At 45.7% G+C, this 288,358-nt stretch overlaps 2 protein-coding genes across 2 annotated transcripts in view; one reads left to right on the top strand and one right to left on the bottom strand.

The window, feature by feature from the left end:
* The window catches only part of sobpa (sine oculis binding protein homolog (Drosophila) a), a 253,764-nt gene extending 193,136 nt beyond the window's left edge, over window positions 1-60,628 (bottom strand). The window contains 1 exon segment of the mRNA XM_055634988.1: window positions 59,899-60,628. Coding sequence (XP_055490963.1) covers window positions 59,899-59,994 — 96 coding nt within the window. The 5' untranslated portion in view covers window positions 59,995-60,628.
* Window positions 60,629-91,910: 31,282 nt separating this feature from the next.
* On the top strand, window positions 91,911-261,407 carry pdss2 (prenyl (decaprenyl) diphosphate synthase, subunit 2). Its single transcript, XM_055634987.1, has 9 exons — window positions 91,911-92,033; window positions 97,792-98,161; window positions 160,610-160,744; window positions 177,871-178,069; window positions 222,570-222,644; window positions 226,836-227,006; window positions 242,846-242,977; window positions 248,306-248,341; window positions 259,769-261,407. Exons 2-9 carry the CDS (start codon window positions 97,890-97,892, stop codon window positions 259,922-259,924), a joined length of 1,176 nt encoding a protein of 391 aa, XP_055490962.1. The 5' UTR covers window positions 91,911-92,033; window positions 97,792-97,889; the 3' UTR covers window positions 259,925-261,407.
* Window positions 261,408-288,358: the final 26,951 nt, after the last annotated feature.

Raw genomic sequence — 288,358 nt, 5'->3', positions numbered from 1 at the left:
TGGACTGTCACTAGGTCCAACCAGGAGATTTATATGGTTAATCAGAAGGGACAGGGGTGGTCTTTGATCATGGAATCAGACAGGATAGAAACAGGCCCTCAGCCCCACACAGTCATACAGCATGGAAATAGGCCCCTCAGGCCAAATTGCCCACGCCAACCAACATGCCAAGAAGGGTGTCGACCCGAAGCGTCACCCATTCCTTCTCTCCAGAGATGCTGCCCGTTCCGCTGAGTTACTCCAGTATTTTGTGTGTCTATCCCCATCTATACTAGTCCCACCTGCCTGTATTTGGCACCTGTTCATTCCTCTAAACCTGCCCTATCCAGGTACCTGTCCACATTTTGGTGGTGGAGAGGTTGTGAGGATTAACGTCCTTGTGTCGTTGGATGTTATTGATAATTGTTAACATTCCTTGAGATTGGCCTAGATCTAGAGTCAGAGTGAAACAGGCCCTACTCGCCCATTGCAAACAAGAAGTCCCATCTGTGCAAGGCCAATTTGCCCACATTTGGTCCTCATCACTCGAAATCTTTCCTATCCATATACCTGTCCAAATATAGGCACAACGTGCTGGAGGAACACAGCGGATCAGGCAGCATCTCTGGAGAAAAAGGATGGCCGATGTTTCAGGTCAGGACCTTTCTACAGATGCTACCTGACCCACTGAGTTACTCCAGCACTTTGAGTCTAGCTTTGGTATAAACCAGCATTAGGAGTTCTTTGTTTCATGTTGCTGACCAAATGTTTTTTAAATGTTGCTATGTTTAAGAAAGAGCCGCAGATGCTGGAAAAATCGAAGGTAGACAAAAATGCTGTAGAAACTCAGCGGGTGAGGCAGCATCTATGGAGCGAAGGAATAGGTGACGTTTCGGGTCGAGACCCTTCTTGAACCTCCAATTTCAGGTAGTCCTTGCTTTCCCCCTCCTTCCTCTTCCCAGCTCTCCCACAGCCTATCGTCTCTGTGCCTCTTCTTTTCTTCTTCCTGCCCTCCCCCCACACCCGCATCAGTCTGAAAAAGGGTCTCGACCCGAAACCTTCTTGCTGCCTTACAGCAAAATGCAACGCTGGAGACCCGGGTTCGATCCCGACTACGGGCGCTGTCTGTATGGAGTTTGTACGTTCTCCCCGTGATCTGCGTGGGTTTTCTCCGAGATCTTCGGTTTCCTCCCACACTCCAAAGACGTACAGGTTTGTAGGTCCAAGTTAGTGATATGCAGAGTACTGCCCTGCCGACTACAAAATTCAGAAGGTATATGTTATAGTATCTGCCAAAAACGATCTTCATGGCAGCTCGTTCCATACACCTACCACCCTCTGTAGTGTAAACGTTGCCCCTCAGTTTCCTATTAAATCTTTCCCCCCCCCTCACCATAAACCGATGTCCGCTGGTCCTTCGTTCCCCTCTAGATAAGAATCTGTGCATTCAACTGGATCTATTTTTGTCCGGTGGGTTGTGCATTGTTCCAAGGCTGGAGCCAAACATAGGTCAGCTGTCCGCAAACCCACCACAGAAACACTTTGCTGTCAATAAACATCTTATTCAATGCCAAAATATAAACCATGGTCGATTTTTATCAGTTTTAAACAAACACGAATACTAATTTGTAAGGAATGAGTCTCGGGATAATTAACGGTATATTTTTCATGCCAGAGAGGTTTAGACTTCAAGTCAAGAGTCAAGAGAGTTTAATGTCTTGTGTCCCAGATAGGACAATGAAATTCTTGCATTGCTGCAGCACAACAGAATATTGTAGTCATAAATACAGAACAGATCAGTGTGTCCATATGCCATAGACTATGTGGCGGCACGACTCTGTGTTGCAGCGGCCCCTTCAGCCTGTCTGTCTTTTTTTCTTTTTTTGTCTAGTTAAGTGTAGTTGTTGTGTTTTTTTTAATACTGTTTTTAACTGTGTATATGTGGGGGGGCGGGGGAAACTGTTAAAATCCTCTTCCCTGCACGGGAGACCCGACTTTTTTCCTGTCGGGTCTCTGTTGTCGTTGGGGCCTAGCACCGTGGAGCGGCCTCCAGCCGGAACGACCTGGGGGCTCCAGTCGCGGAGCCTGCGGAGCTGCAGACTCACCATCGTGGGGCTGGCCGGCCTCGGAGAGTGGGGAGCGGTGGTGGCTCGCTGCTGCGGCCCGACCCCGGTGTTCGGAAGCACCAGCTGCAAACCTGTGGACTGTGACATCGGGAGCTCGCGGGTCCGGGTGGAGACCGCTTTCCGGAGCTCCCGCAATGCGATTTCTCCAGCCCGTGTCGCGGGGTTGGAACGACCCGGAGCAGGGCCGTACATCGCCCGGCGCGGCTTTAATGGCCACGGGATGGCCGTGGGACTTAACATCGCCCGCCTGGGCCTTCAACATCGGGGGAAAGTGGTGCAGGGGAGAGAAAAGACGTTGCCTTCCATCACAGTGAGGAGGAGATTCACTGTGATGGATGTTTGTGTAAATTGAATTGTTTGTATGTCTTGTAAGAATTGTCTCTGGTTGTATGGCTGTGGAAACTAAGTTTCGTTTAAGCCTCACTGAGGTTCAAATTACATGTAATAAATATTCTATATTCTATTCTATTCTATTCTATTCTATATAGTGGCTTGCAAAAGTTTTCATACCCCTTGAACTTGTCCACATTTTGTCACGTTACAACCACAAACGTAAATGTATTTTATTGGGATTTTATGTGATAGACCAACACAAAGTGGCGCATAATTGTGAAGTGGATGGAAAATGACACATGGTTTTCAAATTTTTTTACAAATAAAAATCTGAAAAGTGTGGCGTGCAAAAGTATTCAGCCCCCTTTACTCTGATACCCCTAAATAAAATCCAGTGCATCCAATTGCCTTCAGAAGTCACCTAATTAGTAAATAGAGTCCACTTGTGTGTAATCTAATCTCAGTATAAATACAGCTGTTCTGTGAAGGCCTCAGAGGTTTGTTAGAGAACATTAGTGAACAAACAGCATCATGAATCCCAAGGAACAGACCAGACAGGTCAGGGATAAAGTTGTGGAGAAGTTTAAAGTAGGGTTAGGTTATAAAAAAAGATCCCAAGCTTTGAACATCTCACGGAGCACTGTTCAATCCATCATCCGAATGTGGAAAGAGTATGGCACAACTGCAAACCTACCAAGACATGGCCGTCCACCTAAACTGACAGGCCGGGCAAGGAGAGTATTGATCAGAGAAGCAGCCAAGAGGCCCATGGTAACTCTGGAGGAGCTGCAGAGATCCACAGCTCAGGTGGGAGAATCTGTCCACAGGACAACTATTAGTCGTGCACTCCACAAATCAGGCCTTTATGGAAGAGTGGCAAGAAGAAAGCCATTGTTGAAAAAAAGCCATAAGAAGTCCAGTTTGCAGTTTGCCACAAGCCATGTGGGGGACACAGCAAACATGTGGAGGAAGGTGCTGTGGTCAGATGAGACCAAAATTGAAGTTTTTGGCCTAAATGCAAAACGCTATGTGTGGCGGAAAACTAACACTGCACATCACCCTGAACACACCATCCCCACTGTGAAACATGGTGGTGACAGCATCATGCTGTGGGGATGATTTTCTTCAGCAGGGACAGGGAAACTGGTCAGAGTTGATGGGAAGATGGATGGAGCCAAATACAGGGCAATCTTGGAAGAAAACCTGTTAGAGTCTGCAAAAGACGAGACTGGGGTGGAGGTTCACCTTCCAGCAGGACAAAGACCCTAAACATACAGCCAGAGCTACAATGGAATGGTTTAGATCAAAGCATATTCATGTGTTAGAATGGTCCAGTCAAAGTCCAGACCTAAATCCAATTGAGAATCTCTGGCAAGACTTGAAAATTGCTGTTCACAGACGCTCTCCATCCAATCTGACTGAGCTTGAGCTATTTTGCAAAGAAGAATGGGCAAAAATTTCAGTCTCTAGATGTGCAAAGCTGGTAGAGACATACCCCAAAAGACTTGCAGCTGTAATTGCAGCGAAAGGTGGTTCTACAAAGTATTGACTCAGGGGGGCTGAATACTTTTGCACGCCACACTTTTCAGTTTTTTATTTGTAAAAAAATTTGAAAACCATGTATCATTTTCCTTCCACTTCACAATTATGCACCACTTTGTGTTGGTCTATCACATAAAATCCCAATAAAATACATTTACGTTTGTGGTTGTAACGTGACAAAATGTGGAAAAGTTCAAGGGGTATGAAAACTTTTGCAAGCCACTGTATATACACACACACACACAAATAAACATATAAAGTGCAATAGGATGTTATAGTTCAGAGTTTGTTTGAAGTTGTGTTTAATAGTCTGATGGCTGTGGGGAAGAAGCTGTTCCTGAACCTGGATGTTGCAGATTTCAGGCTCCTGTACCTTCGACCTGAAGGCAGCGGAGAGATGAGTGTGCGGCCATGATGGTGTGGGTCCTTGATGATGCTGCCAGCCTTTTTGAGGCAGTGAATGTGATAGATCCCCTTGATGGTAGGGAGGTCAGAACTGATGATGGACTGGGCAGTGGTTACAACTTTCTGCAGCCTTTTCCGCTCCTGGACGCTCATGTTGCCGTACCAAGCAGTGATGCAACCGGTCAGCATGCTCTCTACTGTGCACCTGTAGAAATTTGAGAGTCCTCCTTGTCATACCAACTCTCCGTAATCAGGAAATTAGATTATGAAAGAATCTGGGGGTTCAGTATTGATGTGGATAGAGAACTGGCTGGCAAACAGGAAGCAAAGAGTAGGAGTAAACGGGTCCTTTTCACAATGGCAGGCAGTGACTAGTGGGGTACCGCAAGGCTCAGTGCTGGGACCCCAGCTATTTACAATATATATTAATGATCTGGATGAGGGAATTGAAGGCAATATCTCCAAGTTTGCGGATGACACTAAGCTGGGGGGCAGTGTTAGCTGTGAGGAGGATGCTAGGAGACTGCAAGGTGACTTGGATAGTCTGGGTGAGTGGGCAAATGTTTGGCAGATGCAGTATAATGTGGATAAATGTGAGGTTATCCATTTTGGTGGCAAAAACAGGAAAGCAGACTATTATCTGAATGGTGGCCGACTGGGAAAGGGGGAGATGCAGCGAGACATGGGTGTCATGGTACACCAGTCATTGAAAGTAGGCATGCAGGTGCAGCAGGCAGTGAAGAAAGCGAATGGTATGTTAGCTTTCATAGCAAAAGGATTTGAGTATAGGAGCAGGGAGGTTCTACTGCAGTTGTACAGGGTCTTGGTGAGACCACACCTGGAGTATTGTGTACAGTTTTGGTTTACAAAACTGAGGAAGGACATTATTTCCATAGAGGGAGTGCAGAGAATGTTCACCAGACTGATTCCTGGGATGTCAGGACTGTCTTATGAAGAAAGACTGGATAGACTTGGTTTATACTCTCTAGAATTTAGGAGGTTGAGAGGGGATCTTATAGAAACTTACAAAATTCTTAAGGGGTTGGACAGGCTAGATGCAGGAAGATTGCTCCCGATGTTGGGGAAGTCCAGGACAAGGGGTCGCACCTTAAGGATAAGGGGGAAATCCTTTAAAATCGTGACGAGAAGAACTTTTTTCACACAGAGAGTGGTGAATCTCTAGAACTCTCTGCCACAGAGGGTAGTTGAGGCCAGTTCATTGGCTATATTTAAGAGGGAGTTAGATGTGGCCCTTGTGGTTAAGGGGATCAGAGGGTATGGAGAGAAGGCAAGTACGGGATACTGAGTTGGATGATCAGCGATGATCATATTGAATGGCGGTGCAGGCTCGAAGGGCCGAATGGCCTACTCCTGCACCTAATTTCTATGTTTCTATGTTTCTATGAAATAGAGGCGCTGATGTGCTTTCTTTATGAGTGCATCACTGTGCTGGGACCAGGAGAGATCTTTGGAAATATGCACGCCCAACAATTTGAAGTTCTTAACCGTTTCCACCATCGACCCGTTGATATAAACTGGACTGTGGGACCCCATCCTACCCCTTCCGAAGTCCACAATCAGTTCCTTGGTTTTGCTGGTGTTGAGAGATACAGCGCGGATACAGGCCCTTCAGCCCACCGAGTCCATGCCGACCAGCGATCCCCCCCGCACACGAGCACTATCGTGCATACTCGGGACAATTTACAATTTTACCAAGCCAATTAACCTACAAACTTGTACGTCTTTGTATAAGTCTCAGCACCGGAGGACATGATCGAAGCCGGGTCTCTGGCGCTGTGAGGCAGCAGCTCTACCGCTGTGCCATCATGCCGACTTTGCTTGGTTGCTAGTTGCTTGCGAATAATTAATGTTCACGCACTGCTACATTTCTTGTACAGCTGAAAGCTACAGTCTGAACCTTCACTGCCTCTTTAGTGATTTAGAAATGGTGAAGCAATTGCAGCGTAGCTGAGCAAATTAGACATACACCGTTTATGTGTTTAACCCCCTATGCGCACATTTTAGTTTAGTTTAGAGATGCAGCGCAGAAACAGGCCCTTCGGCCCACCGAGTCCGTGCTGTCCAGCGATCCCCACATATTAACACTATCCTACACACACCAGGGACAATTTACATTATACCAAGCCAATCAACCTACAAACCTGTACGTCGTTGGATTGTGGGAGAAGACAGAAGATCTCGGAGAAAACCCACATTGTCACGGGGAGAACGTACAAACTCCGTACAGACAGCACCCGTAGTCAGGATCAAACCCGGTCTCAGGTGCTACAAGCGCTGTAAGGCAGCAACTCTACCGCTGCACCACCGTGCCGCCCACATGACCAATGGTTCCTTCGGGCTCCTATTAAATTGTTCCCCTCTCACCTAAAACCTGTCTTCTTGTTCTTGAGTGTCCTACTCTAAGTAAAATACTGTGTATTTGCCCTATCAATTTGTCCCCTCATGCATAATCGGGCCTGTACTAGTGAGAAGGTGCGGAGGGAGGATTGGAGTGGCCACAGAAATTCAAAGATGTAGATGGTGAATTCGGTGACAGAACTAAATTTGAATCTTCATGCCAGTGCAGGCTCGAAGGGCCGAATGGCATACTCCTGCACCTAATTTCTATGATAGGAGCTGAATTAGGCCATTCGGCCCATCAAGTCTACTCTGCCATTCAATCTATCCTTCTATCTCCCTCTTAACCCCATTCTCCTGCTTCTCCCCATAACCCCCGACACCCGTACTAATCAAGAATCTGCCTATCCCTGACTTAAAAATACCCATTGACTTGGCCTCCACAGCCGTCTGTGTTGCTCAAGATGCCAGCATCTGCTTTTCCTTGTCTCCATCGAATCATGATTTACTTGGCGTGAATACTAATTGACAATTGTACAATTTCTGACATTGTACATGCAAAAGTACTTCAGCCTCGCTATAAAATGATAAGTGTTGTGAAGGAATAAATATTTGAATGTCCTAAATCCCAGATTCCATGCCAAGAACGATATTCTGCACTCTGTGTCATCCCCTGTGCTCTTGTGCATGAGTTTGACATGATTGTATTTATGTATGGTATTATCTGATCTAGTTAATACATAGTGCTGGATTAACTCAGCGGGTCAGGCAGCATCTCTGGAGAAAAAGGACGTGTGATGTTTCAGGTCAGACAATAGTCAATAGGTGCAGGAGTAGGCCATTTGGCCCTTCGAGCCAGCACCACCATTCAATGTGATCATGACTGATCATCCCCAATCAGTACCCCGTTCCTGCCTTCTCCCCATATCCCCTGACTCTGCTATCTTTAAGAGCCCTATGTTACAGAGCAGAATTAGGCCATTCAGCCTATCGAGTCTACTCCATCATTCAGTCATGGCTATCTCTCAACCCCATTCTCCTGCCTTCTCCACATAACCCTTGACACAAGTCAAGTCAAGTCAAGTCAAGTCAAGTTTATTAAGACACCCATACTAATCAAGAATTTGTCAATCTCAGCTTCAATGTCCGTGTCGAACATGAGGCCAAATTAAACTACTCTCCTCTGCCTCTTGCGGTTCATATCCCTACATTCAATGAGGCCCAGCGCAAATTGGAGAAAGAGTACCTAATATTTTGTTTGGGTAGTGTACGTAGCGGGTGCGTCAGTGCTCGGGGACGTCTCTTAGCGGCTCGTAATGCTAACGGCAGGTACTCGGGAAACGCGGTAAGCTCGTGAAGATTTTTCAACATGTTGAAAAATGTCCACGAGAGCCGCGAGTGGCTATTACCGTAATTCTCCGAGTTCGAATCAGAGATCTCTTGAATTAGCTCGTACAGTGGGACAGGCCAATTAGACAGCGCCTGTAGTCAGGATCAGACCTGCTTCTCTGGTACAGTAAAGCAGAAACTCTCGCACTGCGACACTGTGCTGCCTGGGGATCTACACATTTCGTCTGCTCCACTGCACTCTCCACAAGGTATGCCCGCTTTGAAGACGTTTTGTCATCTACGAGAATTCTGCTACACCCTCTTTCACTGCTCCTCCTCTGTGATTCCTACTGCTCTCCCGCCTTGTCGCACCTCCAGTAACCTCCCCCCCTCCACCACCCCCCTCTCCAACCTCCGTCTTTCAGTCTGTGGAAGGGTTCCAACCCAAAGCATCACCGATTCCTTTTCTCCAGAGATGGTGCCTGACCCGCTGAGTTACTTCAGCTTTTCGTGCCCATCTTTGAGATCAACCAACATCCGCAGTTCCTTCCTGCACATTCAGTCAGATTTCACTCCATTTCAATCTTGTGCATCAGTTTAAGCTTTTGACCCCTGCACTTAGCAAGAGGGCGGATTTTAAACTTAAGCTAAGTCTCCCATGAATTCATTATGATCCCTAACGCAGCCAACAATTCTCACGCTCGCATAAATTTGAATGCTGTAAAAATGCTCCAGGAGAGAGAATAAAAAATTAAAAAATCACAGGAGCAACAGTTAACCCTTAAAGCCCTGTCCCACTGTAACCGGTTCATTCAAGAGATCATTCTCCCGAGTTTGCCCTGATTCGAACTCGGAGATTTGCTCGTAGAACTCGGAGTAATGGCCGCTCGTAAGTACTCGGGGCTCTCGTGGACATTTTTCAACATGTTGAAAAATCTTCACGAGTCTTCCCGAGCTTACCGCGTTTCCCCGATTACCTGCCGTTAGCGTTGCGAGCCGCTAATAGACGTCCCTGAGCTCCGACGTACCCGCTACGTTCATTCTACATGCTTACCACGAGTTTGATTATTATTTTTTTTAACTCGGGAGAGCACTTGAATGAACTCGTACAGTGGGACAGGGCTTTTAGCCACATAACAGGTGACAAAACTTGTGCTGAATGCACAGAATCTTATGCAGGGGCTCATGTTGTCGACCTCCCCGTGGTGAGCCCTGTCAACTGACCTCAGTCAGGCTAACGACAACAAAGAGAGACAACAGCAGCGCCGCAGCTTGGCGCCAAGCATGCGCCCTTTTTAGGGCGGGCGCCTACGGACGTCAAACCGGATGGCATCACCCTGCTCCAGACTTCTGCTGCCTCAGACGCAAGAAGAAGAAGCGTCTTTTCACCAGGATAGGGGAATCAAGTACCGGAAGAAATAGGGATGAAAGTGAGAGGCGGAAAGTTTTATAGGAACCTGAAGGGCAACTTTTTCCACACAGCGTGTAATGGCAATTTATTTCTTGTCCAATGTCTAACTTTCCATTGCCATTACTACACGGGTAAGTAGGAGTGATCTTACGCAGATCTTCCCGTCATTATTTCCAGTTTAATTGATTCTTCATTGAAGTAGTTGTACAAACAAAGAGATGAATGTACCAGGTTCTCCTTATTCTCATACAAGCTGTAACTTTCTGTTCTCTCCCATCTGGTGAGAACTGTGAACTCTCCACCTCGTATGCCTGGTCTAAATCACTCCCTGTCCTCTGAACCCATATGTTACGATCTCTATCATCAAATGATCGCCCCCAAGTGTCCAAAATAATACTGCTTGAAATATCTGGACAAAATAATCTAATATGCCAGCAGTTTGTTTAAGAAAGAACTGCAGATGCTGGAAAAATCAAAGGTAGACAAAAATGCTGGAGAAACTCAGCGGGTGAGGCAGCGTCTATGGAGCGAAGGAATAGATGACGTTTCGGGTCGAGAACCGCTCCCTCCGTAACTCCCTGTTCAATTCGTCCTTCCCACCCAAACCACCCCCTCCCCTGGTTCTTTCCCTTGCAACCGCAGGAAATGCTACACTTGTCGCTTTACCTCCCCCCTTGACTCCATCCATGTACTTAAGCAGCCTTTCCAGGTGAGGCAGAGGTTCACCTGCACCTCCTCCAACCTCATCTATTGCATCCGCTGCTCTAGGTGTCAGCTGCTCTGCATCGGTGAGACCAAGCGTAGGCTTGGCGATCGCTTCGCCCCAACACCTCCTCTCGGTTCGCATTAACCAACCTGATCACCCGGTGGCTCGGCAGTTCAACTCCCCCTCCCACTCCGAATCCGACCTTTCTGTCCTGGGCCTCCTCCATGGCCTGAGTTAGTCCCACCGCAAATTCGAGGAGCAGCACCTCATATTTCGCTTGGGCAGTTTACAACCCAGCGGTATGATCATTGCCCTCCAATTTCAGGTAGTCCTTGCTTTCTCCCACCTTCCCCTCCCCTTCCCAGCTCTTCCACAGCCTACTGTCACCGCCTCTTCTTCTTTCTTCTTCCCGCCCCCCTTCCCCCCCCCCCACCCCCACATCAGTCCGAAGAAGGGTCTCAACCCAAAACGTCACCTATTCCTTCACTCCATAGATGCTGCCTCACCCGCTGCGTTTCTCCAGCATTTTTGTCTACCTTCGAGCAATTTACAATGTGCAGATACATGACAAGGGAATAACGTTTAGTGCAAGGTAAAGTCAGCAAAGACCGATCATATTCAAAGTAAGAAATGGTAGGAGTAGAGATTTAAGAGTGTGGAGCGATTGCAACATGTGATTGTAGATCTGCTTCTGTGGTTATGGCCCTGTCCCACTGTACGAGTTCATTCAAGAGCTCTCCCGAGTTTAAAAAAATAATCAAACTCGTGGTAAGCACGGAGAATGAACGTAGCGGGTACTTCAGAGCTCGGGGACGTCTCTTAGCGGCTCGTAACTCTAACGGCAGGTACTCGGGAAGACTCGCGAAGATTTTTTAACACGTTGAAAAATATCCACGAGAGCCCCGAGTACCGACGAGCGGCCATTACCGTAAATCTCCGAGTTCGAATCAGGGTAAACTCGGGAGAACTCTTGGAATGAACTCGTACAGTGGGACAGGGGTTTCAGCACGCAAACAGTCGCCGGGGTTGGGCGCCATCTTGAGCAGGTATGGAATGGGAATGCTTTATTGTCACATGTAGCAAGTCACAGTGAAACATTTTGCGTGCACACCCAAGGTATGCAGATGGTCGCCACGTACGGTCCATGGATATGAAAGGTTTAGAGGGATATGGGCCAAACGTGGGCAGTCACAACTGGTGCAGAGAGGGAATTGGAGTCAGCATCAGCAGTTCCTTCCGACACAAAACCAGCGGATGGTTTGACGGGCTCTGGAGTTGTCACTGCAGATTCTAGGGTCGATGAAGCCACCCACGGGTGTTTGCCGGCCTTCTTGTCAGAGCACACGAGAGGAATGCAGGGAATGCCCACAAACCGCCCGCCAGCCAGCGCACACCTTGCCCAGAACTACCTGCCCCTCCCCATCCGTCCCCATGACAGTAGCTGCTTTTGTCCTGTGACTTGTTTTTTCAATTTGCTGGAAACTGATAACTTGGAATCTTGGCATATTATCACCTGAGCACGTGTAATACAGCTGGGCATCCCACACTCCCTTTGCTGCCAAATTCAGCAGCTTTACTACTCTTGTGACTTCTCTTAACTGGTGCAATAGATCATACTCCATTGGGCAAAGACACAGAACGCTGGACTCTTCCACTCTGTTCCCTTCGGGGTGGGGAGGGGGGGGTGGGGAGAGACCAAGAGCGACCCGGTGGAACGAAGGAGGGACCCCAACAGTGGGGACCGTCGAGAACGAAGGGGTTGACTTGGCACGGGGAGTGCGGGGCAGGCAGTAGATGGGACTGTTCGGTGGGAGCTATCCGGCAGCGAGGGGGCGCCAAGAACGAAGGGGAGACCCAGGTGGGTGGTGGGACCCAGCTGGGGTGGGGAGTGGCAAGAACGAAGAGGGACCCAGCTTGGGGGGGGGGAGGGGGGGGGGGGGGGGGAGGGGGTGCCTGCTGCCACGTGCAGGCAGTAATAGACAGGACTGTTAGGTGAACTATTATAACTCTGTCAGCACCAGGAACGTGGCGACTCTTTGTGTACTGCCGAGGTGCGATCTGCTGTATGATTTTACCATTGTACGCAAAACAAAGCATTTCACCGTACCAAGGTACATGCAACAATAAAGTGTAATTGAACCAAACTCATCATTGAGTTCGTCTGGCTCAGTCGAGTTATTGCTATGCGGCATTACAGCCTGGGAGTATCATTGATTCACTGATTTAGGGCAATTATGCACATGCTCACTGAGCAAAGCAGATAACTGTATTTGTTGGTCAATTCCTACCTTTAACTGGAGGTCAGTTAATCTCCTAATCTGAGGAAAGACATTCTTGCCATAGAGGGAGTGCAGAGAAGGTTCACCAGACTGATTCCTGGGATGTCAGGACTTTCATATGAAGAAAGACTGGATAGACTCGGCTTGTACTCGCTAGAATTTAGAAGATTGAGGGGGGATCTTATAGAAACTTACAAAATTCTTAAGGGATTGGACAGGCTAGATGCAGGAAGATTGTTCCAGATGTTGGGGAAGTCCAGAACAAGGGGTCACAGTTTAAGGATAAAGGGGAAATCTTTTAGGACTGAGATGAGGAAAACATTTTTCACACAGAGAGTGGTGAATCTCTGGAATTCTCTGCCACAGAAGGTAGTTGAGGCCAGTTCGTTGGCTATATTTAAGAGGGAGTTAGATGTGGCCCTTGTGGCTAAAGGGATCAGGGGGTATGGAGAGAAGGCAGGTACAGGATACTGAGTTAGATGATCAGCCATGATCATATTGAATGGCGGTGCAGGCTCGAAGGGCCGAATGGCCTACTCCTGCACCTATTTTCTATGTTTCTATGTGAGGCTCTATAAGGCGCTGGTCAGCAATTTCAGGCACCATATCCGAGGATGGATGTGCTGGCTTTGGAGAGGGTCCAGAGGCGGTTTGCAAGTATGATACCAGGAATTACTGGGTTAACATATGATGAGTGTTTGATGGCACTGGGCTTGTACTTGCTGGAGTTTAGAAGAATGAGAGGGGAATCTCATTGAAACCTTACCAAATAGTTAAAGGCTTGGATAGAGTGGATGTGGAGAGAATGTTTTGCATGTGGGAGAGTCTAGGTCATCGCCTCAGAATTTTATATTCTTTAAAAAAATATATATATTTTATTAATCTAATTTTTTTTTTAATTGTTTCTATTATTTTTTTAATTAAATACATTTAAAAAAAAGCATAATTATCAAAAAAGAAATAAGAGTGGAATGAATTACTAATAATACGTCATTGGAGATAGATAGATAGATAGATAAATACTTTATCTTTATTGAGAGTGGTGAATCTCTGGAACTCTCTGCCGCAGAGGGTAGTCGAGGCCAGTTCATTGGCTATATTTAAGAGGGAGTTAGATGTGGCCCTTGTGGCTAAGGGGATCAGGGGGTATGGAGAGAAGGCAGGTACGGGATACTGATTTGGATGATCAGCCATGATCATATTGAATGGCGGTGCAGGCTCGAAGGGCCGAATGGCCTACTCCTGCACCTAATTTCTATGTTTCTATGTTTCTATGATACAGGGTGGAAATTTGAATTGACTTCAAATAGCCCTTGCTTTCCCTCTCTATCCCCCCCCCTTCCCAGTTTTGCAACCAGTCTTGGTGTCTCCGACTACATTCTATCTTTGCAACCCCCCCTCCCCGGCATCAGTCTGAAGAAGGGTCTTGACCCGAAACGTCACCCATACCTTCTCTCCAGAGAAGCTGCCTGTCCCGCTGAGTTACTCCAGCATTTTGTTTCTACCTTCGATTTAAACCAGCATCTGCAGTTCTTTCTTACACATTATGTCCTCTGGTTCTTGGTTCCTCTACTCTGGGCAAGAGACTCTATGAGTTTACCCAATCCATTCCCCTCATGATTCTGTACACTGCTATAAGATCACCCCTTATCCTCCTATGCTCCAAGAATTAGTGTCCTAGCCTCGAGTCCTGGCAAAATCTCGAGAGAAAATGTAAGAACAAGGAACTGCAGATGCTGGTTTATCCCAAAGACAGTCACAAAATGCTGGAGTAACTCACTGTAACTCACTGTATCGAGCAGCATTTCTGGAGAAAAAGGATAGGTGATGTTTCAGGTTGGGTCCCTTCTTCAGACTCATCCCGATCCAAAATGTCACCGATTCATTCTCTCAAGAGATGCTGCTTGTTACTCCAGAGTTACTCCAGCATTTTAATCACAGCTATTCATGGCTGATCATCCAAAATCAGTACATTGTTCCTGCTTTCTTCCCATATCCCTTGATTCTGTTAATCCTAAGAGCTATATCTAATTCTCTCTTGAAAAACATCCAGTGAATTGGCCTCCACTTCCTTCTGCGGCAGAGAGTTCCACAAATTCAAAACTCTCCGGGTGAAAAAGTATTTCTTCATAGATAATAGGTGCAGGAGTAGGCCATTCGGCCCTTTAAGCCAGCACCGCCATTCAATGTGATTATGGCTGATCATCCACAATCAGTACTAAATGGCCTACCCCTTATTCTTAAACATTGGCCCCGGGTTCTGGACTCCCCCAACATCTAGCTTGTACAATCCCTTAATAATTTTATAAAATCCCGTCTCATCCTTCTAAATTCCAGTGAATACAAGCCCAGTCATTCCATTCTTTCATCATATGACAGTCCGGCCATCCCGCAAATTAACCTCGTGAACCTACATTCAATAGCAAAAATGTCATTCCTCAAATTAGGAAACCAAAACTGCACATAATACCCTGTGCCAGGGCTCTGTACAACTGCAGAAGGACCTCTTTGCTCCTATACTCAAATCCTCTCGTTATGAAGGCCACCATTGCCACTAGCTTTTTTCACTGCCTGCTGTACCTGCATGCTTACTTTCAGTGACTGGTGGACAAGGACCCCCAGATCCTGGTGCACTTCTCCTTTTCCTGGTCTCACACCATTCAGATAATAATCTGCCTTCTTGTTCCTGCCACCAAAGTGGATAACCTCACATGTATCCACATTATACTGCATCTGCCATGCATCTGCCCACTCACCCAAACTATCCAAGTAACCCTGCATCCTCCTAGCATCCTCTTCACAGTTCACACTGCCACCCAGCTTTGTGTCATCTGCAAATTTGCTAATGTTACTTTTAATTCCTTCATCTAAATCATTAATATATATTGTAAATAGCTGCAGTCCCAGCACCGAACCTTGCGGCACCCCACTAGTCACTGCCTGCCAATCTAAAAGGGACCTGTTAATTCCTACTCTTTGTTTCCTGTCTGCCAACCAATTTTCTATCCATGTCAGTACCCTACCCCCAATACCATGTGCTCTAATTTTGCCCACTAATCTCCTGTGTGGGACCTTATCGAAGGCTTTCTGAAATTCCAGATACACCACATCCACTTGCTTTCCCTTATCCATTTTACTTGTTACATCCTCAAAAAATTCTAGAAGATTAGTCAAGCATGATTTCCCCTTCGTAAATCCATGTTAACATGGACCGATCCTGTTACTGCTATCCACATGCGTCGCTATTACATCTTTAATAATCGACTCCAGCATCTTCCCCACCAGACATCAGGCTAACTGGTCTATAATTTCCTGTTTTCTCTCTCCCTCCTTTCATAAAAAGTGGGATAACATTAGCTATCCCCCAATCCACAGGAACTGATCCAGAATCTATAGAACATTGGAAAATGATCACCAATGCGTCCACAATTTCTAGAGCCACCTCCTTGAGTGCCCTTGGATGCAGACCATCAGGCCCTGGGGATTTACCAGCCTTCGGTCCCATTAACCTACCCAACACCATTTCCTAACTAGTGTGAATATCCTTCAGTTTCTCCATCACCGTAGATCCTCTGTCCCCTAGTACGTCTGGGTACTTCTGGGAATACCTGTTCAACGTCTGCCATTTTCTTGTTCCCCATAATAAATTCACCTATTTTAGTCTTCAAGGGACCCACATTTGTCTTAACTGATGTTTTCCTCTTCACACACCCAAAGAAGCTTTTACTATCCTCCTTTATATTCTTGGCTAACTTACCTTCGTACTTCATCTTTTCTCCCCATATTGCCGTTTCAGTTACCTTCTGTTGTTCTTTAAAAGTTTCCCAATCCTCTGGCTTCCCGCTCATCTTTGCTATGTTATACGCCTTCTCTTTTAGTTTACTCTCCTTGACTTCCCTTGTCAGCCACGGTCGCCTCTTACTCATCTTCTGCCCCTGTCCCACTTAGGAAACCTGAACGGAAACCTCTAGAGCAGTGGTTCCCAACCTGTTTTTGGCCATGCCCCACCTAATCACCTCTAAAATCCTGATGCCCCCCCATTGCTTTCCCTAGAGAGAAAACGGAGGAAATAGATATTATAAGGGAAACTTAGCAAAAGCTCTTTGAATCGCATTTCTAAATCCAATTCAATAAATAAGGTTCTCCCATGACCTCACGCGCTTCGTGCGACGTGCATGAAGAGCGATGGCGCGGTGATTATGTAATAACTACACAATAAAGACCTTTTTTACCCAAAAAAAATATTTACTCAAAATAACATCTGAAACATAAACTACATATGTTTACCTGATGGAAAATCAAAAAAAATAAAAATTGAAAACTTGGATCCAGACCTCCTCAGTCGCGCTCAATTGCCCCCCTTAAAAATCAAATTGCCCCCCTGTGGGGCGCACGCCCCACGTTGGGAACCACTGCTCTAGAGACTTTGCGCCCCACCCAAGGTTTCCGTGCGGTTCCCGGAGGTTGCAGGTGGTTGCCGGAGGTTGCAGGTAGTGGAAGCAGGTAGGGAGACTGACAAAAACCTCCGGGAACCTCCAGGAACCGAACGGAAAACTTGGGTGGGGCCCGAAGTCTCCAGGGGTTTCCGTTCAGGTTTCCTAGGTGGGACAGGGGCATTAGAATCTTTTTTCCTCTTTGGAATGTGCCCCTAGTGTGGAGGATAGTGCTAGTGTAGGGGATGATCGCTGGTCGGCACGAACCTGGTGGGCCGAAGGGCATGTTTCTCGCTGTATCACTCAACTAAAATATTCATAAAAACCACAATTATGTCATAATTTTGTTTCTGTATAAGAAAATCTACTGACTAATCGATCCACCTCAGTTTTTAACCCCTGAAGCCAACTTTAATCATCTGCGTTCATGCAGCCAACCTAGACAAGGAACTGAGAAACAGAAACCTTCCCATCCATTCCATGAACAGAAGGAGTTCACTATCACAACCATCCACAGAACAAGGGCATCATGGTGGTGTATCTGGTATAGTTGCTGCCTCACAGCATCACACACCCGGGTTTGATCCCGATCTCAGGTGCTGTCTGTACGGAGTTTGCACGTTCTCCCCATGACCGCGTGGGTTATCTCCGGGTGCTCTGGTTATACCCCCCACATCCCAAAGCCGAGCAGGTTTGTAGGGTGGATAAAGGGCCTGTTTCCATGCTGATTTTTCAATTTACGTAAAAAAAATAATATACTCTCATTGATTCGACCTTTAACGTAGCAACTCTCTCTTACACACTCAAGTCAAGTTACAAAATGTTCCATTTAATAATTGCTCTTGATTTACCCTCCTTTCCCTGCCAGTGAGTGCAATTCTCAATGAATAGTGCCCTGCACTATCCACCAATGCTTAGAAAATGGGTTCCATTAAGAATTCCTATTGGTATTTGGTTGAGTTTAGTGATACAGCGCAGAAACAGACCCTTTGGTCCACCGAGTCTGCACCGACCAGCAATCCCCGCACACTAGCACCATCCTAGACACACTAGGGACAATTTACAATTTCATCAAAAGCCAAGAATTTAACCTACAAACCTGTACATCTTTGGAGTGTGGGAGGAAACCGGAGCACCCAGAGAAAACCCACGCAGTCGCGCGAAGAACGTACAAACTCCGTACAGACAGCACTCATAGTCAGGGTCGAACCCGGGACTCTGGAGCTGTGAGGCAGCAACTCTACCGCAGAGCTGCCCTTGATCTCCTTGTAGAGAACAATGAACAACAGGGAACCACAAAAACAGTGTGAAAGAAGGGGTTAGCTGCAGAGTACCAACTAGGTTTAGTCAGTTTTATTATTGTCAGGTGTACCGAGGTACAGCGAAAAGGTCGAATCAATTAGAGTATTTATTTTTTAATAAATTGAAAAATCAGCATGGATTTGGCTTTGACCTCACCATCATCTATTGTAGTCGCTGCCTCAAAAAGGCAGCCAGCATCATCAAAGACCCACACCATCCTGGCCACACACTCATCTCACCACTGCCATCAGGAAGAAGGTACAGGAGCCTGAAAACTGTAACTTCCAAGTTCAGGAACAGCTTCTTCCCCACAGCCATCAGGCTATTAAACCCAACAATGAATAAGCTCTGAGCTCTGAACTGCAAAAGACTATATTTATTTGTTATTTGCACTATATTAGTTATTTATTGAACTTTTTCTTTTTTCCCCCCCGTTATGTACTATGTTTCCATATTCACATATTCTGTTGTGCTGCAGCAAGTAAGAATTTCATTGTCCCAGCCGGGACATACGACAATAAAACACTCTTGACGCTTGAAACAGGCCCTTTATCCACCCGACATGCCATCCAAACAGATGGGGCGGCACGGTGGCACAGCTGATGAGATGCTGCCTTGCAGTGCCAGAGACCTGGGTTTGATCCTGACTATGGGTGCTGTCTGTGTGGAGTTTGCACATTGTCCCTGGTGTGTGGACAGCGCTAGTGTGCAGGGATCACTGGTCGGCGTGGTCTCGGCGGGCCATAGGCCTTTTTCCCACGCTGTGCGACTATGACTCCATGGCGTTGTGTACTCTCAAGGTGGCATCTTAGAAACATAGAAACATAGAAACATAGAAATTAGGTGCAGGAGTAGGCCATTCGGCCCTTCGAGCCTGCACCGCCATTCAATATGATCATGGCTGATCATCCAACTCAGTATCCCGTACCTGCCTTCTCTCCATACCCCCTGATCCCCTTAGCCACAAGGACCACATCTAACTCCCTCTTAAATATAGCCAATGAACTGGCCTCAACTACCCTCTGTGGCAGAGAGTTCCAGAGATTCACCACTCTCTGTGTGAAAAAAGTTCTTCTCATCTCGGTTTTAAAGGATTTCCCCTTTATCCTTAAGCTGTGACCCCTGGTCCTGGACTTCCCCAACATTGGGAGCAATCTTCCTGCTTCTAGCCTGTCCAACCCCTTAAGAATTTTGTAAGTTTCTATAAGATCCCCTCTCAATCTCCTAAATTCTAGAGAGTATAAACCAAGTCTATCCAGTCTTTCTTCATAAGACAGTCCTGACATCCCAGTAATCAGTCTGGTGAAGCTTCTCTGCACTCCCTCTATGGCAACAATGTCCTTCCTCAGATTTGGAGACCAAAAACTGTACGCAATACTCCAGGTGTGGTCTCACCAAGACCCTGTACAACTGCAGTAGAACCTCTCTGCTCCTATACTCAAATCCTTTTGCAATGAAAGCTAACATACCATTCGCTTTCTTTACTGCCTGCTGCACCTGCATGCCTACCTTCAATGACTGGTGTACCATGACACCCAGGTCTCGCTGCATCTCCCCCTTTCCCAATCGGCCACCATTTAGATAATAGTCTGCTTTCAGCCAGAGGTAGCAGGGAGAAGAAAAGAATGACCGGAGTGAAATTCGTCTTTGATTATGTCGGCTGCTTTTCCGAAGGGGGTCACAGTCGAAGAATAAGGGGTAGGCCATTTAAGAGAGATGCGAGGAAAAACTCTTTTAGACAGAGAGTTGTGAATCTGTGGAATTCTCTGCCACAGACGGCAGTGGAGGCCAAGTCACTGGATGTATTCAAGAGAGAGTTTGATATAGCTCTTAGTGTTAACGGAATCAATGGATATGGGGAGAAAGCAGGAACGGGGTACTGATTTTGGATGATCAGCCATGATCATATTGAATGGCGGTACTGGCTACACAATACGGCCTACTCCTGCATCTATTTTCTATGTTTCTATGCCAGTGTAGATGGAGTGAATGGTGGGATGTCTGGACTGTGTGACGGACTGGGTTACATCTACAACACCCTGCAATTTCTTGTGGCCTTGAGCAGAGCTGTTCCCAAACCGCCGTGAGGCAACCCGACAGTGTGCTGTCTGTGGTGCATCTGTAGGAGTTGGTGAGAGTGGCTGGCGGCATGTCGAATTTCCTCAGTCTGCTCAGGAAGTAGAGGCGTTGGTGTGGCTTCTTAGCTATCATATCAATGTGGTAAAACTCAAACAGATACACAGGATGGAACTTAAAGCTGTAATATAATCTCAGGATTTGAATTACGTAAATAAATTGCAAGAAATGTCATCTGAACTCCCAGGTATGTAACTTCCTTCCAGCTCCTTCTATTATTCCGTGTCAAAATATCTCTGCCACAGTAGTACCTCTTCAACGATTCAGTTAACCTCACACATTGTTCCTTTTGATATCTGTGATGTACCATTATGAAATACTAGAAGATATAGATCGCAGTGCATACGGTAGGCCGATATCATGTTACAGGCTCACTTTACAGTCCACAGTTTAAGTTGCTGGAAAGCTTTACATCCAAGAGGATACGCAGCACTCTACTGCAGTCTGGTTCGATGACTGAGAGCACATCTGTTCTACAAAGGGCACACAAAGGCAGCCGCCTCCCCACCCCACACTCCCAACCCGTTTTGGCCGTTAGACTGGTTCGTGTTTTATTTCATCGTGACTTGCTTTCTATGACACCCTCTTTCCGTTTCTCTCTGTGTTTGAAAAGAACTGCAGCTGCTGGTTTAAACCGAAGGTAGACACAAAATGCTGGAGTAACTCAGCGGGTCAGGCAGCATCTCTGGAGAGAAGGAATGGACGACGTTTTGGGTCGAGACCCTTCTTCAGACTTCAATAGTCCATTCCAGTTACTCCAGCTTTTTGTGTGTCTCTCTCTCCTATTTCTCTCTGTTTTCCATTCTATAGCACGGAAAGTTTTGACTGATCAAAAGATACTGCAGGGAATCAGGCTCTTCGTCCCACCGAGTCCAGGCTGACCATCGATCACCCGTTCACTCTAGTTCCATGTTATCCCCACGTTCGCATGCACTGCCTACACGCTAGAGGCAATTTACATAGGGCCAATTAACCTACAAACCCGCATGTCTTTGGGATGTGGGAGGAAACCGGAGCACCAGGAGAAAACCCACCCGGTAACAGGGAGAATGTGCAAACTACGTACAGACAGCACCCGTAGTCAGGATTGAACGCGGACCTCTGCCACTGTAAGGCAGCCGGATCTACCAGTTGAGAGCAGATTTTTCCTTTGGACTCTGCAATTGTGGAGAGAGCAGCAGTAATGCTTCAAGGCTTTCCCTGACAGCATAACTGGGATTGGCCTTTCACTATGTTGATGCCACCTGGATCTCTACACTACGAATGGCTCGATTGTAATCATGTAATTTTCTTTCCGCTGACTGGATAGGATGCACCAAAAGCTTTTCACCGCACCTCGGCTCGCGTGACAATAAACTAAACTGATTGAGTACATCAACATTCCAGCAATCATTCCACTTCATCCCCAGATGCTGCCTGACCTGCTGACTACCTCCAACCCTCTTGGCCTTGCTCATGGAACCAGCAGAGCCTGGTGCCAGGACTCGAGGGCCTGAGCTGTAGGGAGAGGTTGAGCAGGCTAGGACTCCGTTCCTTGGAGCACAGGAGGATGAGGATTTATCTTATGGAGATGTACAAAATCATGAGAAGAATAGATCGAGTGAATGCACACAGTCTCTTGCCCAGACTAGGGGAATTGAGAACCAGGGGACATAGGTTTAAGATGAGGGGGAAAAGATTCCACAGGAACCTGAGGGGTAACTTTTTCACTCAAAGGGTGTTGGCGAGATTGGGTAAAAGACACAGGGTGAATGGTGTCTTTTACCCAGAGTAAGTAATCACGAACTAGAGTTTAGTTTATTATCACATGTACAGTGAAAAGCTTTTTTGTTGTGTGCTATCCAGTCAGCGGAAAGACTATACATGATTACAATTGAGTCGTCCACAATGTACAGATACAGGATAAAGGGGTTGTCCCACTGTACGAGCTAATTCAAGAGCTCTCCCGAGTTTAAAAAAAAATCAACTCATATTAAGCACGTAGAATGTACGTAGCGGGTACGTTGGGATGTCTCTTAGCTGCTGTAACGCTAACGGCAGGTGCTCGGGAAACGCGGTAAGCTCGTGAAGGCTCGTGAAGATTTTTCATCATGTTGAAAAATGTCCACGAGAGCCCCGAGTACCTACGAGCGGCTATTACCGTAATTCTCCGAGTTCGAATCAGGGGAAACTCGGGAGAACTCTTGAATTACCTCGTACAGTGGGACAGCCCCATAAAGGGAATAACGTACAGTGCAAATAAAGTCCAGTTGGATAGGAAAGGTTTAGAGGGATATGGGCCAAAGGTGTCAGGAGGGATTATGGGGAGAAGGCGGGAGAATGGGGTTGTGAGGGAAAGATAGGTCAGCCATGATTGAAAGTGAAGTAGACTTGATGGGCCGAATGCCCTAATTCTGTTCCTAACACATGAAATGCAGATCATTACGACTAGTTTAGATGAAGCCTCCCACAGCTTGGTCGGCATGACAACTTGGAAAGAAGGGCCTTTTTCTGTGCTGCAGTCTCGTGTGCCTCCATCCCAGCATGCATTGTAACTGTCAAGATTTAAGCTCCCTAAAGTATAATTGATAACAATAAGAAACTTGTTAATGTGCCGTCAAAGCATGATCACTTTAGACTGCCATCAGGCTGAGGGACAAGTTTTAGTTTGGTTTTAGCTTAGATTTACAGGCCCGTAGGCTTACCGAGTCCATGCCGACCAGCGATCACCCCGTACACTAGTTCTATCCTATACACTAATGACAATTTACAGAAGCCAATGAACCTACAAAGCCAATGTGTAGGAAGGAACTGCAGATGCTGGTTTAAACCAAAGGTCTGAGGAAGGGTCTGGGCCCGAAACATCACCTATTCCTTTTCTCCCGTCTGACCCGCTGAGTTACTCCAGCTTTTTGTGTTTATCATCAACCTACAAACCAATACAACTTTGGGACGTGGAAGGAACAGGAGCATCCGGAGAAAACCCACGCGGTCACAGGGAGAAGGTACAAACTCCGTACAGACAGCAGGCGTAGTCAGGATGGAACCCGGGTCTCTGGAGCTGTAAGGCAGCAACTCACCCTGTTTGAATTCTACCACTAAACATGCACTGAAGATGCTGCCATATAAACCTTGCAATCTGCACCTGCTCTCCAACGTCATATTCTAAACCTGCGCAATTCCTGTTTACGATTTTATTAAATGTCATAGATCCTTTCCCCTTCAGCAGTAAAATACAGTGCATACATTTGAACAAACTACCATTGAAATATTTGTGCCCATTACCTTTCAGTACAAATATACCCCAAATTAATCTTTAATCTGTTATTTTAAACACCCCATGGGCATGGGCGACACGGTGGCACAGCGGTAGAGTTAATGTTTTACACCGCCAGAGACCCGGGTTCGATCCTGCCTACCTACAGGTGCTGTCTGAACAGAGTTTGTACCTTCTCCCCGTGACCTGCCTGGGCTCTTTTTCACACACGGAGTTGTGAGTCTGTGGAATTCTCTGCCTCAGAGGGCGGTGGAGGCCGGTTCTCTGGATACTTTCAAGAGAGAGCTAGATAGGGCTCTTAAAGATAGCGGAGTCAGGGGATATGGGGAGAAGGCAGGAACGGGGTACTGATTGGGGGTGATCAGCCGTGATCACATTGAATCGTGGTGCCGAATGGCCAGGCTCTTGCGCCTATTGTCTATTGTCTCTCCAGGATCTCTGGTTTCCTCCCACACTCCAAAGACGTACGTACAGGTTTGTAGGTTAATTGGCTTGGTATTATTGTAAATTGTCCATAGTGTGTAGGATAGTGTTAATGCGTGAGGATCGATGGTCGGGGCGGACTCTGTGCGCTGAAGTGCCTGTTTCTGCGCTGTATCTCTAAAACTAAACTGCTGTACAAGATGTGTGGTTGATTGGGAGACATAATTACTAGCATCGTGGAACAGTTGCATATTTCTAAAACCGCAGTGTGCTTACACTTCCATCTGCCTGATCCATTCTCACTATCACGTTACCTGTGGTGACTAAGTTTAGCTGACAGGGAAGCCCAGTTATTGTGTTCAATCTTTGCTAAACCAATCCGGTCTCCATTCCACTGCTCTGCTCTGTCCGCATGCTTTACACATTCCTCCGCATACATTCCATGGTCAAATAGTTCGCCGTGTAAAGTAAGTTTCAACGTTCACCACACCTCAAAGTGCTTCTGACAATCCCCCTCATTGACTGACCACTAATTCCTCTTCATCAATGCCTTTTGCGCTCAAGATTCAGATCCTAGAAGGACAATAGTCAATAGGTGCAGGAGTTGGCCATTCGGCCCTTCGAGCCAGCCGTTCAATGTGATCATGGCTGATCATCCCCAATCAGTACCCCGTTCCTGACTTCTCCCCATATTCCCTGACTGCGCTATCTTTAAGAGCTCTATCTAGCTCTCTCTTGAAAGCATCCAGAGAACCGGCCTCCACCACCACTCAGCCTCCATTGAGGCAGAGAATTCCACAGAATCACAACTCTGTGAGTAAAAGTGTTTCCTCATCTCCGTTCTAAATGGCTTATCCTTTATTCTTAAACTGTGGCCCCTGGTTCTGGACTCCCCAAACAGCGCCACACAGCAGCACAGCGTTAGAGTTGCTGCCTTACAGCACTAGAGTCCCGGGTTCAATCCTGACTAAGGTGCTGTCTGTACATTCTCCCTGAGACCGCGTGGGTTTTCTCCAGGTACTCCGGTTTCCTCCCACACTCCAAATACATGCAGGTGTGGGTCAATTGGCTCCTGTAAATTGTCTCTAGTGTGTGGGATAGAACGAGTGTATGGGTGATCATTGGTGTGGAGTTGGCCGGCCAAAGGGCTTGTTTCCATGCTGCATCTCTAAACTAAACAGGTGGAGATGGTTAACTGAACCGGCATTAAGTTGACAGAAGGAGAAGTGGGGAAAAATGTAACATTATTTACTTTGGAAGGAAAAATTGGATAGGGAAGGTTTAGAGCAGGGGTGTCAAACTACCGGCCCGCGGGCCAGAGGCGGCCCGTGAAAGGGGTCTAATCCGGCCCGCGGGATGATTTGGGGGGGGGGGGGGGGGGGGGGGGTATATCATGATATTCATGACCATTTATTATGCATCTATGTGGCAATCAATCAATCAATCAAAAACTTTATTGTCATTCATAAATACATCAATATATGCAATTTAAACGAGATTCTGTTGCATCTGGCTCGCCGTGCAACACAAAAATAGCAGAAGGTAAAATGGATAAAGAGGTAAAATAGATAATGGTGGCAGCACATTACAAGGCATTCAAGAGTCTGATGGCTCGTGGGAAGAAGCTGTTGCAGAACCTTGCCGTTCTGCTCCTTATGCTATGATATATTTTGCCCGAGGGCAGCAGAGTGAACAGTCCATGATGGAGATGTGTGGGGTCCTTTATAATACCGCTGGCCTTAGACAAGCAACGTTTGCTCGCAATGTCCCCGATTGAAGGGGAGAGGGAAGTCCCGATGATTTTTTCAGCCATCGTCACCACTCCCTGCACGGACTTCCAGTCGGAGGCTTTACAGTCCCCAAACCAGACAGAGATGCAGCTGGTCAGAATACTCTCTATGGTGCCCCTGTAGAAAGTGGTTAGGACGGGATGGGGGAGGTGAGCTCTTCTCATCCGGCGCAGAAAGTGCAACCAGCCGCTCACTCTTGCCGTTCTCTCTCTCTCCCTCTCCCACCACTGTCTGTGCCGCCTGCTGCGCCTGCAGGGGGGCGCTCCCGTCCTCCGCTCCGTGATTGGCCCGCAATTGCCAAGGGGACGGTTGCCCCTGGCAACCACTGTCAAACAGGCAAGATGGCGATGCTGAGCTCCCCTTGGCCTCGGGCTGGCTGGCTGACGTTAGCGCGAGCACAACTGATCCGGCCCGCATGAAGCCGCATTTTACCCAATCCAGCCCGGGACCTAAAATGAGTTTGGCACCCCTGGTTTAGAGGGAGAAAAGAGGACACAAAGTGCTGGAGTAACTCAGCAGTTCTGGCAGCACCTCTGGAGAATCTGGATCAGTGACGTTTGTGGTCGAAACTCTTGTTCAGACTGATTGTGTGGGGTAGAGGATTGGACTCTTTGCTCCTATATTCGACTCCTCTTGTTATAAAGGCCAACATGTCATTAGCTTTCTTCACTGCCTGCTGTACCTGCATGCTTACTTTCATAGGTACACAAAAATGCTGGAGAAACTCAGCGGGTGCAGCAGCATCTATGGAGCGAAGGAAATAGGTGACGTTTCGGGCCGAAACCCTTCTTCAGGCTGATGGGGGGTGGGGGGGGGGGGGGGGAGAAGGAAGGTGAAGGGGAGGGGGAGGGGCCCGGGGGCGGGGGGGATGGGAGGAGACAGCTCGAGGGTTAAGGAAGGGGAGGAGACAGCAAGGGCTAGCAAAACTGGGAGAATTCAATGTTCATGCCATCCGGACGCAAGCAACCCAGGCGGAATATGAGGTGCTGTTCCTCCAATTTCCGGTGTTGCTCACTCTGGCAATGGAGGAGACCCAGGACAGAGAGGTCGGATTGGGAATGGGAGGGGAGTTGAAGTGCTGAGCCACCGGGACTTCAGGTAGGTTATTGCGGACTGAGTGGAGGTGTTCGGCGAAACGATCGCCCAACCTCCGCTTAGTCTCCCCGATGTAAATCAACTGACATCTAGAGCAGCGGATGCAGTAAATGAGGAGATACAGGTGAACCTTTGTCGCACCTGGAACGACTGCTTGGGTTCTTGAATGGAGTCGAGGGGGGAGGTGAAGGGACAGGTGTTGCATTTCTTGCGGTTGCAACAGAAAGTGCCCGGGGAGGGGGTGGTGCGGGAGGGAAGGGAAGAATTGACAAGGGAGTTGCGGAGGGAGCGGTCTTTGCGGAAGGCAGACATGGGGGGAGATGAGAAGATGTGGCGAGTGGTGGGGTCACGTTGGAGGTGGCGGAAATGGCGGAGGATTATTTGTTGTATTTGCCGGCTGGTGAAATAGACTGAGGTATAAGGACCTCCAGATCCCATTGTACTTCCCCTTTTCCCAGCTTGAAGCCATTTAGATGTTTTCTCCGAGATCTTCAGTTTCCTCCCAAACATCAAAGATGTACAGGTTTATAGGTTAATTGGCTTGGTAAATGTAAAAATTGTCCTTCGTGGGGAGAGGATAGTGTTAATGTGCGGGGATCGCTGGTCGACGTGGACCTGGTGGGCTGAAGGGCCAGTTTCCGTGCTGTATCTCTAAACTAAAAGGGACTTTATGTAACTTTATCGCCGCCTTTGTGGCGACTCGTGTACTTTTTAAATTAAAAAACAAAGAATTTCACGGTACAAATGACAATAAAGCATCATCATCAGGCTAGACCTAAAATCAGACCCAAAACCAAACGGAAAACTAAAGATGGAGATGCACACAACAGTGAAGGGACTAAATGCATTCAGGATATAAATAAAGTGAATGGGCTGTGAGGAGAGCCCACTGGAGCCCTGGGCCAAATGCACTGTTCCTATTGAACAAAGACCACATCTGTACTGAATGCTTCCTGTACACCTGGCAAACCAGCCACAGCGGAGCATTTAAGCAGCGCCATGCACATTGTCTTGAGAAAAAACACAAGTGAACAGAGCCAGGTCCAAGAGCAAATTGCTCATTTGCTTTCTGCGAAGATGCCGGGGAGTATGGGGGAGGGGGGGGTGGGGTGGAAGTGATTATTTTACTCACACACATATACCCCGACAATCCACATCTGCACCTCATGATAAATAGTGCGAGGTTGTTAACTCCACATAAAGGGCCGCCTGCTCTGGTGAGGCAAATCCACACCAGGACACTGGAAATATAGAAACATAGAAAATAGGTGCAGGAGTAGGCCATTCGGCCCTTCGAGCCTGCACCGCCATTCAATATGATCATGGCTGATCATCCAACTCAGTATCCTGTACCTGCCTTCTCTCCATACCCCCTGATCCCTTTAGCCACAAGGGCCACATCTAACTCCCTCTTAAATATAGTCAATGAACTGGCCTCAACTACCTTCTGCGGGAGAGAATTCCAGAGATTCACCACTCTCTGTGTGAAAAATGTTTTCCTCATCTCTGTCCTAAAAGATTTCCCCCTTATCCTTAAACTGTGACCCCTCGTTCTGGACTTTCCCAACATCGGGAACATTCTTCCTGCATCTAGCCTGTCCAACCCCTTAAGAATTTTGTAAGTTTCTATAAGATCCCCCCTCAATCTTCTAAATTCTAGCGAGTACAAACCGAGTCTATCCAGTCTTTCTTCGTATGTTCTGGAGAAACGTTAAGACACAATTGAGACAATAGGTGCAGGAGTAGGCCATTTCGAGCCAGCACCGCCATTCAATGTGATCATGACTGATCATCAACATTCAGTACCCCGTTCCTGCCTTCCCCTCATATCCCTTGACTATGCTATCTTTAAGAGCTCTATCTAACTCTCCCTTGAAAGTTTCATCTGAGAATCTGGGAGACTATTCGGTCCATCGTGTCTATACTGGCTAACTCAAATAAGTCACTACTTGCAATAAAAAGGTTCTGCAGAGGCTGGGTAATGGCAAAGATAGACACAAAGTGCTGGAGTAACTTAGCAGGTCAGGCAGCAGCTCTGGAGAAAATTCTGCAGTTGGACAGAGCCCCAGTGAGACCACATGTGGAGTATTGTGTGCAGTTTTGGTCCCCTAATTTGAGGAAGGACATTCTTGCTATTGAGGGAGTGCAGCGTAGGTTCACGAGGTTAATTCCCGGGATGGCGGGACTGTCATATGCTGATAGAATGGAGCGGCTGGGCTTGTACACGCTGGAATTTAGAAGGATGAGAGGCAATCTTATTGAAACATATAAGATTATATAGGGATTGGACACGCTAGAGGCAGGAAACATGTTCCCGATGTTGGGGGAGTCCAGAACCAGGGGCCACAGTTTAAGAATAAATTTAGAACGGAGATGAGGAAAGACTTTTTCACCCAGAGAGTTGTGAATCTGTGGAATTCTCTGCCTCAGAAGTCAGTGGATGCTAATTGTCTGGATGCTTTCAAGAAAGAGTTAGATAGAGCTTTTAAAGATAGCGGAGTCAGGGGATATGGAAAGGCAGGAACGGGGTACTGATTGGGGATGATAAGCCATGATCACATTGAATGGCGGTGCTGGCACCAAGGGCTGAATGGCCTACTCCTGCACCTATTGTCTATTGTCTAATCAATAGGCGATAATTCGGGTCAGGACACTTCTCTAAGTCTCACATTAGGCCAAATAAGATTTTTAGGTTATGTGGTGGGGCAGAGAGAATGATTGGAAGAACTGCAGATTTGAAATCGAAGGGAGGCACGGTGTCGCAGTGGTAGAGTTGCTGCCTCACAGCGCCAGAAACCCGCGTTCAATCCTGACTACGGGTGCTGTCTGTATGGAGTTATATGTACGTTCTTCCCGTGACCTACATGGATTTTTATCCAGGTGCTCCGGTTTCCTCTCACACTCCACGCGTGCAGGTTTACAGGTTAATTGGCTGTGGTAAAAATTGTAAATTGTTCCTAGTGTTCTTAGGGATTTTGCTAGTGTGCGGGTGATCATTGGTCTGCTGGAGGGTGTCCAGAACGCGCTGCCAGGTAGTGGCATATACGATAGTGACGTATAAATTGGCACGTGGATAGGCAGGAAATGGACGGATATGGATCGGACGCACGCAGAAGAGATTGGTTTTACTTGCCGTAAATTCAGCACGGACATTGTGGGCCGAAGGGCCTGTGCTGTCTTGTTCTATGTTCCCCAGCGGAACATCACACCACCTGTGACAGTTCCTCCTTCAAAGAATTTCCCGAAGCTACCAAGAATAGCCAGTTGTAGTTTAGAGGGACACGGGTCAAACGCAGCTAGGTGGGACTAGTGTAAATGGGACATGTTGGTCATGTAAGAGGGAGTTAGATGTGGCCCTTGTGGCTAAGGGGACCAGGGGGTATGGAGAGAAGGCAGGTACGGGATACTGAGTTGGATGATCAGCCATGATCATATTGAATGGCGGTGCAGGCTCGAAGGGCCGAATGGCCTACTCCTGCACCTAATTTCTATGTTTCTATGTGGGCAAGTTGGACCAAGGGGCCTGTTTCCACTTTGTATAACTCTAGAAAATTACAGCAATCTATCTTGCTGCAGTCATACAGGCCCCTTACAAATGACTTTATTTGTGGGATTTCAGAGCATACCACGTCTGGAATCAAATCGTCAAATTTCCAGAACTTGTTAAAATCCTGGGATGCTGCACAAAGAACGCATAATAATTCAAATAAACAATGGTGGTCGGTGTGGGCATATTGGGCGGAAGGGCCTGTTTCCACGCTCTGAGACAACAGATGCTGGAATCATGAATAAAAAACAACATTGTAATACCAACATTGTATTTGTGCAGCAGGTTTCTTCACCAAAATGGACGCATGATGAATCTAATGAAAATAATGTCTCCTTACTGTGTCACCAGCACGGATTTGACAGTTAGATAAATATTCCGAAGTGGATGATCAAGTGGGGGGAGGGGGATGGGGAATGTCGGCTCGGACACCAGGAAGCAATTCCTGATCTTAGTTTTTAGTTTGGAGATACAGCGTGGAAACAGGCCGTTCGGCCCACAACTCCCAGCAATCCCCGCACATTAACACTGTCCTACACGCACTAGGGACAACTTACATTTACACCAAATCAATTAACCTACAAACCTGTACGTCTTTGGAGCGTGGGAGGAAACCGAAGATTTCACGCAGGTGACGGGGAGAACGTCCAAACTCCGTACAGATAGCACCCCCGGTCGGGATTGAACCCGGATCTCTGCCGCTGTGAGGCAGCAACTCTACCGCTGCGCCACCGTGCCGCACGGCGTGACATTCTTCTTAAATTGTGTCATGGGATTTTTTAATCTCTGCCGAAACTATCAAAATAGCAAGACGATGCCCTCACTCAAAGACAGCCTAACACTTTAAGCTGAACACAAATTTGTTATTTTATTCCTGCATTAATAATGTGCTCAACATTGCAACATTTGCATAAGTGCCTTTTACAGACATGTCTGTTAAATAAATATTTCTAATACTGATTTAATGACGATAACAGGCCTCAGGTTGACTATGATATGGTCTCAGTCCAATAGCACATTATATATTTAGTCTTAGCGACATACAGCAGGGAAACAGGCCCTTCGGCCCAACTAGCTCACGCCAACCAACGTGTCGTGGAAACATAGACAATAGGTGCAGGAGGAGGCCATTCGGCCCTTCGAGCCAGCACCGCCATTCATTGTGATCATGGCTGATCGTCCCCCATCAATAACCCGTGCCTGCCTTCTCCCCATATCCCTCGACTCCACTAGCCCCAAGAGCTCTATCTAACTCTCTCTTAAATCCATCCAGTGACTTGGCCTCCACTGCCGTCTGTGGCAGGGAATTCCATAAATTCACAACTCTCTGGGAGAAAAAATATTTTCTCACCTCAGTCTTAAATGACCTCCCTTTTATTCTAAGACTGTGGCCCCTGGTTCTGGACTCGCCCAACATTGGGAACATTTTTCCTGCATCTAGCTTGTCCAGTCCATTTATAATTTTATATGTTTCTATAAGATGCCCCCTCATCCTTCTAAACTCCAGTGAATATAAGCCTGGTCTTTTCAATCTTTCCTCATATGACAGTCCCGCCATCCCAGGGATCAGTCTCGTGAACCTACGCTGCACTGCCTCAATCACAAGGATGTCCTTGTTCAAATTAGGAGACCAAAACTGTACACAACCGTCCCACCTACACTGGTTCCCATCTGAATGCGTTTTCGTCCATGCCACTGTAAACTTGTCCTCTGCATGTACCTATAAAAAGGTCTTTCAAACGGCAGCACGGTGGCACAGTGGATGGACACAGTCTTCGCAGTGTGAGAAGTAACCGGAGCACCTGGAGAAAACCCACGCAGGTCACTGGAAGTACGTGCAAACTCCTATACAGACAGCCGGCCATTAATCATCCATTCACGTTAGTGTGATAAATTATTTCAGAAATTATGCCCACAATTTATTTGGAAAGATAATTGTGAAGTAGTTTTAAAATTACAAACGAAAGCATGGAATGGGTGAAGTTTCCCTCGACCAGAAACGTCACCCAATCCTTCTCTCCTGCTCAGTTTCAGACATGACATGTGGATAGGAATGGTTTAGAGGGATAGGGAGCAAATGCAGGTAAGTAGGACTAGTTTAGTTGGGCTGAAGAGCCTTTTTCTGTGCTGTGTGACTGTATCTGCAGACTCTTGTGTCGCCATTCCAGCATGTGTTGTGACTTTCTAGAGTTAAGCTCCCGAACATCTAGGAAGTCATCTTGTTCCTCTTTAAACAGTTTAGTTTGATTAGTACGGGTATAAGAGGGTATGGGGAGAAGGCAGGAGAATGTGGTTAGAAGGGATCATATCGAATTGCAGAGTGGACTTCATGGACCGAATGGCCTAATCCTGCTCCTATCACATGACCGTATGACCTTATCCTCCCCCCACCCCCACATCAGTCTGAAGAAGTGTCTCGACCCGAATCGTCACCTATTCCTTTGCTCCATAGATGCTGCCTCACCCGCTGAATTTCTCCAGCATTTTTGTCTACCTTCGATTTTTCCCCCCCCATCTGCAGTTCTTTGTTAAACACTGAGCGGCGATTTTTTCACACAGTCCAATTGCCTACGTTTGGCCGATATCCTCTTAAACCTTTCCTGTCCGCATACCTGTCCAAATGTCAATAGACAATAGGTGCAGGAGTAGGCCATTCGGCCCTTCAATGTGATCATGGCTGATCATCCCCAATCAGTACCCCATTCCTGCCTTCTCACCATATCCCCTGACTCCGCTATTTTTAAGAGCCCTATCTAGCTCTCTCTTGAAAGCATCCAGAGAACCTGCCTCCACCGCCCTCTGAGGCAGAGAATTCCCCAGACTCACCACTCTCTGTGAGAAAAAGTGTTTCCTCGTCTCCGTTCCTAAATGGCTTACTCCTTATTCTTAAACTGTGGCCCCTGGTTCTGGTCTCCCCCAACATCGGGAACATGTTTTCTGCCTCTAGTGTCCAAACCCTTAATAATCTTATATGTTTCAATGAGATATCCTCTCATCCTTCAAAACTCAAAATGTCTTTTAAATGTTGTTATAGTACCTGCCTCAACTACCTCCTCTGGCAGCTAATTCCTTATATCCATCATCCTCTGAGTCTAGTATCTTGAAAAATGATGTGACGCATTAGATTCTAAGCTTTAAGAAAATGATTGAAATAAATGATTTCAGGATTGGATGAACACCTGGATTCAACTTCACAAAGATAAAGCAAAGCCATCAGGCTAAGCACAAAGGACTGACAATACAAATGACTACAACAGTACACTGAACATGATATCCGTTAGACTAGTCTGCCTGTATCAAAGTCAATGCATAAATGAATTTGGTACATGCTATTTACAGGACACTATTGAAAAAGGAAATAAAAGAAACAAAATCTAATTACCAGACCGTATTTTAGACACAGCGCAGAAACAGGCCCTCCGGCCCACCGAGTCTGCGCCGACCAGCAATCCCCGCACACGAGCACTATCCTACACACACTTGGACAATTTACAATTATACCACACCAATTAACCTATAACCCTGAATGACTTTGGAGCGTGGGAGGAAACCGGAGCACCCGGAGAAAATCCATGCAGTCACAGGGAGAACATACAAACTCCATACAGACAGCACCAGTAGTCAGGATCGAGCCCGGGTCAAATGCTAATGCATCCCAAGTCATTATAATACGGTGTAGGCAATCCACAATCACAATGGGAACACTGGCAATTTCATTTATCCTGCTGATAATAATCAATGATTCCTGAAGCCAATTATGACCGAGGAGGTCATTCGGCCTATCAAATCTATCTTGACTCTCAGAGGAATTCCATCTCATCACACTTCCCTTCACTTCGCGAAGGTGGCACAGCGGTAGAGTTACCGCTTTACAGCGCCAGAGACCCCGGTTCAATCCCGACTATGGGTGCTGTCTATACGGAGTTTGTATGTTCTCCCTGTGACCTGCGTAGATTTTTTCTGGGATCTCCGGATTTCTCCCACACTCCAAAGACGTACAGATTTGTAGGTTAATTGGTGTGGTACAATTGTAAATTGTCCAAATTGGCCCACACTACTAAGACGTACAGGGTTAATAGGTGTGGTAAAATTGTCCCTAGTGGGTGTAGAATAGTGCTAGTGTACGGGGATCGCTGGTCGGCGCGGATTCAGTGGGCCGAAGGGCCTGTTTCCACGCTGTATCTCTAAACTAAACTTAAGAGTGGCTGCAATCCCTACCACATTGCGGACATTGGACTTTGTCTGTGGAACTGATGTGCTACAATGCTGAGAACTATATTCTGCACTCTGTATCTTCTCCTTTGCTCTACCTATTGTACTTGAGTTTGACTCGATTGTATCTATGCATGGTACACCTGTGTGGATAGCGTGCAAAGTAAAGCTTTTCACTGTACCTCGGTATATGGCATGCTTCTAAATCTACACATCATCAGCCGTAAGTGCTCTCTCCTGTATTTATGAACGAGAGTGGTGGTAGGATTTCTTCAGGGATCTCCCGTAAATTAAATAGTGAACTTATTGTTTCAATTTTGCTTCACCAACTACAAAACATATTTCCATTGCTCAAATAGACAGAATGCAGCGCAATAAACAATGCCTTGGTGCTCAGCATAACTCCCACACGAGGCATTCCCCAAACATGGCGAGAATATTCCCAAAAGAAAATCCCATGCACACATCGTTTTTGCATCCTATACCAAGATTGAACATAGAACAGTTTAGCACAGGAACAGGCCATTCAACCCACAACGTCCGAGCCGAACACGATGCCAAGCCCGACCCTTATCTGCCTGCAAGTCATGGGCACAGTGATGCAGTGGTACAGCTGCTGCCTCACAGCACCAGAGACCCGGGTTCAATCCTAACTAAGGGTGCTCTCTGCACGGAATTTTACGTTCTTTCCGAGACCACACAGGTTTTCTCCGGGTGCTTCGGCACCCTCCCACACTACAAAGACGTACAGGTTTGTAGGTTTATTGGCTTCTGTAAAATTGTCAGGGTCATAGAGTGATACAGCGTGGAAACAGGCCCTTCAGCCCAACTTGCCCATTTCGGCCAACTTGTCCCAGCTACACTAGTCCCACCTGCCTGCGTTTGGCCCATATACCTGTAAACCTGTCCTATCCATGTACCTGTTTAAGAAGGAACTGCAGATGCTGGAAAATCGAAGGTAGGCAAAAGTGTTGGAGAAACTCAGTGGGTGCAGCAGCATCTATGGAGCGAAGGAAATAGGCAACGTTTCGGGCCAAAACGTTTCACGGTCTGAAGAAGGGTTTCGACCCGAAACGTTGCCCATTTCCTTCGCTCCATAGATGCTGCTGCACCTGCTGAGTTTCTCCAGCACTTTTGTCTAGTATCCATGTACCTGTCGAAATGTTTCTTAAAATTTACAAAAGTACCTGCAATTGTTCCTATGTGTGGACCCAATTGGACTCTGAAAATGTCACCGAAATCTGGCGACTCTTGCATGCAGTAGTGGACTGTCGCTCTGCACTTCGTATTAATTGGGGATTGTGCTTAAGTATGGAGATACTTTACTGAACAGTACGCAAAATAAGAATTTCACTGTAGGTCCATTAAACCACTGAAATAATTTCAAGTTAACCTTAAGCACAACAGATAAAACAACACGTTGGTTTTCTACAACAAACATTACATTTGTCACGGATACTTCGACAATACTTAATCCCATATATATTTAGAACATAACAAGTAAATGTGTGTAATCCACTCAGTCCTCAAGCCTGCCCAGCAAGTCAATATAATCCTGGCTGATCCGAGGCACGCCACTTTCCTTTCTGCGCCAGTTCCAAACTGCTCTCAAATTGATGATGTTTCCAAAACAAATTGTCAATTTCCTCTTTAAATACTTTTCAGAGGGGCAACTTTTTCACTCAGGAGGTAGTGGGTATATGGAGCAAGCTGCCAGAGATGGTAGTTGAACCCAGGCAACTGAACTGAACCATCAGCATAGAAAGCGAATGGTATGTTAGCATTCAAGGATTTGAGTATAAGAGGAGGGAGGTTCTACTACTGCAGTTGTACAGGGTCTTGGTGAGACCACACCTGGAGTATTGCGTACAGTTTTGGTCTCCAAATCTGAGGAAGGACATTCTTGCCATAGAGGGAGTGCAGAGAAGGTTCACCAGACTGATTCCTGGGATGTGAGGACTTTCATATGAAGAAAGACTGGATAGACTCAGCTTGTACTTGCTAGAATTTAGAAGACTGAGGGGGGATCTTATAGAAACTTACAAAATTCTTAAGGGGTTGGACAGGCTAGATGTAGGAAGATTGTTCACGGTTAGGGAAGTCCAGAACAAGGGGTCACAGTTTAAGGATAAGAGGGAAATCTTTTAGGTCCGAGCTCCTCCATTTTCCCCGTGGTCGGGACCTCAACCCTCTGCAGCCTTTGACTGGCTTTACCTTGCACTAAACACTATTCCCTTATCATGTGTCGGTACATTGTAAATGGCATGATTGTAATCATGTATTGTCTTTCCGCTGACTGGTTAGCACACAACTAAAGCTTTTCACTGTACCTCGGTACACAAGACAATAAACTAAACTCTCAACTATTAATCTTTCCTTACCTTACCTCTCACCTTAAACCGGTGTCTTGTTGTTTTTGATTCGATACTTACTGTGTTTTTTCTCCGTGTGTGGTTTTGCAATGAATACTTTTGCAAGTTATTTGCAAATATGTGCCTGATATCTGATCGCATCAGGATCCCAAACTGAAATGTAATCTATCCACGTTCAGAAGTTCATAGGTGATAGGAGCAGTGTTAGACCATTCGCCCCTTCAAGTCTACTCCACCATTCTATCATGGCTGATCTGTCTCTCCCTCCTAAGCCCATTCTCCTGCCTTCTCCCCATAATCCCCGACACATGTACTGATCAAGAATCTATCTATCTCTGCTTTAAAAATATCAATTGACTTGGCCTCCACAGCCTTCTGTGACAATGAATTCCACAGATTTACCACCCTGTGACTAAAGAAGTTCCTCCTCATCTCCTTCCAAAAGGGATGTCCTTTAATTCTGAGGCTGTGACCTCTGGCCCTAGACTCTCCCACTAGTGGAAACATCTTCTCCACATCCACTCTATCCATGTCTTTCACTATTCGCAAGTTTCTGTTGACGGCCATGTGCCTGTGCCTGCTGGAGTTTAGAAGATGGTCTCCAATGAGGTAGACAGTGGCTCAGATCCGCTCTTTAGTTGTTGAAAGGATGGTTCAGTTGCCTAATAACAGGTGGGAAGAAACTGTCCCTGATTCTGGCAGTCCATGATTTCGGTGAAACAGTTGCTGAATCTGTGTTTGGTCTTGCTGATGTACAGGATGTTGTGTGTTTTTTAAAATTTTCACAGCTCCTCAGTTACTGAACCAATTGACACTTTAGATTAGAGATACAGCGCGGATACTGACCTTTCGGCCCCTGCCGACCAGCGATCACCTCACACCAGCACTATCCTACACATGAGGAACAATTTACAACTGTTTACCAAGCCAATTAACCTACAAAACCTGCACGTCTTTGGTGTGTGGGAGGAAACCGAAGCTCCCGGAGAAAACCCACAGTCACAGGGAGAACGTACAAACTCCGTAAAGACAGCACCCATAGTCAGGATCCAACCCGGGTCTCTGGCGATGTGAGGCAGCAACTCTACCGCTGCGCCACCGTGTCGCCCTCAAGCCCAGCAGATATCGCACAAAGAGTGCCCCGGCCACAAACAACCCGCATTGGACGGTCACGGTGGCGCAGCGGTAGAGTTGCTGCCTTACAGCGAATGCAGCGCCAGAGACCCGGGTTCCATCCCGACCACAGGTGCTGACTGTACAGAGTTTGTACGTTCTCCCCATGAGTTTTCTCCAAGATCTTCGGTTTCCTCCCACACTCCAAAGACGTACAGGTTTGCAGGTTAATTGGCTTGGTAAATGTAAAAATTGTCCCCAGTGTGTGTAGGATAGTGCGGGGATCGCTGGACGGCGCGGACCCGGCGGGGGGCTGAAGGGCCTGTTTCTGCGCTGTATCTCTAAACTAAACTAATCAATTAGTACAAACAGTGCTGGAGTTACTCAGCGGGTCAGGCAGCAGGTCTGGGGAAATGCGAGTACATGGTCCAACCGAACGAACATGACCCGTTCACTGACCCACTGAGTTGCTCCAGCACTTTGTGCCTTATTGTGTAAACCAGCATCTGTCTTTCCTCGTTAATTATTATCACGAGCACCCAGTTATAGTGAAGAGCACACTATCCAATCAATACCGTACATGAAAGGAATATAGCCATGTACAAGTACAACAGGTAGAGAGCAAACTCCGTAAAGTTCGCCGACGACACCACTGTTGTGGGACGAATTACAGATGGTGACGAGTCAGAGTACCAAAGTGTGATCGACCGATTGACCAAATGGTGCCAGCACAATAACCTGGCCCTCAACACCAGCAAAACCAAGGAAATGATTGTGGACTTTGGAAGGGGAAGGATGAGAACCCACAACGGGTTTATATCAACGGGACGATGGTGGAAAGGGTCAAGAACTTCAAATTCCTGGGCGTGCATATTTCCGAAGATCTTTCCTGGTCCCAGCACACTGATGCAGTTATAAAGAAAGCACATCAGAGCCTCTACTTTCTGAGAAGATTAAGGAGATTCGGTTTGTCGAGGAGGATTCTCTCGAACTTCTACAGGTGCACAGTTGTGAGCATGCTGACCGGTTGCATCGTGGCTTGGTTCGACAACTTGAACGTCCAGGAGTGGAAAAGACTGCAAAATGTTGTGACCACTGCCCAGTCCATCACCGGCTCTGACCTCCCCACCATCGAAGGGATCTATCGAAGTCGCTGCCTCAAAAAAGCAGCCAACGTCATCAAAGACCCACACCATCCTGGCCACACACTTATTTCACCATTGACATCGGAAAGAAGGTACAGGAGCCTGGAAACTGTAACATCCAGGTTCAGGAATAGCTACTTCCCTACAACCATCAGGCTATTAAACACAACAACAAATAAGCTCTGAACTACTACAGACTATTATTATTATTGCACTATATTTGTTTATTTATTGAGCATGTGTGCATCTATATATATACACACGGAATTGTTTTTCTCCCGTTATGTACTATGTTTACATATTCTAATGTGCTGCAGCAAGTAAGAATGTCATTGTCCTATTTCAAGTCAAGTCACTTTTATTTCTATAGCACATTCAAAAAACAACTCTCGTTGGCAAAAGTGCTTTACATTGGAGGAGGTACTAACGTTATACAACAGTGGTTCATTGATTAAGAACATACATAAATAATCTGGGACAATTGACAATAAAACACTCTTGACTCTTGAAAAATACCAGATCGCAGAATATTATTCTCAGCACTGTAGCGCAGCGGTTCCAGAGAAAATGTCCAATGTCCGCCATGAAGTTGGAAGATCAGGACAACACCATATCTTCTGGAAGGACCAACCAGAAGTCTGATAAGGGGAAGAAACTGCTCCTGAGTCTGGTGGTACACGCTTTCAAACTTCTGTGTCTTCTGCCTGATGGGAGCAGGAAGAAGGCGGAATGACCGGGGTGGAAAAGGTTCTTGATTATATTTGCTGCTTTTTCAAGGCAGTGTGAAGTGTGGATGGAGTCAATGGTGGGGAGTGGGGTCTGAGTGATGAGCTGGGCTACATCCACAACTCTCTCCAGTTTCCTGTGGGTTTGAGCAGAGCTGTTTCAAAGAACAACCAGTGATGCAACCCAACAGCATGCTTTCTAGAGTAGACATTTGCAAGAGTCATTGGAGAAATGTGAAGTTTCCTCAATCTCCTGCATGTGCATTTTTGGCCATCACATCAATGTCAGATCGTTGGTTATCTTTACACCGAGCAATCTGAAGCTCTCAATCATGTCCACTTCCTCACCCAATCTAATCAAGAATATATCAATGTCACCCTTAAAAATATCCAGTGACTTAGCCTTGAACTCCTTCTACGGCAATTAATTCCACAGATTTACCACCCTCTGACTAAAGAAATTCCTCCTCATCTCCTTCCTAAAGGAATGTCCTTTAAATCTGAGGCTGTGGTCTCTGGCCCTAGACTCTCCCATTAGTGTAAACACCCTCTCCACATCCACTGCTTTCACCATTCGGTAAGTTTCAATGAGGACCCCCCCTCATCCTTCTAAACTCCAGCGAGTACAGGCCCAGTGCCGTCAAACGCTCATCATATGTTGACCGACATTCCTGGGATCATTCTTGTAAAGCTCCTCTGGACCCTCTCCTGAGCCAGCACATCCTACCTCAGATATGGGGCCCAAAATTGCTCACAATACTCGAAATACATCCTGGCTACATCCACAACACATTTACATCCGTGTTTTTGTATTCTAGCCCTTGAAATAAATGCTAGCATGGTGTTTGCCTTCCTTACTGCCGAGTAAGGGATTGTAAAAGGGAGTATAGTAGGGGGCTGAGAAGGCATCCTTGCAGGGCACTTGCAGTGTTGGGAATTTATCGTGGAGGAAGCGTTGTCACTGATCCTCTCCACACTCACATCAGGCAAGAGGTACAGAAGTACATCTCCAGATTCTGGGACAGGTTCTTCCCAGCTGTTATCAGGTAACTAAACCATCCTACCAACAACAAGATAGCGGTCCTGAGCTACTATTTACCTCATTGGAGACCCTCGGACTATCGGTAAGCAGACTATACTGGACTTTATCTGGCTCTAAACGTGATTTCCTTGATCATGTATCTGTACACTGTGGACGGCTAGAACATGATTATGTATAGTCTTGCCGCTGACTGGATAGCACACAACTCCATACACATGACAATAATAAACTAGGAATAGGAATACTTTATTGTCACGTGTGACTGGGCACAGGGAGATTCTTTGCTGGCATACACAACGTATACAAATAGCAGCCACCTACGGTGATGACAAGGTTACAAAGCAAGCCGGCTCCCCCTTTTGTCCTCCTCACCCCAACCGTTCCCCCACGCCGGGTTCCCAGTTGTTAATTTGTGGAATTCTCTGCCACAGAAGGCAGTGGAGGCAGTGGAGGCCAATTCACTCGATTAATTTAAAAGAGAGTCAAGATCGAGCTCTTGGGGCAAGTGGAATCAAGGGGTATGGGGAGGCACGCACAAGTTACTGATTGTGGAAGATCAGCCATGATCACAATGAATGGCGGTGCTGGCTAGAAGGGCTGAATGGCCTCCTCCTGCACCTATTTTCTATGTTCCTGTTATCCTTTGTCTCCCCCCATTGTACATTGTTCTCCCGCCCCCCCCACCCCACAGCGGTCCCCGGGTCCTCCATTGTTCTTCCCTCCCCCATCAAGGTGGGCCTCCATGCTCTCATCTACTGTCGCCCAAAGGACCGCCCCGCGAGGGATTGCAGCTGCTGCGAGGCTTCACCGCCGCCGAGGGCCCATCGTCACCAGGCTTCACCGCTGCCGACGCCCCATTTACGCTTCCGCGGTGCTGACCCGGGGCTCCAGCCGCCGGCACCATTGGCCGCTTCGCCCAACCCGGGCTTCTACCCACGAGGCCCCGGCCGGGCCCCGACCCAGGCTTCCACGTGGCGATCGAGACAGCGGCGCCTCGATAAAGGCCTCCGGCCGCGTTCCCTGCCACAGCCGCGGCCCGACCGTCGGGAAGCCTTCTGGCCACGCGGCCTGTCGGGAAACTAAACTATCATTAATTGTGGTGACATCAATCAAGCAGCCCCTGCATTTCCCCACCACCAAGCTACCCCAACCTCAGGAAGACTCACAGAAGATGGACACAAAATGCTGGAGTAACTCAGTGGGTCAGGCAGTATCTCAGGAGAAAAGGAGTAGGTGGCTTTCCAGGTCGTAACCATGTAGTTTAGTTTAATTTAGAGATACTGCGCAGAAACAGACCCATCCGCACACCTAGTCGACACAGACACAGACACAGACACAGACACAGACACAGACACAGACACAGACACAGACACAGACAGACACACACAGACACACACAGACACACACACACACAGACACACACACACACACACACACACACACACACACACACATAGGGACAAGTTACAATCTTTACCAAAGCCAATTAACCTGCAAACCTATGTCTTTGGGATGTGGGAGGAAATCGGAGCACCCTGGAAAACCCACGCGGGCACGTGGAGTACATACAAACTCCGCACAGACAGCACCTGTAGTCGGGATCGAACCCGCGAGTCTGGCATCGTGAGGCTTCGTGCCACTTTCTTCAGACTCTCGTGGAGGGTCTGCAGGTTCCCCATCAGCCACCTCAAGCTGTACAAGACCAGACTCGGAGGTCAAGAAGATGGTAACAAATCAATAGAGCCATCTGCTGGCATAGATTCACCAATAAGCTTCGGATCAGCCACACTTCTGCTCCCACAATACTTTTCCTGCATATATCCACACAATACCTTTACATTCTCTTTGGTGTTTGCTGTAAGTTTTTCTCCTGCTATCTCTTTTCCACTTTTACTTATTTATTTACCTAATCTCTGAAGCCACACTTTTAGTACAAGGAACTTCAGTGTAGTTTAGAGATACAGCGTGGAAACAGGCCATCAGCCCACCGAGTCCACGCTGACCAGCGATCCACTAAAAGCCCTGTCCCACCAGACGAGTTCATTCCAAGAGTTCTCCCGAGTTTGCCCCGAGTCGAACTCGGAGATTTACGGTAATGGCCACTCATCGGTTCTTGGGGCTCTTGTGGACATTTTCAACATGTTGAAAAATCTTCACGAATCTTCCCGTGCTTATCTGCCATTAGCGAGTCTTCCAGAGTACCTGCCGTTAGCTATACGAGTCGCTAAGAAACGTCCCGGAGCTCCGATGTACCCGCTACGTTCATTCTCCGTGCTTACCACGAGTTTGATTTTTTTTAAACTCGGGAGAGCTCTTGGAATGAACTCGTACCGTGGGACAGGGCTTTAACACTATCCTATCACACACACTAGGGACAATTTACAATCAGGATGGAACCCTGGTCTCTGGCGCTGTAAAGCAGCGACTCTACCACTGCGCCACCATGCTGCCCAAAAACTTTCATGAATCTACAGGTCAAATTTTCCCCGAAGCTCCCAATTTTAGACTTATCATGTGTCGATAGATACAAAGTGCTGGAGTAACTCAGCGGGTCAGCCAGCGTCTCTGGAGAAAAGGAATAGGTGGCGTTTCGGATCAAAATCCTTCTTCAGACTGAGAGTCAGGGGAAAGGGAAACAAGAGATATTGACGGTGATATAGAGACATAGAGGCGCAGGCAAGCACCGCAAAAACGCACGTGGCTGTGGTAGCCTGGAGTCTGGGCTAAAACGTGGTTGCAGAACTGCAGAGCAGGAGGAATCACAGAGTGGGAACAGCGAGAGAGAGTGTTGCTGAACTCTCGTAGGAGAGATCAGTCAAAGTGGGCTATACCTCGAGGAGATTTCGCAGTGGAGCAGACAAAATGTGTGGGAAGGAACTGCAGATACTGATTTAAACCGAAGATAGACGCAAAAAGCGGTTCAGGCAGCACCTCTGGAGAAAAGGAATAGATGACATTTTGGATCGAGACCCAGCATGGACACAAACTAGATGCCAGAATAAACAGTTGTTTCAACAATATGCACCAAGCAAATCAAGGGGCCAAATGAAACTAAGTGCAGTCCAAGCACATTCTCCAACAGTTATGAATCCCATTGCACACACCAAGATGCGCACAGACTTCAGGCCCCGATTATTGCCGTGGAATATCATTGCATCAGTTCCTTACGGGTCTTCAGCCCTGCAGCCTTCGTCCGCTTCACCCGTGACCTTGTTCCAGCATTGAATAACAAGCAGAATGATCCTGGGAATGATTGGGTTAACATATGATGAACATTGTCATAGCGTCTTTGGGATGTGGGAGGAAACCGGAGACAAAACCCACGCGGTCACGGGGAGAACGTGCAAACTCCACCCGAGTTCAGGATTGAAGCTTGGTCTCTGGCACTGCGAGGCAGCAGCTCCATCAGCTGTACAACTGTGCCCCCAGAGTGAATGAGACATAACCAGGGACAAAAGCAAAACAAAAATCCATCCTTCCAATCCCTCTAGGAACAATCTCCCCCTCTGGGGAACGGGCTTCATTGTTCTCTTGCCGAGCCTCTGGGGTTGGGCGATCCATCAGGATCGTAAATCGCGGCAGTGGTTGCATGAAATGCAGCCTTAAACTGGTGCAGCGAGATTAATCTGTGTTAAATATAGCTATTTCCTGACACTCCATGAGGGAGGGCACGGCAAATCACTAGCCTTTAAGAGTTCAGCCGGGCTGCTGATGGAGCAGCACAAATCAGTTAGCAATTTTAAGAGAATCAGAACCCAAGCCATACCTCAGCTAAACTGTTTTTTTCTGTCTGAAGAAGGGTTTTGGCCCGAAACGTTGCCTATTTCCTTCGCTCCATAGATGCTGCCTCACCCGCTGAGTTTCTCCAGCACTTTTGTCTACCTTGTGTTTTCTTTTAGTTTAGTTTGGTGATACAGCGCGGAAACAGGCCCTTCAGCCCATCGAGTCGGCGCCGACCAGCGATTCCCGCACGCTAACGCCATCCTTCGCACACTAGGGACAATTTTACATTTATAACAGCAAGCCAATTAACCTACAGAAGTCTGAAGAAGGGTTTCGGCCCGAAACGTTGCCTATTTCCTTCGCTCCATAGATGCTGCTGCACCCGCTGAGTTTCTCCAGCATTTTTTTGTACCTTCGATTTTCCAGCATCTGCAGTTCCTTCTTAAACACTAACCTATAAACCTGTTCGTCTTTGGAGCGTGGGAGGAAATTGAAGGTCTCGGAGAAAACCCACGAAGGTCAAGGTGAGAACGTACAATCTCCGTACAGACAAGCACCAGTAGCCAGGATCGAACCCCCGTCTCTGGCGCCATAAGGCAGCAACTCTACCGCTGCGCCACCTTGCCGCTCTGAATCTGAATGTATTTATTTGCAATGCTGATCAGGACCTTTTCCTTCAGTGTCAATACACCAATAACTTTCAGTCAAAGTCAATTCTGATTTAGCAAGTTCCAGTAAATAGCCATGTTGCCACCGATGACCATGCTCTTAAGAAAAGAAGTTTCGCTCAGTGGAAGACTCCCGCTCGGCCTCCGTGCCATCCCTATACATGTAATTTATACCACTGAACTCACCATTGTTAGTCCAGTCATTTATTCTCAGGCTGCGCGTTTGTCGGCGGTTTCTGCCACGAGACTCCAGCCTTCACCTTGTCACCTCTTTATTTTCACTCAATAAATCTCACAGTCTCTGCTGTGTTTTTCTAAAGCCATGGGACTGACGGTTAATGCAGCCCATTCATTCCATGCACTGGGTCTCCTCAGAAAAGCTGTTTCCAGAGTTTTGCTTGCTTGTTATCACTTGTGACTAGACTTTAGAGATACAGCGTGGAAACAGGCCCTTTGGCCCAACGAGTCTGCGCCGACCAGTGGTCCCCCAGTACACTCGCCTTGTCCAGCAGCCCTGAACTACTACCTACCTCTTTGGAGACCCTCGGACTATCTTTGATCGGACTTGACTGGCTTTATCTTGCAGTAAACATTGTTCCTTTATCATGTATATATACAGTGCATTGAGAAAGTATTCAGACCCCTTCACTTTTTCCACATTTAGTTACGTTACAGCCTTATTTTAAAATGGATTAAATTCATTTTTTTTTATCAGCAATCTACACACAATAGCCCACAATAAAAAAGTGAAAACAGGCATTTAGAAATGTTTGCAAAATAATTAAAAATAAATGACTGTAATACCACATTTACATAAGTATTCAGACCCTTTACTCAGTACTTTATTGAGGCACCTTTGACAGTGATTACAGCCTCATGTCTTCTTGGGTATGACGCTACAAGCTTGGCACACCTGTATTTGGGGAATTTCTCCCATTCTTCTCTGCAGATGCTCTCAAGCTCTGTCAGGTTGGATGGGGAGCGTTGATGCACAGCTATATTCAGGTCCCTCCAGAGATATTCGATCGGGTTCAAGTCCGGGCTCTAGCGGGGCCACTTAAGGACATTCACAGACTTGTCACAAAGCCACTCCTGCGTTGTCTTGGCTGTGAGCTTTGGGTCGTTGTCCTGTTGGAAGGTGAACCTCTGCCCCAGTCTGAGGTCCTGAATGCTCTAGAGCAGGTTTTCATCAAGGATCTCTCTGTACTTTGCTCCGCTCATCTTTCCCTCGACCCTGACTAGTCTCCCAGTTCCTGCCACTGAAAAACATCCCCACAGCATGATGCTGCCACCACCATGCTTCACCGTAGGTATGGTATTGGCCAGGTGATGAGCGGTGCCTGGTTTCCTCCAGACGTGACACTTGGCATTCAGGCCAAAGAGTTCAATCTTGGTTTCATCAGACAGGAGAATCTTGTTTAGGTGTCTTTTGGTAAACTCCAAGCGGGCTGTCATGTGCCTTTTACTGAGGAGTGGCTTCTGTCTGGCCACTCTACCATAAAGGCCTGATTGGTGGAGGGCTGCAGATATAGTTGTCCTTCTGGAAGTTTCTCCCATCTCCACAGAGGAACTCTGGAGTTCTGTCAGAGTGACCATCGGGTTCTTGGTCACCTCCCTGACCAAGGCCCTTCTCCCCTGATTGCTCAGTTTGGCCGGGTGGCCAGCTCTATGAAGAGTCCTGATGGTTTCAAAGTTCTTCTATTTAAGAATGACGGGGGCCACTGTGCTCTTCGGGACCTGCAATGCTGCAGAACTTGTTTTATACCCTTCCCCAGATCTGTGTCTCAACACAATCCTGTCTCGGAGGTCTACAGACAATCCCTTCGTCTTCATGGCTTGGTTTTTGCTCTGACATGCACAGTCAACTGTGGGACCTTATATAGACAGGTGCGTGCCTTTCCAAATCATGTACAATCAATTTAATTTACCACTTGTGGACTCCAATCAAGTTGTAGAAACATCTCAAGGATAATCAATGGAAACAGGATGCACCAAAGCTCAATTTTGACTGTCATAGCAAAGGGTCTGAATACTTATGTAAATGTGATATTTCAGTTATTTCTTTTTAATTACTTTGCAAAAAATTTCTAAACACCTGTTTTCGCTTTTATATTATGAGGTATTGTGTGTAGTTTGATGATTAAAAAAATGACTGTAATCAATTTTAGAATAAGGCTGTAATGTACCAAAATATGGAAAAAGTGAAGGGGTCTGAATACTTTCTCAATGCACTGTATGCTGTGAATGACTCGATTGCAATCCATCAGCTGGATTGAGCATTAAGACTTTACTTCAGACTTTAGAGATACAGCGCAGAAACAGGTCCTTCATCCCACCAAGCCCGCGCCGACCAGCGATCACCCCACACACTAGCACTATCCTACACAAGGGGGACAATTTATAATTTACAGTTAACCTACAAACCTGTACGTCTTTGGAGTGTGGGTGGAAACTAGAGCACCCGGAGGAAACTGATATACGGATACAGGGGGAACTTGCAAACTCCGTATGGACGGCACCCGTGGTCAGGATGGAACCCGGGTCTCTGGAGCTGTGAGGCAGCAACTCTACCGCTGCGCCACCATGTTGTGAGAGGTCTAGTTAGCTCCTCTACTTCTAACGACGTCCTCGCAAATCTTCTCTGCTCTCTTTACAGCTTAAATTTTTTGTTTTGAATACAATGCAAAGCCCAGCTCGAATTGGAGGAACAGCAGCTCATATTTTGCTTGGGTAGTTTACACCTCAGCGGTATGAACATTAACTTCTCTAACTTCAGATAGCCCTAACTTTCTCTCTCCATCCCCTCCCCCATCCCAGTTCTCCCACTAGTCTTACTGTCTCCGCCTACATTCTATCTTTGTGTGCCCTCACTCCCCTGACATCAGTCTGAAGAAGGGTCTCGACCCAAAACGTCGCCCATTCCTTCCCTCCATAGATGCTGCCTCACCAGCTGAGTTACTCCAGCATTTTGTATCTACCTTCAGTAAAATCATACTCTACTTAAGCACAATCATATCCAAAGGACTGTAGTGCAAGAACAGTAGATTACACTGAGGCAGTGCACAAAATATGGTTACGTTTCAAGAGAGTTAGATTTAGCTCTTAGGGCTAAAGGAATCAAGGGATATGGGGAAAAAGCCAAACAGGGTACTGATTTTGGATGATCAGCCATGATCATATTGAATGGCGGTGCTGGCTCGAAGGGCCGAATGGCCTACTCCTGCACCTATTTCCTATGTCTATGTTTCTATGCAGCAAGTTTTAGAAAGGAGGTGAGGAGGAACTTCTTTAGTCAGAGGGTAGTTAATCTGTGGAAGTCATTGCCATAGAGGGCTGTGGAGGCCAAGTCAGTGGATATTTTTAAGGCAGAAATAGACAAATTCTTGATTAGAACTGGTGTCAAGGGTTATGGAGAAGGCAGGAAAATGGGAGGCAGAGATCAGCCATGATAGAATGTGTAAGAAGGAACTGCAGATGCTGGTTTAAACCGAAGATAGACACAACAAGCTGGAATAACTCAGCGGGACAGGCAGCATTTCTGGAGAGATGGAATGGGTGACGTTTCTGGTCGAGACCCTTCTTTAGTGTCTATCTAGCCATGATTGAATGGTGCAGTAGACTCGATGGGCCAAATGGCCCAATTCTACTCATGTGACCTTGTATTCCAACCAGACTCAAAACGTCACCTATCCGTGTTCTCCAGAGCTACTGCCTGACCTGCTGAGTTACTCCAGCACGCTGTGTCTATCGTCTGCAGTTTTTTTGTGTCAAGATTGTTCAGATTATTGGCTATTAATACCCCTCACATTTGTATTTCATTTATCTTTGCGTTGTGCAGTAGTATAATTGTGCAGTGGATTTGTTGAGTTTAACATGAGCAGGAAATAGAAGCTGGAGAGGTTCAGCTCGAATGCTTGAGCTTGTTAAAACACTCAGGATCCTGGCTCCAGCTGCAGAAAATGATGCGGACACCGGCTTTAAACTCCCACCAGCCTCACGCTGGGGACCCACTACACTCCAGTCCCTGCACTGGCCCCTCATGCACCAACGAATGAGCCCGATGTTGAACCATCAGCAATTTCATACATTCAAAGTACATAAATGATAGGAGCAGAATTAGGCAATAGACAATAGGTGCAGGAGTAGGCCATTTGGCCCTTCGAGCCAGCACCACCATTCAATGTGATCATGGCTGATCATCCCCAATCAGTACCCCGGTTCCTGCAGTCTCCCCATATCCCCTGACTCCGCTATCTTTAAGAGCCCTATCTAGCTCTTTCTTTGAAATATCCATTGACTTGGCCTCCACAGCCTTCTGTGGCAATGAATTCCACAGATTCACCTACCTCTGACTAAAGATTCCTCCTCATCTCCTTCCTAAAGGAACGTCCTTTAATTCTGGTCCTCGACTCTCCCACTAGTGGAAACATCCTCTCCACATCCACTCTATCCAGGCCTTCTAAACAAGATTCCTTGATTTCTATTGCACTATTATTTTCTATTCATTCCCTTTTTTTTTCCAACAATATAAACCAAACTTATTTTCTGTTGTTTATTTTGGGTTTTACTGAGTACTATGCTAACATATCCGTTGGACCGCTGCAAGTAAGAATCTCCTTGTTCCATTTCGGGACATATGACAATAAAACACTCTTGAGGTGATGGTTTCAATTCATAATTTGATCTGACAATAAAGGATAACCGCGCAGGAAGCAATATTTTGCTCTATAAATATAATTAATGTTTGCAACGCCAAAGGTTATTCATATTGCAAAATATATTTAAACATTTGAAAAATTATGCATCAGGAGAACTTTATACATAGAGCACTACTGCGGAGGAACAGGCCCTTCGGCTCACAAAGTCTGTGCCGAACCATGCTGTCTGGTTAAACTAATCTCTTCTGCCGGCACTTAATCTCCATTCCCTGCATATCCATGTTACTATCTAAAAAACCTCTTTAATGTCACTATTGTATCTGCCTCTACAATCAGCTATTCCAGGCAGCCACCACTCTCTGGGTAAATAAACATGCCCTTCACATTTTGCCTCTCTCACCTTAAAGCTATGCCTTCTATTTTTGACATTTCCAACCTGGGAAGAAAAAAATATTCTGACCATCTGCCTCTCCTAATTTTATATATTTCAAATAGGTTCAGCCTCCGAGGCTCCAGAGTAACAATCAAGGGTTGCCCAAACTTCCATTCTTTCTTGCTTCTAATTCTCTCCCCCTCCCCACCTCACACTCCACACCCACCAACCCCCCCCCCCCCCCCCCCCCCCCCCCCCCCCCCCCCTCCCACCCACCCCCCCACCACTACACATAATTAGTCTGAAGAAAGGTCCCAACCAAAAACATCACCTGTCCATTTTCTCCAAAGATGCTGCCTGACCCGCTGAGGTATTACAGTATTTTGGTACTATCCCCGTAAATAATACCCGCTAATCAGGCAGCTTTCTGAAGAAGGGCCTCGATCTGAAACGTCACCCATTCCTCCGCTCTAGAGATGCTGTCTGTCCCGCTGAGTTACTCCAGCTTTTTGTGTCTATCTTCAGTATTGTAGTAAACCTACTCTTCACTCCTCTGCCAAGCCTCCACATCCGTCTAATAATGGGGCGACCAGAACTCCATGTAATACTCCAAATGCAGCCTAATCAAAGTCCTATAAAACTGCAACATGACTTCCTGACTCTTATACTCAATGCCTTGTCTGTAGGGTGTTTCTTGCATTCACGTTATTCCCTTATCCTGTATCTGTACAGTGTGAATGGCCCGATTGTAATCATGTATTGTCTTTCTGCTGGCTGGTTAGCACGCAACAAAAGCTTTTCACTGTACCTCGGTACACGTGACAATAAACTAAACTCAAACTGTGTGATGAGGGCAAGCATACCATACTCGTTGTTTACGACTTGTCTTGTCACTATTGAAGAGTTGTCGACTTGGACCTCGCTGTCGTTCTGTTAATTCGCGCTGTTAATTCTGTTTACAATGCTGTTACGGGTCTTGCCAATAACTCCATGTTGACTGCAAAACCGCACAATTCTCAACAGTGCTTCTACTTGAATTGCTCCTCCGATTTCCCCCTCACGCCCTTATTTTCTCTCCATCTCTCCTGCGTGACCAATGGGAAACATTTTCACACAGAGGGTGGTAGGTATATGGAAGAAGGCTCATCAGCGTCTCTTCTTCCTGAGGAGACTGAAGAAGGTCCATCTGTCTCCTCAGATCCTGGTGAACTTCTACCGCTGCACCATCGAGAGCATCCTTACCAACTGCATCACAGTATGGCATGGCAACTGCTCTGTCTCCGACCGGAAGGCATTGCAGAGGGTGGTGAAAATTGCCCAACGCATCACCGGTTCCACGCTCCCCTCCATTGAGTCTGTCCAAAGCAAGCGCTGTCTGCGGAGGGCGCTCAGCATCGCCAAGGACTGCTCTCACCCCAACCATGGACTGTTTACCCTCCTACCATCCGGGAGGCGCTACAGGTCTCTCCGTTGCCGAACCAGCAGGTCGAGGAACAGCTTCTTTCCGGCGGCTGTCACTCTACTCAACAACGTACCTCGGTGACTGCCAATCACCACCCCCCCCCCCCCCCCACCCGGACACTTATTATTTTTTTTTTCAAATCGTTTGCTATGTCGCTCTTCAAGGGAGATGCTAAATGCATTTCGTTGTCTCTGTACTGTACACTGACAATGACAATTAAAATGAATCTGAATCTGAACGAGCTGCCAGAGGAGGTAGTTGAGGCAGCTATTACAACAACATTTAAAATACATTTAGACGGGCACATGGTTGGGAGAAGTGTAAAGGGATTGGGCCTAACATGGGCAGGCGGGACTAGTGTAGATAGGGCGTCTTGGTCAGCATGGGCAAGTTGGGCCAAAGGGCCTGTTTCTGTGTTGTATGTGACTATACTTTCACTGCAGCTGGGTATGTAACACTAAAGTACCATTCTATCCATTAAACAAGTTGTCCTACAACTTTAGGCTGTGCACGCCACACGCTAGAATAAGAAGAAAATAACAATCAAGGGCATATTTTACCCCAGCCTGAACCAGGTGTGCCAAGTTGAAATAAAGAAGGGTCCCGACACAAAACGTCACAGACCGTGTTCTCCTGAGATGCTGCCTAACCTGCTGAATAACTCCAGCACTGTGTGTCCTTTTGCGCTGGGTTAAACACTGGTTCAGGACTGAATTGCTACCCAGCCACAGAGCCAAGTAAGGGCCTTCCGCTCCTTCCACCTCAATAGCTCCCTCAATTGCATAAAAAGCAGGTATATTTTTGGGCGGCACGGTGGCGCAGCGGTAGAGCTACTGCCTTACAGCGACAGAGACCCGGGTTCGGTCCTGACTATCGGTGCTGTCTGTACACAGTTTGTACTTTCTCCCCGTGACCTGCGTGGGTTTTCTCCGAGATCTTTGGTTTCCTCCCACACTCCAAAGAGGTTTGTAGGTTAATTGGCTTGGTATAAATGTAAAATTGTTCCTGGTGCGTGTAGGGCAGTATTGGTGTGTGGAGATCGCTGGTCGGTGCGGACTCAGTGGGCTGAAAGGCCTCTTTCCGCACTGTACCTCTAAAGTAAACTAAATATTGTACTGTGGTAGCTGCACATGCTCGCGTAATTTGGTTGCATCTACTTCGGAATCCCGTTAATAAATGAGATAATCCATTACAAAACTTCCTAATTTAATGTCCTGCCTTCACAAAATGGAAATACTATCCGATCCATTAATGCTTTCTCAGAGTTTTGCCTTAAAACAACTAATGCTGTCACTATGGAGAGGAACAATCATCCAGTACTCTGTTTAAATCACTCAGTAGAAGAGGATCCGCTATGTTTAGGTTTAGAATTATCAAAGGTAGTTGAGACAGGTAATGTCATAATATTTAAGAGACATTTAGACAGGTACATGGATAGGACAGATTTAGAGGGTAACGGCCCAAGCGCGGTCATGTGGGTTTAGTTGTAGATGGGACATGTTGGCCGGCATGGGCAAGTTGGACCGAAGGGCCTGGTTCCATAATGAATAACTCTATATCCCCGTGTACAACTGTTATCGAATGTCATAAATACATGCAGAAATCTGAATAATACCATCCTACCAACAACTAGAGAGCAGTCCTGATCTACTATCTACCTCATTGGAGTCCCTTGGACTATATTTGATCGGACTTTACCTTGCATTAAACGTTATTCCCTTTCCCATGTCTCTAAAAACTGTAAATGGCTGGATTGTAATCATGTATTGTCTTTCCGCTGACTGGAAAGCACGCAACAAAAGCTTTTCTCTGTACCTCGGTTCTGTTGACAATAAACTAAACTCAACTACTAAAAGCTTTCCAGCAGGCCTCGCAGCTAAAGAGCCCAAACCTCAGTACACACTTGAATTTCAAAAAAATGTGTCCAGCTCTTACAAGTGGTAGACACAAGCAACTGCAGATGCTGGAAACTTGAGCAAAACACAAAGTCAGGCATCATCTCAGGAAGGAATGGACAGTCAACGTTTCGGGTCGGGACCCTTCTTCGGACATTTAGTTCAGTTTAGAGATACAACTTGGAAACAAGCCCTTCGACCAACCGAGTCTATGCCGACCAGCAATCCCCATACACTAGCATTATCCTACTCACTAGGGACCATTTCCAATTAAGACTGAGGTGAGAAAAAAAACGTTTTCACCCAGAGAGTTGTGAATTTATGGAATTCCCTGCCACAGAGGGCAGTGGAGGCCAAATCACTGGATGGATTTAAGAGAGAGTTAGATAGAGCTCTAGGGGCTAGTGGAATCAAGGGATATGGGGAGAAGGCAGGTACGGGTAATTGATAGGGGACGATCAGCCATGATCACATTGAATGGCGGTGCTGGCTCGAAGGGCCGAATGGCCTCCTCCTCCTGCACCTATTGTCTATGTTTCTATGACTGCTGCGTCGCCGTGCCACCATTGAAGGTGGCGTTTCTGATGAAGGATTCCGAACCGAAACCTTGTCCACCAGACGCTGTCTGACCTGCTGAGTTACTCCAGCACTTTGTGTTTTCAAGTGACGTTGCCCAAGTGCTAAAGATGGTGACGTAGATTTGGAGGGACATTTGGATAAACTACTGATCTGGACAAAGGAGAAATGCTGCACACAAAAATAAGGGAATGCTTGGGGAATGGTATTCAATGAAGAAAACCGCTGCATCGCAGAGGAGAAAACTTGAAGGTGCAGGAAGAAGGGTTCTCAACCAAAACCATCTATCCATGTTCCAGACGAGATGCTGCCTGACCCGCTGAGATACTCCAGCACTCTGTGAAACGTCACCGTTCCATTTTCTTCACAGATGCTGTCCTGACCCGCTGAGTTACTCTAGCACTCTGTGAAACGTCACCTATCCATGTTCTCCACAGATGCTGCCTGACCCGCTGAGTTACTCCAGCACTCTGTGAAACATCACCTATCCATGCTCTCCAGAGATGCTGCCTGACCCGCTGAGTTACTCCAGCACTCTGTGAAACGTCACCTATCCATGTTCTCCACAGATGCTGCCTGACCCACTCCAGCATTCTGTGAAACGTCACCTATCCATGTTCTCCACAGATGCTGCCTGACCCACTGAGTTACTCCAGCACTCTGTGAAACGTCACCTATCCATGTTCTCCACAGATGCTGCCTGACCCACTGTGTTACTCCAGCATTTTGTATGCTTTGTTTTGTAAACCAGCATCTGCATTTCTTTGCTTCAACATGAATAGGTGATGTTTTGGTTCTGGACCCTTCTTCTTTCCAAAGAATCAATGTTCTCCAGAGATGCTGCCAGGCCCGCTGAGTTACTCCAGCACTTTGTTTTTGTTTTTTTCTTTGTAAACCAGCCTCTGCAATTCCGTGCTTCGACATGAATAGCTGATGATCTGTGCCGGGACCCATCTTCAGACAGTGGAGATGCCACCACAGACCCCGCTGAGTTAATCCAGCACTTTGTGTGTTTTACTTTGTAAACCAGCATCTGCAATTCCTTGTATCTCCAAGACAGTAAGCAGAAGGAAGGTTTCACTGCTGACCCGCTGAGTTTCACTGAACTGATTGAAGGAGAAACTTGGCAGGCGTCGAGCTAATAGGCAGCCTTCAAAACCACCACCCTCACTGCCTCTCCCCCTCCCCTCAACGCAACTCTCCAAAAAAAAAACAGCATATCCGTTTCACCGTGTAATCCAAGCATTTCAATTAAGGGATAATTGAATAGCAGACTGTTTCTTGTGCAAGTACTGAATATAGCATTACAAGGCATCTCACACAAAAATGGGCTGAAGATACACAGATGAATCGCACATCTGCAGCTTCTGCTCCCCATCTCATTTCCCCAATTGCAGATGTTATTGATACGGAAACCTGTGGACATTAGCCCCGTTACTTTCCAGAACAAAAGCAGTACAATGACATTGTTAAAGCGGGCCAAACGTCAAGCGGGCTTGGCACAAAAAACTTTTATATTGATGTCAGGGAAATGTGACTTTCACATATTCATTCAGTACCTTGTAAATAAAATCACAAGCCAAAACTACTATTCAAATCCTGTCAATTGTTTGAAGTTTCAGGAAAATTATATTATCTCGTCCTCTAACTCACTGTCCACGACGTCAAGAGATAGATAACTCTAAACCTTAATTGAAACAATGGTCATCCCAATGTGTCTACCATTCTTCTTTCCCCTCCCTAAGTAGACCGTGCAATGCTGTTTGCTGCTTCAGTCCATTTCATATTAAATGCACAGACTTATGGAGAAACTCAAACCAATGTTTTTTTTATTATTATCCCAGGAGGGCAAAAAAAAAAAAATCACACCAAACTCCCTGTATTTCAGCTAGCAGGGGAAGCAATCTGATACTATATAGGCTGTAATTTGAGTAGGTCACTGTACACTATGATAAAATTCCCTAATCCTGAGCCAAGTTACCGAGGGGCCCTTCCTCCTCTCCCCCAACTGGCCTTTCTCATTCCTTCTGTCTCTCCTCCCTCCACTACTCCCCCCACCCCTTAGTGCCCTTACCTCCCCCGCTCTCTTCCCCCCTCCCCGCAACTTCTCTTTCATTTTCTCTCTACCTTAGAGTTTGAAAGTTGATCTGCTTTGCCTGCTCATGTTACAGTTTTTACAGCTTAGGCTAAAGCCGAGCGCCTATTGCTGTATGCATTCCTTTCTTTTTACTTGCCCTGATTACTTTCCAGGGTTATTTTACACTGGTCCAGATGAAAGTCAGTCAAACTAAGGAAACACACAGAGACTTTCTTCTAGTTTTGCAGATACAAATCCACACAAGGGCACATTGTGTTCTTAAAAAAATTAATCCAGAGCCCTTTTCACACATTTTCAATTATACGTGATATAGAAATGTTTCAGTCAGAGATTTAGATAGCTTTTGAAGTAAATATATTTACTGATAGAATTTGAAGTGAAATGGAAAAAACACAAGGCATGAACTGCGTTTTAGATTGCCTCGAACAATTTTTCTTCCTGAATGGAAGACAGCAACCAATTTTCGATCGTGCAGGCACTTTATGAAAAAGTAACTGATGTATTACATCCATCTTCTGTCTTTTCATCACAATGCCATCATCTATGGAAATGCACCGTTATAGAGTCTTGCAGCGTGGAAACAGGCCCTTCGGCCCAACCCTCCCACACCGACCAATATGTCCCATCTACACTAATCCCACCAGCCTGCGTTTGGCCCATATCCCGCTAAACCTGTCCTATCCATGTACATGTCCAAATGTTTCTTAAACGTTGCAATACTACCTGCCTCAACCACCTCCTTCCGCAGCTCATTCCATACACCATGTTACCCATCAGGTTCCTATTAAATCCTTCCCCCCCCCTCATCTTAGTCAGAGGGTGGTGAATCTGTGGAATTCATTGCCACAGAAGGCAGTGGAGGTCAAGTCAATGGGTATTTTTAAAGGCAGAGATAATTAGATTCTTGATTAGAAAGGGTCAGGGGTTATGGGGAGAAAGCAGGAGAATGGGGTTAAGAGGGAAAGATAGATCAGCAATGATTGAATGGCGGAGTAGACGATGGGTCGAATGGCCTAATTCTGATCCTAGAACATAAACTTATGAACTTATGTCCTCTGGTTCACAATTCCCCTACTCTGGCCAAGAGACTACCCGATCAATTCATCTCATGAATTTGTACACTGTTTGGACAGGATGCCTATTATAAAACTTACTGAACTCACAAACGTGACACCTTTATACAAAACAAGGGCTTAACTCCTCCCTTTTACAACAGTGAAGTGTTACCGGCAGAGCGAGGTATTCAAACCAGTCCTTCCCCAGCAACTCTTGCCTCTCCCATTTCTCTAACTTCGTAACCCTTGCTTTCCCTCTCTCTCCATCCCTCCCCGACCCGTCGAACTAGCTTCAGTCGTCTTGTTGAGTCTCATTGTCTGTAACTCATTTTCACCTAGCCCACAGCCAACGATGTTTTCTTTATCATTGTTAATTCGTTGTATATCCTTAATTCATTTGTTCTATATCTATCCATATCACCGTCTATATCTTTTGTTTCCCTTTCCCCCCCCCGACTCTCAGTCTGAAGAAGGGTCTCGGCCCGAAACGTCACCTATTCCTTTTCTCCAGAGATGCTGCCTGACCCGCTGAGTTACTCCAGGTTTTTGTGTCTATCTTCGGTTTAAACCAGCACCTGCAGTTCCTACCAACACACTCCCTCCACATAACGTTGTGTTTGTTTCTTCCTCTACAGTTCAGGCAAACATCTGTTACAGAGGAATAACTATCTCACAAAACCGCTGAGTCCCGCTGCAGCCAAAATAAACACAACAAACCAGAAAGGATCTAGACACCATCCCGCACAGGCTGCCTTTATACCCACCAGGATACAATTTCACCGTAAAACATTTTCATCAAAACGACAACCCTAAACGCTCAAGATTCACAGAAGATCGACAATTTTTATGACTTAAGATTACAACATTTCAAACATCCCTCACGAGATGGTTGTAAAACATCCAAGATGTAGAATCTTCTAGCGGAAGAACAAGACAGACTGTAATATTATCCCACAGACATTCCATCCCGTTGGTAAAGAATATCGCCAAGTTAAACAAAATAATAAATATATATAGTTTTCTAATCATGGCACAACATTCAGATGTTGTCAAGCAAGCATTCAGATACTTGTTAGTGTTGCTCAATACACAAAGGCCCCAGAAATAATATATTATGCAATATCAGCAAGAAAATCAATACAAAATTCTGCTTTAATATTATGGCAATCATTCCAAACTATATAATAATAATGTTGATTGCAGTTTATGGATTATTCATCCGCAAAGGGAAACAGACAAGGACAATAATGCTGCAAATGATTTGAGCTCTGATTTTATACATAACACATAACACGCTTCAGTCCATTTAAAACTTGGAATTCTCTAAGTAATCACTTCCAGTTTCACAAAAACAAAATTGTCTGGAAACTGTGATAAAGCATTGTTCTCAATAATAACTACAGAATAAGAGCCAGAAGCTTTGCTCCTTTGCAAATACCAAAATGCAACACTTTCAGTAGTTAAGATCATGAAGATACCTCGCACATTTTTTGCAATTTAGGGCATAATTGTCCACCGGTGGGACAATGAGTTCAAAACATTAACATCTGGATGACACTGCATACACACAAACACCTAGCTCCACACATCTGCACAGTGGCTGAAGGCAACTCTTTGTATTTTATGGGAAAAAAACACTGTGAAATCACTCAGGAACGAAGGGGTGATGGACAAAATCATTTTTTGATCAGAAAATTGTCTTCACCCAAACAATGTCCATTGGAGCAATGAAAAGAGGAAGCTAAATCAAGCGGGGGGGGGGGGGGGGGGGGGGGGGGGAAGGGGTGAGGATTTAATAGGATTGGGTACCTAGTCTATCTGAATGGCACCGTGACAATTATAATCTGCATCTGGCAAATAAAGGCAGCATCAAATACAGAATGATGCCCTTATCCTCAACTCCAGGAGCACCAGTGCATCTCCTGAACCTGCAACGATGGGGATGGTGTAAGGGGGAGGGGGGACGACGACAATATATTGTGGAGGGGGATGCAGATGCAGAAAGTGTAGTGGGAAATGCAGAGTGTGGGGGGGATGCAGAGAGCAATATTGGAGGGGGAGGAGTGCAGAAAGTGGAATATTGTTGTGGGGATGCAAAAACTGTAATATTTCTGCGGGGTGGAAGACGTGCAATAGTGAGAGGGGATGCAAAAAGTGTAATGGTGGGGATTGCAAACAGTGCCATTGTTAACGTGAGAAACCACGGCGATCAACATGAAACAAATAAATCTCAGTCCTTGCAAACACCCAGAGCCACACACACACAGACACAGACAGATGCCCCTTGTGTTCCCCGCGGATGCAAACAAACAGTCTCCGCTCCCCCCGTACCTTCATCTCCTCGTTGATCTCCCTCTTGACGGGGTGAGCCGGCTTCCTGCTCCTCTTGCTTTCAGGCGGTCTGCCCTCCTTCTCCATCTCTGCCATGGTGGGTGAGTGAGTGAGGGAGGGAGCTGCTCTCCTCCTCCTCCTCCTCCTCCCCCTCTCCCTCCTCCTCCAGCCGGGATGTGAGAGCTGGATCCCTCTCCCCTCTCCTCACTCTCCCTCCCTCCCTCCCCCTCCAGCTGCCCGGGATACGAGGGCCTGATCCCTCCTCCTCTCCCTCACCCTCTCCACTTGGGGGATGTGAGGACTGGATGGATCCCACTCCCACCACCACCACCTCCCCTTCTTCTTCTTCACCCCCTTTCTCTCCCTCCTCGTCCAGCAGGAGATGTGAGGATCTGGATGATTCCCTGTCCCTCTATCACCACCACCTCCTCCTCCTCCTCTTCTTCTTCACCTCCTGTTCTCCCCCCTAATCCAGCAGGGGATGTGAAGACTGGGTCGCTCGACCACCACCCCCTTTCTCCCCCACTCCAGCCGGGATGGGAGGGCCGGATCCCTCTTCTTCTTCTCCTCCTCCTCTCCCTTCAGCCTGATGTGATGTGACGGCTTGATCCCTCTCCCCTCGTCGTCCCTTTTCTCCTCCTCTCCCTTCTCCAGCCGGGGGTGAGGGGGGGGTTATGAGAGGGCCGGATCCCCTTCTTCTCCTCTCCCCTTCCTTCGGCCTGAGAGAGGGGAGGGGGGTGATGTGATGTGATGTGAGGGCTTGATCCCTCTCCCCTCGTCGCCGTCCCTCTTCTCCTTCTCCCTCTCCCTCCTCCTCCTCCTCGTCTCCCTGCTCCAGCCGGGGGTGAGATTATAATGAGGGCCGGATCCCACTCCCTGCTGCCGGCGGTGCCCGGGGCCGGGCTTTGTGTCTCGCTGCCCCTCCCCAGGAGGGATTCAGGGCGGGGTGGAGGCGGCGGCTGTCAGCGGAGCGGCGAGCAGGGCCGGGGAGACGGGGCTGGCGGGCGGCCGGCCGGCCATCTTCTTGCCGGGGTCGGGGACGCGGCTCGGTCTGTGTGTGTGTGTGTGTGTGTGAGAGCCGGGGCGCTGCCGGCGGCTGTCGGGGCCGAGCAGACGGCGGACAGGACAACAGGGAGGAGGAGGAGGTGGAGGCGGTGAGTGCGGGGCCCGGGGCGGGGACTGGAGCGGCGGGGAGGGGCCTGGGCCCGGGCGGGCGGGCCATCATCATCACAGTCACTTCACCACATATCACGGCCCCCATCATCATCACAGTCACTTCACCACATATCACCGTCTCTCATCATCATCATCATCATCACCCTCATCTCATCACCTCCCTCATCATCATCTCACTACACTACATATCCACCGTCCTCATCATCATCATCACCCTCGTCTCATTTCCTCTCTCCCTCATCATCATCACAGTCACATCACTACATATTCACCATCCTCATCATCATCATCCTCCCTCCCTCATCATCATCTCACTACACTACACATCACCCTCACTGCACGTCATCATCATCCCCACTCCTACACATCATCACGGAAACATCACCCTCTAGTCCGTCAACACGTCACCCCCCTCCCATCTCCTGCGCTCAGACCATCCCTCATCATTTCACAGTCACTTCACCACATATAACCGTCCTGCCTCATCATCATCATCACACCTCCATCTCTGATCACCCCCCTCGTGTTACCATCCCCTTAATCTCATCATGTCTTGTTTGAATCTTCCCTACTCTCAGTACAAGCTTATCCACGTCCCTCATGTCATCACTCTCATCATCCTCATCACCCCCCCCCCTGCCCTCCAAAGAATCCCTAACTTGTTCACAGTCACATTACTACCCATATTCACCGTCCTCATCATCATCATCACCCTCATCATCTCACATCATCATCTCACTACACTACACATCACCCTCACTCCCTCTGCATCATCATCCCCACTACACTACACGTCATCATCACTACATATCACCGTCCTTATCATCATCACTCTCATCACCTCACTTCCTCATCATTATCACCCTCACCCCCTCATCACCACCTTCCCTCATCATCATCTCACTACACAACACCATCCCTCATCATCATCATCACCCTCATTCCCAGCATTATCACCCTCACCCCCTCATCACCACCCTCCCTCATCATCATCTCACTACAAAACACCTCCCTCATCATCATCACCCTCATTCCCTCCCCCATCATCATCATTTCACACTACACATCGCCCTCACTCCCTCATCATCATCACCCTCACTCCCTCATCATCATCATCCCCACTACACTACACATCATCTCACAACACATCACCATCCTCATCATCATCACCCTCATCATCTCATCACCTCACTTCCTCATCATCATCATCCTCACTCCCTCATCATCTCCCTCCCTCATCATCTCACCATCTCCCTCTCTCATCATCATCTCACTACACTACACATCACCCTCACTCCCTCATCATCATCATCATCTCCACTACACTACACATCACCTCACAACACATCACTTTCTTCATCATCAAGTCAAGTCAAGTTTATTCGTCACATACACATACGAGATGTGCAGTGAAATGAAAAGTGGCAACGCTCGCGGACTCTGTGCAAAAAAAACAAACAAACAAACAAACTACAAACAGAATGGAACAGAATCACATATTATTTTACATATTAAATATTGTGGGCAGAAGGGAAAAGGGAAAAAAAAATCTCACATCACCTTCATCATCATCATCACCCTCATCATCTCATCACCTCCCTCCCTCATCGTCATCTCACTACACACATCACCCTCACTCCCTCATTGTAATCACCCTCACGCCCTCAAGACCATCACCTCACTGCAGTCCCTTATCACCTCACTCCCTCCCTCTTCACCATCATCATCACCTCACTACCCATCACCTCACTCCCTCATCATCACCTCACTACACTACATTCCCCACCTCATTCACTCCCTCCCCCATCAGCACCTCACCCCCTCATCATCATTTTTGAAGAAAGACATTCTTGCTATTGAGGGAGTGCGGCATAGGTTTACAAGGTTAATTCCCGGGATGCCGGGACTGTCGTATGCTGAGAGAATGGAGTGGCTTGGGTTGTATACTCTGGAGTTTAGAAGGACGAGAGGGAATCTTATTGAAACATATAAGATTATTAAGGGTTTGGACATGTTAGAGGTAGGAAATATGTTTCCGATGTTGGGGGACTCCAGAACCAGGGGCCACAGTTTAAGAATAAGCCATTTAGAACAGAGATGAGGAAACTTTTTCACACAGAGAGATGTGAGTCTGTGGAATTCTCTGCCAGTCAGGGCGTTGGAGGCAGGTTCTCTGGATACTTTCAAGAGAGCGAGAGCGCTAGATAGGGCTCTTAAAGATAGCGGAATCAGGGGATATGGGAAGAAGGCAGGAACGGGGTATTGATTGTGGATGTTCAGCAATGATCACATTGAATGACGGTGCTGGCACGAAGGGCTGAATGGCCTACTCCTGCACCTATTGTCTATTGTCTACTGTCTACCATCACCGCACTACACTACACATCACCTCACTCCCTCATCATCATCACTGCACGACATTACACTCCCCTCCCTCAGTTGGGAGGTCATGTTACAGTTGTACAAGACGTTGGTGAGACCGCATTTAGAATATTGTGTTCATTTCTGGGCACCATGTTATAGGAAAGATATTGTCAAGCTTGAAAGGGTTCAGAAAAGATTTCCAGGACTAGAGGGTTTGAGCTATAGGGAGAGGTTGAGTAGGCTGGGTCTCTATTCCATGGAGTGTAGGAGGATGAGAGGAGATCTTATAGAGGTGTACAAAATCATGAGAGGAATAGATTACAGAGATGCACAGTAGTCTTTTACCCAGAGTAGGGGAATCGTGGACCAGAGGACATAGGTTCAAGGTGAAGGGGAAAAGATTTAATAGGAATCTGAGGGCTAACCTTTTCACACAGGGGGTGGTGGGTGTATGGAACAAGCTGCCAGAGGAGGTAGTTGAGGCTGGGACTATCCCATCGTTTAAGAAACAGTTGGACAGGCACATGGATAGGACAGGTTTGGAAGGTTATGGACCAAGCGCAGGCAAGTGGGACATAGAAAATAGGTGCAGGAGGAGGCCATTCGGCGCTTCGAGCCAGCACCGCCAGTAGCTGGGACATTGTTGGCTGGTCTGGGCGAGTTGGGCCGAAGGGCTAGCTTCCACACTGCATCACTATCTCTATCATCATCATCACCGCACTACACTCCCTCATCACCATCACCTCACTCCCCCATCATCATCACCTCACCTCACCACACTCGCCTCCCTCATCACCATCACCACACTACACCTCATCTTACTACACTCCCTCATAATCATCATCACCTCCCTCCTTCCCTCATCATCATCACCTAACTACACTCCCTCACCAGCATCACCTCACTACACTACACATCACCTCCGTCCCTCATCATCGCCGCACTACACTACACTACACTCCCTCATTATACTGCATGCCACATCACACACCCACACTACAAACCCCTCCTCATTCATCCACACACCCCTCTCCTACCCCATTCCTCCCCTCCCTACCCCCCTAGATCTTCCCTCAGCTCCCACTCCTTGACCCTCACTGTTCACCCACCTCCCCTCCCCTCCCTTTTCATTCGGGTTAGGGTTACAGTGGAGCTTTTCACTGTACCTCAGTACACGTGACAAACTAAACTGAACTGATTCAGTATTTGACCCTTCTTCTTGCTGCCCCTCAGAACCACCCTCCTCACCTTCAGCCCTTACCTCGCCCCCCCCCCCCAACCTGCCTCACCACTCCCCTTCCCATCTGACCCTCGCTCCTCCCTCCCATCTGACCCTACGCCTCCATCTGACCCAACCCCATCCAATTATCCCTCTTTCCAACTCACCCCTTCTGGCACTTCAGTCCCTCACTCCTTCCTCCTTCCTCTATCCCCTCCTCCTCCCCTCCCTACCTCCATCCCTTCCCTCCATACCCCCCTCCTATTCCCTTTCTCCCTCCCCTACCCGTCTCCCATCTCCTCCCTTCACTGTCCCCCTCCCCTTTATCCCTCTCACTACCCTTCCTCCCTATTCCTCTCCGTCCCACCCTGTCTAACCTCTCCTTCTAGCTAATACCCTTTAATCCAGTCACCTTTCTGTACCCACTCCAAAGCCTCCACATCTATCCTATAATGAGGTGACCAAAACCACGCAATACGCTAAATGCAGTCTAACCAAAGTCCTATAAGGCTGGAACATGACTTCTTGACTTTCCATGACTTCCATGATCGACGAGGGCAAGCATTCCGTACGCCTGCTCTAGAAACTAGAAACATAGAAATTAGGTGCAGGAGTAGGCCATTCGGCCCTTCGAGCCTGCACCGCCATTCAATATGATCATGGCTGATCATCCAACTCAGTATCCCGTACCTGCCTTCTCTCCATACCCCCTGATCCCCTTAGCCACAAGGGCCACATCTAACTCCCTCTTAAATATAGCCAATGAACTGGCCTCAACTACCCTCTGTGGCAGAGAGTTCCAGAGATTCACCACTCTCTGCGTGAAAAAAGTTCTTCTCATCTCGGTTTTAAAGGATTTCCCCTTTATCCTTAAGCTGTGACCCCTTGTCCTGGACTTCCCTAACATCGGGAACAATCTTCCTGCATCTAGCCTGTCCAACCCCTTAAGAATTTTGTAAGTTTCTATAAGATCCCCTCTCAATCTTCTAAATTCTAGAGAGTATAAGCCAAGTCTATCCAGTCTTTCTTCATAAGACAGTCCTGACATCCCAGGAATCAGTCTGGTGAACCGTCTCTGCACTCCCTCTATGGCAATAATGTCCTTCCTCAGATTTGGAGACCAAAACTGTACGCAATACTCCAGGTGTGGTCTCACCAAGACCCTGTACAACTGCAGTAGAACCTCTCTGCTCCTATACTCAAATCCTTTTGCAATGAAAGCTAACATACCATTCGCTTTCTTTACTGCCTGCTGCACCTGCATGCCTACCTTCAATGACTGGTGTACCATGACACCCAGGTCTCGCTGCATCTGTACCCTTTCCCAATTTTAGATAATAGTCTGCTTTCCTGTTTTTGCCACCAAAAGGGATAACCGCACATTTATCCACATTATACTGCATCGGCCAAACATTTGCCCACCCACCCAGCCTATCCAAATCGCCTTGCAGTCTCCTAGCATCCTCCTCACAGCTAACACTGCCCCCCAGCTTAGTGTCATCCGCAAACGTGGAGATATTGCCTTCAATTCCCTCATCCAGATCATTAATATATATTGAAATAGCTGGGGTCCCAGTACTGAGCCTTGGGGTACCCCACTAGTCACTGCCTGCCATTGTGAAAAGGACCCGTTTACTCCTACTCTTTGCTTCCGGTTTGCCAGCCAGTTCTCTATCCACATCAATACTGAACCCCCAATGCCTTGTGCTTTAAGTTTGTATACTAATTTTTTATGTGGGACCTTGTCGAAAGCCTTCTGGAAGTCCAGATGGTCCCACATAAAAAAATAGTATACAAACTTAAAGCACAAGGCATTGGGGGTTCAGTATTGATGTGGATAGAGAACTGGCTGGCAAACAGGAAGCAAAGAGTAGGAGTAAACCGTAGGATGGGAGGGGAGGGGAAATGGAGAGAGGAAGGGGGATGAAGGATGAGGGAGGGAGAGCCCTGCCTTTAACTATATACTTTCCATTTATATTCAACCTCCCAAAGTGTAACACCACACACTTTCCACACACATCGCAGCGGCCTCTGCAGTCCGTTTGTCTTTTTGTTATTTTTTGTCCCGTTTTAATGTAGTTTTTATTCTTTTTTGGTGGGGTGTGTGTGTGTGTGTGTGTGTGGGGGTGGGGGTGTTCTAAAATCTTTCCCCTGCCCGGAGAACCCGCCCTTTTCCCTGTCGGGTCTCCGTTATCGTTGGGGCCTAGCAACGTGGAGCGGCCTCCAGCAGGAGCGTCCTGGGGCTCCAGTCACGGAGCTGCAGAGCTACTCGCCATCATGGAGCTGGCCGAGTCCGGAGTGGGTGGAGCGGTGGTGGCGCGCTGCTGTGACCCGACCCCCGGAGATTCGGAGGCTCCAACCGCAGGTCTGGCAGACAGTAATATCGGGAGCCCGCGGGTCCCTGGTGGGAGACCGCTTTTCGAGGCTTCTGCAACGGCGACTTCACCCGCCCGAGTCGCGGGGTCGAGGATGACCTGGAGCGGGGCCTTACATCACCGCCCGGCGCGGCTTCAACGGCTGCGGGACTTTGCTAGAGCCCGCCGGGGGCTCCAACAACAAGACCCGGAGCGTGGCCTTGCATCGCCCGGCGTGGCTTTAATGGCCGCGGGACAATTGCCATCGCCCGCCGGGGGCTTTGACTCTGGCATCGGGAGGGGAATGGGGAGTGCAGGGGAGAGATAAGTTTTTTTGCCTTCCATCACAGCGAGGAGGAGATGCGCTGTGATGGATGTCTGTGTAAATTGTGTTGTGTCTTGGGTCTTTTTTTTCATGTGTGTATGACTGCAGAAACAACATTTCATTTGAGCCTCTATGAGGTTCAAGTGACAAATAAATTGTATTGTGTATTGTGTATTTCCCCGATTAAATTCTATCTGCCAAATCATTATCTGCAACTTATCTATATCCTACTCTATCTTCACTAGACATTATTCCCTCTTTTCCTGTATCTCTACACTGTATATGGCCCGATAGTAATCATGTATAGTCTTTCTGCTGACTGGAAAACACGCAACAGAAAAGCTATTCATTGTACCTCGGGACACATGGCAAGCTAAACTAAACTAAAGGTCCAAGTACTGATCCCTGTGGAACACCACCGTCACAGACCTCCAGACACATTGACATCCTTCCATCATGACTGTCTTGTAGGAGTATGATTATTATTATTATTATTATTATTGTTTTTTATGTGTATGTGTGTGTGAACTTTTTGCCTCATTACAATGTGCTATGTTTACCTATTCTGTCGTGCTGCTGCAAGTGAGAATTTCATTGTTCTATCTGGGACATATGACAATAAAACACTCTCTTGACTCTCTTGAAACCAGTTCTCAATCCAAACGGCCAAGATCATCATGGATCCTCTGCATCTTAATGTTCACGCAAGAGTTTGTCATATGCTGCACTAAAATCCATTGCGACAATGCCCACTGCCCTACCCTCATCAATCACCTTCATCACCTCCTCATAAAACTCTTTATCAGGTTTGTTAGGCACAATCTGCCCCAAACTACCTTTGTCACCCTACCTCAGTATCTATCATTCTGCTGATGTTTGTGTCATAGAGTCCTTCAGTGTGGAAACAGGCCCTTCAGCCCAATTCACCCACACCGGCCAACAATGTCCCATCTACCCTAGTTCCATTGCCCATATTTGCACTTTATCTGCTTATTTATTGATGTGTGTATACATTTATATAATGGTACTAGACCAAGTGCAGACCCGTTGGGTCTGTTCCCCCAACGTGCGGTTGTGGGGGGAGGAGGCGGCATGCAGCGTCACACACACTAACTTTCCCCCCCCCCCCCCCCCCCCCCCCGACACTCACGCTAATTACCCCCCCTTGATATTATATTAATATTATTAATTTGCTCCATTGACCCAATAACCGCCCTATCTACTGATGCATAGCCCCCATCTTGCAGTCACATCTAGAGAGGGGCGAGGGGGGGGGGGGTAGGGTAGAGAGTGAGAGCAGTGAGAAGGGGCAGAGACACAGAGAGAGGAGCAAGAGGGAGAGGGGGGGTGGCGAGGAGGAGAGAGGGAGGGGGGGTGAGAGGGGAAAGGTGGGGGTGGAGGGGAGGAGAGAGAGGGTGAGAGTGAGGGGGGGAGAGGTGGGGGGTGGGGGAGAGGTGGGGAGCAGGGAGGGAAGGGGGTAGGGGTGTGTGAAGGGGGGAGGGGGGTTTAGGGGAGGGACGGTGGGGAGGGGGAGAGAGAAAAAGGGAGAGAGAGGGGGGGGGGGAAGTGGAGAGGAGGTGGGAGAGGAGAGGGGGGGAGAGGGAGAGGGGGGGGGGGAGAGGAGAGGGGGGGGGGGGGGGGGGGAGGAGGGGGGGGGGAGAGAGACAGTGCCTTTTTATTTCAAACCCAAAGAACCATTTGCAGGCAGTGCTTTTTTACTTTAACCATATTTTCATTTTCAAACCACATTAAGGGTACTTACTCACAGTTGTGTGGACATGTGTTCAGTGTTATTCACAGCTCAGAGAAACGTGACCCTCTGCCTTCCTCCAGCTTGCAGACTAATTGAGGCACACCACTTCCTGGTTTTATAGTCCATCCCCCTTGCCGCCAGTGGGGGCAGCAGAGAGAATGGGGAATTTTGTAAAATCATTAATATCTCTGTCATTTTTCATCGACTGGAAAAATCCTCGGCACACATGCGGCGGAGGGGGGCTCTGAGCGAGGTGGCCAAAAATGACGGCCGTAGGTGGCGGCGTTCTCTCGGAAATCGCAGCACAGATCGCCAAAACTGGTCAAGAACAGAGTTTTAGTAATATAGATGTGGACACACTGATCTGTTCTGCATTCATGCCTACTATATTCTGTTGTGCTGAAGCAAAGCAAGAATTTCATTGTCCTATCTGGGACACATGACAATAAACTCTCTTGACTTGACTTGACATCCATCCAAACCTACCTGCACTTGGTCCATCAATCTGCAAGCCTGTCCTATCCATGTACCTGTCCAACTGTTTCTTAAACGATGGGATAGTCCCAGCCTCAACTACCTCCTCTTACAGCTTGTTCCATACACCCACCACCCTTTGTGTGAAAAAGTTACCCCTCAGATTCCTATTAAATCTTTTCCCCTTCACCTTGAACCTATGTCCTCTGGTCCTCGATTCCCCTACTCTGGGTAAAACACTCTGTGCATCTATGCGATCTATTCCTCTCATGATTTTGTCATCTGCAAACTTGCCAAGCAGCCCACCCTCGCCTTCATAGAGCCACAGAGCTACACGGCGTGGGATCAGGTCCTTTGGCCCAATTCATCCATGTGGACCAACCCCCAATGATTCAATTATGTTTTAATGTGACATGTACATAGGTACAGTGAAATTCTTTGTCTTGCATACAATCCAGTAAAGTCATACAGCAGACCTCCTCTAAGCAGGACCCAAGAATCACCACCGTTTCTGGCACCGACAAAGTTACAAAAGAGTCAGCCTGTTCCCCCACTCGCCTGTGTCTGGCCCGTATCCCACCAAATCTTTCCTGTCCATGTTTATATCTGACTGCCTTGTACTCACCACTCCCAGATCATCAGACATCTTGTTCCATATACCCATTACCCTCTCTGTGGAAAAAGTTGCCCCTCAGGTTCCAAAGAAAGATTTATGGAGAGGGTCCAGAGGTGATTTACGAGAAAGATCCCAGGGATGGCTGGATTGACCTATGATGAGAGTTTGATGGCCTATACTTGCTGGAGTTTGGGATGAGGGGGAGATTTAATTAAAACCTACGGAATAGTGAAAGACCTAGAGAGAGATATGGAGAGGATGTTTCCAGTAGTGGGTGTCTAGGACCAGAGGGCATAGCTTCAGAATAAAAAGACGCACATTTAGAAAAGAGATGAGGAGGAATTTCTTTAGTCAGAGGTTGGTGAATCTGCTATTCGTTGCCACAGACGGCTGTGCAAACCACGACTGGGTATTTTTAAAGCAGAGATTCTTAATTAGGTTCTTAATTAGTAGGGGTGTCAGGGTTATGGAGAGAAGGCAGGCGAATAGGTTGAGAGGGAAAGATAGGTCAGCCATAATTGAATGGCAAAGGAGACGTGATGGGCCGAATGACCTAATTCTGCTGCCATGTCTTATGGTTCCCATTTAACGTTTCCCCTCTCACCGTAAAACCCATGCATTCTTGTTTTTGAATCCCCTATCTTTGGGAATTGACTGGCTATTTACCTTATCCATGCCCCTCGTGATTTTACAAAGTTATATAATATAATCCCTCGTTTTTATACACTCCAGGGAAAGGTCTTAGCCTCTCCCCATAACCCAAACTCTCCAGTCTTGGTTATATCCTCAAAAATCTTTATTTGCAACCGTTCTAGTTTAACCTCCCTTCCATTGACTCCATTTCCATTTCATGCTGCCTCGGCAAAGCTACCAACATAATCAAGGATGAATCTATAGAAGCATGAAAACACATGCCTCCAGATTCAGGAGGAGTTTCTTCCCAGATGTTATCAGGCAACTGTACCATCCTATCACCAGCTGGAGAGCGGTCCTGAACTACAATCTACCTCATTGGAGACCTCGGTCTATCTTTAATCAGACTTTCTGGACATTATCTTGCACTAAACATTATTCACGTTATCATGTATCTATACACTGCAAATGGCTCGATTGTAATTATGTATTGTCTTTTCGCTGACTGGTTAGCACACAACAAAAAGCTTTTCACTGTACCTCTGTACACATGACAATACCAGAATTATATATAGTACTAGACCAAGTGGAACCCGTTGGGTCCCAGCATCACACAGGAGTGCTGGTTCCCCAACTCAAATTTCCAACTCTCCACCAATTCCAATATTGGTGGCCAGAGGGGGTGGGGGGGGGGGGGGGGGGGGGGGGGGGGGGGGGGATTCTGGAGCACTAGTATGGGTGTGGGCTGAAGGGACTGGTTTTGCAAAGGGCTAGTATGGAGATTGTGGGCCAAATGGATTCTTGGGCTGTCGGCTCAGTCACTCAAGCCTGTTGTGCTGGCAGCTCACTCACTCACAGCTGGTGGGCTGGCAGTTGACACACGGCTTTTCCTTGTAATTCCATTTCAAGCAGGGTGCAAGGCCACCAAATTCAAGTGCAGTTTCTTACCACTTCAAGCAGGGTGCAAGGCCACTAAAGACAGCGAGTCGTGACCTCTCCGCCCTCCATCTTGTAGAGACTGAGCCACGCCCACAATAGTCCCTCCCCCCCTCCCACCAGAAGAGGCGTGACTTTCATGGTGTGATTGACAGGAGAGAGAATTTTTTAAACACTAATAACTCTTATATTTCATTGATGGGAAAAATCCTCGGCACCTGATGAGCGGAGGGGGGCTCTAAAATGTCCACAAGTCACAGCGTAACGTGGTAGCGTTTTTTCTAAAATCAATATAAACCGCAAACAGGAAGTGGTCAAGATTAGACCTTTAATTATATAGAAGGCAAGGCAAGTTCAATTGGACAAGGCAACTTTAATTAGGCAAGGCAACTTTAAATAGGCACGGCAACTTTAACATTTTAAAACCAAGGCAACACAGCTTTAGCATTTCCAAACCAAAGGCAACTACAGCTTTAGCATTTCCAAACTATATTTTGATAGTGAATCTGGAATTCATTACCACAGAAGGCTGTAGCGACAAGTCATTGGGAATTGTTAAGGTGGAGATTGACAGATTCTTGATTAGTATGGGTATCAAGGGTTATGGGGAGAAGGCAGGAGAATGGAGGGAACAATAGATCAGCCATGATTGAATGGTGGATTGGACTCGATGGGCCAAATGGTCTAATTCTGCTCCTAGAACTTATAAACTTATGAACAACTCGTAATTATCTGATTTATCTGAATTAAACTCCATTGCCATTCCTCAGCCCATTGGCCCAATTGACCAAGATCACATTGTAATCCTACTTCACTGTCCATTCTACCACTAATTTTGAAGTCGTCTGCAAACTTGCATACTTTGCTGCCTGCTTTCACAACCAAATCATTAATATAAACCACAACTAACAGTGGATCCAGCACTGACACCTTTCCTCAAGTCCTGAGTTTGAGTTTAGTTTATTACAGTGAAAATCTTTTGTTGCCTACTAACCAGTCAGCGGAAAGACTGTGTACATGATTACACAGGCCGTCCACGGTGTACGGATAAAGGAAATAACACAAATAAATTTTAGTGCAATGTAAAGTCCGATCAAAGATAGTCTGAGGTTTCCTATGTGGTAGATAGAAGCTCAGGACCACTCTCTGGTTGTGGTAGGATGGTTCAGTTACCATCCTACTACATATCAATCATATCATATCTACCTATCATGCCTAGCGGTTGAGTTGCTGCCTTACAGCGCCAGAGACCTGGGTTTGAACCTGACCGCGAGTGCCGTCTGTACAGAGTTTGTACGTTCTCCCTGACTGTGGTCACGGGGAGAACGTGCAACCTCCGTATAGACAGCACCCAAGGTCAGGATCAAAACCGGGTCTCTGGCGCTGTAAGGCAGCCATTCTGCCGCTGCGCCATCGTGCCAGCCTATCGTACAGAAGTCTGGAAACCAGCCGAAGGGTTAGGAAATAAAATAATGGGAGGAGTACTTTACATCCCCTCTCTCTTCGTCCCTCCCCACCCTAGTCATCGTACTAGTTTCACTGTCATCCTGTTGAGTTCCACTGTCTGCATAACTCGTTATCACCTCGTCCACAGTCAACAATGGACCATTGTGAGCTCTACACTTCCTTGATTATCGTTGTTTTCTGCATATCTTCTATTCATTTGTCCAAAGTACCGTCTATATCTCTTGTTTCCCTGACTCTCAATCTGAAGAAGGGTCCCAAACTTTCCATCTATCGCATCCGCTGCTCTGGATGTCAGCTGGTCTACATCGGTGAGACCAAGCGTAGGCTTGGCAAACGTTTCGCCGAACACCTCCGCTCGGACCGCATTAACCAATTTGATCTCCCGGTGGCTAAGCATTTCAACTCCCCTCCCATTCCGAATCCGACCTCTCTGTCCTGGGCCTCCTCCATGGCCAAAGTGAGCACCACCGGATATTGGAGGAGCAGCACCTCATATTCCCCTTGGGCAGTCTGCACCCTAGTGGCATAAACATTGAATTCTCCAATTTCCGGTAGCCCTTGCTGTCTCCTCCCCTTCTCAGCTCTCCCTCAGCCCTTGGGCTCCTCCTCTTCCTTTTTCCTCTCTTCGCCCCACCCTACATCAGTCTGAAGAAGGGTTTTGGCCTGAAATGTTGCCTATTTCCTTCGCTCCATAGATGCTGCTGCACCCGCTGAGTTTCTCCAGCACTTTTGTCTAGTCCCAACCAGAAATATCACCTATTCCATTTCTCCAGAGATGCTGTCTGGCCCGCTGAGTTACTCCAGCTATTTGTGTCTGTCAATTGACAGATGGATGTATGATAAAGTTCAGGATTAATGCCAGGGAGTTTGTCCCACATTGAGGGCTCATTTAATGAACTGGATGGAGCAATGGAGGCAAAAGACTGTAGAAGAATTGGAAAATGGTCGACAAATACACTCTTGAACTTCCACAGGTGTACGGTAGAGAGCATATTGAACCACAGCCTGGTTCGAATGTCCAGGAACTAACAGATTGCAGAGAGTGCTGAACACTGCCCGGTCCATCACGGGTACTGATCTCCCCACCATTGAAGGGATCTACAGGAGTCACTGTCTCAAAAGGTCAGACAGCATCACCAGAGACCCACACCACCCTGACCACACTCTCATTTCACTCCTTCCATCAGGAAGAAGATACAGGAGTCTGAAAAACACGACCACCAGGTTCAGGAATTACTTCAGACTTTACACACTCACCACCAGACTCAGGAATAGCTTCTTCCCCTGTGTTATCACACGGTGCTGGCTCGAAGGGCCGAATGGCCTCCTCCTGAACTTATTTTCTATGTTTCTGAATGGTCCATCCATAAGCTAGGCTACTGTCCGATTCACCTCTACACCATCGCGAATATTGGACTTTATCTCTGGAGCTGGTACACTACAATGTTGAGAACTATATTCTGCACTCTCTATCTTCCCCTTTGCTCTACTTGAGTTTGACTTGATTGTATTTATGTATAATAATATCTAATCTGTTTGGACAGCATGCAAAATAAAGCTTTTCATTGTAAATAAAGCTTTTCATCACTAAACGTGGTAATAATAAAATTAAACCTAAATGTAAAACATATTTCCTTGTAACCTCTCCGTCGTAATCAGATACCATTGTCCCTTTAGAACACAGCTGCTACTTCAACCTTTGGTGGCTATTGAAGTTGACAAGCAATCACTTCCATTGAGCCTTGTGCAACAATACTCTATTAAACAATGTAACATTCTGAGTGTTGTTGTTTAGTTTAGAGATATAGCGCGGAAACAGGCCGTTCGGCCCAACGGGTCTGCACCGACCAGTGATCCCCACGCATTAACACTATCCTACGCACACTCGGGACAAATTACAATAATACCAAGCCAATTAACCTACAAACCTGTACTTTGGAGTGTGGGAGGAAACCGGAGATCCCGGAGAAAACGCACAAAGGTCACAGGGAGAACGTACAAGCTCCGTACAGACAGCACCCATGGTCAGGATTGAACCCAGGACCGTGGCGCTGGATGTTGAGTGTAAAGCCCATCCTCTTGTGTACCTCCCTGATCAGGATCTTTTTCGCAGGGTGGAAAGGTCAAAGACTAGAGGGCATAGTTTTAAGGTGAGAGGGGCTAAGTTAAAGGATGTGAATATGGCTATTTATTTTTACACTGAAGGTACCTTCTTATGAGTGTTAGCAGGGAAAAGGAGGAATGGCCAGGGTGGAACAAGTGTCTTTAAATGGTGTTATAGTACTTGCCTCAACTAGGTCCTCTGATAGTCATTCCATAAACCCACCACCCTTTCTGTGAAAAAGTTGCCTGGAACTTCCTACCAAGGATGGTGGTGGAGGCAGATATGATAGTGGCATTTAAGAGGCTTTTGGGTGGGCACATGGTTCTTGCAGGGAATAGAGAGATATGGATCATGTGCACGCAGATTAAATTTGTTTATCCTGGCATCATGTTTGGTGGAGACATTGTGGGCTGAGGAACCAATTCCTGTGCTGAACATGAGGCCATGACCAATTCTCCTCTGCCTGTACATAACCCATATCCCACCATTCCCTGCATATCCATGTGCCTATCCAAAATTCTCTTAAATGCCACTACCATATCTGCCTCCACCAACACTCTCAGCAGAGCTTCAGATATCCACCATCCACTGCCCAGTCCATCATCGGCTCTGACCTCCTTCCCATCGAGGGGATCTATCGCAGTCGCTGCCTCAAAAAGGCTGGCAGCATCATCAAGGACCCACACCATCCTGGCCACACACTCATCTTTCCGCTGCCATCAGGTAGAAGGTACAGTAGCCTGAAATCTGCAACATCCAGGTTCAGGAACAGCTTCTTCCCCACAGCCATCAGACTATTAAACTCAACTCAAACAATAATCTGAACTTTAATAGCCTATTGCACTTTATCTGGTTATCTATGTGTATATATATATATATTCAATGGTATATGGACACACTGATATGTGCTGTATTTATTTATGCCTACAATATTCTGTTGTGCTGAAGGAAAGCAATAATTTCATTGTCCTATCTTCGACACATGACAATAAACTCTCTTGAATCATGAATCTGGAATCTTTGTGTAAAAAATGTTGTCCTGCATATCTTCTTTAAGCTTTGCCCCTCTCATCCTACGTCTCGCCCTGTCCCACGGTGCGAGTTCATTCCAAGAGCTCTCCCGAGTTTAAAAAAAATCAAACTCGTGGTAAGCACGGAGAATGAACGTAGCAGGTACGTTGGAGCTCGGGGACGTCTCTTAGCACTAACGGCAGGTACTCGGGATTGTGCCAGTTAACTCCAAGTGGACTACGGATATATATATCTTTCAGGAAATATTTTTTTTTATTTATTGCCAATTTCATGAAAGGACAGATGGTGGTAAAAGCAGTCATTTTTATCGTGAGGCCTTTAAAAGTTAATTTTAATTTTTACAGGTTGTATTTCATAAAGCAGTAGAATATTTTCGACGTGTTATTATTGACCTGAGTTCAACTTAAATTGCCAGTTTCCTAATAATTGCTCATATAATTATGATTCTTTTTGTTTTTGAAATTAAATCTGTGAAAATAAATTTTTGTTTGACTGAGATTTACAATCCAACACTTAATTTCAGTAGCATAATCAAGGACGTGTCGCACCCCGGCCACTCCCTCTCCTCCGCTCTCCCATCGGGCAAGAGGTATAGAACTGTGGAAACACACACCTCCAGATTCAGGGACAGTTTCACCCCTGCTGGTTTCAGGCAACTGTACCATCCTACCCATAACTAGAGAGCAGTCGTGAGCTTTAATCTACCTCGTTGGAGACCCTGGGACTATCTTAGACACATTGAAACATAGAAAATAGGTGCAGGAGTAGGCCATTCGGCCCTTCGAGCCTTCACCGCCATTCAATATGATCATGGCTGATCATCCAACTCAGTATACTGTACCTGCCTTCTCTCCATACCCCCTGATCCCTTTAGCCACAAGGGCCACACCTAACGCCCTCTTAAATATAGCCAATGAACTGGCCTCAACTACCTTCCGTGGCAGAGAATTCCAGAGATTCATCCCTCTCTGTGTGACAAAATGTTTTCCTCATCTTGGTCCTAAAAGATTTCCCCCTTATCCTTAAACTGTGGCCCCTTGTTCTGGACTTCCCCAACATCGGGAACAATCTTCCTGCATCTAGCCTGTCCAACCCCTCAAGAATTTTGTAAGTTTCTATAAGATCCCCCCTCAATCTTCTAAATTCTAGCGAGTACCAGCAGAGTCTATCCAGTCTTTCTTCATATGAAAGTCCTGATCTTTGATCAGATTTTACTGGACTTTATCTTGCACTAAACTGTATTCATGTTATCCCCTTTATCATGTATCTGTACACTGTGGACGGCTCGATTGTAATCATGTATTGTCTTTCCACTGTCTTGATAGCACTCAACAAAAGCTTTTCACTGTACCTCGGTACATGTAACAATAAACTAAACCCAAACTCATATTCCATCTTCTCCTTCCTAATCAATCCTTTTATCCTTATATATGAATTCTGAACTGCTACCATTCCTCATTCTAGCTGCACTTTTCAGGCATTTTGTTGCCTAATCTTTGAAACTTATACTATCCCTAATTTTGACTAAAATACAGAATGCTGGAGGAACTCAGACAGCATCTGTGGAGGGGATGTACAGACGATGTTTCGAACAGGGAACCTTCAGAGTTCCATTCGGATACATCAGTCTGAAGAAAGATCCTGACCCAAATCGCTGTCTGTTCATTCCCTGTACATACGCTGCCTGACCTACTGAGTTCCTTCAGTGCGTTGTGTTTCGCTCAAGATTTCAGTGTCTGCAGGTCCCCCAGTCTAATTGTTACTAACTTCCTTTGTAACCCATGGTTGAATACTTTCCCTTGACGGGAATGGATATTAATGCACATCATTGTCACATTGCCGATCCATCATCAGCCCACCTAGTATTGTTACTCAATCTCTCAAAGCCAATTTGCACTTTGTAGCCTCGTAGTGTCTGATTCTACTATTTCCCTTTCCATCTGTCATCATGTTCAGGTCACTGGTCCCAAAAGGACCATGCTCAAGATTGCTAAATATTCCTTTTTGTGCACAATACCCAGGCTTAGTTCTTTCATCCATTCATCAATGCAGTATCCTGACCTCCACACCAGAGATTTCTCCTACACATTAAGTTTAATTCAGTTTAGTTTCTTGTCACGTGTACCAGGGTACAGAAAAAAGCTTTTGTTGCCAGCTAACCAGTTAGGGGAAAGACAATATATCATTACAATCGAGCCATCCACAGTGTTCTGTCCCTGAATCTGGAGGCGTGTGTTTTCACACTTCTGTACCTCGTGCCTGAGGGATGCGGTGAGAATCAGGAGTCCAGATACGACCTTTGTAAGGCCATCAAAAACGCTAAAAGGGACTTCTGCTCTAAGCTGGAGGATCAGACGGATGTTCGGCAACTGAGTCGGGGCTTGAATGCCATCACCTCCTACAAGGCGAAATCAGGAGGCAGCTCGAATGTCAGCGAAGCATCACTCCCTGACGAGCTCAACGGATTCTACTCACGGTTTGATAGAGAGGACACTGATTTGCCTTCCCCAGCCCCCATTTCAGTTACAGAAGCCGACATCAGAAGATCTTTCAGAGGGGTGAACCCTCAAAAGCGCCTGGACCTAATGGTATACCCGGGCGTGTTCTCAAAACCTGTGCAGACTAGCTGGCTGGCGTTTTTACGGACATTTTCAACCTCTCACTTCTGAGGTCTGAAGTTCCCACCTGCTTTAAAAGGGGATCAATAATAACGGTGTCCAAGAAGAGTAAGGTGACGTGCCTCAATGACTATCGACCAGTGGCACTAACGTATGCGGTGATGAAGTGCTTTGAGAGGTTGATTATAGCGCATATCAACTCCTACTTCGACAAGAACCTCAACCCACTGCAGTTCGCTTACCGCCGGTTGACGCAATCTCACTGGCTCTCCACTCCGTTCTGGACCATTTAGACAACACAAACCCATACATCAGGCTGTTGTTCATTGACTACAGCTCGGCATTTAATACAATCATCCCCTCCAAGCTGGCTACCAAGCTCACGGATCTGGGTCTCTGCGCAACTTTCTGCAATTGGATCCTCGACTTCCTCAGCCACAGAACAGTCTGTCCGTATTGGTGGAAATATGATATCTGCGATAACAATCAGCATGGGAGCACCTCAAGGCTGCGTGCTCAGCCCCCTGTTGTACTCATTCTATACTCATGACTGTGTAGCCGGACATAGTGCGAACTTCATCATCAAGTTCGCCGATGACACCACTGTTGTGGGAAGAATCACAGATGGTGATGAGTCAGAGTATAGAAGTGAGATCGACCGATTGACCAAATGGTGCCAGCACAATAACTTGGCTCTCAACACCAGCAAAAGCAAGGAAATGATTGTGGACTTTGGAAGGGGAATAGGAACCCACAATCCCGTTTATATCAACGAGGGTGGAAAGGGTAAAAAACTTCAAATTCCTGGGCGTGCATATTTCCGAAGATCTTTCCGAACACCTTTCACCCCACCAGCCGGCAAATACAACAAATAATCCTCCGCCATTTCAGCCACCTCCAACGTGACCCCACCACTCGCCACATCTTCCCATCTCCCCCCCCATGTCTGCCTTCCACAAATACCGTTCCCTCCACAACTCCCTTGTCAATTCTTCCCTTCCCTCTCGCACCACCCCCTCCCCCAACACTTTCCGTTGCAATCGCAAGAAATGCAACACCTGTCCCTTCACCTCCCCCCTCGACTCCATTCAAAGACCCAAGCAGTCGTTCCAGGTGCGACAAAGGTTCACCTGTATCTCCTCCAACCTCATCTACTGCATCCGCTGCTCTAGATGTCAGCTGATTTACATCGGTGAGACTAAGCGGAGGTTGGGTGATCGTTTCGCCGAACACCTCCGCTCAGTCCGCAATAACCTACCTGAACTCCCGGTGGCTCAGCACTTCAACTCCCCCTCCCATTCCCAATCTGACCTCTCTGTCCTGGGCCTCCTCCATTGCCAGAGTGAGCAACACCGGAAATTGGAGGAACAGCACCTCATATTCCGCCTGGGTTGCTTGCGTCCGGATGGCATGAACATTGAATTCTCCCAATTTTGCTAGACCTTGCTGTCTCCTCCCCTTCCTTAACCCTCGAGCTGTCTCCTCCCATCCCCCCACCCTCGGGCTCCTCCTCCTCCCTTTTTCCTTCCTTCTCCCCCCCACCCCCCATCAGTCTGAAGAAGGGTTTCGGCCCGAAACGTCGCCTATTTCCTTCGCTCCATAGATGATGCTGCACCCGCTGAGTTTCTCCAGCATTTTTGTGTACCTTTCCGAAGATCTTTCTTGGTCCCAGCACACTGCTGCAATTATAAAGAAGGAACATCAGCGCTTCTATTTCCTGAGACGATTACGGAGAGTCGGTTTGTCAAGGAGGACTCTCTCGAACTTCTACAGGTGCACAGTAGAGAGCATGCTGACTGGTTGCATCGTGGCTTGGTTCGGCAACTTGAACGTCCAGGAGCGGAAAAGAATGCAGAAAGTTGTGACCACTGCCCAGTCCATCATCGGCTCTGACCTCCCCACCATCGAAGGGATCTATCGCAGTCGCTGCCTCAAAAAGGCAGCCAACATCATCAAAGACCCACACCATCCTGGCCACACACTCATTTCACCATTGACATCGGGAAGAAGGTACAGGAGCCTGAAAACTAACATCCAGGTTTGGGAGCAGCTTCTTCCCCATAGCCATCAGGCTATTAAACACAACATCAAATAAGCTCTGAACAATAACAGTCTATTATTATTATTGCACTATGTCTGTTTATTTATTGTGTATATAATGTCTATGGTCTATAGACACACTGAACTTTTATCTTCCATTTTGTACTATGTTTACATATTCTGTGGTGCTGCAGCAAGTAAGAATTTCATTGTCCTATCTGGGACACATGACAATAAAACTCTCTTGACTCGTGACTCTTGAGTGACTGGGGTGAGACTGGTCTTTGATTATGCTGGTGGCCTTGCCGAAACTTATGTAGATTAAAGTTTCGCTTTGTTTAGAGATGCAACATGGAAACAGGGACTTCAGCCCACCAAATCCATGCCTACCATCGACCATTCATACTAGTTGTATAGCTAACCCACCTTCTCATCCACTTCCCACAACGCTAGGTGACAATTTACAGAGGGCCAATTAACCTTCAATCCCACACGCCTTTGGAATGTGGGAGGAAAGCGGAGGAAACTCACCCGGAGAACGTGCAATGTCCACACAGTCAGCACCCGAGGTCAGGGTCGAACCTGAGTCTCTGGTGCTGTGATGCAGCAGCTCTACCCGCTGTACCACCGTGTAGCTTTTGAGGTTCTGCTGCTGATAAATGGAGTGTCGGGGCACTCTTCAGTTTCAGCTTCAATATCAAAACTATATGCACCTTTTCGAATTTTTAATTAAAAAAATGACTTTTTAACATTAGCAGCCCTCTTAACTTTTTTTTGAACTTAGGCCCTTTTTTGTATTTTGCCCTGGTTTCACGGATTTCTGCTTTTGCCTTTCCCTGCCAAAGCAGCGCGAGGCTTCAATGGAGTCAATGGAAGGGAGGTTGGTTTGTGTGATGGTCTGGGCTGCGTCCACAATTCGCTGCGATTTCTTGCGGTCTTACATAGAAACATAGAAACATAGAAATTAGGTGCAGGAGTAGGCCATTCGGCCCTTCGAGCCTGCACCGCCATTCAATATGATCATGGCTGATCATCCAACTCAGTATCCCGTACCTGCCTTCTCTCCATACCCCCTGATCTCCTTAGCCACAAGGGCCACATCTAACTCCCTCTTAAATATAGCCAATGAACTGGCCTCAACTACCCTCTGTGGCAGAGAGTTCCAGAGATTCACCACTCTCTGTGTGAAAAAAGTTCTTCTCATCTCGGTTTTAAAGGATTTCCCCTTTAAAGCTGTGACCCCTTGTCCTGGACTTCCCCAACATCGGGAGAAATCTTCCTGCATCTAGCCTGTCCAACCCCTTAAGAATTTTGTAAGTTTCTATAAGATTCTCAATCTTCTAAATTCTAGAGAGTATAAATGGATGGAGCTGTTCCCAAACCAAGCTGTGATGCATCCTGATAAGACGCTTTCTATGGTGCATCTGTAGAAGTTGGTGAGAGTTGTAGGGGATATGCCAAACCTCCTAAAGGGCCGAGAAAGCACAGCACTTCCTGAGAAGGCATAAGGGCCTGTCCCACTTGCCGATTTATTTGGCGACTGCCGGCAGTCGCCACTGGATTTTGAACATTTCAAAGTCCAGCGGTGACAAAACAAATCTTGCGGCACTTGAGGAAACACAGCGTCAAAATGTCGTCATGCCACATCATGCCGCAACGTTTTCAGTGACCTGATACGTCAGTCAATGATGCCGGCAGTCGCCGAAAATATCGCCAAGTGGGACAGGCCCTTAAGCCTTCTCAGGAAGTAGAGGCGTTGGTGTGCTGTGCTTTCTTGGCTATTGTTTTGATATGGTTGGTCCAGCACATGTTGCTTTGGTGAAGGCTGTTTTGGCCTTCACTTGCATGTATTCTCAATCTGGCTAATAATTTCCAGTGCAAAACATTCTCTAATACCTCTGGTAGTCAGTGTGGAGAACATTCATAGACAGTTTCGCCTCTCATCGTATAGGAGACTGCCCATAAAAAAATCAACATGGATGTTCAATCCTTCAAAAAATGTACAATAAATGTATTTAATGAACATGGAATAGAGCAGCACAAGAACAGACTCTTCAGCCAAAATGCTTGTGACGAATATCATACCAAATTAAACAAATCTCCTCTTCCTGCACGTGAGCCATATCCCTGCATAATGTGGATATCCATGTGGCCTATCTAAAATAGACCTCAAAAAGCTGGAGTAACTGGGTCAGGCAGCATCTCTTGAGCAAAGCTGGGTCAGGCAGCATCTCTGGAGAAAAGGAATTGGTGATGTTTCAGGTTAAGGCCTTTCTTCAGACCTAATAGCCTCTTACAGGCCACTGTTGGGGTGGAAGATTGCAACCTTCACGTAGTCCGCCCTGTTTCAACTAATGCAATCAACTCGACGTGCACAAACAGAAGATCAAATAGAACAAGTTGTCCTACAACTTTAGGCTGTGCACGCCACATGAAAGAAGAAGAAGACAGCCCACTGTCGTATCTGCCTACACCACCACCCCAGGCACCCAACACCCTGTCTAAAAAAACTTAACCCACTCACAGCGCTAGAGACCCGGGTTCGATCCTGACTACGAGAGCTGTCTTTACAGTTTGTTTGTTCTCCCCGTGGGTTTTCTCCAGGATGTCCGGTTTCCTCCCACACGCCATAGACTTGCAGGTTTGTAGGTTAATTGGCTTGGTATAATTGTAAATTGTCCCTAGTGTGTGTGGGATAGTGTTAGTGTGCGGGGATCGCTGGTCGGCGCGGACTCGGTGGGCCGAGGGGCCTGTTTCCGCGCTGTATCTCTAAACTCTAAACCAAACTAAACTGATCTCTGAACCTCTCGTTTTCCTTTCCCCTGACTCTCAGTCTGAAGAAGGGTCTGGACCCGAAGCGTCACCTATTCCTTTTCTGCAGAGATGCTGCCTGACCCGCTGAGTTACTCCAGCATTTTGTGTCTAATCTCCTTTAAACTTTGCCGCTCTCAAATTAAAGCTCTGCCATCTTCTGTTCAGTTAAACTATTCAGCTAACGTCCCGGTCGACCCCGGTTCATGTTAAACTGTTAGCCCGGTACTTTTTTGGTTTCTTGTTTCTGATATAAGATGTTTACATTAGTAATTTTCCAATGTAATGATGTAATTTGCAAGTCGAGAGCCCTGTGGAGAATTATGAGAAAGAATTTGCATTGTGCTTCAATATCCTAGAGTGCAATCAACCTGCTCGTGGAAATTAAGTTATTATTTTCTCTTTTCCCATTTCGTTCAGCCCACTGAACTGAACAATTCTCTTCTTTTATCATGTTTTTAGGTTTCTTTGCACTTTTGAGATTGAATCTTCTTTCCCCACTGTGAAAACGGATCCCCATGAAGATTCTGCCACATCCTTGTTCTCATTGCCAGGACAATTGCCATCAGTATTTGTCTTCATCTTTCCTTTTTGGTCAGAGATTTTAGCTGCAGCCATGCCCTATCTACACTAGGCCCACTTGCCAACATTTGGCCCATATATCCCTCTAAAAACCTATCCTATCCATGGACCTATCTAAATGTTTCTTAAACATTGCGATAGTACCGGCCTCAACTTCTTCCTCCGGCAGCTAGTTCCATACACCCACCAACCTTTGTGTGAAAAAGGTACCCCTCACATTCCTATCTTTCACCCTCACCTTAATCCTGTGTTCTTTGGTTCCCGATTTCCCTCTGGGCAAAAGGCTCTGTGCATCTACCCAATCTATTCCTTTCATGATTTTATATCTCCAGGATGTCGATATAAAGTCCCCCTATCCAAGAAAAACATCCACAAAAACTCATTCATACCCATTGCAATAAACAGCTTAAATAAAAAATGAACGATGGACAAATTAACCCTGACGCATTGTCACTTTACACGTATCCACAACTTTTATCTTGTCTATTTTTACAGTTTTTAATCTTTTGTATTTGCTTTTAAGATCGATACACACTGTGTGTGCTCGCAGAAATCTGTGTTGTATGACTGCTTATCAGTACATTGTCCTGTCTGTATGTTGAGCCACGTCAAAGAAGATTTTCTGTTACGACAGACAATAAAGTTTGCTGAATCTGAATCTGAATCTGAATCTCTATAAGATCACCCTCAAACTCCTGCCCTCCAAGGAATAAAGTCTGAGCCTGGTTAACCTTTCCCTACAGCTCTCGTGTCCTGGCAACATCCTCGTTTCTCCCCACTCCCATCTGGCAAGAGTTACAGAAGTGTGAAAACGCACACCTCCAGATTTGGGACAGTTTCTTCCCAGCTGTTATCAGGCAACTGCACCATCCTATCAACAACCAAAGAGTAGTCTTGAGCTACTATCTACCATATTGGGAGACGGGGGCAAAGTTTACCGGAGATGTGTGGGACAATTTTACTTTTTATACAGGGCCTGCCAGGGTTGGTGTTGAACAGGACTAGATCTCCATACCGGGACCGCAGGAAATTGCAGAGAATTGTGGACGCAACCCAGACCATCACACAAACCATCGACCCTTCTATTGAATCCATCTTTCACGCTGCCTCGTCAAGGCCACCACAGTGGTCCTAAATCTCATTGGAGACCCTCAAGCTATCTTTAATTTGACTTTACTGGACTTTATCTTGCACTAAACATTATTCACGTTATTCCCTTTAACCTGTATCTGCACAGGCTCTAGGAATGGCTCGATTGTAATCATGTATTGTCTTTCCGCTGACTGGATTCGCACGCAACAAAAGCTTTTCACTGTATCTCGACAATAAACTTAACTAAACTAAATCTTCTCTGTACCCTTCTCAGCTTGACAACATCTGCCCCCCACCCCCCCCACCCTCAAATGTGCCAAAATCACGCAGACGGCCAGTGGCAGAATTGCAGCGCCGCTGAAGGTAAGCATTATAACCTACCTATTCTATGTTATCCCACTTTCCATCCATTCCCGATATACTAAGGGCAGCACCCGATTCTGGATCACAACCTCACCAACATTGTGTACAACTGTAACATAACATACCAACTTCTATAGGCAATACCCAGACTGATGAAGGCCAATGTACGAGATCCTTCGTGACCATTTTATACACCTGGGACACCACAGGAAAAGGTTTAGACATTTGGACCAAATGTGGGCAAATAGGACTAGCTTCGATGGGGCATCTTGATCGGCAAGAGACAAAGAGGGCTGAAGGGTTTGTTTCTGTGCTGTATGAATCATTACAGTGATTTTAAGAGTGAACAGGAAAAGACAAAATCTGCTGTTAGGTACACATTTTTGAGGTTAAAAATAAAAACGATTAATTTTAAACTTTGCTGGGCTTGTAGTGTCGATTACAGTTTCAGGCTGATTAGATCTGCTTTAAGAGAAACAGGATTGGTTTATAAGTTCATAAATTCATAAGTTATAAGAGCAGAATTAGGCCATTCGGCCCATCAAGTCTATTCTGCCATTCAATCATGGCTGATTGATCCCTCTCAACCCCGTTCTCCTGCCTTCTCCCCATAACCTCTGACACCCTTATGAATCAGGAATCTTTCAATCTCAGCATAAAAAATATCCATTGACTTGGCCTCCACAGCCGTCTGTGGCAATGAATTCCACAGATTCACCACCCTCTGACTAAAGAAATTCCTCCTCATCGCCGTCCTAAAAATCCATCCTTTTATTCTGAGGCAACGACCTAGACTCTACACTCTTGCACTGGTGGAAACACTCTGTCCACATCCACTCTCTCCAGACCGTTTATTAGCAAAAGGATAGAACGTAAATAGCAATTGATAGAAACCGCGATTAAGGATCATTTGGAATGAGAGACAACGCAGGCAGAGATTTGAAACATTTGTCTATATTTGCCACTGATTAATGTGCTCCACATTTCCCCTGATATAAGGAGGGCGCCATCAAGCTAGAAAGTGCAGAGAAGATTTACAAGGATGTTGCCAGGACTCAATTGCCTGAGCTACAGGGAGAGGTTATGCTTTATTCCTAGGAGCGCAGGAGACAGAAAGATGATCTTATCAAGGCGCAGAATGGTGGCACAGTTGTAGAGTTGCTGCCTCACAGCACCAGAGACATGGGTTTGATCCTGACTATGAGTGCTGCCTGTACGTTTGTACGAACTCCCTGTGACCATGTGGGTCTTTGCCGGGTGCTTTGGTTTCCTCCCGCACGCCAAAGATATACAGGTTTGTAGGTAGACAAAAATGCTGGAGAAACTCAGCGGGTGAGGCAGCATCTTTGGAGCAGATGAATAGGTGATGTTTCGATTCGAGACCCTTCTTCATTTTTGTCTACCTTTGATTTTTCCAGCATCTGCAGTTCTTTCTTAAACAGTTTGTTTAAGAACTGAAGAAGGGTTTCAGCCCGAAACGTTGCCTATCTCCTTTGCTCCATAGAAACTGCTGCTGCACCCGCTGAGTTTCTCCAACATTTTTGTGTACCTTCTTTCTTAAACAGGTCTGTAGGTTAATTGACATCATTAAAATTGTAAATTGTCCCTTGTGTGGGTGCAGGATAGTGTTGGTCAAGTCAAGTCAAGTCAATTTTATTTCTATAGCATATTTAAAACCAACTCTCGTTGACCAAAGTGCTTTACATTAGTGCAGGTACTAATGTGCTACATACAGTGGTACATAAATCAACAATACATACATAGATACATACAGCGCTTCCTCAGAGGACCTCAAGAAAGGCTTGAGAGTAGAAATAAGTTTTAAGTCTAGACTTAAAAAGAGTCGATGGTGGGGGCAGTTCTGATGGGAAGAACTGTTCCATAGTGTGCGGGGATCACAGGTCGATGTGGACTTAGTGGGCCGAATGGCCTGATTCCGTACTGTGTGACTCTGTCACTCCACATGTATTGTCACAGAACAAAATGTCATGTTGCCCAGAAATAAATGTTTAGATTATTTTTAAAGAACATAATTAAACTGGTTTGAATAGATCAAAGTTTACTTTTGAAGCTTTCATTTGCTGTAAAGATGAATAATGATGGCAAGTCTGGGTTTAGTTTTTGAGATGGGAGCCTTCAGTAGAGCTGGTTAGCCTTTATTGTCTGGTCAAAGTAACCTGGAAGCAGGGATGAATGGTAAAGTGAGGCTTTAGATGTTTACTTTGAAACCCCTTTGTTAGTTGAAAAACAGTCTTGCTTCTTGTACTGTGATAATTCAGGTGCATATAGACAATAGACAATAGGTGCAGGAGTAGGCCATTCGGCCCCTCCAGCCAGCACCGCCATTCAATGTGATCATGGCTGATCATCCACAATCAGTACCCTGTTCCTGCCTTCTCCCCATATGCCTTGACTCCACTATCTTTAAGAGCTCTGTCTAGCTCTCTCTTGAAAGCATCCAGAGAATCGGCCTCCACTGCCCTCTGAGGCAGCCAATTCCACAGACTCACAACTCTCTGTGTGAAAACATTTTTCCACATCTCTGTTCTAAATGATTTATCCCTTATTCTTAAACTGTGGCCATGCATTTATGGATACAAAGCAGTCAATTTTACACCTAACATCTTGCAATCAGTAGTGATTCAAGACTAAATGTTCCCGATGTTGGGGGAGTCCAGAACCAGGGTCCACAGTTTAAGAATGGGTGATCTTTTGGTTCAAGTCTGATGAAGGGTCTCGACCTGAAACGTCACCCATTCCTTCTATCCAGAGATGCTGCCTGTCCTGCTGAGTTAATCCAGCATTTTGTGTCTAAACTCAATTTAGGTCAGGGATGCTGATTGTGAAGTTTCTGCAAACCATAAAGGAAGCTGAGAATTTCCTGAAGCACAGGTTCCAAGTGGTGGCCTGACCAACAGCAGCAAGGAATTCAGGCAGATCGGATGTTGGTGGGAGAAATCCTTTGAGTGTGCCATTCTCTCCACATAGGTTCTACTGCTCATCGAGTGAAAAAGACAGCTAACCTAGGGAAGTGAACAGATCTATGACACAAGAAGAATATACAAAGTGCCGGAGTAGTCAACAGGACAGGCACCATCTCAGGAGATCATGGATAGACGACGTTTCAGTTTGTGATCCTTCTGCATGGGAAGAAGGGTCTTGACCCTTCCAGTCGACTATCCATATTCTTCTGAGATGCTGCCAGTCCTGCTGAGTTATTTCAGCAATTTGTGCCTTCTTTTGGAAATCAGTATCTGCAGTTCCTTATTTCTAGATCTATGACACCTTGGGGTAACAGTAAAGAGTAGAAATATAGTTGCCATAGGGGAACCCAAAAGTCATGGATCCAGACCCGAAACGTCATCTATCCATGTTTTCCAGAGATCCTTCCTATCTGGTGAATTACTCTCGCATTTTATGTCTTTGTTAGTTATGGGTTATGGACAGGTGACTCTCCAACTGTGATGAGGTTTTATATATTGTGTTGCTTCCTTGATGTGGATGTAACGAATATCACCAAATGAATTCAGAACATCGATTGAGACAATAGAACTAACAGGAGATTGTATCCTACTAATGTTGAAACCAGTGTGACAATAAGAAGCATATCCGAATATAGCATGGAGAGGTGAAAACAACTCTTGTCAGAGGTTACGGGGAGAAGGCAGGAGATTGTGCAGAGGAACGAGAGTTAGATCAGTCATGATTGAACGGCGGAGAAGACTTGATGGGCCGAATGGCCTAATTCTGCTCCAATCATTTATGATCTGTCTTAAACAGTCACGGTGGCGCAGCTGTAGAGTTGCTGCCTTACAGCAAAATGCAGCGCCAGAGACCCGGGTTCGATCCCGACTACGGGTGCTGTCTGTATGGAGGTTGTACGTTCTCCCCGTGATCTGTGTGGGTTTTCTCTGAGATCTTCAGTTTCCTCCCACACTCCAAAGATGTACAGGTTTGTAGGTTAATTGGCTTGATTAATTAGCTTGATAAAAATGTAAAATTGTCCAAGTTGGCGATATGCCCTGCTGACTACAAAATTCAGAAGGTTCAGAAGGTAAACACTGGGAGAGTCCATGCCTCAACTACCTCCACTGGCAGCTTGTTGCATACACCCACCTCTGTGTGAAAAAGGTTACCCCTCAGATTCCTATTAAATCTTTTCCCCTTCACCTATTGTCCTCTGGTCCACGATTCCACATCACACACACTTGGACAATTTTCATTTATACCAAGGTAATTAACCTACAAACCTGGACGTCTTTGCGCTGTGGAAGGAAGCTGAAGATCTCGGAGAAAACCCATGCAGGTCACGGGGAGATTGTACAAACTGTACAGACAACATCCTTAGTCAGGATCGAACCCAGGTCTCTGGCACTGTAAGCGCTGTAATGCAGCAACTCCGGTGCTGTCCCAACTAGTGACGTTGCTTTACAAAATAAGATACAAAGTGTTGGAGTGACTCAGTGGGTCACTCTGTATCTTTGGGTTTCTGTCACCCAGTTCAGGGAAGAAACTGTCCTTGAATTTGGAGGTGAGCGTTTTCACACTTCTGTACCTTTTGCCCGATGGGTTAGGGGAGAAGAGGGAGTGACTGGAATGAGACTTATCCTTGATTATCCTGCTGGTCTTGCTGAGGCAGCATGAGGTGTAGATGGAGTTCCTAGTGCCTCTAATATATTTTTAGGATTAATGTAATTGCGTAGATGAGCAGTGGGCAGGTGCTATAGACCTGCACGGGAAGGTAGACGCTCCCGCCCCCACGAGTCTTGGGCAGATGGGGCTTGTCAGCCTGGGAAGGCAGTCCATCTAGGAGAGGGAAAACTCTGATTTAAAATCTCCACTGCCTTGAGGCCATATCCAGTCATGGAAAAGTCTCCAGAAGTAAACCTCAAGGAAATCCGGAGTTGGGGCCCCTAAGACAGTTTGTCGTTGTCTACAACCTCGCTCTGGCAGCTCCTGCGACGGCGCTGGTGCCAAACTGTAACGGCCCTGCTGTTCCTTTGGATCGATCAGCGACGTGGAGAGGGGGAACGTGCTGCATGGGCAACAGCCTGCCCTCCATATGATATTGCCCAGGCTTGCATCCCACCAGGATGCATCAACCCATGGTCAGTCATAACCGAGAGAGCCCTACTACTTAATTGCATATGTTAATTTTGATTTGACTTTACCTGATTCCGATTCCAGAAGTCAACAAAGACGCAAACACGAAGTGATGTGGGGGAGATGATAGAGAATACAGTCGGGAGCTGGCTGGAGGTGAAGGAAAGTTGTCGACACAAAAAGCTGGAGTAACTCAACGGGTCAGGCGGCATCTCTGGAGAAAAGGAATGGGCCACGTTTGGAGTGGAGATCCTTCTTCTGAAAGAGCGAGAGATGTAGACGGTGATTTGGAGAGATGAGGAACAAATGAATTAAAGATATGCAAAAGAGTAACAGCGATCAAGGACAGGTGGAGCCCACGATGGTCCAGTGGTGGCTGTGCGCCAGGTGATACAGATACGTGTCTGTTATGCAATGCAGGAGGTGAAGGGATGCAGCCGCCGTTCGGCCCATCGGCTCCGGGCCCGCGGGCTGCGGCTCCCCGACGGCCGCCCGTCTCCATGGTTACGGCCCAGGCCCGTCTCCATGGTTACACCCAGGCCCGGTCCCTATGATTACACCCAGGCCCGTCTCTATGGTTACGGCCCAGGTCCGTCTCCATGGTTACGGCCCAGGCCCGTCTCTATGGTTACGGCCCAGGCCCGTCTCTATAGTTACGGCCCAGGCCCGTCTCCATGGTTACGGCCCAGGCCCGTCTCTATAGTTACGGCCCAGGCCCGTCTCCATGGTTACGGCCCAGGCCCGTCTCTATAGTTACGGCCCAGGCCCGTCTCTATGGTTACGGCCCAGGCCCGTCTCTATGGTTATACCCAGGCCCGTCTCTATAGTTACGGCCCAGGCCCGTCTCTATGGTTATACCCAGGCCCGTCTCTATAGTTACGGTCCAGGCCCGGTCTCTATGGTTATACCCAGGCCCGTCTCTATGGTTACGGCCCAGGTCCGTCTCCATGATTACACCCAGGCCCGTCTCCATGGTTACGGCCAAGCTTCACACTTTACGGCCGCTGCCGGCCCCGCTTGGCGACGGTCCCGCCGGGTTCTGGATTCGATGCAATGGCGGCGCTCACGAGATGGTGAGTCCGGGCTCCCGGCTCAGACGGCAACGGAGGGATGGGGACAGGGACAAGCGCGGGGGGAGAGGGACAAGCGCGGGGGGGAGAGGGACAAGCGAAGAGGGAGGGGAGAGAGACAAGAGAAGAGAGGAGGAGAGGGGAGGAGAGGAGTTCAGGCGAGTCTGGACAGCTGTTGGAGACCAGGGGACGGGGGGGGGGAAGAGGGTATGGGGGACGGGGGGAGTCTGGGGAAAGGTGGTCCAGATAGAGGGGGTCCGTAGACAAGGGGCTGGGCTCTGTGGAGAGGAGGTCCAGATAGGGAGATAGATATCTGGACTGGATCAAAGATCTATTTATTTATTATGTAAAAGAATATGTGTGTTATGATTGTGTTTATAATTTGGTTTTTTGTTGTTTGTCTTTTGCACAAAAGTCCGCGAGCATTGCCACTTTCATTTCACTGCACATCTCGTATGTGTATGTGACAAATAAACTTGACTTGACTTGACTACAGCAAGATTGCTATAGGATCTTTGGTCTGGATAAAGGAAGCATGGGGAAAGGGGGTCAGGATGGAGGAGGGGAGGGTCTGGGGACAGGCTAGTATGAAGTGAGGGGATCCAGGGAGATGGTTGGGGGAAGGTGCCTTGCCGAGGGGTGGGAAGGTAGAGGTTTAAGTTTATTATTGTCACATGTACCGTGGTGCAGAGAAAAGCTATGCTTTGAATGCTATCCAAACAGATCAGATGTGCCATACACACATACGATCAGTTCAACTCAAGTACAATAGATACAACAGGTGGGCTTTGGGAGGCCATGGATGCTACAGGTGTTGGGTGCTGGCTAGCAGCTCGGTGGATCAGCTCTCCGGTGCCCCGACCTGAAATGTTGCCTGTCCATTCCCACCTCAGATCCGCTGAGTTCCTCCAGCACTTTATTGTTTTGCTCTCTGGCTTTGGGCAGAGTTGGGAGACTGACTTGCCTTTTGTGGTCACAGGAAGTTCAGTGTTTATAATTAATTAATAGGAGCAGAATTAGGCCATTCGTCCCATCATTTCTACTCTGCCATTCAATCGTGGCTGATCTATCTTTCCCTCTCAACCCCATTCTTGTGTCTTCTTCCCATGAGCGCTGACATCTCTACAGCTTAATATAAGCATGAATAAAGGACGTTTTCAATGGAAAAAGCAATACATTCAATAATTTATTGAACTATTAAATGTTGATTATATTGTCTGCGTATATGGGCCTGTAAGGCTGTAATAAGAAATAATTTCATTGTTCTGTTGTGGGTACATGATAATTAAACACTCGTGGAAAGAGGCACGGTTAATCTTTCAGGTTGAAGTTCAACATAACTTCTCTAAAGTAAGATGTTTAGTGCAGACAGTCTCTGGGTTACATAAGGATTTTATTCATGAGAACTGTTCATAAACTCATTTTACTGTAAGTTATAAATGAGCAATTTCGATGAGGATTGATTAATACAGACAGTTATTTATTCTCTTTCGCCTTGTGGAGTTACAATGGTGCAGAATTACCCTGTTCCACATCCAGTTAGTGGCCTTAAAGTTTCAATAAATGTTGAATTGATGGTAAAATATTATAGGATTGTTAAAATGAGATTGTCTCTTCCGTTTCCAAAGCTAATCGCTCATGAGATCTCGTGTTGTGAATAATGGCGTCTCTTTGAATACTGTGAAAAGGTTACATGCAAACAATTTTTTTTTTCGAGAATGGTGTTCTTTGAATGAACTGCCCATTAGCCATATCCCATGACATCCTGAAGATGTAGCAAATTCTGCAACTAACTTTCCTTTCTTGAAGTTTTCTTCAAACGTTCATGGGAGAATTTCCACATATTAGGCAAATAGGATTTCCGTACGTCAAGTCTTCAGTAGCCTTCCTATATAAAGTCTGGGTTGGTGCATGACCAACCTGAAACATTCATATATTCTTTTTTTGTAGAGATGCTGCATGATCCGCTGAGTTACTCCAGTACTTTGTATCTATTTTTTAACTTAAGCACTATTCTGGTGCATAGCTAGCATCTTAGTAAGAAGATTATGTATTAAAGGTTTATTTTAGAGAATACATAGAACAGTACAGCACAAGCACAAGAACAAGCCCTTTGGCCCACAGTATTTGTGCTGAACATGATGCCAAGACAAACTCTTATCCATCTGCACATAATCCATATCCCTCCATTCCCTGCATATCCATGTGCCTATCCAAAAGCCTCATAAATGCCATTATTGCATCTGCCTCACCAACCAATGCAGGCAGCACATTTCAGGCACTCACTGTCCTCTGGGTAAAAAACACAGTTGCCCTGCGGATCACTTTCAAACTTAGCCCCTCTCACCTTAAAGCTCTGCCCACTAGTCTTTCACATTTCCTGAGATGGTAGGGCCATGGATTCTAGTCTTTTAGCCATTCGCCGTATGTTTGACGTTACTACTTTCCCAATTTCACTAGTTTAGTTTAGTTTATTGTCACGTGTACCGAGGTACAGTAAAAAACTTTTTGGGGCATGCTAACCAATCAGCAGAAAGACAATATCTGATTACAGACAATATGCTCCTGCCTCTTCTGATTACAATCGAGCCTTCCACAGTGTAGGATAGAGGATAAAGGGAAGAACATTTAGAGGAAGAAATAGTCCAGTAAAGTCCAATTAAGGATAGTCCGAGGGTCTTCAATGAGGTAGATAGTAGGTCAGCACTCCTCTCTAGTTGTTGGTAGGATGGTTCAGTTGCCTGATAACAGCTGGGAAGAAACTGCCTCTGAATTTCGGGGTGTACATTTTTACACCTCCGTGCCGCTTGCCTGATGGGAGAGTGGAGAAGAGGGAGTGGTCGGGGTGAGATTTGTCCTACATTATGCTGCTGGCCTTGCCGAGGCAGCGCGAAGTGTAGATGGAGTCAATTGAAGGGAGGTTGGTTTGTGTGATCATCTGTGTTGCGTCCACAATTTTCTGCAATTTCTTGCGGTCTTGAATGGAGATCAAGTCCTCTTCACCACCAACCGTGGCATCGTGTTTCAGGCACTCACTATGTCTTGGGTAAAAAAGAAATTTGCCCCGCACATCTCTTTTATACTTTGCTCCTCTCACCTTAAGGCTGTGCCCTTGCATGTTTTAATTTTCCATCCTGGGAAAAAGATTCTGACTACTGGTGCTGTCTGTACTGAGTTTGTATGTTCTCCCTCTGTTCGCCACCTCCAACGGGATCCCACCACTGGCCACATCTTCCCATCTCCTCCCCTTTTGGCTTTCCGCAGAGACCGCTCCCTCCGTAACTCCCTGGTCAATTCGTTCCTTCCCACCCAAACCACCACCTCCCCTGGTACTTTCACATGCAACCGCAGGAAATACTACACGTGTCGCTTTACCTTCCCCCCCCCCTTGACTCAATCCAAAGACCCAAGCGGTCTTTCCAGGTGCGGCAGAGGTTCACCTGCACTTTCTCCAACCTCATCTATTGCATCCACTGCTCTAGGTGTCAGCTGCTCTACATCGGTGAGACCAAGCATAGGCCTGGTGATCGCTTTGCTCAACACCTCCGTTCAGTTCGCAATAACCAACCTGATCTCCCGGTGGCTCAGCACTTTAACTCCCCCTCCCATTCCGAATCCGACCTTTCTGTCCTGGGCCTCCTCCATGGCCAGAGTGAGTCCCACTGTAAATTGGAGGAGCAGCACCTCATATCTTGCTTGGGTAGTTTACACTCCAGTGGTATGAACATTGACTTCTCCAATTTCAGGCAGTCCTTGCTTTCTCCTTCTTTCCCCTCCCCTTCCCAGCTCTCCCTCAGCCCACTCCCCTTCTCTTCCTTTCTTCTTCCCGTCCCCCCCCCCCCCCCCACCCTCTCCCCCTCCCCAACTCTCATATCAGTCTGAAGATGGGTCTCGACCTGAAACCTCACCTATTCCTTCACTCCATAGATGCTGCCTCACTCGCTGAGTTTCTCCAGCATTTTTGTCTACTTTCTCCCTGCACCAGTTTCCTCCCGTTTGCAGGTTAATTGTCTTCTGTAAATTGCCCCTATGTGTATGATGCAAAAATTGGGAGAACATAAAACTAGGGTACGGTTGATCGCTGGTCAGCATGTACTTGGTGGACCGAAGGGCCTGTTTCCACAATGTATCACTAAAGTAAACAATGCTATGCCCTGTCGTATTTGATATTTAATATTGGGAAATAGGTTCTGACTGTATACCCTATCTATGCCTATTGGAATTTTACATACTTCTTTCAGCTCTCCCCACAACCTCCGCCCCAGAGTATACAATGCAAGTGCATAAGTTTGTATGTTCTAAGAGCAGAATTAGGCCATTCAGCCCATCAAGTCTACTCCGCCATTCAATCATGGCTGATCTATCTTTCCCTCTCAACCCCATTCTCCTGCCTTCTCCCCATAACTGCTGACACCCGTACTAATCAAGTGTGTCCAACCTCTCCCTGTAGCTAATGCCCCCTAATCCAGGCATCATTCTGGTAAATCTCCTCTGCAACTTTTCCAAAGCCACCTCATCGTGCCCGTACCAGGGCAACCAGAACTGCACGCAATGGGTGTAATCAATGAACTTGAACCTGACCAATTATACCACGTAGTCTCTTACCTATAACACGTTATTGACTAATTTAAAACAGAGTTTTAAACACAATATTTAGTGCATTGTGTTAGTTTTGGGCATCATGTTCTAGGAAATATGTTGTCAAGCTGGAAAGGGTGCAGGGAAGATTTACGAGGATGTTGCCAGAACTCGAGGGCCTGAGCTATAGGGAGATGTTGAACTGGCTGTGTCTCTATTCCTTGGAATGCAGGAAGATGAGGGGAGATCTTGGAGAGGTGTAGAAAATAATGAGAGGAATACATCGGGTAGACACTCAGAGTCTCTTGCCCAGAGTAGGGGAATGGGGAACCAGAGGACATAGGTTTAAAGTGAGGGGGGGAAAGATGTAATAAGAACCTGAGGGGTAATTTCTTTACATAATGGGTGGTGGGTGCATGAAACAAGCTGATGGAGGAGGTAGTTAAGGCAGGTACTATCGTTTAAGGAAAAAAAATAAATTTATTTATTTATTCCTGTTTTTAAATTTTTTGTTTTGTATTTTTTTTGTTTTAATATTTTTGTTAGAAGCAAAAACGGGAAAACAGACTATTATAAACATTTCATGTATATCAGTCGTACATTATTAATATTATCAATTGTAGATTGATTCTGCTTCTAGTTTTTTTTATATAGATAGGAAGTAAGAAAATAAGAGAAAAAACCCCCCCACAAATGTCACGATAAAAAAAAGAATGGAATGATTTACTAATAATACATCATTGGAGATAGGTTCGTAGATTATCTCGTAGCTTTTCCTCCCGGACATATCTCCTTAAATAAAACTTATAATTCCATTCAAAATAAAAATTATAATATAAAATAGAAGAAGAAAAAGAATACTATGTTAGTAATGTGTAAAAGAAAGAAAAAAACTACATCTATAGTTGGTGCAGTTAGTGATAGCCACCCTAATGTGGCTAGATATATAAGGACTTCCATAGCCTTTGGTTAAAAAAAAAAAGTTTTTTTTTGAAGTTTAAAAAACATTTAGATAGGTACATGGATAGGACATGTTTAGCGGGATATGGGCCAAATGCAGGCTGGTGGATGAGACATGTTGATCGGTGTGGACAAGTTCGGCCTTGGGGCTGTTTCCACGCTGTATGACTGAAAGAGATATAGCAAACAAAGTTGATTAAATATCTTTTTTTTTGCTTGGCAGGATCCATTGATGACGTTCTTCATCCTGTATTTTCCTTGGCTTTTAACTTGGATCCAGGAGTGCTCCGTTTTCAACGTGTGAAGTTAACCGGCTCCTAGATGTCTGCGCTTCACACCTCCAGCCCGTTACTGGCGCTGAGGAGATTGAAGTATGGACCTGCTATGGCCGCTGCTTTTAGTCACGGCCACAGACTGCACTCGACTACATCCCCTTCCTCTTGGACTAAGGTGGTGTCTGAGGCAGAGAAGATCGTTGGGTACCCCACCTCCTTTATGAGCCTGCGCTGCCTGCTCAGCGACGAGTTGAGCAACATCGCCCTTAATGTCAGGAAATTGGTCGGGACAAAGCATCCTTTAATATCTACAGCCAGGTAAAAAATATACCAGGATTAAATCTAGGACATGTGAACGGTGTCAAGATGGTTGAACTTCATGGTTGGTTTTGAGTGATATATTTTGATGTTGTTAAAGATAGCGGAGTCAGGGGATATGGGGAGAAGGCAGGAACGGGGTACTGATTGGGGATGATCAGCCATGATCACATTAAATGGCGGTGCTGGCTCGAAGGGCCGAATGACCTACTCCTGCACCTATTGTCTATTTCTAATCTTCTTCTTGCATATGGCGTGCACAGCCTAAAGTTGTAGGACAACTTGTTCTATTTGATCTTACTTGATTGTGCACGCCAGGTTCATTGCATTCGTCGAAACAGGGCGGATCATGTGAAGGTTGCAATCTTCCACCCCGTCTATTGTCTATTGATGTTCTTTGACATATCCAGGAAAATAATTCAAAACGTAAAGGCCTTTTGCATGTCGAAGTTTTCATTGGATTAGAAAAGGTGAATAAGCCAGGAAGTTTAAAAAGCAAGATGCTAATTATAAGCAACTGCAGATGGTAGTTTATTTAAAAAAATACACAAAATGCTGAAGTAACTTGGCGAGTCAGGCAGCATCTCTGGGGAGAAATCGATAGGTGAGGTTTCGGGTCAGGACCCTTAAAGGGGCAGAGACCCGGGTTTGATTCTTACTATGGGTGCTGTCTGCACGAGTTTGTACCTTCTCCCCGTGACCTTCATGAGTTTGGTCAGGTTTCCTCCCACACTCCAAAGACGTACAGGTTTGTAGGCTAATAGCCTTGGTATAATTGTAAATTGTCCCTAGTGTGTGTGTACGATAGTGTTAGTGTGCGGGGATAGCTGGTCGGTGCAGATGCAGTGGGCTGAAGGGCTTGTTTCCGCACTGTATCTTTAAACTAAACTAAAAAAGGAAACAATTCTGGGACTAGCACGCAGAGAGTTGCCAGGCTTGGGCACCATCTTGACCTCGGAAGGCTGTAGATTAGTCCCCAACAGCAGCATTTATCCTTCTGCCATCTGTGTACATCTCTGGTCATTGATCTGTGGGTGGCCTCATTGCTAGTTGTGTCCCAAGCTGGGATTCCCAAGCTGGGAATGGGTGGTGTAGGGTTAATGCTGAACATTAACATTGGAGACTAACATTGAAGTAATTTAAAAAATATGTACAAAAGCAAATATAAAAGATATATTTGTTCTCAAGCTTTTACCAGGGGAGCTCTGATTTATTAACAGGAGGAGTCCATGGCATTAGTTTAATTTAGAGATACAGTTCGGAAACAGGCCTTTCGGCCCATCGAGTCCACTCCAAGCAGCGATCACCCTGTACACTAGCACTATCCTACACACTAGGGACAAATAACAATCTGAAGCCAATTAACCTACAAACCTGTATATTTTTGGAATGTGTGAGGAAATGTGAGCACCCGGAGAGTTTATATGTACATTAAGGGAAAAAAAGTAACTAGAGTGAAAAAGGGAACCCCAGGAATCAAAGCGATCATCTTTGTGTGGAGCTGCAGGAAATGGGCAAGGTCCTTAATGAGTATTTGGTGCAGTCAATGGAAGTATCTTGAGGGTAGTCAGGGTAGGTGGTGCTGAAGGTCCTGAAGTGTATGAAGATAAACAAATCTCCCGGGTCTGATCAGATATATCCAAGGACACTGGAAAGCTAGAGAGGAAATTGCCGGAGCCCTGGCTGAGATTTATGAGTCGGCATTAAATATGGGTGAGGTACTGGAAGAGGGAGGTCAATGTTGTGCCTCTATTTATGAAGGGCTGCAAAGAAAAGCCTGAGAACTATAGGCCGGTAAGTCTAACATCTGTGATTGGAGAGTTATCAGAGAGTATTCTGAGGGGTAAGATATGCATGCATTTAGATAGCCAAGGGCTGATTAGGGAGAGTCAGCATGGTTTTGTGTGTGGGAGAGCAAGTTTCACGAATCTGATTGTTTTTTTGAAGACGTGACAAAAAGGGTTGATCTGTGCAGAGCGGTAGACATCGTATATATGGATTTCAGCAAGTCATTGGTAGATGGGCCATATTGGTTGGGCCGAAGGGCCTGTCTCCATGCTGTATGACTGATTCATCAATAGCTCATCATGAAAATGTCTGGATTAGTATCGGTTTAGGTTTATTATTATATTCATAAGGATGAGGGGGTACCTCATTGAAACTTACCGAATAGCTAAAGCCTGGATAGAGTGAATGTGGAGAGGATCTGGAGAGTCTCGGACCAGAAGGCATAGCCTCAGGATAAAAGGACGTACCGTTAGCAAGGAGATGTGGAGGATTTTCTTTAGTCAGTGGGTGTGAATCTGTGGAACATTTTGCCATAGAAGGCTGGGGAGGCCAAGTCAAAGTATATATTGTAGGGCGGAGATTGACAAATTCTTGATTAGTACATGTGTCGGGGGCTATGGGGAGAAGACAGGAGAACGGGAAGATAGATCAGCCTTGATTGAATGGCGGAATAAACTTGGTGGGCCTAATGGCCTAATTCTGCTCCTATATCTTATGAACTTATTACGTGTTTAAGAAAGAACTGCAGATGCTGGAAAAGTCGAAGGTAGACAAAAATGCTGGAGAAACTCAGCGGGTGAGGCAGCATCTATGGAGCGAAGGAATAGGTGAAGTTTCAGGTCGAGACCCTTCATCAGACTGAAAAAGGGTCTCGACCCGAAATGTCACCTATTCCTTCGCTCCATAAATGCTGCCTCACCCGCTGAGTTTCTCCAACTTATTATGTGTAGTGAGGTACAGTGAAAGGCCTTTGTGTGCTATCCAATCAAATATAATAATACTATACAGGAATGCACTCTTGCCAAATACAATCAAGAAAAATACCGGAATGCAGAAAATACTTTCTCAGCATTGTAGCATAATATCTGCAGATAAAATGTTCAATGTGCTCAATGAGGTAGGTTGGAGAATTGAGACTGTACTTTGCCATATGGAAGGACTGTTCAGAGGTCTGATAACGGAGGGAAAGAAACTGTACCCGTGTCTGGTGGTGCGCGCTTTCAAGCTATTGCGTCTTCTGTCGGATGGGAGGGGGGAAAAGGAATGACTGGGGTGGGGAGTGTAGATGGAGTCAATAGTGGGGAGTCTGGCCTGTGTGATGGACTGGGCTACATCGACATCCAGGAATGCATTGTGACTAAAGGGCCTGTCCCACTTGCCAATTTTTGCCGGCGTCATATTAGTGTTGCCAAAAGATTTTGAACATTTCAAAATCCAGCAGCGACAAAAAAGTGGTTGCGACACTTGAAAAAACACCCGCGCGTCACGCGTCATCACGCAGCGTCATGCCGCATCACGCCGCGTATTTTTTGGTGACCTGATACGTCAGTCAATGATGCCGGCAGTCGCCGAAAAAAACGCCAAGTGGGACAGGCCCATAAGACCAGGTTGGCAAATAGAGTAAAATACAGGTTGAACAATATAAACTGGATTTGACATTAGAAGAGATTACATAGAGGGATGACCTCATATTGGTGAGGGGTGACTACTGAAGGTTGGAAGACTTTAAGGATATTAAGGACGGGTCTCACCCCGGCCACCCCCTCCTCTCCCCTCTCCCATCAGTCAAGAGGTACAGAAAATGTGAAAATGCACACCTCTAGAGTCAGAGACAGTTTCTTCCCAGCAGTTCCCAGGCAACTGAACCATCCTATTAACAACTGCAGTGCAATCCTGAACTACTATCCACCTCATTGGTGACCCTTGGACTATGTTTAATTTGACTTTGCTGGACTTTATATTGCACTGAACCTTTTTCCCTTTAGCACGTATCTGTACATTGTGGATGGCTCGATTGTAATTGTGTATTGTCTTTCTGCTGACTGGTGAGCACGTAACAAAAGCTTTTCACATGACAATAAACTAAACTAAACAATAACCTGAAAATAAAATTATAAAGTTGCTTGCAGAACGTTTCTAGGCTGTGGTTTAAATGATTAGTTTCTAGCTTCAAATGGAGAGTTACAAAAACAGATTTGCTTGGAAGCAATGGAAAGTTTTGGAACCCTTCATCAAACAAGCACTGTATGTCAGTCGACTGTGAAGAATTTAAAAGCCATGAATGATGCTTGTTAATTATGTTCATAAAGTGCAAAGGCAGGTTTATGGATTAAGGTCTCAATTTGCTCTGAACTTTGATCTGTGGAATAGGCTCAAATGGCGAAAAGGCTTATTCAATAGACAAATGTCGCTCTGCTAAGAACATTGCTACCCTTCAGAATTGTATGATACGAGCTGCCGGAGGAGGTAGTTGAGGCAGGGGCTATAGGCATGTTTAAGAAGCAGTTACGCAGGTACCTGGATAGGACAGGTTTACAGGGATATGGGCCAAACGCAGACTGGTGGGGCTTGTGTAGATGGGACATGTTGGTCGGTGTGGGCAAGTTGGGCTGAAGGGCTTGTTTCCACGCTGTATGACTCTCTGACTATAACTAAGGTGGTGATGGTTAATGTAAAATGACTGCAAGGTTCCATATATGACTGTTGCATGAAGATAGACACAAAATGCTGGAGTACCTCAGCAGGTCAGGCAGCATCTCTGGAGAAAAAGGATGGGTGGCCTTTTGGGTCTGAACTATTCTTCAGTCATGTCTATTGTGTGCATCAGTCTTGCTTCACAAATCTGCACATTTACCATTACACCTTGGAGTAGATTGCAAATGTAAATATTGTCTAAAACTCCCTTGGAGACATGATGCTTTTGCCCTCTAGAGATCGATCTGGCTGGATATTGTACTCTTGTCTGATACGACAGCTTTCAGGAGCAACACTTCTACACATCTAAGTTGTGCTGCAATGTTCAAGCTGATAATGGCTTTGCTGGTGTTAGAACAGCAGTACAGTGCAGCACAGGAACAGGCCTCTCGGCCCACAATATCTGTGGTGACCATCATACCAAGTGAAAGTCCCCTGTCTGTACATGACGCACGCCCCTCCATTCCCTGCCCATTCAAAAGCCCGTAAAAAGGCCACTATTGTGACTGCTCCATACATCGTTAAAATATGCCCCTCTCACCTTATTACTATGGCCTCCAATCATCGGCAGTCACTCGGAACGAGTATGACTGTCCTCTTTTGGGAGGACGCCTGTGCGTGACTTTGTTTAACGTGGGGAGAATGGTGCACAGACAGCCACCCCACGGTCCTTGACAGATCTGGGTCAGGATCCAATGGCATGGAATCCAAGATGACCGGAGACCCTTTTCTGCTGCAGCCTTCATCCACCTTCCCAGCCGTTGTGACGCTCCACTAAAGTCAGCCATCATCCTCCGCCTGTTCCACCGTTGAGGTCTTTGTTGGATTGCTCTTTGTCAGGAACCTCCCCCTCCTGGTAGGGCCATGGGTGGCCCTACCTGGAGCATTGCTCCAGACAGCATCGCTCTCAGGATCTCAGGTCCACACAAGCTTCTCCGCCACGACAAGGTGACAATCCACGGAGAGGTATGGTCTCTAATGTTTGATATTTCACCCACGAGAAAAGGTTCTGAATGTCTGCTCTACCTTTGCAGATCAATACAATACAATACATTACAATACGGTTTCTTTGTCACATTGCACATAAAGTGCAAGTGAAATGAATATGTCAGCAGCGGTACAATTATAAAGATCACACACAAAAACACAATAAAAATTTAACACAAACATCCACCACAGCATTCATCACTGTGGTGGAAGGCACACAATTTGGCCAGTCCTCCTCCATTTTCCCCCGTGGTCGGGACCTCAACCCTCCGCAGCCGTTGCTGCGGGCATCCAGATGGTAAAAGGACAAGGTACAAGTCCAGTTAAGTCCAGAGTCGGCTCTTCCCCACCGGAGACCGCGGCTTTAAGTTGGTGTAGGCCGCAGGCCGGCGGTCGAAGATTTAAAGTTTAAAGTTCCCGCCGCGCCGCAGCCAGAAGCACCGCAGAACGCAGGGCCAGCGGTAGAAGTTGGCCGCGGGCCGGCAGTGATGGCTTCTTCTTCCCCCAGGTCCCCCACGAGGGATCCCGGGCTGTAGACGCCGCGCCAGCTGGAGCTGTGCAGACGGCGGCTTCAGGCTGCCGGCTGCCCCGGGCCAGCGAAACGGAGCTCTCCCCTCCAGCGAGCCCCAGCGAGGGCTCGCCCGCTCCACGCCGAGAGTCCACGCTTCGCCCGCTGCTGAAGCCCCGGCGCGCGTCTCCGGGAAAGGCCGCGCCGATCCTTGCTGTTAGGCCACGGGGAGGCGACCTGGAAAAAGTCGCCTCTCCTTGGAGGAGGCGGCCGAAACGGTTTCCCCCTCACCCCCCCCACACAAAACACACAAAGAAACATTAAAAACATACTTTAAAACATACTAAAAAAATTAAAAAAGTTGAAAAAACGAACACGCTGCTGACAGGGCTGCCGCCATTGCAGCTCCCCCACCGACTTACATAAGGGTTACTTCTCGCAGACTCTTCGTAAGTAGAACGTTACATCAGTCAGAAACAAAGTGCGACTGCGCACACCTATGACCAGGGAACTGGTTGTGGACTTTGGAAGAGAGGAAGGATGAGGACCCATAAACCTGTCTATATTGAGAGTCAAAAGCTTCAAATTCCTGGATGTCCATATTTCTGAAGATCTTTCCTAGGCCCAGCACCTGATACAATTATAAATAAAGCACATCAATGCCTCTACTTCCTGAGAAGATTATGGAGATTCAGTATGTCAGAGAGAATTCTCTTGAACTTCTGGGTGCATCATGGCCTGGTTCAGCAACCTGAATGCCCAGGAGCGTCGAAGATTGCAAAAAGTTGTGGACACTGCCCAGTCCATCACGGCTTCTGACCTCCCCTCATCGAAAGGATCTACCGAGGTTGCTGCCTCAAAAAGGCAGCCAGCATCATCAGTGACCCACACCACCCTGGCCACGCTCTCATTTCACTCCCACAATTGGGAAGAAGGTACAGGAGCCTGAAAACTGTAACGTCCAGGTTCAGGAACAGCTTCTTCCTTACAGCCATCAGGCTATTAAACACTACAACCTTAAATAAGCTCTGAACTACATTACACTATTATTGTTATTATTGCACTATTATTGTTTGTTTGATTTTTGTGTACATATGTGTGCGTGTTTGTATATGTGTGTTTATTATCTTGTTTACAGTGTACTATGTTTACATATTCTGTTGTGCTGCTGCAAGTAAGAATTTCATTGTTCTATCTGGGTTGGGGTGAGGGAGGGAGGGAGGGAGGGAGTGACTGAAGGTAGGGAGTGACGGAGGGGAAGGGAGAGGTGAAGGAGGGAGTTGGGGAGGAGAGGGGAGAGAAGAGGGAGGGTGAAGAGGAGGAGGAGGGAGTGTTTGGGGGAATGAGCCATGCCTGCGCAGTTGGGGGCTATGGGTGAGTGGTGGAATATTGCGGTGGGGGAACGGGGCCCGATGGGTTCCACGGTCTAGTATGACAATAAAACACTTGACTTGATTCCCTATCCGATGCCCTCGAGGGATGGGGGAGCTCTGAGGTGGGGAGAAGAAAATTGGTGTCGAGTACAGTTACTGAGCAATCGTTGATGATCATTTGATCCTCCTGCTTGAACTAGTATATCATGGAGGGACTGCAAGAATCCACAGCACTGATGTGGGGCAGTCTGAAGAAGGGTCTCCACCCGAAACATCACCCATTCCTTCTCTCCAGAGATGTTTCCCGTCCCGCTGAGTTACTCCAGCATTCTGTGTCCACCTTCGATTTAGAACAGCATCTGCAGCTCTTTCCTGCACAATGCTGTGGGTCATCTACTGGCTGTTATAATATGCATACAGTATATATTGTATACCTTTTCTGCAGCTGCATGTCCAAGCTCTCCATGGCATACATAAAACAGTACAGTACAGGAACAGGTCCTTCAACCCCCCAATGTCTCGGGCTGAGCATGATGCTGAGTTAAACTAATCTCCTCTATCTGCATGTGATGCCTATCTCTCCATTCCCTACATACCTATGTGTCTATCTAAAAGCTTCTTAAATGCCACTCCAACATTATATCGGGAAGAAAAGCCAAACATGTCCATGGTATTCCTGTTATGCAGCAGGGGTTTGTTTTGCTAAGCCATCACCTGACCTATCTTTACCGTAGTGTTTTTTCCGTTCATGAAGAATTGGCAAATGGAGACACTAAATGCTGGAGTAATTTAGTGGGTCAGGCAGCATCTCTGGAGAATATGGATAGGCGACGATTCGAATCAGGATCTATCTTTATACTGATCCCGACCCCAAATGTCTTGACCCAAAAAGTCACCAATCAATATATTCCAGTGATGCTCCCTGACCCCTTGAATTACTCCAGCATTTTGTGAATTTTGTTTGTAAACCAATGCCCGCAGTTTCTTGTGTCTGCTAAATGAAAAGATTGGTACTGAAGAAAATCTATTGGAGATTGTCTGTAGATCCCAATGATTTAATGCAATAAAGGCATGCATGGCTTTCTGGGTTTTAGGTATGAAAGCCAGAAACAATTAGCTGCAGTAATCCCAAATTTCCTGTTGCAATTGTGCATTCTGTTGCTTCATAGTCCTAGTCCAGATTGTGGGATGGACATCACACAAGGCACCCAGACTGGTTCAATGTTCCAGTCTTATTTGTTTGCATAGTCGACACTTTAAGGTGAATGGAATTTCCTCGGCAGTTTAGCAGAGTCCACGACAGAAATATAGTGTACATTTTGAACACTGAACAGATAAAATGTCTTATCTTTGGCGGCACAATGGTGCAGCAGCAAAGTTGCTGCCTCGCGGCACCAGAGACCCGGGCTTGATCCTAACTATGAGTACTGCCTGTACGGAGTTTGTACATTCTCCCTGTGACCATGTGGGTTTTCTCTCGGTGCTCCAGTTTCCTCCCACGCTCCAAAGATGTACAGGTTTATAGGTTAATTGGCTTTGATAAAATTGTAAGTTGTCCCCAGTGTGTGTAAGATAGTGTTAAGTGTGCGGGGATCGCAGATTGGCGCGGACTCAGTGAGCCGAAGGGCCTGTTCCCACGCCGTATCTCTATAGTCTAAATCTTTGTAAAAAGTGTTCCTTGTAACTTTTTTTCTTATCTTTACTAATTATTTTTGCAATAATTTGAGGAAAATATGCACAGCTTTTTTTATTTTGAAAAGCTAATTTCACATATCAGGACTAAATGTGAAGTTAATTGACGTTAAGTTGAGGCATAGTGTGCTAAGCAAGCTCATTTATCATACCTTATTTCATTGGAATGTGAATAATTTTATGAGGTGAACATGTAATCATATAAATTTTAATGCTAAAACTTAACAACTTTTTGCTCATAGCATGTTTTATTGAGCCGACCTAATTCTCATACTTCAGAATTAAGTTCCCACCATTGCTTAGCCTGTTTTATACTTTACAGAGTGTCAAAACATTTCCTTAAGACATTTTTTTAATAGCTTCAATATGGAAAGACTCTTTATTTAATACTTAAATATCAGCCCCATAGGTGAAGGTTTAGATTAGTTTAGTTTGTCACCTGTACCGAGGTATGGTCAAAAGCTTTTGTTGCGTGCTATCAGGTCAGCAGAAAGACTGTACATGATTACAATCGAGCCGTCCACAGTTTACAGATAAACGATAAAGGGAATAACGTTTAGTGCAAAATAAAGTCCGGTTAAAGATTGTCCGAGAGTCTCCTGCGAGGTAGATAGTCAGGATTGCTCTGTAGTTGTGGTAGGATGGTTCAGTTGCACGATAACAGCTGGGAAGAAACTGTCTCTGAATTTATAGGTGTGCTTTTTCACACTTCTGTACCTCTTGCCTAATGGGAGACTGGTCCTTGGTTAATGCTGCTAGCCTTGCCAACGCATAAATGAAGTCCATGGAAGGACGGTTGGTTTGTATGATTTACTAGAATGTTGCCTGGGTTTCAACAACTAAGTTACAGAGATAGGTTGAATAAGTTAGGTCTTTATTCTCTCGAGCGCAGAAGGTTAAGGGGGGACTTGATAGAGGTCTTTAAAATGATGAGAGGGATAGACAGAGTTGATGTGGACAAGCTGTTCCCTTTGAGAATAGGGAAGATTCAAACAAGAGGACATGACTTCAGAATTAAGGGACAGAAGTTTAGGGGTAATATGAGGGGGAACTTCTTTACTCAGAGAGTGGTAGTGGTGTGGAATGAGCTTCCAGTGGAAGTGGTGGAGGCAGGTTCATTGGTATCATTTAAAAATAAATTGGATAGGCATATGGATGAGAAGGGAATGGAGGGTTACGGTATGAGTGCAGGCATGTGGGACTAAGGGGAAAAAAAGTTGTTCGGCACGGACTTGTAGGGCCAAGATGGCCTGTTTCCGTGCTGTAATTGTTATATGGTTATATGGTATGATGGTCTGGGCTGCGTCCAATTTCTAGCGGCCTTGGATGGAGCTGTGGATGAATTATTGTATGAGAACACAAGTGTGAGCATGCGTAGGAATCATTTTGGTTTATCATGATTATGGTAATGCTGATGTTTATATTGTATTGATCAAACTCAATCCCATTTACCACACTGTTACATTTTATGTTCATTTCGACGCACCTTACTACAGGTACTTGTATTTTAAACATATTAGGTTCAATTGATGGCACTGTTTTCCAACTTTTTGTGGTTCATTGAATATGAATTATTTTGTACAAAAATCATTAAAATGTAATCATATTAATTTTAATGCTAAATCTCAACAACATTTATGTTCAGCGTATGTTTTGTTGACTCGGAGTCAAACAGCGTGGAAACGAGCCTTCGACCTAATTTATTCCTCTCGTGATTTTATACACCTCTACAAAGATCACCCCTCATCCTCCTGTGCTCCAAGAAATCGAGTCCTAGCCTGCTCAACCTCTCCCTATAGATCGGGTCCTCGAGTCCTAGCCTAATTCTACTTCCAGCAGAATTCAGTCCCCACCATAAAAAGCAAGGCATTGTTGAGCCTGTATTATTTTCTTTACAGAAAGTTAAAACATTTCCTCAAGAAATTATTAATAACTTTCAATTTGGAATGACTCTTTAGTTGTTTGAGAAAGCATCTTCTATTTTTTCTTTCATAGTGGTAGCACTAACCTTAATTAAAGTTTACCTCATATTTAGTTTTCTAAATAATGAAAACAATCTTTCATTGCTCGCCCACTTAATATTTTCCATTAAGCCTCTTTAACAGTTCCTTCATTCTTCTTTAATTCACTCAAAGTGCCAGTTTTCCGAGCCCAAGACTTGAATTGGTTCATGAGGTGAGTCCATGACCACCAACTTGGAAGCAATAAAGGATGCACAATACATGCTGCCCTTGCCAGTTATGCCCTCATCCTGTCAGGCACCAAGCCAGAGTGTTGGAGTCCTGTGTTTTGAAGTTTTTTTTTTAAATGACCAAAATTCTAAATGCTATAAATCAAATTTAATAACATTCAATAATTTTCACCATTTGATGAAATGTAAACAAAAATCTGCAGATGCCTGGACGTCTGAAATAAAAACAGAATGGTGGAAAAACTGAGAAGGTCAGGTAGCACCTGTGGAAAGAGGGACAATTAATCTTTCGTGTCCATGACATTCATTGGGGCTGCACAGCTGCACAGAGCTGCTGCCTCACAGCGCCAGAGACCCAGGTTCAAACTTTACCAGACTTTATCTTGCACTGAACATTATTCCCTTTATCCTGCATCTGGGCATAGTGGACGGCTCGATTGTAATCATGTATAGTCTTTACGCTGACTTGTTAGCATACAAAATCTTTTCACTATACCTCGGTGTAAAGGGACTTAGTCTGACACACTGTAACCTTTACTAGAGTCTTTATTATAGCACATGGCACACACATCCCAGCACTGGCTGCATCCAGCCTTCAGGCTTACCAGGACAAAATGGGAGGAGGGGAGGGGAGGAGATCATAGTTATACTGATATGAGAGGGCGTGTTAATGGTGATGAGGTAGCTACATTATAGGTTGCATGCATAAACCATCTACACTCGGTACGCTTGATAATAAACTAAAACTTGTGTAGGGAGGACCTAAACTGGTGCAAATTGGGGTAGTAACCCCAAATGTATGGTGAATGGTCAAGAGACCAGAATCCATGGCTATGTCCTGTCCCTCGATCTCAGAAGTGGATAAACAGTAAAAACCTTTTTTTTTCCCAGGGTGGAAATGTGGGAGGCCAGTGGGCATAGCTTTAAAGTGAGAGAGGGAAAGTTTAAAGGAGATGTACGGGATAAGCTTTTCGCACAGAGTGGTGGGCGCCTGGAACGCACTGCCTGGGGTGGTGGTGGATGCAAGTACAATACTGGGATCTGCGAGGCTTTTAGCTAGGACCATGGATTTGTAGAGAATAGAGGGATATGGATTATGTCCAAGCAGTCTAACGTGGTAAAATGTTCGGCATGAATACTGTGGGCCAAAGTTTCCATTCCTCTTTTGCATATGGGGTTTGAAATTGATGCTTAATTCATTTAATTTGTCACATATAAAATATTATTTGAATTTTATCCTAACTATAGTGTGATTTGTGAATTAATCCTGCAATTTCAGCAATAAATTTCATTTCATAATTCCTGTATATTTACAGTGTGTGGACAATCTTTTTAAAGTAGATAATAAGGGAATAGATATCTTTCAGCTTGCTGTGCTGCAAGTGATTTCCCCAGCTCTTTGCTTGGTTCTTTACACTAACTTAAGGTGTTAGTGGAAAATTCAGGATCCCCAATGGTCAAGCTCACTAATATTAAGGAAACAGCTTATGTTCTTTTTCTCAGCTGTTGATATCACCATACTCCTTTATTTATTAAGGAGAAATCGAGAAATTAACAGAAACTTCTGCAAGGAGCGACACGGTGGCACAGCAGTAGAGTTGTCGCCTTGCAGCGCCAGAGACCCGGGTTCCATCCTGACTACGGGTGCCGTCTGTACGGACTTTGTACGTTCTCCCCGTGACCAGGTGGGTTTTCTCCGGGTGCTCCGGTTTTAATTTTGTGTCACGTGTACCGAGGTATATTGAAAAGTTTTTTGTTGCGTGTTAACCAGTCAATGAAAAGACAATACATGAATACAATCGAGCCATCCACAGTGTACAGATACATGATAAAGGGAACAACATTTAGTGCAAGATAAAGCCAGTATAGGCTGATCAAAGATAGTCTGAGGATCACTAATGAGGTAATAAGTAGTTCAGTTTTGCTCTTTAGTTGTGGTAAGATGATTCCGATGCCTGATAACAGCTGGGAAGAAACTGTGTCGGAAGGAACTGCAGATGCTGGTTTACACCGAAGATAGACACAAAATGCTGGAGTAGGCAGCATCTCTTGAGAGAAGGATTGGATCCTCGAGGGTCTTGACCCGAAACAGTCCCCGTTCCTTCTGTCCAGAAATGCTGCCTGTCCCGCTGTGTTACTCCAGCATTTTGTGTCTATCTTCGGAAGTAATTGTCCCTGAATCTGAAGGTGTGTGGTGCCTTCACGCCACGTTGGTTTTGCATACAGCCTGTCACCGCTGGCGACTCGCCAGCAGCCCCACGAGAAGGTCCAGCCACAAGACTCGGTTTGTACTCGCTAGAATTTAGAAGATTGAGGGGGGATCTTATAGAAACTTACAAAATTCTTAAGGGAATTAAGGGAATCTCCTGCATCTAGCCTGTCTTGGAGACAAGAACTTTGCCTTCCATCACAGTGAGGAGGAGAGCCACTGTGATGGATGTTTATGTGAATAGTGTTGGTGTGTGTTTTGGTTCTTTTATTGTATGGCTGCAGAAACTACATTTCGTTTGAACCTCATGTGAGGTTCAAATGACTAATAAAGGTATTGTCTTAAGGGGTTGGACAGGCTAGATGCAGGAAGATTATTCCCGATGTTGGGGAAGTCCAGAACAAGGGGTCATAGTTTAAGGATAAGGAAGACGTCTTTTAGGACCGAGATGAGAAAAACATTTTTCACACAGAGAGTGGTGAATCTCTGGAATTCTCTGCCACAGAAGGTAGTTGAGGCCAGTTCATTGGGTATATTTAAGAGGGAGTTAGATGTGGCCCTTGTGGCTAAAGGGATCAGGGGGTGGAGAGAAGGCAGGTACAGGATACTGAGTTGGATGATCAGCCTTGATCATATTGAATGGCGGTGCAGGCTCTAAGGGCCGAATGGCCTACTCCTGCACCTATTTTCTATGTCTATGTTTCTATATAAGAGCCCAATAACACTCCAAGGTCATACGGGTCAATTGGCCTAATCTGCACACGGGTTATGAATGGTGAGAATGTAGGTAAAAGGGGCTTCTGGAATAAACGTGACACAAGGTGTCTGGCTCAGCTAAGTGTAGTTTGGTCTTTCTTTGTGTCGTGGGATTCAGTAGACCCTACAGGTGTGCATTTTCACACTTCTGTACCTCTTGCAGATGTTTCCTCTGTTTTAATAAGGATGTAGAGGCTTTGGAAAATATGTAGAGGAGGTTTACCAGACTGATGCCTGGATTAGAGTGGAATTGGCTACAGGGGGAGGTTGGACAGACTTAGATTGTTTCTCTGGAACACCGGATGTTGCGGGGAGACCTGATAGATGTATATAAAATCATGAGAGGCATAGATCGCGTAGACAGTCAGCACTATTTTTCACAGGATGGAAAAATCAAATACTTGAAGGCACATTTTGAAGGTAAGAGGGGTAAAGTTTATAGGGGATGTGTGGGGCAATATTGTTATACACAAAGGGTGGCGAGTGCCTGAAACGTGCTGCCAGAGGAGTTGGTGGAGGCAGATTCAATAGTGGCATTTAAGAGACTTTTGGATAGGCACACGAATATGCAGGGAATGGAGGAGTATGGATTATGTGCCAGCTGATAAGGGTTGGAGTTCATGGAGGTAGTTTGGAGGTAATGCTGGTCTAATGTACATAAAAACACCCGTTTAGCTCCGTTTTCTTGTATCAGTTTGAGTAATCAGATCTCCACATCCTGCAAAAGGCTTGGAGCTCCATTTACAGGAGAACATGGTGTGGCTCATTGAAACTTTATTGCATTCCATTACGGTCTTTAGTTCTTGACTCGTGTCTGCATAATAAGGTTTAAAAAATAAATTTGCCTAAATGGTTAACATTTATGGAACTCTCACTCTTACCTTACCCCTTACTCTCCCGCTGGTGTCCTTCAGGATCTGCCATGTCTAATAGAGTTTCCCTGAGGGGAGTGTTGCATTTGTAAACTTATATTAAGAAGCAATATCCTGGAGTCTTTTCGTTCTTTCCTGTCCCCAGATTTTAATTGTATTCATTGTTGTTGCATTTGCTGTTCACTTGGATGGGATAGTTGTCAGTTGTTACATTTTGTGATTGATTAGTATAGTTTAGTTCAGATATACAGTGCGTTAACAGGCCCTTTGGCCCACTGAATCCGTGCCGACCAGCGAGCTAGCCATACTAGGCACTAAGAGACAATAGGAATGAAGCCAATTAACCTACAAAACCTTTCAGTTTAGTTTAGAAATACAGCGTGGAAACAGGCTCGCCAGCCCACCCAGTCCGCACCGACCAGCGATCCCCGCACACTAACACTATCCTATACACGCCAGGGACAATTTTACCGAAGCCAATTAACCGAAAAACATGTACGTCTTTGGAGTGTGGGTGGAAACCGGAGCACCCGGGAGAAAACCCGCACGCCCACGGGGAGACCGTACAAACTCCACACAGACAGCACCCGTATTCAGGATGGAACCCGGAGCCACCGTGCCACTCCTCTGTATTCAGATCCTCGGATTCAGATTACCTTTCCCCTAAAAGGGCATCACGGTGGCGCAGCGGTAGAGTTGCTGCCTTACAGCGAATGCAGCGCTGGAGACCCGGGTACAATCCTGACTACGGGCGCTGCCTGTACGGAGTTTGTACGTTCTCCCCGTGACCTGCGCGGATTTTCTCCGAGATCTTCCGTTTCCTCCCACACTCCAAAGACGTGCAGGTATGTAGGTTAATTGGCTTGATAAATGTAAAAATTGACCCTATTGGGTGTAGGATAGAGTTTATGTGCGGGGATCGCTGGTCGGCGCGGACACGGTGGGCCGAAGGGCCTTTTTATGAGCTGTATCTCTAAACTAAACTAAACTAAACAAAAAGGCCACATGCTTTCAGGCAGCTTGTGAATCAATCATATACCAGTGGAGGGTGACAAGGGCTGATGATACTTGATGGTGCACTTCATTTTGGTGACCTTTTTAGAATCATTCAGTGCGGAGGAAGTCATTTGATCCATTGTGCCATTGCCAATTCTTTGGAAGAACTATCCAGTTAGTTCCACTCCTCCAGTATTTCCCTATAGCCCTGTAAATGTTTTCTTTTTAAGCATATATCCGGTTACCTCTTGAAATCTAAGGTTGGGAATTTTAACCCAATGCTGGTACGTTAGTTAAGATTTAATTTTCATTAGTAGTTATGGCTCAGTTGAAAATATTATTGTTCCCCACACATAAACTTACTCTTGTTCATAAGTTATAGGAGCAGAATTAGGCCATTCGGCCCATCAAGTCTGTTCCGCCATTCAACCATGACTGATCTATCTTTCACTCAGTTTTGTTTTGTGCTAACGTCAGCGTAATGATAATACATGATTACAGCGTACAAATACATGGTAATGGAATAACGTGAATAATGTTTCGTGCAAGATGGGTTGAGGATTTTGCATAAAGAGTGACATGCAACAAGACCTGGGCACATGGAATTGTAGATCATGCATTACTGGCGCTATGTTTTCTGGAAGAAGCTATGTCCCAAAATCTTGCGAATAATGCCTTAAGACGAACGATATATGCGCATCGACTAATGGATAACTGGATTTTTGGATGGAATGCATTTTGCAGGCTTGTTAAAGTAAAATAATTTTTGGTATTAGACTCGTCATACAGCGTGGAAACAGGCCCTTCGGCCCAACTTGCCCACACCGGCCAACATGTCCCATCCGCACTAGTCCCACCTGCCTGCGTTTGGCCCAAACCTGTCCTATCCTTGGACCCGTCCGAATGTTACGATAGTATCTGCCTCAACCACCTCCTCTGGCAACTTGTTCCATACATCCACCACCCTTTGTGTGAAAAAAGTACTCTTATTAAATCTTTTCCTCCTCACCTCAAACCTACGTCCTCTGGTTCTCGATTCCTCTACTCTGGGCAAGAGACTCTGTGCATCTACCCGACCTATTCCTCTCATGATTTTGTCCAAAGCAATTGAACAACGATGTTTGTACTGTGAGTAGTTTGCATCAAGCAATCCCTTTTGTTCCAGAGACTCTGTAAAGTGTACAGTTAGAAAGCGAACCCTGCGGAAAGAACGTGCTGCTCCCAAACCAAACTAAATGCAGTGTTTGGTAGACAAAAATGCTGGAGAAACTCAGCGGGTGCAGCAGCATCTATGAAACCCTTCTTCAGACCCGGCCCGAAACGTTGCCTATTTCCTTCGCTCCATAGATGCTGCTGCACCCGCTGAGTTTCTCCAGCATTTTTTTGTACCTTCAATTTTCCAGCCTTTGCAATTCCTTCTTAAACACTAAAGGCAGTGTTTACTCGTCAGTCTTTTGTTAACCAAGCAGCCTTCATTATAGACGTCAAATGAGGACTTTCTGAAGGGCCCCAATGTGTTTGCCCAGCTAACGTCACACGTCTGTCGCTAACAGTCACATTCTGCAATTGCAATTCATTTGTTCTATTGCTCATGACACAGTTTTCATTTCCCCGAGTGGTTCTTCCCCTGGTCACCTTTCAAATGAAGCACTCAATTAAAAACAAATGTTGTAACGTTATCCTCGTTTAGTGAATACCCTTTGTTGCGTGGGAGCAGGAATAGTCGAGCACTACCCCGTTGTGTAACGGTCTGGCTATTTAAATAGCTGGCGGAGGTGGTGGGGTCGCTTCATCGGAGGTCATGGTTATGCCACCTCGGATACATCGCAACCCCCGAGTTGGCCGGAGCTCATGTGGAGTTGCCATGTGAAGTCGGAGAGAAACTGAACTCTGTGGTCGATGGTGCAAATGAGGGGGGTGGGGTGGGGGAAGGAATGACAGGGTGGGTTTGAGAAATATAATCTATGTCAGTGAGCTGCAACTATTTGTAAGATAATAATCTAAAAGTAAAAAGTTACAGATTCTGAAATAAGAGCGGTAACTGCTCGAGGAAACGTCTGCGAGATAGAAACAGGAGTTTGAAGGCACTGCGGTGCAGTGGTAAAGTGGCTGCCTCACAGCGCCAGAGACCCGCGTTTGATGCTGACTACGGGTGCTGTCTGCACAAAGTTCGTACGTTCTCCCCGTGACCGTGTGGGTTTTCTCCGGGTGCTCCGGTTTCCTCCCACACTCCAAAGACATGCAGGTTTGTCGGGAAATTGGCTTCAGTTAAATTGTAAATTGTCCCGAGTGTGAGTACGATAAAGCTAGTGTATGGGGATCGCTGGTCGGCGCAGATTTGTGGGCCGAAGGTCCTGTTTCCGTGCTTTATCTCTAAACTAAAGTGAACCTGCCCTACCATTCAATGAGATCATGGCTGATTTGTCTTGGGTCTCAATTCTTATTCTGTGCCATTTTTATTTATTTAATTTCCCCAATCTTTAAAGGAAATGCCTCTTCTTTGAATATTTAGTGATATTTCCTTCTTAGCCCCCTGCATGGGTGTTTGAGCAACCCTCATTAAGGAAAGTGCTGAGTGTTCCTTTCATCTGATTTGTAGATGGAGATACAAGGACCTGCAGATGCTGGAATCTTAAGCAAAACACAAAGTAAAGAACTCAGTGGGTCAGGCAGCATCGATGGAGGGAATGGATTGGTGACTTTAGTTTAGTTTAGAGATTCAGCATTGGAACAGGTCCTTCGGACCACTGAGTCCATGCCAACCAGCCGTAGTCAGGTATGAACCCAGGTCTCTGCCTTAAAAATATCCATTGATTTGACCTCCACAGCCTTCTGCGGCAATGAATTCCCCAGATTCACCACCCTGTTCTTTTTGCGAATGAAACATAAATAAACCAAAGGAATAGTTAGATCTCAAGCCGGGTGTTGAGCAGCCAGGTTGTTGTCTCTGTTGGCGTCAAAGTCTGCCAGGCCCTGAGCTCCATTTGGTGGGTGGTAGAGCGGGCACCCAGAGATGACATGGTTGGCTGTCTGTTGTTCTGCTCCACATTCACAGGCTGGGCTCCGGCGGAGGGAGGCCCCATCTCCACACGCTGGCATTGAAACGCCCAACTCCAGTACCAAGTCTGTTGAGCTTCACCCATGCTCCTCTGGGGAGGTCAGACCCTGGACAGTTTTTATCTGGTGAACAGATGTAGCTGTGTAATGAAACTGAAACCAACCACCCTGTGACTAAAGAAATTCCTCTTCAAATAAAGAAATTCCTCCTCACCTTTCTTAGAAGGAAGGTCATTGAAGAACTGAATATATGCTTAGCTTGGAACATTGCCATAAGAAACTCCTAAATGACATGCTAAAGGTGAGGAGGATTTGTCTCCAACTATCATCACCACAAACGCAGCTATCTTTCGTAGGACGAGGTATTACTAGATACATTCTCACCAAATGGTCCCAGCTATAAGGTGAGAGCGGGAAAGTTTAACGGAGTAGTGCAGGGCAAGTATTTTACACAATGAGTGGTGGAGGCCTGGAATGCAGAGCCAGGGCTGGCGGTGGAGGCAGATACGATGGTGGTGTATGAGGATTCCACAGTGGTACACGGATTATAAAATAGAGAGAAATGGATCTTGTACAGGCATAGGAGATCAGTTAAACCTGGCATCATGTTCAGTGCAAACATTGTGGGCCGAAGGGCCTCAGTTAGTTAGTTTAGTTTGGTTTATTGTCGTATGTACAAGGTACAATGAAAAGATTTTTGTTGCGTGCTAACCAGTCAGTGGAAAGACAATACATGATTACAATTGAGTCATTCACAGTGTACAGATACATGATTAAAGGAATAACATGATTTTCGTTTAGTGCAAGATAAAGTCTGATCAGCGATAGTCCAAGAGTCTGCAATGATGTAGATAGTAGCTCAGGACCTCTCTCTGGTTGGTAGGATGATTCAGTTGCCTGATAACAGCTGGGGGAAAAACTTCATGAATCTGGAGGTGTGCATTTTCACACTTCTATGTTCTATCATGGTATGCAGTCTGGCTTTGGTTTCATTTATGGGAATTGGGCTGTGTTGGGATGATCACTAATTAGTTTCCATTCATAACCGCCCCCGGTATAGGTGGTTTGCTCAAGCATTTCAGAAGGCATTGCTGTGGGTCCAGAATAGCCCGAGGGCCAGGCATGGGGATCTTAGATTTCCTTCACTGTAAGACATTATAAGAATATAGTACAGAGACAGGCCCTTCGGCCCATCTTGCCCATGCCAACCATGGTGCCTCATCTACATTAGTCTGCCTGCGTTTGGCCCACATCCCTCTAAACCTTTGCTATCCTTGCTCCTGTCCAAATACCTTTTAAATATTCATAATTTCTGCCTCAAACATTTATTGACAGGTGCTGAAAATCAGAAATATCTGAGATCATGATATTGAAGATGAAGTTTAGTTTGGTATATTCGTTTCAGCTTTCAGGCATTTTTCCTTTCATTTTATTGAACTGTGGGCAACTTCTTCATTGCATCTCTAAGAACTATTCCATAATAGTTATTTTCAGAACTCTGCAATCATTGATGGTTTGTTAAAAAATAAGACAAATTGGTTCTTCAGTGAGGGTGACGTTGCCAAAGATGTATTGATTGACCTTTTAAAATGACCTGTTGCAATTGAATAAGGAGTTTGGCACTGAAGTCACAGGTTGGATAAGTGGAGAAAAAAGGAACCGCAGGTGCTGGTTTGCACAAAAAAAAGACACTCAGTAGATTAGGCAGCATCTCTGGGGAGCATGGATAGGTGACGTATTGGGTCGGGACTCTTCTTCAGACTGATTCTAAAGGAGGAAGAAACCTGGAAGAGAGAAGGGGCAGGACAATACATGGCAGGTAATAGGTGAACACAGGTGTGGGGGGGGGGGGGAGGTGTTTGATAGCCAGGTTGTGGGATAAGTGTGGTAAGACAGGTGGCACGATGGTGCCTCACAGTGCCAGAGACCCGGTTTCCATCCTGACTACAGGTGCTGTCTGTACGGAGTTTGTGCGTTCTCCCCTTGACCACGTGGACTTTCCCCGGGTGCTCCGGTTTCCTCCTACACTTCAAAGACGTACTGATTTGACAATTGGCTTCGGTAAAATTGGAAACAGTCCCTAGTGCAGGGGTGGGGAACCTGCGGCCTTCTAGGCCATTAAATGCGGCCTTTTGAATGTATCCAAATTTTGTAGAACAAATCCTTTTATTTTTATTAATATGTTTTTGTTCGTCTTTTATTATTTTAATTTTAATCTTAAAATGAATGTATTTAAAATACCAAAGAGTAAAAGAAGATTCAACAAAATAATCCTCCCCGACTGACGGCCACAATTAAACCATGAGTAAGTCATGAGGGCTATTTTAACAAAATAATGTACATTTTGAAGTGTATATAATTGAAGTTTCTTGGATGCAGCCTTATTAGATTACAGCTAATAGGTCTCTAGAATTTGTGTGAAGATTGAGAGGGGATCTTATAGAAACTTACAAAATTCTTAAGGGGTTGGACAGGCTAGATGCAGGAAGATTGTTCCCGATGTTAGGGAAGTCCAGGACAAGGGGTCACAGCTTAAGGATAAGGGGGAAATCCTTTAAAACCGAGATGAGAAGAACTTTTTTAACACAGAGAGTGGTGAATCTCTGGAACTCTCTGCCACAGAGGGTAGTTGAGGCCAGTTGATTGGCTATATTTAAGAGGGAGTTAGATGTGGCCCTTGTGGCTAAGGGGATCAGGGGGTATGGAGAGAAGGCAGGTACGGGATACTGAGTTGGATGATCAGCCATGATCATATTGAATGGCGGTGCAGGCTCGAAGGGCCGAATGGCCTACTCCTGCACATTTTGAATTTCTAGTTGAAGTTTCTTGGATATGTTTTACTAACTTAATGCGGCATTCCAACATGAAAAGGTTCCCCACCCCTGCCCTAGTGTGTTGGATTGTGCTGGAGTACAGGGATCGCTGGTTGCCGTGGTCACAGCCTGATTTCCACTGTATCTCTAATCTAAATTAAACCAAACCTCTTCTTTGGAGGATGTAAGTGACCGATTTGGGTTTCGTGACAATGCAGTAAATTGCACGGAATCCTTCTGATGCAGTGTGCAAATTACTAGATTTAATGAATGACATTTTACAATGTGAGAACGTGAATCTCTCGCTGCTAATTCAGGACTGTGTTGTTAGACGATTAATCCTCTCTCTAACCTTGCTGAAGGCAAAAGGAAAAGACACAAGAGAGCACGATGAAGACGTTAGTTGATTAGTATATTTACTTTTGGCCTCCGGTTACACTCAGAGATTTGAGTTAATAAATATTGGCTTTTGGTTACAAAAATAATCATTTGTATTAAGACGTATATTACCAGTCATTTAAGCAATTTAGGACTGATTCCAAATTTCACTAGTAGCTTGTTTATACCATACATTATTGCCTGGAAAAAAGGCACACAATGCTGGAATAACTCAGCGGGTCAGGCAGCATCTTTGGAAAACATGGATAGGTGACATTTCGGATCGGGACCCTTCTTCAGACAGTAGTGAGAGGAGAAAGCCTGGTAAGTGATAGGTGGGCAAGTGCGGTGTGCTTGACTGGCAGATGAGTGGACAAAGGCCAGAGACAGGAAGAAGACAAAGGGCTGTGAGGTGAGGAGTGAAGCACAGTGTGAGTCTAGAGGAAAGGATATAGGTTGAAGGGGAAGGGGAAAGAGAAAGGGTTGTTTTTGGTTAGTCATCTAAAATTTGAGAATTCATTGTCCATTAATTTCATTCTTCTGAAGAAGGGTCCCGACCCGAAACGTCAACCATCCTTTTTCTCCAGAGATGCTACCTAACCTGTTGAGTTACTCCAGCACTTTGTGTCTATCTTCAATCTTCATACCTTTGGGTTGTAAGTACCCAAGTGGAAAATGGAAATGTATTCATGCTTTTTTAAATGGAAGGACGTGTTAGAAATGGCGACATGTAGTACTCTAAAAGAAAATTTGGACGGCACGGTGGCGCAGCGGTCGAGTTGCTGCCTAACAGCGCCAGAGATCGGGGTTCGATCCTGACTATGGATGTTGTCCGGAATTTGTGCGTTCTCCCGGTGATCTGCCCGGGTGCTTCAGTTTCCTCCCACAGTCCAAAGACGTACAGGTTTGAAGGTTAATTGGCATGGTAAAATTGTAAATTGTCCCTAGTGGGGGTAGGATTGTGTTAATATGCGGGGATCGCTGGTGGACACTGACTTGGCGGGTCGAAGGGCCTGTTTCCGCGCTGTATCTCTAAACTAAATTAAACTAAAAACTTGTTTCTAATTTGTTGCCGATTGCATCTTGTAAAAAACAAATCTTATGATCAGTATTGCCTTCAGACCCTTTTCCTGATAGTTACGATATAAAACGTACTACAATCGACTGACAAGGGGAGATTCGAACATTTAAACACTTGCCTCCTTTGGCTTTATTTTGCTTCATTCATTCATTCCATGGAGGTTTTCTGGCTTGGAACCCCTCAGTCATGTTTAGTTTCAAAATACAGTGACTATGTTACCCCCCCAACTCAGGCAATTTTAGATGAAATGTTTAAGTTGCCAGAAGCATTCAGGCAAGTTGATTATTTGTCCTGCCATTGGCAGTGATGATTTTGGGCTTTTGCCTAATTTCTTATTTCATGCTAATAAAAAAAGAAATGCTTTCTATGGTCAGGCTGATGTATGATTAGTAACTTAGCCAATCTCAACGTTACAGTGAATACTTTGGGTGCTCTGCAGGACTAACAATAAATCTTTTACCAAGATACACACTACAGATGATATATGGATATGAGGGAAACAAAAACTCAATGATAGTATTTTTGGCCTAAAATACACACTGTGTGTTTATAAAAAGGCACAGATTTGTACAGAAATTACATAAGACAACAGATTGAATACAATTTGATATTCAGTATTTCATCCAGAATTTTATACAAGTATGTGAGTTGAATAGTTTTTAATTCACCACTCGGCATTCTGCTGTTCCTTGGAGTAACATTCTTTGGTTCACTTCCACCGTGCACTGCCTTGTTGCAGCTGTTGATCAGAATGAGAGGGTGTAGGATATTGTGGAGCAGGGGTAGAAAGGCAATGTCGTTATTGTTTAGCCACATTTGAGAGACACTCCGGAATCTCTCTGTTTAGCTTTGGAGATGCAGCGTGGATACAGACCCAACGAGTCCGCGCCGACCAGCGATCACCCCGTACACTAGTTCTATCCCACACACTAGGGACAATTTACAGAGGCCAATTAACCTACAAACCCGCACCAACGTCTTTGAAATGTGGGAGGAAACCGGAGCACCCGGAGAAAACCCAAGCGGCCACAGGGCGAATGTGCAGACTCCATGCAGACGGCACCCCTGGTCGGGGTTGAACCCGGGTCTCTGGTGCTGTAAGGCAGCAATTCTACCGCTGCGCCACCATGCTTTAGTGATAACCTTTGATGGAGTGAAAGACCTTCTTCACACGTCTATGTTCTCCCTCAGTTGGCCTCCTGGCCACTGCTTTTCCTTCTGCCACCCCCAACCCCCCTCTCCCCTCGCCTCCACTCTCTTTACAGCCCCTCACGGGTTCCTCCCTTGCTCTACCTCCTCTCTCTCCTCTCCCACCTCCGACAAAGAACTGAAATGGAAGCAAGTCACCTTTGATTCTAAAGGATGATCCAAGAAGAAATAACGGACAACGGTGTACGTTGACTCTGGTTAATATAGAAACATAGAAAATAGGTGCAGGAGGAGACCATTTGGCCCTTCGAGCCTGCACCGCATTTCATTGTGATCAAGGCTGATCATCCACAATCAGTAACCCGTGCCTGCCTTCTCCCCATATCCCTTGATTCTGCTAGCCCCTAGAGCTCGATCTAACTCTCAGGAACATATTTCCTGCATCTATCTTATCCAGTCCTTTTATAATTTCATTATACATTTCTATAGGATACCCTCTCATCCTTCTAAATTCCAGTGAATACAAGCCCACTCTTTCCAATCTTTCCTCATACGACAGTCCCGCCATCCTGGGGATTAACCTTGTGAATCTACGTTGCACTGCCTCTATAGCAAGGATGCCCTTCCTCAAATTAGGAGACCAATATTGCACACAATACACCAGATGTGGTCTCACCAGGGCCCCGTACAACTGCAGAAGGAGCTCTTTACTCCTAAAAGCTTAAACAGCCGCGGGACCTGCTAGCGCCCGCGGGGGGCTCCAACATCAAGACCCGGAGCAGGGCCTTACATCGCCCGGCGCGGCTTTAAATGGCCGCGGACTTGCTAGCGCCCGCCGGGGGCTTTAACTTTGACTTCGGGAGAAGAATGGAGAGCAGGGGAGAGACAAGACGTTGCCTTCCATCACAGTGAGGAGGAGATTCACTGTGATGGATGTTTGTGTAAATTGTGTTGGTGTGTGTCTTGGCTGTTTTCTTGTATGACTGCAGAAACCAAATTTTGTTTGAACCTCATGCGAGGTTCAAATGACAAATACATGGTATTGTATTGTATATTGTATTATTGCATCTGCCTCCTTGTTTTTGCTGCCAAAGTGGATAACCTCACATTTATCTACATTATACTGCATCTGCCATGCATCTACCCACTCACTCAAACTGTCCAAGTCACCCTGCAACCTCCTAGCATCCTCTTCGCGGTTCACACTGCCAACTAGCTTTTTGTCATCTGCAAATTTGCTAGTGTTACTTTTAATTCAATCAGTCTACCCATTACTACTTTCAGTCTACCCAATGCTATTCTACCCAATATTAAACATTTAGCTATCAGGTTCTTGAACGGACCTACAAAAACCTGATCCTATCTAGGCAATGGACACTACAGACCATCTCTTGTCAGGGACTAGTTTTCTAATTGGGTGTTTTTTTGCACACCCTTTTCACTGTCTTGTCATATCTATGTATAATCTGTTACTTGTATTTGTTAGTCCATGTTAAGAGTTCAAAGTCAAGAGTGTTTTATAGTCGTATGTCCTGAAACGGGACAATGACATTTTTACTTGCAGCAGCAGCATCGGATAAGTAAACATGGTACTCTGTAAAACCCATAACAAACACCGTTCAATATATATATATATTAACAAAAACAAACACTAATATAGACAACAGTGGTGCAAAGTCAAAAATAATGTCAATAGACAATAGGTGCAGGAGTAGGCCATTTGGCCCTTCGAGCCAGCACCGCCATTCAATGTGATCATAGCTGATCATCCCCAATCAGTACCCCGTTCCTGCCTTCTCCCCACATCCCCTGATTCCGTTATCCTTAAGAGCCCTATCTAGCTCTCTCTTGAAAGTATCCAGAGAACCTGCCTCCACCGCCCTCTGAGGCAGAGAATTCCACATACTCACAACTCTCTGTGAGAAAAAGTGTTTCCTCTTCTCCGTTCTAAATGGCTTACCCCTTATTCTTAAACTGTGGCCCCTGGTTCTGGACTCCCCCAACATCGGGAACACGTTTCCTGCCACTAGCGTGTCCAAACCCTTAACAATCTTATCTGTTTCAATAAGATATCCTCTCATCCTTCTAAACTCTTTGGAGGTTATAGTGTTTAATAGTAAGATTAAACGAGAACTTACCAGTTTGAAGTTTGATCTGTATTTTATGAGGAGTCACGTGAGTGACTTCGTGAAGAAGCCCGCTCAGGGCGCAGGTGCGGCATGCTTCCAAGCAGCGGTGTGGAATCACAGACAGACACGTATTTGAAGTAACATAGTAAAGAACAAAGAGACATCAGCTTATCGGTTTGATCCATGTAATGAGGGTGGGAGCAGAGGGCACGTAATCCCTCATCGTAACTCCTCATAAAATACAGATCAAACTTCAAACTGGTAAGTTCTCGTTTAATCTTACTATTTTACTTCGGAGTCACGTGAGTGACTTCGTGAAGATTTCAAAGCTCTGTGATTTCAAACCGTGTAACAGTTTTATACACTCACTACCGAAAGCTCTTGAGGAAGGAAGTGTTATTGTAATCAACCAATGAATCTGTTTTGAAAACAAAACGGTATTTATTAACAATAACAAAAGAAAAATAGCTCCCCCGGGCTTTAAATTAAACATTTGCAGTTTCTAAAATGCTGACTGCAAATATATCAGGTTCCACCAACGGCTTATTATAAAATGTTCGGAATGTGGCTTCCCGTGACCATCCTGCTTTCTTGAGGATTAAGTCCACAGGCACATCCATTCTGGCCGCCGATGATGTGGATGCTGCCCTGGTGGAATGAGATTTAAATAGATTAATGTTAATTCCAGCAGCTTCCAAAACCTGTTTCAACCACCTTGAAATGGTTTGACTTGTTACCCTGCCATGAGGTTTCCTGTGGCTGACCCATAAGGCTCTCTCACTTCCTCTGATGTTATGGGTTGTGTCTATGTAAATATTTATGTGGGTCACCACACACAATCGTGGCTCTAGTGGGTATGCCCGGAATGCCACTAGCGTGTTGGATGTTCCTGGCCTGGACTGTTTTATCAGACCTTGAATAGTGAATGTGATCTGATCCGATGTAGTGTCCATGTTGTCCAGTCGAAGTTTATGTAAGGACTGGACCCTCTGTGCAGATACTAGCGCCATGAGCATGAGTGTTTTTAAAGTCAACTGCTCTAAGCTGAGAGATCTTGCTGGTGGTCTGTCCCGAAGGTATGTTAGTACAATACTGACATCCCAGATTTTTGTATATCTAGGGGTGGGGGGCTTGCTGTTAAATATGCCCCTCATCAGTTTTACCACCAGCGGATGGGCTCCCATGGCCTGATGTCCCGCAGGTTTGAGGTAATTTGAAAGAGCACTACGTGCCGTGTTGATGGCACTGTAGCTCAAATCTTCACGATGATGTAAATCTGCCAGGAATTCCAGAACATCCGCTACTGTGGCTGTTTTATAAGCAATCCCGGTTTTCTGGCAGTACGTTTCCCATTTTCTGATGCAGGTTAGGTACTGCCTCTTCGTGGATATCCGTAGGGATGCTGACATGGTGGCGATGGTTTGTTCCGATAGCCCCAGATCCAGGTAAGGTCGGTTTTTAAATCTGCAACCCAGAGAGATTCATATCTTTGTGGCATGGGTGGCTGATGCCTGATACTGGGTGAGTCAGTAACCCTGGATGACTGGGGAATACCATAGGTGTTTCCACCACCATGTCCTGGAGAATTGGGAACCATGGCTGTGTAGGCCAGTCGGGCACCACCAAAACTCCAGACGCTGAATCCGTCTGGATTTTCCGAAGCACCCGACTAATGAGGCAGAAGGGGGGAAAAGCATAAAAACACAAACTTTCCCCCAATCTAACGTAAAAGCGTCTACCGCTGCTGCCTGCCTCCGGATCTGGTTCCCCACGCGACATAGACTGGTAGTTGGTGATTCAGTCTCTTGATGCAAATAAATCTATATCTGGCTTCCCATATTGCTTTACAATTTTAGCAAATATTTTAGGATTTAACATCCATTCGATGTTATCATTGAATTTCCGTGACCTGGTGTCCGCCACTATGTTTAGCTTACCTGGTAAATAGGTAGCTGAAAGCCAAATATGTCTTTCGACACACCATTGCCAAATCATATTAACCAATTTGTCGCATGATAAAGATTTGATGCCGCCCATATGGTTAATATAAGCCACCACCGTTGTATTATCTATTTCTAATCTAACATGCAAGTGACGCATATCAGACGCATATGCTTTCAAACCATAAAAGGCGCCCAACATTTCCAAAGTGTTAATGCCCAGTGTAGATAGTAATGAGGATTCTGAGTTAGTCCATCTACCACCTGTGCTGGATATGGAGTTAGTTGCTCCCCAGCCTTGAGCACTAGCATCGGTTTGGAGTACTAACGTAGGATTAGTGATAACTATAGGACTATAACCGTGCCAAATATATTGAATCCACCACTGTAGCTCTGCTATTGCTACAGTCATGATCCGATCATAATGACCTCTGTGCCATTTTAATGCTATTATCTTTGCTCTTTGCAAATTTTGATAGTGCAAAGGTCCAAATTGGATAGCTGGAAATGCTGCTACCATTTTGCCAATTACTGCTGCCACTTGTCGAATAGTTGGCTTTCTCTTTATTTTTAAGTTTTCACATGATTGTGTTAATGCAATCATTTTTTCCCTTGGCATGGTAATCGTCATTTGGACTGAGTTAATTGTGAACCCCAAGTAGTCCATAATTGTGGATGGATTTAACTTGGATTTATCTGGATGTAAGACAAAGCCTAGAGTTTCTAGGAGCTGTTTTGTAGCTGATACTGCTGCTACAGCCAATTCCATAGTTTTCCCAACTATGAGGATGTCGTCCAAATATGCCATGACTATATGGTTTTGTTTCCTTAACATTGCCATGGCTGGCTTCAATATTTTAGTGAATAGTCTTGGGGCTGAAGTAAGCCCATTAGGCAGTGCTTTATACTGCCAAAGCTCCCCCATCCAGATAAATTTAAGATATCTGCTATAATCTTTATGTATCGGTACTAGATAGTAAGCATCTTTGAGATCGATGCTGGCCATATAGTATCCTTTGAAAATCAATTGTCTAGCAGTCGCAAATGTTTCCATTTTGAAATGTATATACTTAACAAACACATTCAAGGATGTTAAGTCAATGATGATGCGACATCCACCATCCTTTTTACATTTAGTAAATATGTTGGAAACAAATTCCAAGGGTTCATGAATAGTTTTTCCTATGACCCCTTTGTTTATAAGCCTTACCAGTTCAGCTTGTCCCTCCAGTTGTTGTTTGTTGGAGAGTACAAATGTCCTCTTAGGCATGTGTTGAACTGGCGGTATATTCGAAATAAACTCTATTTTATAACCTTGAATACTATTAAGTATATATTTATCATCTGTGATCCTCCCCCATGCTTTTTTAAATAAGTGTAACCTTCCCCCTGTTAGTAATTCACCCTTATTCACAATATGCGGGTAGGAACCAGATCCACCTACCTCCATGGTTATTGGCGGGGTTGAGGTTTTCTCTTTTTGGATGTTTTCTGTCGACGAGCTGGCGATGTTGGGGGGAGGCGCATTTTCCAGGGGGTCCGCTGCAGGCCCTGACCTAAAAAAGGTTTCTGGGGATAGTGCGGCCCCAAGCTTTGACCAGTCGCATATGGATGATGCCGACTGGTGGATGCAGCGGTGTGCTGCCGCCTTGGTGTTATGAAGAGCTTCGGTATAGGTGCTGGCGGTGTTGCCCTCATGAGGCTAAAGGTTTTTGAAGCCTCCTCCATTTCTTTCAGTTGTTTATTTAAGTCTTTTCCAAAAAGAAATGAGTCGGTCTCTACAGTGGGAGCTTTGCACAATCCTGCAAATTTAGCATTCAGCGCCGGCCTAATGATATCTCTCCTGAGATTGTTCAGCTCGTATTGCGTGGTGCACATGAGCGCCAAGACATCCTGTTGATGAGCTGTCATTTCTGTGGTCTCGACTCCCCGTGCGTATGCTGTTATCGCCGCCGTCAGGAGGCGCAGTACGCGCTGGAGTTTGACCTCCTGTGTGCGAATAGGTCCACCCACGTTACCCCATATCTGAGGGTTGAGGCTCTTGACCTTCAGGGCTTCACAGTTGTCCGGGGCGATGTGCTCGTCCAGCACTTGGGCGAGCACCTTTTCCTGCAATGGCTTGTTAGATAGATGATTTATACTTGCAGCCATTCTAGGCTGCAGTGGTGCTCCAACCCGTGGGGTAGCAACAAATCGGGTTACAACCCCTAGCAGCTCTTCCTGCACACCCTGCTCTTTGTCGGTACCTTCCGCCTGCCCCATATTCAGACCAGCCTGCTCCTGGTCACCGATGCTGACCTCCCAGTCCTGGTCCGAGGTCGCAAAGGGGGGTGCCGGACTCAGCACCATGGAGGCGGCGCCTGTCCTGTCTGACCGAGAGCGCTGCTGCTCCCGGTAGACCATCCCCTCCAGCAGCTGCATGATGCAGCTTAAGCGGCTGTCTCTCCCCTGCTTGGGGGTGGACACGTCCTCCTCCGACGAATCGGAATCGACCGGCCGGTTAGTTTTACGGGTGGCTTTCCCAGCCCGCCGTGTAGGCTCTGGCGTGACTGGGCCCGGCTCGGTCTGAGGAATCTCAAACCGCTGTTCCAGCGGTAGTGCCGCTGGCTGCTGCCCCGCTGGAATAGACTCCTCTGGCGGAGTTAAAGCTCGGGCAGCTCTAGTCGCGAGTTTCTTACGTTGGGACATGTTTTCCTGAAACAAAACCAACTCCTACTCGCTCCGTTCCCAACGCACCCTTCACTTACCTGAACGTGCGCTTTTAAAGTGCAGCTGGAGAGCCTGACTCCAGCTGCCGCCGCTGTTGCACTTGCTGGCGTATTGCCGCACCTGCGCCCTGAGCGGGCTTCTTCACGAAGTCACTCACGTGACTCCGAAGTAAAATAGACCTGATGGTTGTTGGGAAGAAGCTGTTCCTGAAGCTGGACATTAGTTTTCAGGCTCCTATAGACAGCAGGAGTGAAATGAGCGTGTGACCAGGATGGTGTGGGTCTCTGATAATGCTGGCTGCCTTTTTGTGGCAGAGACTCCTGAAGATCCCTTCGATGGAAGGGAGGTCAGTACCCGTGATGGACTGGGCAGTGTTCACAACTTTTTGCAATCATCTTTGTTCCTGGGTGTTTGAGTTGCCCATTCAAGGCCATGACGCAGCCAGTCAATATGCTCTCAATATACACCTGCAATGTTGCTGCAAGCAACATTTTCATTGTACATGTACCTCCCTATACTTGTGCACGTGGCAGTAAACTTAATTTGACTTGAATATCTTCTGATCCATGGAAACAGACAGAATATAAATCTTGCATATATAGGACCTCGCTCTTTACGCAGGGCGTTACATGCTTGAAAAGCAGCGTGTAATTCAAAAATGTGCAAATTAGACATATTTGTGACTATGCTGTCAGCAGGAAATTTGAGCACGTTATTCCAAAAATACGAGTGCGTAAATCAAGTTCTGGTATTAGAGGAACAAGCCGATTAATTTAAAGATGCATAAATCAAACAAGCATAAAAACGTGAGGCATCTGAACCAGATTAAAAAAGATGTATGTGTTGGAATCAACAGGGTCAATTTGAGGAAAGTAATTATCTTAAAGAAGTTGGCATAGATAGGGTGGACAATCAGAACCCTTTTCCAAGGGGGGAATGTCAAAGGCTAGAGGTCATAGTTTAAAGGTGATAGGGGCAACGTTTAAAGGGGCTGTCCCACTGCGGCGACCTAATTGGTGAGTTTAGAAGAGTTTGCCCTCGACTCGTACTCGCAGCATGGTCGATAGGAGGTCTTTGTAACTCTCCTTCATGCTCAAGAGTAGTCCCCGCGTACTTGAGGCCTCAGCTAGGTTGCGGAGTATTTTTCAATATGCTGAAAAATGCCCGCGAGTAAAAAAAGTCATGGAAAAAAATCGATTTTTAAAATTAAAATTAAAAAAAAAAATGTTTTAAACTCGTAGGTTTAGTCGAAGTAGGTCGTAGTAGGTCGGCATGTTATTCGGAGGTAATCGAGGGCAGTCGAAGGTAATCGAAGGTAGTTGTAGATAGTCTTCAACATAGTCGAAGGGAGGTCAAAGGAGGTCTTCGACAGGAAGTCGTCTTCACTCTCCTTTTACTCTTCACTTATGGTGTCCAATTTTCCCGAAGCTAGTGGAAGCTAGTCTTCAACATGGTCGAAGGAGGTCGAAGGAGGTCTTCCACATAGTCGAAGGAGGTCACTTTTTCAAACTCTCCTAAACTCTTCTAAACTCGCCAATTAGGTTGCCGCAGTGGGACAGCCCCTTTAAGGCGATGTGCAAGGTAAGTTTTTGTTTTTAACATAAAGGGTGGAGAGTGCCTGGAATGTGCTCCAGGGGTGGTGGTGGTGGAGGCATATGCGATGGTGGCGTTTAACAGACTTAGTTAGGTACGTGGATATGCAGGAGGGGGGTGGGGGGTTATGGATCATGATGAGATTAGTTAATTTTGACGTCATGATCGGTATGGACATTGAGGGCCAGTAGGCTTGTTCCTGTGCTCTACTGTACCAGGTTCTTTGTTTAAGTCATGAGAAGCATGAAGCAATTCATCTTTCAGTGCTCGAATTTGCAGTAAGCATCTAACTGAAACCCTGCCTTGCAATGGGATCCATTCGGCATTCACGACCTTCCGATTTAGTGCTCAGCAGGTAATCAATGTGATCAAGTGGAACTTCATTTTTATACCCAATCATAGCATCATACAGCATGCAGAGAGGCCCTTCAGCCCAGCCCATCCATGCCGACCAAGATGACCCCATCTATGCTAGTCCCATTTATCGGCGTTTGCCCCTATCCCTCTCAACCTTTCCTGTCCAAGTTTCTCTTCAGTGCTTTTTTTAAAGACTTTTGTGAGATGATCAGCCATGATACATTGAATGGCGGTGCTGGCTCGAAGGGCCGAATGGCCTACTCCTGCACCTATTGTCTATTGATACAGAATGTAAATAGGCGCAGGCAGTCACAGAAAAAATTGCCTAAGTGGGACTTTAATGCCCTTTAAAGTGGCACAGTGTCTCAACGGTAGAGTTGCTGCCTTACAGCACCAGAGATTTGATCCTAACTACGGGTGCTGTCTGTACAGAATTTGTACGTTCTCCCTGTGACCACGTGGGTTTTCTCTGGGTACTCTGGTTTCCTCCCACACTCCAAAGGCGTACAGGTTTGTAGTTTAATTGGCTTCTGTAAATTCGTAAATTGTCCCTAGTGTGTAGGATTGTGCTCGTGCATGGGGTGATTGCAGATCGACGTGGACCCGGTGGGTCTGCGGGCCTATTTACATTCTGTATCAATAGACAATAGGTGCAGGAATAGGCCATTCGGCCCTTCGAGCCAGCACCGCCATTCAATGTGTCATGGCTGATCATCTCACAAAAGTCTTTAAAAAAAGCACTGAAGACAACCTACCACCTAGTCGACGTCAATCTACGGCAACCTACGTCAACCGGCGACCCAATCGTCACGACTTAGGACGTCATCTACGACCACACCTACGACTACACAGGCAATAACCTACGACAATCTCAGTCAACCTACGTCTGAATTCAGTCGCCGGTACCTGTTGACGTAGGTAGTCGCCAATTAAATTCACCAAAGTCAGCACCCGGCGACAACTAACGTTACTTGGCGACAAAGGACAAAGGACATTTATTGTCACATACACCAATTGGTGCAGTGAAATTTGAGTTACCATGCAGCACACAAATAAGATAAACACATCACTATAAAATTTAACATAAAACATCCCCCACAGAGGAATCAACGTTTCCCCACTGTGAGGGAAGGCAATAAAGTTCAGTCCTCTTCCTCATGTTCACCCGTGGTCAGGGCCTATTCAGGCCTCCGCAGTTACCGCAACGGCGGCCCAGTGTTTCAGGCCCTCTCACCGTGATGATGAAACTCCGACGTCGGAACGGAAGAACACTCTCAGCGGCTTGGAGTTTCCAAATCGGCCACTTCCTACCGGAGACCGCGACTTCCAAAGTCCACAGGCCAAGCTGGGCAGAGCTCCAACGCTGGCAATTCTCGGCGAAAGATCTCAGAGCTCCACGATGTTAAAGTCAGCGCCGCCCACGGCTGGAAGTGCCGCAGACCACAGCTCCACGGTGTTAAAGTCGGCAGGCCTTCCCGGTAAGGCATCACCGCAATGGAATTCAGTGCTGCTCTGGCCAGTGTCCGGCAGGAAAAGGGCGCGTCAATCCAGATGATAGGCTGCGAGGAGGGGGAGAAGATGTGCCTCAGGGAAAAGACGCATCCTTGACCAGGTAGTGACTGAGATAAACAGTTTTCCCCCTTTTCTCCCTCCCTCCCACATAAAAAAGAGTAAAAGACCTCCAAAAACAAACTTTTAGGCTGACTAAAAACAACAAAAAGGATGAAAGGACAGACAGCTGCTTGCGAAGCTGCCACACTCAATGGCGACACCACTCGGAACCTACGACAGGAGAAGACAAGCTACGTCAAGCCCACAGCCTCCGAACATATCAAAATCCAGCGGCGACCAAAAAAACGTTAGACTCTTCAGGAAACTTGAGGAGACTTCGCACGACCATACAGGCGACACCCCACAACCATGTGAAAACTGCCTAGTCGCCGAATAAATAGCCAGTGAGACAGGGGCATAATGCTGTTATAGTACCTGTTTCAGCTACCTCCTCTGGCAGCTCGTTCCATATTCCCACCACTCTGTGTGGAAAACTTGCCCCTCGGATTCCTTTTAGATCTTGCCGCTCGCAACTTCATATATGTCCTCTTCTTGCTACCCAAAAAGTCACTTAAAAAAAAACCTCAAATCAAATTTGTAAGATACGATCGTCCACCTACAAAGTGTGCTGACTATCCCTAATCAACCCCTGTCTATCCAAATGCATATATCTCTTATCCCTCAGAATCTACTCCAGTAACCTGCCTACTACAGATGTTAGACTTGCTGGTCTAAAGTTTCCAGACTTTTCCTTGTAGCCCATCTTAAATAAAGGCACAACATTAGCCACCCTCCAGTCATCTGGCACCTTACCCATGTTTAATGATGTTTCGTAGGAATAAAATACTGCAGATGCTGGTTGATACCAGAGATAGACACAATGTGCTATGATTGGGTCAGGTAGCATCTCCGCAGAAAAAGGATGGGCGATCTTCCGTGTCACGACCCTTAGACTGAACGTAGAGGGTGGGGGGATGTGAAGAGCTGCGGGTGGGAAAATCCACAGGTCCGCAGGGAATTGCAGGGAATTGTGGACGCAGCCCAGACACAAACCAACCTCCCTTCCATTGACTCCATTTATACCTCACGCTGCCTCGGCAAGGCCAGCAGCATAATCAAAGACGAGATGCACCCTGGCCACTCCCTCTTCTCCCCTCTCCCATCAGGGAAAAGGTACAGAAGTGTGAATACGCACACCTCTAGATTCAGCGATAGTTTCTTCCCAGCTGTTGTCAGGCAACTGAATCATCCAACCACAACTCGAGAGCAGTCCTGAACTACTATTTCATAGAAGAATTTCATAGAAAAATAGGCGCGGGAGTAGGCCATTCGGCCCTTCGAGCCAGCACCACCATTCAATATGATCATGGCTGATCATCCAAAATCAGTAGCCCGTCCCTGCTTTTTCCCCATATCCTTTGATTCCGTTAGCCCCAAGAACTAAATCTAACTCTAACTCTCTCTTGAAAGGTAATGTCTACCTCATTGGTGACCCTCGGACTATTCTTGATCGGATTTTGCTGGTTTTACCTTGCACTAAACGTTATTCCCTTATCATGATCTATACACTCGATACACTGCAAATGACTCGATGATAATCATGTATCACATCTTTCCGCTGACTGGTTAGCACGTAACAAAAGCTTTTCACTGTACCTCGGTGTATGTGACAATAAACTAAATTATACTGTAAATTACCTCATACAGAGTGGTACCTGGTAGATCCATTGTTGGCTAGGGAAGGTGTGATCTCAAGAGAAACAATGTGGAGAACTGGTAATGCAACTAGGGACGAGGAAGGGGATAAGAAGAGAGGGGAGTATGAGACGAAGTTGCTGAAAATTAGAGAATTCAATGTTTATTCAGTAATTTCAAGGGTCTGTCTTACTTGGCAACTTTTCAAAATCCAGAGGCGACAAAAAAATGTTGTGACACTTGGAAAAAACACAGCGCGTTATATGTCATCACACCGCGTCACGCCGCAAATTGTTCGGTGACCTGATACGTCAGTCAATGATGCCAGCAGTCGCCGAAAACAATTGCCAAGTGGGACAGGCCCTTTCGTCTGCAGAATGGTCCCGACCTGAAACATGGTCTATCCATGTTCTCAAAGGGTGCTTGCTGCCTGCCCTGCTGAGTTACTCCAGCACTTTGTGTCTTTGTCTGTATTTATTTGGCTGTTGCTCACTCAAATAGATGCCGGTAGAGACACAAGGGAAATGTAGATGCTGGAATTTTGCATAGAACACAGTGCTGGAGTAACTTAGCGGGCCAGGTAGATGTCAAAAGTATTGTGCTTCATTTTCTGTGCTCATTGAGATTTACTGTAAAGGAAATACTGAGATCTAATTTTAATGGTACTTGCAGAGGAACTCTTAAAGAAAATTGTAATAAGCCCTGTGGCTTATTTTTTAAATTATATTATGCAAATAACGAATGCTATTTAAGATTGTTGCCCAATGATTACAAAAATCTAGATTGCTGTATTCTGCTGCTTCACATCTGATGGCATCATTGGATCCTAATGAATCTTGTGTTGATGATTTGAACTGTAATTGGATGGCTGTCATTATGAGCTTTGGTAATATCTGTCGATTTACTTCTATTTATCAGTTTTAATCATGACTGTGGTTTCATACAACACACAAAGCATGTAGGACTTTTGACGATGGTCTTTCCTTTTCCAAAATATCATCTATATCAAATTTATATTCTTATTTTACCTTTCATAAAGTCATAGTGATACAGTGTAGAAACAGGCCCTTCAGCCCACGTCCACACCGACCAAAATGTCCCAGCTACACCAGTCTACCTCAAGTTCAAGTTCAAGTGAGTTTATTGTCATGTGTCCCTGTATAGGACAATGAAATTCTTGCTTTGCTTCAGCACACAGAAAATAGTAGGCATTTACTACAAAACAGATAAATGTGTCCATATACCATGATATAAATATATACACACATGAATAAATAAACTGGTAAAGTGCAAATAATAGAAAGTGGTTATTAATAATCAGAGTTTTGTCCGAGCCAGGTTTAATAGCCTGATGGCTGTGGGGAAGTAGCTATTCCTGAACCTGGTTGTTGCAGTCTTCAGACTCCTGTACCTTCTACCTGAAGGTAGCAGGGAGATGAGTGTGTGGCCAGGATGGTGTGGGTCTTTGATGATACTGCCAGCCTTTTTGAGGCAGCGACTGCGATAAATCCCCTCGATGGAAGGAAGGTCAGAGCCGAAGATGGACTGGGCAGTGTTTACTACTTTTTGTAGTCTTTTCCTCTCCAGGGCGCTCAAATTGCCGAACCAAGCCATGATGCAACCGGTCAGTATGCTCTCGACTGTGCACCTGTAGAAGTTAGAGAGAGTCTTTCTTGACAATCCGACTCTCCGTAACCTTCTCAGAAAGTAGAGGCGCTGATGAGCTTTTTTGATACCTGCGTTAGTGTTCTCGGACCAGGAAAGATCTTCAGAGATGTGCACGCCCAGGAATTTGAAGTTCTTGACCCTTTCAACCACCGACCCGTTGATATAAATGGGACTGTGGGTCTCCCTCCTACTCCTTCCAAAGTCCACAATCAGTTCCTTGGTTTTGCTAGTGTTGAGGGCCAGGTTATTGCGCTGGCACCATATGGACAGTTGCTCGATCTCTCTTCTGTACTGTGACTCATCCCCATCAGTGATACGCCCCACAATAGTGGTGTCGTCAGCGAAATTGATGATGGAGTTCGCACTGTGGTTGGCTACGCAGTCATGGGTACAGAGTGAGTACAGTAGGGGGCTGAGCACACAGCCTTGAGGTGCTCCCGTGCTAATTGTTATCGAGGCTGACACATTTCCACTAATACGAACAGACTGTGGTCTGTGGATGAGGAAGTCGAGGATCCAGTTGCAGAGACCCAGTTCTGCGAGTTTGGTAACCAGTTTGGAGGGGATGATTGTATTAAATGCCGAGCTGTAATCAATGAATAACAGCCTGATATATGAGTTTTTGTTGTCCAAGTGGTCCAGTGCGGAGTGGAGGACCAGCGAGATCACATCCACCGTTGATCTGTTGTGGCGGTAAGCGAACTGCAGTGGGTCCAGGTTTTTGTCGAGGTAGGAGTTGATTTGCTCCATGATCAGCCTCTCAAAGCACTTCATCACCTGTAGTGGCGTTAGTGCCACTGGTCGATAGTCATTGAGGCACGTCACCTTACTCTTCTTGGGCACCGGTATAATTGATGCCCTTTTAAAGCAGGTGGGGACCTCAGACCACAGAAGTGAGAGGTTGAAAATGTCCGTAAAAACTCCTGCCAGTTGGTCCGCACAGGTTTTTAGAACACGACTGGGTATACCACCAGGACCAGATGCTTTTCGGGGGTTCACCCCTCTGAAGGATTTCCTGACATCGGCCTCTGTGACTGAGATTGAAATGCCATCACAGCGAATGGGGGATCGGGAAGGCACATCAGTAGTATTCTCCCTGTCAAAGCGTGCGTAAAACGCATTGAGCTCGTCAGGGAGTGATGTTTCACCAACATTCGAGCTGCCTCCTGGTTTTGCCTTGTAGGAGGTGATTGCATTCAGGCCCTGCCACAGCTGCCGAACATCTGTCTCGTCCTCCAGTTTGGAGCAGAAGTCCCTTTGGCCTTTTTGATGGCCTTACCAAGGTCGTATCTGATCTTCATGTAGGCCACTGTATCATTGGAGGTGAATGCCCTGTGTCTGGACTTCAGGAGAGTGCGGATCTCAAAGTTCATCCAAGGTTTCTGATTGGGAAACACTCGGAAGGTTCCCACATTTGATCCATATCCCTCCAAAACTGTTCTATCCATGTACCTGTCTAACTGTTTCTTTAATGTTGGGATAGTCCCTGCCTCAGCTAACTCCTCTGGCAAATTGTTCCGCACACCCACCACCATTTGTGTGAAAAAGTTACCCCTCAGATTCCTATTAAATCTTTCCCCCTTCACCTTAAACCTATGTCCTTTGGTTCTCAATTCACCTACTCTAGACAAGAGACATCTACCCGATCTATTCTTCACAGGATTTTATAAGATCACCCCCCAATCCTCCTGCAGTTACAGCCTGCTCAACCTCTCCCTATAGCTCAGACCCTCTAGTCCTGGCAACATCCTTGTAAATCTTCTCTATACCCTTTCCAGCTCGACAACATCTTTCCTATAGCATGCTGCCCAGAACGGAACACAATACTCTAAATGCGGTCTCACCTACGTCTTATACAACTGCAACATGACCTCCCAACTTCTATACAATACTCTGACTGATGAATTGCTTGTTTCTAAAATGTTACAGATTCCCTCAACAAATCTTTGCTAACATACATATTTTCTCTCAACCTAACATACTTTTTAATGACCCGGTGGATTCTCTATTTTTATTTACAATTGGCACATAGAATGTCGAACAGTACAGCACAGGAACGGGCCCTTCAGTCTGCAATGCCTGTGCCGAACACACTGTCAATTTAACTCCACATCAGGTGACACATGATGCATTTCCCTGTATTTATGTCTCTCTCTAAATGTGTTTTAAACGTTGCCATCATCTCTATTTCCACAAGTTTTTCAAGGAATAAATATCACCGACAATTTATCTTGGCCCAGCCATATCGAAGCAATGGCCAAGAAAGCACACCAATACCTCTACTTCCTGAGAAGGATTAAAAAGTTTGGCATGTCCCCAATAACTCTCATCAATTTCTACAGATGCGCCTTGGAAAGCATTTTATCGGGTTGCATCAAAGCATGGTTTGGGAACAGCTCCATTCAAGATCGCAAGAAATTGCAGAGTTGAGGACGCAGCCCAGACCAATCCCCTTTCCGTTGACTCCATCTACACGTCACAGTGCCTCGGCAAGGCCACCAACATTTTCAAGGACCAGTCTCGCCCCGTCGCCCCCTCTTCTCCCCTCCCCCATTCGGCAAGTGATACATAAATGTGCAAACACGCACCTCCAGATTCAGGAACAGTTTATATATCACCCAATATATTTATTCATAAACCATCAGAAAAGAAATCTTGCAAAGTTGACAAAGAAAAATATTTCCAATGATCAAATTCTGTTTTTTTGCAACTGATCTGATGGCATAGTGCTCAATCATATGAGAGTTAATGCAGTTGAATACTGGTGCTTGCTTCAACGGCTGATGAAGACTGCTAAATGACGATTGCCTTGATATCATATCATCATTGTTAATCTCAACACCCAATTAAGTAAAATGTAAACGTACCAAATTAGCTCCCAACGAGCCTGGGATAACGAATTATGTGAATGAATAAAGACTTGACGTTTAATCAGCAATGAAGTGTTGTACTCAAAATGGAGGGGTTGGGTCAAAATCAAAGTAGAACAAGAAAAATGTACAGTGTTTCGCAGTGCCATGGATATGTGAGACGAACAGCTACTTAAAGCAGTGAAAACTGCCAAGAACCATTTCACCACAGTGATTTACAAACCATGGATTTAGTTTTAGTTCAGAGATACAGCGTGGAAACAAGCCCTTCGGCCCACCGAGTCCCGCTCCAAACAGCGATCCCCACACGTTAACACTATCCTACAAACACTAGCGACATTGCATTTACACCAAGACAACTAACCTACAAACCTATACGCCTTTGGAGTGTGGGTGAAAACGGAAGCACCCGAAGAAAACCCGCGCAGGTCACGGGGAGAACGTACAAACTCCATACAGACAGCACCCGTAGTCTGGATGGAACCAGGGTCTCTGGTGCTGCAAGGTAGCAACTCTACCGCTGTGCCGCCCATTAATTTATGTTTATTTTATGATCTGTTTAGAAAGAATGCAACGCAAAGTTTTTCACTGAACCTTGATACACGTGACAATAATAAACCTAAACATATTTGCAATAAATCTACATCAGTTCCACTTTTCATTCTCCCTACATTTTTGTCAACTCCTTCCAGACTCTCACTCAACCATACGGTAATCAGCAGTAATTTATGGTGGCCAATTAACTGGCATACTTGCCGTCTTTGGGATAGGGGAGAGAATGGACATGGTCAACAGGAGATTGAGCAAACTCTACTTGGTGAGGTCAGGATTGAACCCATATAGAAACATAGACATAGAAACATAGAAATTAGGTGCAGGAGTAGGCCATTCGGCCCTTCGAGCCTGCACCGCCATTCAATAGATCATGGCTGATCATCCAACTCAGTCTCCCGTACCTGCCTTCTCTCCATACCTTCTGATCCCCTTAGCCACAAGGGCCACATCTAACTCCCTCTTAAATATAGCCAATGAACTGGCCTCGACTACCCTCTGTGGCAGAGAGTTCCAGAGATTCACCATCTCTGGTGCATTGAGAGTGGCTCTACTAGTTGTACCACGGTCTTGCTATTTGTGCTCTCTTTGATGGAAAACTACAGCATGGAACAGGCCCTTCGGCCCACCATCGATCACCGATTCGTCAGTTCTATGTTATCCCACTTTTGCATCCTACTCTCCAGGGCAATTTACAGATCCAATTAACCTACAAACTCACACACACTTGTAAATTGGGAGGAAACCCACGCGGTCACAGGGAGCATATGCAAACTCCGCACAGACAGCACCCAAAAATACTTCTGCTTATGGTAGTGCTTCTTTTTCTGTTTCATTGTCTCACCAATTATAAATTGCAGAATAATGCCTGTCTGTAAGGTACTATCGCTTTAACTGAACATAAAGATATTTCTCCCACAGTGTGAAACTGTTGAACCAACTTTGCTCATATTGAATTACTCACCGTTTATCAATTGGTTGATTGAATTGATTGAAAGATACAGTGTGGAAACAGAAGGTGGACACAAAAAGGTGGATAAACTCAAGCGGGTGAGGCAGCATCTGTGGAGAGAAGGACTTGGCGAAGTTTTGGGTTGAAACCGATCCTATCGCCCAGACTGAAGAAGGGTCGAGACACGAAACGTTACCCATCCTTTTTCTCCAGAGATGCTGCCTGACCCGCTGAGTTACTCCAGCATTTTGTGCCTATCTATGTGATGGGTGGATACAGGTGAGGGGGTTTGACTGTCATATAGGTAGACAAAGGTTATGTCTCTCTCCCCCACCTCCAGTCACCCCTCCCTCCTCCTCTGCCCCTCCCCATTCCACCCATATCTCTCCCACTTAATTTCACTCCCCTTCTTTGCTTATCTGACACCCTTTGCTGGAGTTACTCCAGCACTATGTTTTTTATTAGAAGGTACACAAAAAAGCTGGAGAAACTCAGTGGGTGCAGCAGCATCTATGGAGCGAAGGAAAAAGGCAACGTTTCGGGCCGAAACCCTTCTTCAGACGTTTTTTTATTATCGATTGTCCCTGATATTCCAGCAAACGTTTACCCCTCCAATTGCCATTTGTTGAACCTGCTGTGTATGAACTGTGTGAATTGATTAGGGCAGTCACGGTGGCACAGCGGTAGAGTTGCTGCCTTATAGCAAAATGCAGCGCCAGAGACGGTTCGATCCCGACCACGGGTGCTGTCTGTATGGAGGTTGTACGTTCTCCCCGTGATCTGTGTGGGTTTTCTCCGAGATCTTCGGTTTCCTCCCACACTCCAAAGACGTACAGGTTTGTTGATTAATTGGCTTGATAAAAAAAAATTTTTTTTAATGTAAAATTGTCCAAGTTGGCGATATGCAGAGTACTGCCCTGCCGACTACAAAAATTCAGAAGGTTCAGAAGGACTATCCTACATCACGTGATTTCAAAAGTACTTAATCTTTAGACTTTGGACCTCAGAGATACAGTGTGGAAACAGGCCCTCCGGCCCACCGAGCCCGCGCAGGCCAGCATTCCCCGTGCACTAGCACTAGTCCTACACATTAGGGGCAATTTTTTTAATCAATTTTTACGGAAGCAATTGCCCTACAAGCCTGTACGTGTGGTGGGAAACCGGAACACCAGGGGAAAACCCACACGGTCACAGGGAGACCGTACAAACTCCGTACAGACAGCACCCATAGTCGGGATTGAATCCAGGTTTCTGGCACTGTGAGGCAGCAACTCTACCGCTGCGCCACCACACTAGTTAGTATTTATTTGTCGCTGTAGAATTTGGGATGTTCTGGCACCGGGCAAAATGTTGCACAAAGGAAGTTTTGTGTTTATTGCAGAACATTTATTTGCTCTCCACTGATGTGGACTTCCAAATAGAATTTCTTTATTTTCTTTTGGGGTGATAAGGGGAGTTTTTATATTTCCTCTGGGACAAACGTTTATTTCTGTTTTGGTATTACGAAGCTTATAGAAGTAACACAAGAAGTTATATTGTGTCATGACTGCAATGCAGCTGGGCTTTAAATATTGGCCCAAGGGTGTGATAACCTTATATCCTGAAATTCAATCTATCGACCCATTTGTGTTTGATCGCATTGCCAAAATAAACCATCTGATATGACGACGTTTTACTGTCTGAAGGGAACAAAATGCTTTTCGATGCTACATTTAGATGAGCATGCTTCATTGAGTTTAAAACTTGAGGCAGTGGAATGTTAATTGTGACACAAAAGTGCAACATCCACTGAAAACTGCACGATAGAAAATTGCTGCAGATTAATTGACGTTGTTAGATTTAGATCCTTGCAATTTTATTTGGGACTGATGAGCTGTAGTTTGTGCATTTTTGGTATATTTGTTTAATTGACTGCCTGAATGTGCGGAGTTAAAATATGTTTGTGTCCTAATAAAGTCCTTATAGTGGAATAAAGCAATCTGAGTGGATTAGGCTACATGCTAAGTTAACGAGGCAAGATTTGAGTGCAGCAGCCTGAGGGAAGATTTTATAGAGATTTATCAAATCAAGAGTGGAATGGATAGGGTGAGTTGTTTTCCCCGGGGTGGGGAAATCAAGGCCCAGAGTAAGCAGGTTTACGGTGAAAAGGGAAAGATGTAATAGAGTTATACAGTATGGAAGCAGGCCCTTTGGCCCAACCCGACCAACATGCCCCATCTATACTAGTCCCAAGATAGACACAAAAAGCTGGAGTAACTCAGCGGGTCAGACAGTATCTCTGGAGAAAAGGGACGACCGAGACCCTTCATCAGAGAGTCAGGGAAAATAGAAACAAGCTGAGTTACTCCAGGTTTTTGTGTCTATCTGTGATTTAAACCAGCATCTGCAGTTCCTTCCTGCCCTATCCACAGCCCACAGCCTCACATTTCCTTGATTATCGTTGCTTTTTGCATATCTCCCATTTATTTCTCCTAAGTACCGAAGATATATATCTTGTTCCCCTTTCCTCAGACTCCCAGTCTGAAGAAGGACCTCGACCCGAAACATCACCTATTCCTTTTCTGCAGAGATGTTGCCTGACCCGCTGAGTTACTCCAGCATTTTGTGTCTGTCATGGACTTCCATCCAATCAGTCAGCATGATTAACTGCATAGGGTGAATTTCCTTGCCTGCTACTCCACCGAAGAGAGCCTCAGTCATTTGCTTTCCCAGTTAGTTCTACTTCAATCTAGGTGATTCTTGCATCAATTTGTTGTAAAATTCCACTTCAAGTGGTGCCCCGATCTGATAATTGTGACAGTGCAGCCATTCATTCAAAGTGTGAATTTAGTCTCGAAACCAAACTAAACAGTATAATTTCTTCATTCACTTCTTTTACCCAGGAAATGGTCTATGATCTGATCACATATTCAAAGCATGTAATAGCCCTGTCCCACGGTACGAGTTTATTCCAAGAGTTCTCCCGAGTTTGCCCTGATTCGAACTCGGAGATTTACGGTAATGGCCACTCGTCGGTACTCAGGGCTCTCGTGGACATTTTTCATCATGTTGAAAAATCTTCACGAGTCTTCCTGTGCTTACCTGCCGTTAGCGAGTCTTCCCGAGTACCTGCCGTTAGTGCTAAGAGACGTCCCTGAGCTCCGACGTACCCGCTCTGTTCATTCTCCTTGCTTACCACGAGTTAGATTTTTTTTTTTAACTCGGGTGAGCTCTTGGAATGAACTCGTACCATGGTACAGGGCTTTAAGTGATGGAGATGGCAGGATTCCATGGACCATCTATTAAATAATTGAGCATCAACATAGAGCCAATGCTTTAAGCACTGTTTGGATTGTTCAATGCTGACTTTTTAATTGCTCAGAAAACAAATAATGTTGAAATTTAGGTTGGAGATCAGACATTCACTCTCATAAAATAAGAGATAATGATGGTCATGATATTTGCAGCTCATTAATAACAAATTTAGTTTATTGTCACGTGTACCGAGGTTCAGTGAAAATCTTTTTTTGCGTGCAAACCAGTCAATGGAAAGACATGATTACAATCGAGCTATATGTATAGTGCAAGGTAAGGCCAGTCAAGTCCGATCAAAAATCAAACATTCTTACGGGTCCAAAAGAATAAGTCCTCCCTAGGTTACGAATGCATTTATGGATAGCCCGTGTGTACGAGCGAGCATTTTGGAGACGGGCAGGATGGATTTGCCGGCTGCTGTGGGGCTGCTAAGTGGAACGGGGGCATTAGTGCCCGCCTTCTCTTCCCCCAAACCTCAACAAATGGGGCAGCACAGAGACGCTACTGGTAGAGCCGCCGACTCTAAGCGCCAGTGACCTGGGTTTGATCCTGACCTGGGGTGCTGTCTGTGTGGTGTTTGCACCTTCTCCCTGTGACCGCATGGGTTACCTGCCAGTGTCATAGATTCATACAGTGAGGAAACAGGCCATTCGGCCCAACTTTCCCACGCCGACACTAGTCTCACCTGCCATTGCTTGGCCGATAACCCTCCAAACCTATACTATCCAAGTACTTGTCTAAATGTTTATTAAATGTTATGATAGTACATGCCTCAGCTACCTCCTCCGGCAGCTCTCTCCGTTACCCCTCGGGTTCCTATTAAATCTTCCTCCCCTCACCTTAAAACTATGTCCTTAGGTTCTGGATTTCCCCTACTCAATGCAAAATGCTCTGTGCATTTGCCTGATCGATTCCTCTCATCATTTTGCACACCTCTATAGGATCACCCCTCATCTGTCTGTGCTCCAAGGAATGAAGTTCTAGCCAGCTCAAACCCCTCCCTATAGCTCAGGCCCTCAAGTCCTGGCAACAACCTCGTAAATCATCTCTGCACCCTTTCTAGCTTGACAACATCTTTCATATAACCTGGAGTCCAAAACTGAACACAATACTCCAAAGGTGACCTTGCTTATACTACATAACTGCATCCTAAAATCCCTCTGCTCTACAACACCAGAGCCCCGCCATATACTAGTCCTGCCCATGTTAATCTTCACTGGTCCTGCCCATGTTAATCTTCCCAAAATGCAACACCTCACACTGTACTAAATTCCATCAAACATTCCTCAGCCCACCTGCCCAACCGTTCAAGATCCTGCTGCAATTTTTTGACAACCATCTTCACTATCTACAATACCACTCACTTTAGTGTCATCAGCAAACTTGCTAACCATGCCATGTACATTCTCGTCCAAATCATTGATGTAGGTGACAAACAGCAATGGGGCCAGCACTGAACGCTGAGGCACACCACTAGTCACAGGCCTCCAGTCCGAAAAACAACCTTTCACCGTCACCCTCACTTCCTTCCATGAAACCAATTTTTATCCATTCAGCTATCTCTCCTGGAATCCCATGCGATCTAACCTTCCAGAGTGGCCGACCATGCGGCGGAACCTTAAAGTCTTGTCCCACGGTGCGAGTTCATTCCAAGAGTTCTCCTGAATTTGCCCTGATTCGAACTCGGAGATTTACAGTAATGGCCACTCGTCGGTACTCGGGGCTCTCGTGGACATTTTTCATCATGTTGAAAAATCTTCACAAGTCTTGCCGTGCTTACCTGCCATTAGCGAGTCTTCCCGAATACCTGCCGTTAGCGCCAAGAGACGTCCCCGAGCTCCGACGTACCCACTACGTTCATTCTCCATGCTTATCACGTTTGATTTTTTTAAACTCGGGAGAGCTCTTGGAATGAACTCGTACCGCGGGACAGGGCTTTTATCAAATCTGATAATGCCTGAGAGATTTGTCTATCTTCATACGTGTTAGGACCTTCAACATCTCTTCGACCGCAATACCGACTGCTCCCAAAACACTTCCATTGACTAAGTTCCCCAGTCCTCATGTAAAAACAGAGGAGAATTACTCATTGAGGACCTTGTCCATCTCCTGTGTCCCCATGCAGAGTTGACCACATGAATTCTTGTGGAGTCCCACGCTGATAACACTTTTTCCCTTTATGTCCTTATAAAATCTCTCGAGGTTCTCCTTTATGCTATTTGCCAGAACTATCTCCCATCCCCTTTTTGCCCTTCTGATTTCCTTTTTTTAGTTTGCTTCTTAGTTTCCTCCGGGGATACATTTGATTCCAGCTGCTTATACCTGCCCCATGCCTTCTTATTCTTGACAAGAACCTCCATTTCCCAAGTCATCCAAGCTTCCTTATGCTTACCTGCCTTGCCCTTCACTCCAGCAGGGACATGCATGTCCTGGACTCTTGTCCACACCAGGGCATCGGAAATGTCCTCGTTCTTCAGGGAACGGGGATTCCCCTCCGCCACCATAGATGAGGCTCGCACCAGGGTCTCATCCATAACCCGCAACACTGCTCTCTCTCCCCATCCCCGCACTCGCAACAAGGGCAGAGTCCCCCTAGTCCTCACCTTTCACCCCACCAGCCGGCAAATACAACAAATAATCCTCCGCCATTTCCGCCACCTCCAACGTGACCCCACCACTCGCCACATCTTCCCATCTCCCCCCATGTCTGCCTTCCGCAAAGACCGCTCCCTTCCGCAACTCCCTTGTCAATTCTTCCCTTCCCTCCCGTACCACCCCCTCCCAGGCACTTTCCGTTGCAACCGCAAGAAATGCAACACCTGTCCCTTCACCTCCCCCCCTCGACTCCATTCAAGGACCCAAGCAGTCGTTCCAGGTGCGACAAAGGTTCACCTGTATCTCCTCCAACCTCATCTACTGCATCCGCTGCTCTAGATGTCAGCTGATTTACATCGGGGAGACTAAGCGGAGGTTGGGCGATCGTTTCGCCGAACACCTCCGCTCAGTCCGCAATAATCTACCTGAGCTCAACACTTCAACTCCCCCTCCCATTCCCAATCCGACCTCATTGTCCTGGGTCTCCTCCATTGCCAGAGTGAGCAACACCGGAAATTGGAGGAACAGCACCTCATATTCCGCCTGGGTTGCTTGCATCCTGATGGCATGAACATTAAATTCTCCCAGTTTTGCTAGCCCTTGCTGTCTCCTCCCTTTCCTTAACCCTCGAGCTGTCTCCTCCCATCCCCCCGCCCTCGGGCTCCTCCTCCTGCCTTTTTCCTTCCTTCTCCCCCCCCATCCCCCATCAGTCTGAAGAAGGGTTTCGGCCCGAAACATCGCCTATTTCCTTCGCTCCATAGATGCTGCTGCACCCGCTGAGTTTCTCCAGCATTTTTGTGTACCCTGGACTCTTGTCAGCACACTTTTAAAAGCATCCCACTTTCCTGACGTTCCTTTTTCTTCAAACAACCGACTTCAGCCAACTTGAGCAAGTTCCTGTCTCATACCGTCAAAGTTGGCCAAGTCCCAATTTAGCATTTTAACTCATGAGCCTGGTCTGTTTATCCATAACTGTCTTAAACATAATAGAATTGTAGTCGCTGGTCCCTAAAGGCTCATCCACAAACACTTCATCCAGTAGGGTGGCACAACGCTAGAGTTGCAGCCTTACAGCGTTTACAGTGCCAGAGACCCAGGTTTGATCCCGACTGAGGGGGTGCTGTCTGTATGAAGCTCAAATCCCCTCCTCCGACAACCATACCAGACCTCCAGTTGCATGCAATCTCCATGTTGTTTAGAACTATAATCTGATGATCTTTTTGGACTATCAGATCTGTCTTCTCCACTGATCTATGTGCAATTATTGCGCTCATATGTTGCCTGACTCATTCAAAGCCAGAGTGAGATAAAATGTTCCAACTTCCTTATTGACGAGCAATTTTGTAATGAAGAGTCAACTTTCAAAACTTTTAAAAATTCTGCGGGAAGAAGGTGAAGAGTGTTTTTTCAATGTTGCTGATTATGGAGGTGGGACATTAGTTTGAAGCAGGTGTCCGATTGGCTCAGGAAGAGAGAGAGCAGCAAATAAAAAGGAGGCAAGGTTGAGCGGGGCGCCCTGCTGGGATCGCCCGTGTTGAGGAAAGACTGCAACGTGAGGCTTTGACTCGAGCAGGTTTGGAGAGATGGGCTGAGGGGAGGAGTGGTGGCCTGTCAAGCCCAGAGCGGAGCAGCAGCAAGCGGGAGGTGTAAATGGGTGCTGTTAGATACACATACAGGAGGTATGCAAGGTCATGCGATGTGAGAGCTGGTGGACCCTTTGGTGGTTCCCTGAAGAAGGGTCCCAGCCCAAAACGACACCTATCCATGTTCCCCAAAGATGCTGTTTGACCCGCTGAGTTACTCCAACATGGTCAGACACCAGCAAGTTGGCTGGAAGGCAGAGGACAAAGAGTGGCAATAAAGGAGGCTTTTTCTGGTTGGCTTCCAGGAACTAGTGGAGTTCCGCAAGGGTCGGTGCTGGGGCCGCTACTCTTCACGTTAATGATTTGGACGAGGAGATTGAAAGCTTTGTGGCAAAGTTTGCAGATCATACGAAAAAATAGGTGATGGGGCAGGTAGTGTAGAGAAAGCAGGGACTCTGCAGAACAGGTTGGGAGAGTGGGCAGAGAAGTGGCAGTTAAAATATAGTGTAGCAAAATGTGGAGTCAAGCATTTTGGTAGTAGGAATAAAGGGGTAGACTATAACATAATAAAGACGTAGACTTGGGAGTGCTGGTGCAGGAATCCCAAAAAGTTAGTCTGCAAGTCGAAACAGTAGTAACGAAAGCAAACTCAATGCTAGCATTTATTTCAAGAGGGCTTGTGTGCAAAAACAGGGATGTTATGTTGAGGCTCTGTAAGGCACTGGTAAGGCTGCATTTGCAATATTGTGAGCAGTTTTGGCACCATATCCAAAGCAGGATGTGCTGGCTCTGGAGAGGGTCCAGAGGAGGTTCACACAAATGATCCCAGGAATGAGTAAGTTTATCTATGACGAGTGTTTGACGGCACTGGGCCTTTACTTGCTGCAGTTTAGAAGAATGAGGGGGGGGGACCTCATTGAAACATACAGAATAGTGAAAGGCCTGGATAGAGTGCATGTGGAGAGGATGTTTCCACTGGTGGGAGAGTCTAGGACCTGAGGTCATAGCCTCAGAATTAAAGGACGTTTCTTAAGAAAGATGAGGAGGAATTCCTTTAGTCAATGGGTGGTGAATCTGTGGAATTATTCACCACAGCAGTCAATGGGCATTTTAATGGCAGAGATAGATAGCTTCTTGATTAATGCAGGCGTCAGGGGTTATGGGGAGAAGGCAGGAGAATGGGGTGAGGAGGGAGAGATAAATTAGCCATGATTGAATGGCAGAGTAGATTTGATGGACCGAATCGTCTAATTCTGCTCCTATGACGTGTCCTCATTGTGCTCCTATGACTTGTGTCCTCATGACCGTATATCCGTTGGGACAATTTAAAGAAGCCAATTGACCTATAAATCCGCATGTCTATGGAACGTGTGAGGAACACTTTTTCACACACAGAGTTGTGAGTCTGTGGAATTCTCTGCTTCAGAGGGCGGTGGAGGCAAGTTATCTGGATACTTTCACGAGAGAGCTAGATAGGGCTCTTAAAGATAGCGGAGTCAGGGGATATGGGTAGAAGGCAGGAACGGGGTACTGATTGGGGATGATCAGCCATGATCATATTGAATGGCGGTGCTGGCTCGAAGGGCCGATTGGCCTACTCCTGCACCGATTGTCTATTGTCTATTACCTATTGAAAGCCGAGCACCTGGAAAAAATCCACTCAGTCACAGGCAGAACGTACAAACTCCACACAGACAGCACCCTTGGTCAGGATTGAACCCGGGTCCCTGACCCTTTAAGGCAGCAACTCTACTGCTGCACCACTGTACCACTCCAGACATGAGCTCACTTTAGATCTCGATTTGGAAAGAATTTGGAAATCAGTCTGAGGAAGGATGACCCGACCGGAAAAGATGCCTGTCCATTCCCTCCGCAAATGCTGCATGACCCATGGAGTTCCTCCAGCACTTTGTGTTTTGTCTAAGATTCCAACATCTGCAGTTTCTTGTGCCTCCTCTAGGAAATGGGCTTGACCAGCCATGGTCTGCAGGTTGTTGGGCCACTAGTGCTGATCGTTCAAAGCCCAAATGACGTACAGCTACTGCGATAACATGTTGGTGATACCAGTCTTATGAGGTAACAGAAAGTCTTTATGGTTTTTATAGGCTATGCTCAGGGAATGTTACAGAAGAGGCGGCTGAGGTATCCAAGAAAAATACTGCCTGGGACATTCTGTCTGAAACCAGCTTTGCGTCATCGTTTAAACTCAGTCGTATAATTAAAACGACTGAAATATAAACCCAGTACAATAGGGTAGATGTTCACAGCCCATGAAGTCCATTTCTTTTGCAATCCAAATCTTTATTAAAATACCAGGGAAGTTCAATGCCCATTGGTCTCCAAGTTCCATGTCTGAAAGATTTCCTGTTTCATTTCTACATATCCCTACATTTTAGAAATTCCGTAATGAAAGATAGATTTATTGCTTGGCTCATTGGAGAGAATTTTGCATTCAAATATTTTGTTGGACCAACAATATGCGTGACCGTGTTCATAGTGTCACAGATTCATACAGTGTGGAAACAGGCCCTTCGGCCCAACTTGCCCACCCTAGCTACAATAGTTCCACCTGCCTGCGTTTGGCCCCTATCCCTCCCAACCTGTCCTATCTGTGTACCTGTCTAATTGTTTCTTAAACATTGGGATAGTCCCTGCTTCAACTACCTCCTCTGGCAGCTTATTCCATACACCCATCTACCCACTACTCTCTGTATGGAAACATTGCCCTCCAAAGTTCTTTTTTTGGCACTTGGCCTTCATCGGTCGGAGTATTGAGTAGAGAGGTTTGGAGGTCATGAGGTCAAAAGATTTTGTGCATCTACCCAAACTATTCCTCTCATGATTTTCTCTATAAGATCACCCCTCATCCTCCTGCGCTCCAAGGAATAGAGTCCAAGCCTTCTCAACCTCTCCCGAGACCTCACATCCTCTCATCCTGGCAACATCCTCGTAAATCTCGTTAAAGGGCTTGTTGTAAACTAAACTTTCCTCAGCTGTTCCCTGAGGTTCTGACGTGCTGTCAGCTACTTTGGTGTGCAGGTAATATAACTAAATGGGCAGGTTTGGCATGCCTTATATCAGAGTTTAAACCAGTCAGGTTGGTAATTTCAGTACTGCAAGATGATAGAATCAAAGAAACATAGAAATAGAGAAAAATAGGTAGGCCATTCGGCCCTTCGAGTCAGCACTGCCATTCAATATGATCATGGCTGATCATCTAAAATCAGTACCCCATTCCTGTTTTTCCCCTATATCCCTTGATTCCGTTAGCCCCAAGAGCTAGATCTGACAATCTCTTGAAAACATCTAAGTGAAGAAAACCAGGGCTTCAGATTACAAGATAAACTGTTTCAAGATACTGCAAGGGTTCAAATAACATTTAAAATTTTGAGTCATTGACTTCCAAAATCTCATGTTTCAAAGTTGACGCAAAAAACTATTTTAAGGTCAACAGACTTCCTTTAATGTTGTTTTTGAAAAGGAGAACTTTTTCCAGATTCATTTGGGAAAAATAGATGTTATTTTTTTAAATCAATCCCAAGACATTTCATTCTATGTTCCTTCACTTATGGTCAAATAGTTTTTCATGTATTTTTATACACATAACATATATACTTTCCTCTTTGAGAATGGATCATTAAACACAGTAACTGGAGCTGGAGTAACTCAAAGGGTCAAGCAGCATTTCTGGAGGACATGGATAGACGACGATTCGGGTCGGGACCCTTCTTCAGACCCTTTTTTTGATTGTAAACCAGCACCTGCCATTCCTTGTGTCTCCAAGGAAAATGAAATCTTCCCTTTCAACTTGCCAAGTTGTTCACTTCAGATGCATTAAATAGCAAGCAAACAATTCTCCCACCTTCTTGGCAAGTAGTTGGAGGCACTGTTGTCACGAGTCCCTCTTGTGTCACCCTCAAAGCATCAGCCTGGCCCAGTTCTTCTGACCTTTCTCTTCTGCGTAGCAGGGGGCTTCGGAGTGAGGCCCATTCCAGGAATTTGAGCAATCTAATGTAATCCTCCATTGCAGTTTTGAACAACAGCGATGTGGCCAGCATTATTGTGTAGGAAAGAGCTGCAGATGCTGGTTTAAATCAAAGGTAGACACAAAATGCTGGAGTAACTAAGTGGGACGGGCAGCATCTCTGGAGACAAGGAATGGGTGAACGTCACCCATTCTTTCTCCCCAGAGATGCTGCCTGTCCCGCTGAGTTATTCCAGCATTATGTGGCCAGCATTCATTGCTGTTTTCCATTAGATAGGTTTACTTTCAAGATCAAATGCCTAGACATTATTTGGATTACGGGGAATAATGAGAGTCATAGAGTGATACAGCGCGGAAACACGTCATTCCGCCCAACCAGCCCACACCGGCCAACATGTCTCATCTACACTAGTCTCACCTGCCTGCGTTTGTTCCATATGCACCTAAACCTGTCCTATCCATAGAAACATAGAAATTAGGTGCAGGAGTAGGCCATTCAGCCCTTCGAGCCTGCACCGCCATTCAATATGATCATGGCTGATCATCCAACTCAGTATCCTGTACCTGCCTTCTCTCCATACCCCCTGATCCCTTTAGCCACAAGGGCCACATCTAACTCCCTCTTAAATATAGCCAAATATATTCCTTCTGTGGCAGAGAATTCCAGAGATTCACCACTCTCTCTGTGAAAAATGTTTTTCTCATCTCGGTCCTAAAAGATTTCCCCCTTATCCTTAAACTGTGACCCCTTGTTCTAGACTTCCCCAACATCGGGAACAATCTTCCTGCATCTAGCCTGTCCATGTACCTGCCTAGATGTTTCTTAAAAGTTGCAATAGTACCTGCCTCAACTACCTCCACTGGCAGATCATTCCGTACACCTACCATCCTTTGTGTAAAAAAAGTTACCCATCAGGTTCCTATTAAATCCTCCCCCCCCCCACCCCCCTCACCTTAAAATGATATCCTCTGGTTCTGGCCCTGGGCAAGAGACTGTTTGTGTTGACCCAATCTATTCCTCATGATGTTGTGGGTGAGGCTATTAGCAGTATTTATTGTTGAGGTATTGTAAGTTTGCAGAATATGTTTCTATTTGTTATCTTCAAGAGAATTAGACAATTATTATGGACATTTAGCATTCAATGGGTAATGACCACCCCACCATTGGACGATCAATAGGAGTCGCTGCCTCAAAAAGGCAGCCAGCATCATCAGAGTCCCACACCACCCTGGCCACGCTCTCATTTCACTCCCGTCATCAGAAAGAAGCCTGGAAACAGTAACGACCAGGTTCACGAGCAGTTTCTTCCCCACAGCCATCGGGTAATAGAATGCTACAAACTCCCAACTAAACTGCAAACTGCGTTGATTGCACTAGGGACATGGGGTATTGTTTTTGTCTTTGCCCTACCTTTTGTTTGTTTGCTTCTAATGATTTAATGATATTTGTTGTCAATGGTGCTTTATTGTCACGTACCTAGGTCAAGTGAAATGGTTAGTTTTTGCATGCAGTCCGATAAAATCATACAGCATACCTCACTCAGGCAGTACACACACACTCGCCACGTTTCTGGCACCGACAATGTTACAAAAGATTAATGGAAAGATCTCATCTGCCATTGGTGCCAGCCACCCCAAATAGCAGCAGGCACCCCCCCCACCACCACCGAGTCACCCTTCGATCCCGCCCCCCCCCTCCCCCTTCCCGAGTCCCCCCTTTGATCTCCGTAGCCCTTCCCCCTGCCGAGTCACCCTTCGTCGTCGGCGCCCCTCCCCCACCCCCCTCTCCCCTCCCCCCCCCCCCCACCCCCCCCTCTCCGGGGTTACCCTTCAATCTCAGCGACCCTCCCCATCCCCCCTCCCCTCCCCCTCTGCCGGGTCCCCCTTCGATCTCTGTCGACCCTCCCCCTGCCGAGTAAACCCTTGGATCTCGTCGACCCTCCCCACCCCCCCCCCCCCCCCCCCCCCCCCCACCGTCTGCCGGGTCCCCCTTTGATCTCGCCATGACCTCCCGCCATGTCCCCGTACTTTCTCAGCCCCCTAGGAAAAGTTTCTGGCTGTCTTCCCTATCCATGCCTCTCATAATTTTACACACCAATATATAACTATCTTACATGTAAGATTATAAGCAATGTTCATTTTCTTCATGTGGGTGAAAGTACTAAAAGCCTGTGCCGTTAGTGCATGGCGTTTGAATGAGTGCAATGGCCAAATATGACTCATTGAGTTTTTACGATTGGAAGCATAACTTGATTCATAAATAAAACGTACAAGTGTATTGAATTAGAAGAAAGTATATTCATAGTTAGAGGACCTTTTGGGTCAAATGATTGATTTGAGATAAGATTACTGCCCAAGGCAAGGTTACATCCACTGGGGATAAACATTTGAGCTCTGCTTTATCAGTGCAGTGTTGCCACTATCCACCTTGGACAACAATACAAGCCTCCTGGAGCAGGTTTCAGTATCATGGTGTCAACCTTGTGTCCACTGCTGTTCATTTTGGTGATATCTGGTGTAGATAGCTGTTGCTTCTTCATTCAACCTTTCTTCGTTTTCTTCGAGCTGCCTAATAAATATTTGTACAATGATAGAGTCCATGGTGAATGGGAATGAAATGTACTGTGATCATCAGTTTTTCCTTTTAAGTCATAAGTGAAATTGCTCAGAGTATATTGCTCTCACAGAAATATAATCTGTCTTGAATTCAGTTGCATTTTATTTCGATCATTACATCATTGTTAATTACTGAATATTTTTGGATTGTAGAACTGAATAGAACAGCGCAGCACAGAACAGGCACTTCAGCCCACAATATCCATGCCAAACATAATGCTACATTACACAGTATAGAGAACAGTACAGCACAAGAACAGGCCCTTCGGCCCACATTATGTCATGACATACTCTTATTTGCCTGCACAGAATCCATACCCCTCTATTCGATTAGTACAGGTGTCAAGGGTTATGGGGAGAAGGCAGGAGAATGGGATTTGGAGGAAGAGATAGATCAGCCATGATTGAATGGAGGAGTAGACATGATGGGCCGAATGGCCTAATTCTGCTCCTGTCACTTATGGTCTTATGGCATTTCTGCATAACCATATGCCTTTCCAAAAGTCTCTTAAATGCCACTCCCACACCTGCCTAGACCACCACCCCAGCAGTGTGTTCCAGGCACTCGCCACCCAATGTGTAAAAAAAACTTTACTCGCTCGGCTCAAAGCCAGGCCTGATTTGATTTGATACCCATCCTGGGTAAAGGGTTCTGACTGTCTACTCCATGCAAGAAAGCTGCGGAAAGTAAAGTCTGAAATGTCTTTGTTTTCACACAGTCTAATTCTACTGCACTGTGTAGCCAGCACTGTATCCTTTCAACATGATGCAAATGAAACGGGGAGCATTTTCATTCAGCATCTTGTATCAGGGTGCTTGCAAAGATGTTAATGGAGTCACAGTGCCATACCGCATGGAAATAGGCCCTTCAGCCCAACTTGACCATGCTGACCATGATGCCCCATCTAAGCTAGTCCAACTATCCTGCGTGTGGCCCATATCCCTCTAAACCTTTCCTATCCATGCAGCTGTCCAACTGTCTTTTGAATGTTGTCATAGTACCTTGCTCAACTACCTCCCCTGGCACCTTGTTCCTCAAGTTCCTATTACATTTTTCCCTCCTAATCTTAAACCAAAGTCCTCTGGTTCTTGATTCTCCCACCCTGGGGAGAAAAAGACTGTGCATTTGTGATTTTATATTGCGATTATTAGTGTGATTTTATTTGTGGTGTATAAAATCACCCGTTTGATTATATACTCCTCTATAGCATCACCCCTCAGCCTTCAGAACTCATATGTTCATGTTTATAATTGACAGGATCAGAATTAGGCCATTCGGCCCATCAAGTGTACTCCGCCATTCAATAAAGGCTAATCTATCTTTCCCTGTCAATCCCATTCCCCTGCCTTCTCCCAAAAGCCCCTGACACCCGTACTAATCAAGAATCTATCTATCTCTGCCTTATAAATATCCATTGACGTACTCCACAGCCTTCTGTGGCGATGAAATCCACAGATTCACCACCCTCTGACTAAAGAAATTCCTCCTGATCTCCTTCCTAATCGAACGTCCTTTAATTCTGAGGTAATGTGGCGCTCGTATTTGTGGAAGCATCCTCTCCACACCCACTCTATCCAGGCTTTTCACTATTCGGTAAGTTACAATGAGGTCTGCCCCTCATCCTTCTACACCACAGTGAGTACAGGCCCAATGCCGTCAAACACTGCAAGGAATAAAGTCCTAGTCTGCTCAACCTTTCCCTGTAGCTTCGGCCCTCGAATCCACACAACCTCTGTTAAGGTGCAGCTTGTGAGTCGTCGTATTAAGAACAGGCTAGTTTTAAAAGCTAGACCTGTTATCAGCATTAACATGTATTTCCATGCAGCCTTTAACCTGAATTTATTTCCCTGGAGAGGAAAAAGCGAAACATTTTCAGCGTTGGATCATAAACACACTTCCACATCTCGCTAAAAGTCATATTAGAGGGAAATAAATCTTTCATGTTAAAATATCCAATGTAAAAAAGAAATTATCAACAGAAAAGCATTGATCCTCGGGGAGGAGCTTGCTGCCAGAAGGGAAACTGTGACAGACTCGTAAATTAGAATCCATGGCTTAATGTCGTCAGCTGAATGTATGTGTGCTAACAGTGTTTGGCCTCGGGTGCTGACAGTGCGAATCGCAATGAGAAGCTGAACGTGATACCACTTTCTGTTGCTCGGCACCTTGTTCAGAAACTGAGTCTCCACAGAAAAAACTTTTTTTTCCGTCCTCTTCCCGGCTCTGACATTGAGAGTCGTCAATGAATTTTCTTTGAAAGAAATGGTCTTGTGACACGGCACCTTTGGAGTATTATGCAACACTGAATGATGAAGTAGGAGTTGAGTTGCTTTGATACAATCCCGGAGGATTAGCTTAGAAACTTGAATAGTCTGTTGAAATTCCACTATGATTGTCATCCCCCCCCATACCCGTCAGAGTATTACATCCAGCACTTTACTGCCAAAACCCTGGCGTCAGTCAACGGACCACTTCATGCTTCTTAAAACACAAATCCTATTCGCTCTGCCAAAAGAGAGCATGATAGTCATTTTGTTAAATGAAACTTGATGGGTAAAGCAAAACCTGACAGGTAAGACGCATAAAGATTGACGCAAAGTGCTAGAGTAACTCAGCGGGTCAGGCAGCATCCCAGGGGAACACGGTTAGGTGACGTTTCAGGTCAGAGCCCTTCCTCGGGCTTTGTAGGTCCTGCCCCCCTGACAATCAATCTGAAGAAGGGTTCCGACCCGAGACATCACCTAACTGTTCTCCAGAGAAGCTGCCAGACCCGCCGAGTTACTCCAGCACTTTGTGTCCTATCCTGTATTAACCAACATCTGCAGTTTCTTGTTTCTACTTTGAAACTGTTCGCACTTTCGACTGTTTTACTGTTCTTTTTTTTTTTTAAAATCATTTTTCTCGGGGTATCTAAATTTTATCTACATTTTATTAGTTGTTTAAGTTATGACATCGGATGGAAGCTGCATACCAAATCTCGTTGCACCTATGTGCAATGACAATAAAATATATTATTATTATTATTATTATTATTAAGCACCAACTATGAAATGTGTAGGAGGAAACTGCAGATGCTAGTTTCAACCGAAGATAGACACAAAATGCCAGACTAACTCAGCACGTCAGGCAGCATCTCTAGAGAGAAGGGATGGGTGACGTTTCAGGTCAAGACCCTTCTTCAGACTCAATGATTGCATTAGAGCATTTTGCTTTGTTTAGTTACTCACTAATATTGGATTGTAGAAAAACATGTCTTGAAATTTTTATTTGTTTATTATGTTATCCATGAAAACTGTGTTTACAGACTTGTTATGCTGCTGCAACTAAGAATTTCAGTGTCCTGTTTGCAGTACATACTTGTATGACAATTGAGCACTCCTGACTATCGCACGGTTTAAGAAACATTTAGACAGGCACATGGTGGGATAGGTTTAGAAGGATATGGGGCAAACGCAGGCAGATGAGACAAGTGTAGATGGGTCATGTTGGCCGATGTGGGCAAGTTGGGCCGAAGGGTCTGTTTCCACGCTGTACAACTCTATGACTATGGCTCTTGACTGCCTTCACTGCTGTGAGCAACAAAAGAGTCATCAGACCAGATTTGAAGCACTTCTTCTGTGAAGGAACATGAGAACAGGTAGGTTTTAAGTAGTTTCTTAAAAAGGGAAATAGATAGACGGAGATGTGGGAGTGTGATTGATCAATTGAAAGATGCAGCATGGAAACGGGCCCTTCTGCCCATCGAGTCGACGCCGACCAATCGATCACTTGTTCCCACTAGTTCTGTGTTATCCCACTTCCAAGTCCACTCCCTACGTACTAGGGGCAATTTACAGAGACCAATTAACTTACAAACCCGCACATCTTTGGGATGTGGGAGGAAGCCGGAGCAGCCGGAAGAAATCCATACTGTCATGGAGAATGTGCAAACTCCACACAGACAGTCAGGATGATCCTGAGGTCAGGATCGAACCAGGGTCTCTGGTGCTGTAGATAGTGGCTCCATCACACGTGTCACATGGCGGCTCCCGATGATGTGGAGATCACCGCCTCACCCAGCCTAGGTGCCACATTTTCGGGGGGACTTCTGGGGTGGGGGTGGGGAATTCAAGTACGCTCTCATAATTTTGTTTGGATTAAAGAAGGCGCTGGACAATCAGTTGCTGGAAAATCGATGGTGGACCTGTACAAAAAAAAAGAAACCTAACCTGTTCATAAGTGATAGGGGAAATTAGGCCATTCGGCCCATCAAGTCGGCTGCGCCATTCAATCATGGATGATCTATCTCTCCCTCCTAACCCCATTGTCCTGCCTTCTCCCCATAAACCTGTGACACCCTTACTAATCAAGAATCTATCTATCTCTGCCTTTGATATATCCACTGATTTGGTCTCCACAGCCTTCTGTGGCACTGAATTCCACAGATTCACCACCCTCTGACTGAATAAATTCCTCCTCATCCCCTTCCTAAAGGAACGTCCTTTAATCCTGAGGCTCTAAGCTTCTAGTCCTAGACTCTCCCACTAGTGGAACCATCATCCCCACATCCACCCTATCCAGGCTATCCAGCTTGTATTCAAGTAGACGACTGTGAAATGGCGTTTTAAGCTACATCAGCAGGCGAGTAATTACAACATGTATCAAGTGGTCTGAACTGCAGATGGCAGGTAGATTCTCTCAGCTCCGCACTTAATTATTCCCCAGATTCACCTCTGAATTTTCCCAAGGGTTACTTGCCTATTATAATTTTAGTTATTACATTTCCATCATGGTGCTACTTATACAGAAAATGATTTTGTATAATTTAGCCAAACATGGATTTTTTTAATGGTTTAATTTCATACTCTGGCTTTAAGTATGAATTTGATAATGATGTTTCATAATAACATCGTTGAAGACCAGCAAATAGATAATTGATGCGTTTTATTTCTAGGGGTGTTACATTTGCCTTGCTGTGAGCTTCTAAATTTTCCTGCCACAGTTTGAGATTTAATTGATCTTTTTTTTTCAAAATATAAGGGCCCGTTTCCATGACTCTATACACGGATGAATGCAACAATTCAACCATTCATGCATTTGCTGTAAAATAAAGTCACACACATTTTATTTTTCATCTCAAATAATTCAGTGACATTTTGTTAAAGATGTCAGTTTCTGTAGCAGTGCAAGTATACCCTTATACTTGCCCTAAAATAAAGGTTATTGTGTATAGAAATGGAACAACATCTATCTAAATGGGTGCAGAATATTTGTGTAGAGAATTTGTGAGATTTGCATCGTTTCCTAGTCCGGTACTAAAATCAAGTGATATCCACAATAGAAATAGAGAGAGTCACACAGTGTGGAAACAGGCCCTTCAGCCCAACTTCCCCATGTTGGCTAACATGTCCCATCTACACTAATCCCACCATCTCTGGCAGCTCGTTCCATACACTAACCACTCTTTGTATAAAACAACATCACCACTCAGGCTCTTATTTAATGTTCTCTCCTCCCCCCCCCCCCCCCCCCCCCCCCCCCCCCCCCCCCCCCCCCCCCCCCCCCCCCCCCCCCCCCCCTACACCTCTGGATCTCGATTCCGCGACTGGGCAATACTGTACGTCTACCCGATTTATTCATCTCATAATTTTGTACACCTCGAAAAGATCGTTCCCCCATCCTCCTGCGTTCCAACAAGGAATAGAACCCTGGCCTGCTGAACCTCTCCCTACAGCTTGGGCCCTCGAGTCCTGGCAACATCCTTGTATGCTATTTCTGATTTTCTATTTTACTTGTAAGCTAATAATGTGTTTATATGTATTTTTGATTCAACAGGGGATTTATTTATGACAACAGGAACAATCTACAGCTGCGTGGTTTGGTGGTCTTATTGATATCAAAAGCAGCTGGACCAAGTAAAACAGCAGATCCCCCAATGGAAGGAGACCTGGTCAGCGGAATTTACCCCAGGTAAACTTTCTGTTTGCCAGAACTAATTCTGACTTGCAAGAATTTTTTTTCGGTTCATGAAGGAAGAGGATTTTCTCTTAGATAGACACAAAATGGTGAAGTAACTCAGCGGGAGAGGCAGCATCTCTGCAGAGAAGGAATCTAAAGAAGGGTATCGACCCGAAACGTCACCCATTCCTTCTCTCCGGAGATGCTGCCTGTCCCACTGAGTTAATCCAACATTTTGTGTTTATGTTTGGTTTAATCCAGCATCTGCAGTTCCTTCCTACACATAGGATTTTCTCATATTCAGGATTAAACTTTTTCTTTGGAAACCAATGCCAACCATTGAATGAATGAATGAATGATACTTTATTGTCACATATGGCAATGTCACATGTCATATATTCTTTGTTTTACATGCCCAGGGTATGCAAAGAGTCATCACATAAAGCACACCGACAGTTACAAAGTGTTCCATTTGCACAAACCATATTTAACGCCTTCCATTCTGGGCAAGGCCCCTGTTTAGTTTGCTTAGAGTTTGGAGCCTTCAACTAATAAATATAAAGTACGATTAAAATGTGTAACTTTCGATCTGCCGCAGTTTGAGGCAAATAGCATGGATGTATTTCATAGGACGCTGTTTCAGTAAACAGTAGAGAGAAATAGAACAATGTGCTATTGAAAAACAAACAAAAAAACTGCAAATGGTAGAAATCTATGAGGATGAAAATGTAAGTCATGTAATAAGCCATAGAAACATGCCTCAGTGGCGCAGTGGGAGTTGCTGTCTTACGGCGCTACAAGCCCGGATTCAGTTCAGTTTAGTTCATTGTCATGTGTATCGAGGTACAGCGAAAAGCATTTGTTGAGTGCTAACCAGTCGGTGGAAAAACAATACATGATTACAATCGATCCATTCACAGTGTACAGTCATAGGGTCATAGAGTGTGGAAACAGCCCCTTCTTTACCTACTCCTTCACCCACTATCAGGCAGTCCTGAACTACTATCTACCACATTGGAGACCCTCCAGCTATCTTTGATCGGCATTATAGAAACATAGAAACACAGAAATTAGGTGCAGGAGTAGGCCATTCGGCCCTTCGAGCCTGCACCGCCATTTAATATGATCATGGCTGATCATCCAACTCAGTATCCCGTACCTGCCTTCTCTCCATACCCTCTGATCCCCTTGGCCACAAGGGCCACATCTAACTCCCTCTTAAATATAGCCAATGAACTGGCCTCAACTACCCTCTGTGGCAGAGAGTTCCAGAGATTCACCACTCTCTGTGTGAAAAAAGTTCTCCTCATCTCGGTTTTAAAGGATTTCCCCCTTATCTTGCACTGAATGTTATTCATGCTCATCCCTTTATCATGTATCATGATAAGGGAATAACGTTTAGTTCAAGGTACATCCAGTAAAACCTGCATGCTGTACCTGCATGCTTTCCCTATCACCTCATATCTATATCCTCTGGTTCTCAATTCCCCTACTCTGGGCAAAAGACTCAGTGCGTTTACTTGATCTATTCCTCTCATGATTTTTTACACCTCTAGAAGATCACCTGTCATCCTCATCCACCTGCGCTCCACGGAAAAGCCTGCTCAAACTCTCTCTTTTGCTCAGTCCATCGAGTCCTGGCAAACATCCTGGTAACTCTTCTCTGAACTCCGTCAAACTGGACAATATCTTTCAGAAAGAATGATGACCAAAAACTGAACGCAATACTATAAATGTGGCCTCACCAGCGTATTATATAACTGTAACATGCCCTCCCAACTTCTACACTCAATACTCTGATGAAAGCCAATGGGCTGAAAGCCTTCTTGACCACCCTATCCACCTGTGACACCACCTTCAAGGAACCATGCACCTGCACTCCTAGATCCCTCTGCTCCACAAAACTCCCCAGAGCCCTACCATTCACCATGTAGGTCCAGCCTGGGTTAGACCTCCCAGAATTAACAAGAGACAAGTTGGGCCTGTTTATATATTGCCCCCAAGCGACGATATCTCAGGTAGTTATGGTGTGGGGCAGTTGGCAGAAGGGGACATCAAAATAATTAGCAAGAGGAACAAGATAAGGCACACAAATAGATGAAGAATGGGAGATGCTGGCAGTCAGTGAACAAGACCAGCAGTCAGAAGTTGAAATGATATTTGCTTTATAGATGAATTAAAATAGAATTAGAGTTTGAACCAAAACAAGTAAAACTATTATTTTTTTGTGTTTTGTGTGAATAATGTTAAGAAGATGATTAATTATTCCCTGTCATTTTGCTTTTAACATATAATTATTTGATAAATGTTTTTATATTAAATTGTGCTGTTTAGAGATTTTAAATATATGGGGATCAACAATAAATGTATAAATATTGCATATGCAGAAAAATATTTTGTTTAGGATTTGATTTATTCTTGCACCTTTAGTTGATCTTGCAACATTTGAATATATGATAAATCAATGCCACTGCTGGATGGTAAATCACATAGTCTACCATGGTTGCGACATCTTACACATTAGAACCGTGGATGTGTTCAAGTACAAATCATTTTCCAGTCCTTCTCTTTTGATTATTTTGTGGCCTTTTTCTAACTTAACGTGGGGATTGACAGATTCTTGATTAGTGCGGGTGTCAGGGGTTATACGGAAAAGGCAGGAGAATGGTTCTGAGAGGGAAAGGCAGATCAGCCGTGATTGAACGGCGGTGTAGACTCGATGGGCCGAATGGCCTAATTCTGCTCCTATGACTTATAATTTCACCTTGTGATTAACGTGAGGAACCTTGACAGTTCGCTCGTGAATTATTCATAACTCAAAACCGATGCTTTATGCTTTTTCACATTCCAAATATTCTCCCTTCCTGCCATATTATTACTTGGTGCAAATAAAGATGTCTAGTTATTTTACAATCCTTTATTTCATAAGCTCTTGGATAACATTAAAATTGTTCACTCGGTACACATTTAACATAATCATTTGTCACCATGTATTTCCATTTTGTAATGTCATTACAGCTCCAATATCTTTTGTATAATTGAGTCTCAAGCTGCGAGCAATGCTTTAATTACAGCTTAACCATTTCTTTGTTTTTAAAGGCAATGAGCTCCCGTATAAAATTGTGAAACCCATTAATGCTGCATATCCTTGTAAAATACAGGACTTGAAAGCGCAAACTAGCCAGATGTCAATTTCTGCACATTCTTTGTGGATTCTCAGTCAAGTTTGCTTTGCACTCATTCTTTCTAGTTCAACAAAATAGTTTAGTTTAGAGATACACCGCGAAGACAGGCCGTTCAACCCACTGAGTCCGCGCCGACCAACGATCTCCGTACATTTGCACTATCCTACACGCATTAGTGATCATTTAGAATTTTTACCGAAGCCAATTAACCTACTAACCTGTATGTCTTTGGAATGAGGGAAGAAACCAGAGCACCCGGAGAAAACCCACGCAGGTCACGGGGAGAACGTACAAACTCAGTACAGACAGCACCCGCAGTCAGGATTGGACCCAGGTCTCTGGCGCTGTGAGGCAGCAACTCTCCCGCTGAGCCACTGTGCTGCTAAAAGTATAGTTTTACTGAACTGAGAATAACTGGGAATTTGGCAGTTGCTCTTCCATTAATCACAGTGCACAGTTTTGTGTTCTTACCTGATGTCATCTGACAAGGTATACATATATTCCTAAAAGAAAGACAGTGTTGGAGTAACTCAGCGGATCATAAGTTCATAAGGTATAGGAGCAGAATTAGGCCATTTGGCCCATTGTCTCCTCCGCCATTCAATCATGGCTGATCTACCCTTCCATCTCAATCCCATTCTCCTGCCTTCTCCCCATAACCCCTGACACACGTACCAATCAATAACCTGTCAATCTCCACCTTAAAAATATTAATTCAATTGGCCTCCACAGCCTTCTGTGGCAATGAATTCCACAGATTTACCACTGACTAAATAAACTCCTCCTCATCTCCTTTCTAAAGGGTCAGGCAGCATCTCGGGTGAACATGGATAGGTGACGATCAGTGTGTAGGATGGAACTAGTGTACAGGTGATTGTTGGTTGGCTTGGACTTGTGCCGTAGGGTCTGTTTCCACACCGCATCTTTGAAGTAAACTAATTGGAGAACAAAACTATGCGGGATGGGCAATTAAATACTGGTTCAGCCTGCTGAGCCCACATCCCTCCAATGAGTATAAACGATACAACTTCCAACTGTTGTATATATAATTAGTTTGTCAGAATGAGTTCTATGTTGTTTGGAAATAATATACTTTGTGAAGATGCAGCTGTCTTGCAATTCTAAAAGACACTTTGTAAGATGGCTAACTGTCACATCCTAATTATTCTACACCCCAGTTTTAGTTTACGTTAGTTTACACCCCAGCGGTATGAACATTGACTTCTCCAATTTCAGGTAGTCCTTGCTTTCTCCCTCTTTCGCCTCTCCTTCCCACTCTCCCACAGCCCACTGTCTCCACCGCTTCCTTTCTTCTTCCAGCCCCCCCCATCCCCTCATCAGTCTGAAGAAGGGTCTCGACCCAAAACGCCACCCAATGCTTCGCTCCAGAGATGCTGCCTCACCCGCCGAGTTTCTCCAACATTTTTGTCTACCTTCGATTGTTCCAGCACCTGCAGTTCCTTCTTAAACATCCTAATTATAAGATACTTTTAATGAAGAATTTTCTTTCATCTGTAATTGATTAACCTGCTCATCAAAGTGCGTAACTATGCAGTGTACTGCGTGTCACCTATCTGGAATCTAGCGTTGACCAGGGTGATGGTACTTCAAGGGCTTTGTGCTGCCTCCACAGTGGTGCAGCAAATCGAGTGAGGAAAGCATTCTTTTTAATGATGGGGATGATCAAAAGGTTTAAATCAGTGAGACTGGGATATAAAGGTCATAGCCATACAGTGTGGAAACGGGCCTTTCAGCCCAATTCACCCACGTCAACCATCTACTCTAGTCTCATCTGCTGCTTTTGGTTCCAAATGCTTCTTAAACAAGATAGTCGACTACCTCCTCTGGCAGCTTGTTCCATACACCCACCACCCTTTGTGCAAAAACATTGCCCTTCAGGTTCCTATTCAATCTTTCACCCTTCACCCTAAATCTTTTTGTATATATATCTCAAAATTGGCAAACATTTAGGATGGAAAATGGGAGTTTGGTCTTTATTGCAATTACACTGCTGCCTCACTACACCAGAGACCCAGTTTTGAACTTGAACACAGGTGGAGTTTGCTGGTTGTCTCTGTGGATTTCATCCGGGTACTCCGGTTTCCTCTCGAATCCAAAAGATGTGTGGGTTTTTAGGTTAATTGGCCTCTGAAAATTGCCCCTAATGTAAAGGGAAAATGGGATATCATAGAACTATTGTGAATGGCTGAATATGTGCAGGAGTAGACCATTCGGCCCTTCAAGCCTGCACTGCCATTCAATGTGATCATGGCTGATCATCCACAATCAGTACCCCTTTCCTGCTTTCCCCACATATCCTCTGACTCCGCTATCTTCAAGAGCCCTATCTAGCACTCTCTTGAAATTATCCAGAGAACCGACCTCCACTATAGTTCCCTCTGAGGCAGGGAATTCCACAGACTCACAAGTCTCTGTGAAAAAGTGTTTCCTCATCTCCATTCTAAATGGCTTACTCTTTACTCCTGCAGCCTCTTGTCTGGATCCAATCGAGTTCAGTTTAGTTTAGTGATACAGCGTGGAAACAGACTATTCAGCCCACCAAGTCCATGCCGACCAACAATCACCCATGCACTAGCACTATCCTACACACGAGGGGAAATTTATGATTCACCGAAGCTAATTAACCCACAAACCTGGATGTCTTTGGAGTGTGGGAGGAAGCGGGAGCACCCAGGAAAAAACCACACTGTCACAATAGACAATAGACAACAGGTGCTGGAGTAGGCCATTCGGCCCTTCGAGCCAGCACCGCCATTTAATGTGATCATGGCTGATCATCCACAATCAGCACCCCGTTCCTGCTTTCTCCCCATATCCCCTGACATGGCTATCTTTAAGAGCCTTATCAAGCTCTCTCTTGAAAGTATCCAGAGATCAGCCATGATCATATTGAATGGCGGTGCTGGCTCGAAGGGCCGAATGGCCTACTCCTGCACCTATTTTCTATGTTTCTATGTAACCGGCCTCCACTGCTCTCTGAGGCAGAGAATTCCACAGACTCACAAGTCTCTGTGAAAAAGTGTTTCCTCATCTCCATTCTAAATGGCTTACTCCTTATTCTTAAACTGTTCTGGTTCTGGTTCTGAACTCCCCCAACATCGGGAACATGTTTCCTGCCTCTAGCGTGTCCAAACCCTAAATAATCGTATATGTTTCAATAGAAGCGTCTGTTTCGATGCTATATCACTCAACTAAACACTAAAAAGAATAGAAGTTGGGAGGTCATGTTGCAGTTATAGAAGAAATTGGTGAGGCCACATTTAGAGTATTGTGTTCAGTTCTGGGCACCATGTTATAGGAAAGATGTTGTCAAGCTGGACAGGGTACAGTTAAGATTTACAAGGATGTTGCCAGGACTCAAGGGCCGGAACTATAGGGGGAGGTTGGGACTATTCATTGGAGCGGAGGAGGATGAGGGGCGATCTTATATAGGTGTATAAAATCATGTGAGGAATAGAATCTCTTGCCCAGAGTGGGGGAATCGAAAAACAGAGGACATAAGTTTATGGGGGTGGAGGGGGGGAGATTTAAAATGAATCTGAGGGGCAACTTTTTCACATAAAGGTGGTGGGTATATGGAATAAGTTGCTAGAGGAGGTAGTTGAGGCAGGGACTATCGCAACATTTTAGAAACAGTTAGACAGGTACATGGATAGGACAGGTTTATGGGCCAAATGCAGGCAGGTGGGACTAGCGTAGATGGGACATGTTGGGCCGAAGGGCCTGTTTCCACGCTGTATGACTCTACGGGTTCTATAAATTACAGCAATCTATCTTGCTGCAGTCAAACAGGCCTCTTACAGACCAAAACTGGTGTATTGTGTATACCTTAGCAGGAAGGATACGCCTGCCTTAAGGCAGTGTAGTAAAGGTTTCCTTAAATGATAGGGCAGTCCTGACAGGCAATAATGAACTGTATTCTGCAGAGTTTAGAAGGCTCTCAAGAATCTTGACAAGATGGATGCTGGAACATTGTTTTCCTGGGTTGGAAATAACTAGGAGCCACAGGGGTCCAGACACTTAAGACGTAGGAGGAATAATTTCTTCACTCGTTGGGCAATGAATATTTATTACTGAAGACTGTAGATCGACCTGTGGACTGTAGATTCACGGGTGAGTTTGTTTCATTTTGGAATCTAAGGCTTTCAAGGATATGGCGATTAGACAGGCATTTTAAGTTGTTAGAAGCTGAGCCATGGTCTTTTCAATAGTTAAAGGTTGACTTTTACTAATTCAAAGTCACTGTTTAGTTCAGTTTAGAGATACTGGGTGGAAACAGGCCCATTGAGTTCACACAGACCAATGATCACCTATACACTGCTTCTATCCTACACACTAGGGACAATTTACGGAAGCCAATTAACCTACAAACCTGCACATTTTTGGAATGTGGGGCGAAATCCGAGCACCTGGTGAAAACCCACGCAGTCATAAGGAGAACGTGCAAACTCCGTACAGACAGCACCCGCTGTCAAGATTGAACCCGGGTCTCTGGAGCTGTAAGGTAGCAACACTACCGCTGCACCACTGCACCGCCCCACTGTAATAATTTATATTTTGCAACTTCAGCTTTTCTGTTATTTTAAATTCAAGGACCGGGAAAAAATATTTTGTAACATGTTTTATTTATCAGAATCGTGAAACTGAAAGCCAGACATTTATTTTTGCTTCAACTCTTAAATAAGATTATACCCTTTTAAAACCTGTTGAATTGTCTGAGGTGGAAGATGCATGCTAATCTAATCACCGTTTAATTTCAAAATGAAGTGAATCATTCCAAAATTGCTGCTACAGTGCTGAAAAAAAAAAAGATTTTGTGGCCGGTTGCCCAATTATGTAGAACTTCTTTTAATGCCCTCTGTTGCTAATTACTTTGAATATATATGGTGGGAATAAAGTATGTTTTTCTTGGCACTGGTCAGCTGGCCTTACAGTGCACAAAATATAGGCTGCTTTGGGTACAATTGCCCTACTAAACTATCTTACAGCTTCTATGCCACTGCAATTTCAAGTTGTTATAAGCAATTTGTTAATTTTCTGAAAAGCCCTCCAGAGAGCTTAATCATGGCTATAACGGGAATCGACTGATTTCTTCCAGCCCTTGTTCACCAGTAACGTCATAAGCGTCAAGCAGACTTTTTTTCCTTCAGAGCCTTTATTTACATTGGACGCGCTCTCCTGTGACTGCAAAAACTCGATTGCCCTGCGTCTGAACGTGAAATGTTGGATTATTGAATGAGGGAACTAGCTCTGCTGAAATATAACTGATTAAGAGCATGTATTAATGAATATTCTTCCAGATGAATATTTGCTTGGGACTTCGAAGGCAGACAAAAGTGCTGGAGAAACACAGCGGGTGCAGCAGCATCTATGGAGCAAAGGAAATAGCACAGATAATGGAGGAAGGAACCGCAGATGCTGATTTAAACCGGATAGATACAGAAAGCTGGAGTGATTCAGTGGGTCAGGCAGCATCTCTGGAGAAAAGGAATAGGTGACGTTTTGGGTCGAGACCCCTTCTTCAGACTGAGAGTCGGGGGGGGAAAGGGAAATGAGAGATATGGAAGGTGCATAGGACAAATGAATGAAAGATATGCAAATAGCAACGGTGATCAAGGATAGATGGAGCCTACAATGGTCCATTGTTGGCTGTGGTGATAGGTGAATGCGAGTGAATGCGAGTTATACGGACAGTGAAACTCAACAGGACAACAGTGAAACTAGTACAATGACTAGGATGGGGGTGGGGGCGGAGAGATAGGTTACACAAGGGTTACTTGACATTAGAGATAGATAGAAGCACAGATAGCCCAGTCACCACTAGTGGGAGAGTCCAGGACTAGAGGGAATAGCCTCATAATAAAAGGGTGTACCTTTAAAAAGGGGATGAGGAGAAATTTCTTTAGTCAGAGGGTAGTGAACCTGTGGAATTCATTGCCACAGAAGACTGCGGAGGCCAAGCCATTGGATATCTTTAAGGAGGAGAGTGACAGATTATTGCTTAGTACAGGTGTCAAGGGAGAAGACTAGAAAATGGGATTGAGAGGGAGAGATAGATCAGCCATGATTGAATGGCGTAGTAGACTCGATGGACCAAATGGCCTAATTCTGCTCCATGCCACATGAACATATGACATAAGGGACTCAGATGCTGGAATCTTGAGCAAAATCTGCAATGTAATGAGGTAACTCAAACCCCCACCAACCTCTCTGTCATTCATGAGAGGAATAGATAGTCATGCTGTGGTTCTTTATTATCACATGTACGAAGGTGTACCAGTGGATTTCTTATATTTGCCTACAGATCCGTAAGATTGTTGCCGTAAATAAGTACAATCCCCGATAAGTACAGAATGCATAGAAACAGCCCACTGACACCATATGAAAGGGTCGTCAGGTTTTAACGCAATTTGCAAAGTCCCACTGCAGTCTGCTGCAACCATTGACAGCGTCCAGATCATCCAGCGAATCGTCGTCCCTCTCCTCGCCCGGTTCCGTTTTACCGACCCTTTGTCCAGCGTCTGCCGCCGTCACCGGCTCCCTCCACCTTCCTCTCTGGTTCGGGGGAAAACAGGAGACAGGCCTCAGACGAGGACCCCACTCCAGATGGGGTCCCGATCCCCTGGAGAAAACTGATAGGCGGTGTTTTCGATCAGAAGAAGGATTCTGGCCCAAAACATTGCCCGTCCATAATCTCGAATAGTGCTGCCCGTCCTGCTTACTCCAGCACCTCTAAAACGAATACCAGTCCATCGCATTACTGATCTTCTCATATTTAACGAGATCTTTCAGAGTCGCGGCCTCAAAAAGGCAGCCATTGTCATCAGAGGTTCATATCACCCTGGTCGCGCGCTCATTTAATTCTTACCATCAGGAAGAAGGAGCCGTGATCTCCAGATTCAAGAATAGCTTCTTCCCAACAAGCACCAAGCACTTGAACACTGCACAACACCACCTTCAACTATGGACTATGTTTGGTTGCAGTGAGGACTTTAGGTTTTCTGTTTAACCTGGTTTTGTGGTTATTGATCGATTGAATTTTTCTTTATAATATATCATCTATGCGTACAAAATCATGAGAGGAATAGATTGGGTAGACACACAAAGTCTCTTGCCCTGAGTAGGGGAATTGAGAACCAGAGGACATAGGCTTAAGGTGAGGGGGGGAGAAGATTTAATAGGGACTGGAAGGGCTGGGTCTCTGACTCTGGGCTGGGCTGGGTCGCGTCAGGTCTCTAACGTTGGGCTGCTTGGGGCTGGGCTGCTTGGGGTCGCTTCAGGTCACTTCGAAAATTGTGTCCGGTTGGAAATCTCCGCCGGCCATCCTCAGCTCCGGTAAAGACACGATGGCGCAGGAAGGGGCGGACCACCCCGGCAAGTGACAGGGGAAGAGACTAATCCGCGCGGCGCTGACTGGCAGGAGAAGAGATCGATCTGCGCACGCACGGTTTTTAAGATTTTTAAACCTCGCTGACTTTTACGGCATTCAACCGATCGGAACAAAACTTGTCACACTCGCAGCACAGGAGAATGGTGAGTGAACTGGCGAACAATCATAGTGCTATCGCGAACCGTTTTTGCGCAAATAGAAAGACTGTGCAAACCGGAAGATAACACGATCAGAGTTTTAGTTATGAATAGAAGATAGATAGATAGATAGACAGACAGACAGACAGACAGACCGACCGACCAAATGCAGGTAGGTGGGACTAGTGTAGATGGGACAAGTTGTGGGCAAGTTGGGCGGGGGGGGGGCACGTTTCCACACTATAAGACTTTATGACTCTTTGTCATACTGAGTAATTCAACATAACATAGTTTAGGTTAGTTTAGTTCAGAGATACAGCACTGAAACGGTCCCTTGGCCCAGCAATCACCTCATACACTGGCAATGTCCAACACATTAGGGACAATTTACAATTTTACCGATGCCAATTAACCTACAAACCTGTATGTCTTTGGGGATATGGGAGGAATCCGAAGATCTTGGAGAATACGGAGGACGTACAAACTCCGTACAGACAGCACCAATATTCAGGATTGAACGCAGATCTCTGGCGCTGTAAGGCAGCAACATTATCACTATGCCATCGTAGTTAGTTCCACGATGCTGCAGCAGGCAGAGCTGCTGCCTCACAGATCTGGTTCAGTCCCGAATCTGAAGACCATGCCAGGGTCATCTCCAAGATGTTTGGGTTTGTGAGCTAATTGATCTCCATAAATTGCCCATGTGATCTTGGTAAGTGCTCGCATTTTGGCAGCAATTTATAAGAAGGTGTGAAGAATAAAACTACATCCAAATCAATAGCCAACAACACACACCACCGCCTCTGCTTCCTAAATGCCCCTGTCCCACTTAGGAAACCTGAACAGAAACCTCTGGAGACTTTGCGCCCTACCCAAGGTTTCCGGTTGCCGGAGGCTGCAGGTGGTGGAAGCAGGTAGGAAGACTGACAAAAACCTCCGGGAATCTCTGGGAACCGCACAAAAACCTTGGGTAGGGCACAAAGTCTCCAGAGGTTTCTGTTCATGGTTTCCTAAGTGGGACAGGGGTATTAGAAGGCTTAGGAAGTTTGGCATGTCCCCGACAACCCTCATCAACTTCTACAGATGCACCATTGAAACCATTTTTTCGGAATACATGACAGCATGGTTCGGGGCACAACAGCTCCATCCAAGACCGCAAGAAATTGCAGAGAATAGCGGACACAGCCCCCACCATCACACAAACCAACCTCCCTTCCATTGACGCCACCTATACCTCACGCTGCCTGGGCAAGGCCAGCAGCATAATCAAGGACCAGTCTCATCCTGATCACTCCCTCTTCTCCCCTCTCCCATCAGGCAAGAGTTACAGAAATATGAAAATGCACACCTCCAGATTCAGGGATAGTTTGTTTTCACATGTTATCTGGCCACTGAACCATCCTATCAACAACGAGAGCAGTCTTAAGCTACCATCTACCTCATTGGAGACCCTTAGACCAGTGGTTCCCAACCTTTTTTAGCTCATGGCCCCCTTGGGATCTTTAATTTTTCTGTGCCCCCCCCCCCCCACATTATTAGCGGAAAAAAAGTGGCCCCCTTCATTGAACCTGTGGCCTCCTAAATCCCAAAATGTTTCTGTGGCCCCCCTGTAATTTGCCAATCCCCAGGTTGGGAATCACTGCCTTAGACTATCTTTAATCAGACTTTTCTGGACTTTATCTTGCATGTATATGCTGTGGGCGGCTTAAATAGACAATAGACAATAGGTGCCAGAGTAGGCCATTCGGCCCTTCGAGCCAGCACCGCCATTCAATGTGATCATGGCTGATCATCCCCAGTCAGTACCCCGTTCCTGCCTTCTCCCCATATCCCCTGACTCCACTATTTTTAAGAGATTGTAAGAGACTGTAATTTAAGAGACTGTAATCATGTCTTTCCGTTGACTGGATAGCATGAAAAAACAAAAAGCTTTTCAATATACCTCAGTACACGTGCCATTAAACCAAGCTGAAACTAAAAGACGAAAACTCAACAGGGTGATCCATAGAACAGATTTTGCGGACAGCATGGTCCTTTTTCATGCTGTATCCCTGCATTGCAGTCTAACCAAATAGTGAATATAAATTTAAATTCTGAGTACTGTTATGTATTTATTCATTAGTTTCTTTAAGTCTTAGCATTAGTGCTAGGAAAATAATATTTTTTTTTGTACAAGTAAAACTGCTCACAGATCACAGGCAATATATTCTTTAGGCCTTGTTTTGACACGCATATTTTCAAGCATGACACAAATTGTGCTTTGGAAGGAATTGAAAAGATGGCAATAAATTTTGATTCCTTAAGAGAACATTTCATATCTTTAACACCCTTGATTGGCATTTAGATCTCAGTTGAAAGGAAATATTTTTTTAAATTGGTATTTACATTGCTGCAAAACCAAGAGAAGTTTCTTTTAAAAAGCAAATCTCATTAATCTTGACTGAGTTGCATCATGACTTGGAAAATTATATTTCGAGCTGCGGTGACAAATATTGCTCTTTAATGAGGCGGTTTTCATTTAAGCTTTCTATTTTTCTTTAATTGATCTCTTCTGGACCCTTCTGCTCCTTTCCTATCCAAATACCTGTCAACTCTCGCACGTCAAAGTCGAGAATTGCCTTCACCCGAAACAGGCTGAAAAGTTGCATAATGCTGGAGTAACTGCTTGACCCGCTGAGTTACGTAGTTCAGTTTAGTTTATTGTCACGTGTACTGAGGTACAGTGAAAAGCTTTTGTTGCGTGCTAACCAGTCAGCGGAAAGACAATACACGATTACAATCGAGACATTCACAGTGTGCAGATACATAATAATGGAATTGTGTTTAGTGCAAGGTAAAGCCAATAAATCTAGCCGATCAAAGCTAGCCCAAGGGTCAGCAATGTGGTAGATGGTAGTTCAACACTGCTCTCTAGTTGTGGTAGGATGGTTCAGTTGCCTTATAACAACTGGGAAGAAACTCTTTGAATCTGGAGGTGTGCATTTTCACACTTCTATACCTTTTGCCTGATGGGAGAGGGGAGAAGAGAGAGTGGCCAGGGTGAGACTGGTCCTTGATTATGCTGCTGCCCTTACCGAGGCAGGGTGAGGTATAAATGGAGTCGATGGAAGGGAGGTTGATATGTGTGATGGTCTGGGCTGCGTACACTGCAATTTCTCACGGTCTTGGATGAAGCTGTTCCAAAACCAAGCTGTGATGCATCTCAATAAAATGCTTCCTAACGGCGCATTATGCGTCAACTCCAGCATTTTGTGCCTCTCTTCGGTGCAAGCCAGCATCTACAGTTCCTTCCCACACACTGAAACATTGCATGTTTGGGCCACCAGGGGTTGAATGTATGTCAGTCCCCATTATTTTAGCCAGTTTTATATTCTGCCCTTAACACTGTTTGACAACCTTGGCAACTCCATTACCAATGTTGACGGAGGAATATGTAATGGTAATGTGGGCAGAGAGTGAATGTGGCATCAGATGTTTTCAAAGGTTTCAAAGGTCTTTTATTGTCACATGTACCAATTAAAGTACAGTGATATGCGAATTACCATACAGCCATACGATCCATACGAAGAAAAAAAAGCAACAAGACACGCAACTACATAAATGTTAACATGAACACCCACCACAGCGGATTCCCCACGTTCCTCACTGTGACGGAAGGCAGAAATGACCAATCTCCTTCCTTTTTATTCTCCCGCGGTCGGGGCGGTTGAAGCTCCCCCGTCGGGACGATCGATGCTCCCGCAGCCGGAGGTCAAAGCTCCCGTGTCAGGATGATCGAAGCTCCCGCGTTGGGGCAGTTGTAGCTCCTGCGCCTTAGAGTTCCCGAAGTCCGCAAGCACGCACGGTTGGATCTCCGAGGTTGATCCCTGGTTAAAGTCCCGTAAGCTCCCCGCAGTGGAGGTCTCAAAAGTCAGTCTCCAGCAAAGGCCGCCAACTCCTCAATGTTAGGCCGCAGTGCAGACAGAGAAACGATACAGAAGAAACTTGCATCTTCCTTCACTATGTTCTTCCTGTGACCGTGTGGGTTTCCTCCGTGTGTTCCAGTTTCCTCCCGCTTTCCAAAGATGTACGGGTTTGAAGGTTGATTGACCTCAGTAAAGTGCGTAGGGAGTGGATGAGAAAGTGGGATCACATAGAACCAGAGTGAACAGGTGATGGATGGTCAGCTTGGGCTCGGTGGGCCGAAGTGCCTGTTACCATGCAGTATCTCCAAACTAAACATGAATATTTACAACAACTTGGCATTGTGACTCTGAAGGATTATAGTTTCAATAAACTTCATAAAAACACACTATATGGTCTTGCATAGTTGTATAAAATACTGCATTGTTTAATAAGACCAAGACCACATGAAATTGTAGATGTGGACCAGTCCATCACACAGAACCAGACTTAGAAACATAGAAACATAGAAATTAGGTGCAGGAGTAGGCCATTCGGCCCTTCAAGCCTGCACCGCCATTCAATATGATCATGGCTGATCATCCAACTCAGTATCCCGTACCTGCCTTCTCTCCATACCCCCTGATCCCCTTAGCCAGAAGGGCCACATCTAACTCCCTCTTAAATATAGCCAATGAACTGGCCTCAACTACCCTCTGTGGCAGAGAGTTCCAGAGATTCACCACTCTCTGTGTGAAAAAGAGACTTCCGACCAATTACTTCATCTACACTTCCAGCTGCCTCAGAAATACAGCCAATGTAATCAAAACTTGTCCCACCCCAGTCGATCCTTCTCCACCCAGCTCCTGTCAAACAGAAAGCTTGAAAGTGCGCACCAAAGATCCTATAGCGGAGCAAGATAGACCACTCCTGCTAAATGCAATGGGCTGACGTGTAGTACGCAACGGAGTGGAACGTGGGCCTTTTTTTCATCCATTTCCGTAACCGGACCCGACCCGACTCGCAGTGTAATCAACGTTGCGGGGGAACAGTTTGTGTTAATAAATTAAAATTCTGAAAATGAGGAGAAGATTTTTACCAAATAACTTTTATTTTTACAAGGATGTTTCCGTAACCGGCTCCCGTCTCCGCACTAGTATTCTATGGGATCTTTGGTGCGGAGACGGAAGCCTGTTACGGGAATAGGGCCTTAAATTTCCCGTGAATCTGCCCGTGACCGTATTATGTCATTTTTGTCAAGTGGGCTATCTTGATCTTTGGTGCGCACCACCAGACTTGTTATCAGGCTTCTGAACAGGCCTTGCATAAGCTAGGGTACTGTCCGATTCACCTCCACCCCATTGTGGACATTTGACTTTGTCTAAGGAACTGATGCGCTACAATACTGAGAACTAAATTCTGCACTCTGTATCTTCCCCTTTGCTCTACCTATTGTACTTGAGTTTGACTTGGTTGTATTTATGTACAGTATTATCTGATATTTTTGGATACAATGCAAAACATAGCTTTTCACTGTACCTTACTACACGTGACAATAATAAATCTAAACCTGTGATCCAACAATCATTAATTTGTTTCTCCACACCATCATGTTCCTGTGACAAGCAGCTCTACAAGGTGCTAGTCAAGTCGTATTTGGAATATTATGAGCAATTTTGGGAAGCATATCTGAGGAAGGATGTGCTGGCTCTGGAAGGGTCCAGAGGAGGTTTACAAGAATGATCCAAGGAATGAGTGGGTTAACATATGATGAGTGTTTGTCGGCACTGGGCCTGTACTCGCTGGAGTTTAGAAGAGTGAGGGAGGACCTAATTCAAACGTACAGAATAGTGAAAGACTTTGATAGAGTGGATGTGGAGAGGATGTTTCCACTAGTGGGAGAGTCTTGGACTGGAGGTCGTTGGATTAAGGGACATTATTTTAGTAAGGAGATGAGGAGGAGTTTCTTTAGTCAGAGGGTGGTGAATGTGGAGTTCATTGCCACAGAAGGCTGTGGAGGCAAAGTCAGTGGATATATTTAAGGCAGAGATAGATAGATTCTTGATTTGTACGGGTGTCAGGGGTTATGGGGAGAATACAGGAGAATGTGGTTAGGAGGGAGAGATAGATCAGTCATGGTTGAATGACGGAGGAGACTTGATGGGCCGAATGGCCTAATACTGCTCCTATCACTTATGATCTGTTTCTGAAACATTGGGATAGTCCCAGCCTCAACTATCTCCACTGGCAGTTTGTTCCATACACCCACCACCCTTTGTGTGAAAAAGTTATCTCTCAGATTCTTATCCTTATATATCTTATATATCTGATTCTTATATATCTTTTCCCCTTCACCCTAAACCTAAGGCAGATATAGATAGGTCTTGATTAATACACGTGTCAGAGTTATGGGGAGAAGGCAGGAGAATGGGGTTAGGAGGGGGAGATTGAATGGCAGAGGAGACTTAATGGGCCGAATGGCCTAATTCTGCTCCTATCACTTATAATTCTCTTTTTTTTCAGTCAGCGAAATTTGGCAGAAATTACTGAACTGATTCACACAGCTTTCCTGGTTCACCGTGGCATAGTGAATATTATGGAGCTGACCGCTTCACATGGACCATTGAAGGACATGCAGTTTGGCAACAAGATGGCGGTACTGAGTGGAGACTTCCTTTTGGCGAATGCTTCTACAGGGCTGGCACAATTACAGAACACGCAGGTATGGAAGGCTTTCTTTTCCAAGCTTCTGAAAATAAAAGCAAGAATAAACCTTTGATCATAAAGCTTCAGTTAATTGACGTGTCACATGTATCTTGCAGAGTGCGAGGGGATTTTTGTAATGAGTAGAAACAAGGAACTGCAGATAGACACAAAGTGCTAGAGTACCTCAACGGGCCGGGCAGCATCTCTAGAGAAAAAGATGGGTGATGTTTCCGGTCGGGATCCTTCTTCAGATTGAGATGCAATAGAAGCGATACCAATCGGCAACATTAATGAAAAGGTGATTTGACTTTAGAAATTAAGAGGTCCTTCTGGAAAATAAGAGGGTAATTGTGACATTTTGGAAAGAAAACAGCGACATCAATTTGTGTACCTCTTCATATCATCTGGTGCTTCAAATCTTTTATCAGCAAATTGAGGAAAATCTAAATGGTTACAGGCCTACAATCAAATAATTTAGTTTAGTTTAGAGATACAGCGCGGAAACAGGCTCTTTGGCCCACCGAGTCCGCACCGACCAGCGATCCCTGCACATTAACACTACCCCACACACACACACACTAGGGACAATGGTACATTTATACCAAGCCAATTAGCCGACCAACCTGGACGTCTTTGGAGTGTGGGAGAAAACCGTAGATCTCAGAGAAAACCCACACAGTTCACGGGGCGAATGTACAAACTCCGAACAGGCAAGCGCCCGTAGTCGGGATTGAACCCGGGTCTTTGGTGCTCTACTGTGATGCCAACGTGCTGGATAATAATAATAATAATAATAAATTTTATTTATGGGCGCCTTTCAAGAGTCTCAAGGACACCTTACAAATATTTAGCAAGTAGAGGTGTAAGTGGAATGAAATAAATAGTAGACACATGACTAGTACACAAATTAAAGACAGAATTCAATTCAAAACACAATATGAGGCAATTCAAGTACAGATGAATAGGGAGGGGGACGTGGGGCTAAGGATAGGCAGAGGTGAAGAGATGGGTCTTGAGTCGGGACTGGAAGATGGTGAGGGACACGGAATTGCGGATCAGTTGGGGGAGGGAGTTCCAGAGCCTGGGAGCTGCCCTGGAGAAGGCTCTGTCCCCAAAACTGCGGAGGTTGGATTTGTGGATGGAGAGGAGACTGGCTGATGTGGATCTGAGGGACCGTGAGGGTTGGTAGGGGGAGAGGAGGTCAGTGAGATATGGGGGGGCCAGATGGTGGAGGGCTTTGTAGGTGAGGATCAGGATTTTGTAGGTGATCCGGTGGGAGATGGGAAGCCAGTGAAGTTGTTTGAGGACTGGAGTGATGTGATGCCAGGACTTGGTGTGGATGATGAGTCGGGCGGATAGAAGTTCATAAAATTATCAGAAGCATTGATAGGATAGACAGTCTGAACATTTTTTCGAGGGTGGGAATGTCAGACTCGAGTACATACCTTTAAGTTGAAATGGGCAAAGTTTAAAGGAGAATAGTGTGTGCCTGGAACATGTAGCAATGTTACAAAATTTTGAGATTTCAAAAATCAAGTCTGCAATTTATCCCATCAGATAAAGCATAAAAAAGAAGTTGAATTTGACACCTAATTCACTTTCATATCTTCAGTATTAAAAAAGTTATGGCCATTTTCATACTCGGAAATTAGCATCTTGTTCCCTATTGCTTTTCCAACACAAAAGCTGTGATCAAGGACAGTCAAAAGCCCATAACTTTCTTAAAAATGAAGAGAACTGAAATAAATGTTCAGTTTTTATAGATTGAAGCATTCTGAAACAAATATGAAACAATCTTAATTGGATGACCTGAAATTAAAGCATATAATTAGTTAGTTACCCAATTGTAGCTAATTCCAAAATTCAATTACTAGATCTAAACATCTATCCATTTCTTAAGAAAAGATTAACATTTTTAAATTGCCTACGTTTCCAAATAACATTCACAATATAACATGAATTTTAAATCTCATTGTCATGGAGTAATAGGCCAAATGGAAGGAATTTAGTGTTTAATTCCCATAAATTAATGGCCATTTAAATCATCTTGCGAGTGGGTTTTTGTGGAACGCGATCGATTGGAACGTTGCGGTTGCAGTGAATTTAAACACCATATTGGCAGGAAAAATACTGCTGGTATGGGTCCTAAATCACCGTTTCGCAACGTAAAATGTGGATTAAAGGCATCCTAAGAAGCACGTTTATTTTACATATAAACGGCTTTCCTTTACCTGTCCCGTATGTGAAATCCGTCCCCGTTGTCGGCGTTGACGGCTTTAGAAGCTGATTTTTAAATTACTCCAGTGCTGAAATTATCGGGCGATTTAAAAAAATTAATTCACAGAACGGCCGTCGGAACAATTGTTCAGCAAAAGCTTGCACTCCGAGAAAATATATCCAGGATAGGTAGGAGAAAACCCGCATTTTAACCCCCTCCCCCCCCCCAAAGGCGCCAAAGTCGCGCACACGGCCAGTGGCAGAACTGCAGCGCCACTGAAGGTAAGTTTTGTAACATACCTAGAACATGCTGCCAGGGGTGGTGGTGGAATCAGGTACGATAGTGGACTTTAAGAGGCTTTTATATCGGCACGTGGACATGGGGGGATATGGATCATGTGCAGGCAGAGGAGATTAGTTTAACTTGACATCATGTACAGCACGGACACTGTGGGCCGAAGGGCCTATTCCCATGCTGCACTGTTCTATGTTGTATGTTTCTATCAGAGTCATTTTATTCTTTATCCCCTGAGATAGAAGGAAATGAACTTGTAAACTTTTTCTTCAAATAGCAAGCGGTATATTGCTGCCCTCTTAACGTACATGGATGATCACATAGCCATGATCACATTGAATAGCGGTTCGAGGGGCCGAAAGGCCTACTTCTGCACCTATTGTCTATTCTCTTTCGTCTATTGTCTTAAGCTCTGACATGAGCACTCACTTTAGTTAGTTGCTCTGGTAATATCACTGTGAGGGTGCGTTCATTGCGTCCTATTACTTTTGCAGGTACACAGCCAGGCCATTGCTTCAGATTTAGTTCAGTTTAGCTTGGAGATACAGCATGGAAACAGGCTCTTCAGCCCACCAAGTCCGCGCTGAACAGCGATCACCCCATACACCAGCACAATCCTACACGCTACGGACAATTTACAATTTTCACCGAAGCCCATCACCTACAAACCTGTACGTCTTTTGAGTGTGGGAGGAAATCGGAGCGCCTAGAGAAATCCAACGCAGGTCACCGGGAAAACGTACAGACAGTACCCGTAGTCAGGATCGAACCCGGGTCTCTGGCGCTGTGAGGCAGCAACTCTACCACCGCACCACCGTGCTGCCCTAATTTGCTTCAGTAAAGTTGTAAATTATCCCTAGTGTGCAGGATGGAGCTAGTGTCAGGGGTGATCACTAGTCAGCGCGGACTTCGTGGGCCAAAGGGCCTGTTTCCTTGCTGTGTCTGATGTTTCCAATATTCAAGCCATGTAGAAAGAGACAAGAGTGCATTATGCTTGGGGAAGGGTGATTTAATTGATTATGACTGGCGATGATCCAGGCAAATAGCTCAAATACTAGTAGACAGAAATAAGAATTGGGAGCTTGGGAGTAATTTAAGAATATAAAGTCTGGTCCATCAATTGTGCACCTTCCTGAACCCATGAATGGTTATTGTATTGTAGAACAACGAAGGCAGTAAAAGAACTTGTAATTAACACAGGGTAATTAACTTAAGGGTAGTGTTAAATAATACAGATTCTTTAAAGGTGAATTTCTACAAGGTAAGTAAGTGAAAAGCTGTTAGAAGTTAGAAACATAGAAACATAGAAATTAGGTGCAGGAGTAGGCCATTCGGCCCTTCGAGCCTGCACCGCCATTCAATATGATCATGGCTGATCATCCAACTCAGTATCCCGTACCTGCCTTCTCTCCATACCCCCCCCCTCAAACATCCCCTTAGCCACAAGGGCCACATCTAACTCCCTCTTAAATATAGCCAATGAACTGGCCTCAACTACCCTCTGTGGCAGAGAGTTCCAGAGATTCACCACTCTCTGCGTGAAAAAAGTTCTTCTCATCTCGGTTTTAAAGGATTTCCCCTTTATCTTTAAGCTGTGACCCCTTGTCCTGGACTTCCCTAACATCGGGAACAATCTTCCTGCATCTAGCCTGTCCAACCCCTTAAGAATTTTGTAAGTTTCTATAAGATCCCCTCTCAATCTTCTAAATTCTAGAGAGTAAGAAACCAAGTCTATCCAGTCTTTCTTCATAAGACAGTCCTGACATCCCAGGAATCAGTCTGGTGAACCGTCTCTGCACTCCCTCTATGGCAATAATGTCCTTCCTCAGATTTGGAGACCAAAACTGTACGCAATACTCCAGGTGTGGTCTCACCAAGACCCTGTACAACTGCAGTAGAACCTCTCTGCTCCTATACTCAAATCCTTTTGCAATGAAAGCTAACATACCATTCGCTTTCTTTACTGCCTGCGGGTAAGGTGCATTAGAATCAGATTCAGATTCAGATTCAATCTTTATTGTCATTGTGCAGTGTACAGTACAGAGACAATCATTCTAAGGCATGGCGTCTTGCAGCGTGGAAACAGGCCCTTCTGCCCAACTTGCCTACACCAACCAACATGTCCCATCTACACTAGTCCCACCTGCCCGCATGTAGTCCATTAACCTCCAAACCTATTCTAACCATATAACTCTCTGAATGTTTCTTAAGCGTTGTGTAGCACCTGCCTCAACTACCTCCTCCAGCAGCTCACTCCATACACCGACCACCCTTTGTGTAAAAAGCTTTTGTTGCGTGCTAACCAGTCAGCAGAAAGACAATACATGATTACAATCGATCCATTTACAGTGTAAAGATTCATGATAAGGGAATGACGTTTAGTGCAAGGTAAAGGGCCTGTCCCACTTTCACGACCTAATTCACGACCTCTGCCGAGTTTGCCCTTGACTCATACTCGCAGCATGGTCGTCACCAGGTCGTAGGAGGTTGTAGGTAGGTCGTAGCAGGCCGTAATGCTAGTCGTAGGTACTCGTGGCATCAAGTAGGTCGGGGCGTTTTTCTAGCCTGATGAAAAATGTCCACGAGTAAAAAAGGTTGTGAATTAGGTCGTGAAAGTGGGGCAGGCCCTTTAGGCCAGCAACGTCCAATCAAGGATATAGTCCAAGGGTCATCAAAGAGGCAGATAGTAGTTCAGCACTGCTCAACTACTATCTACCTCCGGGCAAGAGCATCTGTGCGTCTACACAATCTATTCCTCTCATGATTTTGTACACTATAAGATTTCACCCAAGAATAGAGTCCCAGCCTGCTCAACCTTTCCCTATGGCTCAGGTCCCCGAATCCTGGCAACATCCTTGTAATGCTTTCCTGCAACCTTTCCAGCTTAACATAACCATATAACCATATAACAATTACAGCACGGAAACAGGCCATCTCGACCCTTCTAGTCCGTGCCGAACACGTATTCTCCTCTAGTCCCATACACCTGCGTTCAGACCATAACCCTCCATTCCTTTCCCGTCCATATAACTATCCAATTTATTTTTAAATTATAAAAACGAACCAGCCTCCACCACTTTCACTGGAAGCTCATTCCACACAGCCACCACTCTCTGAGTAAAGAAGTTCCCCCTCATGTTACCCCTAAACTTCTGTCCCTTAATTCTCAAGTCATGTCCCCTTGTTTGAATCTTCCCTACTCTCAGTGGGAAAAGCTTATCCACGTCAACTCTGTCTATCCCTCTCATCATTTTAAAGACCTCTATCAAGTCCCCCCTTAACCTTCTGTGCTCCAAAGAATAAAGCCTTAACTTGTTCAACCTTTCTCTGTAACTTAGTTGCTGAAACCCAGGCAACATTCTAGTAAATCTCCTCTGTACTCTCTCTATTTTGTTGACATTCTTCCTATAATTAGGCGACCAAAATTGTACACCATACTCCAAAATTGGCCTCACCAATGCCTTGTACAATTTTAACATTACATCCCAACTTCTATACTCAATGCTCTGATTTATAAAGGCCAGCACACCAAAAGCTTTCTTTACCACCCTATCTACATGAGATTCCACTTTCAGGGAACTGTGCACAGTTATTCCCAGATCCCTCTGTTCACCTGCATTCTTCAATTCCCTACCATTTACCATGTACGTCCTATTTTGATTTGTCCTGCCAAGATGTAGCACCTCACACTTATCAGCATTAAACTCCATCTGCCATCTTTCAGCCCACTCTTCCAACTGGCATAAATCTCTCTGTAGACTTTGAAAATCTACTTCATTATCCACAACCCCACCTATCTTAGTATCATCTGCATACTTACTAATCCAATTTACCACACCATCATCCAGATCATTGATGTACATGACAAACAACAGTGGACCCAACACAGATCACTGTGGCACCCCACTCGTCACTGGCCTCCAACCTGACAAACAACCATCCACCATTACTCTCTGGCATCTCCCATTCAGCCACTGTTGAATCCATCTTGCTACTCCACCATTAATACCCAACCATTGAACCTTCTTAACCAACCTTCCGTGAGGAACCTTATCAAAGGCCTTACTGAAGTCCATATACACAACATCCACTGCTTTACCCTCATCGATTTCCCTAGTAACCTCTTCAAAAAATTCAAGAAGATTAGTCAAACATGACCTTCCAGGCACAAATCCATGTTGACTGTTCCTAATCAGACCCTGTTTATCCAGATGCTTCTTATAATCCTTCTTATAACTGGGTGATCTTGTTCGGTTTTGAGTCCTATTCCTAAAAACATGTCTGCTGTAAGCACACACCTTAGTTTAGTTTAGAGTTGCAGTGCAGAAACAGGTCCTTTAGCCCACCGGGTTCGTGTCGACCAGTGATCACTGCACACTAGCACTATCCTATATAGTGAGCAATTATCATTTTTACCAAAGCCAAACCAGATTTTTACCGAACAAACCTGTACGACTTTGGAGGGTGGGAGAAAACCGGAGCACCCGGAGAAAACCCACGCAGTCACAGGGAGAACATGCAAACTCTGCACAGATAGTACCCGTAGTCAGGATCGAACTGGGGCAGCTGACTCTGTCAGACAGTAATTTTAACGCTGTGCCACCGTGCCGCACAATCAATGCCGCCCTATCTATGCCTCACATAATTCTATATACTTCTATCAAATCTCTCCTCAACCTCCGACATTCCAGAAAACACAATCCAAGTCTACCCAAACTTTAACTAACATTAACAAATTTGCAGATGACACAAAGCTGGGTGGCAGCGTGAACTGTGAGGAGAATGCTATGAGAATGCAGGGTGACTTGGACAGGTTGAGTGAGTGGGCAGATGCATGGCAGATGCAGTTTAGTGTGGATAAATGCGAGGTTGGTAGCAAAAATAGGAAGGCGGATTATTATCTAAACGGTGTCAAGTTGGGAAAATGGGAAGTACAACGGGATCTGGGGGGTCCTTGTTCATCAGTCAATGAAAGCAAACATACAGGTACAGCCAGTGAAGAAAGCGAATGGCATGTTGGCCTTCATAACAAGAGGAGATGAGTGTTGGAGTAAAGAGGTCCTTCTGCAGTTGCACAGAGCATTAATGAGACCACACCTGGAGTATTGTGTGCAGTTTTGGTCCCCTAATTTGAGGAAGGACATTCTTGCTATTGAGGGAGTGCAGCGTAAGTTTACAAGGTTAATTTTCGGGATGGCAGGACTGTCATATGCTGAGAGAATGGAGTAGCTGGGCTTGTACACTCTGGAATTTAGAAGGATGAGAGGGTATCTCATTGAAACATACAAGATTATTAAAGGTTTGGACAAGGTAGAGGCAGGAAACATGTTCCCGATATTGGGGGAGTCCAGAACCAGGGACCACAGTTTAAGAATAAGGGTCAAGCCATTTAGAACGGAGATGAGGAAACACTTTTTCACACAGAGACTTGTGAGTCTGTGGAATTCTCTGCCTCAGAGGGCGGTGGAGGCCGGTTCTCTGGATACCTTCAAGAGAGATGCTCTTAAAGGTAGCGGAGTCAGGGGATATGGGGAGAAGGCAGGAACGGGGTACTGATTGTGGATGATCAGCCACGATCACATTGAATGGCGGTGCCGGCTTGAAGGGCCGAATGGCCTACTCCTGCACCTATTGTTTATTATTTTTTGTCTGTGTTTTAATGTAGTTTTTGTTATTTGTTTTGTGTGTGTGGGGGGGGGGGGGGGGGGGGGGTGGGAGGGGGGGGGGGGGAAAAACTTTTTTTAAATCTCTCCCTGCACTGGAGACCCGACCTTTTTCGTCGGGTTTCCGTTGTCGTTGGGGCCGCAACGAGGAGCGGCCTCCAACAGGAAGAAGCCGGGGACTCTGGTGCTACGACTCACCGTCGCCGTCGCGGGGCTGGCCGAGTCCGGAGCGGGTGGAGCGGTGGAGGAGCGCTGCTGCTGCTGCTGCTGCTGCTGCTGCTACCGGAGAGTCGGAGGCTCCAACGGCAGGTCTGTGGACGGTGGCACCGGGAGCCCGCGGCTCCCTGGAGGGAGACCGCTTTTCAGGGCTCTCGCAACGGCGACTTCCCCCGCCCGAGTTGCGGGGTTGAAGAGCTCCTGGAGCGGGGCCTTTACAGCACCACCCCGCGAGGCTTGGAATGGCCTCGGGACTCTGCGAGCGCACGCCGGGGGCTCTAACAGCAAGACCCGGTGTGCGACCTTGCACCACCCGGCGTGGCTTTAATGGCCGCGGGACAATTGCCATCGCCAGCCGGGGGCTTTGACTTTGACTCTGACATCGTGGGGGGGGAGAGTGCAGTGGAGAGATAAGTGTTTTTGGCCTTCCATCACAATGATGTGATGGATGTTTATGTAAATTATGTTGTGTTGTTGTGTCTTGGGTCTATTTGTTTGTAATGTATGGCTGCAGAAACGGCATTTCGTTTGGACCTCAAGGGGTCCAAATGACAATTAAATGTATCTTGTATCTTGTATCTTGTATCTTGTCTATTGTCTATTTGTCTATTGTCTTTCCCTGTAGCTGAAACCCTCTAATCCTGGCAGCATTCTGGCAAACGTTGGAGGAAGGGCCAGGTGTGAAACTGACTGTGGATAAAGATGTGATAAATATTAGAAAGAACTGGGGAAGAAAATCATCTGTGATTAGACACGTCAAAAAATAATTTGCAAATTACTATATCAAATGATAGCGTGGTACATTGTAATCAATTTTTAGATGTCCTGGTGATTACGGCCATTAACAGATGGAGTTTTCGCCAGTCCCCCTGCTAACACATTCATCCCCGAATGCATTAAGGGGCAGCAATTAAATGTGAAATTGAGGAATTTATTTTTTAATGAAATGCAAATCTCTTTTGCTTATTGCCACGGGTAACATTATTCTTCCTTAGACATTTATTTCCCTGTGGATAGCACGGGAGTGTGAGCAGGGGGAAATGTTTCGATATATTTAAAAAGATTGTTTACATTTTGTGATCTTCAGTATTCATCTCACAGTTGGCGTTTTTGTTGAGTTTTAACCCTGTGGATTTGCAAATACAACTGTTGGATAAACATTACCTTTTGTGACTGTAGGAGATATTAAAACATAACGCATTTCCAAGGTAATGGCACAAATTAATAGCAGTAATGAAAGGCACTTTTATAAGTTCATAAGTTACTCAATGAATTAATACAATTAAGTCACAGGAGCAGAATTAGGTCATTCGGCCCATCAAGTCTACTCTGCCATTCAAGCGTGACTGATCCATCACCCTCTCAACCGCATTCTCCTACCTTCTATTATCTGAATGGTGGCCGATTAGAAAAAGCGGAGATGCAACGAGACCTGGGTGTCATGGTACACCAGTCATTGAAAGTAGGCATGCAGGTACAGCAGGCAGTGAATAAAGCGAATGGTATGTTAGCATTCATAGCAAAAGGATTTGAGTATAAGAGCAGGGAGGTTCTACTGCAGTTGTACAGGGTCTTGGTGAGATCACACCTGGAGTATTGCGTACAGTTTTGGTCTCCGAATCTGAGGAAAGACATTCTTGCCATAGAGGGAGTACAGAGAAGGTTCACCAGACTGATTCCTGGGATGGCAGGACTTTCATATGAAGAAAGACTGGATAGACTCGGCTTGGACTCGCTAGAATTTAGAAGTTTGAGGGGGGATCTTATAGAAACTTACAAAATTCTTAAGGGGTTGGACAGGCTAGATGCAGGAAGATTGTTCCCGATGTTGGGGAAGTCCAGAACAAGGGGTCACAGTTTAAGGATAAGAGGGAAGTCTTTTAGGACCGAGATGAGAAAAACATTTTTTACACAGAGAGTGGTGAATCTGTGGAATTCTGTGCCACAGAAGGTAGTTGAGGCCAGTTCATTGGCTATATTTAAGAGGAAGTTAAATGTGGCCCTTGTGGCTAAAATGATCAGGGGGTATGGAGAGAAGGCAGGGATGGGTTACTGAGTTGGATGATCAGCCATGATCATATTGAATGGCGGTGCAGGCTCGAAGGGCCGAATGGCCTACTCCTGCACCTATTTTCTATGTGTCTATAAATCCACCCCCCTCTGACTAAAGAAATTCCTTCTCATCTCATTTCTAAAGGTGCGTCCTTTTATTTTGAGGCTACGGCCTCTGGTCCTGGCCTCTCCCACTAGTGGATACATCCTTTTCACATTCACTCCATCCAGGCCTTTCACTATTTTGTAAGTTTCAATGAGGTCCCCACTCATCCTTCTGAAGGATTTATTATGCAAATAGTGTCACAATCTGAAAAATCCACTTGGACAGATGGGTCATTAGATCATTTAAAAAGAAGCTGTACAACATTTGATAATTATTTCATTGTTTTAAAATCAACAGTTAATCGCTGAAAATTTAGTTTTTCATTCATTTGTGAAATTGTTTAATAAATTATGTATTTACATTTCAAATTGATATTGTCTATGCATGACTGAAATGCTTGGTAATTTGAATGTAACTTTTCTATTTGGTGCTCCATTTGGTTTTGACAAAAGATTGGAAGGCTTATAATACCTACTTAGAGTCATAGAGTCCTAGAGTCAACCAGTGTGGAAATAGGCCCTTCGGCCCAACTTGCCCACACTGACCAACATGCCCATCTATACCAGTCCCATCTGCCTGCATTTGGCCCATATCACTCCAAACCTATCCTAACCAAATTCCTGTCCAAGCGTTTCAAAAGTTGCAATACTACCTGCCTCAAGTACCTCCTCCGGCAGCTCGTTCCATACACCCACTGCCATCAGTATGAAAGCGTTTCCCCTCAGGTTCATATTAAATTGGCCGCCCCTCAACTTAAACCTATGACCTCTGGTTCTTGATTCCCCTCCTCAGGGCAAGAGACTCTGCGTCTACCCAATCTATTCCTCTCATGATGTTGTACTTGAATGATAACGTGTGCAGCATTTTATACACAGATACTTGAAAGCGCCCACCACCAGACTCAGGAACAGCTACTTCCCCTCTGTTATCAGGCTTCTGATTGGTCCTTCCATACGCTAGGGTACTGCCCGATTCACCTCTACCCCATTGCGGACATTGGATTTTGTCTTTGGAACTGATGCGCTACAATGCTGAGAACTATATTCTGCACTCTGTATCTTCCCCCTTTGCTCTATTGTACTTGAGTTTTAACTATTTACGTATGGTATATCTGATCTCTTGGGACAGCATGCAAAACAAAGCTTTACACTGTACTTCGATACACGTAACAATATTAATAAAACTAAACATAAACCGAATCCTACACCTAAATATTGGAAGTTTTCCTTTTAGGGATGTAGCAAGGAAACAGGCCCTTCGGCCCACCGAGTCCGCGCTGACCACCGTTTCCCGCACACTAATGCTATCCTACATACACTAGGGACAATTTACAATTCTACCATGCCTATTAACCTACAAACCAGGTGCAAGAGAGCTCTCAGTACATTGTCTTTCCATTCTTTCCATCACCTTTGGAAATTTTTATTGCTGTTTATCAACATGAGGATCAAAGGTGTCCTCATTAAAGTCAAAGAAGCCATTATGAGACTGAGAAACAAGAATAAAACTGTTACAGATAACAGCCAAACCTTAGGCTTAGCAAAATCAACTGTTTGGAACATCATTAAGAAGAAAGAGAGCACTGGTGAGCTTACTAATCGCAAAGAGACTGGCAGGCCAAGGAAGACCTCCACAGCCAATGACAGAAGAATTCTCTATAATAAAGGGAAATCTCCAAACACCTGTCCAACAGATCAGAAACTATTCAGGAGTCAGATGTGAATTTGTCAATGACCACTGTCCGCAGAAGAAAGCATGAACAGAAATACAGAGGCGACATTGCAAGATGCAAATCACTGGTTAGCCGCAAAAATAGGATGGCCAGGTTACCAAGAAGTACTTAAAAGAGCAAACACAGTTCTGGAAAAAGGGTCTTGTGGACAGATGAGATGAAGATTGACTTATATCAGAGTGATGGCAAGAGCAAAGTATGGAGGAGAGAAGAAACTGCCCAAGATCCAAAGCATACCACCTCATCTGTGAAACCTGGGCATGTATGGCTGCTGAAGGTACTGAATCACTTATCTTCATTGATGATGCAACTGCTGATGGTCGTAGCATAATGAATTCTGGTGCATAGACACATTCTATCTGCTCAAATTCAAACAAATGCCTCATAACTCATTGGCCGGCATTTCATTCTACAGCAAGATATCCCAAACATACTGCTAGAGCAACAAGCGCGTTTTTCAAAGCTAAAAAAATGTCAATTCTTGAGTGGCCAAGTCAATGACCCAATCTGAACCCAATTGAGCATGTCTTTTATATGCTGAAGAGAAAACTAAAGGGGACTAGCCCCCAAAACAAGCATAAGCTAAAGATGGCTGCAATACAGGCCTGGCAGAGCATCACCAGAGAAGACACTCAGCAACTGGTGATACCTATGAATCTCCCTGACTTAATGCAGTCATTGCATGCAAAGGATAGGCAACAAAATAGTAAACATGACTACTTTCATTTACATGGCATTGCTGTGTCCCAAACATTATGGTGCCCTGAAATGGGGGGACTATGTATAAACACTGCTGTAATTTCTACATGGTGAAACCAAAATGTATGAAAATGGCCTTAATTAAAATCTGTCAAGGTGCACTTTAACTGCATGTGATTTTTTTTCTATTACAAATCTCAAATTGTGAAGTGCAAACCAAAATAAATAAATGATGGGTCTTTGTCCCAAACATTATGTAGGGCCCGGTATAAACTCCATACAGACAGCACCCAAGGTCAGGATCGAACCCGGGTCTCTGGCGCTGTGAGGTAGTGGCTCTACCAGCTGCGCCACTGTGCAGTCCTGATTGTAGTCTATGATAGCTGTTTTTTGCTGTTACCTGTAGCTTCAACAACAAAAACTGTAACAATGATATTAGTTTCTGTCATTCCCACTGAGTCATGGAGCTGGAAATACAATTTTGTTTCATATTTCAGAATCTTCAATTGATAGTTGAGCCTGGTGGGACCTGTGCCATTTTATTGAGAGAGGCACTAGAGACGATTGCTGGGACCTTCGCAAAAATCCTGGCACCATGTCCAGCCACAGGTGAAGTTTAATTCAGTTTAAAAATCCAACGTGGAAACAGGCCCTTTGGCTCACTGAGTCCACGCTGACCAGCGATCACCCGATATCACGTTCTATCCCACACAATAGGGACAGTTTACAGAAAACCTGCACGTTTGTGGAGTGCGGGAGGAAACCGGAGCACCCGGTGAAAACACCACGCGGTCACAGCGAGAACGTACAAACTCCGTACAGACAGCACCCAGGGTCAGGATCTAAACCGGGTCTCTGGCTCAGGAAGGCAGCAACTCTACCGCTGCGCCACTGTGCCTATATTAAACAAATATTATTTTCTATTTGTTATATACATTTGATAAACATTGCCACAGAAAATTAAGGTTAAAAAGACAGACAGAAATATATCGGTTAGGTTAGTGTCTTGCAGCATGGAAACAGACTCTTCGGCCCAACTCATTAATGTTGGCCATGATGCCCCCTCTAAGCTAGCCCCGTTTGCTCACGTTTGTCCAACATACAGAAGGCTGAAGAGATGTCATTGTTCTAAAATTTCTCTAACTTCAAGTAACCCCTGCATTCCCTCTCTCTCTATCTCTCCGCTCCCAAGTCGCACCAGCTTCTCGTTCTCACCTAGCAAACAGCTAACAATGGACTGTTTCCTTTATCATCGTTACTATTTTGCATATCTTTCATTCATTCGTTCTATATCTCTCGACATCATCGTCTATATCTCGTGTTTCCCTTTCGCCTGACTAGTCTGAAGAAGGCTCTCGACCCGAAACGTCACCCATTCCTTCTCTCCAGTGATGCTGCCTGTCCCGCTGAGTTACTCCAGCATTTTGTGTCTATCTTTGGTTGAAACCGGCATCTGTAGTTCCTCGGGTGCTGTCTATGTGGAGTTTGTACGTTCTCCCTTTGACCGCATTGGTTTTCTCCGGGTGCTTCTGCTTTCAATACAGCTCATCCCCTCCATGACACACTGGTCAACCTGAGGAGCACCATCAACAACAGACTGGTTCCACCGATCAATGGCTTACAACTCCTCCCCGTCTGTCATGGGGCAGACCGAGTCTGACTCCACTCCTCCCCATGCCCCCAATATTTGCACATCCCCCAAGCCTTTCCATTCGTCGCTTTAATTTAATGTTTGATGTATTTTGTGTTTTTATGGCTGTTGGCAGATCAATTTCCTTCCTGGGTGTTTGTGTACGATCCACTACAACATACATGGTAAAACATAGGCCTTTATTCCATTCATAAATACAGAGCATTTAAGTTGCATAGCCGTGCTCATGAAGCTCAGCATACGTTCTGTTAGCTGGCTGTCAGTGTTAGTGCAGTACCGAAATACCATGTAATGGGTGGCATGCATTATATGTGTAGTGGAGATTATAAATGGCATGAATTCATAAAGGTTAATCTACACTGGGATAAATAAAGTTCCATCATATCGTATCGTAATCCTTTCATTTAGTTTATAGTCACGTGTACCGGGGTACAGAGAAAAGCTTTTGTTGCGTGCTAACCAGGCAGCGGAAAGGCAATACATGATTACAATAAAACCATCAACAGTGTGCAGATACACGATAAAGGGAATTAATGTGAATAACATTTAGTGCAAGGTAAAGTCCAGTAAGGTCTGATCAAAGATAGTACAAGGATCTCCAACGAGGTAGATGGTAGTTCAGGACCGCTCTCTAGTTGTTGGTAGGGTGGCTCAGTTGCCTGATAACAGCTGGGATGAAACTGTCCCTGAATCTCCCACTTTCCTCCCACATTGTCAACACGTGCAGATTTGTAGGTTAATTGGCTTGTATAAATTGTCCCTAGTGTGTAGGACACAGAACTAGTGTCCGGGTGATTGATGGTCGGCGGTCCGAAGGGCATGTTTCCACGCTGATTCTCCGTGCTAATGTTAACTGCATGAGAAATACACCAATGACTGCAAAATGGCAGAATGGTGCAAGATTGTAGTGCAAACCTAATTTCCACTCTGTTGGGACTGGATAGACTCGGCTTGTACTCGCTAGAATTTAAAAGATTGAGGGGGGATCTTATAGAAACTTACAAAATTCTGAAGGGGTTGGACAGGCTAGATGCAGGAAGATTGTTCCCGATGTTGGGGAAGTCCAGAACAAGGGGTCACAGTTTAAGGATAAGGGGGAAGTCTTTTTGGACTGAGATGAGAAAAAAAATATTCACACAGAGAGTGATGAATCTGTGGAATTCTCTGCCACAGAAGGTGGTTGAGGCCAGTTCATTGACTATATTAAACAGGGAGTTAGATGTGGCCCTTGTGGCTAAAGGGATCAGGGGGTATGGAGAGAAGGCAGGTACAGGATACTGAGATGGATGATCAGCCATGATCATATTGAATGGCGGTGCAGGCCCGAAGGGCAGAATGGCCTACTCCTGCACCTATTTTCTATGTTTCTATGTATTACTAATGCTTCTGCTCCCACTGAAAGTTTGTAATATAGTCTTGACTGGAGTTTAAAAAAGAGCAGAGAATCCTAGTCATGGGCCTTTCAGCAAGCTGCCAAAAGCTTTGACTAGCTTTTCCTGTGGGTATTTTCCATCAAAACGCGGGCACTTAATGTGGCTGATATATGCTCATCGTTCGCTGTGGACTTTCACCACCTCAGGGCAGATGGAAATGAGCAAAGCATCTTGCATTCTCAACATTGTTCATATCCTGAATTATTAACAATATTGCCGTCATCATGAAACTCAAGTTTGTTTATATGAAACTTGGGCCTTTGAAATTGTGATTTCAACGTTTGGTTAAACCTTCCGATCCTCATGAAGGCATGACTGATTTTTCCATTTTGCAGAGGAGGTTTATTCAGGAGAATGATGCCTGGATTACAGGGTATTAGCTACAGGGAGAGGTTGGACAGACTTGGATTGTTTTCCCTGGAATGCCGGAGGTTGTGGTGAGATCTGATAGAGTCATACAATAGACAATAGGCAATAGGTGCAGGAGTAAGCCATTCAGCCCTTCGAGACAGCACCGCCATTCAACGTGATCATGGCTGATCATTCACAATCAGTACCCCGTTCCTACCTTCCGCCATATCCCCTGACTCTGCTATCTTTAAGAGCTCTATCTAACTCTCTCTTGAAAGTATCCAGAGAACCAGCCTCCACCGCCTTCTGAGGCAGAGAATTCCACAGATTCACAACCCTCAGTGTGAAAGTTTTTTCTCATCTCCGTTCTAAATGGCCTACCCTTATTCTTAAACTGTGACCCCTGATTCTGGACTCCCCCAACATCGGGAACATGCTTCCTCCCCTCTCATCCTTCTAGCCGTTTCATTCTATCTACATATGACAGTCCTGTCATCCCAGGAATCCCAGCGTGGAAACATGCCCTTTGGCCCAACTTGCCCACTACGACTAACATGCCCCATCAACACTAGTCCCACCTGCCTGCGTTTGGCCCCTGTTAGAAACCTGTCGCGCCAGGGTCTTGGGCCTGTCCTACTTTGGCCGTCAGTTCCGCGACAGGCCGTTGGCGCTACAAAAATTTCGGAGCCCAGCGCGATGTTACGCACAACTACATACCCCTCCGCGCTTCTCAGTGGGACCGGCCCCGCGCGGCCATACGATGCCCGTGCGCCTCAATGCTACCACGAGGTCGCGTAATTTGCGTGTCAAGGACACGTAAGTGGGACAGGCCCTTTATGACTTGATTGTAATCATGTATTGTTTTACCACTGACTGGTTAGTAGGGAACAAAAGTTTTTCATTGTACCTCGGTACACGTGACAATTAACTAGACTAAACTAAATTAGTCCAGCAGAGAAGGAGTGAGTCGAACTCTACCAGCTTGCTGAAAGAGCCCTTGGTTCCTCTCCTTCCCTTTCTTTCCCAATACCCTGCATATTTTTTTCCCCTCTTGTAAGAATATATCCTATTTCCTTTTGAAAATTTATTATTGAATCAGCTTTCACCACCCTTTCAGAGAGTGCATTCCAGGCCTTAACTAACTCTCTGCATGCTGTAGAAAAAAGACTTTGCATTCCCACTTTGACATTTTTGACGATTTATCTTCGGCCTCTAGTTTCTCGCTCTGATGCCAATGGAAATAGAAGACGGCAAGCTATCAAAACCCCACAGCATCTTGAAGTGTAAATGTCAACATTTAACATTTGAGCATCGTCAGCAGATTTATAGAGTGAGTGGGGAACTTTTTTCTGAGGGTCAAAGCTCCACGTACGTGTGCGCTTCTTGGGCCTTACTGAGTGGACAAGTCGTTCCAGGAAAAGTTTTGTTCTAAACTATTCAAGACTATTTTGTTCTCATTCTTTTTCTGCTTTCTGCTGGCCTTTGTCCATTAGACCTTGAGAGTAAGCTAGTCAAAGGGCATGGAGACAGGGCCTTCAACCCAACTTGTCCCTGCTCGTCCCACCTGCCCTCCTCCTGCGTTCTACCATACTTCACAAACCCTTAATGGTAGAGGAGATCCGATGGGCCGAATGGCCTACTCTGCTCCTATGACTTATGAACTCATTCTCCCCTCTCCCTTCGGGCAAAAGGTACAGAAGTGTGAAAACACACACCTCCACATTCAGGGGCAGTTTCTTCCCAGCTGTTATCAAGCAACTGAACCATCTTACCATAACCAGAGAGCAGTGCTGAAATTCTATCTACCTCATTGGTGACCGTCAGACTATCTTTGGTCGGACTTTACTGGCTTTATCTTGCACTAAACTTTTTTCCCTTATCCTGTATCTGTACACTGTAAATGGCTCGATTGTAATCATTTATTGTCTTTCCTCTGTCTGGTTAGCGCGCCACAAAAGCTTTGTACACATGACAGTAAACTAAAATAAACTAAACTAACTAAACTATCTAAACTAACTAATTCCATTGCAAAAGCTCCTCAAAGTGTGCCTTCTTTGAAGAGGTTCTCCATCTCTCTCTAACGGAAGCTCTATGAGACCTTCTCTCACTGCTCCCCCTGAGATTTTTACTGCTCTCACTCTAAACCTTTCCTATCCATGCAACTGTCCAAGTGTCCTTTAAATGTTGTTATAGTACCTGCCTCCACTACCTCCTCTGTCAGCTTGTTGCATTCAGCAGTAAGACAATGCATGATCACAGTTAAGCAGTCCACAATGTACAGATTAGTTTAGTTTATTGGCACGTGTACCAAGATACAGTGAAAAGCTTTCGTTGCATGCTAACCGGTCAGCAGAAAGACTGTACAGGGGCTCCTCGACCTACGATGGGGTTATGTTCTGATAAACCCATCGTAAACCGAAAACATTGCAAGTCGTAAACGCATTTAATACATTGCGACCACATGACCGGAAGCTCGTTGTCGTTGCCGAGCGTTTGCTGATCGGAAAGTCAAAGTATCGCGGGTTGAAGCTGTACATGATTACACTCAGGCCATTCACAGTGTATAGATACACGGTAAAACGAATAACACGAATAACGTTTAGTTACAGGATAAAAGGAATAATGTATTGTGCAGACCACCTATTCACACTAGTCAAATGCCATCCCACTTTCCCATCCACTCCCTACACGCTAAGGGATATTTAAAGAAGCAATTAACCTACAAACCTCCCACGTCTTTGGGATGTGGCAGGAAACCGGAGCACCCAGAGGAAACCCACACGGTCATGTAAACTCCACATAGACAACCCCTGAGGTCAGCATTGAACCTGGGTCTCGGGCGATGTGAAACAGCAGATCCACCAGCTTGGGGCCATATTCTCATAACATGTTTTTCATTCTATTCCAACCACTTTGTCACCTTAAAGTGAATGCAATCATAAATCATTGTGCTTCTTTTTCAAACATTGTGTTATTTATTACTGTTAAACACGCTTAGTAATAACAAAACTAGTTAAGGTGATTGAATGAAAAGTGAAGCACTTGAACAGCAGCCAGGTTCTACGCTTTAAAGTTCAATGTATCTGTCTAACAAGTAAACATGAAATGATACAACCACATGCTTCTCCGTGCATTGTCACCTTGTCGTGGTGGAGAAGCTTGTGTGGTCCTGAGATCCTGAGGGCGATGCCGACTGGAGCTACGCTCCTGGTAGGGCCTCCCAAGGCAGTAAGAATGAGGGGGAGGTCTCTGACAAAGAGTAATCCAACCAAGACCTCAACGCTAGACCAGGCGGAGGACGATGGCTGACCTTAGTGGAGCGTCACAACGGCTGGGAAGGCGGATGACGGCTGCGGCAGAAAAGGGTCTCCGGTCGTCTTGGACCCCATCCTGACCCAGATCTGTCAAGTTCCATGGGGTGGCTGTCTGTGAACCAGTCTCCCCACGTTAAACAAAGTCACGCACAGGCGTCCTCCATATAGGAGGACAGTCATACTTGTTTCGAGTGTCGCCGATGACAAACACATGATTCAGTTTTTAGCTTGACTGTGTTTATCTACAGTGTTATCTGGTCAGGTTGGATAATATGCAAAACAGAGCTTTTCACTGTACCTCAGTGCACGTAGTAACACTATATCTGAATCCAAATGATGAGCGTTTGACGGCACTGGGCCTGTACTCGCTAGAGTTTAGAGGATGAGGGGACACCTCATTGAAACTTACTGAAGTGTGAAACTTCTGGGTGGAGAGGATGTTTCCACTCATGGAAAAGCGTGGATCCAGTTGGCATAACCTCAGAATAAAAGGACGCAGAAAAGGGGACGAGGAGGAATTTCTTTAGTCAGAGGGTGATTTTTTTTCACACAGAGAGTGGTGAATCTCTGGAACTCTGTCACAGAGGGTAGTTGAGGCCAGTTCATTGGCTATATTTAAGAGGGAGTTAGATGTGGCCCTTGTGGCTAAGGGGATCAGGGGGTATGGAGAGAAGGCAGGTACGGGATACTGAGTTGGATGATCAGCCATGATCATATTGAATGGCGGTGCAGGCTCGAAGGGCCGAATGGCCTACTCCTGCACCTAATTTCTATGTTTCTATGTGATGAATGTGTGGAAGTCATTGTCACAGTCATTCGATATTTTTAAAGGGGGGGATTGACAGGATTAGTAAGGGTGTCAGGGGTTATGGGGAGAAGGCAGGAAATTGGGATTGAGAGGGAAAGATAGATCAGTCATGATTGAATGGTGCAGTAGACTTGATGGGCCGAATGGCCTAATTCTACTCCTATGAAATGAACTTATGGTGAGCTACTGCTGGAAAAAGTACAGAGAAGATTTATGAAGATGTTGCCAGGACTAGACGGTCTGAGCTACAGGGAGAGGTTGAGTAGTCTGAACAAATGCATCTACCTGACCTATTCCTCTCATGATTTTGTACACCTCCATAAGATCACCTCCTGCGCTCCAAGGAACGGGTCTGTATTCCTTGGAGCACAGGAGGATGAGGGGTGATCTTATGGAGGTGTACAAAATCATGAGAGGAATAGATTTAGGTAGATACATTTGTCCAGAGCAGGTGAATCAGAGGGCCAGAAGGCATAGGTTCAAGGTGAAGGGGAAAAGATTTAATAGGGATCTGAAGAGTAACCTTTTCACACAAAGGGTGGTGGGTGTATGGAAGAAGCCGCTGGAGGATGTAGTTGAGGCAGGGACTATCCCAACGTTTAAAAAACATTTAGACAGGTACATGGATAGGGCAGGTTTGGAGGGATATGGACCAAATGCAGGGAGGCGGGACTAGTGTAGCTGGGACATGTTGGCTGGTGTGGACAAGTTGGGCCGAATGGCCTGTTTCCAACTTTACTTGCGCTTGATTGGACTGGTATGGAAGATTGAGAGAGGAGGTGATAAAGAAGGAATCAGAGAACGTATATGTTTTGAATCACAAGAGATTGGATAGACCATAAGGTATCGGAGCAGTATTAGGCCATTTGGCCCGTCAAGGCTGCTCATCTGAAGGCCAAAATGTAGACCCATCGAGCAGTTATGTGTGTTATGAGCGGGTTCGATTGTAGAAGTACGGGAGACTAATGCAATGGTGTAGAGTCTTGGTGATATCGTACTTTGAGTACTGTGTAAAGCTTTTTTTTTACAAAAGGATGCAGTCGCCACATCAGGAGTAATGCAAAGATTTGTTGAATTGGATCCAGGGATGGTAGGGTCCATTAGAAGAGAAATTCAAAACACTGGAGCCATTTCTTGAGAGTTTAGTAGACTAGATTTGGCACAGCGTAGAGTTGATGTCTCACAGCGCCAGAAACCTGGATTCAATCTTGAGAGCGGCTGCTGTCTGTACAGAGTTTGTATGTTCTCTCTCTGAAGAATGAGGGGTGAGCCATTTAGAACAGAGATGAGGAAACACTTTTTCACAGAGACTTGTGAGTCTGTGGAATTCTCTGCCTCAGAGAGCAGTGGAGGCCGGTTGCATAGAAACATAGAAAATAGGTGCATGAGTAGGCCATTCGGCCCTTCGAGCCTGCACCGCCATTCAATATGATCATGGCTGATCCCTGGACACTTTCAAGAGAGAGCTAGATAAGGCTCTTAAAGATAGCGGAGTCAGGGGATATAGGGAGAAAGCAGGAACGGGGTACTGATTGGTGATGATCAGCCATGATCACATTAAATGGCAGTGCTGGCTCGAAGGGCCGAATGGCCTACTCCGGCACCTGTTGTCTATTGTCTATTGTGACAGTGTGGTTTTTTCCTGGGTGCTCCCGCTTCCTCCCACACTCCAAAGACATCCAGGTTTGTGGGTTAATTAGCTTCGGTGAATCATAAATTTCCCCTCGTGTGTAGGATAGTGGTAGTGCACGGGTGATTGTTGGTCGGCATGGACTTGGTGGGCTGAATAGTCTGTTTCCACGCTGTATCACTAAACTAAACTGAACTCGATTGGATCCAGAGAAGAGGCTGCAGGTGCAGGGAACCTGCAATAAAAGCATTAAATTGCTGGAATCAATCAGTTGGTCAGACAGCATCTGTTGAAAAGAGACATTAATGTTTCAGATTTTATGGTCCTTTGCATTTTTGTTTTTGGGTTTGGAGAAAGGACAGCTGCACATTGTAAAACCTTGTTCGTGATTTGTAATGGAAGTTGACGTTTCTCTTGTGCTTCCGAATCAAAGGTAACTTTCCCAAGCCGCTCCACATTAGGTATTCTAAGTACTCACAGAGAATTTCGCTGTGTGCCCTTTCTAGATTTTTTACAGTCCTGGTTTTCCATGTGCTTCATCTTTTTATTATTGCACATAATTAGGTCACGTAATGCAGAACCAGTTCAACTAAATTACAAATTTCTCTCTCCGTCCTTCATAACCACAGGGGAAAATAGATAGACGCTCCCAGGACCCTTGCATAAGTTAGATGTGGCATAACGGCACAGTGGCACAGCGGTAGAGTTGCTGCCTTGCAGCGCCAGAGACCCTCGGGTTCGATCCTGACTATGGGTGCAGCCTGTACGGAGTTTGTACGTTCTCCCCGTGACCTGCGTGGGTTTTCTCCGGGTGTTCCAGTTTCCTCCAACACTCCAGAGACGCACTGGTTTGTATGTTCATTGGCTTCTGTAAATTGTAAATTGTCCCAAGTGCGTGTAGGATAGTGCCAGTGTACAGAGTGATCCCTGGTCAGCGTGGACTCAGTGGGCTGAAAAGGTAGGCTCCGGTAGGCGGCGCGGCTCTGGCCAGCAGCGGCCTCTGCAGCCTGTCCGCGTTTTTATTATTTTTGTCTGTGTTTTTATGTAGTGTTTGTTATTTTATGTTGGGGTGTGTGTGTGGGGGGGTGGGGGCGGGAAAACTTTTTGAATCTCTCCCTGCACTGGAGACCCGACCTTTTCTCGTCGGGTCTCAGTCGTCGTTGAGGCCGTAACGAGGAGCGGCCTCCAACAGGAAGAGACCGGGGACTCAGGTGTCGACTCACCGTTGCCGTCGCGGAGCTGGCCGAGTCCGGAGCGGTGGAGGAGCGCTGCTGCTGCTGATGCTGTTGCTGCTGCTGCTGCTGCTGCCGGAGAGTCGGAGGCTCTCTACAGGTCTGTGGACGACGGCGCCGGGAGCCCACGGCTCCCTGGGGGGAGACCGCTTTTCGGGGCTTCTGCGGCGGCGACTTCTCCCGCCCGAGTTGCGGGGTCGAAGAGCTCCTGGAGCGGGGCCTGACACCACTGCCCCGCGCGGCTGGAATGGCCGCGGACTCTGCGAGCGCACACCGGGGGCTCCAACATCAAGACCCGGTGTGCGACCTCGCACCACCCGGCGTGGCTTTAATGGCCGCGGGACAATCGCCATCGCCAGCCGGGGGCTATGACTTTGACATCGGGGGGGGGGGGGGGGAGAGTGCAGTGGAGAGAGAAGTTTATTTGGCCTTCCATCACAACTATGTGATGGATGTTTATGTTAAATGTAATTATGTTGTGTCTGGGGTCTATTTGTGTGTAATGTATGGCTGCAGAAACGGCATTTCGTTTGGACCTCCAGGGGTCCAAATGACAATTAAATTGACTCTTGACCTTGACTCTTGACTCTTGAGGTTATTTCCACACTGTATCTCTAAAGTCTTGTGTGCTTGGTAAACATAGAAACATAGAAACATAAAAATTAGGTGCAGGAGTAGGCCATTCGGCCCTTCGAGCCTGCACCGCCATTCAATATGATCATGGCTGATCATCCAACTCAGTATCCCGTACCTGCCTTCTCTCCATACCCTCTGATCCCCTTAGCCACAAGGGCCACATCTAACTCCCTCTTAAATATAGCCAATGAACTGTGCCTCAACTACCCTCTGTGGCAGAGAGTTCCAGAGATTCACCACTCTCTGCGTGAAAAAAATTCTTCTCATCTCGGTTTTAAAGGATTTCCCCCTTATCCTTAAGCTGTGACTGAGTTAGGCATGCCCATATTTAGAATGTATTGTAATTAAATTCTCGATTATTCTATATTTATTTTATATTTATATGGCCAATGCTAATTCTGACAGTTACGAACTGTGTGATAAAATCTATAATTTACTTCTTGTTTTTGTTTAATTTCATTCCCTTGTGACTTGTGGCGGCACGGTGGCGTAGCGATAGAGTTGCTGGCTTACCGGGCCAGAGACCCGGGTTGCATCTTGACTGCGGGTCCTGTCGGTACGGAGCTTGTACCTTCTCCCCGTGACCCCGTGGGTTTTGTCTGGGTGCTCGGTTTTCCCCCACACTCCAAAGACGGGTTGGTAGGTAAATCGACAAAAAAAAAGTTAAATGTTCCCTAGTGTGTAGGGTAATGCTGGCGTGCAGGGATCGCTGGTCGGCGCGGACTCGGTGGGCCGAAGGGCCTGTTTCCGTGCTGGTACTCTATAGTCTAAAGTCGGATGAACCTTGCGGGAGATCCCACACAGAGACCACGTGGGAGCATCTGTGAGAACAGCTAGCCGACTGGAAATGGCCGTATGCAACGGCTTAGTGCACTGCTACCGAGACTACCAAGATGGCAACTCAGAAATAAAGCAGTGGGCTTAAAGAATTGTTTCTGTAACAGTGAGTTAAAGCAATTTGTCTATTATGTACAGTAAGTGCCTGTGCAATTAATTTTAGAGATACTTTTAGTTTAGAGATACAGAGAAGGCAGTCTCACGAAGGCAGTCTGTACATTTGTACATGACAATCAGAATCCACTGTACATACTCCACTTCCTCTAAACCATACGATACGATACAATAGAAATTTACTTAGTTTAGTTTAGAGACACAGCGCAGAAACAGGCCCTTCGGCCCACCGGGTCCGTGCCGACCAGCGATCCCCGCATATTAACACTATCCTACACACACTAGGGACAATTTTTGCATTTACCAAGCCAATTAACCTACAAGCTTCCAAGGACAATCAGTGGGAGCCATCTCCTGTTCTGGCCCCTTCCCTGGTGGCATTTGATAAGTTTGTTCCCCTGACGCTGTCGGGTCTAGAGGATGTGGTTACCCATATCAAGCCGCCGGGCTCCCCATGTGATGCTGTCCCTCCTCTTCTTTTTAAAGAGGTCTTCCCGAGCATAGGGCAGTCGGTCCTCGCCATCATAAACAGTAGCTTGTCTTCTGGGGTTGTCCCCGTAAAATTTAAACATGCTGTAATGCAACCACTACTCAAGAAACCTGGCCTGGACCAGACTGTCCTGGCCAATTTTAGGCCAATCTCCAAGCTGCCATTTATCTCGAAAATCATGGAGAAAGTAGTTTATGCTCAGCTGAAACTCTTCCTGGATGAGCACAACATCCGGGAGGTCTTTCAGTCTGGCTTCAAGGCTATGCATAGCACAGAGTCGGCTTTGCTAAGGGTCTCTAATGACATCCTCCTGGCAAACGACTCCGGTAATTATGTGGTTCTTGTCTTGCTGGACCTATCTGCTGCCTTCGACACTGTGGACCATGGAATATTAATTTCCCGATTACAGCAACAAGTAGGCATCTGTGGCAGTGCCCTGGGATGGTTCAGGTCCTATCTAGCAGATAGAACCATGCGTGTAAGCCTTGGTGGCCTTGAATCCTCCTCTGCTCCCTTGGCATATGGGGTTCCACAGGGCTCAATTTTAGGGCCCCTGCTTTTCTCCCTTTATCTACTTCCACTGGGCTCAATTTTAAGAAGGCATGGCATCTCCTTTCACTTTTAAGCGGATGATAGCCAGTTGTGTATGCCACACAGGAAAGAAGATAATTATTCCCTAAAATCACTTCTGTCTTGTTTTGAGGACATTAAGTCCTGGATGGCCTTAAACTTTCTGGGACTTAACTAAAAAAAGACAGAAGTGATTTTGTTCGGACCTAATGGCTGCCGTGAACCTCCCTCTGTTGACTTGGGTCCACTGGCAGTGTTCGTAAAGCCAACAGTTTTAAACCTGGGTTTTATGATGGACGGTGATTTTATATTAGATAAACAAATAGGCGCAGTGGTTAAGTCCAGCTTCTTTCACCTAAGAAAGGTGAAGCCCATTCTCGAGCGGCGGCATTTTGAAACAGTAATCCATGCCTTTATTTCATCTCGGCTGGATTACTGTAACGCACTCTACTCTGGAGTCTCACGAGCTTCGTTGGCTCGTCTCCAGTTGGTCCAAATGCTGCCGCTCGCCTTTTAACCGGAACTCGAAAGAGGGAGCACATTACGCCAATTTTGGCCTCCCTTCACTGGCTCCCAGTGCACTTTCGAGTTCATTTTAAAATTCTTTTATTTGTTTTTAAATCATTGAATGGCCTCGCCCCGCCTTACCTCTCTGAGCTGCTCCACCTATATGCTCCTGCCCGGTGCCTCAGGTCAGCGGATCAGCTGCTCCTTGAGGTACCAAGGTCTAAGCGGAAGCTCAGAGGGGATAGAGCCTTTTCTGTTGCTGCCCCGGCACTCTGGAACACCTTGCCGCTGCAGATCAGACAGGCCCCTTCACTGTCCATCTTTAAATCCTCCCTAAAAACTCACTTTTATTCACTGGCTTTCGACACTGGCTGAGACTTTGTTCCTGTTTTAGTGCTTTTAATGTCTTTTAATTTTTACTGTTTTTATAGTCCTGTCGTCTTAATGGTTTTAGTAGTTTGTAATAACTTTTTGTTGACTTCCCATGTACAGCACTTTGTGGTAACTGATGTTGTCTAAAAGCGCTTTATAAATAAAGTTATTATTATTATTATTATTACTTGGTGCAGTAGATGATGGTGGTAGCAGAATTAGCTCGGGATACTTCCAGTTCCCAGCCCCGCGACGTGGACACTTCTGCTATGAGGCCGTTATTGGACTAAAAGGTTCAAAAAGCCCCTTAATAATGTAAGAATTAGGATCGGGTAAAGACTTTTGGGTTCTCTGTCAAACTGTTGATGCATGAATAGCCAGCTGAGCCCGGGCCAAAGCTCTGATCCCTGCAACACACCATTGCTCCGTGCGAACCTGCCGTGGATTCCGTCATTCCCACTTTAGGAATTCTATTTACCAACCAGCTCTCTGTCCGATAAAATGCCGGGATAACTCAGCGGGTCAGGCAGCGTCTCTGGAGAACATGGATGGGTGACCTTTTGGGTCGGGACCCCAATTCTCTGTCCATGTCAGTATGTTGCACTTTTCTAGTTGAAAGTCTTCTTCATATCGAGTCCTCACACAAGATTAGAAGTTGTTCTGCCAGAGCCAAACACACATCTCGGCATCTGCATACAATGGTGTCTGACTTGTCGCTTCTTGTGCTTCTAGAGGGAGTACAGAGACGGTTCACCAGACTGATTCCTGGGATGTCAGGACTGTCTTATGAAGAAAGACTGGATAGACTTGGTTTATACTCTCTAGAATTTAGGAGATTGAGAGGGGATCTTATAGAAACTTACAAAATTCTTAAGGGTTTGGACAGGCTAGATGCAGGAAGATTGCTCCCGATGTTGGGGAAGTCCAGGACAAGGGGTCACAGCTTAAGGATAAGGGGGAAATCCTTTAAAACCGAGATGAGAAGAACTTTTTTCACACAGAGTGGTGAATCTCTGGAACTCTCTGCCACAGAGGGTAGTCGAGGCCAGTTCATTGGCTATATTTAAGAGGGAGTTAGATGTGGCCCTTGTGGCTAAGGGGATCAGAGGGTATGGAGAGAAGGCAGGTACGGGATACTGAGTTGGATGATCAGCCATGATCATATTGAATGGCGGTGCAGGCTCGAAGGGCCGAATGGCCTACTCCTGCACCTATTTTCTATGTTTCTATGTTTCTTGTGTGTGGTGGTGGAAAGATTAGTGGAAGCAGGGCCGCGACGTGAACGCTCCTTCCTTGACCCTAGTTGGAAATCACTGGATCAGCCATGATCACATTGAATGGCGGTGCTGGCTCGAAGGGCCGAATGACCTACTCCTGCACCTATTGCCTATTATTGTCTATTGACAGGGATTTTAACATCCTAGAACATTCCAGAACAAGTTAGTTGAAGGAAATAATTTGAAAGAAGATTGTGAAATGGCGATTTCAAACATTTCCATTGTCATTACTACGGGGAGGCAGGGAGGAGTAGATCGGACTTACGCAGTACGATAACAAAAACGGATCTTCCAGTCATTGTCTCTGGAACTGACGTTTCAGGTCAGAACCCCTCTTCAGACTTCGAACTCTCTGGAATAGTTGACCTCTGTAAAATTGTCCTTATTGTGTAGTGAGTGGATTGGAGACCATTGAACTATCTTTAATCAGACTTTTATTGGACTTCAATGTTGTATCTTGCACCGGAAGAGGGAATTAGGAACAACACTAGCAAGTTTACGGATGACACTAAGCTGGGTGCCAGTGTGAACTGTGAAGCGGATATTAAGAGGTTGCAGGGTGACCTGGACAGGTTGAGTGAGTGGGCAAATGCGTGGCAGATGCAGTATAATATAGATAAAAGTGAGGTTATCCACTTTGGCAGCAAAAACAAGGGGGCAGATTATTATCTCAATGGGGTTAGGTTAGGTAAGGGGGAGGTGCAGCGAGACCTGGGTGTCCTTGTACATCGGTCACTGAAAGTTGGCTTACAGGTACAGCAGGCAGTGAAGAAACCTAATGGAATGTTAGTCTTCATAACAAGAGGATTTCAGTATAGGAGTAAAGAGGTTCTGCAGTTGTATAGGGCTCTGGTGAGACCACATCTGGAGTATTGTGTACAGTTTTGGTCTCCTAATTTGAGGAAGGACATCCTTGTGATTAAAGCAGTGCAGCGTAGGTTCACGAGATTGATCCCTGGGATGGCGAGACTGTCATATGAGGAAAGATTGAAAAGACTAGGCTTGTATTCACTGGAGTTTAGGAGGATGACGGGGATCTTATAGAAACATATAAAATTATAAAAGGACTGGACAAGCTAGATGTAGGAAAAATGCTCCCAATGTTGGGCGAGTCCAGAACCAGGGGCCACAGTCTTAGAATAAAGTGGAGGTCATTTAAGACTGAGGTGAGAAAAAACATTTTCACCCAGAGAGTTGTGAATTTGTGGAATTCCCTGCCACAGAGGGCAGTGGAGGCCAAATCACTGGATGGATTTAAGAGAGAGTTAGATAGAGCTGTAGGGGCTAGTGGAGTCAAGGGATATGGGGAGAGGGCAGGCACGAGTTATTGTTAGGGGACGATCAGCCATGATCACAACGAATGGCAGTGCTGGCTCGAAGGGCCGAATGGCCTCCTCCTGCACCTATTTCCATGTTTCTATGTAAATGTTGTACCTTTTATCCCTTATCTGTGCACTTTGGGCAGCTGGATTGTATTCGTCTATAATCTTTTCTTTGACTAGATAGCACACAAACAAAAGCTTTTCACTGTACATTGGTACACGTGACACAAATAAACAAAACTTAACTAAAACTAATCTGTAGGGAGGAACTGCAGATGCAGTCACCTATTCCTTTTCTCCAGAAATGCTGCCTGACTCACTGAGTTATTCCTGCATTTTGTATCTGTATAAAAACTAAAACTAAACTGGTGTAAAAGAGTGATTGGTGGCCGGCGTGGACCCAGTGAACAGAAGGACCTGTTTCCATACAAAACTCTGTCTTAAATGGATTTTTAACTCAAATGAATTGCAGTGCGCTCATAGTTGTGAGCTGAAAGTGCAGGATGGCACATGCTGGAAATCAGTTTTCATTTATTTTCACGCTTACTGAGGTACAGTGAAATGCTTATGTAGCGTGCTATTCAGTCAGCGGAAAGACAATACATGATTACACGATCACAATCCATGATTACAATTGATCCATTCACCGTGTACAGATACACGATAAGGGAATAACGTTTAGTGCCAAGTAAAGCCAGTAAAGTCCAATCAAAGATAGTCCGAGGGTCACCAATGAGGTAGATAGTAGTTCAGAACTGCTCTCCAGTTGCAGAAGGATGGTTCAGTTCCTTGATAACTGCTGTGAAGAAACTGTCCCTTTTTCAGTTCAGTTTAGTTTATTGTCACGTGTACCGAGGTTCAGTGAAAAGCTTTTGTTGTGTGCGATCCAGTCAGCAGAAAGACAATACATGATTACAATACATGATTACAATTGACCCATTCACCGTGTACAGATACATGATAAGGAAGTACTGTTTAATAAGGTAAAGCCAGTAAAGTCCAATCAAAGATAGTCCGAGGGTCTCCAATGAGGTAGATAATAGTTCAGGACTGCTCTCTGGTTGTGGTAGGATGGTTCAGTTGCCTGATAACAGCTGGGAAGAAACTGTCCCTGAATCTGGTGGTGTGCGTTTTCACACTTCTATACCTTTAGCCTGATGGGAAAGGGGAGAAGAGGGACAGTGGCCAGGGTGCGACTCGTCCTTCATTATGCTGCTGGCCTTGCCGAGGCAGCGTGAGGTATAAATGGAGTCGATGGAAGGCAGGTTGGCTGGTGTGAGTTGTCTGGGCACCACGTCCACAGTTCGCTGCAATTTCTTGCGGGAATTGCCTGAGTGGCAGTGGGATGGATATTGCGGCCCTTACTGATGTCATTATTGGAGAGGACAGCGCCCTGTGAATCACACTGTGGTTTTACATTACCGTAACCCAATCAAGCTCTTCAGATGTCCTAAAGTGCAAAAGTGAAACCTGAGCAGTTTATGTCTTCAGAACCCAAAGCTTAAATTACAGCTACCAATTCGGATCTCGTTTCTTGTAATAGTGTGCGCAGATCTTTTTTTTATTAAAAAAAGAACTTCATTCAGTTTTGCAGAGGACAATGGTGATTGTGCAGCTGAAATCACATTTTGAGGTGTAGGTGATGTAGAATTCAATAGACGGTGTGGATGTGACGAGGATGTTTCCACTAGTGGGGAGAGTCCAGGACCAGAGGGCACAGCCTCAGAATTAAAGGGCGTACCTTTAGAAATGAGATGCGGAGGAATTCCTTTAGTCAGAGGGTGGTGAATCTGTGGAATTCATTGCCACAGGCGGCTGTGGAGGCCAAGTCAATGGATATTTTTAAGGTGGCGATTGGCAGATTCTTGATTAGTACGGGTGTCATGGGTTATGGGACGAATGCAGGAGAATGGGATTGAGAGGGAAAGGCAGTTCAGCCATGATTGAATGGCGGAGAAGACTTGATGGGCCGAATGGCCTAATGCTGCTCCTAGAACTTGTGAACTAAAATTAAGTAAAATTGCGTCAAACCATTTCACAAAGTCTAAAAAGGCACATTATTAATATGTGTTTACATGGTATGCTTGAGAGCGATACCAAAATTGGTCTATAAAAAAGTTTAGGTTTGTTATTGTCATGTGAACTGAGCTACAGTGAAAAGCTTTATTTTGCATGCTGTCCAAGCAGATCAGATATTCCATACACATTTACAATGTTTAAACTCAAGTATAATAGAGTACGCGGGGAGAATGTACAAACTTCGTACAGACTGCACCCGTAGTCAGGATCGAACCCGGGTCTCTGGCGCTGTGAGGCAGTAGATCTAATGCTGCACCACCGTGCCACCCTACAGACTGACTGAGAAGTAAATTGGCCCATGTTCATCGCAGGCTGAGGCAGTGTGAAGTGTAAATGGAATCAATGTCCTATCCTCTCAGTCTGAAGAAGTGTCCCGATTTGAAACGTTGCCTATTCCCTTTTTCCAGAGATGCTGCCTAACCTGCTGAGTTGCTCCAGCTTTTTGTGCCTCTCAATGGAAGAGAGGTTGGTTTTGTGTGATGGTCTGGGCTGTGTCCACAATTCTCTGCAATTTCTTTGGGTCTTGGGTGGAGCTGTTCCCAAACCACGCTGTAATGCATCCCAATAAAAAGTAGCTGACATATTAATTGTAGAAGCTCACTTTAATAGGAAATTTTCACAACATTTGAAACTAATTCATCGCCAAATTTGCAGGGATATAACATGCACAGTTCGGTCGAGGATGTTGTCAAAGGATAAAGAAAATCAGTGGTAGACAAAAATGCTGGAGAAACTCAGCGGGAGAGGCAGCATCTATGGAACCATAGATACATAGAAAATAAGTGCAGGAGTAGGCCATTCGACCCTTCAAGCCTGCACCGCCATTCAATATGATCATGGCTGATCATCCATGGAGCGAAGGAATAGGTGACGTTTTGGGTTGAGACCCTTCTTCAGACTTATTAGTGGATTACTTTTGAAAGTGTAGTGAAACTTATCAGCCTCAATTGTTCCAGCACGGTGGAAATCTTTTGCACAACCCACAAATGCAAAGTCGACATATTTTGGCTCAGTTTACAAAGGAAAAAGAAAAAGTCTAAAGTCCGGTCCCCATATCCTTGGATTCGAGGGGAAACTTTGATTTGGAAGAAAGCCTCTGCTATCATGGCGAGATGGTGGAAACTCCACCTAGGTCAGGATTTAACCCAGGTTGCTGCAGCTTCACCATATACATCCCTGGATATTGTGTTGACAACATACTGACTGCACTTTCAGAAGTAATCCACTGTTCATCACCATGATGTATAGGTAAGTGATGGAATCTGGGGGGGAGTTGATTCTAACATTTAATTGTTCTACATTTTTATTACTTAGATAGATTAGACTTGTGGCAATCACATTTTGATAGGATCAGAAGCTGACTAACTTCCCTTCCAGAATGATGATGAATGCAGAACTTTTTAATCTGGTTACACACCTCCATTCAAGGGAGCTGGGAGCTGGAGCGGTGATGTGGAAGGAACTGTGGTGTATTTTCCCCCACTCTAAACTTCCATCTTTCATTGCTGATGGATTTGCAGCTCCAACTCACAGGAAAGCAATTAATCTTCGTCTTCTGACAGGACAGAGGTATCATTTAAGGGTTCCCAACGTCAATTATCCTTTTTTGATTTGTATTAAAAAAAGTGAGGTGCCAGATATTATTGCAGAGGCAGCTTTGGACTGAAGAAGGGCCCTGACCTGAAACGTCGCCTGTCCATTTCCTCCATGGACGCTGCCTGACCTGCTGTGTTCCTCCAGCACTTTGTGTCTTGTTGATGATTCCAGTCATCCTTCAGTTCAACTTAGTTTAGAGATACAGTGCGGAAACAGACCCTTCGTCCCCCCGAGTCCTCGCTGACCAACGATCCCCGCACATTAACACTGTCCTACACACTAGGGGGAGAATTTACCATTTTACCAAGGCCAATTAGCCTACAAACCTCTTTGGAGTGTGGGCGGAAACCGGAGCACCCAGAGAAAACCCACGCAGGTCACGGAGAGAATATACACACTCCATACCGACAGCACCCGTAGTCCGGATCGGACCCGGGTCTCTGGCGCCGTAAGGCAGCAACTCTACCGCTGCACCAGCCTTCCCTTCCTTGCCTCTCTTCCAGCATCATTAGCAGACTTGTGGGAGGATGTGCTGCATTTTCTTTAGATATTTTGCATGCGCAGGGCCAAGCTCTGTTTGGACACATGCCCCCAAATTAGATACAATCTATGCCAATCGTTAATTGACATGGGGTAATTGGGTTAAATACCGCTACAGATCAGTTCCAGTCACAAGATGGTCGTTTGGCTTTGCACTAATATGCACTGAAGAACTTTTTGTCCTTCTGTGAATGAACTGTAGGCTTTTGTAAATAGGATATTGATTGATTTTTTGATTTATGGAAAGATTTATTTCGAGAGGACTAGAATATAAAGACAGGGATGTAATGGAGAGGTTCTATAAGGCGCTGGCCAGACCACATCTGGAGTATTGTAAGCAGTTTGGGGCCCAATATCTGAGGAAGGATGTGCTGGCCTTGGTGAGCCCAGGGGAGGTTTACAAGAATTATCCCAGCAATCAGAATCCCAAGGTGTCAGGTTATAGGGGGAAGGCAGGAGAATGAGGTTAGGAGGGAGAGATAGATCAGCCATGATTGAATGGTGTAGTAGACTTGATGGGCCGAATGGCCTAATTCACCCTCTATCAATTATGATCTTATGAATGTACACAAAAAAGCTGGAGAAACTTAGCGGGTGCAGCAACATCTATGGGGCGAAGGAAATAGGCAACGTTTCAGGCCAAAACCCTTTTTCATGATCTTATGAATGATTGGATTAACCTATGATGAGCTTTTGACGGCACTGAGCCTGTGCTTGCTGGAGTTTAGAAGGCTGAGAGGGGAAATAGTGAAAGGTCTGGATAGAGTGGATGTGGAGAGGATGTTTCCACTGGTGGGAGAGCCTAAGACCAGAGGTCATAGCCTCAGAATAAAAGGACTACCCTTTGAAAGCAGATGAGGAGCAATTTCTTTAGTCAGAGGGTGGTGAATCTGTGGAATTCATTGCCACAGACGGCTGTGGAGGCCAAGTCATTGCGTATTGTTAAGTACAGATTAACAGGTCCTTGAATAGTAATGGTGGCAGGGTTTATGGGGAGAAGGCAGGAGAATGGGGGTGAGAGAGAAAGATAGATCAATGATTGAATGGTGGAGTAGACTTGATGGGCTGAATGGACGAATTCTGCTCCTATAACTTATGTACTAATTTTCTCAGTTTAGGCAGCCACAAACTATTTAAACAAATTCCTTTACCATCCGTGCAGTTTAGTTTCACCTTTACATATATTTTAATGAAATAACACATGGTAAGTGCTTTTCCATGTCAAAATACCCACTCTGGCTATTATTTTTTCCGTTTAATTTTGCTTTATTATTTCAGTGGCAGGAAATTGAGCTATAATAGAGTTGCTCGGATGACAGAGTGAGAACCAACCTTGTGTTCCTTTCTCCAAGTGTTATTAATGACTTTCTGTCATCCTCTAGAAAGCACATGGTTGCCCCTGTTGGTGTATCCCAATCAACGTGCTAGGCCGGAAACTGAAAGAGCTTTTGCACACTGCTCAAGTTCTCTTATATTTTAAATTACTATAACAGAACGCTGTTAATGTAGTAGAGCTGTCATTTCTCGGCTTGTGTTAATAACACAGTCAGCAAAGTCTGAAAAGGCTGTCGACCCAAAACGCCACATTTAGTTTTGTTTAACGATACAGTACGGAAACGGGCCCCTCGGCCCACCGAGTTCGCACCAGTGATCGCCACCCACTAATGCCCCTGTCCCACTTAAGAAACCAGAACGGAAACCTCTGGAGACTTTGTGCCCCACCCAAGGTTTCCATGCGGTTCCCAGAGGTTTTTGTCAATCTCCACTACCTGCAACCTCCGGCAACCATTTGCAAACTCCGGGAACCGCACGGAAACCTTGGGTGGGGCGCAAAGTCTCCAGAGGGTTTCCATTCAGGTTTCCTAAGTGGGACAGGGGCATAACACTATCCTACATGCACTAACCATATAACCATATAACAATTACAGCACGGAAACAGGCCATCTCGGCCCTACAAGTCCATGCCGAACAAATTTTTTTCCCCTTAGTCCCACCTGCCTGCACTCGTACCATAACCCTCCATTCCCTTCTCATCCATATGCCTATCCAATTTATTTGTAAATGATACCAATGAACCTGCCTCCACCACTTCCACTGGGAGCTCATTCCACACCGCCACCACTCTCTGCGTAAAGAAGTTCCCCCTCATATTACCCCTAAACTTCTGTCCCTTAATTCTGAAGTCATGTCCTCTTGTTTGAATCTTCCCTATTCTCAAAGGGAAAAGCTTGTCCACATCAACTCTGTCTATCCCTCTCATCATTTTAAAGACCTCTATCAGGTCCCCCCTTAACCTTCTGCGCTCCAGAGAATAAAGACCTAACTTATTCAACCTATCTCTGTAACTTAGTTGTTGAAACCCAGGCAACATTCTAGTAAATCTCCTCTGTACTCTCTCTATTTTGTTGACATCCTTCCTATAATTTGGCGACCAAAATTGTACACCATACTCCAGATTTGGCCTCACCAATGCCTTGTACAATTTTAACATTACATCCCAGCTTCTATACTCAATGCTCTGATTTATAAAGGCTAGCATACCAAAAGCTTTCTTTACCACCCTATCTATATGAGATTCCACCTTCAAGGAACTATGCACGGTTATACCCAGATCCCTCTGTTCAACTGTATTCTGCAATTCCCTACCATTTACCATGTACGTCCTATTTTGATTTGTCCTGCCAAGGTGTAGCACCTCACATTTATCAGCATTAAACTCCATCTGCCATCTTTCAGCCCATTTTTCCAAATGGCCTAAATCACTCTGTAGACTTTGGAAATCCTCTTCATTATCCACAACACCCCCTATCTTGGTATCATCTGCATACTTACTAATCCAATTTACCACACCTTCATCCAGATCATTGATGTACATGACAAACAACAAAGGACCCAACACAGATCCCTGAGGCACCCCACTAGTCACCTGCCTCCAACCCGATAAACAGCCATCCACCATTACCCTCTGGCGTCTCCCATTCAGCCACTGTTGGGTAAGGGGCAATTTATAATTATACCAAGCCAATTAACCTACAAACCTGTACGTCTTTGGAGTGTGGGAGGAAACTGGAGCACCCGGAGAAAACCCACGTCAGGATCGAACCTGGATCTCTGGCGCTGTAGGACAGCAATTCTACCGCTGCACAACCATGCCACCTATTCCTTTTCTCTAGAGATGCTGCCTGACCCGCTGAGGTACTCCAGCATTTTGTGTCTATCTTCGGTGTTAACCAACATCTGCAGTTCCTTCCTACACATAAACCACATTTATTCTACATTGTAGTCACACAGTGTGGAGACTGGCCCTTCGGCCCAATACAGTGTGGAAACCGGCCCTTTGGCCCAATATGCCCCATCTACACTAGTCCCACCTGCCTTATTAGTTCTAGTTTTTACTTTTACCAAATCACCAGTTTTTATCGCCACTGCTGCAGTAAATTTGAGAGTCTTTGCGCAAGTGGAAATAAAATATGATTGAGAGTCATAGAACAAGGAAACACTGACTTCGGCCGAACTCATCCAAGATACCCATTCTAAGCTAGTCCCATTTCACCACATTATCAAACAACAACGGAATTATTGCAAAATCATGCAAAGCACAGCCCGAAACATCACCTATGCATTCTTTTAACTTTAGAGATACAGTGCGGAAACGTGTCCTTCAAACCACCGAGTCCGCGCCAACCAGCGACCACCCCATACACTAGTACTATCCTACACACTAGGGACAGTTTTTTACCCAAACCAATTAACCTACAAACTAGGTCTTTGGATTGTGGGAGGAAACCGGAGCACCCGGATAAAAACTACGCAGTCACGGGGAGAGCGTACAAACTCCGTACAGGCATCACCCATCGTTAGGATTAAACCCAATCTCCGGTGCCGTGAGGCAGCAACACCGGCGGTGCGGAACCATGCTGCCCATATTCCCTCCACAGATTCCGCATGACCGGCTGAGTTCCTCCAGCACTTTGTGTTTTGACAAAGTTCCAGCATCTGTAGTTCCCTGTGACTCTACTACATAGAAACATAGAAAATAGGTGCAGGAGGAGGTCATTCGGCCCTTCGAGCCATTCATTGTGATCATGGCTGATCGTCCCCTATCAATAACCCGTGCCTGCCTTCTCCCCATATCCCTTGACTCCACTAGCCCCTAGAGCTCTATCTAAGGACTCCACTAGCCCCTAGAGCTCTATCTAAGAATTCCATAAATTCACAACTCTCTGGGTGAAAAAGTTTTTTCTCACCTCAGTCTTAAATGACCTCACCTTTAATTCTAAGACTGTGGCCCCTGGTTCTGGACTCGCCCAACATTGGGAACATTTTTCCTGCATCTAGCTTGTCCAGTCCATTTATAATTTTATATGTTTCTATAAGATATCCCCTCATCCTTCTAAACTCCAGTGAATACAAGCCTAGTCTTTTCAATCTTTCCTCATATGACAGTCCCGCTATCCCAGGGATCAATCTCGTGAACCTACGCTGCACTGCCTCAATCACAAGGGTGTCCTTCCTCAAATTAGGAGACCAAAACTGTACACAATACTCACCAGAGCCCTATACAACTGCAGAAGAACCTCTTTACTCCTATACTGAAATCCTCTTGTTATGAAGGCCAACATTCCATTAACTTATTAAATGGAATATGAATCTTTTTGGATGTTTTGGAGGAAAGTACTTCATCTCTTCATTAGTCATGTTATGTTCCAAGTATAAATGTGCTCATCACATAAAACATGAAAGTAAGAGCAAATTTCAAGATCATGTTTGGATGTTTTAGAGTAATACAGTGTGGAAACAGGCCCTTCCTCTTCCAATTTGCCTATGCCGGCCAAGTTGCTCCATCTTAGCTAGTCCCAGTTACTGGCGTTTATCCAATATCCCTCTAAATCTTTCCTATCCATATACCTGTCCAAATGTCTTTTAAATATTGTTTTTGTGCGGCACAGTGGCGTAATGGTAGAGTTGCTGCCTTACAGCGCCAGGGACCAGGGTTTGATCCTGACTACGGATGCTGTCTGTGCGGAGTTTGTACATTCTCCCTGTGACCTGCGTGGGTTTTCTCCGGGATCTCTAGTTTCCTCCCACACTCCAAAGACATACAGGTTTGTAGGTTAATTGACTTGGTATGAATGTAAAATTGTCCCTTGTGTGTGTAGGATAGTGTTAGTGTGCGGGGATCGCTGGTCGGTGCGGACTCGGTGGGCCGAAGGACCTGTTTCTTCAATGTATCTTTAAACTAAACTAAACTAAACAAGCACCTGGCTTCAACTAACTCCTCTGGCACCTCATTCCATACACCCAGCACCATCTGTCTGAAGAAGGTTGCCCTTTAGGTTCCTTTTAAACCTTTCCTTGAATGGCATTGGAAAGGATTTTGACTGACATCTTCCCTGCTCTTCCAATCTTTATTTTTAGAGAGAAATGGACTGAATTCCTGAAGGGTAGAAGGTTATTGAGTTAACAGTAAATAACAAAACCTTTCCTTCCCCCCCCCCCCCCCCCCCCCCCCCCCCCCCGAATAAAGTGATTTATTGCAACACTTTCTGAAGCTTTGGCCTTTGAATTGTTGTCCCTCTGGACTGCCTCTTTGCTGTTGTCGTGTGGACAAGATTTATGGGGAGGTGTTTTATTGTCTTGAAATTGCTGGTGGCCTTCTCCTGCATGGTCACCTGGTTTGTTATAGCAGGTGCAGTCTCTCTCTTGTGAGTGGCACTGGGGAGCAGTGGTAGAATTGCTGCCCCACAACGCTTGCAGCGCCAGAGACTCGGGTTCGATCATCACCACGGGTGCTGTCTGTACGCAGTTTGTACGTTCTCCCCGTGACTTGCCTGGGTTTTCTCCGGGATCTTTGGTTTCCTCCCACACTCCAAAGACGTGCAGGGTTTGGTGGTTCACTGGCCCTCTGTAAATCGCCCCTAGCGTGTAGGCAATGGATGGGAAAGTGGGATAACATGGAACTAGTGATTGATGGTTGGCGTAAGTCAATGGACCTGTTTCCATGCTATATCTCTAAACTAAACAGTACAACACAAGAACAGGTCCTTTGGCTTGCAATGTCCGTACCAAACACAATGCGCATTCTTCTCTGCCTGGGCATAATCTGTATCCCTCTATTCAACAAAGAGATTTGGAAAAAAGTAAAATATTTGTTGGGGAAAAAATCGTTTTGTAGTTAACACACTCTGCATGACACAATGGTGCAGCGGCAAAATGGCTGCTAACAGCACCAGAGACCCGGGTTCAATGCTGACCCCGGTTGATGTCTGTGTGGAGTTTGCACGTTCTCCCTGGGACCGCATGGGTTTTCACCTGGTGCTCTGGTTTCCTCCCACAACCCAAAGACGTGCAGGTTTGTAGGTTTAATGGGCCTCTGTAAATTGTCCCCAGTTTGTAGGATTAAATGTGTATGGGTCATCGTTAGTTTAGTTTAGAGATACAACGTGGAAACAGGCCCGTTGGCCCAGCGAGTCCGTACCGACCAGCGATCCCCGCACATTAACACTATCCTACACCAGGGACATTTTTTACATTTATACCAAGCCAATGAACCTACGAACCTGCACCTCTTTGGAGTGTGGGAGGAAACCAAAGTTCTTGGAGAAAACCCACGCAGGTCACAGGGTGAATGTACAAACGCTGTATAGACAGCACCTGTCGCCAGGATCGAACCCGGGTCTCTGGCGCTGTAAGCACTGTAAGGCAGCAACTGTACCGCTGTGCCACCGTGCTGCAGCTGTTATCTCGAAGTGGGAGATATTGGCAAAGAATAAATCATGCCCAGCTCAAGAGCCTAATAAGATTGGCATATTGGCAATGTTCAGGGACAGGTGGAAGCTAATTAAATGGAAAAGGAGTGAGGCTATTATGTAACCATTTTTAGTATGAAATAATTTTTGACGTCTTTGATCCTTTGCGGTGTTCTGACATTAATTCATCGACTGTCATTTGTGCATTGACAAGGTGAAGTTGTGGAAAATATGTAGTTTGTTAAAAGCAAAGGGAAATCCTCTGAGGATTAGTCGTGTAACTGCTGACACCTGCAACCCTTCTCTCAAAACAAGACCTGTGTTAGTAATCCTAAACTACTCCATTCAGCATGAGGGAAATATTGCCAGTGCTAACTTTTGGGATGCAAACTTTGAAATAAATGTAAGTCAAAATCTTCATATTCAATTAAGGTTTCAGACTAGATTTGTTCAAAGTTTTGTAATACTTCCTGCAATAAAATGCTTGATTAGGTTATAGATCTGATTAGGTCCTTGTGGTGGCACAGTGGTACAGCGTTAGAGTTGCTGCCTCACAGCGCCAGAGACCCCGGTTCGATCCTGACTATGGATGTTGGCTGTACGGAGTTTGTACGTTCTCCCTGTGACCGCGTGGGTTTTCTCCAGGTGCTCTGGTTTCCTCCCACCCTCCAAAGACGTATAGGGTAATTGGCTCCGGTAAAGATTCTAAAAGGATTGTGCTGGTGTACGTGGTGACGGGTGATCGCTGGTCGGAATGGACTCGGTGGGCCGAAGGGCCTGTTTCCACGTTGTATCTCTAAACTCTTGGGAGTTTGGTAAGAGCGTATTTATAATTTATAACGTATTGTAATTAAATTCTCAATTGTTCTGCCACGACACAAATGACAAGCTAAGTGATAAAATCTACAATTTTACTTCTGTTGATCTTGTTTTCGTATAATTTCATTTCCTTGTTCTTTAGTTTTTTCTTTGTAAAGTTGGCTTCTCTCACGCTGGCCAGAATCTTTGCTGAAGGAGGACAAGGTCTCAGCTTGCACTGTGTGGCGTCTCGTGTTACAGCGAAGGCAGAAAATAGCTAGTTATCCACAGCTCAGTGCATTGTTAGAAGTTCATGCTATCACTTTGACATTTAGAACAGGACTTGGTGTCTTCGCGAATTCCTCTTCGTATTACCACTGGCTGTTACTCTGCCAGTCTCTCGGCACAGACCGTTTCACAAACCATAACATTTTTGCGACTGATTGATTTGTATTATGTATCTCAGCCATCAGTGGAATCTTGGGATGTAGCCTGTATGAACTGTAACACGATCCTTGGCTGGGAGTTGGGTTACTGTTCTTCATAGACCTGTTGGCGATACTCAATCTGTTCGGATTTGGGAATGGGGCTTATCTGATACTTTCCAAAAAAACCTGCATTTTCTCTATTCCCATGTTAAATAACACAACACATCTGGTAACACTGTAGGGGCATTGTCCTTGAGTTACAGCAGCATCTCATGTTGCTACTATATTTCCTCAAGGATCTGGTTACTCAAAGGGCAACATGACTGATTAAGAACTGTGTTTACTCTGGACTCTAAACTTAAACCTTCTGGATTCAAGGGAGAAAGAGTTTAAAAAATATATAAAGGATCGGCGCAGAGTTGCTGGCAGGGGTGCTGGTTGACGTCAATTTGTTGCGCAATTAATATTTCTGCTTTTAATTATAACACTTGCTGTTTTTGCACTGCACAATGCAGTATTTTTGTTTAAACTGAACGGACCAGGTTGCTGGTAAAAGATGTGTATCGTTTGTTTGCAAGAAGAGGTTTAAAGGGAAGCAGGGAGCGGGTCAGGCAGCTTCTCCGGAGAACATGGATAAACGACGATTCAAGTCGGGATCCTTCTTCAGATCAGGGAGTCACAGTCATACAGCATGGAATCAGGCCCTTCAGCCCAACTTGCCGATGGCAACCCTTCTTCCAGACCGTTTGGGGCGGTACAGCGGTAGAGTTGCTGTATACAGCGCCAGAGACCCGGGTTCAATAGTTCAGCACAATGGGTGCTGTCTGCAGGGGGTCTGTACTTTCTCCCTGTGACAGCTCGGATATTCTCCAGGTGTTCCGGATTCCTCACAACACTCCAAAGAAGTACAGGTTTTATGTTAATTTGCTTTGGTAAAATTGTAAAGGGTCCCTAGTGTGACGGACAGTGCTAGTGTACGGGGTGATTGGTGGTTGGCGTGGACTCGACGGGCTGAAGAACCTGATTCTGCTCTGTATCTCTACAGTCTAAAGTTCAGACTGAAGAAGAGTCTGAAGAAGGGCCTCGAACCGAAACATCACCTCTCCATGTTCTCCAGAGTTGCTGTCTGACGCACTGAGTTACTGTTTATTGTCCTTTTGTATGAACCAGCATGTGCAGTTCGTTGTTTCCAGCTTGAGAGGGATAATGGCCAAATGTGGGCAGGTAGGACTAACGTAGGTGGGGCATATTGGTCGGCATGGGCAAGTTGGGCCAAAGTGCCTGCTTCTATGCTCTATGTCCCCCATGACCATGACTTGAACCTTGTTTATATGTAAAAAGGCATTAAAGTCACTAAAAAAAATCACTTGCATATTCTGTGACATGATACTACCAGATTGTTTTCCCAGCAACAATACAGTATGTGCATCAAATGGCAAAACTAAGTTCAAAAGAAATATGCACAAGGCATGATTAGTTAACAAATCTACTTGATCGGTATTGATGTGATGCAAATTCAACTGTTTAAAATCCTTATTAATAAGAGCTCAGTTTTGTTTTCGGAATTATGTATAGTCGTGCAGCACGAAAACAGGCCCTTCAGCCCATCTCGTCCATGCCCATCACGATGCCCCATTTAAACTAGTCCCATTTGCTTGCATTTGGCCCATAAGCTTTTAAACCTAAACCTTTAAACCTCTAAATCTTTTCTATTAATGTAACTGTACACAATCATGAGAGGAATAGATAGTCTTGCCCAGAGGACAATCGAGGACCAGAGGACATGGGTTCAAGGTGAAGGGGAAAAGATTTAATAGGAATCCGAGGGGTAACTTTTTCACACATAGGTGGTGGGTGTATGAAACAAGCTGCCAGAGGAGGTAGTTGAGACTGGGACTATAGCAACATTTAAGGAACAGACAGGTACATGGATAGGACAGGTTTGGAGGGATATGGATGAAGTGCAGGCAAGTGGGACTATTGTAGCTGGACATTGTTGGCCGGTGTGGGCAAGTTGGGCCGAACGGCCTGTTTCCACACTGTTATCACTTTATGACTGATTTCTCAAGATAAATAATATGAATTCAATCTGTTCGTAAGTTGGCACATTCTATTACTAGTTGTACTCTCTGAAATTAAGGAAGGAGTAAAATTGATCATATCATGTAGTAATTTTATAGAGTAATTCACTTTGTGTGAGGCGCTCTTCGCAATTGTTAATCTTTTGAACAATGCGGCTTAGGGGACTTAACTACCAGGGTTTTGAATGAAAACAATGTAAGATATGATTGATGGGATTAATTTCCCTCCTGGGATAAATCCTGGGCGGTCACGGTGGGGCAGGGGTAGAGTTGCTGCCTTACAGCGAATGCAGCGCCGGAGACCCGGGTTCAATCCCGACTATGGGTACTGTCTGTACGGAGTTTGTACGTTCTCCCCGTGACCTGCGTGGGGTTTCTCCGAGATCTTCAGTTTCCTCCCACACTCCAAAGACGTACAGGTTTGTAAGGTTAATTGACTTAGTCAATGTAAAAACTGTCCCTAGTGTGTGTAGGATAGTGTCAGTGTGCGGGGATTGCTGGTCGGCGCGGACTCGGTGGGCAGAAGGGCCTGTTTCCATGCTGTATCTCTAAACTAAACTAAACTAGATAAAGTTCTATCGTATCGTATGGTTTGGAGGAAGTGGAGTATGTACAGTGGATTCTGATTGTCATGTACAAATAAGCCAGAATATGTAGAATTTCATTGAGTGAAAGAGACTGCCTTCGTGAGACTAAATGGTGTCCTTGTTTCTTTCTGCAGGTTGTGGAGCTTGTATCAAGTGCAATTGGAGACTTAGTTCAAGGTGTTTATTACGAAAATTCTGGACTTGATGAGGTAATTTTTTTGTTCAATTTCTTTTGCAACTATTTGAGGAATGTTGTGTATGATACGGAGCCACACAGCACGGAAACAGGTCCTTCAACCCAACTTGTCCTTGCCGACTGAGCTGCATCTCCACCAGTCCCACCTGCCTGCGTTTGGCCATACCCGTTGAAACCTTGTGTAAGAAAGAACTGCAGATGCTGGTTTAAATCGAAAGTAGACACAAAATGCTGGAGTAACTCAGCGGGTGAGGCAACATCTCTGGAGAGAAGGAACAATGGACCATTGTTGGCTTGTTGATCATCGGTGCCGGCTCTGATTTGTTCTGTACCTTTTCAAACCTCTAGTTTCCTCTCCCCTGACTCTCAGTCTGAATAAGAGTCCAGACCCGAAACGTCACATGCTCCTTTTTTCCACAGATGTTGCCTGTCCCACTGAGCTACTCCAACATTTTGTGTCTATCACCCGTCTATGTAGTGCCTAGCTTATTTGGAGGATGTGCTGCTTAATAGCCTGACGGTTGTCTAGAAGAAGCTACTCCTGAACCTGAACATTACAGTTTTTAGGCTTCTGTACCTTCTTCCCAATGGCGGGAGTGAAATGAGAGCATGGCCAGGGTGGTGTGGGTCTCCGATGATGCTGGCTGCCTTTCCGAGAACTTTAGTTTCCACCCATACTCCAAAGACGCACAGGTTTGTAGGTTAATTGGCGTGGTGTCAATTTGTAAATTGTCCCAAGTGGAGGATAGTGTTGATGTGCGGGGATTGCTGGCTGGTGTGGACTCGGTGTGCCCGAGGGCCTGTTTCCTCACTGTATCTCTAAACAAATGTGAAATTGTCCCTAGTGTGTGTAGGGTGGTGTTAATACGCGGGGATCGCTGGTCGCCACAGATTCAGTGGGCCGAAGGGCCTGTTTACCGCGCTGTTTCCCTAAACAAAACTAAAGTCAGTTGTGCGTTCAAATGCAGGTTGGGGAGATGATATTAAATAACTTGCTTACTCAGTGTGCACTCCTTGACTTGTATTTCACGTCGTTGTGCCAATTGTGAATGTAGTTTATAATTCATAGATGATTCCAATAAAATATAATTTATGGAAAAATAAAACTTAAAGATTGAATGGGGTTGATGTCGTTATGTACAATCGGATACAAATTCATCGGGAAGTTGATCTCGCAGCTTTGTGTGTGAAAGATTCATTGTAAATTTTCTTAAAAACCCATTAAATAATCACACACAAAGTCTCTCCACTAGGAAAGCAAATAATTCTAAATGCATAACCAAATTAAATATCACATCTGCTGAGAGGGGAAAATATATTTTCCATCCATCTGTGTTCTTTGGGTACTGATCTCCCCATCATCGAAGGGACTTACAGGAGTTGCTGCCTCAAAAAGGCAGCCAGCATCATCAGAGACCCACACCGTCCTGGCCACGCTCTCATTTCACTCCTGCCACCAGGAAGAAGGTACAGGAGCCTGAAAACTGTAATGTCCAGGTTCAGGAACAGCTTCTTCCCAACAGCCATCAGGCTATTAAACACGACAACCACCAATAGCTCTGAACTACATAGAATATTATTGCATTATTATTGTTTGTTTGTATGTTTATGTATGTTTGTGTGCCTGTGTAAGAATATATACATTTTTTTAAAGTTCAGTGTGTATTTACTCACATACACACACACACACACACACACAACGTGAATATACACACACTGAACTTTTTTTCTCATTATATTATTTACAGTTGGCCTTTATAACAATAGGAATCGAATATAGCAGCAAAGAGGTCCTACTGCAGTTGCACAGAGCCCTAGTGAGACCACACCTGGAGTATTGGAGGAAGGACATTCTTGCTATTGAGGGAGTGCAGTGTAGGTTTACACGGTTAATTCCCGGGATGGCGGAACTGTCATATGCTGAGGGAATGGAGCAGCTGGGCTTGTACACTCTGGAGTTTAGCAGGATGAGAGGGAATCTCCTTGAAACATATAAGGTTGTAGTTAAGGGTTTGGACACTCTAGAGGCAGGAAACAGGTTCCCGATGTTGGGGGATTCCAGAAGCAAATGGGGGCTGAGGAGAGAAAAGGGGAGAGACGAGCAAGGAAGAGAAAGACAAAATTGGAAGAGAAGACACAGGGAAGAGGAGACGATGGGGGCATGAGGAGGGGAGCCCCCGGGGTGGTTCAGCCCCCGGTTAGGTCCCCAAACGGAATATGAGGTGCTGGTCCTCCAATGTCCGGTGCTGCTCCTGCAGAGGCCACAGTTTAAGAATAGGGAGAAAGCCATTTAGAACGGAGACAAGGGAACACTTTTTCTCACAGAGAGTGGTGAGTCTGTGGAATTTTCTGCCTCAGAGGGCGGTGGAGGCAGGTTCTCTGGACGCTTTCAAGAGAGAGCTAGATAGGGCTCTTAAAAATAGCAGAGTTAGGGGATATGGGAAGGCAGGAACGGGGTACTGATTGGGGATGATCAGCCATGATCACATTGAATGATGGTGCTGGCTCGAAGGGCCGAATAGTCTACTCCTGCACCTATTGTCTATGGTCTATCGTTTATTGTCTCCAGTGTACTATGTTTACATATTCTGTTGTGCTGCTGCAAGTAAGAATGTCATTGTTCTATCTGGGCCATATGACAATAAAACACTCTTGACTCATGTCTTTGTCCACTCCCACCTGCCACACAGGTCATCTCTTGGTCATCCTACCAGTTCCGCTGCTCACATCCTTGTATCCATTTTGTTTTCACACCTTCCCCAGCCAACAATGGGCCATTATAGGTGCCACCCTTCCTGAGGTCATCTGTTGCCAGCCCTGATTTGTTCTGGCCTTTTCTCAAGTGTGCTAATTCCCCCCCCCCCCCCCGCCCCCCCTCTTTCAGTCTGAAGAAATGTTACGACCCAAAACATCATCAATTCCTTTTCTCCAGAGATGCAACCTGACCTGCTGTGTTACACCAGCACTTTGTGTCTATCTTCAGTATAAACCAGCGTCTGTAGTTCCTTCCTGCACATGCACCTTTTCCACCTCTTCTCCCGTTCTTCGTTACCTCATTGCCTTTTGCACATTGGCCGTCATCAGTCAGGGTATTGAGTGTAGAAGATGGGACGTTATAGCGTCATACAGCAGAGAAACAACTTGCCCATACCAACCTACATGTCCCATTGACACTAGTCCTACCTGCCTGCTTTTGTCCCACATCCCTTTAAACCTTCCCTATCCATGTACCTGTCTAAATGTGCCAAAAACCTTTTTGACCACCCGATCTACCTGTGGTGCTACTTTCAACCAACTATGTACCTGATGCTGCCTGACCCGCTGAGTTACTCCAGTACTCTGTGTCTCCACTGTCCTGTGTTCGATGTTCATGTCACTTATCTGAAGTGGAAGCCATTTAGACTGAATGTTGCACCAGAACATAGAGCCGTGTTTCTTGGCTCATCTACAATGTTTAGTTTAGAGAATACAGCGCGGAAACAGGCCCTTGGGCCCACGGAGCCCATGCCAACCAGCCATTCCCGCATGCAAACACTATCCTACACACACTGGGGACAATTTTACAATGTTATCAAGCCAATTAATCTACAAACCTGTACGTCTTTGGAGAATGGGAGGAAACCAGAGCTTCCGGTGAAAACCCATGCAGGTCACGAGGAGAAACTGCGTGCAGTCATCCCTCGTAGTCAGGATCGAACGCTGGTCTCCTGCGCTGTAAGGCTGCAACTCTACTGCTGCGCCACCGTGCTTCTCCATAGCTGTCCAAGTCCCTTTCAAATGCAATCGTACCTTCCTCAATTAGCCCCTCTAGGACTTCGATCCGTACACCCACCATCCTCTGAGTGTCGTGACTCCAAATATGATGCCAGTTGCTTTAGATACTATGCCTTGAAAAAATAATGAAAACAAATTATTTTAGGATTGGATGTTCAACTGGATTCAACTCAGCCCTGGAGTACTGCAGTAACTCAGTGGGCCAGGCAGTATCTCTGGAGAACATGGATAGGCGATGTTCTCCAGAGATGCTGCCTGACCTGTTGAGTTACTCCAGCATTTTTTGTCTCAAATGTCCCATGTTCTATGTGTGTGTCACTTAGGTGAATTGGAAGCCATTTAGAGCCAATGGCATTCCAGAACGTAGAGTTGTGTTTCTTGGCTCATTTACAATGTAATGGCGATGATCATTGATTATATTTACTCTCAGGAGAAGGTAACAGAAGACATCCCGATGACTAAGTGGGCCAAGCGGACGTTTCTATCTCACGGAGCCCTGCTGGCCAAGTGTTGCCAGGGGGCAATGCAACTAGCCAAGCACGACACTGCCCTTCAGGAGATGGCCTTTCGCTATGGCAAGCACATGTCTTTAGCCCACAAGGTAAGCAGAGTATCACTGCGTAAAGCAACGCAATGAAACTATTCCACTCACAAACATTCACAAATGAGAAATTTACCGAGTCATTTGTAACGACGTTTAGTATCGTTTAGTTTGGAGATACAGCGTGGAAACAGGCCCTTTGGCGCACTGTGTCCATCCACGCCGACCAACGAACACTATCCTACACGCTACACACCAGGGACAATTTACAATTTTCACGGCAGTCAATCAACCTACAAACCTGTACGTCTTTGGAGTGTGGGAGGAAACAGGAGCACCCGGAGAAAACCCACGCAGGTCACGGGGAGAACGTACAAACTCCATACAGACAGCATCCGTAGTCAGGATCGAACTCGGATCTCTGGCACTGTGAGGCAGCAACTCTACTGCTGCGCCACCGTGCTGATGTTATTAATCTGGAAAGGATGGAGAGACGGCGACACGGTGATGCAGCGCCGGAGACCCAGGTTCCATCCTGACTACAGGTGCCGTCTATACGGAGTTTGCACATTCCCCCTGTGACTGCATGGGTTTTCTCCGGGTGCTTTGGTTTTCTCCAAAATTCGAAAAACCTGATGGTTTGTAGGTTAATTGGCTTCTGGAAATTGTGCCGAGTATGTAGGATAGAATTAGTCTACCGGTGATTGCTAGTCGGCATGGACTCAGTGGTTCCACGCTGTATCTCTAAACTAAACTATTCGCGAATGAGAAATTTACTGAGTCATTTGTAACGATGTTGTTAAGCTGGAACGGGTGCGGAAACGATTTACGAGGATGTTGCCAGAAGAGAGTTGAGCAGGGTAGGACTTTATTCTTTGGGAGCACAGGAAGATGAGAGGTGATCTTCTACCAGAACTAAACACGTCGTGTGTCAGACGACGCATAGCTCGCTGTTGGCCTCCGCCGTCGTCCAACATGTTGACAGAATTAGTCGCCCGACGCATCACTGAGTGCAGTGTGACGTGGTTTCCGGGGATCACCATGAGGAGCCTTCTGTCATGGTCCCCACCAAACACTGTCAGTCAATGAGAAAGAAATATGTACAAATCCAAAATCAATAAATTTACCTCCTGGGTAGGCAAAATGTACCCTCTGGGGGTAAATGAACCCCAGGTTGGGAATACTTGAAATAGGCTGGATGCACAGAGTCTTTTACCCAGAGTAGGGGAATTAAGAACCAGGTTTAAGGTGAGGGGGTAACATTAAATAGGAATCTGAGGGGCATCTATTTTACACAGAGGGCGGCAGGTTTATGCAACGAGCTGCCAGAAGACGTAGTTGAGGCAGGTACAAAATGTTTTCCTAAATATTTCAGAAACATTCAGACAGGTACATGGATAGGACAGGTTTGGATGGATATTCCTTAAGTACTCTGGGATGCAGCCTATCTGGCCCTGGGGATTTATCGGCCTTTAATCCATTCAATTTACCCAACACCACTTCCGGGCTAACCTGGATTTCACTCAATTCCTCCAACTCCTTTGACCCGCGGTCCCCTGCTATTTCCGGCAAATTATTTATGTCTTCCTTAGTGAAGACGGAACCAAAGTTGGTCCGCCATATCCTTGTTCCCCATGATCAACTCACCTGTTTCTGACTGCAAGGGACCTACATTTGTTTTAACTAATCTCTTTCTTTTCATATATCTATAAAACCTTTTGCAGTCGGAAAAGCCTAAACCCTCTAAACCTATCATAGAAAGATGGAAACATAGAAAATAGGTGCAGGAGTAGGCCATTCGGCCCTTCGAGCCTGCACCGCCATTCAATATGATCATGGCTGATCATCCAACTCAGTATCCTGTACCTGACTTCTCTCCATTATCCATGATACCTTTAGCCACAAGGGCCACATCTAAATCCCTCTTAAATATAGCCAATGAACTGGCCACAACTACCTTCTGTGGTAGAGAATTCCAGAGATTCACCACTCTCTGTGTGAAAAATGTTTTTCCCATTCTATCCTATCCTATCCATGTATGTATCTAAATGTTTCTTAATACTTGTGATAGAAAAAAGTTACCCCGCAGGTTCTTATTCAATCTTTCCTTCCCACCACCCCCCACCCCCAAAAACCTATGTCTTTGGTTCTTGGTTTACCCTACCCTGGGCAAGAGAGTCTGTGTGGCTACCCAATCTATTCCTCTGATCTAAATGTATCCTTTTAAATGTAGATCTAATTCATTGTAATAATGATGTATGAAAGCTGATCCATAACTGCATTGGTACTGCTGTTGAGATTTATCTTTATGTTCGACAACTGTCCCGACAGAAAGCGAGGCAACTGATAGAATACTTGTCGTGGAAATTGAATGAATGATTTGAGTGATTGAATGAAGGTATGATTGAATGAATGATGAATGAATGAATGAATACGTTTATCGGCCAATTATTCACATACAAGGAATTTGCCTTGGTGCTTCGCCCGCAAGTGACAACATGACAAACAGTGACAGTTAGGAATGACACATAAAACATTAAACATATTTGTATATCAGTTACAGTACAGGTTTCCTTCTCCCATTAGGCTAAAGGTATAGACTTGTGAAAACACACACCTCCAGATTCATGGACAGTTACTTATCAGCTGTCATCAAAAGACAATAGGTGCAGGAGTAGGCCATTCGGCCCTTCGAGCCAGCACCGCCATTCAATGTGATCATGGCTGATCATCCCCAATCAGTACCCCGTTCCTGCCTTCTCCCCATATCCCCTGATTCCGCTATTTTTAAGAGCCCTATCTAGCTCTCTCTTGAAAGTATCCAGAGAACCTGTCTCCACCGCCCTCTGAGGTAGAGAATTCCACAGACTCACCACTCTCTGTGAGAAAAAGTGTTTCCTCGTCTCGTTCCATACACCCCCGCCACACTTTGTATAAAAAAGTTACCCCTCAGTATCAGGCTACTGAACCGTCCTACCAACAACTAGAAAGCAGTACTGAACTACTATCTACCTCATCGGGGACACTCCGGCTATCTTTAATCAGACTTTCCTGGCTTTATCTTGCGCTAAACATTATTCCTGTATCATGTATCTGTACACTGTGGACGGCTCAATTGTAATCATGTATTGTCTTTTCGCTGACTGGTTATCAGGCAACAAAAGCTTTTCGCTATACCTCGGTACACGTGACAATAAACTAAACGAAACTGAACTGAACTGATATTGACACTAAAAGGAGAAGTTAGACAAAATCTCTTGCTCTCTATATTAATGACAATGCAGTGTATAGGATGGAACTACAGATGCTGGTTTACACCGAAGATACACTCACAATGCTCTGTCCTGCTGAGTTACTCCAGCATTTTGTGTCTATCTTCCATGACAATAGATTGTTATTAACATTCCTTCCCCCCCCCCCCCCCCCCCCCCCCCCCCCCACACCACCACTCCCATTTTCTTGCCTTCGGGGAAAGGAAGCGATCGTATTAATTCCCGAGTAGTCTCATTCCATGCAAAAATTATCGTCTCAAGTTATCTTTAGAGTCAAACATCTCATATTGTTAAAAAAATACAGCCTAACCAGTGAATTAAATGTTGAATATGTCTAATGTTATGGTTTTCAAAAGAAAAACACAAAGTGCTGGAATTACTCAGCTGGTCAGGCAACATCTCTGGAACACATGGATAGGCAATGTTTCGGGCATAGATCGGGTGGACAATCAGAATGTTTTTCCCTAAGATGGAAATATCAAACAGACAACAGACAATAGGTGCAGGAGTAGGTTATTCGGCCCTTCGAGCCAGTACCGCCATTCACTGTGATCGTGGCTGATCATTGACAATCAGAACCCCGTTCCTGCCTTCTCCCCATGTCCCCTGACTCATCTTCAAGAGCTCTAACTCTCTCTTGAAAGTATCCAGAAAATTGGCCTCCACTGCCTTCTGAGGCAGAGAATTCCACAGATTCGCAACCCTCTGTGTGAAAAAGTTTTTCCTCATCTACGTTCTAAATGACTTACCCCTTATTCTTAAACTGTGGCCTCTGGTTATGGACTCCCCCAACATCAGGAGGACATAGCTTTAAGGTGAGAGGGGCAAAGTTTAAAGGAGATGTGTAAGGCAATTTCATTTTATACAGAGTTTGGTGGGTGCCTGGAATGCGCTGCCAGTGGAGGTGATGGAGGCAGATACGATAGTGGCGTTTAGGAGACTTATGGCTAGGCACAAGTATATACAGGGAATGGAGGTGGATTTGCAGGTAGATAAGAGTTGGTCTTGGCATCATGTTCGGCACAGACATTGTGGGACAAAGGACCTGTTCCTGCGCTGTGTTGTTTTATGTTCTATGTCACCTATCTGTGTTCTCCAGAGATGCTGTCTGACCCGCTGAGTTACTCCAGCTCTCTGTGAAACGTCACCTATCCATGTTCTCCAGAGATGCTGCCTGACCCTCTGAGTTACTCCAGCTCTCTGTGAAACGTCACCTATCCATGTTCTCCAGAGATGCTGCCTGACCCTCTGAGTTACTCCAGCACTCTGTGAAATGTCATCTATCCATGTTCTCCACAGATGCTGCCTGACCCGCTGAGTTACTCTAGCACTCTGTGAAACGTCACCTATCCATGTTCTCCAGAGATGCTGCCTGACCCGCTGAGTTACTCCAGCACTCTATGAAACATCACCTATACATGTTCTCCACAGATGCTGCCTGACCCGTTGATTTACTGCAGCAGTAACTTATTTTTGTAAACCAGCATCTACAGTTCCTCGTGCCTACTTGTGTAGTTTTTAATTGTTTATCCGCCTGCAATGAATGTTTAGTTTAACTTGGATGACTTGGCATTTATGTAGTGCCTTACACAACCCTTCCTCTGCACTTAGTGGCCTTGCAGGGTTTTTGAAGTGTTGTAATGTGTTCTGACTTTTGCAATTGACGCAGGCCAAAGTTTTGTTTAGTTTAGTTTAGAGCTACAGTGTGGAAACAGGCCCTTTGGCCCACCGACCACGATCACTCGTACTGTCCCACACACTTGGGGCAATTTACAGAAGCCAATTAACTTACAAACCTGAAAAGACTGGACCCTTTTCCACCCACCCCTCTCCAATCACCACTTCACACCCAATTACCCATCCCCTCCGTGCTGCACAACATCACTTCTCTATCATCAACAATAAAAATAGAGTAGGTGGAAAGGCTGTTCAGACGACAGAAAAGCCGGAAATCTCCAGGACCGAACAATGGTTCTACACTCAAGCTCTGTACTAAACCACTGGCACCGGTCTACATACATTTTCAACCAGTCCCTGCAAACCTATACTGTCTCTGCCTGCTTCAAAGTCTCCACTATTGTCCCTGTACCCAAAAAGGCAAGGATTACTGGTCTTAATGACTACAGGCCTGTCACACTGACCTCTGTAGTCATAAAGGCCCCTTAAAAGGCTTGTGCTGGCCAAGCTGAAAAATATCACAACCCCCTGCTGGACACTCCGCAGTTTGCATATTGGGCCAATAGATCTGTGGATGATACAGTCAACCTGGGCCTGCACTTCACCCTCAGCACCTAGACCGCTAGGGTATGCGAGGATTTTGTTTGTTGATTTTATCTCTGCATTCAACACCATTGTGCCAGGGCTACTACACTCCAAACTTTCCAAGTTGACTGTGCCTGAACCTCTCTGTCGATGAATCACCAGCTTCCTGACAGACAGGAAGCAGCATGTGAGGCTGGGAAAGCACATCTCGGACCCGTAAACCCTCAGCATAGGAGCACTGCAAGGCTGCGTACTCTCCCCTCTCCTCTACTCTCTCTACACCAATGACTGCGCCTCCACTGACTCCTCTGTCAAGCTTCTCAAGTTTGCGGACAACACAACCCTGATTGGACTGATCCAGGATGGGGAGGAATCTGCCTACAGACAGGAAGTGTCAAAGCTGGTGTCCTGGTGCCATCGCAACAACCTGGAGCTCAATGCTCTTAAGGCAGTAGAATTGATAGACTTACGGAGAGCTCCTCCTCCTCTCACCCCACTCACCATCAACCATCCCTGGCCACATCTTCCCATCTCCTTCCTTCTCAGCTTTCCGCAGAGACCGCTCCCTCTGTAACACCCTAGTCAATTCGTCCCTTCCCAACCAAACCACCCACTCTCCTGGCACTTTCCCTTGCAACCGCAGGAAATGCTACACTTGTCGCTTTACCTCCCCCCTTGACTCCATTCAAGGACCCAGGCAGTCTTTCCAGGTGCGGCAGAGGTTCACCTGCATCGCCTCCAACCTCATCTATTACATCCGCTGCTCTAGATGTCAGCTGCTCTACATCGGTGAGGCCAAGCGTAGGCTTGGCGATCGATTTGCCCAACACCTCCGCTCAGTTTGCAATAACCAACCTGATCTCCCGGTGGCCCAGCACTTCAACTCCCCCTCCCATTCCAAATCCAACCTTCCTGTCCTGGGCCTCCTCCATGGCCAGAGTGAGTCCCACCGTAAATTGGAGGAGCAGCGCCTCATATTTGGTTTGTGTAGTTTACACCCCAGTGGTATGAACATTGACCTGCAATTTCAGGTAGTCCCTGCTTTCTCCTTCTTTCCCCTCCCCTTTCCAGCTCTCCCACAGCCCACTGTCTGCCTCTTCCTTTCTTCTTCCCCACCCCCCACCCTCACATCGGTCTGAAGAAGGGTCTCGACATGAAACGTTGCCTATTTCCTTCGCTCTATAGATGCTGCCTCACCCGCTGAGTTTCTCCAGCATTTTTGTCTACATTCAAATGTTCAGCATCTGCAGTTCCTTCTTAAACAAATCAACAACACTACAGTCACACCTGTGGAGTCTTTTAAGTTCCTGGGAACCATCATCTCCAAGGACCTTAAATGGGGAGGGGGGTGCCTTCGACTCCACAGTCAAAAAGGCACAACAGAGGATGTACTTCCTGAGGCAGCTGAGAAACCACAATCTGCCACAGGCAATGATGGTCCAATTCCATATACGGTCATCACAGAGTTTTCTCCATCATGGTCTGGTTTGGCTCAGCCACCAAGCACGAAATCCGGAGGCTTCAGCGAATCGTCCGATCAGCAGAGAAGGTTATTGGCTGCAACCTTCCCTCCATTGGTGAACTGTACACTGCAAGGGCCAGGAAGCGAGCGGGCAAGATGATCTCTGACCCCTCTCACCCTGGCCACAAACTCTTTGAGTCACTTCCCTCTGGAAGGCGACTCCGGACTGTCAAAGCTGCCACAGCCAGACATAAAACAGCTTTTTTCCACCAGTAGTAGCTCTACTCAATAACCAAAAATCTGTAGCCTCCTTTTGCTCTGGTATTTTATTTAATTCACATGTTTAATCAATAATGTTTTATTATTACCATTTAATGTTTTATTTGTCATTCTTAACTGTCACTATATGTCGTTGTCACTTGCGGGCGAAGCACCAAGGCAAATTCCTTGTATGTGAATACTTGGACAATAAACGTATTAATTATTCATTATTATTATTATTATTAAACCTGGACGTCTTTAGAATGTGGGAGGAAACCGGAGCATCTGGAGAAAACCCATGTGAGCACCCGTGGTCAGGATCGCACCCGGTTCTCTGGCGCTGTGAGCAGGAACTCTACCGCTGCGCGAGGTGACCCAAGCAGAGTTGATTTGTTTAGTTTAGAAATACAGAACAGAAGCAGGCCCTTCAATCCACCAAGTATATGCCGATCAGCGATCCCCGAACATTAACACTATCCTACACATACTGCGGACAATTTACATATATCAAGCCAATTAAACTACAAACCGGTAGTCTTTGGAATGTGGGGGGAAACCAGAGAACCCAGAAAACACCTATGTGGTCACGGGGAGAACATACAGACAGCACCCATAGTCAGGATGGGTCTCTGGCGCTGTAAGGCAGCAACTCTACCACTGCGTCACCGTGCCGCCCTTGTTGACCGAAGCAGAGATGTTCAGGAATAGAATTGCAACAGTCCTCGATCTATTACTCCCTTCCTGCATTTATCCTCTCGCATTTTCGTGTAATTTAGCCTAGCTGGGCAGAATTTTGTCTCCAGAAGACATAAGAGTTCCTGACAGCTGATATGTTGATTTAACTTTGAGTCTCGAAGCTGAGAACCCAGTAATTAAAACTAATAAAATTAACCTAAATACGAGTGCACGATGCAGATTGAGTTCAACAATCAGGCCTTCCCCTTGGTGTTTTGCCTCATGCACGAGCTTAATTAGCGGGGTATAGTTTGGTTTTGGGTTTATTTGTCATTGTTGCTCTCTCTCAACTGCAGGGTAATTATGCTGTAATTTAAGATGGCTGACTTTGGCAATTGCTTTTCAGTGTCAGCCTCTTACTGTAAGCAGTTTCGAAAGGAGCTTTGCCAAACTTCATGAGTCGTCAGACAATCTCTCCTGTTTCCTGATTTTTTTTATTCTTCTTTAATTTCATCCGTATCTAAAAAAAATACTGGCTAAACTTTTTGAATGAATACAAGATAATATGGTTAATTTCCAACGACCTTAATTTGCCACTTAATGTTAGATCAACCATTCATTCAATTATATTAGTATCAACATTATTTATTCCAGCACAGGGATTATATTCCCAGTGTAGGAAGGAACTGCAGATAGACACAAAAAGCTGGAGTAACTCAGCGGGAGAGGCAACATCTCTGGAGAGGTGGAGTGGGTGACGTTTCGGGTCGAGACCTTTCTTCAGACCTCTCGACCCGAAATGTCACCCATTCATTCTCTCCAGAGAAGACGCCTGTCCCGCTGAGTTACTCCAGCTTTTTGTGTCTTATCTTCGGTTTAAATCAGCATCTGCAGTTCTTTCTTACACAAGTAATTGCAGATGCTGGTTTACGCCGATGATGGTTTATACCGAAGATAGACACAATGTGCTGGAGTAACTCAGCAGGTCAGGCAGCACCTCTAATTAAAGAAGAGTCTCGACACCTATTCCTTTTCTCCAGAGATGCTGCCTGACCCGCTGAGTTACTCCAGAATTGTGTGTCTACCCGGTTATTAATTTCAGTTATTTTGAGTTGATGGAGGACCCTTCAATTATTCAATAAATGTCTCAATGATACTTTATTATCTACCTAAATACGGTGAAAGTCTTTGCTTTGTATGCAATTCAGTAATATCACACTATACATAAGTATAATAATAAATAGGTTCAAAAGTGCAATCTTTGACGCCTTTACTAATCAAGAACCTGGCAATCTCCGCTTTAAAACTACCCAATGACTTTGAGTTAGTTTATTGTCATGTGTACAAAGGTACAGAGAAAAGCTTTTGTTGCCTGCTAACGGGTCAGTGAAAAGACAGTACAAGATTACAATCGAGCCATCCACAGTGTACAGATACACGATAAAAGGAATAACATGAATAACGTTTAGTGCATGTTAAAGACCAATCAAACATAGCCCGAGGGCCTCCAATGAGGTAGATAGTAGCTCAGGACTGTTGCTGAAAGGACGGTTCAGTTGCCTGATAACAGCTGGGAAGAAACTTTCCCTGAATCTGGAGGTGTGTTGTTTTCACACTTCTGTACCTTTTACCTGATGGGAGAGGGGAGAAGAGGGAGTGGCCAGGGTGCGACTGGTCCTTTGGCTTCCACAGCATTCTGTGGCAATGAATTCCACAAATTCACCACCCATTTTCCTCCCAAAGATATCAAAGAAATTCCTCCCCATTTCTATTGCAAAGACACGTTCTTTTATTCTGTGCCCTCTTGTCCTAGACTCTTATATTTATAGGTCTAAGGTGACGGGGGGGGAAGATTTCATAGGAATCTGAGGGACAATATATTTATAGGGTGGTGCGTGTATAGAATGAACTGCCAGAGGAGGAAGTTGAGGCAGGATCTATCAAAACGTTTAAAAAACATTTGGACAGTGTAAATAGCCAAAGAATACAATCTGAAGTTCAAGATCATCTTTAATCAGTATTCAGACTATTAACTGCGGTACAGCAGGTTGTTAGTTGTTAGAACATCATGACCGCTTCCAAGACTGACCAGTGTAGGAAGTGGGTGTTAGTATAAATCGTACAGTAGGGTGGGATTAGTGACGCTATTCTACTAGGATTGGTTCTCATGCATAAACCAATCTACAGACAGCAACATGGATAGGACAGGTTTGGAGGCATATGCGGGCAGGTGGGATTAGTGTAGATGGGGCAAGTTGGTTGTCCCAAGTTTCCCAAGAAGGGCCTGTTTCCGCTCTGCAAAACACTATGACTGCATTTCTAACTGCAGGAGATGACTGTAAACATTGGAGAACGTTCCAATTAGCATTGTGATGTCAAGGTTCATGCAGGTCCCCTCCTAAAAATCACTAATTGGATAACAAGCAATAGTTTAGCATTGACATCTTTGCTTTTACTCAACAATTTGAGGATCAGTCATTAATAAAAAAGTAAATGGCGGAATTTGATGAGGGGACTATATTGGTTGAGTTTGCTTTCAGAACCCATATTATGTTTTATTATTGGGAACAATTGGTTAACTTTATGAGCTGAAAGTTGAATAGGTTTATCCTATTAGTCCTTCCAAATATATTTTTAAAACTTGTTTCTTGTTAGTTGAAGAAACCGACTTGAAAGAAGTGGAACAAATCTAAATTTGACAGCTCATTGACAAAGCCTGGTTTATGTTGTTAACATACAATATTTATTTTAACAATGTAACCTGACCTTGTCTTTGGCTATTCGGAGATGGTGTTGCCTTCTGGAATGACATTTCCCTGACATTCCTCCACTTTTAGCTTTTCTTATCTGGTGTTCTTCTACCTAAATAAATTTCAGTTTAGTTTAGAGAGAGACAGCGTGAAAAACAGGCCCTTCAGCCCACCGGGTCCGCGACGAGCAGTGATCACCCCGTACACTAGCACTATCCTACACACTAGGGACAATTAACAATTCTTACCAAGGCCAATTAATCTACAAACCTGTACGTCTTTGGAGTGTAGGTGGAAAATGGAGCATTCGGAAGTGGCGGCGCTGTGAAACGGCTGAGGCTCGCTTACAGTCTGTCTGTTTTTACTTTTTTTTGTGTTGTTTTTTTTTGTCTAGTTCAGTTAAACTTTTGGTTATTAGGTGGTGTTATGTGTGTGTGGGGGGGGGGCTGAAACAGGGCTTTCTGTCTCTCCCTTCGGGGGAATGCAACTTTTTTGTCGTATCCCCCTTCTCTTCCCCCGCCTGAGCTGAGGCCTAATGGCGGAGCTGGCGGCCTCCAACCTGCGACCGACCTCGAGGCTCCGGAGGTAGAGCCAGCCAGGACTTACCAACGCGAGGCTGGCCGTCTTCGAGCTGCGGCGGCGTTCGGGCAGCGGCACGACTCGGCGCTCCGATGAGGGCGGACGGCGCGGGGCTGAGACACTCCTGGGGCTGAGACACTCCTGTGTGGGCGGCCTGGCTACCGGCTGGAAGGCGCTCCCGTGTGGGCGCTCCCGTGTGGGCGGCCCGGCTCTCGGCTGGAATGCGCTCCCGTGTGTGCAGCGCAGTGCGGGGCTGAGACGTTCTCGTGTGGGCGGCCCGGTGCGGGGCGGAGACGGTGCTCCGGTGGCTGAGGCAGCGTTCTGGCGGCGGCGACCTGAATCCGGGGCTCGGCCGCGGGCCAGTGGACGACATCGTCGGGAGCTCGCAGGTCACAGGTTGATGCCTGTTTTCCGGAGCTCCCGCAGCAACAGCTGCGTTCGCTGGACTGGAGGGCGGCAGCTTCGACCACCCCCGGGCCGCGGAGCTTGAACCGCGGGACTGACTTACCATCGCCCGGTGGGGTATCGCCTCAGCGCAGAGGGAGAAGAGGAGGGAAGAGACAGTAACTCTAAGACTTTTGCCTCCATGTTATTATTACATGTATGGCTGCAGGCTGCAGGCAACAACATTTCGTTCAGACCGAAAGGATTCAATTCAAAACCACACCCAGTCACATGGAGAATGTACAAACTCCGTATAACTAGCACCCGTAGTTAGGATCTCTGGCGCTGTAAGGCAGGAACTCTACCTCTGCGCCACTTGACCAGCCCAAATTGAATGTATGTCTTAACCTTGCACTTCTAAACATTGAATCATATTTCACACGGGGTCAAGAAAAGAGCGTTCACGTCGCTGCCCTGTATACAAGATACAAGATACATTTATTTGTCACATGTGCCAGTTGGCACAGTGAAATGTGTGATCACCATACAGGAATACAATAAAATAAAGAACAACACACGATAGAGTTCAACATAAAACATCCCCACACAGCAGAATCAAAAGTTTCCCACTGTGAGGGAAGGCACCAAAGTCAGTCTCTTCCTTGATGTTCATCCGGAGCCCTGCGCAGTCGCCGCTACGGGCAGCCCGCCACTCAGGCCCGCTCGGCGGGATGTTGGGACTCCGACGTCGGCCGCTTCCTACCAGAGTCCGCGGCTCCCAACGACCCCAGGCCGCGCCGGTGGAGATTCACGCTGGCGGCCCTCGGCAAAGGGCCCCAGGGACTCTGCGATGTCGGTCAGCGCCGCCCGCCACCACAGCTCCTCGATGTTGAAGCAGCAGGCCCAACGCTCCGGAGCTTCAAACGGTGATCCAGGAAGGCATCGTCCGCTCCGCGGTGAATCCAGCGCCACGAAGGTAGGCTGCGAAGAGGGGGTGGGGGGGCGAGGACGCGACTGGAAGCGACAAGGAACGGTTTCCCCCTTACCCTACCCCCCTCCCCCACATAGAAAAACTAAAGAATCCCCAAAGCAAACAGTTTAGACAAACTAAAATAATTACAAAAAGAGGGTAAAAAAACGGACAGGCTTTAGGCGGAGGCGCCTTCAGTGCAGCGCCCCCTAGTGGACAGACACCATTGTGTGCAGATGCCGGGAAGTGTGGCTCAGCTCTGGCTGAACAACTTCTAATCTTGTGTGTGGACTCGACAAGAAGATATTTCACACCAAAAAAACACACTTCCATACATTAAGCAACGTACTTAGTGAGGCATGTCTTTGTTGCTAAAAAAAATTGCTTGTCAAATAATTCAAGTTAAGCAGTTTTGAATTTCATTACATATTAGGTTACTCTGCACTAGTTAATATATCATTCCTTTCAGGATTATAGAACTGTGTTGTCTGGCTATGTGAGAATTCCTTAATATAAACATTTACAAATGGTGAAGGCTATGATCCTGGTTTTAGCCTCCTTGATTAGCAGGAAACAACAGAGACATGCAGTTGTGCAGCATAGTGATACGTCCTTCGGCCCAACTAATCCAAGATGTCTATCTGAGTTAGTTGCATATGACCCATATCCCGCTAAACCTTTCTCTCTCTCTCCCCTCTCTCCCTCCCACTCCCCTCCCCCTCTCTCTCTCTCGTGTCTCTGTCTCTCTCTCTCTCTCTCTCAACATGTTGCCCGGTGTGGGCAAGTTGGGCCGAAGGACCTGTTTCCACACTGTACCATTCTATAACTATGACTAAGAAAACCCACGCGGTCACGGGGAGAACGTACAAACGTCATACAGACAGCACCCGTAGTCGGGATCAAACCCGGGTCTCTGGTGCTGTGAGGCAGTGACTCTACTGCTGCGCCACCATGCCGCCCTTGTCTAGTACTCTGATCTGATTGGAGAAACATGCAAATCAAAGCCTTTCACTGTACCTCGCTACACATGATACGAGTAAACCTAAACTAACCAACAACTTATACAGTTGCAACATAATATCCCTGGCCTTGCCCGAAGAAGGCCAAACGAAGGCCTATGAGGAAGGTGTGTTAAGTCAATCCATTATTTCCATTCAGTGTATAGTTTTTCCACACAATTTATCATCCTAGGCTTAGTATGCATTTAATGAGAGAGAGAGAATGTATGGTGGATGACAAAAATGCATTCACTTAGCACAGAAAGCTGGCAGTAATCATCATGTGGAACTTTAACAATGTAGTTAATGAATAATGAAGTGTCAAAATGATCCGTTTTGCAAGAACAAAATACGACAATTGGACTGTGCATCTTGTAAAATAGAACACCCACGTTCCCAGAGAAGTAAGTGTTGGGGAACATTAGAATTTGAAAGATTAAAGTTTCAGAGAGTTCAGGGATGTGGATCGGGTGCAGGCAGATGAGGGGGGGCCTTATTGAAACGTACAGAATAGTGAAAGGCCTGGATAGAGTGGATGCAGAGAGGATGTTTCCACTAGTGGGAGAGTCTAGGACCACAGGCCATAGCCTCAGCACAAAAGGACGCACCGTTAGGAAAGAGATGAGGAGGAATTTCTTTAGTTAGAGGGTGGTGAATCTCTGAAATTCAGTGTGGCATAGCGGCACAGTGATAAATTTGCTGCCTTACTGTGCCAGAGACCCCGTTTCGACCCTGACAACTGGTGCTGTTGGTGTGGAGTTTGCATGACCTGTGTGAGTTTTCTCTGGGTGCTCTGGTTTCTTCGCACATTCCAAAGAGGTACACGTTTGTAGGTTAATTGGCTTCTGGAAATTGCCCTTAAGATGGAACAAGTGATCGCTGGTCGGCGCAGACTCGGTGGGCCAAAGGCCCCGTTTCCACACTATATCTTTAAACTAAGCTAAACTAAGTTCAAGACTCTAAATTGGGTACTACAAGAATGATGGCCAAAATATCATCAGACGTTAGGATGGAAGCAAAGTCGTCATTGCCTTTTGCTACACACAGTCTGAAGAAGGGTCTCGACCCGAAACGTCACCTATTCCTTCGCTCCATAGATGCTGCCTCACCCGCTGGGTTTCTCCAGCATTTTTGTCTACCTTCAATTTTTCCAGCATCAACAGTTCTTTCTTAAACGCTACACACAGTCAAGCCTTTAGGGGGGGCACAGTGGTGCAGCAGTAGAGTTGCCGCCTTACAGCGCCAGAGACCTGGGTTTGATCCTGACTACGGGTGCTGTCTGCACTGAATTTATATGTCTTCCCTATGACTGCGTGTGTTTTCTCCGGGCGTTCTGGTTTCTTCTCACATTCGAAAGACGTGCAGGTTTGTATGTTAATTGGCCTCTGTAAATTGTTACTAGTGTGTAGGACAGAACTAGTGTACGCGGTGATCGCAGGTCGGCGCGATCTCAGTGGGCCGAAGACCCTGTTCCTACGCTGTATCTCCAAACTAAACTAAAAATTGTACCCAGTTACGGTGAAATTCCTGTTTTTGCATATAATTCAGTAAACATGGTACCATACATAAGCACAATCATACGTGAGTGAATCATTGTTGCCTTTCAGTGTTTTACAGGTGGGTTTCCCTTAATGCCATCTCAGTCTTATTCTGTTTCGCATCTTCCTTCTACACTGTTTATAAGGTGGAGGTTGATTGATTCTTGACATCAAAGATTACGGGAAGAAGGCAGGAGAATGGGTTTTAGGGGGTAAAATATATCAGCCATGATCGAATGGCAGAGCGGATTCGGTGGGCTGAATGGCCTATTTCTGCTCCCATGTTTTATGGTCTCATGTTTTGTCCCACAATTGTTCACCCATTTTTGAAGATTTACATGGCTTCCTGAATTGATATATGAAATACAAATTTTAACATGAGGGTTGAAATTTTGACATATTCATACATTTCCCGTGTAGAAGGAATTGCAGATGCTGGTTTAAACCTGGTATAAGATAGACACAAAATGCTGGAGTAACTCAGCGGGACGGGCAGCATCTCTGGAGAGAAGGAATGGGTGACTTTTCTTGAGACTGAGAGTCAGGGAAACCAGAGATATGGACGGCGATGTAGAGAGATATAAAACAAATGAATGAAAGATATGCAGGGCACAGGCCATTGTTAGCTGTGGACTAGGTCAGGGGAGAGGGGACATACATTTCCTCTTTGATAAAATGCAATATCCTTTATGTCCTCCTTTAGCTATTAATTTCTCAGTATTAAAGTTTAACTCTTGTGACTTTGCAGCTGAATTCCGACCTTCAACCGTTTCTTGAGGAAGGTTTTGGTGATTCCGTGCCTTTTAACCTGAACTCCGCTCCCATAATATTACATCAGGAGACATCTGGTCGGGACACTTGGATTAATCAACTGAAACAGGTATGTTTTGGACGGTATTTACGGGCTACGTTAATACAGAGTCATAGAGCCATGCAACGTAGAAACAGGCCCTTCGGCCCAACTCGCTCATGCCGACCAACATAGAAACATAGAAAATAGTAGGCCATTCGGCCCTTCGAGCCAGCACTGCCATTCAATATGATCATGGCTGATCATCCCGAATCAGTACCCCGTTCCTGCTTTCTCCCCATATCTCTTGATTCCGTTAGCCCTAAGAGCTATATCTAACTCTCTCTTGAAAACATCCAGTGAATTGGCTTCCACTGCCTTCTGTGGCAGAGAATTCCACAGATTCACAATTCTCTGGGTGAAAAAAGTTTTTCCTCATCTCTGTTCTAAATGGCCTACCCACTATTCTCAAATTGTGACCCCTGGTTCTGGACTCCCCCAACATCGGGAACATTTTTCCTGCATCTATCCTGGCCAATCCCTTAAATTTTTTAATATGTTTCTATAAAAGCCCTTGGATGAGATGCGATAAACATGTCCCATCCTCACTAGTCTCACCTTCCTTGAAGATGCTGCTGGCCCTGCCGAGGCAGCGTGAAGTGTAGATGGAGTCAATGGAAGGGAGGTTGGTTAGTGTGATGTTTAAGAAAGAACTGCAGATGTTGGAAAAATCAAAGGTAGACATAAATGCTGGAGAAATTCAGCAGGTGACAGGAGGCAGCATCGATGGAGCCAAGGGATAGGTGACGTTTGGGTTCGAGACCCTTCTTCAGACTGATGTGGAGTAGGGGGGAGGGGGGGGCTGGGTGGGAAGAAGAAAGGAAGAGACGGAGACAGTGGGCTATGGGAGAGCTGGGAAGGTGTGGGGGAAGGAGAAAGCAAGGACTACCTGAAATTGTAGGTCAATGGTCATACCGTAGAACCATAGAAACATAGAAAATAGGTGCAGTAGGAGGCCTTTCGGCCCTTCGAGCCAGCACTGCCATTCATTGTGATCATGGCTGATCGTCCCCTATCAATAACCCGTGCCTGCCTTCTCCCCATATCCCTTGATCCCACTAGCCCTTAGAGCTCTATCTAACTCTCTCTTAAATCCATCCCGTGACTTGGTTTCCACTGCCCTCTGTGGCAGGGAATTCCATAAATTCACAACTCTCTGGGTGTAAGAGTTTTTTTTCACCTCAGTCTTAAATGGCCTCCCCTTTAATCTAAGACTGTGGCCCCTGGTTCTGGACTCGCCCAACATTGGGAACATTTTCCCTGCATCTAGCTTGTCCAGTCCTTTTATAATTTTATATGTTTCTATAAGATCCCCCCTCACCCTTCTAAACTCCATTGAATACAAGCCTAGTCTTTTCAATCTTTCCCTATTGCTGGGGTGTAAAGTACCCAAACAAAATATGAGGTGCTGCTCCTCCAATTTGCGGTGGGACTCACTCTGGCCACGGAGGCCTCGCTCCATAGATGCTGCCTCACCTGCTGAGTTTCTCCAGCATTGTTGTCTACCTTTGGTTAGTGTGATGGTCTGGGCTGCGTCCACAAAGAGGGAGTGGCCCTGGGTGCGACTTATCCTTAATCGTCAGCTGTTTTGCAGTGGGGGGGGGGGGGGGGGGGGGGGGGGGGGGGGGGGGGAATTCCGCTTTTTCTTTAGGCGGATGGGGGGAAGGGAGGTTTGGAGGAGACAATTCCATTGTGCAGAGATAAGCCACCTGCCCTCCCCAGTACGGAGACTGCTGGCAGCTGTGCAAGCCAGCAGCCGCTCAGTTCCTTTGATTGAAGGTGATAGACAGCAGCAGTAGGGACTCGGCAGAGCTAAATATAAAGCACTGCTTTCATGAAGGAACGTTTCACGCAGCAGCATCCACGTAATTCAGAATTTCTATTTGCAACCGATGGTCAGGAGTTTTAAACAGGAACTATTTTTCTTTTGTTCTTTCATTCAAAACAGATTCAGGGTCAAATTAAATTTAAATAAACAGCAAAAACAGATTTTGTGTACAGCTAATTCAGATTACGATCATCCCAAAGCACTTCACAAGTGAGCTACCGGAAAGAAAAGATTAGAACTCTGCAATCAAAGGCTTGGTTAAGGTTTTAGACTTCAGAGATATAGCGTGGATACAGGCCCTTTGGCCCACTGAGTCCGCGCCGACAAGCAGTCGCACCGTACACTAGCACTACCCTGCACACTAGAGACAGGTTACAATTTTTACCAAAACCAATTAACCTACAAACCCGTACGCCTTTGGAGTGTGGGAGAAAAGCAGAGAAAACCCACACAGGTCACGGGGAGAATGTACACAGAAGATAAGCATCCCTGGTCAGGATCGGACCCGGGTCTCTGGCGTTGTAAGGCAGTCGCTCCACCTCTGCGCAAACATGCCGCCCTCAAAATAAGGAAAGCTAGAGGATTTGTGGCGCAGCAGCTGAAGCCTCTGCTACCAATAATAAGCCAAAGGAAAGAAGGTAAGACAAGGAAAGATGGTAGTCTTGCCTTCATCGGGTGAGGCATTGGGAATAAGAAACCAATACAGAATAGGAAGAGAATTCGGGAGTCATGGTGCAGCTTTGTAAAACCTTGGTTGGACCTCATTGGAGTATTGCGTTCAGTTTTGGGCCCCATGTTATAGGAGAGATGTTAGTTATCGAGCTGGAAATGGTACAGAGAAGATTCACGGGGATGTTTTCAGGACTCAAGGTCCTGATCTAGAGGGAGAGGTTGAGCAGGCCTGATTGGACTTTACTCCTTGGAGCACAGGAGGATGAGGGTTGATCTTATAGAGGTGTATAAAATCATGAGAGGAATATATTGGGTAGACACACAGAGTCTCTTGCCCAGAGTAGGGGAATCGAGAACTAGGGGACATAGGTCTAAGGTGAGAAGGGGAAAGATTTCATAGGAACCTGAGGGTCAACTTTTTTTACACAATAGGTGGTGGGCATATGGAACAACCTGCCAGAGGAGGTGGTTGAGCATGTTCTATCGTGACGTTTAAGAAACATTTAGACAGGTACATGGATAGAACAGGTTTAGAGGGATATGCGCCAAACACAGGCAGGAGGGACTAGTGTAGATGGGACATGATGGTCGGTGTGGGCAAGTTGGGCCAAAGGGCCTGTTTCCACACAGTATGACTCCATGACTCAGACCTGCTTAAAACGGCGATGGAGACAGCCTGCCGGCCAGGCAACATCTACGTTGAGAGAGGCACCAATCTTAATTTAAAGAGCTTTCATCAAAGCCGCAGTTTAAATTAGTGCAGCGACCTGACACGCAGGTTCTTTCTCTCCTCGCTGGCATCGCATACGTTCATGAGTTCTAGGAGCAGAGTTAGGCCATTCGGTCCCTCAAGTCTACTCCACCATCGAATCATGCCTGATCTATTTTTCCCCATTCTCCTGCTTTCTCCCCATAATCCCTGACACCCGTACTAATCAAGGATATGTCACTCTCCGCCTGACGGCCTCCACAGCCTTCTGTGGCAATGAATTCCACAGATTCACCATCCCCCTCATCTTTCTAAAGGTACGTCCTTTAGAGGCTCTGGCCTCTGGTCTTAGACTCTCCCATTAGTGGAAACATTCTCTCCACATTCACTCTATCCAGACTTTGATGTCAGTGTTTGCAGAGGCAACTGAACCACACTACCATGAACTGGAAAGTAGTCCTGACCTACCAGCTACCTTATTGGAAACCAGAATGTACTGGACTTTATCTAAACTCCCTTTATCCGATATCTGTACACTGGGTGGCTTGATTATAGTCACAGAGCCAGACAGCGTGGAAACAGGTCCATTGGCCCAACATGCCCACACAGACCAACATGTCCCAGCTACACTCGTCCCACCAGCCTGCATTTGGCCCATATTTCTCTAAACCTGTCCTATCCATGTCGTGTCTAAATGTTTCTTAAATGTTGCAACAGTCCCAGCCTCAACTACCTCCTCCGGCAGCTCGTTCCACACACCCACTGTGAGAAAAAAGTTACCCGCTGCGATAGTATATATATAGTCAAAGTCAAAGTTAAATGTATTCATCACATGCGCCCGAAGGTGCAGTGAAATGAATTTGCCAGCAGCGATACACTTACAAAAAGAACACACAACACACAATGGAATTTAACACTAACATCCACCACAGCATTCTTCACTGTGGTGGAAGGCAGCAAAGTTCAGTCAGTCCTCCTCCTTTGTTCACCCGTAGTCGGGGCCATAAACCCTCCGTAGTCGCCGCTATGGACGGCCCAATGTACAGGCCCTCTTGTTGGGATGATCAAACCTCCGATGTCGGGACGGTCGAACACACACTTTTTTGCTGACTGGATAGGACGCAACAACAAAAAAAGTTTTCACTGTACCCAAGTACGCAAAACTTCTGTCACCCATTCCGTCTCTCCAGAGATGCTGCCTGTCCCGCTGAGTTACTCAGGCCTTTTGTGTCTACCTTTGGTATAAACCAGCAACTGCAGTTCCTTCCTGAAATAAAGTTTCTGGTTGCCCTCCCCTGCGTGACCATTTTGGCAGCTGTGGCCATGGGAAGATAGCTTTCGACACAAAAGAATGTGTTGAACAAAGCAAATCTGGTCATGAATCAATCATTTAAAAACTCAGCTACAGCTCTGAGGTTTAAGTCTTTGCTGCAGAATACCTGGAGGAATTCATTCCAAATAAATGAGGTTGAGTTTAGTTTATTGTCAGCCTTGTTGAATGTCGTTGGTTCTGGGGAGACCTGGGGACAGTATATAAAGGGTAGACAGTCAGAACCTTTCTCCCAGGGTGGAAATGTCACCCTGCGAGAAAACTAGCTTTTTGTTTGGTTCAGTTTATTGTCACGCGTATCGAGGTACAGTGGAAAGCTATTGTTGCGTGCTAACCAGTCTCCAGAAAGACAATACGTGATTACAACCGAGCCCTCCACAGATACATGATAAAGGGAATAAAGTGAATAACGTTCAGTGCAAGATAAAGTCCAGTAATGTCCGATCAAAGATGGCCCGAGGGTCTCCAGTGGGGTAGATAGTAGCTCAGGACTGCTCTCTAGTTGTTGGTGGGAAGAAACTGTCCTTGAATCTGGAGGTGTGCATTTTCATACTTATCTGCTGAAGGGCCTGTTTCCAAACTGTATCTCTAAACTTCAACTAAACTAAAACTAGACGACAGGCCTTTTGTAAAGCAGAAGGGTTTTATGGGCTTTTAACAGTTTAGTTTATAGTCACCTGTACTGAGGTACAGTGGAAAGGTTTTATTGTGTGCTAACCATATAACAGATACCAATTAAGTAAAATTACTTCTTTAAATAAATTGCAGTTGAGTCATTAATGTCAGTTATTTACTGCTTATTATTGTTTATTTTTATAGACCAAAACAAATGGGAAACAACCTGATTATGCTAAGGTATGTCCATTAATCTTTTGATATATAATTTAAGTATGTTAAGATATTAGACAAATAAGATTAGTTGGGCTGATAAACTGATTTAGTTTTGCAAACTGAGACTTAAGTGTGCATGATGTTAAAAGGTCAAATACTGGTGTCTCTTGCATATAGATAGTGGGTTGCTTCTGTGTGCAGGCCCACCACCGATTTTCCAGCACCTCTTTTAATCCAGACAAAATTACAAAAACGCATTTGAAGTTGTCCCCCCCCGAACCCCTAACTGGAAGTCCCTTCGAAAATGTGGCACCTAGGCTGGGTGAGACGGACGATCTCGACCTCATTGGGACTTCCGCAGCCGATCGACAGGTCGAATTTGCCCGCTGGAAATCCGGCCCGGCGGGAGCTGGCAGATCCGTCCCCACAGCCGACTTCCTAGGCCGACTTTGCGGACCGGTATCTTGGACCGTTCCGGTACCGTTGGACTACTCTCAAAGGCCGTGACCTCTGTTGGTCCGGCAAAACGGATAATCCAGAAAGGCATCATTACCAAGGATGCCGGAAAATCAGTGATGGACCCATATTACGTACATTGGATTTGCATACGGTAATAATGGTACAGATCTGTGTGGCAAAAAAAGGAATTTCACTGTACCTTGGTACACATGATAATAAAGGAACCATTGAAAATTGAAATAATGGGGGAGGTGGCACGGTGGCGCAGCGGTAGAGTTGCTGCCTTAAGGGCCTGTCCCACTTGGCTGCCATTTGCGCCTCATTTACGCGTCATATGTAAAATAGGTCTACGCGTTGTGTCGCACGGGTAGCGCGGGACGGGCGCATGGAGAGGCGCGGTATCGCGCGGTGCTCCATGATTTCGCGCTGTACGAAATCCTTGCGCGCCACCTGCGTGACGTATCGCGTACGCACGCTGACCCATTGGCGTCGCACACTGGCGTCCCGACGTCTCACGTGTATCGCGTGGTGATGCGTGGTTACGTAACAACGCTTCGCCGCGCGCCGCAGGATATTCTAATGACATCACGCGCACCAGACGGCATGATGACGCATGATTTGCGCGTGACGTTGCGTCAACCTATTTTACATATGACACGTAAATGAGGCGCAAATGACGGCCAAGTGGGACAGGCCTTTTCCAGCGCTGACAGCACCAGAGACCCAGGTTCGATCCTAACCACAGGTGCTGTACCTTTTCCCCGTGACCTACATGGGTTTTTTTCCGAGTGTTCCGATTTCCTCCCACACTCCAAAGACCGACAGGTTTACAGGATGATTGGCTGTGATAAAATTGTAAGTTGTCCCCAATGTGTAGGATAGTGCTCTTGTACGGGGCGATCGCTGGTCAGCGCGGACTCGATGGGCCGAAGGGCCTGTTTCCAGGGCTGTATCTCTAAAGTCTAAAGTCTAAAAGGAAAATTTAGTTTTTACTTTGCAGAATATGGCAGTTCAGCTGGAGAAAAAGAGACTGTTTCCGAGTCCATTAATTGAGAAACACGTTGATGGTGGCACAGTGGCGCCACAGTCTGGCAGAGCCGCTGGTCGGCGAGGACTCGGTGGGCTAAAGGGCCTGTTTCCACGATGAATCTCTAAACTAAACCAATCAGAGTGTGGATAAGCATCGCGGCGGGTATAGAATGACAGCGATAAATGCTTGGCACAGTGGTCGGGCAAGGGAGATGCTCTGAATGGTGCCTGTGCCCACCACCAGTGCTCCAACTTCATAAGTTCATAAGTTAGAGGAGCAGAATTATGTCATTCAGCCCATTTTCTACTCAGTTTCAGTTCAGTTTATTGTCACGTGTACCGAGGTACTAGCCAGTCAGCGGAAAGACAATTGAGCCATTTTACAGTGTACAGATACATGGTAAGGGAATAACGTTTAATGCAAGACAAAGCCAGTAAAGTTTGATCAAAGAGATTTTGAGGCTCTCCAATGAGGTAGGTAGTAAGTTCAGGACTGTTCTCTAGTTGTTGTAGAATGAACCAGTTGCCTGATAACACAGCATTACATTTAACCAATTTAGTCCAATCTGCTTCACACATTGCCCCTCTGTTTGAACATTAAAGACTTGTCCCACCACGGTCATTCCTTCATCTCCCCGCTCCCGTCCAGCACAAGGTACAGAAGCTTGAAAGCGCCCACCACCAGACTCAGGAACAGCTTCTTCCCCGCTGTTATCAGGCTTCTGAACGGTCCTTCCATAAGCTGGGGTACTGTCCGATTCACCTCTACCCCATTGTGGACATTGGACTTTGTCTCTGGAACTGATGCGCTACAATGCTGAGAACTATATTCTGCACTCTGTATCTTCCCCTTTTGCTCTATTGTACTTGAGTTTTAACTGATTGTATTTACGTATGGTATATCTGATCTATTGGGACAGCATGCAAAACAAAGCTTTACACTGTACTTCGATACACGTGACAATATTAATAAAACTAAGCATAAACCGAATCCTACACCTAAATATTGGAAGTTTTCCTTTTAGGGATGTAACGAGGAAACAGGCCCTTCGGCCCACCGAGTCTGCGCTGACCACCGATCCCCGCACATTAACGCTATCCTACATACACTAGGGACAATTTACAATTCTACCACAGCCAATTAACCTACAAACCTGTACGTCTTTGGAGTGTGGGAGGAAACCGGAGCACCCAGAGAAAACCCACGCAGGTCACGGGGAGAACGTACAAACTCTGTATAGACAGCACCCGTGGTCAGGATCGAACCCAGGTCTCTGGCGCTGTGATGCATCATCTCTACTACTGCACCACCACATGGTAAAACCACTTTTTGGCCATGCTGATCTCTGATGATCACTGTACCTTAGAACATAGAAGAGTAGAACACAGAAAATCAGCATCTGGAATTCCTTCAGTCAGTCAGTCAGTCAATTTTATTTGTATAGCAGGTTTAAAAACAATTCACGTTGACCAAAGTGCTGTACATCAGTGCAGGCACAAATGTGCTACATACAACGGTACACAGACCCAACAATACATACATACATTATTTACAGCGCCCCCTCAGTGGGCCTCAAAAACGCTAAGGAGTAGAAATAGGGTTTGAGCCTCGACATAAAGGAGTCGATGGAGGGGGCAGTTTTGATGAGGAGAGGGGTGCTGTTCAACAGTCTAGCTGCTGCAACCGCAAAAGCGCGGTCACCCCTGAGCTTAAACCTAGACCGCGGGATAGTCAGTAGCCCCAAGTCGGCCAACCGGAGGGACCTGGAGGTAGAGGTTAGAGGATTTTTGATATGGGGGGGAGGGGGCAAGCCCGTTAAGGGCTTTGTATACGAACAAGAGGAAATATAGAAAACATAGAAAATAGGTGCAGGAGTAGCCCATTCGACCCTTCGAGCCTGCACCGCCATTCAATATGATCATGGCTGATCATCCAACTCGGTATCCTGTACCTGCCTTCTCTCCATTCCCCCTGATCCCTTTAGCCACAAGGGCCACATCTAACTCCCTCTTAAGTATAGCCAATGAACTGGCCTCAACTACCTTCTGTGGCAGAGAATTCCACAGATTCACCACTCTCTGTGTAAAAAATGATTTTCTCATCTCAGTCCTAAAAGATTTCCCCCTTAACCTTAAGCTGTGACCCCTTGTCCTGGACTTCCCCAACATCGGGAACAATCTTCCTGCATCTAGCCTGTCCAACCCCTGAAGAATGTTGTAAGTTTCTATAAGATCCCCCCTCAATCTTCAAAATTCTAGCGAGTACAAGCCGAGTCTATCCAGTCTTTCTTCATATGAAAGTCCTGACATCCCAGGAATCAGTCTGGTGAACCTTCTCTGTACTCCCTCTATGGGAAGAATGTCTTTCCTCAGATTTGGAGGAGCTTGAAGTTGATTCTGTACACAGGAACAGACCCTTTGTCTGTGGCCGACCATGATGCCAAAACCAAATGTTAACTAACTACACAGAATCTATCTCTGTCACTTAATTCTGCCTACTCATGCTTCCAGCGTGATTCACTTGTCTGGATGCAGGACTGAAAACTCAACTAACTTTCCAGTCAGTACTTTAAAGATGTGAACTTGATCTGAACCGTGCCACAGATTACACAACGTACAGCATTTCTCACGCTATCAGATGAGAGTTGGCCGCAATGTGTTTTCGTGTTTTGCAAGAAGGAACATTGACCTTTACTATCATAACACTTAATCCGTTAAAGACCCCATTCGTGTTCAGAGTGGCAATTGCCTGTGAATATCTGACCAAATTTTTTCTATGAACAAAAAAATGGAAACTGATCATGGAGAAACAAGAGTTGCAGTAACACAGTGGGTCAGGCGGCATCTGGGGAAAAGGATGGGTGACTGAAGAAGGGTTCCGACCCGAAACTTGACCGATTCCTTTTTCTCCAGAGATGCTGCCCGACTCGCTGAGTTACTCCAGCGCTTTGTGTCCATAGAGCCACAGTGTCGGAGTCATACAACATGGAAGCATGCCCTTCGGCCCAACATGCCCACATCAGCCAAATGTCCCAGCTACACTAGTCCCACCTACCTGCGTTTGGCCCATATCCCTCTAAATCTGTCCTTTCTATGTCCTATGTAGGGGAGGTAGTTTCTGCCTGACTGCGCCAGAGATCCAGATTTCAATCCAGACTACGGATTTCTCATGTTTAGATTAATTTAGTTTAGTTTTAAGATACCATGTGGAAACAGGCCCTTTGGCCCACCAAACCCGCACCGACCAGCGATCACCCCACCTCATGCACTGGCTCTAGCCTACACACACAGGGGACAATTTACAGTTATTACTGAAGCCTATTAACCTACAAACCTACACGCCTTTGGAGTGTGGGAGGAATCTGGAGCAAAGCCCACGCTGGTCACAGAGAGAACGTACAAACTCGCTACAGGCAGCACCCGTAGTCTGGGTGGAACCTGGGTCTCTGGCGCAGTAAGGCAGAAACTCTGCCTCCACCGTGTCATCAATTATCCATCATAACCTTGCTGCATAAAGGGTGTCCTACCATATCACTAGTAGTACTTCATCTGGAACCCCACTGTGTCACAACACAGTAAACTAGATGGGTTACTGTTAAAGCCCAATATATTTTCATCATCACTTCCTCCGACATGCAGTCTATTGTTTTAGCTGTAAAGATCAACATTCAATTAGTTTTATTGATTGCTGATTTCCATTGGTTGGGTATGCTGAACCACAAGTCTTGGAGGACATGTTCAGTCCACTATGACTTTATGGATTTCTTTTAACTTTATTGCTATTTAAGTTAGATTGCTGTATTCAATTCAATTTGCATTCGATTAGGAATGTTAGTGCTGTCAACAATGGTCCCTGGCCCATTCCAACGGCCATTATTCTCTCGTCTCATCTCCATACTCATTTTTAATCAGTTCATTTCAGTTCAGTTTTAGTTTATTGTCATGTGTACCAATGTAGAAACATAGAAAATAGGTGCAGGAGTAGAGGCCGTTCGGCCCTTCGAGCCTGTACCGCCATTCAATATGATCATGGCTGATCATCCAACTCAGTATCCTGTACCTGCCTTCTCTCCATACCCCCTGATCCCTTTAGCCACAAGGGCAACATCTAACTCCCTCTTAACTATAGCCAATGAACTGGCTTCAACTACCTTCTGTGGCAGAGAGTTCCAGAGATTCACCACTCTCTGTGTGAAAAAAGTTTTTCTCCTGTACATCTTTGGAGTGTGGGAGGAAACTGGGTGTACAGTGATAAGCCTTTGTTGCGTGCTAACCAGTCAGCGGGAAGATAATATATGATTACAATCAAGCCATTTACAGTGTACAGATAGAAATTCTCACAGCAATCCTCAGTACTTGGTTTGGTTTATGATTATTGTATGTGTACTGAGGTACTGTGAACAGCTTTATTTGCATGCTATCCAATCAGCTCAGATATACCGTACATTAGATACATTCACTTCAAACTCGTACGATAGAGTAAAGCAAACGATAGTTTACGTTAGAGATACAGGACGGACACAGTCCCTTCGCCGACACAGTCCACGCCGACCAGCGATCACCCCGTACACTAACGCTATCCTACACACTAGGGACAATTTACAATTTTACAGAAGCCAATTAACCTACAAACTTGTCCATCTTTATAGTGTGGGAGGAAACCAGAGCACCAGGAGAAAACCCACGCGGTCACAGGGAGAATTTACAAACTCCATACAGACAGAGCCCATAATCAGGATCAAAGCTTGGTCTTAGGCGCTGTGAGGCATCAACTCTACCGCTACACCACCATATGCTGCCCAGAGTGCAAGATATAGTTCTCAGCATTATAGTGCACCCATTCTTCAGGCAAAGTCCAATGTCCTCAATGGGGTAGAGGTGAATTGGACAGTACCCTAGCTGATGGAAGTATCAGGTTTAACATGGCACCTGGTTTACTATAGCCATCTACAACTAGCTCGGAGCATTTTTCACTCTGAGCATTTTCAATACTCAATACTCTGATGAAGGCCAATGTGCAAAGAGTTTGTTTAACCACCCATCTACCTGCGACTCCTTTCAAGGAACCGCTCACCTGCGCTCCTAGATCCCTGCTCTACAACACTCATCAGAGCCCAACCATTCACTGTGCAGGTCCATGCCGAACATGTTAGACTTCCCACCTGCCTGCACTGCAACACCCTTCTCACATTTCTCTGTATTCCAAAAACAATCCCTCAGCCTCCACCACTGGCCATTCACACCGAACCACTCTCTGCTGCAATTTCATTGACTACCAAACTTCACTTTTTCTAAAACCACCCCTCTTTTTGTACCATTATCCTATTGAGAGGGTCTTGCGGTGTTATTCTGCACTCCAGAGATAAAGAAGGTTAATAAATTCTAATACTCATCAGAGCCCAACAATTCACTGTGGTATGGTTGTTTCTTCCCAAATGCATCTTCATTTCTCTGTATTCAAACCATTTTAAGCCCACCTGCCAAAAAAAAAAACAAAAACTACCAGTGCACTTTTTAACTCAGCGGGTCCATTTGCAGAGGGTCTCGTGTTATTCATGGATTTTTTGAAGGTGACGTTTCACAGAGTGCTGGAGTAACTCAGCGGGTCAGGCAGCATCTGTGGAGAACATGGATAGTTGTCGTTTCACAGAGTGCTGGAGTAACTCAGTGGGTCAGGCAGCATCTGTGGAGAACAAAACACAGAGTGCTGGAGTAACTCAGCGGGTCAGGCAACATCTGTGGAGAACATGGATAGGTGACGTTTCACAGAGTGCTGGAGTAACTCAACGGGTCCGGCAGCATCTCTGGAGAACAGGGATAATTCCTTGTTCTCTGATCCCTCTCTAGTCAAGTTTGCTCTAAACATCTACCAAATTTATTCTTAAAAGTTAATATTCTTAAATATTCATAAACATAATCTCTTCTTCAATCGCCCACGCTGGTGTGCACTGCACAGACATTCAAAAAAAAATTTGTATGATCATAAATACAACTTCTGTTCTGGATCTCACAGTCAATTAAACTGATTATCTCTGTCACAAATCCCTTCATAACTGTAAACCCTAAATTGTTCTTAATCTGTTGCTCGAATAATGATAGGTTCTGAACATTCTTTCTAAACGTAAACTACACGGATAAAACTATAGGAAGACGTTCATAAGTAACCAAAGAAGCACGTTCAAAAGCACAGGTAGACACAAAATGCTGGAGAAACTCAGCGGGTGAGGCAGCATCTATGGAGAGAAGGAATGGTCGAGACCCGAAACGTCGCCAATTCCTTCTCTCCATAGATGCTGCCTCACCCGCTGAGTTTCGCCAGCATTTTATGTCTATCTACAATTTTACCAGCATCTGCAGTTCTTTCTTAAATGTTCACAAGTAATTCTTCATTCAGATTTGCTTTCTTATTTAATCATCCATTTGTCTCTTATATATGCAGTTTAGTTCATGAAAAGCTTTTGTTGCAAAGATTTATGCAATCTTCAATAGTGTGTTTTCATTGCCACAAGAAAACTTTGTTTAGAAATACAGCGTGGAAACAGGCCCTTAGCCCTTCGAGTCCACGCCAGCCATTGATCACCTGTTCACACTACTTCTTTGTTATCCCACTTTCTCATCCACTCCCAACACACCAGGAGCAATTTACAGAGGCCAATTATCCTGCATGTCTTTAGGCCGTAGGAGGAAACTGGGACACCCGGAAGGAACCCAAGCGGTCACAGGGAGAAGGTGCAAACTCCACACAGACAACTTCCGAGGTCCGGATCGAACCTGGGTCTCTGACGCTGTGAAACAGCAGCCCTAACGGCCCATCGATTAGGGCATACTGAGCACAGTCCTTCCATAAGCTAGGGTACTGTCTGATTCACCTCTACCCCATTGTGGACATTAGACTTTGTCCAAGGAACTGATGTGCTACAATGCTGAGAACTATATTTTGCATTCTGTGTTTTTCCCATTGCTCTACCTATTGATCTTGAGTTTGTACTGAGGTATATCTGATCTGTTTGGATAGCATGAAAAACAAAGCTTTAAGGGCCTGTCCCACTTGGCTGTCATTTGCAGCTCATTTACGCGTCATATGTAAAATAGGTCGGCGTGGGTGACGCACACCTTGCGCACGGTGAGGCGTGGAATCACATGCGGTGGCGCGCGGTATCGCGCGGCGCTCCAGGATTTCGTAGAGTAACAAAATCCTCACACGCTATATTGCGTGACGTATCGTGTACGCATGCTGACGCATTGGCAACGCACGCTGGTGTCCCGACGTCTCACGTGTACCGTGTGGTGACGCATGGTTACGTCACCGTGCGGTGACGTCTGTAACCATGCGTCGTCGCGCACTGCAGGATATTCTAATGACATCACGTGCGGCATCGCGCATCACGATCCGTCGGCCTATTTTACATATGACACGTAAATGAAGCGCAAATGACGGCCAAGTGGGACAGCCCCTTTACACTGTGACAATTATCAACCTAAACCATAAACGAAACACTTAACCTTCAGAAGGGTCCCGACCTGAAGCACCTGTTCCTCCTCAGATGCTGCCTGACCTGCTGAATCCCTCCAAAGTTTTGACCTTGCTTTTGTAGTCCCTTTTACATGGCATGCTGCTGATTTTATTAAAATTAACTTTACTCATTTAATTGTGCCAAATAAACTAAACTGCCTATTTAGAATAATGTAATCAGTCATGTTTTCTAAGCCCTAATATTATTCAGGATCTGTTTCTTGCAATTGTTTTATGTAATATTCGTCTGAATTATTTCTTGATCTAGTTTGGGGTGGCACGGTGGCGCAGCGGTAGAGTTGCTGCCTTAAAGTTCCAGAGACCCGGGTTCGATCCTGACCACGGGTGCTGTCCGTACAGTTTGTACATTCTCCCTGTGACCGTGTGGGTTTTCTCCAGGTGCTCCAGTTTCCTCCCGCACTGCGAAGTCGTGCAGGTGTATAGACAAATTGGCTTTGGTAAATTGTCCCCGGTGTGCAGGATAGAACTAGTGTACGGGGCGATCGTTCGTCCGCGCGGACTCCGTGGGCCTGTTTTCACACTGTATCTCTAAACTAAACTAAATTCAAATTTTTTAATAAAGGTTTTTGTAAATTAACTTTTAGGTTTTCCAGCATAGTCATGCTGCCTTGGTGCACATGAATCTTATAGAAGGGCATAAGATGATGGGAGGAATAAACAGGGTGAAAGCACATTCTTTTACCCAGAGTAGGGGACCTTACAGGTCAGGTCGGGGGTAGTTCCTCCTCCGCCACGGGTACCATGTAATCCCGTGCTACCTGCTCCATGGTCAGATAGTCAGCGACTAAACTGTCTTCCCTACCTGGTTTGCCAGATGAGGAGGGGGCTGTGGACCCCCAGCAGGACAAAACTAGACCTGTCAAAGGGCGGATGATCTTCTAGCGAGCCAACGGCCATCCACACTTCAGTAGAAGTTGCGATCACTGTCGTACATGGCATTGGATGGAATGATGATAAAGCACACACACACCAAAACCCTGTACTTCCAGCGGCGGAAGTCCGCAGGAACTGGAGGACAGAGACGTGTGGTGCGTCCGTCACCGTTCCCGTTGGAAACCAGCGCCACTGCGTCACTAATGTTTTCATCGATGATGAATGAATGAATGGGAATCAAGAACCAGAGGACATAGGCTCATGTAAGAGGGGAAAGATTTAATAGGAACCTGAGGGGCAACTTTTTCAGACAGAGGGTGGTGGGTATTTGGGACAGAGCAGGTAGTTGAGGCAGCTTCTATAACAACATTTTAAAGTCATTTGGACAGGTACATGGATAGGAAAGGTTTAGAGGGAACTGAACCAAACACGGGCCGGTGGGACCGTAGACAGAACATTTTTCACACAGAGAGTGGTGAATCTCTGGAACTCTCTGCCACAGAGGGTAGTCGAGGCCAGTTCATTGGCTATATTTAAGAGGGAGTTAGATGTGGCCCTTGTGGCTAAAGGTATCAGGGGGTATGGAGAGAAGGCAGGTACAGGATACTGTTGGATGATCAGCCATGATCATATTGAATGGTGGTGCAGGCTCGAAGGGCTGAATGGCCTACTCCTGCACCTTTTTTCTATGTTTCTATGTCTTGGACAGCATGGATGCTGGGCCAAAAGGCCTGTTCCCATACCGTATGACTATGGCTATAACATTTGAAGTTCCTTTGTATGAACGTGAACAGTTTTGTTTTTAGTTTAGAGATACAGCGCGGAAACAACCCCTGCGGCCCACTGAGTCTGCACTGACCAGCAATCCCCGCGCACTTACACTATCCTACACACACTAGTGACAATTTACACTTTTACCAAAGCCAATTGACATACAAACCTGTACGTCTTTGGAGTGTGGGAGGAAACCGGAGCTCCCGGAACAGCCCCACGCAGGTCACCAGAGAAAGTACAAATTCTGTACAGACAGCACCTGTAGTCAGGATGGAACCCGGGTCTCTGGCGCTGTGAAGCAGCAACTCACCGCTGCACCATCCTGAGCTGTTCTGTTCTGGACAGTTTACCTCTACCTTTGGGAGAACTGGGGATGGGGACTGGACATTGTGCCTTCCCCCACAGTGGTAACCATTGTGGGGGGAATGATTTTTGTGTGTAAGTGATTATTTTAGTTTGTGTCCAAGATGGCTGTCGGAAGGGAGAGTGGACGCTGGCGCGGTTTAGCTGCCGCTGCTCTCTCTTCACATTGTGTTTTTGATTTTTTTGCCAGAGAAGGTATTTGAGGCACGGATGTCTAAGAAACAGTTAGACAGGTACATGGATAAGAGAGGTTTAGAGGGATATGGGCCAAACGCAGGCAGGTTGGACTAGTGTAGCTGGGACATTGTTGGCCGGTGTGGGCAAGTTGGGCCTGTTTCCACACTGTGTCACTTCGATGAATCTATGACTCTATTGAGCGTACACTTTCCCTGACAATTGTATTTTTCTACTTTCTGCAGCTGCGTCAAATAATCAAGGCTGGCAAAGGTGTGAGTTCATCTTTTGAACTGTGCCGTTACCATGGAAACCAGGCGCTGGAAGCCCTGAGAAGCTTTCCCACTTCGGAAGCGAGATCAACTTTGGAAAACATCATTTACGCAGTCCACAAATTTTAAACCGTGAATCCTAGTGGAAAAATCAAACTATCGCAAACCCGCGTCGGTGGAAGCGGCCACCTTCCATGGTTGGGAAAAAAAATCAAGGTTTAGTTAGTACATAGTTTTAGTTTAGTTTATTGTCACCGAGGCACAGTGAACCAAAGTGCAGTGAAAAGCTTTTGTTGCGTGCTAACCAGTCAGCGGAAAGACAATACACGATTACAATCGAGCCATTCACAGTGTACAGATACATGATAAAGGGAATAATGTGAATAACGTTTACTGCAAGACAATGCCAGTACAGTCCGATCAAAGATAGCCCGATAGTAGTTCAGGACTGCTCTCTAGTTGTGGTGGGATGATTCTGTTGCCTGATAACAGCTGGGAAGAAACTGTCCCTGAATCGGGAGGTGTGCGTTCTCACGCTTCGATATCTTTTGATTGAGAACGGAGGAAAGATTCATTCTTTTAATCACAGCGAGTTAGTGTGGGCTTCCCCTTCTCCCTCATATCCTCCTGCAAGAGCGGGAGAGAGAGAGAGAAAGAGAGAATTTTTTTTTTTTTTGACAGAAATTTTGCAGAAAGGTCAAACCATTTTCCCTTGTCATGCCAGAAGCACACTGGAGGCTGCAAGGGAAGAAATAATTAATGAGTTTTTGCTGCTGTGACCTCAGTAAATGGACAGGAAATCAGGCCGTATTGATTGGAGCCAACCTAGGTTGGCGCCACTGTGGTGGCCTGTGGTTTTTTCCACACTACACTTGGAGGACAGGGGGGGGGATGAAGACTGGGTGTTACAAGGAACACTTCTCAACACGCCTGATAGACCTGCCACGTCAGGGCACCCTCCAATCTATCAGCCCTCGGGCGATTATTAGGTTAAAGACTTCACCCAAGGTCGTGCAAATAATTCCTATTTGTGAAGTGTTAGGGGGGATTTTTTTTAATTATTTCGATTTAAAACCGTCCTTAGAAAGTTGCTTGAGTGGGGAAAGAAAGATGTTCATTTGATTACATCAATCCAAAGATGTACAGGTTTGTAAGTTAATTGGCTTGGTATAAATTGTAAATGGTCCGTAGTGTGTGTAGGGTAGTGTTCGTGTGCGGAGATCCCTGGTCGGTGTACACTCGGTGGGCCGCAGGGCCTGGACCTCTAAACTAAACTAATTTAAACCCGTCCGTGGAAACTTGAACGGAATATCACTTTATGCACGCTTTTACAATCAAGAATTGATTAATTTTTTCACCAGCTTTTTTTTGTTGCAGCTGATGTGTTATGTAGGGTTTCCCTCTTTATTGGGAAGGACTTTCAGACAGATATTACACTTAAAACGGCAACAGTAAATCAATAATTGGTTTGTGGCAAAAAGAAATTTAGCGAAAATGCATCATTTGTTGAAGTGTCCATTTTATATGCTTCAAAAGTTGCCTTTCTCTAACTTTGAACTGTTCATGGTTTTAGCCAGAAGGTAAAAAAAGAATGATTTTGTAATAAAGAAACTTTAAAAAATGTAAAATGTATCGTCCCGGAAGAGTTACTTTCATTCCTTTGACATTTCGCGTGTTCTTGCTGAGATGAAAATAAGTTTCTTTTTAACCTTAGGACTTGGGAAAGTCTCGGAGCGGTGAAGCAGAAATGACAGTGGCGCAATATGGGATATCAAGTCTGTAAGCTGACACTGTCTCTGTTTTGTTCATAGAGATGATTTTTGTGGTTTGCATCTATGCAACTTGAGAGGCACGTTGACAAGAAGGCTGCGTTTACATAAATGGTCTGTATTGGGACTAAACTACTTTTCTTCCTTATGTGGTGTAATTACAGCCCAGTTTTAATCTGAAGACAGCTAGCAGAGCAGGCAGATTTTATTACAAGGTTCACTCAAATAATTAGTGTGTTTACATTCTCCGGATTCCTCACAGAAAAAGCATTGCATCACGTTATTGTGCTCCCTTTGTTTTTTTAAATCTTTTTAATCCTCTTTTCCTGTGCAGATTTCAGAACCCACTTAAGAAAAATAATTATCCATAAGAAATAATGTCAGTGCAGTAATTGTTTTGTTCTCCAAGTACTATCAGGTAGTATCGCAACGTTTAAGAAACATTTAGACGGGTACGTGGATAGCATAGGTTTAGACGAGGGGTTGTGGAAGATGGACACAAAAATGCTGGAGTAACTCAGCGGGTCCGGCAGAATCTTTGGACTAAAGGAATAGGGTCGAGACCCTCCAGATTGAGAATCAGGGGAGAGGAAAAACTGGAGGTATGGATAGGTACAGAACAAATCTAAGCCGGCATTGATGATTAATGAAAGGTGGAGCCCACTGTGGTCCATTGTTGGCTGTGGCAGAGGTGACAACGAGGGGATATATGGATGTGAACAGTGGAACTGGTAGGATGACGAGGATGGGGGGGCCTGGCGCGAGAGAGAGGGAATGCAGAGGTTATCTGAAATTAGATAAATCAATATTCACACTGCTGGATTGTAAGCTGCACAAGCGAAATATGGGCCAAACTCAGGCAGGTGTGACTAGTGTAGATGGGGCACGTTGGTCGGTGTGGGTAAGTTTCCACACTATATGACCATGACTAAATGCTAGTCATGTGTGTCAGGCTTCTGTCTTGTTGGAGAGACACTTTTTACAATCAGACGAGTTCCTACCAAGACGTCTTGACTTATTAATTCATACCTCTCTAGGTTTAATAAGAAGAAAGATGCAGTCTGTATGAGTATTTGTATATGCTCTTATGGCAGTCTTTGCGATGTTCTCAAAGTCCAACTTCGATAGCCATTAATCCTCAGGGATGGATAGGAGGTATAGCTATGCACTCACAACACACTTAAGATAGTAAAAATGAATCTTCCAAACATTGCTTCTTGATCAATGGTCTTTTATTGAAGTAGTACATAAACAAAGAAATAGTCCGTCACTTTCTGTTCTTACTCGCTGTTCCATTCATGTCATATAAATCATATGAAAGTTTCTTCTTATAAAAGTAATGTCGCCTCATTAACTTGTGTGCCGTGATCATGTCGTGTGTGTGTGGTAAAAAACTATTCTCACCATCCTTCCGAGACCCGCTGACTCTTAATCAACGAGCCTGCGCCAGTCTCTAGAAATAGGCACACCCCTTCTACGTATCAAATCCCACCTACAAAAGTACAGCCAGATAAAAACTGAAATTATTTAAAATGTTAGGCATGGCTATAATATACTGACTTAAGCTTAATGGCTCCTACAGTTCTTGTGCACACCCTCCCATGTTCAAAGCAATTCTCCTTGGACAAGAAAACTAGAGATAACTACATCATGTTTCATATCGATAAGGTTTTGCACTCAGAAGTGTTCATATCACTCTGGTTTTGATCAATACAGACCCAGGGATGATGATAAATTCTTAGGATCTGAACTTTGACTTTTTGCTTTTAAAGCATTGAACCTAGAAGAGTACAACACAGGAACAGGCCCTTCGCTCCACGTTGCCCCTGCCAAATATGACGGCAAGCTAACCTAATCTCCTGTGTCTGCACGTGGTCCATATCCCTCCATTCCCTGCAAATCCGTGCCTGTCTAAAAGCCTCTTAAAAGTCCTGGACTTTCTCACTGCCAGGCCCCAGGTGGTCAAGATGGGGACATACATCCAACCCCCTCACCCTGAACACAGGATCGCCCCAGGGTTGCGTCCTCAGCCCCCTACTGTACTCCCTGTACACACATGACTGTGTAGCCAGGTTCAGCTCCAACTCCATCATCAAGGTTGCTGACGACACTGGGTTGGTGGGCCTGATCTCCGATAACGATGAGAAGGCCTACCGGGAGTAGGTGGCTGATCTGGCACTCTGGTGTCAAGACAACAACCTCCTCTTGAATGTCATAAAAACTAAGGAGCTGATTGTGGACTTTAGAAGGGCACAACATCCGAGGACGTACATGACACTGGAGGTAAATGGGGATACTGTGGATAGGGTGAACTGCCTCAAATACCTGGGAGTCCACATCACAGAGGGTTTGACATGGACAACACATACTGCCACACTGGTGACTAAGGCAAGGCAGTGCCTTTACCACCTCAGGCAGCTGCCTCTCTGAGGATCCTTCAGTGGTTCTGCTCTTCGGCTGTAGAAAACATCTTGTCCGGCAACATCACAAACTGGTTTTGGAACTACACTCGCCCCCCTGCAGGACCTATACACCAGGAGTTGCAGATCGACAGCCAGCAAGATCATGAAGGACCCCTACCACCCCAGCAACGTACTGTTCCAGCTGCTACAGTCATGCTGTGAAAACAGTGAGGATGAGAGTGTGTTTCTTCCCATAGGCCATCAGGACTGTAAACTCTTATCTCACCGGGGACTAATTTACTGTTGTGTTGTGTCTCTTGTAAAAAAATATTTTCTAACATGTAAATACTGATTCTGTTCTATTCTGTTCTGTAGATTTTGCACAAACCGCAGGCATTGACACTTTCATTTCACTGCATATCTTGTATGCTATATTTAAGAGGGAGTTAGATGTGGCCCTTGTGGCTAAAGGTATCAGGGGGTATGGAGAGAAGGCAGGTACGGGATACTGAGTTGGGTGATCAGCCATGATCATATTGAATGGCGGTGCAGGCTCGAAGGGTCGAATGGCCTACTCCTGCACCTATTTTCTATGTTTCTATGTGTGTGTGACAAATAAAGTTGACTTGACTTGACTTGACTCTGAAACACCACTGTCGAACCTGCTTCCATCATGAGGGGATAGACACAAAATGCTGGAATAACTCTGGGTCAGGCGGCATTCTGGAGACAAGGAATAGGTGTCTTTTCGAGTGGAGACCCTTCTTCGGACTCCATCATGGGAGGAATAGATAGGGTGAATGCTCATAATTGTTTACCCAGAGTAGGGGAATCAAGAACCTTTAAAGCAGAATGTTTAGGTTAATTTAGAGATACAGCACGGAAACAAACCCTTCGGTCCAACGGGTCCGTGTCGTCTGGCGACCCCTGCACACTAACGCTCTCCCACACACACAATAGGGACAATTTACAATTATGCCAAGTCAATTAACCTACAAACCTGTATGTCTTTGGATTGTGGGAGAAAACTAAAGATCTTGGAGAAAAGCCACGCAGGTCACGGGGAGTACGCACAAACTCCATACAGACAGCGCACCTAGTCGGGATTGAACCCGGGTCTCTGGCGCTGTAAGGCAGCAACTCTACCACTGCGCCATCGTGCCGTGTAGAGGGAATGGTACTGGAGTCTGAAGGTGTGTTTTCCGACCCGAAACATAGTCTCTTCCATTCCCTCCACGGATGCTGTCTGATCCGTTGAGTATAATCAGGAGTTTAGAAGGATGAGAGGAGATCTTATTGAAACATGTAAGATTATTAAAGGTTTGGACACGCTAGAGGCAGGAAAAATGTTCCCGATGTTGAGGGAGTCCAGAACCAGGGGCCACAGTTTAGAATAAGGGGTAAGCCATTTAGAACGGAGACGAGGGAACACTTTTTCCTCACAGAGAGTTGTGAGTCTTTGGAATTCTCTGCCTCAGAGGGCTGTGGAGGCCGGTTCTCTGGATACTTTCAACAGTGAGCTGGATAGGGCTCTTAAAGATAGTGGAGTCAAGGGATATGGGGAGAAGGCAGGAACGGGGTACTGATTGGGGATGATCAGCCATGATCACATTGAATGGTGGTGCTGGCTCGAATGGCCTCCTCCTGCACCTATTGTCTATTACTCCAGCAGTTGCACTTTGTTCCAGATTCAGGATTCAATGGTTTTTAATTATCACATGTACCAAGATGCAATGAAATTCTTTTTTCCACACAGATCAGTAAGATTATTGCCACACATAAGTACAAGTCCCAGTTAAGTACAGACTGCGTAGAAACATCCATATTTCTATGTTTCCATGCAGGAAAAATGGGGGAAGCGAATCAAGGGATATGGGGGAAACGCAGGAACGGGTACTGATTTTAAATGATCAGCCATGATCATATGGAATGGCGTTGCTGGCTCGGAGGCTGAATGGCCTACTGCATATTTTTCTATGTTTCTGGTTTTGGCTCCATCTCCCAGTCCCAGCTGTAGTTGGCCATAAAGGCCCGTTGCAGCCGTTGCCTCTATCCGGGTTGTCCAGTGAACAGTTATCCCTCTCCTCGCCCAGCCACCTTCAGCCTTCGACCCCGTGGGAGGGGGGAGGGGGGCTGGTTGCGCCTTCTGCAGCCGACCTTGAGGGCGCGGGTGGTAAGACCTCCCCGCCGGAGAAAACCCACCAAGGTCACAGGGAGAACGTAGAAACTCCGTACAGACAGCACCCATAGTCAGGATCGAACCGGGGTCTCAGGGTCTCAGGCGCTGTGAGGCAGCAACTCTACCGCTGCACCACCCTGAATGTGTTAATGATTGAAAGTGCCTCTTCTGTTTCCTTAGATGGTATTAACTGTACTTGATACCATATGGAATTTAATCCCTGAGCACACCAAGCAAATAGATGCGTCTATTTTTAAATTTTAAATTTACACTCATTCGATCGCTCCTCATATATTTTACTGTGAAATTTCTGATTTAACACAAATGAACTGATTGAAAACTTTACAACAGTGCTTTGAAGATAATATTTACGAGATTTAAAACAAGACTTGAACATGAATTATGGGACCCAATTGTTTTTCAGTATATGTACAGATGTTAAACATTTATTTGTATATTTCCCTTTTTCTCTAATTCCTCCTGTAATTGGAGGGCGGCTGTTAATCTGTGATGTGAAGAATTCAGAAATGGGGTGAAGTATTGAATGAATAATCCTAATCTCTCTTTCTGCAAATGAGACCCCTTTAAAATATTAAAAATCCTCCCAATCTTTTAATTAAAATACATATGATTTGCAGGGAAAGTTTTTAATTATGCACAAACCTGGAGGGTAGAGGTTTATGGTGAGAGAAACAAGGTTTAAAGTAGGTTAGATTTTAGACAATAGAAACATAGAAATTAGGTGCAGGAGTAGGCCATTCGGCCCTTCGCGCCTGCACCGCCATCCAATATGATCATGGCTGATCATCCAACTCAGTATCCCGTACCTGCCTTCTCTCCATACCCCCTGATCCCCTTAGCCACAAGGGCCACATCTAACTCCCTCTTAAATATAGCCAATGAACTGGCCTCAACTACCTTCTGTGGCAGAGAATTCCAGAGATTCACCACTCTCTGTGTGAAAAATGTTTTTCTCATCTCGCTCCTAAAAGACTTCCCCCTTATCCTTAAACGGTGACCCCTTGTTCTGGACTTCCCTAACATCGGGAACAATCTTCCTGCATCTAGCCTGTCCAACCCCTTAAGCATTTTGTACGTTGTGCAGGAGTAGGCCATTCGGCCCTTCGAGCCAGCACCGCCATTCAATGTGATCATGGCTGATCATCCCCAATCAGTACCCTGTTCCTGCCTTCTCCCCATATCCCCTGATTCTGTTATCTTTAAGAGCCTATCTAGCCTCTCTTGAAAGTATCCAGAGAACTGGCCTCCACCACCCTCTGAGGCAGAGAATTCCACAGACTCACAACTCTCTGTGTGAAAAGTGTTTCTTCATCTCCGTTCTAAATGGCTTACCCCTTATTCTTAAACTGGTTCTGAATTCCCCCAACATCGGGAACATGTTTCCTGTCTCTTGTCCAAACCCTTAATAATCTTATATATTTCAATAGGACCCCCTCATTCTTTGTTTACAGATACAGTGTGGAAACAGGCCCTTCGGCCCTCCGAGTCCACGCCGACCAGCGATCATCCCATACACTAGCCTACACACTCTGATCAATTTCACACTCAGAAGCCATTTCACCTACAAACCTGCACGTCTGTGGGAATGTGGGAGGAAACCGACCCGAAACGTCATCTATCCTTGGTCTCCACAGTGACGTTTTAAACTAATGAGACATTGCACCAGACAGGAGCTGGTCGTGTTTAAAAAAGAGTTGAAAAACTTCCCGTGTGGCATATTTCTCCAACCCACAATGTGATTCCTGCCGATAGATTTCTAACTTTCCAGCAATATCTGACAGTGATTTCTGTTGAAATGTATAGTTAAATTACAGGTGATGCAGTGGTAGAGTTGCTGCCTCACAGCGCCAGAGATCCGGGTTTGATCCTGACTACGGGTGCTGTCTGTACGGAGTTTGTACCTTCTCTCTGTGACCTGCGTGGGTTTTCTCCGGGTGCTCCGGTTTCCTCCCGCAATCCAAAGACACACAGGTTTGTAGGTTGATTGCCTTCTGTAAATTGCCTTCTGTATCTTATAGAAACATATAAAATTATAAAAGGACTGGACAATCTGGATGCAGGAAAAATGTTCCCAATGTTGGGAAAGTCCAGGACCAGGGGCCACAGTCTTAGAATAAAGGGGAGGCCATTTAAAACTGAGGTGAGAAAAAACGTTTTCACCCAGAGAGTTGTGAATTTATGGAATTCCCTGCCACGGAGGCCAAATTGCTGGATGGATTTAAGAGAGTTAGATAGAGCTCTTGGGGCTAGTGGAGTCAAGGGATATGGGGAGAAGGCAGGCACGGGTTATTGATTGGGGACGATTAGCCATGTCAAGTTTATTTGTCACATACACATAGGAGATGTGCAGTGAAATGAAAAGTGGCAATGCTCGCGGACTTTGTGCAAAAAAACAAACAAACAAACAAACTACAAACAGAATGGAACAGAATCACATATTCTTTTACATGTTAAATATTGTGGGCGGAAGGAAAAAGGGAAAAAAACAGCAATTTAAAAAAAAAGCAGTAGAGTGGTTCAGTAAAGTTAGTCCCTGGTGAGATAGGAATTTACAGTCTGAATGGCCTCTGGGAAAAAAACTCCTTCTCAACCTCTCCGTTCTCACCGCATGGCAATGGAGGCGTTTGCCTGACCGTAGCAAATTAATAAATCAACATATCACCTATAGGTGATAAGACATTTGAAACTTATAAACAGTTGGGTAAATTTTAGGAAATCAACAGGAAAAAAAAATTATAAATCTTCGGAATAGACTTGAACAGTCCGTTGCAGGGGTGGAAGGGGTCTCCCATGATTTTATTGGCTCTGGAGTTGCACCTCCTGTTGTATAGTTCCTGCAGGGGAGCGAGTGAAGTTCCTATAGTGCGTTCGGCCGAACGCACTACTCTCTGCAGAGCCTTCTTGTCCTGGGCAGAGCAATTCCCAAACCAGATTGTAATATTTCCGGACAAGATGCTTTCCACAGCCGCTGCGTAGAAGCACTGGAGGATCCTCGGAGACACTCTGAATTTCCTCAATTGCCTGAGGTGGTAAAGGCGCTGCCTTGCCTTACTCACGAGTGCTGAGGCGTGTGATGCCCATGTCATATCCTCTGAGATGTGGACTCCCAGGTATTTAAAACAGCTCTCCCTATCCACAGTATCCCCATTTATCCTCAATGGAGTGTACGTCCTCGGATGATGTGCCCTCCTAAAGTCCACGATCAGCTCCTTAGTTTTTTTGATGTTCAAGAGGAGGCTGTTGTCCTGACACCAGAGTGCCAGATCAGCCACCTCCTCCCGGTAGGCCCTCTCATCGTTGTCTGAGATCAGGCCCACCACCACAGTGTCATCAGCAAACTTTATTATAAAGTTGGAGCTGAGCCTAGCCACACAGTCATGTACAATAGGGAGTACAATAGGGGGCTGAGGACGCAACCCTGGGGCGATCCTGTGCTCAGGGTGAGGGACTTCGATGTATTCCCTCCCATCTTGACTACCTGGGAGACCGCATCGTCCGTGGATCTGTTCGGACGGTATGCGAATTGTGATGGGTCCATGTTCCGAGGGAGGAAGCCGCAGATGTGTTTCTTCACCAGCCTCTCAAAGTATATCATGACTACCGAGGTGATCACAATAAATGGCGGTGCTAGCTCGAAGGGTCGAATGGCCTCCTTCTGCACCTATTTTCTATGGTTTCTATGTAAAAATTGTAAATTTTCCCTAGTGTGTAGGATACTGCTGGTGTAACGGGGATCGCTGGTCGTCACAGACTCGGTGGGCTGAAGGGCCTGTTTTCGCGCTGTAGCTCTAAACTAAACTAAAACTAAAACTTGTAGAAACAAAGAATTGCAGATGGTGGTTAATACGTAAAAGGACACAAAGTGCTGGCGTAATTCAGCGGATCAGGCAGCATTTCCGGAGAAAAGGAATAGAAACATAGAAAATAGGTGCAGGAGTAGGCCATTCGGCCCTTCGAGCCTGCACTGCCATTCAATATGATCATGGCTGCTCATCCAACTCAGTATCCTGTACCTGCCTTCTCTCCATACCCCCTGATCCCTTTAGCCACAAGGGCCATATCTCCCTCTTAAATATAGCCAATGAACTGGCCTCAACTACCTTCTGTGGCAGAGAATTCCACAGATTCACCACTCTGTGTTAAAAATAAAAAAATAAAAAATAAAAAAGAATAAGTGATGTATCAGGTTGAGACCCTTCTTCAAACTCTAACACTCTTCAAAACATAGAAACATAGAAAAATAGATGCAGGAGTAGGCCATTCGGCCCTTCGAGCCAGCACCGTCATTCAATATGATCATGGCTGAACCTCTGAATAAGGCAATGCTTTGTTGTGCCTTCTGCTAAAAATGAACTGGCCATGTCAGATGTAATGCCCTTTTACAATTCCTATACTTTCTCTTGATGTTCAGGGTACAGAATGATAGAATGTGTAGGAATGAACTGCAGGTGATGGTTTAAACCGAAGATAGACACAAAATGATGGAGTAACGCAGCAGGACAGGCATCGTCACTGGAGAGAAGGAACGGGTGACGTTTCGGGTCGAGACCCTTCTTCAGACTGGTATGATAGAGTTTTACGTTCTTTCAGAGTCGAAAATATAACCTCATGCCTTTGTAGGTTAAGGTTTTGACTGCAGGGATTAGAAAATATTTGGATCAATAACATCCTGTACTAAACTGGAAACGTCTTAATAAATTAATCAGGAGGTGTGTAATGATGAATGAGCTGGGCTGCATTTTAGGCTTTTTGCCACAAACAGAACAAGTTGTGCATGAAGTATTGTGTGTAGTTCTGGTCTCCCCATTACAGAAAGGATGTGGAGGCTTTGGAAAGGGTGCAGAGGAGGTATACCAGAATGACGCCTGGATTAGGGAGTATTACCTGAAAGAATGGGCGGAAATCCCAGGGGGGGACACGGATGGGCCACAACACCTCATGTTTTTTGAGGTGGAGGACAATCCCCCCCCCATGTTTTGCAATCCGGATTTTGAAAATCGGTGAAAATAAAATCTATTAAAAATCTCCAGTTTCCGCGAGACAGTGGGGGTGGGACTGATGATCGAGGGAGGGCACTGATTGGACGAGAGAGGCGTCAGTCAGCAGGCAATGGGGGAGGGGGACATGATGATTCAGCGCGATGATTGGAGGAGGGACGTGTCGGTCAGAGGCGGAAGTAGGAGGGTGGGACTGAGGATAGAGCGCGGTGTTTGGAGGAGGGAGACGTCCTGGTGGAGCAAAGATCATAGAGCAGAGCTTGAATCGGCCTGTTCGCAGGGCCTTTCATCGCCCAGAGCTGCTTAAAATCAGCCGCGCCATCTTCCACCGCCCCGCGGTCAAATTGCTGTGTCAAGGCGATCGAGACTCCCAATGTTGAAGCCCCCGCCGGGCGATGAAAGACCCCGTGAACGGGCCGATTCAAACCCCACGATTTGGGGTGGACGAAGCTGCTGTTGCTGGAGTTCAGAGTCGGTCACCAACCAGGTCCACTCCCGATGTTACTGTCCACAAGCCTTACAGCGCCAGAGACCCGGGTTTGATCCTGACTACGGGTGCTGGCTGTATGGAATTGTACGCTCTCCCCATGACCACGTGGGTTTTCTCCGGGTGCTCCGGTTTCCTCCCGCACTCCCAAAGACATACAGGTTTGTAGGCTAATTGGCTGCAGTGAAATTGTAAATTGTCCCTAGTGTGTAGGATAGTGCTAGTGTCGGGGTGATCGCTGATCGGCACGCATTCAGTGGGCTGTAGGACCTATTTCCGTGCTGTATCTCTAAAGTCTAATGTCAAAATACAAATCGCAAAACTCATCTGATATGCGAATGGTCTTAAGATGAAAAAAAACATGCAAACATGAACTATCGTTTGAGACATGAGGAACTGCAGATGCTGGAATCTTGAGCAAAACACAAAGTGCTGGATCAGGCAGCCTCTGTGGTGGGAATGGGCAGGTGACATTTTGGGTCGGGACCCTACTTCAGACTGATTGTCGTAGGAGGGAGAAAGCTGGAAAACATACGGAGGTGGCGATGGGGCAATGCCTCGAGTCAAGAGTGTTTTATTGTCATGTGGCCCAGATAGAACAATGAAATTCTTACTTGCTGCAGCACAACAGAATATGTCAACATAGTACACTGCAGACAACATAGTGTACAAGAAAAAAAGCTCAGTGTGCATACATGTACACACACTCACATTGTATATATGGGTGTTTCCATAAATAAGGGTACCAACCTGCAATATGGGTGGCCAAATTTGAAAGTTATTGAATCATAATGAAATACCACAGGATTTAAAATGGGCCTACCTATGATCCTTTTGAGCTAATTTGTGATCAAAATCGACCAAAATGTAATACTTTCAAAATTTGAAAAAGAAACGAGAACATTTTTTTAATTTATAAGACATACTATACGAAGTGTGACCCGTTGGGTCCCAGCATCACACGGGAGTGCTGGTCCCCCAACGCAATATTCCACCTCTCCATCAATTTCAATATAGGTGGCCAGGGGAGGGGCTTTCTGGAGCGCTAGTATGGGTGTTGTGTGCTGAAGGGACTGGTTTCCAGAGGGCTAGTATGGACATTGAGGGCCGAATGGATTATTGTGCTGGCAGCTCACTCACTCACAGCTGGTGGGCTCACAGTTGGCTCACGGCTATTCATTGGAATTCCATTTCAAGCAGGTTGCAAGGGCATCAAATTCAAGTGCAGTTTCATACCATTTCAAGCATGGTGCAAGGCCACTAAAGATGGTGAGTCGTGACCGCTCCCTCCCCCATCTTGCAGAGACTGAGCCACGCCTGCACTTCCGGCTTTTTTATAGTCCCTCCCACCAGAAGGGGCATGGCCTTCATGGCATGATTGACAGGAGAGAGAACCTCAATATTTTTTAAACACTAATAACTCTTTTATTTTTCATCAATGGGGAAAATCCTCATCACCTGATGAGGGGAGTGGGAGTCTGAGTAAGATGGACAAAAATCACAGCTGTACGTGGTAGCGCTTTTACTAAAATCAATATAAAACGCGATCAGGAAGTGGTCAAGATTTGGCTTTTAATTATATAAAAGGAAGCTCTAATTAGGCAAGGCATCTCTAATTAGGCAAGGCAGCTCTAATTAGGCAAGGCAGCTTGCTTTAGCACTTTCAAACCCAAAGGCAAGGCAGCTTGCTTTAGCACTTTCAAAACCAAAGGTAATGCAGCTTGCTTTAGCACTTTCAAAACCAAAGGCAACACAGCTTTAGCACTTGCAAACTAAAACACACTTTTGCATTATCAAACCGCATTAAGGGCACTGACAAGTCAGTAAAACCACTTATAGTTTAGTAGACAAGGCAAGGCATGTGATTACTCTTTTATTAACACTAATTACTCTTTTATTTTTCATCGATGGGAAAAATCCTTGGCACCTGATGAGCGGAGGGGGATTCTTGGCTTATATAGAGTTACTTAATTGCAAAATAAATGTAATCTTTCTGGTGTAAATTAGCCTAAGGATTTGGTGAAATCCTGCTTGCAAAATGTCACAAAAAAGGCAAGAAAACACAGGGACATCTCCATACATAAAACTCTGATCTTGGATGTGTATTTATTTATGTGTGTGTGTGTTTGTGTGTAATCACATCTTTGCAAAAAAAACGATGCGGTAACGGTAAAAGTTTTACATATTCCGGTAGACATTTTCCCCCTGGAGTCCAAAATCACCTTATCTGAAAATGTCATGCTTTATTTCTTTAATTAATGAAAATGTTCAAAAATCTGACAAAAATTTGAATTTAAAAACGATTGTCTTTTGCTGATGCCGTCACAAGAGGCGTCGGTCAGCAGGCAATGGGGGAGGGGGAGATGATGATTCAGCGCGATGATTGGAGGAGGGACGTGTCGGTCAGAGGCGGAAGTAGGAGGGTGGGACTGAGGATAGAGCGCGGTGATTGGAGGAGGGAGACGTCCTGGTGGAGCAAAGATCATAGAGCAGAGCTTGAATCGGCCTGTTCGCAGGGCCTTTCATCGCCCAGAGCTGCTTAAAATCAGCCGCGCCATCTTCCACCGCCCCGTGGTCAAATTGCTGCGTCAAGGCGATCGAGACTCCCAATGTTGAAGCCCCCGCCGGGCGATGGAAGATCCCGTGGCCGGTTTTAAGCCACTCCGGGCGATGAAAGACCCCGTGAACGGGCCGATTCAAACCCCACGATTTGGGGTGGTCGAAGCTGCTGTTGCTGGAGTTCAGAGTCAGTCACCAACCAGGTCAGCTCCCGATGTTACTGTCCACAAGGCCTTGCATGTGTGTGTGCGCATGCACCAAGAAATTGTGCACCCCGCCATGTTTTGATAGCGATTTCCGCCCCAGCCTGCAGGGAGAGGGTGGTGAAAATCAAGGGGTGGATCGAAATCCATTAAATAAACCAGTAAAACTTCACAGGAACCCGAGCGGCCACTTTTTCACATTGGAGGTGGTGGTTTCTGGAACGAGTTGCTAGACGTTTAGGGTGGCACGGTGGCGCAGTGGTAGAATTGCTGCCTTACAGCGCCAGAGACCCGGGTTTGATCTTGACTACGGGTGCTAGCTGTATGGAATTGTACGCTCTCCCCATGACCACGTGGGTTTTCTCCGGGTGCTCCGGTTTCCTCCCGCACTTCCAAAGACATACAGGTTTGTAGGCTAATTGGCTGCAGTGAAATTGTAAATTGTCCCTAGTGTGTAGGATAGTGCTAGTGTCGGGGTGATCGCTGATCGGCACGCATTCAGTGGGCTGTAGGACCTATTTCCGTGCTGTATCTCTAAAGTCTAATGTCAAAATACAAATCGCAAAACTCATCTGATATGCGAATGGTCTTAAGATGAAAAAAAACATGCAAACATGAACTATCGTTTGAGACATGAGGAACTGCAGATGCTGGAATCTTGAGCAAAACACAAAGTGCTGGATCAGGCAGCCTCTGTGGTGGGAATGGGCAGGTGACATTTTGGGTCGGGACCCTACTTCAGACTGATTGTCGTAGGAGGGAGAAAGCTGGAAAACATACGGAGGTGGCGATGGGGCAATGCCTCGAGTCAAGAGTGTTTTATTGTCATGTGTCCCAGATAGAACAATGAAATTCTTACTTGCTGCAGCACAACAGAATATGTCAACATAGTACACTGCAGACAAAATAGTGTACAAGAAAAAAAGCTCAGTGTGCATACATGTACACACACTCACATTGTATATATGGGTGTTTCCATAAATAAGGGTACCAACCTGCAATATGGGTGGCCAAATTTGAAAGTTATTGAATCATAATGAAATACCACAGGATTTAAAATGGGCCTACCTATGATCCTTTTGAGCTAAATTGTGATCAAAATCGACCAAAATGTAATACTTTCAAAATTTGAAAAAGAAACGAGAACATTTTTTAAATTTATAAGACATACTATACGAAGTGTGACCCATTGGGTCCCAGCATCACACGGGAGTGCTGGTCCCCCAACGCAATATTCCACCTCTCCATCAATTTCAATATAGGTGGCCAGGGGAGGGGCTTTCTGGAGCGCTAGTATGGGTGTTGTGTGCTGAAGGGACTGGTTTCCAGAGGGCTAGTATAGACATTGAGGGCCGAATGGATTATTGTGCTGGCAGCTCACTCACTCACAGCTGGTGGGCTCACAGTTGGTTCACGGCTATTCCTTGGAATTCCATTTCAAGCAGGTTGCAAGGGCATCAAATTCAAGTGCAGTTTCATACCATTTCAAGCATGGTGCAAGGCCACTAAAGATGGTGAGTCGTGATCGCTCCCTCCCTCATCTTGCAGAGACTGAGCCACGCCCACACTTCCGGCTTTTTTATAGTCCCTCCCACCAGAAGGGGCATGGCCTTCATGACATGATTGACAGGAGAGAGAATCTCAATATTTTTTAAACACTAATAACTCTTTTATTTTTCATCGATGGGGAAAATCCTCATCACCTGATGAGGGGAGTGGGACTCTGAGTAAGATGGACAAAAATCACAGCTGTACGTGGTAGCGCTTTAACTAAAATCAATATAAAACGCGATCAGGAAGTGGTCAAGATTTGGCTTTTAATTATATAGAAGGCATCTCTAATTAGGCAAGGCATCTCTAATTAGGCAAGGCTGCTCTAATTAGGCAAGGCAGCTTGCTTTAGCACTTTCAAACCCACTGGCAAAGCAGCTCGCTTGAGCACTTTCAAAACCAAAGGCAAGGCAGCTCGCTTTAGTACTTTCAAGCCCACTGGTAAAGCAGCTTGCTTTAGCACTTTCAAAACCAAAGGCAACGCAGCTCGAATTAGGTCAAGATTTGGCTTTTAATTATATAGAAGGCAAGGCAGCTCTAATTAGGCAAGGCATCTCTATTAAGGCAAGGCAGCTTGCTTGAGCACTTTCAAACCCAAAGGCAGCACAGCTTTAGCACTTGCAAACTAAACACACACTTTTGCATTATCAAACCACATTAAGGGCACTGACAAGTCAGTAAAACCACTCACAGTTTAGTAGACATGTGATTACTCTTTTATTAACACTAATTACTCTTTTATTTTTCATCGATGGGAAAAATCCTTGGCACCTGAAACTTACAAAATTCTTAGGGGGTTGGACAGGCTAGATGCAGGAAGATTGTTCCCGATGTTGGGGAAGTCCAGGACAAGGGGTCACAGCTTAAGGATAAGGGGGAAATCCTTTAAAACCGAGATGAGAAGAACTTTTTTCACACAGAGAGTGGTGAATCTCTGGAACTCTCTGCCACAGCGGGTAGTTGAGGCCAGTTCATTGGCTATATTTAAGTGGGAGTTAGATGTGGCCCTTGTGGTTAAAGGGATCAGGGGGTATGGAGAGAAGGCAGGTACAGGATACTGAGTTGGATGATCAGCCATGATCATATTGAATGGCGGTGCAGGTTCGAAGGGCCAAATGGCCTACTCCTGCATCTAATTTCTATGTTTCTATGAGCGGAGGGGGATTCTTGGCTTATATAGAGTTACTTAATTGCAAAATTAATGTAATCTTTTTGGTGTAAATTAGCCTAAGGATTTGGTGAAATCCTGCTTGCAAAATGTCACAAAAAAGGCAAGAAAACACAGGGACATCTCTAAACATAAAACTCTGATCTTGGATGTGTATTTATTTATGTGTGTGTGTGTGTGTTTGTGTGTAATCACATCTTTGCAAAAAAATGATGCGGTAACGATAAAAGTTTTACATATTCCGGTAGACATTTTCCCCCTGGAGCTCAAAATCACCTTATCTGAAAATGTCATGCTTTATTTCTCGAGTAATTAATGAAAATGTTCAAAAATCTGACAAAAATTTGAATTTAAAAACGATTGTCTTTTGCTGATGACATCACAATGAGTCCACGTGCCTTCTTCTTTGTGCTGCGAGTGATGTCACTCCTCCCGACCCCTCCTTCCTCCCCCCGTTATTCAAAAGGCGCAGCCGGAGATGAAATTGGGTCGTCGACTGAAGACCAAAGATCATAGCTGAAGACTGCGGCGGCCCAACTCACGGTCCTTTGGTCGATGCTTGCTCGCTCGCCGCCATGCCACCACACCCCCTGGTTGGTGCATGGTGGGGAGGTTGCTGCCGCTCTCTACCTACTGCCTCTGTCCTTTGCCCTCTATACTCTGCCTCTACCTGCTACCTCTGTCCTCTGCCCTCTGCCTCTGCTCCTGCCCCTGCCCTCTGCCTGCCTCTGCCCTCGCTCTCTAGCCGAGACTGTGAGTTGGCGGCTATGCTTGAGTGGATAGGACGGGGGATGGTGTAAAAGGAGCGAATTAAAAATATTAATATAATATCAAGGGGGGTAGTTAGTGTGTGTGTGACGCCGCAGCCCCCCCCCGAGGGGACGCGACCCAACGGGGCCCACTTAGTCTAGTATCTGATATGTTTCTTGGTAAAATCTGATCTTTTTTTGCTTCTGATCTCATCATTATCTGGTGGCTATCTACACACCATCGGTGCTATCATATCTATCTAATCTATCTACATCTATCTATATCTATCTAGTCATCTATCTATCTATCTATCATATCTATCTACTCTATCTATCTATCTATTATCTATCTTTCTATATCTATCTATCTATCTATCTATCTATCTATCTATCGATCTATTATTTACTATCTATCTCTAAAACTCTGATCTTGTGCTCTTCGGGTTTGCGCATTTTTTCTATTTGCGTAAACAATGTATGCGATAGGGGAGAGGAGTTATCGAGGGAGGCAGGGAATGACTGAGGGTAGGGGAAAGGAGTGGGACGGAGAGGTGAGGGAGAGATCCGGTGGGCGGCGCGACTGACATCGCAGCGGCCTCTGCAGTCCGTCTGTCTTTTTGTTATTTTTTGTCCCGTTTTAATGTAGTTTTTATTTTTTTTTGATGGGGTATGTGTGTGTGTGTGTGTGTGTGTAGGGGGTGGGGGGTGGGGGGGGTGAAACTTTTTAAATTTTTTCCCCTGCATGGAGAACCCGACCTTTCCCTGTCGGGTCTCCGTTGTCGTTGGGGCTGCACCGTGGAGCGGCCTCCAGCAGGAACGTCCTGGGGCTCCAGTCACGGAGCTGCGGAGCTACTCACCATCGTGGAGCTGACCGAGTCCGGAGCGGGTGGAGCGGTGGTGGCGCGCTGCTGCGACCCGACCCTCGGTGATTCGGAGGCTCCAACCGCAGGTCTGGTGGACAGTGACACCGGGAGCCCGCGGGTCCCGGTGGGAGACCGCCTTTCGGGGCTTCCGCAACGGCGACTTCTCCCGCCCGAGTAGCGGGGTCGAGGATGACCTGGAGCGGGGCCTTACATCATCGCCCGGCGTGGTTTCAACGGCTGTGGGACTTTGCCAGCGCCCACCCATGGGTCCAACAACAAGACCCGGAGCGCGGCCTTACATCACCCGGCGCTGCGTTAATGGCTGCGGGACAATTGTTATCGCCCGCCGGGGGCTCTGACTTTGACTCTGACATCGGGGGGAGAGGGAAGTGCAGGGGAGAGATACGTTTTTTTTTGCCTTCCATCACAGCGAGGAGGAGATGCGCTGTGATGGATGTCTGTGTAAATTGTGTTGTGTCTTGGGTCTTTTTTTTTCTTGTATGTATGACTGCAGAAACAACATTTCACTTGAGCCTCTATGAGGTTCAAGTGACAAATAAATTGTATTGTAATAAATTGTATTGGATTGTGGAGGGGAGGAGATGGGAAAGAAGAGGAGGGCGAGGGAGTGCTGGGGGATGAGGGGAAATGAGCCGTGCCTGCACAGTTGGGGGCTATGCATGACAATAGACAATAGGTGCAGGAGTAGGCCATTCGGCCCTTCGACTCAGCACCGCCATTCAATGTGATCAAGGCTGATCATCCCCAATCAGTACCCCGATTCCTGCTTTCTCCCCATATCCCCTGACTCCGCTATTTTTAAGAGCCCTATCTAGCTCTCTTGAAAGCATCCAGAGAACCTGCCTCCACCCCCCCTCTGAGGCAGAGAAATCCACAGACTCATCACTGTGAGAAAAAGTGTTTCCTCGTCTCCGTCCTTATTCTTAAACTGTGGCCCATTAGTGGTGCAATATTGCATTGGGAGGACGGGTTGCATTGGTCGAATGGGTGAGTGGTGGAATATTGCATTGGGGAACAGGTTGTGTTGGGGACCAGGCCTCCCGTGTGACAGGGACCCAACAGGCCCCACTTTGTCTAGTACTACTTAAAATACAGGATATGAAAATGAGAATATTACATAAAAAACAGGAAAATAACCTGGACTACCTTCGATTTTATAGAATCTGCAGTTCCTTCTTAAACAAAATAACCTGGACGTTTGGAGAGCTTCAGATTCACTACTGTGCTGTATTTACAGAAACACACGCACATACACATCTTGACCACTTCCTGTCTACGTTGTACATAAATTTTAGAAAAAAACACTACGCCATATTGCTATGATTTTTTCGCCATCTCACTAAGTCCTACTCCGCTCCAGCCATCCCAAGGTTTTTTCCGATCGCTGAAAAATAAGACTTATGAATTAAAAAAATCATGAGATCAGCTGATTGGTCCTCATGCCTGTCAATCACCAAAACGCAACCTTCCGGGTGGCCAGGACTATAATGCCCTGGAGGCCGGACATGAGTCAGTCACTGGAAGATCGTGATAGAGAGTCCACAACTGTGATTCTACGCTGTTAGTCAACTGAACTGTGAGTCTACTGAACTGTGAGTCCACAATGTGCTTGGAATAAATGATTTGTTAGCCCTTAATGAAATGAAATGAATTGTTTGGCCTGCCCTGTGCTTGAAATTGAAATGGAAATGAAATAAAATGAGTTGTTTGGCCTGCCCTGTGCTTGAAATTGAAATGGATATGGAAATGAAATGGAATGGCGGGGACGCGACTATTTCTCCGAGTCGCGTCCTCGCCCCACTCCTCGCGGCCTACCAGCTGGATCAGAGCGCCCTTTCCTGCTGGGGACCAGGAAACGGACCAGATCTTCAACAGCGTCTAGGCGCGGCGCTGGATTCACCGTGGAGCGGGGATGCCTACCTGGGTCGCCGTTTGGAGCTCCGGAGCGTTGGGCCGCTACTCCAACATCATGGAGCTGTGGTTTGGGAGTTTCCAATGCGGGCAGCGCTAACTGTCACCGCAGAATCCTGGGGGCCTTTGCCGAGGGCCGCCAACGCTGCATCTCCGCCCGGCACGGCCAGCGGACTTTGGAAGCTGCAGACTCCGGTAGGAGGTGGCAGAATCTGATGTCCAAGCCGCTGAGGATGTCCCCCAGCCCCGACGCCGGTCTTACATCACCCCGGCGAGCGGGCCTGAACATTGGGCCGCTCGTAGCAGCGACTGTGGAGGGCTCTGGGAGGCCTCGACCACGGGTGAACATTGGGGAACATTAGAGGAAGAAACTGACTTTGGTGCCTTCCCTCACAGTGGGAAACTTTGATTCTGCCGTGTGGGAATGTTTTATGTTGAATTCTATCAACTCTATGTTATGTTCTTTATTTTTACTGTATGGCTGTATGGTGATTACATTTGACTGTTCCAATTGGCACATGTGACAAATAAATGTATCTTGTATCTTGTAATGAAATTAATTGTTTGCCCTGCCCTGTGCTTGAAATGGAAATGGAAATGAGTTGTTTGGTCTGCCCTGTGCATGAAATTGAAATGGAGGAGTCCCTTTGGACCATCTGTAAGTATTCCCCCTGCAAGTATTAAACCTCACCCCAGTATTTGTCTCCCTCCCTTCATTGGCTCCCAGTGATATCATGGCCAGGGATCTCTTAGACTTTCCTCCTCAATTGCTGTGATCTGCAGAAAAAGATGAAAAATGTCTAAAATCGATTCTCCACCCTCTCCCCCTTCTCTCTCACAGAGTCTCTCACCTGTTTTGGGCAGAATTTCTGGCAGTTTCTGAGCTGCCAGCCCACCAGGCCTGAGTGACTGAGCTGCCAGCGCACCAGGCCTGAGTAACTGAGGTGCCAGCCCACCAGGTATGAGTGACTGAGCTGCCAGCCCAAGAATCCATTCAGCCCTCGATGTCCATACTAGCCCTCTGGAAACCTGTCCCTTTGATTAGCACTCCAAAAAGCCCCCCCCCCCCGCCCACTGGCCACCAATATTGGAATTGGTGGAGAGGTGGAATATTGCATTGGGGGACCAGCCCTCCCGTGTGAGCAATCAATCAATCAATCAATCTTTATTGTCATCTTGTAAAGCAACAGTGTACAGTGCAAAATGAGAAGACTTTTCCCAGGGAATACCGGAGCATCGCACATAAAACTTAAACATTTACACATAAAATAAAAACAATAAAAACAATCCAGTCTCCGATAAAACAGTACGAATAGTTAAAAAGTGCAGGTAAAAACAGCAACATTAAAATACAAGTAAAAACAGTCCCAACGGGTCCCACTTAGTCTCGGTGTATACACACACACACACGTAACAAACAGTGCAATAACAACAATAATAGTCTATGTATTTAAAAGCTTAATGGAGGTTACAGTATTTAATAGCCTAGTGATAGGTGGACACTGGAGGTTACTATATCCATCCTTTAGATCTTCTTTAGAAACTGCACGTGGTGAGTTGCCACACTCAACGCTATCATGCAACGTCCAAGCCCCTGAAACGACCGATCTACGCCTAAGGAGACATATTTCTTGTATATCCAGCACGGTGGTTCATCTGGTAGAGGCGCTGCCTCACAGCGCCAGAGACCCGGGTTCAATCCTGACCTCGAGTGCTGTCTGTGTGTGGAGTTTGCATGATCTCCCCTTGACCTCGTGTGTTTCCTCCGGGTGCTCCGGTTTCCTACCACATACCAAAACATGCGATTTTGTAGCTAATTTGGCACTCCGTAAATTGCCCCTGGTGTTTAAGGAGTGGATGGGGAGTGGGATAACATGGAACTCGTGTGAACGGGTGATCGATGGTCGGCATGGACTCGGTGGGCCGAGGGGCCTGTTTCCATGATGTATCTGTAACTAACTAATCTCTTGCAAACAGACTTTACTGTAGGGTCTCCCGTGGCTGCCTCTGCCAAGACCAGGGCTCCAGCTGCTGTTGCTAACAATAACCAGATATAGTGATAATTTCCTCATTGCAGTTGTAAAACTCATACCCCATAAACTGATGATTACGTTTGCCAACACACTGCAAGTCCAAAGTTAATTTACTCGTATGAAATGCATTGAGACATTTAACAGAGTCTCCACCTGAAATGTCACCCATTCCTTTTCTCCAGAGATGCTGCCCGTCCTGCTGAGTTACTCCAGCTTTTTGTGTCTATCCCTCTTAATCTATCTGTACCTGTCTAATTGTTTCTTAAACGTTTCGATAGTCGCTGCCTCAACTACCTCCTCTGGCAGCTCGTTCCATACACCCACCATCCATTGTGTAAAAAGGTTTGTTCATCTTTGCGTTTATTGTCACTTAACCAATTAAGGTACAGTGAAATTTGAGTTTCCCCTCAGATTGCTATTAAATCTTCCCTCCCTCCCACCCTTCATCTTAAACCTCTCGTAGAGTGATACAGCGTGGAAACAGGCCCTTCGGCCCAACTTGCCCACACCGACCAACAAGTCCCATCTACACCAGTCCCACCATTATGTGTTTGGCCCATAGTCCTCTAAACCTGTCCTCTGGTTCTTGATTCCCCTACTCTAGGTAAAAAACCTCACGGTTTTGTACAGGACCACAAGATCACCCCTCATCCTCCAGCGCTCCAAGGAACAGAGTCCCAGCCTGCTCAACCTCTCCCCATAGCACAGGCCCTCGTGTCTTGGCAACATCCTCGTAAATCTGCTCCGCACATTTAGAATAAAACTATATGTTAGTGAAAGTATTGTCATTCTACACACGGGCACCCAATCTTCATTGTCCTTCAATCAGTGCAGAGTCTTTTAGACCTGAACATAAATGATTCCATAAAGAGAACTGAATTAATGAGTTCACGTGATTGACAGTGACAGGTAAATTATAGAGGCAGGGTGTTAATTAGAGAAGACAGCTTTCACAGAGAAAACAAGGGTTTAATGGGGGGGATAGACAGATTGGCAGAATCATTTGCTTTTTTGTGAGTGAGCACAATATGGCTGGTTGATTGATTGAAAGATACAGCGTGGAAACAGGCCCTTCGGCCCACCGAGTCCACGCCGACCATCGATCACCCGTTCACACTAGTTCTATGTTATCCCACTTTTGCGTCCATTTGCAACACACTAGGGGGACAATTTACAGAGAGGGTCAATTAACCTACGAACCTGCACGTATTTTGGAATGTGGGAGGAAACTGGAGCAACTGGGGACAACCCATGCGATCACAGGGAGAACGTGCAAACTCCACACAGACAGCACCTGAGGTCAGGTCGGGATCGAACCCGGGTCCATGGCGCTGTGAGGCAGCAGCTCTACACGCTGCACCACTGTGCCGCCCCACTGAAACGGAAACTTCATTTTGAGTTTAGAGATACTGCGTGGAAACAGGCCCTTCAGCCCGTGCCGACCATTGATCAGCCCGTGTATCTATCTTATCCCATTTTTGTATCCTACACATTAGGGACAATTTATATCTTTGCTCTAAAGATTCTCAGAAGCAGGATTTCAAAAAATATCCTGTCCACATCATTATTCTAACAAAAAACCTTAAAGCAATGGTTCCCATCCTGGGGTAAATTTACCCCCCAGGGGGTAAATTTGTTAATTCTGGATTTGTACATAGGTTATCTCATTGACTGACTGCGTTTGGTTCTGGTGGACCGTTATCTGTTCATCATTAGTTGTTCATAAATAAGTGAAATAACATTGTTATGTGCTATTAAAGTTGCCGGGGTAAACGGGACGAAAAAGGTTGGGAACCCCTGCCTTAAAGCATTCACATGATTTCCGTTTGAAAATGTCTGCATTGCTAAAACATAGAGCCTTGGAGCCGTACAGCATTAAAACATCCTTTGGTCCAACTGGTCCATGCTGACCAAGGTGGCGTATCTAAGATCAATTTGCCCGCATTAGGTCCACGTCTCTCTGAACCATCTAAATGGGGTGGTGCAGTGGGAAGTTTCTTCCCAGCTGTTATCAGGCAACTGAATCATCCCACCACAACTAGAGAGCAGTCCTGAACTACAATTTACCTCATTGCAGACCCTTGGACTATCTTTGATCTTTGACCAAAGGTATCACCAAAAATACCAGAAGAGGTATCATATATAATACAAAAAAATTTGTATTACATATAACACAAAAATACCAGGAGGGAGTTGGCGCTGGACAAAGGGCTGTTTTTCAAGATGGCGGCGGATGAACGAGAGGGTTATTAGGGTCAGGATAGGAGGCCGTCAAAGCCAAGATAAGACTCTTAAGAACTTTGTGGGTGCCAGAAACGTGGTGACTTTTTATGTATTGTCCCGGTGAAGTTGCACTTTGGTACTTATCTAAGGTTGTGTACTTTAGTTTAGTTTAGAGATACAGCGTGGAAACAGGCCTTTCGGCCCACCCGAGTCCGCACCGACCAGCGATCCCTGCACATTAACACCATCCTACACACACTGGGGACAATTTACAAATATACCAAGCCAATTAGCCTACAAACCTGTACGTCTTTGTAGTGTGGGAGGAAACCGGAGCATTCGGTGAAAACCCACGCAGGTCACGGGGAGAACATACAAACTCAGTCAGTACTAACAGCACCCGTGGTCAGGATGGAACCCTGGTCTCTAATGCTGTAAGGCAGCAACTACCGCTGTTCCACCGTGCTCATCTATAGAATTATTTACTGAATTGTATGCAAAACAAGGATTTTGACTGTGCCTACGTACATAGGTACATGTAACAATAAAGTGTCGTCATCATCATTATCATACCTCCTGGTAAATACTGGCTTGTCTAACGCGACCAACACACACATAGCCCAGTGCAGTTGGCACACAAACTTAGAGCGCGCTCTGCAGGCAAATGCATATCACTGCAGCCAGTAAGCAGTCTTTAAACATTAGACTTAGACTTTAGAGATACAGCGCGGAAACAGGCCTTTCCGCCCACCGAGTCCGCGCCAACCACGATCCCCGTACATTAGCGCTATCCTACACAAACTTGGGATAATTCATAATTTACAAAGGCCAATTCACCTACAAACCTGTACGTCTGTGGGGGGGAAACTGGAGCATCAGGAGAAAACCCACTTGGTCACAGGGAGAAAGTACCAACTCTGTGTAGACAGCACCCGTAGTCAGGATCAAACCCGGGGTTCTGGAGCTGTGAGGCAGCAACTCCACCGCTGTGCCACCTTGCCAACCCAACAATCCAATGTTAGAAACAATGATGCAGGATAGATTACTCTATTCTTCCATTTTTGTTTTTGTTTTTTTTATAGAGAGCATGGAAGTTTATTTTAATATTGTCACGTGTACCGAGATACAGTGAAAAGCCTTTGCTTGCGTGCCAATCAGTCAGAGAAAATGCTATTCTTGATTACAATCAAGCTGTCCACGAAGCAAAGGATTCAGTGCAAGCCGTTCAATCCACCACGACAATGCTGGCCATCGATCACCCATTCAACTTTTGTTCTTCCCACATCCCCAAGATGTTCAAGTTTGCAGGTTAGTTGGCTCTCTGTAAAGTTCCCCTTGTGTGTAAGGGAGTGGATGAGAATGTGAAGCTCTACCTACTGTACGTGAGATTGTATTTATGTATGGGATGTCAGATTGCTTTGACAGCGGACAGAGCAAAACATTTCACTTTACCTTGGTACATGTGACAAAAATAAAACTAGTTGAGTTTAGTTTATTGTCACGTGTACCGAGGTACAGTGAAAAGCTTTTTGTTGCGTGCTATCCTGTCAGTGGAAAGACTAGACATGATTGCAATCAAGCTGTCCACAGTGTAGATACATGATGAAGGGTTTTGCATTTAGTGCAAGATAAAGCCCAGTTAAGTCTGATTAAAGATAGTTTGATGGTCTCCTGGACCTAGACCGAAACTGGAAGGGTGAAGCTGGCAGGATCAAGGATCCCTGATTGACGTGGAATTTTGAGGCTCAAGAGTCAAGAGTGTATTATTGTCGCATGTCCCAGATAGAACACCGACATTCTTACTTGCTGCAGCACAACAGAATATGTAAACATAGTACACTGTAAACAATATAATAAACGAGAAAAAAGTTCAGTGTGCGTACACACATACTCACAAGTACACACACGCAAACACACATATCTATATAATTAAAAGTCTGATCTTGACCACTTCCTGTTTGCACTGCACATTGATTTTAGAAAAAAAAATCTACCACTTACGGCTGTGATTTTTGGCCATTTTACTCAGAGTCCCCCTCCGCTGCGCAGGATGAGGATTTTTCCCATTGATGAAAAATAAAACTTACTAATGTTTAAAAAATGTTGCGATTCTCTCGCCTGTCAATCACGCCATGAAGGCCACACCACTTCCGGTGGGAGAGGGGAGGGACTACAAAACCTGGAAGTATGGATGTGCCTCAGTCTCTGCAAGATGGGGGAGCAAGAGGTCATGACTCTCAGTCTGAGCTGTGAATAACACTGAACATATGTCTATTAAACTGAGTGTGGTTTTACTGACCTGTGAGGGGCCATAATGTGGTTTGAAAATGAATTTTGAAAATGAAAATGTGGTTGGTTTGAAAAATTGTGGTTGGTTTGAAAAGCAAGGTGTGGTTTGTTTGAAAAGCAAGCAAGGTGTGGTTGGTTTGGTTGGTTTGAAAAGCAAGCTAGGTAAGTAGTAAGTAAGTAAGTTTTATTTATATGGCACATTTTAAGTCGCATTGACACCAAAGTGCTTTACATAAAATAGATAAGTTTCCATACAAACCATAGAAAAAGGTTAAAAAAATTAAAAAAATGGACACAACACATTATAGAGTTCAACACAAACGTCCCCCCACAGCAGAATCAAAAATTTCCACTGTGGGGAAAAGGCACCAGAAAGTTAAGTCCTCTTCCTCTGTGAAACACCCGAGGTCGGGGCCCATTTGTGGCCTTGCAGTCAGTCCGATATTTTTCAGGGCCCTCTTGCCATGAAGGAGGAACTCCGGCATCGGGTGAAACATTCCTCAGCCGCTTGGAAAGTCTGGAGCGGCTGCCTCCTCCCCGGAGACCGGGGCACTCATAGTCCTCAGGCTGCGCCGGTTGGAGCTCCGACCCCGGCGAACTCAATCCCAGGCTCCGCGGCGCTCCAAATCCAGCGCTACCCGCGGCCGGACGCCCGCAGCCACAGCTCCGCGATGTTGGGAGTCGGCGGCCACAGCGCTCCGGAGCTTACTGCACGGCGACCCGGTAAGGCATCGCCCGCTTCATGATGGTGTCCCAGCGCTGCGCCACTGCCGAAGCTGTAGTCCCAGCCGGTCCCGACAGGAAACGCCGCTCCATTCTCGATGGTAGGCCCCGAGGACGGGGCGAAGAAGCAGCTCGGAGGGATGCTGCCTCTCCGACCAGGTAGGGGACTAAGAAATAAAGTTTCCCCCTCCCCACCACATAAAAGACCTCCAACTAACATTTTATTTCAGGACTTAATATAAAAAAAAGGTGAAGAGATGGACTGCGGGCAGGCTGCCATACACAGACGGCGCCCACTCCTGCACCAGGTGTGGTTGCTTTGAAAAGCAAGTTTGAAAATCCATATATTTAAAAGTCAAACCTTGACCACTTCCTGTTTGCGCTGTAAATTGACTTTCGCTACCATTTACAGCTA

This window comes from Leucoraja erinacea, chromosome 5 (assembly GCF_028641065.1).
Source record: "Leucoraja erinacea ecotype New England chromosome 5, Leri_hhj_1, whole genome shotgun sequence".
NCBI lineage: Eukaryota > Metazoa > Chordata > Chondrichthyes > Rajiformes > Rajidae > Leucoraja > Leucoraja erinaceus.
This window is presented reverse-complemented; position numbering and strand designations above follow the sequence as displayed.

What these genes read in the sequence shown, in the direction of transcription:
- pdss2 (XM_055634987.1), top strand. Translation starts at nt 97,890, where the DNA reads ATGTCTGCGCTTCACACCTCCAGCCCGTTACTGGCGCTGAGGAGATTG. An exon ending in GTCAGCGGAATTTACCCCAG is followed by an intron (nt 160,745 to 177,870) that starts GTAAACTTTCTG and finishes CTTTTTTTTCAG; the next exon opens with TCAGCGAAATTTGGCAGAAA. An exon ending in CACAATTACAGAACACGCAG is followed by an intron (nt 178,070 to 222,569) that starts GTATGGAAGGCT and finishes TTCTTTCTGCAG; the next exon opens with GTTGTGGAGCTTGTATCAAG.